This window comes from Globicephala melas, chromosome 1, assembly GCF_963455315.2.
Source record: "Globicephala melas chromosome 1, mGloMel1.2, whole genome shotgun sequence".
Lineage (NCBI taxonomy): Eukaryota > Metazoa > Chordata > Mammalia > Artiodactyla > Delphinidae > Globicephala > Globicephala melas.
The window spans coordinates 174,923,260-175,148,887 of NC_083314.1; the positions used below are offsets into that span (position 1 = coordinate 174,923,260).

Below are 225,628 nucleotides of genomic sequence, written 5' to 3' on the forward strand. Positions count from 1 at the left end.
CCCTGTCCTCCTGGAACAGGGAGGGCACCTCTCACCTGAGGGTTTTATGACTGTTTTGGGGGAAGAAGGTCAGAATGACCTTCCTGCTTCTGCTGTTTTCTCAAAACTTCTTCAGTTTATTCAATATGCCAAGGTGACATAATTTGGGGTAGCTTGTCTTGAACCCCATCACTTGCACTTGCAATTACTTGTTGAATTATCTGTCTTACCGTTAGACTGTGCATTCCACTAGGGCACAAATCTTGTTCTCTAGCTTTGTTTCCTCAGCGTCTAGCACTGTGTGTCTTGCATGTACTGAGGCCTCAGTAAACATTTGTAAAAAAATGAAAAATTTCCATTAGAACTAGCCTCCAGTGCCTCCTTGGCTTCCAAATTAATTCGCTAATACAGCAAACCTTTATGTATGTAACTCTACCGTGTAACAGCACCTTGCTACATACTGGGGCACATCCATAGGCAAATAAAATAACAGCTTCTCTCTGCACAGGAGAAAATTATTCAAATTGTATTCATCTTTCATTCCACTCAATTAGGACACGTCCCTTGTTGGCGGATTCGTGAGCGAAGTAACTATTTTCCAGCGAGTGTCCTCAGGTGACCTGTCTAGACGTGCCCAGGAAAAACAATCTAACACTCTCCTAACCCCCAAAGTAATCTCTGACGCGCTGGACGTGCTGCGCCGCCTGCGAAACGCGCAGGACCGGGGAGTGAAGGCTGGCGGCGTGGCGCCCAGCGCAGGCTTCGGTGGGCCGGGCTGCCCCGCGGGCGAGGGCGGGGGCCGGGCCGCCGCCGGGTCCGCCGGCCGGCAGGGGGCGCGGGCGCCCCGGGACCCGCGCCGCCTGCCCCGCCGCGCGTTCGCTTGCCGCCCGGCAGCACATGTGTTTCTGTTTTGTGTTGTAGCATTTGTTCTGGAAGCTTGTATTTACATTTTAAGTGTATCTGGTGAGTGGGCTGGAGACCTCGTCTGGGCTGGGGGAAAAAAAGCCCTTCGGTTCTTTTAGTCTCTCCTCTTCCTTTTTTCTCCGGTTTCTCATCACTCCACGCAGGTAGGGGCTGAAAATGAAATCGACAATGATCAGTTTGCGGGGTCTGGGAAAGTTTTTTTTTGAAGAGGAGAAAAGGTAAAAAGAAAAGAGAAAAAAAACCTGGGGGAGGTTGGGGGAATTGAATGAATAAAAAGGGGAAGGAAGGCGGATCCACGTGGTTTAATCGGAGACAGACAGAGATCCCATTGTTCAAAATCAATTTAAAAAAAAAAAAAAGCAGACAGGGCGAAGGGGCAGGGACGCTGGGGGAAAGTAGCGGCGGAGCCGGGCACTTTGCAGCCGGGATCGGAAGGATCGGCTGAGCCGCACGCTCGGGGAGGGGCCGGGAAGAGTGTCGGGCACCATTAAAGTTTTTATTTTTCGTGTTTGTGCTAGCAGGTGTTTGGGGCCGGGGGCCGGCTCTATTTGCGCCACCACCCTCCCACCCTTCTGTGGGGGGCAGCCAACCCTAAGGGATTCGGCTAGACCCCGAGGTCGGAACCCCCAAGCTGGAGCGGAATTGGGGACTCAGGCGGGGGGTGGAAAGAACTGCATTTGAGTGGGCTTGGGGACGGGGGTGCGGAGACAAAAGCAGCAGGTGGGGCCGCCGCGGAGGGGGTAGCTCCTTCACCAAGGTGCCAAAAGGGGGTCTTTGAAGTGTCCCAAAGCCTTCTCTAATTAAAATCTCGGGGATCAGAGACTTCCTTTTTCTTTCCCTTTACTTTTTGGGGACCTGGCTGCAATTATGATGCGATGTAGGCAAACCTAACTTGAGGAAGGGCCCGGTGGGGGGGGGGTCTCCATTTTTTTCTTTCCCTGAGCGGATTGCAGTCGGGGACCTGGGCTCCCGTGCGGGATTCCCCGGAGGAGGCGCGCCGGGGCCCAGGAGAGGCGCGATTTCCTCCCGGCTCGCCCCCTCTCCGCCCACCCCGCGGCCGCCACTTTGGGGAGGGCAGGGGAGGAAGTGGAGGCCGGTGGCTCGGCTGGCTCCCCTCCCCCCGCGCAGTTTATAACCCGTCCATTGTGCGCCGCTGCCCCGTGTCTCCTCCAGCGCGACCATGCCCAGGAAGAAGGCGGCGGCGGCCTGGGAGGAGCCGAGCTCGGGCAACGGCACGGCCCGTGCCGGGCCCAGGAAGCGCGGTGGCCCGGCCGGCAGGAAGCGCGAGCGGCCCGAGCGCTGCAGCAGCAGCAGCGGCGGCGGTAGCAGCGGCGACGAGGACGGCCTGGAGCTCGACGGGGCACCCGGCGGGGGCAAGCGCGCGGCGCGGCCGGCGGCAGGCAAGGCGGGCGGCGCGGCCGTGGTCATCACCGAGCCTGAGCACACCAAGGAGCGCGTCGTGAGTGCGGGGCCGGGGCAGGGGGCCGGGGGGCAAGGGCCGCGGCACGTCACCGCGCGCGTCCTGACTGGGGGCGGCGGGGCCGGCGCAGGCCGCGGGCTGAATCATCGCCGCCGCCACCGCATAACAAAAGGGCGCGGGGCGGGCGCGGGCCGGGGCCTACCCGACCCCGCCGCCGCCCACCCGCGCGGCCGTTGGCCGTTGGGGCGCGCGCCCCGGGCCCCCCGCCGGGGGAGGGGCACCCGGAGCCCGCGCCCGCCCGCGCGAGGGGGTCATGGCCCCGCCCCCGGCGCCGCTCGAGCCGACTCCCTCCGCCTCCCCTCCCCCTCCCGCCCCGGGAAGGGAGACTTTTCCAAGTTGTCTCCGGCCGGAGGAGGGGAGGCGCGCACCGGGCCCGGGGCGCGGCGCAGCGTGTCCTTGGTCGCCCCTGGCCCCCTCTGGCCGCCGGTCGGCCCCGGCACCGCGGGGGAGGGGGCGGCCAGCGCGCTGCGGGAGCGGCGGTTCATGCCGGGGCTTTGAGGTTCCCGCCGCCTCGGCTCCGGCGCTCCGGGGGGGCGGGGCTTGGCGGCAGCCGCGCATGCCCCGTGCGGTCCTGCGCCGTCTCGCGCCGCCGGGGAGGCGGGGGTGGCGGGCGCCGGGGCAGGGTGCGAGGGCGCATGCTCCGGAGAGCCCTCCCCCTGGAGGTCGGGAAGGGCCCCCACACCCCCAGAGGTGTTTGGGCTTTGTTCGTCACTTGTGGTCTGAGGGAACGAGCGCTTGGTGTGGGCTCGGTGCAGCCCCCCCCCACACCCCCGTGGTCTGAGTGGGCTTCAATTTGTTCATTAGAGTTGGGCCTTCAAATCTTAATTAAGATCGTGACCAATTCATATGCCTGCAAAACCCTGCGGAGCAAGAGATGTTACGTGGGTTCAGTGATGCTCAAACCCCACGGGTTTAGTGTGGGACATGTGTTTAGGGTCAAAGCTTTCACCAGATGCTCAGATGACTCCAAAAGAGTTAAGAACTTGCACTTAGGGTCTAGAGTCTCACGGTCTGGAGGGATCCTTTTCTCAGTCCGTACCAGCGTGATTTCCCCCGGGGGAGTTCAGACAGTATTTAAATGGTTAAAAATAATTGCACTTCTAGGTCCACTTTATAGGTGAGAAAACTGGGGCACAGAGTCTAAGGGACTAGCCCAAGATGACATGGAGCTAGATTTCCATTGGGCTCAGGGTTTTTTTCTGATGTCATCCTTAACGCCTCTGCAAATTGTTCATGTGGAGATGGCTTTGTAACTGCCATCTCAGTGGAAAGGGTCAACGTGTTAGATGGTGGAGGAGGGTGATGTTAAGGAGAGCCTGTATCACTGAAACGTGTCACCTGGGGTTGGGGACCAGGCCAGGACCAGGGTCATGGCCATGACCACAGTATTGAGAAAAGGGAGCGCAGGGACTGTTTTCCTTTAACAAATGTGATCTTCTGTGCGGGACTCCAGACATTTTCCCTCCAATCCTGGTGTTAAGAGGGAACTGAAAAGAAAGGTCAGCTGGGCTCTGCCTCTGCTGCATTGCCTCTCGAGTGTTTCCAGTCAACCTTTTAGAGTAATGAGTTTTGTTATCAGGAAGTAAAAGATTCTTACCGTGATGCTGAGATTCACCCAAGGAGGTAGTCACGGAGAGAGAGCATGTGCAGTGGACTGGCCAGCACACCATCAGGAGACTGAGGGTCCAACGAATGATGCTCTTCTGTGCTTCATGGAAAGTGCACACCTCAAGCTTTAAGTCACTTTCACTTTTAGCATCCGTTGGTCCAGGGTCAAGGCCAGGCCCAGGCTGTCCCATTGCGTTCCCAATGGCTTGCCCTAGGTGGGCATTGCCCCGAGTCCTGGGTGAATCCCTGGTGCCGGGTTCCTAGACTCCAGGGGAAGCGCCTGGGAAGCAGTCCTGAGAATCCTGTCTGCTGCCACAGGCCAGCGGCCGTCCCCAGCTCTTTTCAGAAAGAGACTTTTTACTGAGAGTTTCGCAAGCCTCGCTGCCGTTCAGGGCTGTTGGAAGGAGGTTTGTATGAGAGCAGCTGCCAGGAGTTGTCTGAAGCCGTGTTGCCTTCAGTTACCTCAAAGCGGCAGATGTTGGGCTTGTGAAAGATGAACCCCAAGTACTTGTATGGTTGAGGGACAGAGTTGCCTTGAGGAAAAGCTGTGTATTTTTATAAAACATTCTTAGGATTTCAGTCTCGGAAAATGCTCTCTCCGAGGACCTCAGGTTTCCGTGTAGTTGTATCAGATGAGCATTTTACGACCCTCTAGGTTTGATGCAGCCCGAATTCCCTGTGAACTTCGTAACCCTGTCGGTAAAGCGAGCAGCCTTGGCTGACTCCTAGAAGACAGGTGAGTGTCACAAGCTGTCCAGGTCTTTGTAGTTCTTCTAGTTTTGGGTTGCTCAGGTTTTGTGGGCCCTGAGACAACTCTGTTCCGTCTGAAAGGACCAAATAAATACAATTGAAAGCTGAGCTTGAAGCCTGTCTTAGTCGCTATTGATAGCCCACTAGGGAGTAGGCGTTGCGGCCCTCTCTCTGAGTGGTCTTCCCTCCGCCGGGAGCGACAGCCTTCTAAATGGATGCGTGTTAGAGATCGACTCTCAGCCTCGTACATGTGCTCCTGGCGCTTGGGCAGTGATTCAAAAACCGCTTTGGGCCAGAAACCCCATTTTGCTGATTGAAGAAGCTTGGAGCGTGTGTCCCGGCCAGCGAAATTCACCCATCCTGTTGGCAGACTGTTCTCCCAGCTTTTCTGCCACATGATATTTAGACATGGGCAGTATGTCTGCCGATTTCATCCAGAAAACAATCTCTTGACCCATCGGTGAAGCCCAGGGAGGGTCCTGTAACCTCTGGTGCTTGCAGCCCTGGCAGCTGTCCCTGGGGTTCCTCTGGATGGAGCCCCCCGCATCCGGGGTCTTTCCCACCTGTGGGCGGGTTCAGCTCTGTGACAAAGAGGGACATGGGCTGTGATTTTTTTTTTTAATTTTTATTTATTTATTCATTTTTGGCCGCGTTGGGTCTTCGTTGCTGCATGTGGGCTTTCTCTGGTTGTGTCGAGCGGGGGCTACTCTTTGTTGTGGTGCGCGGGCTTCTCATTGCGGCAGCTTCTCTTGTTGCAGAGCACGGGCTCTAGGCGCACGGGCTTCAGTAGTTGTGGCTCGCGGGCTCAGTAGTTGTGGCACGCGGGCTCTAGAACACAGACTCAGTAGTTGTGGTGCACGGGCTTAGTTGCTCCGTGGCACGTGGGATCTTCCCGGACCAGGGCTCGAACCCGTATCCCCTGCACTGGCAGGTGGATTCTTAACCACTGCGCCACCAGGGAAGCCCATGGCTGTGATTTTTAAGTGGGTGTTAGGAGTTCTGGTCCTTACTTGAATTTTTTATTTCATATAAGGTGGAGGGAAGAATTGAATTATAAGCAGCCTACAGCAAAGAGTTATATAGATGATAACATCTAACGTGTGAGGAAATGAGGCCCATGACAAAAACACAGTTAAGGTACGGCTTACCACCCTCCTTGGACCACTGTCACTGGAGGAAACAGTTGACCAGTGTTGATCAACGTTTCCCACAAACACCTTGTGTCGGAAGGCTTGGGGTTTTGTATAAATGCTCAGCTGGCTCGATGGGCCAGTACACATAAGCCCTTGTCCCCTTGTGCAGGTGCTGGCATCTCCAGGTCACAGAGGAGCCCCTGCTTGTGCCCAGGGTGATGGCAGCTAGTTCTGGCAGAGCTGCAGGTCCCGCGGCAGCCAGCAGCACTGCCGACCTGTTGCAGTGCTGAGCGCTCCTTGGTGTGGAGTGGTTTAGCCGTATCTGCCCACCTAGGGGCCGGTGGGGGCAGCCTGGCCTGAGGTCACGGCTCTTCCGGAATCCTCTCCCCACCATCTGGCCTGGTAGCTCATCCCACGGTGCTTTGGTCCATTCTGAGTCTCTGCTGCCCCTCCACGCAGACCCGAGGAATAGTGGAGAGCAAGTCAGTATTGTGGGCAGAGACCCAGGGCTGCTCCTTCCACTGGGAACTTGACAATCCCCTGATGCTATTTGTCTCCTGCAGTAGACCTGTAGAATGTTCCAGCCAGGCCCGCCAGTTAAACAAAGAAGGGGAGATAACCAGGGGAAACTCGGCTCCCATTCAAGTAATTGGAGTCTGGGTGCTGTGGGGTTGGACTACCCCGATTAAGGTCATTCTCTGAATAATTGAAGTGTGGCGAAGTCATCCTCCAGTCCTGGCTGCTTTGTCGCCCCTTTGCATTGCTGACCGTGGGTGCGCCCTGTAGATGGACCGTCTGCCTCCAGCCCTGTACTCGTGGCTGAGCGGGCGAGCATGACAGGACCGGCGGGTGGTGGGCAGGGTGTGCCCGTGACATCGGGTTTGGGTTGCCCAGAGTTCCCTAAGAAACGGAATGCCCCCCCATAAGGATGTGTTCCTCTTACACATGCATGTACTGGGCTGCCAGCACGTACCGCCCGGGCAGTCACTGTGTAGGGCTTAGAATGACTGGATTTGCAGCTGTGTGGCCTTTTTTTCCTCAAAGCCTTCCAAGAATGCTTCTGTAAACCGAAGGAAAACTCCTCCTTTGCTTTTAACGTCCTGGGATGCTGATGATGTGAAGGATGAAAGCAGAACGGGAAGTTACTGCTTCCCTTGCCTGTGTGGAACTAAGTGGAGCCTTCAGAAGTGGATCTTTGACTAACAGTCGACTTTAAAGAGTGTACTGGGCATCTCAGAATCGAAGGGAAGGGCTGAGCACAGAACGAGTGCCACCCGGACTCAGACAGTGGCCTTTTTAAGTGGCACATGCTCCCCCTGTGACAGTGAGAGCGTGTGGCCCTAGTGATGGAGGATGGGGACTGAGGTATACTGGCGGGGCCACTGGCCATCGGTCCCCTGGCTCTCGGCCAGCAGTGAGGACGAGCCCATCGGAGGCTGCCCCATCTGATCCGCCAGCCCCACGTGGGTCTTCCTCCCTCCAGTGGAGGAATGAACACGGGGCTCTGCTGTTTTCCCCCGCGGAAGGCTCCTGGCAGCGAGGGCAGTGCACAGGGAGGATAGGAAAGTCAACCGATGGGATCGCTGTGCAGAGATGCCCCGGGCCCCCAAAGCCTTCAGGTCCATGTGAGGTATGCTGTGCTTGGAGCGGGAAGATGCAGCCTTGGCCCTGAGGACAGCGGTTTTAACGCTCACTCCCTGTGTGACACAGCAGGCCTATTGCAAATACCTGTACAAGGCAGTCTGCAGAGCGGAGGGGAGGAATTGCATTTGGCTTCTTTTGTAGACTTTTGCCGAAGATGTTTTAAAGAGAAATCAAAGGATAAAAAAGACCCTGGGCTTAACCGATGAGCTGCCGGGGCAGGTTCGGGATTCCACGTATGGAAGGGGCTGGCGAGGTGTCCCTCTGTCCGCTGTGAACCGCTGAGGGACAGCGTTAACAATGAATTATTCTGTTTCCTGCTGTCGTTGGACAGATTTGGGAAGCTAGAAGCAGCATTACAAGCTAATTCTTTCTCCCTCTCTCTTTGTCTCTGTAGAAACTTGAAGGGTCTAAGTGCAAAGGGCAGCTTTTGATTTTTGGGGCAACCAACTGGGACTTGATTGGTCGAAAAGAAGTGCCTAAGCAACAAGGTATGAGAAACAATTTCTAAAGAATAGAAGACGCTACTATTGATTGAGTGCTTCCTGTGTGCGAGGTGTCCAGTGTGATTCTGGTGACTGTCCGCAGGTAGGTATTCTCTTTACAGAAGTGCTCAGAGAGGCCAAGCGATTTGCCCAGGGCCACACAGCCACTCTAGTGATGGGGCTGGATTTGAACCCGGGTCTTGGGGCAAGTCTCTCACTTGGGTACAACTCTGCTTTTGAAAATTCCATTGAGATTAAACAGAAAAATATAAGTAGTAGCCTCAAATAAACCTCGACACTTTTTTCCCCATCTTCTCATGTCACTTATTTTCATTAAGATGAAGAGGCTGGTGCTGTGGAATGTCAGAATGTCCTCGATATTTGTCACGTGTCAGATGGCGAACTTGTTAGACATTTCAAAAGAGTCCACGTTTCCTTGCAAACTGCCAGGTTGTTGCGGGAACTGGTTTGACAGAGCAAGTAGCAGTCTGGAGTGGAGGAAGCAGGGAAGCCCTAAGAAGTATCTTAGCCCCCAAGTGTTTTTAGAAAATTGGTGTCTTTTCTCAGGAGAATACTGGCCCATCCAAGAGAAGTAAGGCTGGTACTTTGCCATATTCTATGGCTTCTTGATTTCATTTGGAAAGATTCCCAAAGTACTTACCGGCATTGCCCGGTGAACAAATATTTGCACACTGACACTCCCTGGGGCCTCAGGATGGGCAGTGGAGATGACCTTAATCCATGAAAACAGCGGGCGGGGTTTCAGCGGCACTCAGGGTCCAGATGAGTTAGAAATGGGTTTGAGCCATTTTCTTCCTGTTGGGAAAAGTGCCCAGCCTTCAGGACCAAGCTCTCAGCCTGAGCTGCCTGATGGCTGGTGTCACCTGGAACCTCTCCTGGGACGTGATAACATCAGTCTCCCTGCCCGCCCTGGCGCAGGTGTCGCATTGTTTCTCCAAGCTGTTCTTTAAGTGAGTGGCCCACTTGCAATTAGAGACACGCAGGCCCCAGGCGGGAAATAGATTCCAGAGGGGAACCCATGGCAGAGCGGGGCCGCCTCTAGTTGCAGGAATTTTGCCCCACTTGGGCTCATTTGAAGAGTGCCTTTTTGTCTTCTCCGAGGCCCACCTTTGCTTCCCAGATGTTTCTCCCTCTGAATGAAGTTTTATGTAATTAAACAAAAATTTTAAAGTCTTGCAGTGTCTTTCGGCTCTCTCTGAACTAGCCAGTAGACGTAACGGGAAGGGAGGGAGAATTTGTTTTCCCACGGGTGCCAAACATGAAGGGAAGAAGGATTTCCCCTCCCGCCCTCGCTTTTCCCAGTCCGTCCCATTCTCGAAGCTGCCTTCCTTCCGAGAGCCCATCGGCTCTTGGGTACGCGTCACTGGATCTCATAAAGTCAGCAGCCCCCTTCGTTTTCAAGATAACACAGTGATTTTGTGCTCCACCTCTGACCAGGACCAGGCCCTGGGCATTAACAACCTCCAGCCAGGCCGAGTGGCCCGGGACTGCTGCTCTGCATTTCGTATGACTAGGATCCCTCTGAAGAAGGTTCCTTGGGAGGCCCCGAGAATCCCTGCCTCTCATGAGCTGATGACATCTTGGGCACTGACATTCGTGGAGCTCATGCAGGGAAGATGCTTTGGCAGATCAGACCATCCACTCAGCTGTGAGGGGTCCGCTTAGCCACTCTGGGTCAGCCTTGGTGTCCCGTGGCGTCTCCTGGCACTGCGTGTTGTCCACAGGCATGGCACACGGCAGTCATGCCACCATGATGAGCAGACGTTAGCATAGGTGTGAAGGCTGTCGTTTCTGGTTTGCTCTTTCCCAGGAAATTGCTGGGTCTTCTTTCACCTTTCAGTGGTAGAGGAGCGTCTTCGGGTGGAGAAGCTCAGGGGTGCCCTGAATCATGGTAGGGAACTTCCCTCTCTTACCTGAGCCACCCCAGGTAGTTCAATGAGAGGCCGCACCCGGCACCCTCTGCTGGTGGGGTGCGGGCAGGGTGGGGACGGACGGGAACAGTTCTACAGAGTTTCTCGCGTGGAGCCAGGTACTTGATGGAGAAGTTGACCTCTCAATCCGTTCCAGCATCCAGGTCAGTCTGACACAGTTGATTTCGGCAGCAGCTAGCATTTCATGATAGTCACCACGGACCTAAAAATGGGCTCGTTTTTCTGTCCTTGAGAGCCCCAAGTTGAGGAAATTAAGCCCCAGATCGGCCACGCCCTGTCCACTAACAAGGTGAAGGGGGGGGGTGTGATGGAGGCGGCTGTCTCTCCCCGCCCCCCATGCCCGCGAACGCTTCCCAGTGCCCTGCCCCAGGCACGGGGAGGCCCTGGCCCTCGGGGTGGGAGGCACGGGAACTCAGTAGGATAAGTGCTGTGACAGGATTCACAGGGCGCTGGGGTCCAGAAAGCAACGAGTTGAAAGGGGGATGCGGGCAAGGAAGGCTTCCCAGAGCAGGGGGTGTTTGACCTGAGGGGTGAAGAACAGAGGCAGGGGGCAGGAAAGGGCCTTCCGGGGGAGCAGATACACAGGCGGAGCTAGGGGTCATGACTCGGCCAGCATGGTGGGACTCCTGAGAAAGATGGGGTGCAGGCTCGGGCTTGGGCCCCAAGGGAGCCTCGTGGCTGCAGGCCCCCAGCCCCTCCCCACCCCCAGGTAGAGGGCCGGGAGGGTGAGGGAGACTGGGGGTCTTCTACCTGCTCTTCGGGGTCGGCCCCCAGCCCAGCGGGGCTGCGGGGTGGAGGCGGTGGCACCTGCTTCTCGGCCACTGGCTGTTGGGCAGGTGGGTTCGGGCCAGAAACGGAGGTGGAGCGGTGTCAGTGCAGATGGCCACCGACGGGTCCACACCGCTGGTGCGCTGCCCCGGGAGCCCCCGAGGGTGGGCTTTACGTGGGGAGTGGGGGGCGGCCCTCTGGCTGGTGACACTGGGGCAGCTCTCGGAACCCACCAGGGCTCTGCAGCCGTTTGACGTGTGTTCCCTTTGCCTTCGCAGCCGCCTACCGCAACCTCGGTCAGAACTTATGGGGGCCCCACAGGTACGGGTGCCTTTCGGGGGTCCGGGTACGGACGGTGGTGTCGGGGTCATGCGCCGCCCACAGCCTCCTCATCACCACGGAAGGGAAGCTGTGGAGCTGGGGTAAGTACCACGGGGACGCGGCGAGACCCGTGGCCCGGCCCGCGGGTGGGCTCCCGTCCCCCATACCCTGGAGGGGAGACCCTCGTCCGCCCTCCGGGGCTGTGCTGCTTGCTGTGCGTTTCCTCTCTTCCTGATGCCCGGCTAGTCTGTGCCCCGTGAAAACATCGCTTCCTCCCCTCTTCTGCCAGGTTTTGGTCTGTACGTAACCCCCGATTTCTCTGAATCCTCTTCTTTAGGCAGCCTTTTCCCGAACGTTCTGACTGACTCTGGATCTGATATCGAGGTGTGCCTAGTATCGAATTCCTATTTTAGGTGTGCTGTCCCCCCAGCACACAGCACGGTGTGACGTAGACCTCTGTTCTTGCCACTTTAAATGCCACCAGCTTTGACATCTGCCACGTGGTGACACCAGCCCGAGTCTCTGTTCCTCTGTTTCCTGTTCCATCGCCCCAGAGAGTTGAGTTTGCTCTTTCCAAGGTGATCTGCTTGCCCTGCCGCTGGACTCCCTCACCTGGGTGCTGGGGGGCGCTGTCCTTGTCTTCTAGCCTCCCTTCCCTTTCAGGGTCCCCTGCAGAGTGCTTCCACGCCGCCTGCCCTGTTTCCTCATCCAGAGCCTTCACACAGGTCCCGGCTGGGGCTCAGTTTCCCCCACGCCCTCTGCTGCCTCCTGGGCTCTTCTTCCCGCAGGCGGTGTTGGCGTTTGTCCTCACCCTTTGTTTCTGGCCCTTTGGCTAGCTTTGGGTCCATAAGACTGCGTTTTTATTTTGGGATGTTTGAACCTTTTTTTTTTTTTTTTGCAATTTCATGAGTGGCTGTACCAAAGTCCAAATACATTAACATCTGTTGTCTTCCCTGCACTCTGCTAATTTTGTAATTCTGTTGAAAAAAAGCTAACAAGTGTGTCTGGCCCAAATTTAAACTTCATAGTTTCTTGGTGACACGCTGACATTGCCACGATTTTCGTTTGCTGCCAGTTGGCGCAGGGTTGTGTCCCTCCCCTAAAACCCCCTCCTGCCCATTGTGCCAACCCTGAACGCAGCCTCCTACGTCGGGGTTCCCAGCTTCAGGTGTCCTCTTTCTGATCTCTCTACTGAATGTCACTTTCGTGTTGCTTCTAAAAACGTCCCCTCTGCCGACCCCCTGGGCAGGGAATGATTCTAAAAGCTGTGCGTCTGACCTGCCCCAGAACAAAGACGTGTCCCATGAGCAGACTCGCCGCTGTAGGGGGGATGAGCCAGTGGGAGTGTCATGAGTCCACAGTGAGTCCCTGAGAGGCTCAGGGCCCAGTCCAGCGCCCGAGAGCCTCGGTGCTGCGGCCCAGAATTCACGGAGTCTGCACCCGTTGACCACCTGGGCCTCTCGAGCCGAAAAACCGCGTCCGGTGCTCGTTCGTGCCTTTCACAGTGAACTTGGGCACTTTCCACTAGAAGCTGGTGTCCGCCTGTCCTGCTGGAGCACCGTAATCAAAGCCTGAGGACGGTTTTCCTGTAGTAACGGCGGCTGGTCACCCCTTCTCGAGCCCTGTCCAGGACAGTTGAGGCTCATCTTTGTGGCTCTGCTCCCCCTCTTTCATGACTGCAAGGTCAAAGTTCATTGTTGGGGAAGGATGTGGAAACCTCCCCCGCTTTCCGAATTGCCTGGCTTTCCGGCCCCATAAAATCTCCCGAAATGTTCGGTAACAAGTGTGGTTCTTCTCTTAGAGGTTCCTGGGAGAGGCCCACCGAGGTGCTGAGTTTGGAACCCTTGTAGCCTGTGTTGAAAACTAAGTACGGTTTAGGAGGGCCAGCCTTCCGGCCCCCCAGCTCTCCACACCTGCTTTGAGCTGCAGGGCTGTGTCGGGGCAGGACTGTGGTGCAGAGGGCCTGGCAGGTCTCGACCTCCGGCACCCCCCGATTCCACGCCAGCACAGCCCCGGAGGTGGAGGTCAGCCCGTGGCCAGGGAGGGCCTGGGTTCAGAGCAGGCTTGGCCTTTGGCCGTCGCTGGGGTTCACGTGGCTAAGCGTCCTGCGAAGGCTGGTCGTGGGAGGTGGGCTTAGAGAGGAGAGAAATACAGGGTCCACGGTAGACGCCTGGGGCGCTGAGGGAGTCAGACTCCTGTGAGGCAGGTGTTACCGTCTTAAAATACCTCGGAGTGAAGCGAATGAAGGAATTGGCGTCCGGCAGGTGTGGTGAGAAGTGAGAGCTGTGAGCTTCCCTGAGCTCGTCTGCTCGTGTGTACCATCCAGGTTGAACCTGGTTTTCTTCCATTTCCCTCGGGGGCAGAGAGCTGGCGAAAGTGCTCCGATCTGTCCCAGCCACTGCCCCAGAAAAGAGGGTCAGAGCAGGTGAGGTGGTGGCTGGTAGCTGCACGCCGAGGCGACTCTGGGGACAGCCCTGCGTATCTCATCTAGTCACCCGACCCCACCGGCAACCTTGAAAGGCTGGCATTGCCTGCGGAGCCGGGCTTGTGGGTTTGGAAGGGCGCCTTCTGGGAGACCCAGCCTCGCCCGGCAGCTGCTCCAGCCGCCCTCTCTCCTCCTCCCCGCTTTATCTATCCTGCTCCTGACCCGCAGGGCGAAATGAGAAGGGCCAGCTGGGCCATGGCGACACCAAGAGAGTTGAAGCCCCCAGACTCATCGAGGGGCTCAGCCACGAGGTGATCGTGTCCGCGGCGTGTGGGCGGAACCACACCTTGGCCTTGACGGGTAAGGAAGGGCCGCTTCCCTCAAAATGGGGTTAGAGGCCAAATGGTCCACCTGGGGTGGGGGGTGGGGCTGCCCCCGTGACCCATGGTCACGATCAGAAAGATGCCCAGGGAGCCCGCTGGACAGCTGCTTGAGGCATCGGGAGCGTCGCCCACGGGCACCAGTGGCTGGGGCAGCGGGAGGGTCTCTGCTGGGGAGTGGGTCTGCTCTGAGGTATCTGCCCCACCCCGTTTTGGAGAATTGTCTCTCTTGCATTCTTCCTGGCTAAGGAGCTGTTTTTATTATTTTAGAGCCTTTGATTCCAAGCCTAGTTCTGAATACTCAGCATTATTTTCCCTTTGGTGATGAATGTTGTTCTTTCCTTCCAGAAACGGGCTCCGTGTTTGCGTTTGGGGAGAACAAGATGGGGCAGCTGGGCCTCGGCAACCAGACGGACGCCGTGCCCAGCCCCGCACAGGTGCCCGCCCTCCTCCGCCTTCAGGGCCTTTGTTTCTCGTTGCTTTGGGGTTGGATTTTCTGGGGTGAGATCAGACATTCCTCTCCATTGTTTGAGTTACTGGGTCCCTTGTAAAAGGAGGATCTCGATGCTTTGAGTGGGTCAGGTTTAGTAGATGTTCACAGGTGAAGAACATCTCTAGAAACAGTTTTTCATTCCGACTGAAATAATTTGTTCCAGAGGCCTGTTTGCAGCCTGTTCTATTCCAAAGTGAGAATTGTTACATGGATGTGACTGGTCTTTATCTGAGAATACTCTGGGTTTTGACTTTGTAACAAGTCACCGGCCACGTACTTAGAACACAAATAGGAGGTCGGTCGTCTCTTATTCCTGAGAAACTTTGGAGTCATTTGGAGGCGTGGGATTTATACCTAAAAAGTGAACTACTGACATAAGGCAGCAGGATGCTACAGTGAGTGTCTGACGAGGGAAGGGACTTGGGTTTCTTGGTCTTAAAAAGAGACCTTGACCTTGGCCAAACGTACCTATAGTTTGGAGGATTTTCGAGGTGTTGCTGTTTTGTTAGCCATTTGCTCTGCAGTGGAATGTGACGGTTCCCAGAGTGAGCCGGGGCCGGGACAGAGCCCGGGACTCAACATCCCCTCCCCAGTCTCATCGCCTTTCCCCGCGATTTCCCGGGATGTCGGTACTTCACGCCCTCCAGTTCCTCCAGTCTGGCTTTCCCAGACCGATTAGTTTGCAATAGCGAGTCTTCTAAGCACTTTCTCAGATTTGTTTCCAAATCCCATGCCAAATTACTCAAGGCCTTTGCTGTCTTCCAAGTTCCTAATTTCGAACCATTATATTTCTTCTTCACACCTTCAATTAAGGCTAATTAGCAAGCGGCTCTTAACAGTAGTAAAAGAGAGTGTGAAACGGTTCATTTTACTGGTTGGCAATAACGCTTATAAAAGCTTTTCTTTTTAAAGTTGCGTGACATCAAAACTAGTGACTAGAGTGGGATTTGGGAACTACATGTGATTAGTTTTGTTTTCTGACACCTTCGTGCCCACGCCAGTCAGTTGAATGCAGCATTCACTGGGCACCAGGATGTGTGAGGCACAGCGTTGTGCATTTTGAGGGTTACAAAGACCCGGGGACATGATTTGCTTGTCTGAACTGACTCTGTACTGGGACGTGTTTCTTTACCTACATTCTAAGCTTTGTTGCCAGCGTTGCTGGGTCCATTAGAAGTCCTTTGTAGCCTAGTAATTGTTTCACACCAACCTGTGAGGAGGTAGAGACTTTATCAATCGTTAAAAAAAAAAAAGTCTAAAAGTCTGCTGTCTTTTCTTTTCAGATAATGTACAACGGGCAGCCAATTACCAAAATGGCCTGTGGGGCTGAATTCAGTATGATAATGGACTGCAAAGGAAACCTCTATTCCTTTGGGTGCCCTGAATATGGTCAGCTGGGTATGCAAAGTACATTTTTTAAAAGCTCTGTAATCTAACTGTATGTTTAGAACCAGAAGTCAGTGTGGGGCTTGCACACACATGGTAGAAATGTGGGTAATTGATCGCAGATAATAGCCTTGATCCATTAAGTGGATGTCCTGTTTAGTGGACCAGCATGTCGTAATTCATGGGGTTGTAGAGTCTGACAGTGACTTGCCTTAATGAAAGTCAGGGCTTGAGTCTGACAAAGGTTTTTTTTTCTGATTTGGGAATTCATTTTTGTATAAAAGGATATCAAAGCTTTTTTTTAAATCAAACCACCTTCATTCATTTTCATATTTAAAGATTTGCCTTCACTGAAAGTGAAATTATACAAGAATAAGGTTGTTTTGAAAACCTCGGCCTGAGCCATTATTTCAGGTATACACATGAAGAGCCCAATATCATGAAAAAGTGGGATTGTCTTCCGGATTTTCATCCCTAAACAGAAGGGATGAAATTTACTTATTATTCATTGAGTAGAAAAGTAAAACTCAGCAGGTAGTTCTCATCAGTTCTCAGCGAGTGGAAAATGACTCTCCATCCTGACTTTACAAGGTCTCCATTTTCTTTTCCCATCTGACACCGAAGTGGTTTTTTTTTCCCTTTCTGGCGTCTTCCCACCTTCCAGCTCCTTCCAAGTGGGAGGTGAGGAGTGGGCGCCCTCTGCTGGCTCCTGAGTTTCACGCTGCTCCGGATCCTCTGCAGCCCCTGGATCTGGGTTGCCTGGGTCTCCACGTCATTAAAAGCAGGCAGATGGAAGATAGTATAAATAGAACGAGGAGCATCTCGCTGGCCTTTAGACTTTAGGGAACAGTGACTTTGTGAAACTAAATATACCTAAGTCAGAAGTGAATAAGAGAGAACAGCCCCATGCACATTGAGCTTTGGTTGCCAGGGAGTTGCCAGAGACTGTTGGAGAGACCGTCTCCGTGCAAGTTTCTGGTCTACTTCCGGAAACGTGCGCAGCCCCCCTGCTGTCCGTGGCTGCCCCAGATCTGCAGACAGGCAGCTGGTCGCAGCAGGTAGGTTTTCCTTCGGGAAAATGAAATGCCCCTGGCAATGAGGATGACAGCTAACGTTTAGTGAGCAGTTGCCACGAACCAGTCCCCACTGCAGCACTTTATACCGAATCTCATTTGCTTGGTTTACACTTGTTTAAAGGTATTTTGAGAAGTTGGCTTGATTTATATCTACAGAGTCAGTTAATCTTCCCAGTTTATTTTAAAACCGGTTTTCAGTGTGATTGTCCAAACCCAGAGAGATCTCTTTTCAGAACTAGAACTTGACCTCGGAAGGTGCATCCCCAGCGCGCACTCACCCCCGTGCTCGCTCCCACGACGTGTCAGGCAAGGCAGAGGTGAAACGTACGTTTAACTCTGCTTTAACGACCACGATGATGTATTAGGTTACTGGTAATTCATAAAAAAGCAAGCCTGGGGGGCTTCCCTGGTGGCGCAGTGGTTGAGAGTCCGCCTGCCGATGCAGGGGACACGGGTTCGTGCACCGGTCCGGGAAGATCCCACATGCCGCGGAGTGGCTGGGCCCGTGAGCCATGGCCGCTGCGCCTGCGCGTCCGGAGCCTCTGCTCCGCAACGGGAGAGGCCACAGCAGTGAGAGGCCCGCGTACCGCAAAAAATAAAACAAAATAAAAAGCAAGCCTGGGAAAGTGGCTTGAACTTTTTTGTCCGTTCTCGGCCCGTGCAGGGCTCCTTGAGGCCCCCAGGTGGGGCACAGAGAAGACCCTTCCTTTGGATCTGGAGCTTCCCACTTTTTTGTCCACAGCCCAGCCCAAACGTACACTCGCAAAGAATTTTCACAGAAGTCCTCGTTACAGATGGTGTCCTCGGGTGTTTCTTACTCTGTTCTATTCATTTTTCAAAAAAAGGAAAAAACTGGTTTCAACCCACAGCACCGATTCTATGCCCCACAAGTTGGGTCGCGCCTCAGGTTGGAGGACGCTACCTTGGTTGACAGGAGTCCCCACGAGGACCTGCCCAGCCTGGCTGGGCAGGTGCTCTGTGCTATGGCCGCTGCTGACGGCCGGCCCTGTGGTCGCTGCAGGACACAACTCGGATGGCAAGTTCATTGCCCGGGCGCAGCGGATAGAGTACGACTGCGAGCTCGTGCCCCGGCGAGTGGCGATCTTCATCGAGAAGACGAAAGACGGCCAGATCCTGCCGGTCCCGAACGTGGTGGTACGGGATGTGGCCTGCGGCGCTAACCACACGGTAAGGCTTGAGCGTTTCTGGCCTTTCTTCTGGCTTCCAGGGTGTCACGTCAGTGGAGACCCTTGGCTTTGCAAAGCCAGGAACTGACCCTGGCCCCCTCGACATCCCGCCCTCCTCAAGGGCTTCCCACCCTCAGTTGTCCCGGGGCGTCATTCTCCCCTGACAGCTTCTCCGTGGCGTCCACAGATGTAGCTGAACGTGCAGACGCTTTGGGTTGGGATCATGCAGTAAGAGTGTTTCTGCTTTTGTCTTTTGTCTAATAGAACATCATGGATGTTCTTCCAGGTCGATAGACAGTATCTCAGACGGGGTGTTGAACAGACTCAGTCATTAAGGGTGTTTCCTTTCCTTAAAGGTCAATCTAGATAAACGGCAATAAAATTTTGTATGTGCATCTTTTTTTTTTTTTCTTGGCCGCTCGGCATGTGGGATCTGAGTTCCCTGACCAGGGATTGAACCCGTGCCCGCCGCAGTGGAAGTCTTAACCACTGGACTGCCAGCGGAGTCCCTATATGTTCGTCTTTTTATCTTAGTTGCGTTCCTGTGGTTATTTTGCCTGAAAATGCCTGAGAGTCAGACTTGGTTCTCGTCTCGCTTGAAGGAGCAGGGCCGGGACTGAGAGTTCAGAGGCAGGTCGGTCTCCTGTGTGCAGGCGACTGGCTGGGTGACCTCAGGACTGGGAGCTTTCAGTCCCTTCAGGTCCAACAACTGATTCTCCCTTGTACAGCGTACTCAGGAGAAATAGATCTTACTTAGGCCCCTGGTGTCAAATCATGTTAATAAGTTGTACATTCACATGATTCAAACATGAGACATCAGGGATGCTGTGAAGAAAAGAAGATGGATTTAAAAAAATTTTTATTTATTTTTTAATTTTTTATTTTTTTAATTGTAGTATAGTTGATTTACAATGTTGTGTTAGCTTCTGGTGTACAGCAAAAGTGATTCAGTTATACGTATTCTCTTTCATATTCTTTTCCGTTATGATGTGTTACAGGATATTGAATGTAGTTCCCTGTGCTATATGCTAGGGCCTTGATGGTTATCTATTTTCTATATAGTAGTGTGTATCTGCTAATCTCAGACTCCTAATTTATCCCCTCCCTGCTTCCCCTTCGGTAACCATAAGTTTGTTCTCTGTGTCTGTGAGTCTGTTTCGTAAGTAAGTTCATTTGTGTCACATTTTACATTCCACATATAAGCGATATCATATGGTCTTTCTCTTTCTGACTTACTTCACTTAGTATGATACACTCTGGGTCCATCCATGTTGCTGCAAATGGCATTATTTTGGTTTTCTTCATGGCTGAGTAGTAGTCCATTGTGTATATGTGCCACATTTCCTTTATCCATTCATCTTTCCGTGGACATTTAGGTTGTTTCCATGTCTTGCCTATTGTAAATAGTGCTGCAGTGAACATAAGGGTGCATGTAAGAAGATGGACTTTAAATTGTTGACATGTCACTGTGCACACTGCACCTGTGACCAGGTGGAGGTCACCTGTGTGAACCTGCCTGAAGGAGAATCCAAGGTGGGCGGGGCTTTTCCTCTGGGCTCTGTCTGCAGTCTAGTCAGGATTGAAATAGGAAGTGGAGTGCAGTAGCCTGCTCTGGAGACATCACCCTTGTGTTTCTGATGAGGGAAAGGGGAAGACTTGTGGCTTTAATAATAATAATTTGTTAGGGATGGAAAATGGTGTCCCTGGCCGGGAAAACATCCTCGCCATGTGGACCCGCTGCTGGTGCCTCCCCTGTCAGAGGCCGGTGTGGGTCATCTTGGGTGTTTCTGCCCTTTGCCCTTAGCCCTGGCCACAGGCTCTCAGAACAGCAGCCACCCCGCTTGTCCCCTGTCCCAGCGCTGCATTTTCTCTCTCCTGCAGCTGGTCCTGGACTCCCAGAAGCGCGTCTTCTCCTGGGGCTTCGGTGGCTACGGCCGGCTGGGCCACGCCGAGCAGAAGGACGAGATGGTTCCCCGCCTGGTGAAGCTGTTCGACTTCCCCGGACGCGGGGCGTCCCAGATCTACGCTGGCTACACCTGCTCCTTTGCCGTCAGCGAAGTGGGTCAGTGCTTCCCCGTCCGGGCCTCGGGAAGAAGGCATCCAGGGCCAAGTCATGGGTTTCCCTCCCTGGCTGTGTGCTCTGGTGGGGAGTCCCGTGACCTTTGCCCTATTCAAGACCAGGGACCTTGACTTCATCAACCTCCTGGATTCTTTGGACAGAGCCGCTTGTGGTCACCGGTGCCAAGCGCCGTGCCTGGCGGGTCCCAGTCCTCTTCCCTTTCTCCTTTGATGTTGCTGAGATGAGGATCCAGCTCTTGAGATGATGATGACAATGGAGACGCGTTTGTCTTTCCCAGGTGGTCTGTTTTTCTGGGGGGCCACAAACACGTCCCGGGAGTCCACCATGTACCCGAAGGCCGTGCAGGACCTCTGCGGCTGGAGAATCCGGAGCCTGGCTTGTGGGTACGTGGCTGTGTCTCCCGGTTGGACACACCCAGGAGGCGCCTTATCCCTTGAGGGCTCCACCCTTCCCATGGGGCATAGGGCGCACCAAATTCTAGAGTCAGGAAGGGGAGGGACTGTGCTTGGGGCAAGAGGGGTTGGGAGGTCTTAGAACAGGTGACTCGCTTTGCTGCTTCTGAGGGTTTCGTTCTTCGAAGGCTTGGTGTGCTCTGTTCGTATTGCAGGTTCAAATCATATTTAGTTAGGAAATTTTAGTTACTGTGACACAGTGGGACCAAGAAAGTATCCTCAAGTCAGTGATTTTCCGTTTATTTTGAGGACACCTGTTGAACTCTGTAGCACTTCTTGATGAGGAGTTTGATAATGTTCATCACCTGCCGGGTTTTGGGGAGATGACAGTGTAGTTGTTGGGGGTTCGGTGTGGTTTTAATCTGAAACCTCTAGCCCCGCCCAAGTCGTCTGGCAAGTTCCGCCCCCTTTGGAATAGACTCTCACTTCATCCTGATTTGTTCTCTTCTCCTTTTCCCAGTGTGTTTATTCATCTAAAAGTGACCCCCCCACACCCCAAGAGCCCTAGAGCCCGAGTGGGGTGGGGCGGGGAGATCTGGGGCCCCGAGGCTCCTGGCTCTAAGGGCTTCTGCAGTTTGGGCCTGTGCGGGACAGCATTTGGGCTTCAGAAGCAGCCCATTGGCCCTGTGCTGTGTTGTTTGGAATGGAGTTTTTAGTGGGCCCAGCTTGATTTTAATGCTAGTAGGTCACACCCTGCAGGGAGCCCACGGGAAGTGCCCTGGGCTGCTGGGTGGGTGAGGTGCAGCGCTGGGCTGCCGCCCCCGGCGGTGACAGCCTCTGCCCGTTTGCAGGAAGAGCAGCATCATCGTGGCCGCGGACGAGAGCACGATCAGCTGGGGCCCGTCGCCGACCTTTGGGGAGCTGGTAAGCTGGTCCGCCTGGCGGAGGCAGAGCCCTCTCTGGGTTCCCTGAACCACCCCTGAGAACTCGCAGGAGGAGAGTGTGTGCGTGCGTGCGTGTGTGCGCTCGCTTGCGTGTGTGTGTGTGTGTTTTTCCTTGTTGCTTGAAGGTCTGCGATATTCCCTAATGTTTAAATCACTTGAGGTTTAATGAGTTTGCTCATCAAATAATTGTGAAAGTTCTTTCTGTCCACATTGTTAAGTTGAAATGGGGAAGTTTCAGATCCCATTTCCCCTCATGTTTTGTAAACCGTTATTGTGGGATGACGTCAGTAGGAAAGAGGATGGTTTCTCTTCCCTCTCCCCAGGAGAGTTTCAGTCGACAGGAGCAGCTTGTCCTTTTAAACGGGTGGGGTCAGTTGTGACCATGCATTGAATCTTTCTGGTTTCCAGCCTCTTAGGCCTTTTGGGGACATTCTTCTCTTATTTTTCCCAAATAAGTTTGTCTGTGTTCCTGCCTTTAATCTCAGTCACTTGAGTGACTAGAACCCATGGCCCTCGGATTCCCCCACACCGTTGGCCTCCTCAACCAAACGTCTGATTCTTAGCTTTCTGGGGCGTGGCGAGTCCTTAACTTTTAACGTCTTCATCAAGAACAGCCGGGCTATGGAGCTCATCCTGACGGTCTACCTGTTCTACCTGCAATTTGATCGTCAGCCTGGCTCTTTTATTTCCTGCTGGGAACTCGGCCTATTTTCCCTTCCTTCTGCTCTCATGGGTAGGAGCTGATGGGGTGATGGAAGGAGGCGGGTGCTTCTTGACCCCCTGCGCCATCTCCAGGGCTGGTGGCCTGAACATGCGTTTTCCTCGGAGCTGTGTGCCCGCTTTCAGTCTGGTGGCTTCAGAGGGGGCCCCATGTGCTGCACACGCTGGGGGGCCCTTCAGAGGTGGCCCCATATGTGGAAGCTTGAAAGAGACTGAGAACCTGGCCCAGTTTTGTTTTTTTTTTAATTTGTTTTATTTTTGGCTGCGTTGGGTCTTTGTTGCTGCACGCGGGCTTTCTCTAGTTGCGGCAAGCAGGGGCTACTCTTTGTTGTGGTACAGGGGCTTCTCATTGTGGTGGCTTCTCTTGTTGCGGAGCACAGGCTCTAGGTGTGAGGTCTTCAGTAGTTGTGGCGCGCGAGCTCAGTAGTTGTGGCTCGCAGGCTGTAGAGCGCAGGCTCAGTAGTTGTGGCGCACGGGCTTAGTTGCTCTGCGGCGTGTGGGATCTTCCCGGACCAGGGCTCGAACCCGTGTCTCCTGCCTTGGCAGGTGGATTCTTAACCACTGCGCCATCAGGGAAGCCCCCTTGCCCAGTTTTTATGGGTTGTCCTTAGAGAAGGACAGATGTTCCTAGGGCCCATCAGAAATAGACTCTGAGTATCGATTTGGAGACTAGAGGGGAACGAGGGGGACGTGGGGGGCAGCCTCTCGGGTGAGGGGTTGGCCTGGCACTTGCCCGGTGGCAGCTGAAGCTCATCTGCCATGTGGGCCCCTCTTTGAGCTGAGCTGAGGGACCTGTCCACCTTGAAATCGCCCATCTTCACACCACAGCACGTGACAGAACCCCCACCCCCACCCCAAGCAGTCCTTGACCGTCCCTTCCATCTCCGGTGTCCTGGAGTCATTGCTGATCATGGACACAGGTGGGGATGGGGACAGCCAGCACTCCTTGTGACCTGGTGGCCCTGAAGGGCCGCAGTTGCCATTTCTTCCTGCCCTCGCCATGATCTGACCAGTGACTCTCCCTAAAAGGTGTCCTCATCACATAAACCCCTATAGCTCACGTCTTAGCGTCTCGGGCCTGGGGTTAGGAACCGGTCACCTGCTGGCACCTGTGGATTCTTGTTGCTGCCCGGGCCTGGCTTTGGGTCTGAGACAGCGGGGCTCGGCCACAGAGGCTTCCGGGCCCGTGGGAGGTCCAGCCACATGGTGAGGTTCCCTCTTTCTGACTGGCGTTAGTGACCCGGGTTCTGTGAGCATCCCTCTGTTTGCCTCACCAGGGCTATGGGGATCACAAGCCCAAGTCTTCCACTGCAGCTCAGGAGGTGAAGACGCTCGACGGCATCTTCACGGAGCAGGTGAGTGAGGAGCCCTAGACCCGGGGGGGGGGGGCGGGGGGCGGCCGCGGGAGCAGAGAGAAAAGAGCAGAGTTGCATCGTGCCTCTTCCTGCTTCTGCTCTTTGCAGCCCGCTTGAGCCGCATCTGACATCTCCTTGTGTAGCTTTCCTGTGCCCCGTGCTAGCGTTTTCTGCTGGGTGACGGGGAAGGCACAGAGGTGTGCCGGCTAGGCCCCGCGGCTGCTGTCAGCCTGAGGGACACCGGCCAGAGTCCAGCCACAGCAAGTTTGCTCCAGGCCGAGTGCATCGCTCACGTCAGCTTGGTACCTTCACCCAAGACTCTATGCACCGTTAGGCTGTGGGCAGCTGGTGGGGCGAGGCCTCTCACCAGGCTGCCAGCCCTTGTCACCGATACGCACGTGGGGCTTGTGCCCTTGCACAAGGCAGGGCTGTGGTCCAGAGAGGCGCAGGGAACAGGGAGCACGGTCCTGAGTCCCCACAGCCTCTGCAGGCAGTTGGCATCCAAACGCTGCTTGGGGGGCCTCCTTCCACCTTGTCTCCCGGGGCCGCCCAGAAGGCAGGCTAGCAGGGCATTGGTGGCAGGTCACGTTGACACTGGTGGTCCTCAGCAGAGGGCTTTTCTGAGCTTTTCAGGATGCCTCTGTTTTGACCTCTGTACTGACCCCCGTTGGCGAGCCCAGCTTCCCTGTGTCCCGTCGTCTGCGTTGGGCTTGTCGGCCCCAAACTCTGCCTAGCCGAAGCACCCTTGCCCACCCAGCGCTGGTTTGTCCCCCAGGTTGCCATGGGTTACTCACACTCCTTGGTGATAGCGAGAGACGAAAGTGAGACGGAGAAGGAGAAGATCAAGAAACTACCAGAGTACAACCCCCGGACCCTCTGATGCTCCCGGAGCCTCTCCAGCTCCACACCTCTCGCGGCAGCTGTCATTTCCACGTGCACTGGGACGGGAAGTCACACGAGGAATTTTCAAAAGCAAAAGTTGACGGAAGGTGCATTTTTTGTTAAGACTCCCTGAGGTTCCGTTTTTATAAGCGATTCAACGTCAACTACCTTTCCTGTATGCTTTCCAAAGTGTTTTTTTTTTCCCCTCTTAATGATTAATTAAAATATTTGCTCATAGTTGACTTACCATTCCTACAAAAGAGGCAGAAACTTTGAGCAATCTAGGTTTGTTTTTTGTTTTTAAGTTTTCCTTTTTTACCCCCCTCTCCTACATACACTTGTCAAAAACACCCCTTCCCGGTTGTGATTAGCATGGTGAGCCCAGCGGGTGCTACCTGGGAGAGGAGTCGCCACACGCTCAGAAAACAGTGTCCCTTGCGGGAGCCGGCAGCATCTAGGCAAAGACCGTCCCTGGTGGTCAGTCTCCATCCAAGATGGCGCCCGTGTGCTCGGAAGCATCTGGGTCGCTTCTCTCCTGCTTTTCCTCCTAGCCCGGCTCAGGCCGTGTGTGTTCTGCTTCTCCCCTTGGCTGCTTCTAAGCCCCCCGGCGCCTTTTGGCCACGACATTATTAGAATCTGCCGTTTTCCCCCCTGGTGGGGGATCTGTGTGTAGCCATTTATATCTGCTTTAGCTGTAAAAGAAGTCCAAATGAAAAGCAGGTGATGGTGGAACCAGTGGGGACTTGCGGGGGTGGGCAGGTGTGGGGACAGTGTATGTGGTTCCAGATGCGGCTCGAAGGCTCCTCTGAGCCGGGGCCGCCTCGCCAGCACTCGCTATTAGAGATTGACCAGCCAGCAGTAAAAAGTGCATTCTGGAGTCCTTGCAAAGAAGGATCAGCCCTTTGTGTACCAGCCTTTATCGCCTTTGTGCTTCTGTCTTTATTCCGAACCCCTTCCCCCCGCTGGATCCTGCTGGAAGGGGCCCGGTCTGTTTCTGAGGCCCGGGTTCCTGTTCCGCTAACCCAGCTCTCTAGTCACGTTTGCTTGGCTGTGTAACCAAATAGTTGGGATCACGGAAGAAGTCCCCTTCCCTGCGTGTCAGCACAGAGGCTGTGACTGCCACCCCGGCTCCCCGCCAAGTGCCCTGTGCCCGAACCCGTCCCCGGCGTCGCGCTGCGTGAGTTATGAGGTGCCTTTCCCGGAACCCTCCTCTCGCTTGGACCCAAGAGAGGCGACAGCTCTGGCTGGGGCTCTTGGTTTCGAGAGGGTCTGGACTGGTTTGGGTGCTTTAAAATAGATTTTTTAGTTCAGTGGTGCTTATGGGGGAAACGGGGATAGAACTTCAGTGTGAGACTTGGGTGATGGGAAAGTTAAATATTGGTCTTTTTTATTATTATTTTTTGCTTTGCTATTGTTACCACTTTTGTCTCCATGTTAAAATGCCAAAAATGATCTAGTCGTTGTTGCTTCTTTCCCTACTCGTCCCCCCTGCCCTGTCGCTCGGGGCGGTGGCTTATGCCTTCGCAGGGCGTGTGACGGTATCTGTCCTGGCCAGTCCCAAGGCCTTGCGGGAGGAGGCCGGCCTGCCTCTTTCTAAGATTTAGTCTGACTTTGTGCTCGTCTCAACTGTCCTGTGTTTATAGTCCAGGGGAGAAGCTTCTGCAACTTCAGAGCTTCTGCTAAACTAACCTGATTTGTCCAAATCACCCCCCAACTACCACTGCTGACTCAAGCTTCCCTGCATAGAACCCCTCGGTTTCCTGACAGACCTCTTTCCTGGAATGGGCTTCGGCGCACGTGCTCCTTGTACCCGTGCAGCCTCCCTTGGGTTGTGCAGTCAACTAGAGGGTCAAGGGAGCAGTAGCCTGGGTCCTGGCCTTTGCAGGAGCTGCCCTTGGCCAAGTGGGGCTTCAATCTTCAAGTGGACTCATCTGAAACCCACCGCCAGCCCGCTCTCGGGCCCCCTGCCAGGGACTGGAGCAGGAAAGGGATGTCCCTTCCACGTGGAGACTGCCCTGTTCTCCCACGATCACTCCTTTGGGCTTAGAATTTTTAAATGAACTTCCTAAGGGGGAAAATCCTTTAGAACAATGAGTGGGGGGAGACGGTCCTGCGCTCCTGGAGGAAGGGACACAGCAGCGGGGCTGGGGTGCGCTGATCCTTCGGGCTCCAGACGTGTCTTCCAGCTCAGGAAGGTAGACTGGACGGCTTAGCGCGAAGGGGAGAGTCCAAGGGGAGGTTGTGATTTGGTCGAAGGTGCCTGGTTTAGTGCTGTAATTGTCTTTTTTTATATATATATTTCTTGGAGTAAACATTTTAAATAAACGACATCATTGTTTACTCTGTTTTGGCTTCTGCACTTCTTTTTCAGCGGAAAGAACGTAAGAACACGGAACGGCTTCTTGCGTGAGCCCTTCCTGCCCCGGCCCGGGCTCCCACTCTGGGGCCCGGGGAAGCGCGGGTCGTTTTAGCTTCTAGGCTTGAGCCCTGCTGGGGTTGGGAGGTGAGTGGAGCTCCCAGCTCTGTTCCTGGAAATGTGTGACCCTCAGGGACGCTTCAGCACCCCATTGGCCCAACTCAAAACGTGGAGTTTTTCATATTCATCGCGTGTCATATTCCTGGGGTTTTGAGAGGAGGAGACGCGGAAAGCACCTGAAGAGGGCTGTACAACGTGTGCCTTCCCCACCCTCCTTCACCCACTCCTCATAAGGGAGCCCTGTTGTCACTTCAGCGCTGGTCACAAATGTGCCCCTTCCAGGCCGTGCTGGCCCCTTACTGGCAGTGTGGCGAGCTGTCCACCGGGGGGCACCAAGCAGCCAGTCGTGGGTTCAGAGGCCCCAGGCCTTCTCTGTTCTACCCAAGTTGACAGCCTTTGCTCCAGGTCACCAGCCACCAGCATGCCGACACCGGTCCAGTTTGTGGAGCCTCTGGGATGCCGGCTGCTTTATGTCATCAGATCAGCCCCTCCCACAGGCACTGCCCCGTTCCACGTACCTGGACTGCTTGGAGCTTCCCGTCGGCAGGAGGAGGGGCAGGGTGGGAGCAGCTGTGGTTAAACCTCAGGATCATTTGACTTCGTAGCATTTTTGTGCCATAAACGTAGGGGTGGGCAGAGATGATTGATAGGCAATAGGCAGCTTTGGGTCCTAGAGTAGGTGTTCGTTTCCTCTCCCCTGGACACTTCGGGCTTAACAAGGGTCCACGCAGGCCTGCCTGTCGCAGCTTGGCCTTCAGAGTCTTATACCTGCTGACCAAGGAGACTAGAGCCTCTCCCTGCTGATGCCCGCTGTCCACAAGGCACGGGGGTCACTCTTCTTCGGGCCTGGCCTCCTGCAGCTCCTACCAGGCCGAGGGGAAGTCCTCTCCCTTCCCCAAGCCTAGAGTCTGTCACGTTCAGCTCAAGCACCTACGTCCAGCTCATCAGATGCTTGAACTGGAGAAGAATTTGCGTGATCGGAGCCCAACCACTTCCCACTACACGCAAAGACCTTGAAGACAAGGGACAGCAACTCCATGGTAGCCTGGTCTCCTGCCCCTCCCAGTGGGACAGCCTGACCACAGGTGTCCCAGCTGCTCCGCTTTCCATCCTTAGCCATTACCCCCTGCCCTGAAATGAGGAGGCCGTGGCCAAAATGCAGTGAGAACGACTAGAGCTTTAATGGACATTCAGGAACTTCTCAGTGACCATTTTCCATCTTTTTCCAAGGGGCTCAAGCTGCCAGTATTGCCACCCCACTGAATGCTGAGGAACGGGGGTGGACAGGGTGAGTAAGGGGTGTAGTACCCTGACTCCAGGCCCCTGAGCAGGGCAAGGGTCAGACACTGTTGAGTGGTGATAGTGGGCCATTCATGCTGGGGCAGGGCTGGCAGCGCTAAGGTGGGTCTAGGGCACCATCCTCCACCATTTGAAGGCAAAGGGCACCCGGCGGATGTTGGCACAGGAGCAGAAGTCTCCGATTTCAGTCAGGTAGCAGTCAAAGTCATTAATGAAGGTGCACTGGAATCCCAGGGGCTCTAGCAACTGGCGGATCTTTTCCTCTAGGCAGCAGGTACCATTGATCTGGGGCCCAAAAGGCTTGGGGATGCCCAGGTTCTGGCCCATCACGATCATCTGTAGCTGTCAGAGAGGCAGTTAGGATGAACAGGGGTCAGAGCCGTGGAAGAAAGGCCCCTGTCCCTCTTCTAAGGAAGGAAGGCCACTGGGCTTATTGCAAGGGAAAACCCAGCTGCCTCTGTGGCTGGGCTAGACCAGGAAAGACAAGCACAGGGTACCCCTTCTCCAAGCCTGTGCTCAGACAGACATTGCCAATCCATCCGAGCAAACTCCACCCCACTCTGCTTAACCCTCCAATGACTCCTGATATATTTCTCAATAGCAAAACCAAAATCTTGCCCAGCTGAGGTCTGCCAACTTCCCTGTTGCGTCCTCTACTGCATTTCTCTTGTCCTGGCCTTCTGGTCTTGTTTGTGCCATAATCTTGCCTACCTCTTCTGGAATGCTCTCTACGCCCGGCTTTGCCATTGGACTTCTGTCCATTTTTCACGTCTTAATTCTAGCATCTCTTCCTCAGAAGCAGCTTCTCCCACCATTACCCATACCTCCCTACTCCCAGGGCCTGTGTAGCCTCCTACTGCATGCCCAGAGGGCCTCACTGGTCTTGTAAAAAAGAACCCCGTGCGATTGCATGCAGGGCCTGTGTCCCTGGGGCTCAGAGAAGAGGCCTGCAAGTGTTTAAGGAATTGATGAGCCCAAGTGTCTCAATTCATTCTAAGCACCTACGTGATGGGGCACAGTGGTGAGAGAAAGGTCAGATGTAGGCCACGGTTGGAAGGCTTGGCCTTAGCAGGGGTCTCGCATATACCCACACCCCCAAATTCCCAGTTCCTGTTCTAAACAGGGTGCTGCCCAGATACATGGACAGGAAGCTGAGCCCATGGTCTCATGGGCTCGGGGAGCTTGCCCATGGTCTCATGGCCAGCAGACAGCTTTACCCCCTCCACTCTGGTGGAGCCCAGCGTCCCCGTCTGTGAGGTGGGCCCTTGAAGTTGGTCCCTGTTTGGCAAGTCGTCCAGCCTGGGCCCCCGCCCACCTGCTCCCTGGAGGGGTCTTCTCTAACTGGGGGAGAGAAGGGCTTTCACCTCTCTTCCTCTCAGGTGCCACTGTCTGCTGGGCCCCGCCTCCGTAGTCTAGCACCGTGTCTGTCAAGAGACTGGCCAGAGTCGGCCAGACTGCCCCCAGCCCCAGCCCGGGGACACCCAGCCAGCACCCTGCGCCCCTCACCAGGTCAGGGAAGTAGGGCCTCGCGTAGAGTTTCTCGGTCTGCTCGCTGGAGGGGATGTTGGCGATATGCTCCAGGCAGAAGAGCTGCGGGATGTCGATGATGTCCTGCTCCTCCAGGCCCAGCTCCCTTTTCAGGATACTGCGGTTCAGGTCGATGCACTTCTGCGGGGCGGGAAAGGGCCGGGAGGGCAGCGAGTTTGTCGGGTACCGGCTGCCAGCCCGAAGCAGCTGCATCTCCTCGGCACTGACTGCAGGCGGGGAGCCGTGCAGGGCGGGGGGCCGGCCCTCTGAAGTCGGGGCTCAGAGCAAAGGCCTGGTCTCGAGAGGCCAGGATCCCTCAGCTCATCAGCGCCAGGGCAGCCCCTAGTCCTAATTCTGCAGTAGCATGGGGCCCCTTAGCCCTCAGTCCTGGCCAGAGTGGGGCACCTGGGCAAGGACAAGAATAGGTCCTCAAAGCCAGGCACTTGCTCCCATCCTTAGGAAGGGACACCAGCAGTGGACTCGCGGGGCACTTCCCTGCCCAGACCAGCTAAGACCCAATGCCTGAGCATCTCCTGGGTCTTGACATAGGGCTCATGACCTCACACCCACGGTGCATGTCACCAGGGCTCAGAGATGCTGTTTGGACCCCCACCTGGCTGCTGCCCACCCTGCTGTGCCCGGAGGCCTCCCCTGTTTCAGCAAAGGTCAGGGCACAGAGCTTGCCTTGGCCGGGAGCCATAAGGACTCAGCGGACCAAGCGATTTTGTGCTGACGGGTGACCTTGGGCCTGTCATCGTCCTTTCTCCAGGCTGTGGCTTCCCCGCTAGAAGGTATTTAATTTCTGAAAAATCTGCTTCTCACAGCCTGTGATTCACATTTTAAGGGACCTGAGGTGCTGGGTGATTCTGACTCTGAGCTGAAGGGCCGCTTCACCCAGAAGTGTTGAGAAAGCCCTGGTGTGTTCTCTGGTGCCCAGAGCTTCCTAGAGAAGCCAGGGTCGGGGAGGTCTCCTGTCGGGAGCCCTGTCTTCGGGTCCAACACTAGGTGACTTGGGGTTCAAACCTGGTTCCCCAGTTCATCGGCTCAGGCTGGTGGCTTTCTTCTGAGCCTTGCTATCCTCATAGACAAGGTGGGTTTACTTCATAGGGTTATTTTGAGGATTAGAGTAAGGTATCGTGTGTGATGCTTGGTCACAGTTATTGCTCAGTTAGGGACCCGTTGCCAAGGCGGTCCCTGCCTCCCCCTGCCTTTTGGAGAAGGTCCCCAATCCTGGGCCCCTACCTCCACATAGGCGTTCTGCTTCCTCATGTTTTCATCAGCCAGAAGTTGATTGATGGTATTGGCCTCCCTCCCTGTAGGAAGGAGGAGAGGGCGGGCAGGCCTGTGGGCCAGGGGGGTGGGCCATGTGGTCCAGGGCTGGGCAGACTCCAGTCCTGGGCACAGATGACTGGGTATATTCTCTGGCCAGTGACGACGCTGGGTGGCCTGACTGGCCTCCAGGGACCCATTCTAGGTCAAACGTCACATGTGGGGACTCAGCAGGGTCCATGAAAGCGCAGGAGGACTTCCACTGCCACAACCGGCCACTCGGTCCTGGGTCGGAGGGGAGGAGCCTGGGATCGGGTCTGAGGCGGGCAGCCTGGACCAGGTGAGCAAGTGCTATCGGCCCCCACTCACCTGGGCGCCTCCACGCCTTCTGTGTACAGCCTGGCTACCTGGCCACGTATGATCTTGCCCGGGTTATTTAACTTTGTTCTTCAGTTGCTCCACTTGGCCATCAGCTGAGATAACACAAGGTCTTTGGTGTGTGACAGGTGGCTCATACTCAAGGTCGCCTTCCATAAGCCCTCCTAGAACCATGCGATCCTGGGCCCCACCTCAAAAGTTGATCTGAAATTCTGCATTTCTCACAAGCTCCCAGGTGATACTGAAGCTGGTGGTCCTCAGGCCACACGTCGAGAACTTCACCCCCTCCCCCACACTCCCTTTCTAGGTTTCCAGAAGGTTTAGAACAGAACTGCTGTGGCACCAGGCCCCACAATCTCTGCTTGTCCACTTACGTCTTCCTGCAGGGTGACCAGGAGACCCTGAAGTCCCAACACCCAGGTACTTAACCCAACCTTCCCCGAAGACATCCAGACACCAGTGTTGGTCACATCTGGTCTGTCCCCCACCGCGTGGAGCCGTCCACGTGTTAAGTTCCCCTTTGCATATATCCTGGCAGCCTCTCAGCCACCCCAGGATTCCTGGCTGATCTGCCTGTCCTGTCCTAGTACCACCAGAATTACCCTGAAAGAGAACAAGATGTTCTAATACGGTACATTTCATGCTTTTATGCTTCCCTAGGATCCTTTTCTATCAGGAGGAACCAAGTAGAGATGGTTCTCTAGAAAGGACATCTGGGACCGGGGAGCTGCCCTCTGTTGCGGAGGCGGGGGGGGGGGTCCCCTTACCATTAGAAAGGAGCTGATCTTTTCTAATCCCTTCAAACAGACGTGCGTCTCCATAGCCCTCCTTCTGTTTCTCCTTGAACAGTTTGTAGCAGGAGCTGGGGCTGGCCAGGAGCAGCCAGAAGTCCTGGGAATCAAAGAACTAGGGTCAGATTCTAGCTTCCCTTCCTCAAGTCTCTGGAAGAGGGTGGGAGACATCCTCTCCAGCCCCCAGCACAGACCTTTTTGTCCTCCACCTTGTACTGGGCAGGGATGAAGCACATGAACTCGTAGGCATGGCCAGTCATCAGCCAGTCGGAGAAGAGTTCCACTGGGGCCTGGACCTGCTGGGCATAGAGGAAGTCCCGGAGGGTCTTGCTCAGGTTCCGGCAGTCCTTGCTAAAGGGAAGACGGAAAGAACAGCCCGTGAGCTGGCATGGCCCAGGTGGGCTGCCAGCAACTCGGTGAGTGCCAGGCTACCTTCGGGTAACTGGCCGCTCTACCCATTGGCTGGTCCATAGGGGCTGGGGTGGTTATGAAGGATCCCTTACCACTGTAGAGCACAGGGAACTATATTCAATACCTTGTGAGAAATCATAATGGAAAAGACTATGAAAAAGAATATGTAGACAAGTATAACTGAGTCACTTTGTACAGCAGAAATTAACACCACATTGGAAGTCAACTATACCTCCATAGAAATTTTAAAAAGAATCCTTTACTCTGGCTCAACTCAGGACTGAGCCAATGGCTTCTGGATAAAGACTGAACCCTGGGACACGAGTATTTCCTGGACTTAGATGAGCGGCCACCGAGAAATCTAGCCACACGTCTTGCGGCAGCAACATCATGTTGGGTCAATAGGCCAACCAGATTTAGCATGCTTCAATTTAAACCCTGGAATCACCACTCAATGAGTGGCTTGTCTGCTTCTTCTACCTCTAGTCTCCTACATGAATCAAAGACTCAGAGGTCCTGACTTGACGGTTTAAGGTCCAGAGCAGATGACCTGCTGAGTCCTCTGGGAATCAGGTGGGTCCAGGTGAACTACAGGAGTCCCTCCCTTTGGTTTTAAGGCATCTGGCCACTACCTGGCCTCTTGCCTCACCTGGGGTAAAAGCTGCTGCCAATGAGGATCCTGCCTAGAGGGTATTCTTTCCCTTGGGCCTTGACAGGTGGGGACACCATCAGGTTCCCAATGGAATCTATGCTGGCCACCGTATGGTCCTGGGTGCGTTGGGTCATGTAGCCAACCCCAGGGCTCTGGAAGGAGACCCAGCAGGGGCAGGGTGTTAGGAGGGACAGGCGTTAAGCCTCAGTCTTACCCCATTCCAGACTCAGTAGATTCCCACACCCCCTTCCCCCAGAGGCCACCTGGGCCCTCTCCCCTGGCACCCATCCCTTCCAGCAGGCACCAGGCCTGAGAGGTTGGACCAAGTTCAGATCAGTCAAACCGAGCCCCCACCAGTGAGTATTTCATGGGGAAATCGTCGAGCTTGGGGAGCCGAGGGGTGTCGAGGACCAAGGAAATAGTCTTGTGGGGAGCCTGGGTATAGCAGAAGGCCATCTCATCCTGGAGGACACAGGGAAACAAGTTGTGAGTTTCTCTTGCTCCATCAGCTGCTTTCCCGCATCCAGTTTTCCAGCCACAAGGGCTCCCTGTACACGGGCCACCTCCAGAGAGCAGGTGCAGGGAGAACCCCCTTCTTCCTGCCACCTCCTGCTCAGCCCTCAAAACCCTGCGCAGGCATCCCCCCCTTCTTGGGGATTTTCCCTGGCCTGTCCTTCTGTTCATCAGGTTTAAAACCTGATGAGTCACCTAAGATTCTTCCTCCACTCGTCCCCTGCACCGAATCCACGAACAAGCCTTGTTGGCTTTATTTCCAAAATACGTTCCGAGTGGACTCCTCTCTGGTACTATTCAGGGGAAGCCACCTGGGGAAGACCACCTCTTCCCCATGTGACTGTCAGGCCCTCCAATCAGCATCTCTTCTATTCCTGCCCCTTCCTAAGGTTGGCGCTCTATTTCTCAGCCAGAGGTTCTTTTTAAAACCTAAGTCAGGGGCTTCCCGGGTGGTGCAGTGGTTGAGAGTCCACCTGCCGATGCAGGGGACGCGGGTTCATGCCCCGATCCGGGAAGATTCCACATGCCGCGGAGCAGCTGGGCCCGTGAGCCATGGCCGCTTGGGCCTGCGCATCTGGAGCCTGTGCTCCGCAACGGGAGAGGCCACAACAGTGAGAGGCCCGCGTACCGCAAAAAAAACAAAATCAAAAAAACCTAATTCAGAACATTCAACTCCCCTGATTCATACCATTCAACGTCATCTTGTTTGGTTTTGTTTTTGCTGCACCAGCGCAGCTCGCGGGCTTTTAGTTCCCCAATCAGGGATCAAACCCGGGCCCTTGGTGGTGAGAGCACAGAGTCTTAACCACTGGACTGCCAGGGAATTCCCCTTGTCTTGCTTGGGATTGGTTTCTTCTCTTCCTTACCTTTGTGTAAAAGGTCCCCGATAGATAATTTAGCTCTTACCTACCTCTGACGGTAGTTCACTCTGATCTGGCCACACCGGCTTTTCTGTTCCTCACGTGGTAGATCTTCAGTCGGCTGTTTCTGTGCCTGAAGGGCTCCTACTTCTAATCCACCCCCAACCCCAATCTTTGCATGGCCAGCTCCTTGCCTCCCACGTTTAAAGACGTTCCTGACCACGCAAAGCGCCAAGGTAAATCTAGTAACTCACTAGATCATATCATTTTCTTGCTTTCATGGTACTTAGAGTTCTATCACGGCAAGATCAAGGGCAGAAGTCGGCCCCTTTCTCCTTCATCGCTACTACTTAGGTCCTCGTCATTTGTGACTACAGACCAGACCTCAAAAGACTGGGCTCGACACTTCCTGCTCAGCCAGGGTCAAGCTGGACCCTGGGGCAGTGCCCCAGGCCTGCCAGCCTGTAGCTGGAGGCATCAGCCCCTCAGACACCTGGGCCTTAGGGTTAGGTGCTCTGTGGTCTCGAACGTGTACGTTTTGGTATGGGAGGAGGTGGGACTCTAAGCGTTACCCCTTAGTGGCTAGGACTTGGGCAAGTCATTTCATCTCAGCCACCACTGACCTCCTAAGAACAAAGCCGCCCCTGGTTAGTCTTAGCTCTGCTGGAAGCCTGAACAGAAGCTGGTGAAGTTTGTTGTATGTGCCGCACATGGTGTCTCCCCCACCCCTCCCCCACAGGTGGGGGGTTACCTGGAGCCACCTGCCCAGGCGGTTGGGGTCCTCGTAGACAGATGCCACCTGGATGTTACTCCTCTCGCTTAGCTCCATCACTGTGTTCACGAAGCCCTGGACCTGCAGCTCTCTGCCACGGGAGATAAGCCGGCTCTAGGAAGGCCTCCAAGGCTCCCCAGCTGGTCATGACCTCTCCGTCACAGGGGAAGGGGGAACCTCCTCCTGGTCAGGAGAGATGATGCCCCTGCACATGAGGTAAGCAGAGCTGCTGTCCCCCCACTTCATGGAGCACCAATTGGTAAGCTCAGGGTGTGCCTTGCCCGGAATCACTTGGTTTAGCTCATGGCAAAGTCAGGTCAAGAATTGCTAGTGTCTCCTTAAAAAACTAAAAACGGAACTACCATAAGACCCATGATTATGGGTCATAATTATGATCATAATTCAAAAGATACATACACCCCAATGTTCATTGCAGCACTATTTACAATAGCCAGGTCATGGAAGCAACTTAAATGTCCATCAGCAGACGAATGGTTAACGGAGATGTGGTGCATATATGCAATGGAATAGTACTCAGCCATAAAAAGAATGAAACAATGCCATTTGCAGCAACATGGATGGACCTAGAGATTATCATACTAAGTGAAGTAAGTCAGACACAGAAAGACAAATATCATGTGATATCGCTTATATGTGGACTCAAAAAAAAAGGGTACAGATGAGCTTATTTACAAAACAGAAGTAGAGTCAACGGTTGTAGAAAACAAACTTATGGTTACCAGGGGGGAAAGGGGAGGAGGGATAAATTGGGATTGACATATACATGTTACTATAAATAAAATAGATAACTAATGAAGACCTACTGTATAGCACAGAGAACTCTACTCAACATTCTGTAATAACCTATACGGGAAAAGAATCTAGAAAAGAATGGATATATGTATAACTGAATCACTTTGCTGTACACCTAAAACTAACACAAAATTGTAGATCAACTATACTCCAATAAAAATTTTTTAAAATTACTAGTGTCAGTCTCCACTCTCATGTCCTAAGACCCTGCTTGTCCCTACTCTGCGGTCACATTCCACTCCCTGCCCCAGTGATCTAGGAAATGCCCCCAGGCTCTCCTGCCTTGATCTACCCAGAGGGCTGACTCCTCTCACCGCAAGGGGGCTGTACTTTTCTCCCGAGAAGCCAAGAAGCCTAGTGCCCCCTTGAGATGGCCAGCAAGGTTGTCATATTCATATGGTTGGCAGGGGTGGGTCTTGAGCCCTGAGGTCTTAGTGCCATCATGTATAGCACCAGGCTTACAGGTCCACAGTGCACATCCATTCCTTGTTGGAGAGAAACAGTGATGTTTGGGGCTGACGTTGAGACCACCCATTTTACCAACAGGTCCTCATGAGTTGAATGCCAGCAAGGTCACCATTGGGAAGTGTGAAAAATTTGGATTCTAATCCAGGTCCAAAGCTTGAATTGCTATTCCATGCTACTGTTCCAAAGAACCTATTTTTCAATTCTACACAGACAAGACTGCAGGGAACTGGCCAGCCTGATAAGGTCTGAAACAGTCTGAGATGTGTGCTGGGGGAGGAAGTGTAGCCCCAGTCTTGTACACCATCTGTGGCAAAGCTGGATCAAGCCGTGCCTGAATACCACCCTTATGGGAGAGTCTTAGAAGATCAGAGTCTCAATAGATGCCTCCTGTGAGTGAACTTCTGTCTTCAGATACAAAAGACAAGAAAGATCTTATACCTGGATATCAGTTGTCAGCAAAATCCCTCAAGCTCTTCCCTTTTACCTTCTCATTCTGAAGCCTGGCATTCCTCTGTGGACCCAACTTCCTAGCAGCCCTCCCGTGGAAGAGCTATTTTTCTTCTTTCCCTCCACTGAGTCTGGAGGAGGGATGGACGTACTCCTTGCCATGAGGTGCTACAGCCAGGCCACCGTGACCTCTTCAGATCCTTGACTTGACAAGGTCTTATTTCTACCCTCCCATCCTAATGGTCTCACCACCTCCAAGATCAACTGTCCAGTTCCATCACCTCCATCTTCCCTGCTCACTTTGGTCGCTGGGCCAGCAGCTTGATATCACTGTGATGCCTGGCCCTCAACTGCTTTTATTCCCATCACCCCATGTCTTTTCTTTTCTCCTTATCTAACTTTGAGTCTGTGATGCATCATAATAATTATAGCCTTATCCTTCCCCTTGGCCTTATCTGCCTGGCAAAACTACAACCCTGCTTAGATTCAGTTCTACATTTCTTCTTCCCTAGAGCTCGTTACCAAAAATAGTTGGAGAAAAACCACAGTGACGGTTCTCTAAGTTGGCAACTTCAACAGGTCCTTAGCACCAGACAGCATCCTACCACTAACAGTTCCTCTAGTCAATTTGCTCCTACAAAGTGGGTGAGCTGTCCTATCTATTAAGGCCAGTGTGACCTGTTCGCTTTTTCCCCACCAAGTTTCCCCCTTCTCTGCTGGATCACATCCATTAGCATTATTCTTTGCCTCCCTTAAGAAACAGCCTTCCCTTTCCCAAATCCCCTTCAGACCACTTCTCTGGCGTTTTGCAGAGTACTCCCCTCCCATTCATTCCTTCGACGCAATTGTGACCCCACCGCACTTTCAAACCCACCACTTGGGATCACGCTCTGCACAGTGGCCTCCATCTTGCCAAACCCAGTGGGCACTTTATTCTCCTCGGAATTTCCCATGGTTGGCCTCTTACCAGGTATCACCCTCCCCTCACCTCTGGGTCTCCACTCTCCTGGTTTTCATCTGAACTTCTTCCTTCTCAGGCTCCTTTGCTAGGTTCTTGTCTGGAGCCGAGGGTTCGACGGCTCTAGAGCTCACTTCTCAGGCATCTTCCCAATATATTCCCTCCTCCTCTGAGCTCAGCTAGGCCTGTGGCTCTGAATACCCACAACGTGCCAGGGCCCCCCCATCTCCAGCTGCCAGACCTTCCCTTGAGCTCCAGACACTTAGAAACTTAACAGGTGTCTCTAGCTTTATGTATCTAGAGCCAAAGCACGAATTGACCCCCCCCTCCCAGGCAGGGACACCACCATTCATCTCGTTGCATACCCCAAACCCAGGGGACACACTCCTGTTTCTTTGCATCCCATCCCTCAGCTAACTTGGGGGCGGGGGAGCCTACCTTCCAAGCAATCCTGAATCTAACCACTGCGCTCCCACCGCCCCGGCCCGAGCCATGGCTGCGTCTGGCCCACGTGATCGCAATGGCTGAACTGGTTCCTTTTATTTGTACCTCTGGTTTTGCACGTGGCCGGAGTGGTTGTGCAGAACCCTGGATGGTTTCCCACGGGTTTTACCTGCCAGAGTCTTTTCTCCCCTCCTCCAGCCGCATAGCTAGAGATCGTTCCTGGCCTCCCTGCCGTTAGGTGTGGCCTGCGCCTCTTCAGGCCATTGGCACGTGAGCAGAGCAATTCAGGAGCCTTCCAGACTCCAGCAGCGACAAATGGGTGGCTTTGCCCGGACTTTGGTTCTTCCCCTTTCCTAGGGGCCGGACCTCAGAAGTGCCTGTGCTCAGCCTCCATCATAAAGATGAAGCTGCCGCCCCAGGGGAAAGCATTATCACAGCCTGAAAGGAACCAGGGCCCCTGACTGCCACTGTGGGCATCTAGGTGGGAGAAAGTTGACTTTAAACCACTGTCTGGGGGTCCGTTACAGTCCCGGAGGCTACGCCCTAATACGCTGAGGCCCTGCTCACCTTGTCCTGTCGCCCCTCCCCCTCCTCCTGCCTGCTCTCTCCTGGTTCTGCAGGCTTCCCTGCTGTCCCTATAACGATCTCATCCTTACCCCTCCATCCTTTTACCTGGCTTTATAGCCCTGGATCCTACCTGAAACCATGCTGTTTGTCTGTCTCCCCTTAAGACCAGAGGGGCACTGCCGTGGTCACGGCTCCAGCCCTAGCCTTGTAAGTATCCAAACAAGCATTGGGTGGCTGCCTCAGGTGGAAGGATTTCACATTCCTGGTGAGAAGTCTAATCATCTTTACCCACCCCGCCGACAGACAGGAGAGCCTGCCAGTTATAGAAAAGACTCGGTCCAGGCAGCCGGAGGGTTTCTTACCTGCACAGGTATACCTCTAGAGGCATCTGGGTGCTGGAGACAAAGACGCAAGGAGCTACCCGGAACACCACGGTGTCTTTGTACACCACGGTCTCTGGAATCGACTGCGATGTGAGACGAGGTGCTGCTGGTGACCTGGTTCCCTGTCCACCTTCTCCCCCTCCCCCCACCGGGCCTCGAGCTGCTCAGCCCAGCCCACCTCCACGCCCTTACCTGTCCTCTACAGGCTCTTACCCGAAGGTGACATGACACCCTAGCTCCACCCACCGTGCTCCCATTTTCTGCCCAGGTGTGACAGGTCTCCCTTCCCCCACAGTCCCTGCTCTGAGGGCCGCTCTTCTACCCGGGGACGTACCAGGTCTTGAGACTCTTCCACCAGGGAGGCCGAGTAGGAAATCAAGCCCGAGAAGCTGGCGGATGGGAACTCTAAGGCTTCAACGTAGAAGGTTTCCTCCAAGTCATCCTCGACGGGGGCCAAGTTGTAGGTGTGCTGGTCAGGCCCCAGCACCAGCTCGAAGGTGCTAGAGCCGTCTTCTAGGAAGGAGAGAAGGACAGACCGCCTGCTGAAGGAGCCTGGTGCCCATCACCACACCCAATGGCACGTTCCTCAGGTCAGAAGTCGGGCCGGGAGTCCCAGGACAGCGGGGGCCAAGATGGCTTTTCGGCCCCTAGGTTCCTGGTGTTTAGGGCTTAGTGGACAGCAGGTGTTTGTTCACAAACGGGGGCCAGTTACTCACTCTTCAAAGACCTGTCGGGCGCCGGGACTCAGATAGAAACACCTGCCTTCAAGAGGTGAAGGCTCATGGTGGGTCGACGCTTTGGCCAGCCTTGGGGAGAATATCGTAAGCCTTCAAGATGAGAAGCTGTACAGAGATAGGCTTGGAAGCCTCACCCAAAAAGTCCGACACAAGCTGGGGCCCTGGCCTGCTTCACCGGCCTCTTGCTCTGGGTTGCAACACAGTGATCACCCGAGTGGGGCTGTGGCTCGCCTCGCAGACTGGCTCCAGGCGGTTCTGCAGAAGAACCTCGTCGCAAGGGCTAGGGGTGCTGGCTGCAGGCTTGGCCTTAGCGTGTGGCAGGGCCAGCTGGACAGCCCCAGCGCTGGGGATGTACCTAGGCGGCCTCCTGCTTCTAGTCTGCCTGGAGGCTTCCTCGCTTGCCCTGAGCCAGACCTTGAGGGGGCGAGACCAGATGACCACCCCTTGCGTCCCTGCAGGGCCCCCGCCCAGGGTTCGCAAGAGGCGTGCTTGGCGTGCTGTGGGGCTGGACAGTGACTGCCCACCACCTGGTCTCCCTCCAGCTGCTGGGGGCCTTCTCTCGTATCTAGTCGCTTGCGCTTAGGCACAGTTAACGTTTCTTGTGGACTTACTACACGCCGGCACCTGGGGTCGGGGCTCGGACTCATTTGCGGCCTCACCATCCTTTGGGGCAGGTGCTGTAACGATCACCCCCACTATACAGCAAAGGAGGCCAGGAGGCCCAGCCACAACACAGTCACCTTTACCCAGAAGGCCCTTTCTGCCTTCGCTCAGCTTACCTGAGCTCCCACCACCTCCACTCCCCAAGCCCCTGCTTGGAACTCGGCTGTCTGTCCATCTGCCCTAGGCTTTGAGGGCTTTGCTCCTTCTAGAGCAGGAGCCCCGGGGCACAGAGGAAACTCTCCCTTGAACTGTGCTCCTTTCTTCTACCTTCTATGTGCCCCTGGGCTTAGAGGTAGGACAGGTGCCCTTTGATCTTCAATGGTACTTCTAGACCATCTCTTCATTCCTCAAGAATCCTGTCCCTTTGAGGGACACGCTATCAGATAATACCACCTGCCCCCTTCCTCGCTGTACCTGACTACCACCCTTTCCATCCTCTGTGGATTGTTCTAGAACTGGCTTGTCTCCACCACTAGGCTGCTGGGTACCATTTACACCATAGACCAGACCATCCAGTCCGCTTCTGCGACCTTATTTCAATGAACTTGAGTTCTGCATCATCTTAGACGTCAATGTCAAGGCTCATGGCTCGGATACCACCTCCAAGACAGATGCGGCGTCTCTTCTTTCAGTCTTTCCAGCTCATCTACAGTCTCATCCCAGCCCCAAACCTTTCTACACGGCCGATTCCCACCCTCCACCCTCACTCGCCTTTGCACCCTCCTCACGTTCCAAGACCCATTACCTGACCCACTACCCTGCACACGCCGTCAGCTCCCACACCAAGACCTCAACCCTGGCATTCAAGCAGCTGGAGAAAGCCACACTTTCTAGATCTTTTTAGATCTTTCCTAAAAGAAAGATCTTTTAGGATATGATCAAACCTCAGAGGGGGCCTCCGCTGTACTTGGAAACACTATTTTGTGGCCATTAACTCTCCCTCTGCCCATATTCTGAGTACTGTGTATCCATTCCTATAATTTTCTCCTGAATCTATTTCACCACCCCTGTTGGATGGATCCCATCTGCACATGGATATGCTGTGTTCTACCATCTTCAGACACTGTTCCCCACCCCCACCCCGTGCCCCACCCAGTTATCACCGCCACATACTCCCCTTTACGGCAGACTCCTTCCATGGTCTATGGTCGCTGTGCCTGCCCATTTTAGTCTTTTTTTTTGGCTGCACTGCGCAACTTGTGGGATCTTAGTTCCCTCAGGGATTGAAGCTGGGCCACCGCAGTGAAAGTGCTGAGTCCTAGCCACTGGACCTCCAGGGAACTCCCTACTCTTGTTTATCCCCACTGTTCTTTTTATCCCCACTATTCTTATCAAGGTCACTAATGACCAGCTTTGAAAACCAACTTTCCCACTTATCTGGGCATCTTAGTCACTCAACAGCACTGGTCATAGTTGATCACTGCTTTCATGCAAGTGTTTTCCTTTTTTTCCTCGAACCTTATGCTCTGGCTTTCAATTTCTCCAGAAATTTCTTAAATTCCTTTGCTCCATCTTTTAGACTATGGCTCTCCAACTTCAGCTCAACTCAGCTTCACCTGGAGGATATGTTAACACAGTGTGCTGTGTTGCCCTGCCCTAAATTTTTGAATACTTCAGAAGGCAGGTAGGTAGCCTGAAGTATGGCATCTTGGGCGGGTACACACATCCCTGGCCTCCTGAGCAGGGTCCAAGGCCCAGCCAGCCCAGCCCACCTCAGAGCTGCCTGGACATAGTGGGCTTCATAGGACCAGAACAGCCCTCATGGCCTGAACCAGGCCTAGAGCCACAGTTTCTAAGGCTCATTTCTAGCCCACATGTCAAAGGACCACATACAACCTGGGCTGCCTTTTCTGCTAGTCCCAGGTCACTTCCAATCCAGCTGTGACCTAGGTCTGCAGAAGAGAGGGAACAGCTGCCTCGGAGCTGAGGCCCCCGAACGTGGGCAAGGAGGGAGCTGCGGCACGCTCCCCCACGCTGGACACAGAGGTGGCCCACCGCAAACCACATGCTCCCCAGTCGCCCAGCTGAAGCTAATCTTGGCTTTTAAAGAAAGTAGCAAAGAGTTAAATCTTAATTGAGAGGCACTGAATACTGAACCCGTTTAGGGAAATCCAAACACTTGTCTGTTGAAGGGTATTTTGCTGGAGTTGGGCACATCCACTGTTTAAGCCAGCGGCCCTCCCCGCTTTCATCTGTAGAACAGGGACATGCCATCTGCCTGCCACATGGTACCTGGGCTGTGTGGTACCTGGGCTGGATGTGCTAGCATAGCTGCCACTCTGGCCTCCCAGCCTCTGAATTCTCAAAACCTAACACAGCCAAGTCTCGGTTAAGAAACAGATGGATTCGCCTGGCAGGAATACTCGGGAGAAGACATTAATCTATACAAGGCTATAGCCACCATTTCATCTAATGCCCACCTCTCTTCATCCAGCTATGAAAGTCCTGTAGGAGAGGCACGATCATCGCCCCCACTGGGGAAAGTGGCTTGGAGGTACAATGACTCACCCACGTGTATAGACTTACTCCATGGTGAAGGTGGCAGCCAGAGATCCCAGGGACACAAGTCCGGCTGTAATAGACCCTGACCTGTTGCTCTCGGTCCCCAGCTGGCTTCTGACGGGGACCCTGCTGGGAGCAGGTGTGGCCACAACTGGCCCTGGCATGTGGAGAAACACTCACTTTGTGGCCGGTAGACTCTTGCCTTCTCCGACTCTTCCTTGGAGGTGTGGAGAACCACCCGGCATTTCTGTAAAATGCAGCTGGGTCCCTGAACTCTCAGTATCATCTGGGACAGACTCTTTGTTTCTGAGCAAAAGACAAGGCAAAGATTCAGGGGCTTCTGGGGGCCAGCGCTCCAGGGATGGAGGGAGCAGTAGGGTCGGGGTGGAGGGGCTTGTATCCTGGAGCACCGAGGACCCTGTGCCTCCCGCTCTGGCCTAGGCCTGCATCATTGTCTCTGCTACGTGCTGTACATATGGCTACAGGCAACTTGCCGTGGCTGGGGCCCACTCTGAGTGAGGGTGGCATCTACCCCATCAGTTGTAAGGGGTAGATGGTCCCCACAAACACCTGGAACAGGGCCTGGCATGGTCAGTTCAGCAGGCGTTCCCTCCCAGCCTTGGTGTGAACCAGGAAATCCCATTCTACTGCTGGGACCTGGAATCTACGTCCAGACCACAGGTCAGGACCAGATCCAAGAGGGCTTTGGCTAGGACACTCAGGGTCCTGCCCCAGGCTACAAGAGTGTTTTTAGGAAGGGTCTCGCCTACCCCTTGTGTGTCTTCATTTAGTCTTCTCAACCACCTGTGATGTCCGTTTTATCATCCCCATTTTACAGATGGCAAAACAAGACCAGGGAAGTTAACATACTCAAGTTCATGGCCAGGAAGTAACTGTTTGTTACCTGACATCAGAGCCCATGTTCTTGCCAAGGGGCCCCTTTCTGCCCAGTTACACGCTTTCAAGCCGTTGAAAAGAGACTTGATGGGCCCAGAGCAGGGACATCAGCCTGGAATCTGGGTTTGCTGAGGGGTGGAGCAGTGAAGCCCCAGGGGAGGCAGAGCCCAGGGAGGAAAGTGGGTGATGGTCCTTGGTCAGCGGCCAGTTCTCACCCTCTGTAGAGAACACCTTGCTCTTCCTGTCCACGAGCTGGTGTGCGTCAGCAGGGCTGCAGTTCACAAGAAGGATAGCACCCCAGCCCTTGGGGCCCCAGACCCAGTTTTTCTGTAAAGAAGACAGGAATGTTGGTTCAGGCAGAAGCCAGGTTAAGTCCTTGGCTTTGCAGATGCTACTCCACATAGGGGCAGAGTCAAGCCTTTCTCCAGGGCGACAGGGACCTCTAGATCAGAGTTTGCCCACTCAAGTACCTACAGGGACAGGACAGTAACATCAGGTAAGCGGGCTGAGAGGAAGGCGGAGATCTAGATGTGGGTTACCAGTTTCCTACCTTTGCTCAGTGTCAGGGGAGGAGGGGTCTGGGGCAAACTGGAGGAGACATGTCCCATCTGAAGGGGGCAGCTGACCCTCCGGCCTTGTTGGTTACACGACCAGGCTAAGATGGGAGACTAGTGCCACCAGACATTCTAATCTTTTGGAAGAGCTAGAAATTGACGTCATCAGTGCTGATCTGTATTGTAGCCACTTGACACTCTGAAGGCCAAATGGAGTCTGTGGGCCAGATCTGGCTCCTGGGCGCCTGGCCTGCTTCCCATCCCCGGCAGCCTCACCTTAGCCTGCTTGTCATTGGTCTCGAAGTGCCCACTGCGGTAGACATCCACGTCCAGGGAGAGCTCTGCAACAGGAGGGAGAGGCCTCAACCGTCTAGACCAGCTGGATGCAGCCTTGGAGCTGTAGGTAAGTCCCCAGGGTTGCCTAAGGCTGGTATCAGGGTCCTCCAGCCTTTGGGCATGCTGCCGGCTTGGAAGAAATTTCCTCAGAGGCAGTGTCTCGTGAGCAAGCCTGGAGAGGCCCAGGTATTCCTGTATCTCCCCCAACCTCCTGGGAGGCCACAACACAAGCTCACTGTGGTCACGAGGCCACTTGTGCCTCTTGGCTTCTTCCCAGGTGATTCCTACGTGGAAGGCCCTCCTCCCCAGCCTCTGGGAGAGCTCGTGGCCCCCTAGGACACAGCCAGGGCTCAATACACGGCGATTCCAGCCCCTTTAGAGCTTGAGGATCTAGGCTTCTGCCCAAGCATCACCACAGAGGCTCCTTCTGGGTCTTTACATCCCACCTTCCACCACTCCCCACCCTGCTGACCACCGCGTGGCTTCACCCCGGTCGTATTTTTGTTCATAACTCTTGACATTCAGCGTGCTATTTCTCAACTGGAATGTCAGGGCCAAGGGAAAAGACCTCGTTTACTGCTGTCCACTCAGCACCTGGCAAGGATGCCCGTCACCAAGCAGGCACTGTTCTAGGTCCTGGGGATACAGCAGCGCGCAGGACAGGCCCTGTCTCCTTTGAGCTTAGGATGTATGTGCGCGTACCCATGCACACATGCGCCAGTGGCAAGGGGCGAGGAAATAAGTGAAATACATATTCTGTCTGATGGTAAAATGCCGCAGGGAACAAGGGGGCGGAGGGGGGTCTCAGTTTTGGATCAGAAAAGTCTTCTAAGTGTGAACAGAGACCTGCAGGAGGCAAGAGAGTGACCCGTATTAGTATCTGGGGTAAAAGCAATTAGAATAGGAAGTGCATGGTGGGAACTTCAAGGGTCAGAGAGGCCAGTGTGCCTAGAACAGGATGAACAAACGAAGAGAAAGAGGCCGTGGGTTAGAGGTAGCGTAGGGGCCAGCTGAGGTAGGTTGTGTAGGTAACGGTGATGCCAGCTTTAATCTGAGGGTGGGCAAGCGGTAGGAGGCTTTGACTGGGAGAGACGTTATCTGATAGCCTTTTAGAGAGGTGCCTCTCTGGGGGCCGAATTGAGACTGGACCTGTAGAGGATCAAGGATGGAGGAGGGAACCGCACTAGGGACCTGTCGGTGACCCAGGCAGAGATGACCGTGCCTCGGACCAGGCTGAGAGCTTTGGGAGTGGCTGGTGGCTGGATTCGAGCTAGACTTAAGGCACCACCGACAAGATTCATGATCAACACGGGCTAAGAGGAAAGTAAGGGCGACACCAAGGGCTTGGGCCTGACCAGCTGGAAGGATGGAGCTTCTAGCACGATGTGGGAGACGACTAGGAAAGAGGCGCTTGGGGGTAGAGGGAATCAGTTCAATTTGGGGTGTATTAAGTTTGGTTCAGACTCCACGTTTCCCATGCACGGGCGCCGGTTTGATCCCTGGTCAGGGAACTAAGATCCCACGTGCCAGCAGGGTAGGGCCAACAAAATAGATAAATAAAATTAAAAGAAGAAATGTTGATCTGAAAATTGCATATCGCTTTCTCTGAAACACTCTCCTAGGGTAATTTGATCTGGTTTGACATATAGGAAAACTGCCCGTCACTCTAAGTATTCAACAAATGTTACCTGTTATTACAAAGAAAGGTTTGAGACATTGGTCAGACACTCAGGAAGCTATGTTGGTGAGTAGACCCCCCAAGTTTATGGGCGATGCTGGGCTAGAGAGTTTTGTGAGTCACCTGTGGGCTGTGTGCAGAGCCACGTGACCGGCTGCCTGAGCCCGGCAGCACTGCACTGACAGGCGGGGTCGGGGGGTGTGGCCAAAGGATCCAGCACAGGGATCTGAGAAGGAAAGGCCAGCTGCAGAGGGGCAAAGCCGAGCGCAGGGTCCCTAAGTGGCTCAAGAAAGGACCACCAGTGTCGTGAACACTGAGGACAGGTCCAGGAAGAGGAAGAGAATAGACCACTGAACTGAGTGCAGTAGAAGGTGTTCGGGGGTTCGATGAGGACAGCATTGGTGGTAGGGGTCTGGTCTGAGCAGGTTCAAGGGAAAGTGAGGAAAAACTAAGGATGCAGAGAGGTGGGGGAGTGGAGTTTGAAGACAACATAGAATCAGGTCTAAGAACAGACATTAAAGCTGGTTCCTTAAGATAATAGGCATAGGGCTTCCCTGGTGGTGCAGTGGTTGAGAGTCCACCTGCCGATGCAGGGAACACGGGTTGGTGCCCCGGTCCGGGAAGACCCCACATGCCGCGGAGCGGCTGGGCCCGTGAGCCATGGCCGCTGAGCCTGCATGTCCGGAGCCTGTGCTCCGCAGCGGGAGAGGCCACAACAGTGAGAGGCCCGCATACCGCAAAAAAAAAAAAAAAAGAGAGAATAGGCATAATAACTTGTTCCTATTAAGGGAATAGATATAGTTTGTTCTGGAACAATCTAAAGAGGAGGGCAGGAGGGGTAGTGGCTTCCTACATCAGTAAGAACTGCTGAAGGAATGTTATTGAATGAGAGGGGAAAGAGTCTGGTATGGTTAAGATTAACTTGGGACCAGACACGTCATCCATTGCAACAGAGGAAGCGGAATGTAGGACCCTGACACAGGTAGGTGGATGACGTGAACACATGGGGTGCCGATGGCCTCTGTTCTGGTCAGAGGATGAGGTCAGCAGTGAGCTTTGAGGGACCATGGGAATGGGTACTGTGTGAATCCATCTGTGACCCACGGGAGGCATCTCATTACAGGGAGAGCCCCCTTCAGCTCCTCTGGCCTCTGCAAAGCCCACCCCTTCTCTCCAGGGCTGGGAGGACACTCACCAATGCTCGTGAGGTACAGCACAGCTGTGGCCATGGGCACATCCTCATTGTGCTGGTAGTAGGAGACCGAAACCTGTGGAGACAGCACCCAGCACCCATGGGAGCACTAGAGGGCAGGGGGGCCAGAGCAGGACCCTGAGCCATGTACCTGTGTCTGGCCGTTTGACCTTGGTCTTGAGTTACAGTTTCTGAGCTTCCGGTGCCTTGCTGTGAGCCAGTACAGTCACCGTACTGTAATAACCCCCGTGTATAACAAGCTGTGACCCTCCAGGCCCTTCCACACCGAGGCCTCACAACAACCCATCCAGGTGGGCTCTACCCCCAAGGGCAGAGAGATCGAGGGACTAAATCATTCAGCCAGAAAAAGGGGTGGCATAGAATTTACAGTCTTGGCTGTCCAGCTCTAGAGGTCAAGCTTTAAGTCACACGATACATCCTCCCCACTCTACCTGCCCCTCCTGGGACCCTACCTGTTGCCCCATGAGATGGGTCATGAGGATGTGGGGCCTCCAATGGGTTAAGCTGCCCAAAAGGAAGCAGGACACTGGGGCGGAATAGTCTTTCCTGTGCCCCACACCAAGCTCTGCTTCCAGAGGAGTCTTTAGACAAGGACCTGCCTTTCAGCCACTGGCCTTGACCATAGGCCTTCACCACGAACCATGGAACTAGCCATTAGCTGGGGCCAGGAGTAAGCATCTCACTGTCGATGGTGCTGGAGGCTGAGCCCTGGGCAGAGAACACGTCTCAGCTCCTCTAGGCTCAGCTGGGCCTCATCACAGCCTCCACCCTTATCTGTGAGATGCTCAGTCTTACCTAAGTGTACCACCTGCCTGTTAGGGAGTTGCCTGCCCTGCGCACAGTGTAGAGAGGGGTGTGCTGCCCTCAGTCAGCCCCGCTTAGTCCTCTGCTAACTACGCTCCAGAAAGTTCTGCCAACACGAGTCCCCTGGTCCTGAAAGTGCTTCCTCAGCTGTTCTCACCCTCAGCTTCACATTGGAGCCGCCTGGGAGCCGTGAAGCCCCAGAGCTTGATTTGATTGGCAGAGAGTGTGGCCTGGACATCAAGTGGTTCTAATCACTCAGAACCACCACTAACCACTCAGACTCTGATGAGCCTGTTTTACGAGGTGGAAGGGCACCTCTCCCTCACAGGGGCTCTGTTAGGGTGACAGCCTGCCCAGGGGAAAGGGCACGGACTTGGGCTTAGATCCCGGACCTGTCCCACGGTAGTTATGCTATTTAGGTTTACAGGGGTCTCTCTAGCTCTGTTTCTTGTTATGTAAAAGGAGGTAATGCCAGCCTCTGGAAATTCAGCTCATGATACCTAGAGCTCAGCGTTGAACTCAGCGCGGCTCTTGAGGTTCATCAAGAGGCTGGGAGATCAGTCTTAGCCAAAAAGCCCGTTTGAGTTCTGCTGCTGAAACCTTTTAAGCCAGACTTCAAAAGCAGCTAATTTGGAAGCTGGTGTCCTGGTCAGAAGCACGTATGGAGGAGACAGACATGCTTGAGCTTGCATCCCTGTTCAGCTGATTACTGGCTTGGGCAGAGCACGTCCCTCACTCAGTGCCTCAGTTTCTTCGTCTGTAAAATGGGGTCACGGAGCGCCCACCTCACAGGTTTGCTGCAAGCACTAAGGTCAGATGTGCAAAACGTTTGGCACTGAATTTCTCATAGACTCAGAGCTCAGGAAACGTCAGCTGTTAGAAGGGAGACCCCAGGGGTCGTGTTAGCTCCATCTCCTGGGGGAGTCCCCCTCATCTTCCCCCCAGGACCTACCTTGCCCTTGTCGTTGGCAGAGCTTGGGGATGTCATCCCCACCAGCACGTTCGTGGGATGTGACAGGGGCCACCGGTTCATGGCAGCCTCCTCCCCGATCTTTACTGGGTCTGTGCTATAGATTTGGACCATGACTCCCGGAGAGCTATCGACGGTGAAGGACTCGCACTGCTGCGGGGCACACCTAGGTAGCCCGGCAAGGAGATAGAAGTTGGGGCACAAGAGCCTCACCTTCTCGGCCTAGAGTGCAGCTGGTGTGGAGGGGAGTGCCCCCGCCAGCCTCTCAGGTGCTGAGACACCCTAACTTATGGTCAGGGCAGTTTTGGGGTCCTAACACAACTTCAGCCTTACTCTCACCATTCCCTGCTCCAAGGACCCCCATGTCCCCCCTCCGACAAGCTCCAGCCCAGACCCCATCCTCCCACTGACACTCTAGAAGTTACCAAGCTATCAATACATCTTATTTATAAACTCCTGACTTCCAAGGTGGGGAGAGCCACTTGTCTCAGCCACAAGGGATCCCTACAGGGGAAAAACATTCGGAGGTCTGTGCCGTGACCTGGGGAAGACATGGACTCGTGAGTCACCTCCCCACCGAAGCTCCAGCTTACGGGAGCCTCCCTCACTCAATCCTCACGGCTGCGCTGGGAGCCAACCTCACCCCCATTTCACATGTAAGGGGACCAAGAAGGGGCAAGGCTCTTGCTTCAACGGCCCCACAGCCCATGAGGGGCAGAAGCAGGACTGGGGGGCCCTTAAAGACCCAAACTAGGCTCCCTGAGATGAGGCAGGACAACAGGGTAATATACGGAGAATGGCGGTAACCCCCAACTCCCACATAATCCAAGGGCAGCCTCAGGAGGGCAACGAGGCGCCAGCCCGGCCCCGTCCCCAGCTCCTCACCCATTGACATCCAAGTAGATTTCCATGCCCTGCACACAAATGGCATGGGCAGGGCTGTCCAAGGACAGATGGACAGTGCTCTGGAAGGACATGGCACAGCCCTCCAAGCTGACCGCCCCCAGACCTGCTCAGCAGCCCTCACACAGTAGCCTCGGATGACCCCGGGGCTCCCCCATCGCCCTGCCCTCTTATGGGCTCAGGGCCTCTCCAGCCCGCCCCCTTGTTAAGCAGCTACCCAAGTGTAACTGATTTTCTCCATGCAGGTTTGCTGGGAAGAAGGGAGGTGCCGAGGAGCAGCTGGGGTCAGAGTCCGCGCATCACGAATTTATGAAGCACCTAGTGCCTGCAGACCCTCGGAGGCTGAGGCTGGCTGCCTACGCCTCCAGCCTCCAGCTGGGAGCAAGAGGGGCTCTGGGAAGCTGGTGCCTGGGACTGGTCAACCTGGCCATGGCGCTGGAGGCTTAACTCAGCTGGAAGCTGTTAGGAGCAAATATCTGTAGGGGGGTGCATGGGGCAGTGGTCAGGAGGGGGGCACGTGGCAGCACCTCTAGGTTCTGGGGCCTGGATTCTAAGGTGTGTGTTTCTTGGAAATTGATGAGGTAAGGCACAAAGTGCTGGACCAGTGGTTCTCAGTACTCTGGTGGTTGCAAAAATGATCCGGTGATGGAGGCTTCTTTTTTTTTTTTTTTTTTTTTTTGCGGTACGCGGGCCTCTCACTGTTGTGGCCTCTCCCGCTGCGAGCACAGACTCCGGACGCGCCGGCTCAGCGGCCATGGCTCACGGGCCCAGCCGCTCCGCGGCCTGTGGGATCTTCCCAGACCGGGGCACGAACCCGTGTCCCCTGAATCGGCAGGTGGACTCTCAACCACTGCGCCACCAGGGAAGCCCTGGGGACTTCTTAAAGTTGCAAATTCCTGGGGTGTGGTCCAGGAAGCTGCCCGCCCCCTCCCCAGGTGATTAGGGGGATCCTTGACCATAGCTGTGTCACCAGCTCCCAGCAGGGGCCGGGCAGGTATTGGTGGAATGAATGGATGAAAGAGCCCCGCTGAGTGCGTCACCAGCTGCTCCCCATCTCTGCTGAGTTCACTGAGCAAAGAAATGAGAACACCTGTTCCAGCCCACGAGGCTTACCAGCTAACTTTAAAACTGTTCATTTTATGTTTTAAGTGTGGCTTATAGTTATTCATGAATAGCTATGACATTCATGGGTCCAAGTTCAAAAGGGGCTTAGCAACAGTTTCCCTCCTCCTGTCTCTCACCCACTCAGTTCCCTTACGTGCAGGCAGCCAGAGGCATCAGGTTCTTCTAAGTCTTTCCAAATAAATGTTATGCGTCACCAGGCCAACGTGAACCTATCTCCTCCCCCCTTTCTTGCATTTACATAAATGGTAATATATATGCTGCATGGTGTTCCGTACCTCGCTTTGTTCACTTCATTGTATTTATAACTCAGAGAGAAGTTCTTCGTATCAGCAGGTAAAAAGCATCCTGAGCCTTTTTTACGGCTGTGTAGTATTCTGAGGAAGGCTGTACAATCATATATAAGCGTTTGTGTTCAGTCTTTTGCCCTGGCATACGATGCTGTGATGAGTAACCTGTGTGTAACTGCCTGGGGGACATAAGTCGGGTACCGTGTGAAGGCTGCCGGTGAGTCAGCCTTGGTGAATTCGAGATTAAAAAGAAAACTAGCCCTCCTTGGAGGCTTTAAGCAGGCAGCATAACTGCAGGAGTGGCTTTTTGGGGGGCTCTTGGAGGCAGGGGGTGGCCAGGAAGACCCTAACTGCCCCTCTGGTAGGAGGAGCCCATCGTGTGTATGCTCTCACCCCAAATGGCTCACCCGCACCCATCCACCCATCTGCTCCCACACAAGCCAGCCAGAGCCCCGCTGGAGGAAAGGGATGGTCTGACTTGGGAGGGGTCGAGAGGGCTGGGCTCAGGGTTCTGGAGCAGAGGAGCATGGGAGTTCTGTCCTCCCACCTTTGGGCAGCCCTGCTTTGTGCGGGGCTCTGAGTGTATTGGGGAGGGGCACCCTCGGCCTGGTGCATGGAGAACCCTCAGGGCATGAGAGGGGCTTGGAGGGATCTAGAGCAGGTCCTGCACCCCCTCTAGGGGGATTCCTGTTCACCACTGACTCTCCAGCATCCACAAGAGTCCTGGACATAGTAGGTACTCAATAAGTTTTTGTGGCCCAAATGACTAAATGACCCCCAGTCCCCGCAAAAGATAACCCAGTGGGCTTCCCCAGGTCTCTCCAATGAAGCGAGGGGTTTGTAACCATAAGGCAACTTTTACGTGGATTCCCATGTTTCCTCACATGCTGATTCAGTGTAGGAAGTCCTCCCTCATTTCCTCAGTGACGTTTCCTGAGATAATCAACTCCCATGGTCACTTTGGGTCACTGGTGGACATTATGGTATGCCACCTGACCCCCTCTTCAGGGCGGAGGCATTAATTCCCCAGCTGCTATGAGTGTTGGCTTCCGGCTGCTCACCGCAAGTCCCTTTCCTGGAATCGTCTACTGCCAATTCCCAAGGTTACAGTCCCTCCTTGGGGGCAGCTACATCCAATGTGGGGAGACGAAGGGCAGGCTGCTTGTCTTAATTCAGGACAACTCCGAGGGCCCAGCCCCAGAGCATGCCGGGGACTTCCCAAAACCTTTGTGGTCACTACATCCCAGTTCATCGTCCCCCACTGCCCCCCAGACTCCCTCCCACCTATGGTTCCTAAGAGCACCCTCCCACCATTCCCCCCACCCCACCCCCGGCCCAGAAACCTCCTGTGGGCAGAATCTGTTTCCGGGAACCAGACATAAAACAGTCACCAAACAATCTCAATTCAGAGGTTTGAAAGTTGAATCCCACACAAAAGAAAACCCCTTCATTTGCTTTTATGAAATTAAATCTATCCCCCCCCAAAAAGGTGATAATTATGTGATGGGATAGAGGTATCAGCTAACACTACAGTGGTCATCGTATTGCAATATATAAATGTATCATATCAACACGTTTGTACACCTTAAACTTACACTACGTATATGTCAATTATATCTCAATTTTTAAAAAGTTAAGTCTTTCCCGTTAGGATTTAATGCAGCTGCAAAACTTAGAACTCTGGAAAGGGGATGCTTGGCTCCTTTCTTCCCCTTCTATCTGTCCAGCTGGCAAGTGGTGGTTCCTAACCGGTAGTAGGTTGAATAATAGCCCCCGAAAGATATCAAGGCCCTAATCCCTGGAACCTGTGTTATCTCTTATAGAAAGAGTCCTTGCAGTTGTGACTAAGATTGCAGATGTGACTAAGAATTTTTGAGCTAAGATTATCCTGGATTATCTGGGTGGGCCGTAAATGCCATCACAAGTGTCTTTATAAGAGAAGCAGAGGGAGTGACGTACACAGAAGGAGAAGGCAACGACCACACAGGCAGAGACTGGAGCGATGCAGCCACCCGCCGAGGCATGCCGACAGCCACCGGAAGCTGGAAGAGGCAAAGGATGGATTCTCCCCTAGGGCTCCGGAAGGGATCCAGCCTTGCGGACATCTTGATTTCAGCCCAGTGAAACTGGTTCTGGACTTCTGGCCTCTAGAACTGTGAGAGGATAAATTTCTGTTGTTTTAAGCCACCGAGTTTGTGGTAATTTGTTAGAGCAGCTGCAGAAAACTAACGTGATTGCAGGAGAAGGCAGGGGAGATGGGTGTTAGGGAGGGAGGGAGGCAGCAGGAAAGTTCTTGCTCCTGAGCGCCATCACAAGAGGCTCTACACGGCTGGCGGGACTTAAACTGGTGCCTTCTCTCACTCGGGCTCCCCTGGCTCCTTTACTGATGCCCCGCATCCCCCATGAGCGCTTGCACTTAGCTGATGCAAGGGCCGCTTTAGCCATCAGCTCATCTCTCCAGCCTTCTGCAGCTCCAGGAATCTGGCAAGGGCTTCCGCTTTTGTCCACTGAGCTCATTCACTGCTCCAGGCTGCCCTATTGGTCAGGTCTGGGGACAACCTCACACCAGCTTCCCCTTGTGCACGGCCCCCTTCTGTCCACAAGAAACACTTGTGCATCTTCTGCCTCCGCAAATTCCAAGCGGGGTGGGGGCGGGGGGAGCTGATGCTCTTCAGAGAAAGAAGCACATGGTGACCGGGTTTATGGATCCCTTTCTCCTTAGTCTGTGTGAGGGCAGACACTCCGGGTGACCATCTTTTTCCACCATCATGTTCTCCACGACCCACCTGAAAACAGCATCTCTGGGTGTTTTCTGAGCATCTCAGGCTCTATGGAGCCAAAATCTGGCCTCAATCATCAAGACCCCAAGTCACCAAGTTTTATTTTCTTCAGGGGAATCTTACGTCCTAATGTCAGGGCCATAAAAGAAAACATATGAAAAGGACACAGGGGGGACTAACAACCTCACTCCACGAAACCCATGACTCCTGTTCTGCGCCACGTCCAGCTAGACAGAGTGTGGCACAGCAGAAAACAAGAGGGACAAGACTCTGCTTTGCAGGGCTTTCTAGCTGGTGGAACGGAAATGACAAATGGGAGAGACAATGAGAATTTGCTGATGTCTGAAACGTTTGCGTGTTTGAAACGACAGTCAGTTCTCCTGTCCCCCTTGGGTTCTTGCATTCCATGTCTGTTGCCTTTTTTCCAAAGGACAATGTGACCAGGAATCAGGCTGCACCTTTGCCCTCGAACCTGATAAATATCGCTCTGTGGTATCCGAAGCCTGAGGCTGCCATGACTTCATCTCTGCTCCTCTTTCCTGCCGAGTGTTCCTGTGATCCAGTCAACTTTTTATAACTTTATTTTTTTAATCATGAAATACAGAGGAGTGCAGTTAACATACACACACATTAAAGCAAATAATCAAATGAGTATCTGTACACCTCAGGCAGTTCACCTGGCTGGCTGTTTGGAAACTGACTTCAGTGCAGCTCTGGGGATGTGCTGCACCCCTGGGGGGGCTCAGCCCTCCTCCTCCCCCCTCAGTCTCCCTCAGAGGCTCCTTGGGAAGACTAGAATCAACTAGGCTCAGATCATAGAAAATTTTATAGACCCAATGTATGCCCGGGAAAGAAAGACATACGCAGGAATGTTGGCCTTCAATGTATCCCGGTCGAACCTTCAAGTTTGTAATATTCAATTCGACCATGACAGTGAGTGAATGAATAAATGAATGAATGCCAGGAGCATTAGCTTGACCTCACATACAAAGTGACTGTAAAACGTCATTGCAGGGGCTTCCCTCGTGGCGCAGTGGTTGAGAGTCCGCCTGCCGATGCAGGGGATGCGGGTTCGTGCCCCGGTCCGGGAGGACCCCACATGCCGCGGAGTGGCTGGGCCTGTGAGCCATGGCCGCTGGGCGTGCGCGTCCGGAGCCTGTGCTCCGCAACGGGAGAGGCCACAGCAGTGAGAGGCCCGCGTACCACAAAAAAAAAAAAAAAAAAAAAAAACATCATTGCAGCTTCTCACAGCAGAAGTGAGTTTTCAATGCCATGACCATGTTGGGGTCCTCGGTGAGGATTTGAGGGGCTGGGGCACAGGGGAAGGAATCAAGCCACTGCCCAGAGGGTGATCCTCCGTCCCTCCCCGGGAGCCAAAATGTCCCCAAGCGCTCTTGCTGTGCCTCACTGCAGGGGACCAGAGCCTCTGGCCAGGATCTTCCGGGGACGGGGGGGACGGGGGCGCAGAATGGGCTCAGGGCACCATGCACCACCACTTGAAGGAGAAGGGCTGCCGGCGCACGTTGGTGCTGCAGTGCACATTCCCCTGCTGAACGTGGTAGGTGTAGAAGTCATCGATGAAGGTGCAGTGGAGGCCCAGAGGCTCCAGCAGGGACCGCACCTTCTCCTCCAGGCAACAGCGGCCGTTGATGATGGGCCCGAAGGGCTTGGGGGTGCCCAGGTGCTTCCCCAGCACCAGCATGTTCTTCTGCAAAGAAGCGGGAGCCCAGGTCAGGGGCAGCAGCGTGCAGCCTGCGGCACCATCTGAGCGCCCCCTTCCTCTTCTGACCTTTGGAAATAACAGCCCCACTTCACAGATGAGCAAACTGAGGCCCAGGCCGGTAACGTGAGCTACTTAAGGTCACCCAGCGAGTCTAGGACTTATACTCAAATCTGTCGGACTCCGGGGTCCACATTCTTAACACTGCTCTCTCCTTCCCCACTGCCACCCTGTGGCAAACTCGGTTACTCAAGGCCCAGTTTCTCGTTTGACAGAATGTCCTTTCTTTTCTGCTGGGTTTTGTCTGTCATGGAGAAAAAGAAAAGAAAAAAAGCAGATGAATTCAGAGGTCCATTTTGCTCTTCCCAGCAGGTCCAGTCGGGGCTCAGTTTTCCCATCTATAAAATGGGGGCAGCAATGATTCCTAAAATATAGGTTTATTATGAGCATCTGGGAGGCAGATGACTTTAATAAAATAATCTATCAGGGTAAGTTCTCATTAAGAGTTTTACCTTCGCTCCCTTAAATTCTCTTATCTCCAAAGGGATCCCGTTTCTGGAGGGGCAAACAGAGGTCTGAGCATTGCCTGATGCTACAGGACATATACAGATATTAGGTGAAAACTCTCAGCCATGGTGACTTCAACCTCTGACTCTGACCAGTGTCTGTGGATTTCACTGAAAAAAATATTTCTTTCTGTGCTCCACCCAGACTGAACTATTTTCAGGTCCTCAAACACACCTTGCGTTCTCCTGCCTCTGTGCCTTTGCTGTTCCTTCTGTCTGGAATATCTCTCTTCCTTCCATCCCACTGCCCCGTTTGCCTGGCCAACTCCTGCTCATCTCTCACGCTCATGCTTGATCTTCGCCTCCTCCAGGAAGCCTTCCTTGAGCTTCTCTCAGACACCCCTCAGTGCCCCTGTGTTTAGTTGTTTCCTTGACTCACTTTGCCCTGGACTCTGGGTCCTGAGGGCAGGGAGCTATTCTGCCCTGTTCATACAGCATCCCCAGCACTTAGCACAAAGCCTGGTGCTCAGTGGCTACTCAGATGTCTGTTGCCTGAATGATTCCGTCTGGCAATAGGAGACCATGTGAAGGCAGAGGAAGTTTCCCAGGTAAAAGAACAGGCACAGCCATCTTACTCTTGACCCCTTGGAACAGCAGAGCCTCCCCATGGCCTTCCTTCATTCGCTCCTGGAACAGTTTGTAGCAGGACCTGGGGCTGGCCAGGAGCAGCCAGAAGCCCTGGGGTCAGAGGTCAGCTTTGCCCCTGGGTCTCCTAAGGAGGAAGGCTCTGCTGAGGGTACAGGGAGTGTGGGTTTGGACCTGGGCAGGCCGCCTCTTACATGCCCCCTCCTGGGGGTGAGGGAAAAACAGAGTCAGGAAGGTAAGGTCAGTCACCCCCAGGCAGAGGCAGAGCTGTGTTTGGAAACCCAAGAAGAAGGCATGTGGCTTCCTCCAGGGAGCCCCCCGGACTGCAACTTCTTGTGCACTGGAACGAAGCTCAGGAACTCATCCACGTGGCCCACAGACAGCCAGTCGGAGCAGAGTTTCACAGGGGCCTGCACCTGCTGGGCACTGAGGAAATCCTGCAGGTCCTCGTGCGTCTCCTGGCTTTCCTTACTGCCAACGTGGGGTTAAAGGAGTGTTATGGGGAGATGGGGGTGGGGGAGCCAACAAAGGTGGGGATTAACAAGGAAGTCTCTTCGGGACTGGGACTTGGCGAAGGGGTCAAGGTTCTCCTTCAGGGAAGGGATTCAGGACCCTGGGATACCTTTTTTTTTTTTATTACATCTCCATCTTCATGAGAAGACCGGGCAGGTGACACACCTCTCATCCCATATTAGTTTCCAGCTGCTGCTGTAACCCAATTCGTGGCTTCAAACAACACACGTTTACCTCTTACGGCTCTGAGGTCAGAAGTCTGGAATCAGTCTCACTGGGCTAAAATCAAGGGGTGGCATGTTGCTCCCTTTTGGAGGCTCTGGCAGAGAATCCATCTTCTTTCCTTTTTCAGCTTCTAGTGGCCACGTTGGCTGGTCGCCTCTTCTTCCATCTCTTCAATGCCCGTCACTCCAACCTCTGTTGCTGTCATCACATGCATTTTCCCACCGCAACCCACCTTCCTCCCTCTCACAAGGAGCGCTGTGATTACATAGAGCCCACCCAGATCCTGAGAATCCCCATCTCAAAATCCCTAACTTAATCACATCTGCAAAGCCCCTGTTGCCATGTAAGACAGCATCTGCTTCTGGGGATTAGGCCACATTTGAGGAGCCATCATTCGGTCTACGTACTGCACCTATAACTCGGCTTCCTACAAGTCGACGGTCTGTACCCTGGGGCTTCATGGGGGCCACAGACTCCCTGAAAACAGATTCCAAATAGTGAGCTTGGGTGCATTTTTCTGGGAAGATGACTAGTCTCAAGGAGGTCTGTGATAGCATAAGTCTAAAAACCATCATTTCCAAATCGTCCCTTTCTCTCTAAAACCCATGCCAACCTGACTTCCTCCCCGGCTGGGCCGTCAACACTGCTCCCTCGAGATCTTCGTGGTCACACAGCTAAACCCAAGGGCAGTGCCCAGGCTTCCTTGTCCATTAACATCCGAGTCAGCTGGTCACCCTCATGTCCCTCCCACACTTTCTGCACTTCGCTTCGGCCATTGCTCCCTCTCAGCCTCCTGTGCACTGGGGGCCCCAGACCTAGTCCTTGATTCACTCCCTCCTTTGACGATCTCACCCAGTCTCATGAAATACCATCCATGTGCTGACCATGCCCACGTTTATATCTCAGTCTGTATTTCCCTCCCAAACGCCGTACATGTGGCACAATGTCTGACTTGGATGTTGACTAAGTATCTCACATTTGCCCCAAGCAGAACTGCTGATCCCCGCTTCCCAGCTCCTTGTTCCCTGTTCCTCCCCCAGTCCTCCCATCTCAAGGGATGACACCTGCCACTCACAAGGGTCAAAACCTGAAGTCATCTAGGCTTGTCTCTCCCTCACAGCATCAGGAAATCCCATTGGCTCTGTCCTCAAAACATGTCCCAAATCTGGCTGTTTCTCACCCCCTCCCCTGCTCCCCTGGTCTGCAACCCCATCATCTTTCCAGTTACAGCACCAGCTTCATCCCCACTCTCCCTGCTCCCACCCTTGCCCCGCTGCCGTCCATTCTCAGTGGGCAGCCAGAGGTTCTCTTTAATAACATCAATCAGGTCATAATCATCCTCTGTTTAAGACTCTGCAATGATTCCCCAGTTTCTCAGATTCTAAACAAATGGCTTTACGATGGCCAAGAAGCTCACAGGATCCGTCTCCCCACTACACCTCATCCCCGTCACCTCTCTGCCTCTCCTACCACTTTGCCTCTTGCTCACTCAGCTCCACCCCTTCGGGCCTCCTCGCTATTCTGTGAACATGCCAGGCATGCCCTGCCTCAGGGCCTTTGCACTGGCTGTTCCACCGCCCAGAACACTCTTCACCAAGATATCTACAGAGTCAACTTCTTCACCTCTTTCCAGTTTTTGCTCCAGTGTCAGCTTCTCAAAGAGGCCTCCCCTGACCATTTTATTTAAAATTGCAATCCAGTCCCCCCACCACTCTGGCACCTGTGAGCCCCTTGATTCTGCTCTTTCTTTTTCTGTAGTACTTGATTTCACCTCCCAACATATAATGTAATGTATTTATTCATTAAACATATTGTTCCTTGTCAATCTCTCTGGGCTAGAATGTCAGCTCCATGAGGGCAGGGGCCTTGGCATTGCTCACCAATAGATTCCAAGTGCCTAGAACAGGGCTGGGCACAGAGTATGTGCTCAAAGAACATTTGATGAATGAATAGCAAATTCATCCAAGTCACTGCCCTGGCTGTCGCCATGAGAAGAAAGCTACCTAGGCTGCAGGCTTGGATTTCTGCAGGTGAATGAAGGGGTATCCATGGTCTGGAGAAGGGCCCCCCAACCCAGAGCAAGATATGCGGGAGATGCTCACATGTGCTACTCGCTACAGATTCCAGCACAGGCTTAGAATGTGGCCAAGTTCTCCTCCAGTCTTTCTGGTTCATCAAAGATGAAAGTCCCAGAGCGGGTGATGCAAATCCATCCTTAACACCCGCTAACCTCCCGTCTTAACAAGCGGAGGGTGGAACCTGGTTCGGAGTTTCTGCAGTCATTTGTGTGGAGCTGGATTTAATAGCACTCTTTTGTTTTCATTCTGTTTAACTTCAAGGTTCAATGCTTCTACTTATGGCAAGTGCTACTGGTGTTCCACCGACCGGTTTAAAATGTACTGATGTTGTCTTGTGGGAGAACACCCACCACGTGTAAGCTGCATGCCAAGTGCCTGGTGTACAGTGATGGGCACTACGGCCCAGGCGTGCCCTTGTGGTGCTTCCAGTCTAGCGGGGAGACAGAGGATGGAAAGTAAACAGTCTGGTGATTTATAACAGAAGGAACCAGCAGTGCTACAGTGGAGAACGCCAGGGGCGTGGATGTGTCCTTCAGTACCAGGATGGCCTCACTAAGGAGGGCATTGAAGCTGAGACCTGAAGGTGGAGAAGCAGCCAGACATGTGAACCGGGAAGCTAACCGGGAAGCGGGAACAGCATATGAAAAGGCCCTGGGGCAAGCACAAGTTGGGTACATTTGAAGAACAGGAAGGAGGCCAGTGGGGCTGGAGCCAGGTGAGGGACAGGGAAAGTGGCCCATGACGGGGTTGGAGAAGCAGATGGGGCCGTTACCTGGCGAGGAGTTTGACTTTTTTTTTTAACATCTTTATTGGAGTGTAATTGCTTTACAATGGTGTGTTAGTTTCTGCTTTATAAGTAAGTGAATCAGCTATACATATATCCCCATATCTCCTCCCTCTTGCATCTCCCTCCCTCCCACCCTCCCTATCCCACCCATCTAAGTGGTCACAAAGCACGGAGCTGATCTCCCTGTGCTATGCGGCTGCTTCCCACTAGCTCTCTATTTTACGTTTGGTAGTGTATGTATGTCCATGCCACTCTCTAACTTCGTCCCAGCTTACCCTTTCCCTCCCCATATCCTCAAGTCCATACTCTATGTCTGCGTCTTTATTCCTGTCCTGCCCCTAGGTTCTTCAGAACCTTTTTTTTTTTGTTTTTTAGATTCCATATATATGTGTTAGCATACGGTATTTGTTTTTCTCTTTCTGACTTACTTCACTCTGTATGACAGACTCTAGGTCCATCCACCTCACTACAGATAACTCAATTTCATTTCTTTTTATGGCTGAGTAATATTCCATTGTATATATGTGCCACATCTGCTTTATCCATTCATCTGTCGATGGACACTTAAGTTGCTTCCATGTCCTGGCTATTGTAAATAGAGCTGCAATGAACATTGTGGTACATGACTCTTTTTGAATTATGGTTTTCTCAGGGTATATGCCCAGTAGTGGGATTGCTGGGTTGTATGGTAGTTCTAGTTGTAGTTTCTTAAGGAACCTCCATACTGTTCTCCACAGTGGCTGCATCAATTTACATTCCCACCAGCAGTGCAAGAGGGTTCCCTTTTCGAGGAGTTTGACTTTGATCCCAATTCTTTTCCTGAGTGATTTGAATACCCCAGACGAGAGTGGCTAAGAGACCATCGCAGCCCCCCTCTTCCGAGGCTGTCTGTGGGTTGGGTGAGGACACCTGTGCTGCGGTGTCTGTCTGTCTGCCTGGCACCTGGCTTGTGACATCAGAGAGCCTAGCCTTCCTCACTCTTGGAGACATGGCCATGGAACACAATAGGACTGAAATCAGCGAGAAGGGCCAAAGTCTCAGCACAGCTGGCAAATTCATCCTGCTGCTCCTGAAACAGGATTAACCTGATTCTGTGGCAGAGAGACACCAGTGACCCCAACTAAATCCCCTCATTGTCACCACTCAGCACAGGAGAACCAGCGAGTTAAACTCAAGTTTCTTTTCAAAGCCTCCTGTGTGGGCAAGGCTGCTTCCTTTCCCCTTGGGGCACAGGGTGCTCCTTGGAAAGCCATTCAGCACAGCAAACCTTGCACCCCGCACTCTTTCCTTTGTTTTCCCTGGTGCCTGAGGTTAGGGGGCTGTCCAGGTTCAGATCGCAGGCCTGGGGTCTTACTGGGAAAGCAGGGAGCAGGGTGTTCATGGCCCAGTTTGAATTCTAGCTTCACTCTCTTTTTGTGTGACTTCAGGAGAGCTGCTTCACCTCTCTGAGCCTCAGTTTCTTCATCTATAAAATGGGTCTAGGGCTTCCCTGGTGGTGCAGTGGTTGAGAGTCTGCCTGCCGATGCAGGGGACACGGGTTCGTGCCCCGTTCCGGGAAGATCCCACATGCCGCGGAGCAGCTGGGCCTGTGATCCATGACCGCTGAGCCTGCGCGTCCAGAGCCTGTGCTCCGCAACGGGAGAAGCCACAACAGTGAGAGGCCCGCGTACCACAAAAAAAAAAAAAAAAAAATGGGTCTAGTGATAGCATCTACCTTAGAGGTTGTTAGATTAAATGAGTCCGCTCATGTAAGAATTTAGCCCTTTGAATGCCACAGAACGCGTGCTCAATAAATGTAACCATTATTATTACTATTATTATTATTGTTCTTTGCTGAGTTTGCCCGAAACTGCCAGGTTAGTCAAGCATGCCTCACTAATATGTCACCCTCGCCCCACCCCCCAAACACACGTAGAGACCTTGGCTGACAAAGTCACACCGAGGAAGTGACCACTCTGATCCTGAACACCCCCATGTCCCAGAGGGAGCCCCCCAAAGACCAGCCTCCCACCCAAAAGACAGAGCCTCCAGCTGGACATTGGAGAAGGTTCTGGTCCTGGCCCTACCCTCACCTTCCAGCAAGAGCATCTTTTTTTTTTTTTTTTTTGGCCGCATTGCACAGTATGTGGGATCTTAGCTCTCCGACCAGGGAGCGAATCCGTGCCCCCTGCAGTGGGAGCGTGAAGTCTAATCCACTGGACCGCCAGGGAAGTCCCAAGAGCATCTATGGAGAGGACTTATGTCCTCGACAGGGTTTTCCTGAGGACAAAATGAGCTCATGGCCAGAAAGGGCTTTGGGAAGGGAAGAGCCAGATCTCATCACATCACAAAAATGCCCCGCAGCCACCTGTGTGGTGGCTGCTTGGGCAGGACGCACACCTGCAGGATGCTCAGCAGCAGGCGGGGGTGGGAGACAGAAAAGGAGGAAGGAGGCCTCAAGGCAAGGGTTTCAGCGCTGGTGCCCATCCCCGCCTAGTACGTACCAGCATGCATTTGATGGGGAAATCCTTCAGGCCTCTGTTCCTTGGGGAGGCAAAGACCACGGGCAGCGTTTTGTGTGGGGCTTGGGTGTAGCCGATCTCCATCTCATCCTGTGAAGAGAGAGTGCAGGGGAGGCTGTTACGTGCGCTGCCTGGGTCTCAACCCCCAGCGCAGGGATGGGGGTGTGGAACCATCCACACGCTCCCCCTTGCCGTCAAGGGCAAACGCACGTGGGACATTCAACTCCAGAGGAGGGGCTCCGGGAAAGCAGAGCTTACTGTCCTGTATTTGAACCAACGTGTAGTGGAATCAATGGCGTGCCCTTCACTCTCACTCCTGGTAAGTGTCCGGCCAGATGCCAGGGACCCATGGTGTACGAGCCTGTCCTCAAGGGGGGATCCAGGAGCTGGACACTCACCACCCGGTGCTAGGAGGTGATGGGAGGGAGGTGAGGGGTCTTCGGGAACACGGAGGAGGGACTCCTGATTCAGCTGGGACGGGTCAGAGGAGAGTTCTTAAAAAGAACCTACTGTATAGCACAGGGAACTCTACTCAATGCTCTGTGTTGACCTAAAAGGGAAGGGAATCTAAGAAAGAGAAGACATGTGTATATGTGTAACTGATTCACTGGGAACAACATTGTAAAGCAACAATACTCCAGTCAAAATTAATTTTAAAAAAAGAGAAAGAGGGCTTTCCTGGTGGCGCAGTGGTTGAGAGTCCACCTGCCGATGCAGGGGACACGGGTTCGTACCCCGGTGTGGGAAGATCCCATGTGCCGCGGGGCGGCTGGGCCCGTGAGCCGTGGCCACTGAGCCTGCGCGTCCGGAGCCTGTGCTCCGCAACGGGAGAGGCCACAACAGTGAGAGGCCCGCGTACCGAGAAAAAAAAAAAAAAGAGAGAAAGAGCATTGCTGAGCTGAGGCTGGAGGGCAGCAGTAGCTCCGCCCCAAAGGAGGGCAGGTGAGGCCCCGGCCGAGCCCATGGGGCAGAGACGGGGAGGGTGCAGAAATGAATCGGGTACACATCCTGCCTGTATTTTAGCAGGCAGGCATGATCTTGGACACATCACTATTAGCTGAACCATCCGAAACTGCCATTCTTGGAGGTAAAAAATGGTGGCATATCAGCCATTTCTTCTGGTTCAACCTGATTTAACACAGATGGAAGGATGAGAAAGGAAGAGAGGGTATTATTGGAGGCTTAGAAGAAAGAGGAATGAATTCCCACTGGAAGGATTGAGGACATTTACGGAGGGGATTCGAGCTGGGATTGGACGGGACTGATTTTGGACGTGGGGGTGGGAATGGGGAGGGCGGCTGGAGAGAAGGAACAGGGCTACGGGATGGGGTGGGAGCAGGGCGGGCAGCATGGAAGGAGAGGCACGGAGGCTCAGTCAGCCCGCCAACTGCCCACTAGCACCACCCAATGCCAGGTTCTCGGTGCTGAGCTGAATGAGACTCCCTCTCTGCCCTCAGGGGGCTCATGGCACGACGGGGTGGAGGGGGAGCCTGGCACAGAGACGGAATGGTGATCCAGTGTGGCCGGTGTGGGACAGCCAGATTGAGAGGCAAGCTGAGAAGGAGGAGATGGGAGCCATGGAAAGTGCTGGAGCAGGGGTGTGGCCTGGCCTGGTGGCCGAGCCCGGGAAGGCTGGCTTGGAGGGAGGCTGCTAGGGGGAATGGTTGAGCTCCAGCCCCCTGCGCTTTGCAGCATTTCCTCAATTTCCTGAAGTTGTCTGAGAGTTTTCAAGTAGGAAGGTGGTCATCTTGGTGACCACGGCGGGCGTGACGTGGCCACAGTAGATGTCAGTGGAGTCACTTGCCTGAGCCCTCCGTCTGTGAGGAAACTCAGAGGCTCCTAACTCCCCGCCTGTCTGAGGAAGGGTGACCAGCCAGGTGCTCGGCTGAGCCCTAGGAGCCCAGGTTCCTGTGTCCCTTGACCCTCAGGGATGCGCCTCCTGTGTGCCTGGGCCACGCACCTGCATCCACCGGTCATTCGTGCTCTCCTCCTTGGCACAGACCCTCAGCCTGCACCTGGCTTTCTTGGCCAGAGCAGCCACTGACTTCAGGAAATCCTCATTTGCAAATAACCTAAAAAGAACAGAAAAAACAACCTCCTTAGTGCCCTTGATTCAGCAGCCAGTGGCCTTGGCTGGCCTTGAGGGGGCAAGCTGGACCCCCTGGGGTGTCTCTAGGGATGGAGCAGGACCTCAGGGCTGGATGGAGGAGGGGAGGGGCACGGTGGGTGCTCCAAGGCACCTGGAGCCTGGACAGAGACCGCAGCTCACCCTGTGTCTCTGCTCTTAGCAAGCATAGCTCGCTAAACTCTGGTAACAACCCAGGAGGGGAGCTAGTGGGCAGCCTTCCACCGAGGAGGAGACAGAATGAGGAGGTCAGAGCTCAAGGTCACGCCATCTGGATTCGAACCCAGGCCTTGCTGGCTTCCAGCCTGCGTCCTGACCATGGGGTTACATTCTCACCCCTTCTGCCCCAAAGCAATGGGAAGAGGAGAGGGGAAGGTCCCCCTGTGACCCCGCATGGTTAGCAGGCGCTCTCAGACTGCAGGAGGGACGCCGAGCCTCCCCCGGCAACTTGTGAAAACACAGCTGGGCCCCGTCCCATCCCCAGAGTCGAGACCCAGCGGTTCAGAGGCTGGCCCAGAACGTGCATTTTAAATGAGTGTCCAGGGGTTTCTGGCGCAGAAGGCTCACAGGCTGCCCTCTGAGGGGACAAATTATTGCATATCACAATTATTATGTGCAGCAGGGAGACATTGAGGGAAATGAGCCCTGGGAAGCTGGCGTCTGGGGAAGCCAGGCCCTCCACATAGAAGTCTGTGCTGTGATGGCCGCCCTGGGGCTCCAGGGGGTGAGAGGGGTGCCGTGGCCCCAGGATCATGCCGTACCTGGAGGGCTGTTTGTCTGCTGGGAGAGAGCAGGGGAGGCTCAGGTCTGCGTCCCTACTTCTGAGACCTTGTCTTCTTGGTGTGTGATGCCTTCCCAAGGCCGTGGCATCTCACCCCTAAGGATCCCTCACAGCGGGATCTGGCAGGAGCCTCCCCTTAGGAGGAAGGGACTAAAGGCCCCGCCCTCGCCCTCCTAATGGAGGTCCAGGAATGGAGTGATGAGGGTGCCTGAGTCATTCACAACTTTGCAGAAAGTCCAATATACGTTATAGTTCATTCATTCATTCATCCATCCATTCACTCCCTATCACCTGCTCTCAGCTGACACCTGGAAAGACCACGGTGACAGTCACTGTCCTGATCCCCAGGGAGTGCACAATCTCCTGGGTAAGTAGGGAGGAGCAAAGACAGTAAAAATTACAGATAGTAGTAAGTTCTGGGAGGTCAGGGAAGGCTTCCTGGAGGAGGTGATACCTCCATAGAGGCAAGGAGTTGGTTTGTGGCCAAACCAATGTCAGTCTAATCGCTGAGGTTTGAATGGAAGTCAGATCAAGTTGCGCCTCTGCACAGCCCTCAGATGGCCCCCCACCTCCCACAGACTAGAAGCCACAGTCATTTCCTGCCTCCCTGACCCAGCCCCTTCCCCTCTGGCCTTTCTTCTCCACCCTCATCCCCCCCCCACCTCAACCCTTGCATTATGCACTCCAGCCGAGCCAGCCTCCCTACATTCCTCAAGCCCATGGGCACATCCCACCTCAGGGCCTTTGCACCTGTGGTTCCCTCTGCCAGGAGTGCCATTCCCCTGGGTGTTCCCACACCTCTGTCTGCTCAATGATACCTTCTGGGGGAAGCCTTCCCTGGCCCCCCTTTCCCACACCCCTCGTTCTCTTCCTCTTCGCTGTTGCATCCTTCTGTGTAGCATTTAATGCCGTCTGAGGCACTAGACACTTTACTTAATGATTTTACATATCATTGCTCTCAACCCGCTAAGATGAAAGTGACATGAGGGCAGAGACTTTGTTTTGTTCTTTGCCTAGAACCGAGCCCGACACTCAGTGGCAGGTGCTCGCAAGCCGCTGAGAAGTTACTGATGTCTCTGATCACCAGGTTGTTGGGGAACAAATTATTACATATTACAGTTCTTATGTGCAGTCAGCTTGGATTCAGGAACCTCTGTACACAACAGTCCTGTGTGTGTGTGTGTGTGCGTGTGTGTGTGTGTGACAGAGACAGACACACAGAGAACAGCTACAACAGTCCTTGGGAGGGAGGTCATTTCCTTCTCAGTGCTCATCCAGCATCAGACATCATCTTGTTTGCTGCATTTTGTCTGTGCCCTTTCTACAAGGCAGTGGGCAGAGATGTCCATCGTGCTTACTGCTGCATCCTCAGTTCTTAGAACCTGGCACAGGGTAGGTGCTCGGGAATTATTCACTGAAGTGTGTGTGAAGGGGCTGAGTCCCATTGGCTGGGGTGGGAAGGGAACACCAAGGTGACGGCCAAGGGCGACTCACCATTGGCTCGAAACACCTGACTTTATCCATCTCAGACTTGGCCACATGGAGCACCAGCTGGTGCTTGCTGAAGTCCCTGGGGGTCTTCGTGCTCAGGGTCACCAAGGACATGTCCTTCAGGTCTGGAATGAGAAGGGCATGGCCTGAGACGCAGGCCCCTGAGACTACGCCCCCCCCCCCACCCAAGACCACCCTTCATCACGTCACCTGCTTTATTTTCCTTATGCTCGTTCCAGGATTTAAACAATATTTTTCATTTTAGAATTAAAGGAATTCAAGGTTTTGGTCCTCTCCCACTAGGATGAACTTAGGATGTAAGCTGGCCAAAGCAGAAATCACATTTATCTTGTTTGTTGCTCTGTTCCCAGCTCCGAGAAGCATCTAGAACAATGCCTAGCACAAGGCAGGTGCTCAATAATTATTTGTGTGGTGAATGAGTGGAAAGGTTTCTCCCCGGGGCCTGCGTGGGAAGTGAGCCAACCTGAATAGTGGCCGGCAAAGGCTTGGGGAGATTGAAGATGGACGAGAGTCAGAGGCTGGACAAGAGTCACGTGGTCAAGGGCACTGGAGTGGGCGGGGTTTGAACCCTGGATCTCTGTGGGCTTGGGGAGGTATTTCAGCTCTCCGTCCCTCTGCTTCCTCGTAAATACACAGGGCTGAGCGCAGAGCCCACACGGAGGGAAGGGTGCAGTCATATGTGTAAAGTGCGTATTATAGCGCCCGGGCTGTTTGGTTATTACTGTGTGCCAGGCAGCGTGTAGAGGCTGCTCCCTGGCATCAGGCCAGGCCAACTCCATGCAGCTTTAAAATGCATCCATTTCTAGGCCATTCTAGCAACTCCCCAGGAAGGCGGCAGCTGCTGCCCTGGCCAAATAATCCTGCCCCCCTCGGCGCCCTCCTCCAGTGCAGGTCTTCCACCCTGGCCATGCCTCAGAGGTGTGCCAGCAGGGACCCTGCGCCCAACTTGTGCCCCTAAACCTGCCCTGGTGTTGGGATGCCTGGGTTCAAATCCTGAGCCTGTGACTTACTAGCTGTGTGACCCAGAGCAAATTGCTTAACTTCCCCATACCTCAGTTTTTCCATCTGTAAAGTGGGGGTGAGGACCATACATACTTCTGAAACTTGAGCTGAAGGATCAAATGAGTTAAGAATTCTGAACTGGTCCGAGCAGTGCCCAGCCTATGGCAGGGGCTCAGGGCTGCTCTGGCATGAATTTGGGGCTCTAGTCAGGCTTTCATTTTGAATTATTTTGGGCCCCAGGTTTGACCCAAGAGCAGAAGTTTGGGCTGGTTAACGGGCTGGGGATGGAAATTGGGCCCTGGAGGAGGCATTGGGAGACTGAGCGTTGCTCCCAGCTCTTCCCTGGCTGCTGTGTGACCTTGGGCAAGTTACTTGCCCTCTCAGGACCCCTGTCCATTCCTTCACCTACATAACAGTCATGCTAAAAAGAACATGCTTCCAATAACCCTGGTTTCTGAGGTTGTTACAAGGCTCAGGACAAAAGGCTTCACAAAAAGGCAATGCTCTATTCCCATTGGTTCTTGGGGGGTCTTTGCCTTTGCTGTCAAGCTGGTCATCCTTGCAGTCCACAGTGGAAGATTTGGGATTGTCTCTGTCACAGTTCACTAGCAGGATGGCGCCCTGTCCATGAGGGCCCCAGGTCCAGGTCCTCTGTGGACACCCAGCAGAGATGGGGCACACTTAGGAACCTGTGTATGTCCCTCCAACTCCTGGGAAAGCCCAGCCACCTTGCCCTAGCACCTCGATAGCCTTTTGTGATTTACACATTTTGTTCCCACATCAGGTAATGTTTTGGTCCCAAGAGTGGATTTTTGCCTGCCCCAAAAGTCATAAACAAATTCCACTCATCCACTTAAAAAAAGGAGTCCAAGACAGTAAAATTGATTTCAACAGCTTTTAAAAACTGTTGGATTAGCAAACCAAACTGCACTAAATATTTGTGTCTAGACTCAAATCTAAATAGCTCCTCTTCTGAGAACTCTTAATTACTCCTTCACCAAAGTGTGGGCACTATTCTTAGCAGTTGGTTACTGTCTGCCCAAAGATGAAAGCAAATGGAGCAGCCCCTCCCAGCAGGAATCTAATAGTGATGACATCTTCTGTTTGTAGGAGAGCATTCTCCCCCAGGGAATGACTGTGTTTTGGGAGGGACCCAAGGATGAATTCCACTCCCAGAGCTGTAATTCTTCCCCCCACTTTTGACTGACCCCACAAAGGGATATTAATTTTTGACAGGTCATATCATCTTAAAGTGTACACCAGCATATGGAGAATTCCCTGGCGGTCCAGTTAGGACTCGGTGCTTTCACGGCAGGGGGCACGGGTTCGATCCCTGGCTGGGGAAGTACTATCCGGCAAGCCACACAGTGTGGCCAAAATAATAAATAAATAAATAAAATACAGTGCACACCCGCACAAAAATGTGCAGGCAGCTTTGGGGTTTCAGGGACACCCTGAGGTTTATCCATGGACCCCAGTTAAGACGATTCATCACCTGTGTACGACATCACCCTATATTTCTGCAACATACATTCCCTCCCCCCACCTGGCTCCTTCCCTCCTCTATCCCCTGCCTCTTTTCTTTATTATTCATCTCATGTGAACCTCTCCAACCAGTAGCTAAAGTCTAGTATAGGGGATTTTTTTTTTTTTTTTTTGTCTGCGCTTTGCGCTTGCGGGATCGTATTTCCCCGACCAGGAATCGAACCCGTGCCCCCTGCAGTGAAAGTGTGGAGTCCTAACCATTGGACGGCCATGGAATTCCCCATAGTATAGGGAATTTTTGAGCCAGAGTTGAGACCTGCCTGCAAATTTTCTCTCTGCTGTGCATGAACTGGGTGAGTCTAGTTTCCAGTTTGTGGGACAACACATTCTCTGAACCCACAGTCATGAAAATCTAGTTTTGTAGAATAGATGGGACCTATGTAAACCAAAACGGTAATGGTATTCGTGATTTTAATTTTCTTTTTTTTCCTGTTCTTCTTAAATTTGTTTCGTTTACTATTAACATGGATACATGAGACAGACCGCTGTTCACCTCATCACCACCAGGGGGCGCGCTAGGAGAAGCCAGTGGAGTTACGGGAGCATTTGGGGCGCCGGACAAGATCGAGCCATACCTGGTCCTTCCTGCCTCCAGTGGACTTCATTTTGCCAGTGCGAGTGAAGTCCGCGCTCAAGGAGATTTCTGAAATCACGGGGAGTAAGAGGAGAGGGATAGTGAGGGTGCAAGATGGGAGCACTCAGTCTGGCCCCAGGAGACCTATCTGCACAAAGGCTTCTTTCTCACTGGTTCAGAGGAGACACAGCTTCTAAGACACCCCCATGTCTCCCAAGAAGAAGTCTGGCTGCAATTCTGACAGCAGAGCCGGGGCTTCTAACCACACACATTCTCCTCTCATGGAGGACCTGCCACAGCTGTAATGCCAACCAGACCCTGCATGTCTGGCCATCCGCAGGGGTCTCAGAAAGAGTTCCCGGCCACCCCAATGGATGTATGGTACGAAGCCCCTGAAAGGACACCTTGCCAGGCTCTCAAAGGCCTCTGGCCCCAACTCCAGCCCCAGTGACTTTGGGGTAGGGGACATAGTGGTTATTCCAACCCCACCTGGCTCTTCGTTCTGTGTACCGTGACTGCACTGGGGACAAATCACAGCCCCAAACATACCCTGCTCTGTCCAAATGGCATGGCTGAGAAAGCATATGTTCGCTTCTGAATCCTTCCCCTCTCATCAGAGCGCATGACTCTACGGTCGTTCCAATGACATTGTGTAGCGACCCCGTGAGCTCACAGAATGAGATTGACCTAGATGACATTTTAAACATATCCATAGCCATGTATTGATGTTGGGCCATAGAGCATAGCGCTTGGTGGCCAGAACTTCCTGGCTCCTTTGCTAACCAGCTGTGGAATCTTGGGCAAGTCCCTTTACCTCTTGTACCTCAGTTTCTTCATCTGTAAAATGTGGTAATGATAGTGCCAATTTCATTGGATTGTTGTAAGGGTTAAATGCAAAGTCTTGGCACCCTGCCTGGCATAGAGTAAGTGCTATATAATAATAACAACAACAATAATAAGTATTATTATGAAAATGTGTATTAATGAAATAAATGAATGAAATTCATTAATGAAAAGAAACCTGGAGCTTTCACATGCTGTTCATATATTTAATGTATGTTTAAATAGTAATAATAATATTATGATACTATTGTCCCAGATGAGGTCAAGTTAAAAATGTACTTTATTTAAAGAAGAATACTAAATAAATACGAGTACAAGCAGATCACTGATGTGGCAAAAATGGTGAAGATGGGATGTAAATAATGGAATTTGGGGAACACTGGTCTATATTATTGCGTAAAACAGTCTCAATGGGCTTCCCTGGTGGCACAGTGGTTGAGAGTCTGCCTGCCGATGCAGGGGACACGGGTTTGTGCCCTGGTCCGGGAAGATCCCACAGGCCGCGGAGCGGCTGGGCCCGTGAGCCATGGCCGTTGAGCCTGCGCGTCCGGAGCCTGTGCTCCGCAATGGGAGAGGCCACAACAGTGAGAGGCCCGCATACCGCAAAAAACAACAACAACAACAACAAAAAGCAGTCTCATCATCTACTTTTTCTCATAAATATTTGAGGTTTCAAAAAGGTATAGAGACTCGTATGTTGAAAATCCACGTACCACTTCCTAAGCTGAGAAATAAAATATTGAGACGTAATTGAAGCTTCCTGCAAACGCCCTCTCTCCCCAGCTCTATTCTGGGTTCACTGACTGGGGAAGGAATACTTATGAACTACCAGATGCATGACTGGCTAGAAATTATCCTTTTCTCTGCTCAGTCTAAAGTAAGCTTCAGGGTGTAGTTTCTCCTGGAGAGATGCCTTGCATGGGTGTGTGTGTGGAGGGAGAGGGGTGGTGCTCCAAGGTCCCTGGCGTCACTTACCGACCCCAGGGATGTAGAGCAGGACTTCAACTGGAGTGGTCTCGGGTCCATAGTGTGAAATCTGAACCTATAGGACAGAAGCCAACCACTAATGATTTCCCTTAGTCATTCAACAAACACTAACTGGCCTGCTATGTGCCAGCTCAGAGCAGGGTGCTGAGGAGACAAGGATCAGGCTCCCAGCCTGTTAGGAACACCCCAGCTGGTGGGAGCGGAAGGGGAGCAAAACACTCAGGTGACTATGATGTACAGAAGAGGGTGCTTTGGGAGACCAGGGAGGCAGCGGCTTCCTCTGCCTGTATGGTGTCAGGAGTTCAGCAGATGGGGATGTGGTGGAAGAGGCATTGGAGGGAGAGTGGCAGCACCAACTCCCACTGCCCAAGGTTAAAAATCCAGGAAGAACCCATCTGATTGGCCCCGCCTGGCCAGAGGAGGGCAGAGTGTCAGGAACCACACTTCTAAGCAAGATGACGGAGGGGAGTTCCCCAAAGCAAAACCAAAGAGCTGCCACCAGAGGAAGGGGAGCTCCTGAGGGTCGCACTGAGGTGTCTCGACCTCTCCTGCAGATAGTAGGAATCCAGGGAAGTGTCACATCCACTGTCACCTTGCATCTGGACCACAGCATCAGCCTCCTGACTGGTTGCCCTGCCCCCAGTCTGCTGCCTAGATCTAATTGACTCACTACACTGCAGCCAGTGGGTCTTTCTAACATACATATGTGGTCTTGTTACTCATGGATGAAAGGTTGTCATTGGCTTCCTGTTGTCCTAAGAGAATGAGGTCTCTGATGCCAAATTCTCTAATACTGGCTCCCTCTCTCCCTCACCTTCCCTCCTACCTTCCTTTCTTTCCATACAGCTCTTCCTCAGCTTCCCCGACACACATCTCACCCTCTTATCCAGAGTGTGCACACAGGCCACATCCCCTGTGTAGAGCTCTCGCTTCTCTTTTCCTCTCTTAAGCAGGTCATTGATACCATCCATCAGCTTGCCACTTCTCCCAGGAAGCTTCTTCTGATTGCACCCTTGCTGACCGGCTTTGATGTCCAAGGTCTGTATTCTTACAGCAGGCAACAACTCTGCCCCAGGAAGTATCCTGCTTGGCCTGTCCTGCTGGGAACAAGAGGTTGTTGTCCCAGATCCCTGTGGGAATCCTGGAGGGTCCTGTTGAGTGCATCTATAGTCAATGCGGCTACAGCGGGTTGAATGGTGATGCCCCAAAAGATACGTCCACGACCTAATCCCTGGATCCTGTGAATGTGACCCTATTTGGAAAAAAAGATCTTTGCAGATGTAATCAAGGATCTTGAAGTGAGATCATCCTGTATTGTCCAGACAGGTCTTAAATTCAATGACAAGTGTCCTTATAAGAGCGAGGCAGAGGGAAATTTGACAGGTTGAGGAGGAGGTAATGGACCACGGAGGCAGAGATTGGAGCGATGTGGCCACAAGTCTAGGAATACCAGCTGCCACCAGAAGCTGGGAGAGACAAAGAACTGATTCTCCCCAGAGCCTGCAGAGGGCTGGGGCTCTGGGTCGACTGAGTGGTTGACCTGTTATGACCTGCTGACCTCCTCCTACACATCCCAGCCCACGGCTGCCACACTCACCTTCCGGTCACCTGTGCTATCGCTGGCAGCTCTCATCTTCAGGCTCACCTCCAGCCCAGGGTCCAGGGGCCACTTGGAGGAACCTGTGAGATTCTTCTTGGCTGGACGGCGGTGGGCAACATCTACGACCACTCCTGGGGAAGCATTGATGCTAAAGGATGTGCAGTCCTTGGGGGCAGAGCTGTGGAAGAGACAGATGGGGAGGACAGGGGGACACGGTGAGGCAGTGCCTGGCCCACTACTGCTCTCCCCACTGTTCTTCCTTTCCCCACCAGTGTGGACACCAGAAGGCAGCCAGACTGACCCTGACCATGGGAGTAAGTACTGGTAGGTTGTCAGGAGGTAGTGAGAAACAGCAAGAAAATCCCCTGACCTGGAGAGGTTACGCTTGAACTAGGAAAAGACACACACACACAGATGTATGCATAGAGTGATGTGTGTACCCGAGGGTTTGTATTACACAAACACGCACACACAGTGTTGTGCATATACGAAGAATCGCACGAACAGTACAGACAGGACTCTGAAGGACCTTCCCTTACAAAACAGCTGGATCATGGTTAGAATATACTTTTGTATTTATTTATTTTTGGCTGTGTTGGGTCTTCATTTCTGTGCGAGGGCTTTCTCTAGTTGCGACAAGCGGGGTCCACTCTTCATTGCGGTGCGCGGGCCTCTCACTATTGTGGCCTCTCGTTGGGGAGCACAGGCTCCAGACGTGCAGACTCAGTAGGTGTGGCTCACGGGCCTAGTTGCTCCGCGGCATGTGGGATCCTCCCAGGCCAGGGCTCGAACCCGTGTCCCCTGCATTGGCAGGCAGATTCTCAACCACTGTGCCACCAGGGAAGCCCTAGAATATACTTTTCAAAGCATTGCTGAGATGTGAAAAGTAAGGGAAATTGCCAAGAATTCCCTTCTCTGTATACACACACACATACACACACACAGACACACAGACACACACACAGACACACACACATACACACACAGACACACACAGAGACACACACACAGACACACACACAGACACACACACACACATCTCACTGTGGTTAAGAATACCAAAGACATGGGGCTTCCCTGGTGGCGCAGTGGTTAAGAGTCCGCCTGCCGATGCAGGGGACACGGGTTCGTGCCCCGGTCTGGGAGGACCCCACATGCCGCGGAGTGGCTAGGCCCGTGAGCCATGCCCGCTGAGCCTGCGCGTCCAGAGCCTGTGCTCCACAATGGGAGAGGCCACAGCAGTGAGAGGCCCGCGTACCGCATAAAAAAAAAAAAAAAAAGAATACCAAAGACAAACAGATCTTAAAGGTATCCAGAAAGAAGAAAAGTCAGGTCACCTATAAAAGAATAATAATTATCAATAGATTGAAAGTAGGCTTCACAACAGCAGTAATGAAATCCAGAAGAGAGTTGAGTAATATCTTCAAAGTATCTTGAAAACATAACTATTAACGTAGACTTGTGTACATAGAAAATTATATTTTAATAAAAACATTTTCAGATGAAGAAAAACTGATGTTTTAAAACCAACACACTTTCACTAAAACAACTTCTAAAGACATTCTTTAAGAAGAAGATACCTAATGTCAGAATCATCTGGATTCAATACAAATGGTGAACAAATAACATGGTAAATATTTTGGTAAATCTAAAAAATATTGTCTGTATAAAAAAAAGTTTATAAAAATATCAAAATTGTGAGATTAAAAAAAAGAGCAGAATGTAAACTGGGAGAGGTACTGAGAGTTAAAGTGGTATGAGGTCTTCAACTGAAGAGAGAATTAAGATAGTGTTGAATTCTAGAAATGTAAAAGTATTCACCAAAAGAATAGAAATGGAGTTTATAAATTTCTGTACATGGAGAAAATGCAATAATTTTTTAAAAGAATGGATAATTCCATTCAAAACGGCGATTACAGAGAAAAAGGCAACATAGAAAAAAATAGACAACCAAAAACTAAAAAGCAAATGGTAAAAGCAAACTAAAATATATAAATGATCAAAATAAATATAAATAATGTTACTAGTTAAAAGAGAGTTTGGGACTAGATAAAGAAATAAAATCCAGCTCCATGCTATTTATAAGACATGAACCTAAAATGCAAGGATCCAGGAAAGATGAAGTTTTAAAAAAAAAAGGAAAAAAGATACATTAAGCCAATATTAGTCAGGAGAAAGCTGGGATGGATATATTAATATCAGACAAAATTAATTTTTAGGCAAAAACCACACTATTAGCATATAATTTACATTAGGAAGAAATACTGTAAAATACCTAGGATAAACCTAACAAAAGATGTGTAAGGTTTTTATGGAGAAAAATGATCGAACCTCATTGAAATCCATTAGAGAAGACCCAAATTAGAAGAAAGAAATACCATGAACATGGTTAGGAAGGCCTAATGTCATCATGGTATGAATTCTCTCCAAATAGATTCATATGGTCAGAGAAATTCCAGGGTTTTACTTGAACTTGACAAGTTGATTCCAAGGTTTACTTGGAAAACCAAGGGGCTAAGATAGTCAAAGTACCTTGTAAGAAAAAGAAGCAAAAGGTGAGGGACTTGCTCTACCACGTATGACTTACTGTAAGGTCATGGATTGCATTGTAATGGCTTAGGTAAAGAAAATGACAGATGCAACTTAAGAGAGATTCTCCTTGATCTATGACAGAGGTGGTCTTGCAAATAACTGGAGAAAGTGAAGATTGTGTAATAAATAGTGCTGGGACAATTGCTTATCCATATGGAAAATGAATACATTGAATAAATAATTAAATTGATCCCATCCTCACATCATATACTAAAGACTTAAGAAAGACAGAATTTTGCATCTTTTTTTAAAAAAAATAGCTCATTTTCTAGAGAAGTTTTAGGTTCACAGCAAAATTGAGAGGAAGTTACAGAGATTTCCATATATCTCCTGCCCCAACTGCTGTATAGCCTCCCCTATTATCAACCTCTTCCCCCAGAGTGGTACATTCATTAGAATTGATGACCCTACATTGACACATAATTATCACCCAAAGTCCACAGTCTACATTAGGGTTCCCTCTTGGTGTTTTACATTCTGTGGATTTGGACAAATGTGTAATGACATATATCCACCATTATAGTACCATATCAAGTAGTTTCACTGCCATAAAAATCCTCTGTGCTGCATCTAAAGATGAGTTGGCTATATCTATGCACAGTTTCTGGTCTCTATTCTATTCCATGTTTCATTTGTCTATTCCTTTGCTAATACCACATTGTTTTGATTACTGTAGCTTTACAGTTAAGTCTTTTTCTAAAAATAATTTTTATTTGGGTATAGTTGATTTACTTTACAGTAAGTCTTGAAGTCAGGTAGTGTCGGTCCTCCAACTTTGTTCTTCTTCAATATTCTGTTGGCTATTCTGGGGCTTTTTGTTTGTTTTGTTTTGTTTTCTTTGTGTCTCCATATAAACTTTAGAATCAGTTTGTTGATATCCACAAAATAACTTGATGGGATTTTGATTGGGATTGCCCTGAATCTACAATCAAGTTGGGAAGAACTGACAATATTGAGTTTTCCTACCCGTGAGCATGAAATAGCTCTCCATTTTTTTACTTCTTCTTTAATATCTTTCATCAGCGTTTTGAAGTTTCTCTTGTACAGACTTTATACATATTTTGTTAGATTTATACCTAAGTATTTAATTTGGGAGGGGTCAAATGTAAATGGCATTGTGTTTTTAATTTCAAATTCCATTTGTTCATTGTTGGTATACAGGAAAGCAATTGACTGTGTCCTGCAACATTGCTATAGTTGCTTATTAGTTCCAGAAGTTTTTTTGTCAGTTCTTTGAGTTTTTCTACATAGATCATCATGTCATAGGTGAACAAAAAAAGTTTATTTCTTCTCAGTAGGTATCCCTTTTATTTCCTTTTCTAGTCTTAACCATTAGCTAGGACTTTCCATATTGTGTTGAAAAACAGTGGGGAGAGGGAACACATTTGCCTTGTTCTTGACTTTAGTGGAAAAGTTCAAGCTTCTCACCATTAAGTGTGATATGAGCTGTAAGTCTTTTGTAGATATTCTTTTTTTTTTTTTTTTTTTTTTTGTGGTACACGGGCCTCTCACTGCTGTGGCCTCTCCCGTTGCGGAGCACAGGCTCCGGACACGCAGGCTCAGCGGCCATGGCTCACGGGCCCAGCCGCTCTGCAGCATGTGGGATCTTCCCGGACCGGGGCACGAACCCGTGTCCCCTGCATCGGCAGGAGGACTCTCAACCACTGCGCCACCAGGGAAGCCCTTGTAGATATTCTTTATCAAGTTGAAGAAGATCTCCTCTATGCTTAGTTTACTGAGACTTTTTATCATGAATGAGCATTTGTATCTTTCAAAAGTTGTTGGAGACATCTTAATGCCCGCAATTAAATAAGACACAAAATCCATAAACAAGAAAGAAAAGATTGATAAATTCAACTAGATGAAAATAAATAACTTCTGTTCATCAAAAGACTCTCTACAGTGAAAAGCATAATCTGAGAAGAAGATATTCACAGCATAAAACCTACAAAGCCTTGGCATCCGTAATATTTAAAGAGCTTAGGCTACTCCACATGAAAAAGACAAACAACTCAGTAGAAAAAAAAAGCCCAGGGCAAAAGATGCAAACAGGCCTTCACAGAAATTGAAACCCAAGTGGATGATAAACATCTAAAGAGGAGCTCCACCTCACTAATAAGTAAGGAAATGAAATATTAAAGCCTTGAGACAGGGTTTTCCACCTATTTGATTGGTAAAAAACATCGTAGACTATATGGTTCAACGGCAACTTTAACACACCGCTCATGGGAGTGTCAAGTTAAGCACTTTGTAAAAGAACTTGCTGTTATCTTGTAAAGTCAAACATTAGCCCACCCCAAACCCAGCAATTCCACTCTTGGAGAATCTTTTGCACACGTACACCAGGAGACACGTTCAAGGATGTTCAGAGCAGCCCTTTCTGTGACAGTGAATGACCCACAGTGAAATCCTCACAGACAGAAGGGCTGATAAATTGGGGCAGATTCAAACCATAGTGGAAACAACTGAGAGAGGCGGCCCTCACTCCACAATGTCACAAGACGTGGATTTTATGATTACACTTTTCATTTTTGTTTTTGTAATAAAGTTCTTTGTCTCCATATCAAAAGCTGTAGGTATCCCTTATAGAGAATTAGGGAAATACGGGAAAAGTACGTGGCGGGCAGGCTTCTGAGATGTCTCCAATGATCCCCACCTCTGGTGTTCATGCCCTTGTGTAACTCCCTGCCCCTGAGTGTAGGAAGTCTCCCCAGAGACTTCCTTTCAACCAATGGAAAATGGCAAAAGTGATGGGCTGTTACAAAAGACCTCTTCCCCCACCTCTTTCTCTCTCCTCTCTCTCTCTCTCTCTCTCTCTCTCACCTTTGCTCACCTTGATGAAGCCAGCTGCCATGCTGTGAGCTATGGAGAGGCCCACGTGGCAGGGAACTGGGGGAGGCTTCCTGCCAGCCACGTGAAGGGAACTGAGGCTCTCAGTCCACAAGCCCATGAGGAGCACAATTCTCCATATGACTGAGCTTGGACGCAGGGCTGCCCTGGTCAAGCCTCAAGGTGACTTTAGTCCCGCTGACACCTTCATTGCAGCCTTTGAGCCCCCAGGGCAGAGGGCCCAACTAAGCCACACTGGATCCTGACCCACAGAAACTGTGAGATCATAAACGCTATTGTTTTGAGCCAGCATGTTTTGGGGCAACTTGTTACATGGTGATAGATAGCCAATACAGGATCAGTCCTTGAAAAAGACACCATTCCACTTCTGCTAAACTCTAACAGCAGGCGTCCCTGTGTGCTCCCTGGTGCAGGCACTGGCTTTCCTACCTGCCCCCAACTGCTCCCAGCACAATAGTGGCCGGGTAGCAGGATGGCTGGGTCGTCGTCCCTGGGAGGCACTGACTGTCTGGGTCGGGGAGACAGCCAGGGTCAATGTGGAGGAAGTATACAAACTATGCCTGCCACCACATTGAATAGCCCAGGGGCCAGTCTGTCTACACCAGCTGGCTATGGCACGTGCCTGTGGATGTGGTGTCTGCAGCCGGCTGGGGCTCTTTGTGATCAGACACTTGCCTGCAGACTAGCAGGGACGCAGGGGCTCAGCTGCCCATGGGAAACCTCTCCCAGGCCAGCCCGGTAACAGCAGGCAGCCTCAAAGGGCTGGAGAGTGGCGATGGGCTTGGGCCACTTCTGACAGGCTGTGTGACCTTGGCCTAGGCACTGACCCTCTCTGGTCTCAGTTTCTTTCTCTGTAAAATGGGAATAATGTTTACTCCGATGATGCTTTCTACGATGTTGTGCAGACTGAAGGGCCCATGTGTGGTGCTCGCCCCTCTTCAGTAGCTAGGTAATGATATCAGAAATGAAGGGACATGATGGTAACAGTAATAATAAGGAATGCGTGGCCCTTGCTGGAGGACAGTTCACGTCCAAGGGATGGTACAGCAGACCCAGTGCCCCTCTGCTCAAGTGCCTCAGTTGACCCTACGCCTTCCTCGCCCTGGTTTCTCTGCCAAAGCCCGGAGGCTCCTTCTCTGCTCCATGCGCAGCTGTTTGCCTTCAGGCTCACAAAGCCAGGGTGGGAAGCCAGGCGTCCCCAGCCACCCAGGTGCCGTGGCAGGAGGATGGGGATGGGAGAGGGACACGCCATGCGTCTGTTACAACAGGAGAACGAGCAAGCGGCTCAAAGAACAAGGGGGAGACAGAGACTTGGAGACAGAGACAGTGGGGGACAAAGCGGGACACAGGACCTGCCTGCGGGGCGGTTCCCCTCGGCTCGCTCCGCCTGGCATGGCTTCCTCTCCAGAACCGAGAGGAGGGCGTGGACAGATGGGTCTGCCACCTGCTGGGGCTCTACAGCCATCCCATCCTCTCTGCCAGATGGGAAGCCAAGGCTCAGAGAGGTGAGGCCCTGCTGGGAAGTGGCACCACCGGGATTTGATTTAGGATGTTTTCCAGACCCTCTCAGGTCCTAAACAAGGGACTTTCATAAACACACAAGGGTTTTTACTGTGTTGGGGGCTGGGGGACCCGTGTGTGCTATTATAAGATAACCCAGAGCTGAATCTTCTAGTCACTTCCAATAGCCTCCATAGAGGGAGCACCAAGAACTTGAGCCCCAGACAAATGACATCATTCCTTCAGCTCCTGCGTCTAACATTTCCTTACAACGACCACCAGATGGGCAGCGGCGTCTGCAACATTGTCACTTTCAACAACACATGCAATCCTTACGGAAAAGGGGGACCACTCTGCCAGACTCTTGGCATGCGTTGTATAATGTAATCCTCACTGCAACTCAGCAGGGTGGGTGTTAATGTCCCCATTTTACAGATGAGTAAACTGAGGCTCAGAGACACTAACAATCTTGCCCTGCTCCCCACTGTCACACTGAGTGGTTTCCTGTTGAGAAGGAGGCACCAGAGGAAAAGGAGTACCCTAGTGATTGCAGCTCCAGAATGCCCACGGTCCTCCGTGGTTGCCACCTCCTGGAACGCACCCCCCACCCTTTCTGGATCTCTCAAGCCCTCTGGAAGCTCTGGAAGCTCTACCAGCCAGGCAGCAGTGCCTAGCAAGGCCAGACCCACAGCACTGGGAGGCAGCGTGTGCTGGGGAAGCAGGGGGAGTTTGGGGGTCAGAATGTCCTGGGTTCAAATCAAAGGAAGCCCCTTCTTCTCTATTTTTAATTTTTTATTTCCTTGACACATTTCTCAAGGGACTCCAGGCCACTTATAATAAGGAAATATTCAACAAGCAGGTGACTAAAAAGTAGAGAAACATAAAGACATCAAAGCAGGAAAAATCTCGGACCTAAAGGCCACGGGAAAGGACAAACATATCTATGACCATGAGGATCGAACTAGTACCTGTGGTTAAGCTCAGAGTTAGGATCTGAGCTTCCCAGCAGCCCATGCAAGAAGGGAACCAGAGTTAGGCATCTGATTCTCATTACTGGAAGGAAGGCAACATGCCAAATGATTCCTGCCACACACAGACCTTTGTAAAAGGGTGTGGAGGAGTCAGGGTCCTCGACGACCTTGTAGCAGCAAAAACCTGATGAGAGACCGCCTGGGGCAGGGCCTCTGCTTACTCATCTGTAGAATGTGAGGACTGCTTGCTTTTTGGGTTCTCTGAGGACTAGGCCAGCCCCTGGCAGGCCGTAAGCACCCAACCAAAATTCATTTCTTTACTTTCTATTCCCACTCACTCCCCACAGGATTAGTGCCTTACTATAGTTATTGGTTCCTTATTATCTAGCTATTTAATCCTCATGCCTACTTTATATGGGCACAAGTATCCCTATTATGTGTCCAGCTCAGTGGTAGATTCTGGAGATATAGCAGTGAATGAGCAGATGTGGACCCTGCCTTTAGGGAGCTCACAGATCAGCAAAGAAGCCAGGCAAACAGACAATGGCAACCTGACAGGGTAAGTACGATTATAAGGACATAATAATACTTATTATTATAAGTATTATTTTTATTTATTAATTAATACTTATTATTATAAGGGCATAATAATACTTACCCTGGCAGGGTAAGTACGATTATAAGGGCATAATAATAATAATCGGCATATAATAATAATAAGTATAATGGCTTCCATTTTTTAGCCCTTAATCTGAGCTGAGTACTATACATGACAAGAACAGCATGAGAAAGGAAACCTATAGACTCAGCAATGAACCCAGAAACAAAAATATTCTAAGTAAAACGCTTAGCAAACTGCATTCGAAAAGGATACAATATCAGATTATACAATACCAGGTTAAATTAAATGGATCCCAGGAATGCAAGCTTCATCTCAGAAAATCAGTTCAATAGATTAACAGGTCAAAGAAAAAAAATTACGGAATTTTCTCCATAAATCAGAAAATAACAGTTGATAAAACTTCCATTTATGATTTTAAAATAAAAAACTAAGAATAGGGCTTCCCTGGTGGCGCAGTGGTTGAGAATCCGCCTGCCGATGCAGGGGACATGGGTTCGTGCCCCAGTCCGGGAAGATCCCACGTGCCGCAGAGCAGCTAAGCCTGTGAGCCATGGCCGCTGAGCCTGCGCGTCCGGAGCCTGTGCTCCGCAACGGGAGAGGCCACAACAGTGAGAGGCCCACATACCGCAAAAAAAAAAAAAAAAAGAGAGAGAATAAGTAAGTATAATGACTGAGCTGTCCAGGAGCCTCTTCGGTCATGTTACTCACATGAAAACTCCTTTCTGAATGATTCCCTGCCTAGCCCTGCTCAGGTCCCTGCTCGCCCGAGCCCTGGAAACTGCCCAGGACAGCTATAATTTCTGCGATTAAGGTAATTAAGATGTTCCAATTGTTATAATTAACACTGAGATGCTGTTTCTCAAGATGCTGAGACTCATTTAAAGACCCAAGACAAGTTCAAAAAAGAAACTATGGAACTAACTTTACTGCTGGCCTTAAACCCTTCAAAGAAGCTCTGCTTCAGGGAGTTATCAATCGCGCTTCGTTTGCATCCACTGGTTCATGACACACACGTCAGATGAGCACCCACACCGACAGTGCTCACCCTCGGCTTTCCAAGCATGCGTTCCTTTCTAGGAACTCCAAGGGGGACTCCTGCGCCCTGACATCCTGTCAGCAACCATCCCAAATCCTTGCTACCCAACCAGGAGACCCAGGACAGGTGCCCAGAACTGATGGGACGGACTTGGGGGAATAGAGTCCAGCGCCTCTCCCACCCTGAGCCTCATGAAAACGTGCCCAATGTTTGTTTCAGCTTCAGATCGTAAGGGAGTGGCCACTGACACATCGCAGTGGGCAAACGGGAGACACCACTGCCCACCCCCAGTGGGCAACAAGTGCTTACACTTGTGGTCTTAATGAAGGCTTTGCTGTCACCTGACTTCTTATGTGTCCGGCTTCTCTTTTTTTTTTTTTTTGGCTGCATGGGGTCTTAGCTGCCGCACTCGGGATCTTCACCGGGGCACGCAGGATCTTTCACTGCAGTGCGCGGGCTTCTCTCTAGTTGTGGCACGTGGGTTTTCTCTCTCTGGTTGTGGTGCACAGGCTCCAGAGCGCATGGGCTCTGTAGTACGCGGCACGCGTGCTCTCTCGCTGAGGAGCGCGATCTCAGTAGCTGCAACGTGCGGACTTTGTTGCCCTGCGGCATGTGGGATCTTAGTTCCCTGACCAGGGATCGAACCCGTGTCCCCTGCATTGGAAGGCGGATTCTTTACCACTGGACCACCGGGAAAGTCCTTGTCCGGCTTATCTTAAAAAACTATTTATCATCAGAAAAAAGCAGGCAAGATTGTTGGTGGGAATGTAAATTTATACAGCCACTATGGAGAACAGTATGGACGTTTATTAAAAAACTAAAAATAAAACTACCATATGACCCAGCAATCCCACTACAGGGCATATACCCTGAGAAAACCATAATTCAAAAAGACACATGTACCCGAATCTTCATTGCAGCACTATTTACAATAGCCAAGATGTGGAAACAATCCAAATGTCATCAATCGACATATGAATGGATAAAGAAGATGTGGTACATATATACAGTGGAATATTACTCAGCCATAAAAAGGAACGAAATCGGATCATTTGTAGAGACGTGGATGGACCTAGAGACTGTCATACAGAGTGAAGTAAGTCAGAAAGAGAAAAACAAATATCGTATCTTAATGCATATATGTGGAATCTAGAAAAATGGTAGAAATGAACCTATTTTCAGGGCAGGAAGAGAGACGCAGACGTAGGGAATGGACATGTGGACACGGCGGGGGTAAGGAGAGGGTAGGACGGATTGGGAGATTAGGATTGACATATATGCACTACCATGTGTAAAATAGATAGCTAGTGGGAATTTGTTGTATAGCACAAGGAACTCAGCTCAGTGCTCTGTGGTGACCTAGATGGGTGGCATGGGCGGGGGAGTGGGAGGGAGGTCCAAGAGGGAGGGGATATATGTACACACATAGCTGATTCACTTCGTTGTACAGCAGAAACTAACAGAACATTGTAAAACAACTATACTCCAATAAAAAAAGAAAATTTTAAAAAAAGGAAAAAAGCAGGCAAGAGACTCCTTAGGTGGCAGTGCAGAAAAAACGAGGCTTTGGAGCCAAACAAACCTGTCTTTTTAGCTTACTCGGGTAAGTTACTTCAAGTTACTTTCTCCCTGTCACTTAGCTGCAGTTCGCTGAGTGCCAGGCCCTATGCCAATCACCTACCCGGATCTGTCACACTGCTCACAACACCGCCCTGAGATGGGTACTGTCACTATCCCCATTCTACCAATGAGCAAAGTAAAGTTCAGAGAGGTTAAGCAATCAGCCCGAGGTCACACAGCTGGCAGTGGCAAAGCTAGGATGCACACCCTGGCAGCCCGGCCCCGGAGCCCAGGCTCTGAACTGTGCTACAGTCACTGTCACTTATTGCCTGGGTACATAGTATGTGCTCAACAAATATTCACTGGATTAAATGAAAATATGTTTGAGAGTCCACTCCTGTTTCCTTCCTATCTGCAGAGCTCTTCCTCATGAGCAATGGCAGGGACAGTTTCGCAGATAAATCTCAACCTACTTCCGTGTTGGCACACCAATTGCTCCATGGTCACAAATAGGGAAGCAGAAAAGGCAGAAAGAAACACTTCCCAACACGCTTTCATCAGTCCCCAGGCCCTTCCTGAGGCCCTTTGTCAGCTTCCCTTGCAGAAACCCTTGACTCATTAATCTCTCTCCAGGAAACCCTGCTTACAGTGTCTCTTGCTCAGCGAGCGAGACCCAGAACCACAACATGAATGGGCCTGGGATGGGGTGAGGGATCAGAGAGGAACCTACAGGGGTGGGCCTGTGCCGTCTGGCCACCACTGTGAGAAGAAGCCTGGCTCTGCATCCCTAAGGGTAGGACACGAAGTGAATAGAAATGAGACTTGGGCCGAAAACTGAAGGATGAGCCCGGGCAAGCTTCTCGCCATGAACGAGGTTTTGCTCCTTCTCCTCTGGGCTCAGGATGGCTAGGGGTCAACGAGGAATTCCTTCCCCTCTGGGTTCAGGGTGGCTAGGGGTCAATGAGGAATTCCTTCCCCATCGTCTATAACGTGGACCCGACTCTGGAGGTGGCTGCCCAGCCAACGACTACATTTCCCAGAGTCCCCTGCATCCACACGTGGCCACTGAGTTCTCCCTGTTGGACTGTAAACGGAAGTGATGTGGGGCCCTTCCGGCCTGAGGTGGTTCAGATACTGGTGTGCTTTCTCCGCCCTCTCTCTTCTCTTTTCTGGGGGCTCAAGGTCAATGCCCAGAGTGAAGCCAACAGAACCTCCATCAGCCTGGGTCCCTGAGGGACGGTGTGGAGCAGAGCTCCCCCACTCCACCCCAACACGCGTACTTACCATTCAGACCTGAACCACCTTAGACTGTTGGCCTGAGCAGGAGATAAACACAGGCAGTGTCTGACCCATTACTCATTTTATAGTCTATTTGTTAGAGCAGCTGGCCTCCCTGAATGCTTACTTCCTCCCAAACAGCTCCTATCCCTTCTTCCTCCACAGCATCACCATTCTCCCAGTTAATAAAGCTAAACACCTTCTAGGAATGTGTTCTAGAGAGACTCATGGATGTGTACACCAGGACACGTCTCCAAGAACGGTGAGAGCCACATAGTTACAGCAAGTGTAGGAAGAACCCGAGACACTGTGACAGAAAGAGGTATACATGAATCTCATTCACAAAATGGAATACTACACAGCAGTGAAAAGGAACGGATGATGGTGGCCAGCAACACGAACGAATCTCACCAACACAGAGGTGAGTGAAAAAAGCAAGTCACAGGATAACACAACAAATATTGTTCTATGCATATAAATTCTAAAAACAGGCAAAATGCAAGAGTAGGTCGTTCAGATATACTGAGATAGGTGGTAAAATTATAGAGAGAAGCAAAGTCATGATAAACACAAAATTCAGATTAGCGAGACCCCTGGGTGTGGGAGAGGCGTGCGAAGGCTCACCCACAGGACTGCGGAGGGGTTTGGAATGTTCTCTTTCTTAAGGAAATCAGTGCTGAGTACACAGCCTTTTCACTTCCTAATTACCCTTTAAATCATTCAGAAACATCATAAAAACTGTTTTGTACCCTTGATCTACTTCATAAAAAATCAATAAGTAATAAGTCTGGAAACCTGGCAGCTGACCCCACCTCTCCCCATTCCCACCTCCTGTCCATCAGCAAGACTGCTGCTTCCCGTTTTCACACAAATGGAGAGTTGAACAGGGTCACTTCTCTGGCTGAACTAACGTGCAGCCCTCTGACCTGTGTCTTTGCTCCCATCCCATTCCTTACCCCCAAATCTCACACTAGACTGTTCCACGTCTAGAGCAATCTTTAAAACAACGTAGACCAAATCACATCACACCCTGCTTAGAGGGGTCCCCACTGCATCAGAGTGACAGCCAAGCTCATCACTGTGGCCTACCAGACCCCAGAGATGGGGACCTGCCTTCTCTTCTACCATCACCCACGCCACTCTCCTCATTCCCTATCCTCCCCCCCTAGAGGCCTTTGGCCAGGTTTTAGAACATGTCAGGCCAGTCCCCACTCAGGGCTTTGGCACGGTCTCCTCTCTCCACCTGGCTCATTCCCAGCCTTCCAACCCAGTCTGAGATGCCACCTCCTCAGAAGGCCTCCCTGACCTCTTGTTGAAGGTAGATCCCCTGTGGCTCCCAGCCCCATGTCCCATTTATTTCCTTCCTGATCAGAGTATCACTTGGTGCTGGGTCACTGCGGCCTCCATGGAGGAAAAGGCTCCCTGTGGTCTGTACTGTGACAAGGGCTATCTTGTCCTTTATACTCTCTCCAGGACTTCGACCTGGACTTTGATTTCCGAGGGTTGCCACGGTCTTTGGCCCAAAACACAGCTCATTTTTATTTTTTTATAAAAAGCTTTTATACATATACACACCAATGTAATTAAAATAAGTAAATCACATGTGTGGCCAAAACGCACCCTACTTTTAAGCTTTTTTTTTTTTTTTTTTTTTAAGCCATTGCCTGTCTGCTTGGCTTCTTCCTGCTCCGTGCCACACCCATGCTAACATCTGGGGTGGACCGGTCCATGTTTTTTTCCATGATCGTATAATCATCAATCAATACACACACACACATACACACACGGGGGCGGGGGGGGCATGGCTCTGAGGTCACAGTGACCACGCTGACGTCATAATGCACAAACTATTCTGTGTCTTGTCTTTCTTACTCGATACTTTGTGGAAATTTCTCCAAGTCAGTTGGGATACTTCCTACTGGTTCTTGTTAAATGACAGTGTAACAGTCCAAGGTGTGAAATATACCAGAATGTGTTCAAAGACACCCTCTTGATAAACGTTCACTTTGTATCCAGGAGTTTTTGCCGCGATGAATAGGAAAGGGTTGGGGTTCCAACCCAGGTGTGCATCAGAACCATCTGGGAAGCTTTACAATATACAGTTGCCCAGGCCCAGGGATCTGGCCTCGGGAGGCCTGGCTGGAGGGGTTGGGGCCCAGGAATCTGTATTTTTAATGACTCTTCCAGGAAATCTTGTGTGCACTCTGTTTAAGAACCTCTGGCCCAGCAAGAAAATTTGACTGTAGCAGGAACTGTCTGGTTGTTGAAGGTGCCACCACAGCCTGAGTGGCTGCCACAAAAGGGGAACCACGACCGCCTGAAACTGCTGATTCCAGACTGGGGGAGGGGTACCGGGGCAGGGGCGGGGCAGAGATGCTTAGGAGGACAATATGGCAGGGCTCGCTGTTACTCCACGCTGGCCACAAGGCACAAACACCGGGCAGCTCTTCACAACATCCCAACATCCAGACAGGATCTCCAAGGGGGAGGACGACTCTGCTAGGTTTTCATTTTTTTTTGAGGTGGGGTTTTTGTTTTGTTTTGTTTTGTTTTTTGGCCACCCCTGTGGGATCTTAGTTCCCCGGGTAGGGATTGAACCCCGGGCCCTCGGCAGTGAAAGCGCGGAGCCCTAACCACTGGATCGCCAGGGAATTCCCTTTTCTTTCTTTTTTTTATACTGCTAGTTTTTAAGAGCCTTCCAGGTGATTCTAATTTGAGAACCACTGGAGTGGCTGGTTGAGAACCCAGGCTATGGAGGTCCCCTGTCCAGGCTCAGACCTGCCTCCCCCACTTCATAGCTCTGTGACCCGGGCAGTTTCCTTCATTTCTCTGTGCCTCAGTTTCCTTGTCTATATAGTGAGGCTAATAATTGCAACTACCTATTAGCCTGTCATGAAGAGCAAATGAGATGATCCGTGTAAAGTGTCTCTGGTACACGCCCAGCACACAGCTCACACTCACCATCATTCCGCTGTAGGAGGTGTGCATGACACTGACCCTACAGGAAATGACAGTTCCATTGACTCGGTCCAGTCGTCCAGAATTCCTTTCCGGCCACCCTACCCTGGAGCCCCAGCAATCCCACCTGACACTCCCGCCCTCCGGGGCTGCCGGGGAAGGGGCAGGAGTCCACAGGGTTGGGCAACCTCCTGCAGTTACTTATTCCTAATTCTGAATAAAGCATGAGTCAGGCGGGACCAGTGCCGCCCAAGTTGTAAATCTCTACAAGAAAGACAGGCTCTCACCGCTCTCTGGGCAGGAGCCTCCTCCTGGGTCAACCTCATGCAACTGAGCCCAGCAGGATATGACCTGAGAGTTGCCAGGACAGCCTTCCCTTCCCTTCCCTTCCTCCCAAATCTGACCTCTGGGTCTCAAAGGGTCTTTGTCTCCTATTTGAATGCAGAAATCAGGAGTATATATGCAGAGCCATCATCTGGGGATGGTCCAGGGGGTGTTATATAATAACAGTGATCTTTTATCAAGCACTTACTACGTGTCAGGCACTGTGCTACTAGGCACCTCACTTAAACCCCACTCAAGCTCTGTGAGGCAGGCACAATTATCATGCCCATTTTACAGAGGAGGAAACTGAGACTCAGAGAGGTTAAGTGCACAGCTGAGAAGTGTCAGTTCAGCGTCGTGTCATCTGACTCCGAGGCACGTGGCCTTTTCACTGTGCCATATTGCTTTGTCCAGGAACTCTGTTGGGCGGGCAGAGTACCTGGGCATGCTCTACCCTCTCCTGCCCACCCCTGAGTGAGCCCCTGGAGAGGGGGAGTGGAGAGGGACAACATGCTTCAAGATGGGCGTAGTAGGGCTACAGGAAAACAGGCCTCCTCCTCGTCCACTCCCTCCACGCACACCCATCCAGGGCTTTGGGTCCTGCCTGTGCTGCCTGTGCTCCCCTACTTCCAGGCCTTTGCACAGCAGTTCCCAGTGCCCAGAAGCTTGCTCCCCTGCTTACCCGCAGCTCGGTGTCATCCTCCAGTCTCAGCTCAAATGTCACCTCCGTTGAGAGGTGACAGTTATCCTGCTGAAGCAAGTCCCTATCCCCTTTACTCCCTGGCCCTCACTTCCTCCACTTAATGGCACTCAGCTATTTGTGTTTCTTTTCTTGCTACCTCCCTAGATGTAAACTCCTGAGGTTAGAGATTTTTGCCTGGCAAAACCCAGCCCTAGGGCCAGCTTGAGTTTTTATGGGTTTTGCATCTCCGGAGAGAATACAGGGCTTGGAAGGGACAAGCAAAGAGAGCGATTTCCTGGGGCTCTAGAGCAAGCCCGCCGGGGCCTTCATGGGGTGCTCATGGCCTCCCCATGGGCAGGAAGGAGGACGTCGCTGAGGGAGACAGGAGGAGGAGAAGCAGGGAAGGAGAGGGATGAACGATGTAGACGCAGAGACAAGAAATGGTTCCACGCGCTCCTGATGTCCCCCACAGCTGCCCCTGGCTTTCCTGGTGTCCTTATACTGAATCTTCTGCTCTGGCTGAAGCTGGCTTGGGTGGTCTTCTTTCCTGCAAACACAAGAATCTGGACCAGTGCACAAGCTTCTTGGGGGCACAGACATAACTGCAAGGCCTCCTTAGAGATGCAGGAAGGAAAAGGAGTGACGAGAGGCTTTACAAGTGGGGAAATCAAAGTGGGCAAAAAGCCAGAAAGGGGAAGGAGAAAAGGAGGGATAAAGCAATGGTGGTGTGGACAGGCTCCCTGCAAGCCTCTGATGATGGGCGAGTCTAGTTCCTCTGGGGGATGGAGGTGTAGAGGGTTTGAAAGGGTAGGGGAAAGAAGAAGGAGGAAGCCGAGTGACTGACAGCAGGGATCTCCAAGTGTGGTCCTCAGAGAGCAGTAAGCGTCACCTGGGTGCTTGCTTGTTAGAAAGGCAGCAGTGTCTCAGGCCCCTGCTGGATCAGAACCCCTGGGGCGAGGGCCCAGTGGTCCAGGTGTTCCAGATGCAAGTGCAAGTCTCAGAGGCAAAGCCCTCAGGGCTCAATCAAAGGCCACTTCTTCCATGAAGCCCTCTTGGATCTCCAGTCCTACCTCTTGGGCCGGAAGTGCTTTGTCCCATCTCTGAACTGCCACATCACTTTATTATACAAAGTAGATTGTTGGGACACATCCTCAGAGAGGTGAAGAGAGTTTTCCCCTGAACAGATTTGACCGGCAGCTCCTTGGGAGCAGGGAGCAGCCTTAATCATCTGTGTGTCTCACACAGGGTACCCTAAATATGTGGAGGATGGTGAATAGCTGTTTACTGGGAGAAAGGGAGCAGAATGGGCACCTGAGCTTCCAGTGGATACGACATGCTTCACATGCACAGCCTCATGCAATCTTTCATTCACTCCACAAATATCAAGTGGGTCCCTGGGAGGAGAGAAGAGCCCTTCCCTGATGGCCCCTGAGCAAGGGCTTGGCCAAGGAGCATTTCATAGTGACCATGACCATCAGCCCAGAAGAAGTCCTTCTGCTGGGCACCACGGGACCTCTGATCCTCCCTGCCGCCGCTACCAGCCACCACAGTCCCAAACATGGCAGCGACCAATCGTCTTGCCCACTGGGGAGCAGAGGCTCAGAGCTTAATTTGATGAAACCTCAGGTCACGGGTGGTGGTCTCACCAAGTCAGGGAAGAAGGCCACCGCCTTTCTCCTCTCCATCTTGAAGAGCTGGGGGATGTCGATGATGTCACCGTCGGTCAGGCCCAGCTCCCGCTTCAGCACCTCCCAGTTCCAGTCGACGCAGCTCTAGGACAGGAGGAAGGAAGAGGTAGGAGACCTTGCCCGTATTGGAGGGAACCCCAGGGGTCATGTCTGGTTAAGGACGGGCAGGATGCCCAGAGATCAACTCTCCACACAAACATTCTCTTTGTGCCCCTTCATCAACATATACCTGCCCCGTGTCCCACCCCTCATAGCCCTATCCCATTAGCCAGGCTTAAGTGAGAGTGTTCCATCCTTGACCCTCTCCCTTCTCTAGATCCTTCACTCATAAGGGGATCTCCTTCAGTCTTTTTTTTTTTTTGGCTGCGTTGGGTCTTAATTTCGGCATGCGGGATCTTTCGTTGTGGTGTGCGGGCTTCTCTCTAGGTGTGGCACATGGGCTTAGCTGCCCCTCAGCATGTGGGATCTTAATTCCCCGACCAGGGATCGAACCTGAGTCCCCTGCACTGGAAGGCGGATTCTTAACCACTGCACCTCCTGGGAAGTCCCTCTCCTTCAGTCTTATGGTTTAAAACACCAGACACTGACAACTCCTAAATTTCTATCTCCCAACCGCTTTATAGAGCCCAGCCTCTTTGCTGAGCTCAGACGTGCAGCATAACCAGCACTTCGCATCTTTACTTGGGTGTCTAACGGGCACGTCAGATGTGACGGGTCCAAAGACAACCTCTTCATTTCCACCCATGCCCCCACCCCGTTCTTCCACTCTGTGAATGGACCCATTGCTCAGGTCAAAATCCCTGAGGTCATCCTCGATGCCTCCTTTCCTCTCACTCAGCATCCATCATCAGCCAGTCCCGTGGGCTCTACTTCCAAAATATACCCCCGATCGGACCCCTCCCCACTACCTCTACCCCTTCCACCCGGGGAAGAGGCCTCCCCGCCCGCCTGGCTGCCGGCAGCGGCCTCCTCACTGGCCTCCTGGCTTCTTCTGGTCTTGCTTCATGTGGCGGCCATAACAATGCTCCTCGAAGCCATGGGAGTGGAATTGACCGAGGGCCCAGCTGCCCAGATCCAGCTCTGAAATCCTTCCTGTGCTGGCGCCCGCCCGAGGCCACACCTCCCACCAGCTGCTAACAGCCAATGGCTGAGCTCCGCAAGGATACTAAGGCGGACAGTTTCTGGGAGCCGGGACCCTCTGATGGCTGATTGGCTTGCAGAATCCCGCAGTTTGGCCGAGCCTAACTTGACTGTGTGGCAGTAAAGGATGCATCCACCCTTCCTTCCCTCTCCTTCCCTCAGGACCAGCTCACCCAGCCTCCTCCAGCTCCCTTCCTCTTTCCCTCCTGCAGCATTGCCCCTAATAAAATCCTTGCATGTTTAACCCCCATCTTGGCATTTGCTTCTTGGAAGGCCCTGGGCTGGATATTCTGTTTGCTCTACTGGACCCACTGTCACCCATCTTATCTGCTCTGTGCCCTGGGAGGCTGCCCCTTGGGAATCAGGGGCTCCCCTACCCACAGGCTTCCGGTTGGGTTCAGCCAATGGGGGCACTGGCAGAAGGTGGGGGGACTGGTAGGAGAGTGCAGTTGGGATCTTTGTTCCCCCAGCTCCCTCCCTGTCAGGTCACTGTGGGTTGGCTGTGAAGTCCCAGCTGCCGTCTCGTAGCCTCTTCTTGTAGTGACCCCTCCAGGTTCCAGTAACATCTTCCTTGCCTAATTCCTCCAGGCCCAGGGGTGGTGACGGCTCCCCTCTTTCTACCCTGGGGATATGCGACAGGCCTTTGTTGATTTCCTCAAATCCTCCCTATGTCTTTGTAAATATTCTCTTTGTTAAACTTTTCTACAGTTATCCGCTTCGAGTGCCATATGTTTCCTGCTGGGACCTACTGTCACCACTCCCCACCCCTCCCGGTAATAGAAGATATATTCTCAACACAGCAGCAGAGAGGTCATTTCAAAGCATAAGTCCTCTGCTCAAATTCCCCAGTGGCCTCCAATCTCACTCGGAGTCACAGCCAAAGCCCTAGTGATGCCCTACAAGGCCTTGTGGGACCTGTCTCCCCGCACTCCACGTGGGCCTCCTGGCTTGTCCTTAAACACCCCAGGCCCCTCTGTTCCACCTCAGGGCCTCGTCTGTGCTGTACCCTCTGCCTGGAATGTTTGTCCTCCTCACATGCGCCTTACCCCCTCCTTTCTCTCGGGTCAAAGTCAGGGTTTAGGGGCCCTCATCTGGGCCTGCTCCAGCCTGAGCTTTCATGAACTGTGAGCTTCAGACCCCCGTCCCCATCCCGGTCCCCAGCCACGCCCAGCTCCCACTCACAGCCCATGGCCCTGTACCTGGACAAACTTATTGTAGCTGATGAGGTTTTCATTGGAGAGGACCTGGTCGATGGAGATGGCGTTGATCTGCTGATTGCCTGTGAAGGAGAGAGAGACACGAAGGGCAGGGCGAGAACAATGCCAGCAGGGAGGGCCACCTGCTCTGGGAAGCAGCCAGGCAGAGGCCAAGTTCGCAGGTACCGGTCTTGCTGAGTCAGCAGGTCCCCGGCCTTTCCGCTTGGCCACTGTGCGAGTCTGGGCGTGTGAGGACGGCAGGGGCAGGTGGCTGCAGTGCCATGAACTTTAGACCCTCATCTGAGCACTCCGGAAGTGGCGACACCTTTTATTGGAATTGTACAGCCTCCCCCACTCCCACCGGGGCCCTGGGTGGTGATCGCTCTTTTTTGGCTAGTGGTGGGGCAGGGAGCTGGGTCGCCCACCTGCCACCAGTGCCAGCCCTGACGGACACCATTGGACCCTGTCCCTGATCTCCTAGAGGTGACTGCATGGCAAAGGGGCTCCCCCAGGCCCAGCTTTCCTGCAGCCTTGATGAGGTGCCCGTGGAGACGGGCATGACAGGGGAGGTCAGAGGCAATGGCTCACGATCCTCACGGCTGCCAGTTATGAAGCTCTTACGCTGTGCAGGCCCTGAGTCCAGCGCTCTACGCTCAGCATTTCATTCAGGCCTCATGGCAACCCTACAAGGTATGCATCACCATCCCCACTTTACAGATGAGGAAACTGAGGCTCAGAGAGGTAAAAAGACTTGCCTCAGGTTTTGCAGCTAGGAAATGGGGGTGCTTGTGATTCAAACCCAAGCCCAGTGCTCATGAAGGGGTGAAGCCTTGACCAAGGGAAAGGAGACGGCTTGCTGGCCACCACCCCCCCCGCCCCAGGCTTGACATCCCCCGCACCCTAGTTGGAGTCCACACCCAGCTCCACTGCATTCTTGCTGAGGCCTCTGGGCCAGCGCCTTCCCCTCTCTGAGCCTCATATTCTGACGTGTGAAGCAGAGTGACAGTAAGCCTCACAGGCTCTCCTGAGGTCAAATGGGGTAACCTGCGTGGACCACACAGCCTGGGGGCTGGTACACAGTAGGTGACCCCTGAGATGTGCTGGGCCTCCACGGCCACCACCCTGGGTATCAGCTCTCCAGAGCCACACGGTGGCTATGTGTGGTCTGACAGCTGTGAATTCCCTCGCTGTCCTGCTCAGGACAGTGCTCCCTGTAAAGCGGTACTTCTAAGAAAGATGCAGATCGCTCTCTCCCTGCCTGGTACATGAGATTTGGATTTGAGGATTTTTCCAGGTTTCATCTGAGCTCAAAGGAGTCTATTCATGGTCCTTGTGGGAGGGATGGGTTTCGGGGAAATTGTATTTCTTCCACTTTATAGCTGGGGCTTCGGGGCGATGGTAGTGAGGGGTGGTAAGGGGACGTGGGAAGTTATACTTGGGAGCTTCTAAGTTCTATGGAAGCTTTTCTCTCAGAGAGAGGTGTGGTCCAGGGTGGGACTGTTCATGAGCCCAGGCTCCAAGCCCCCAAAAGATGCTCCATTGACCAATCAGATTTTGCTCACAAACACAAGTTATTAAGATTTTCAAGACAGTGAAGGGCAGAGCATCAAATCCCAAGTGCTGGACCCTTCTGAGCAGAGGGCCCTGTATGACTGCCCTGGTCACGTGCCCACAAAGCTGGCCACGTCTCCACTCTGTCCACACCCACCCCAAGCCCATCATCCATCACAGAGCTCCCTGCCAGCTCTGCCCCAGCCATGGACAGTGGTGTCTGGTGGAGCAAGGGATCTCACACCTGGGGGGACAGCCCTGTTTTAACATGTGCCCTTCCTCCCTCAAGCCACGACGTGTCTTAATTTAGGTGACGAGGGTGGGAAAGCTGTGGTGAGGGACACAGCACTGGTACCCACCAATAACCCCTTGGAACAGGAGGGCCGTGGCGTGGCCCTGCTTCTGCTTTTCCTGGAAGAGCTTGAAGCAGGCGCTAAGGCTGGCCAGGAGCGTCCGGAAGCCCTGTGTGGAGAGCACAGATTCCATTGAGCTCCCCGGCCTCAGCATGGCTCCTTGGAGCTCATCCCCTAACGCAGAGCTGTCTCCCGAGTCCTTACCTTCCCATCGGGGGCAGGGACAAAGCTCAGAAACTCACCCACATGGCCCGCGGCCAACCAGTCCACAAAGAGCTCCACAGTGGGCTGCACCTTCTGCGCGTGAAGGAAGTCCCGAACCACCTGGGTGACCCTGCGGCCTCTTGATCTGGGGCCCAAGGGGTTAAAAAACAAAAGTTAACTAAAAATATACATATATGCAGAAATGGAATGACAAGAGTTCAAGATTTCTGCAACTTCTGCCCAAAAATGCATTGCTTTTGTAATCAGGGAAGACAATAAATATATATTTAAATTGCACTCGGGGCTTCCCTGGTGGTCCAGTGGTTTAGAATCCACCTTCCAATGCAGGGGACACGGGTCCGATCCCTGGTGGGGTAACTAAGATCCCACATGCCGTGGGGCAACTAAGCCTGCACGCTGAGACTCCTGAGCACGCGAGCCACAGCTAGAGAGAAGCCCGTGCCCGGCAACGAAGATCCCGCGTGCCGCAACGAAGACCCAACGCAGCCAAAAATAAAAAATAAATAGGCATGGACTTATATATACTATAAAATGTAAAACAGATAGCTAGTGGGAAGCAGCCGCATAGCACAGGGAGATCAGCTCGGTGCTTTGTGACCACCTACAGGGGTGGGATATGGAGGATGGGAGGGAGACGCAAGAGGGAGGGGGTAAGGGGATATATGTGTACATACAGCTGATTCACTTTGCTGTACAGCAGAAACTAACACACCATTGTAAAGCAGTTATACTCCAATAAAGATGTTAAAATAAATAAATATATATATATTAAAAATATATATATTTATATAATAAATTACACTCCAGGTGAGTTCTCGATGAGGCAGACACAGGACAGGTCAATCACACCAGGTCAGTGACCCACCCAGGTCTCACCACCCAGGCAAATCCTCAGAAGCACCCTCACACCCCATCCTCACATTCTCTAAGAGACTGACTTCACCCCCATATTCAATCACCGGCTGGGCAGTGCTTTGTAGAGTTTAACTTACATCTCTCTTGCTGCAGCCTCGCCTTCCTGCATATAGTGAGGGGAGAGGGTGATCTTTTCTCATAGCCCCGGCATATTATGTTCATGAATTTAAACCCCATTCTTCTCTTGCCTTCTGAAAAAGTATCTAATGGCATGGCCCCAACTTCCCCTTTCTGTGAGATCATGTGTTTGAGGGCAGGTAGTCCCCTTCAAAGTGTCTTGTTTCACCTGTTGTTTGATCACAAGTCTGTTCTAACTGCTTTGCTGAATTTGGTTGGCTCAGTTTGGGTCTATTCCATAGCAAATAACCATTATCATATAATTCCTTTTCTTTTTCATCAGTATCCCTGTGTCACATATTGAACAAGACATAATCAGTTACACTCTCTCTTTGTGTCACTGCTGTCTCAAATTTTATGTCCTATACCTCCCTTTTGCTCTCAGGACAAGGTCTGATATTAGTCATTTACATCATAGTGTGAACAAGCATTGATTTAAATGTAATTTCTCCTGGGACTTAAAACTTTTTCATCTATAACTATTAATTGATGTCAACATCTATTTATTTTCTGAATCAGAAGACCTAAGTCTAGTCATAACTTTGCAGCCTGTGTGACCTTTCCCAGCTCACTCACCTTCTCTGGGCCCACTTATGAAATGAAAGCGTTGGACTGAATGATCTCTTACGTCTCTGCTTGCTCCAGTCTTCTCAGACTCCCCGAGTTAAGTGTGGACAGTGTCTGGAGAACCGTCTTCTGCTCCCAGCCCACCACATCCAGGTCTACAATTTCATCACTGATTTTTTCTGGTTCTCTTCCAGGAGTAGAATGGCCCCTCCGCCAGCCACCATCACCACCCCACCCTCAGTCTCCACCCCAGGAACACCTCTCTCACCCAGGCAGGTTGCCACCAAAGAGGATCCTCCCCAGGGGGTATTCTTTCCCATTGGCCACCACTGGGGGGCTGACCTCCAGGTTCCCAAAGGAATCCAGGCCACTCACAGAGTTGTCTCGTGGTTCCCGAGTCACATAGCCGAAATCTGGACCCTGGTAGGGGACGTTGGGTCAGGCTGGGAGTGGGGAGGCTCACGAGGAAGAGCTTGAACTTACCTGTTGGGCTTTGAGCTCCTTAGAGTGGGAGTGACCACCCATTCTTCAGATGGAAATACTGAGTCAAAGATGGGGATCTGACCTAGCGGTATTTTATTCACGCCTGCCAAGGTTGGGACACACACAGCCCACTGACTGGCCCTGCTGCCATATTAGAGAACGTTATTCCCCATGGTGATGGGAAAACAGCAGAGAGGGCCCTAGCTGCTCCAACACTCCCCATTAGACACTGAGCCTGAGGCCACAGCCTCCCCCTTTACCCTCTGCACGGCCTTCCTGCCAAGTCCAATCCAAGGCAGGTATCTGGCTGCTCTAGAGTGGCCTACTTTGGGGACAAAGAGGCTGGTCTCAGTTTTTCAACTGAGACTCAGTTTTTCAACTCTGGAAAAGGGGAGAACTTCCCAGGGCCATCTCTTAGAAGGAATTTAGACAATATCGAGGGCCAAGGGAGAGCTCCTCCGACCTTTGTGATCCAATAAGGTGCTGGAGAAGTCTTCCGTTCTCTTTGGCGCGAGGGAATCTCCCCTCTTTTCTCAGGAGAGGTAGATTAAGACACTTTTTTTTTTAAATTTTATTGAAGTTTAGTTGATTTACAATGTTGTGTTAATTTCTGCTGTACAACAGAATGACTCAATTAGACATATATCTCTTCTTTTTCATATTCTTTTCCATTATGGTTTATCACAGGATATTAAATATAGTTTCCTATGCTAGACAGTTGTTTATCCATCCTGTATGTAACAGTTTGCATTGGTTAAGCCCAAAGTCCCAGTCCTTCCCTCCCCCACTCCCCCTCCTCTTTGGCAACCACAAGTCTGTTCTCTATGTCTGTGCATCTGTTTCTGTTTCATAGATAAGTTCATTTGAAGAAACCCTCTTTATTACCAATAATCATACGAGCAAACTATGTTGTATGTCTTCTTCATGTAGGCATGGAGAAGCCTCACAAACACCTTTGAGGCCAGGGCTAACATATTTTTACTGATGAGGAAATTGAAGCTCAGAGAGGGGAAATTATTTATGCAAGGTCACACAGCATGTGAGTGACAGAGCCAGGCTGACTGACTCCAAAGCCTATGTTCTTAACAGCTGCACTGTCCTGCCTCCCCTCCCCTTCTCGGGCTGCCAGATTTAGTAAAAAAAAGATACAGGATGCTGGGCTTCCCTGGTGGCGCAGTGGTTGAGAGTCCGCCTGCCGATGCAGGGGACACGGGTTCGTGCCCCAGTCTGGGAAGATCCCACATGCCGCGGCGCCGTCGGGCCCGTGAGCCATGGCCGCTGAGCCTGTGCGTCCGGAGCCTGTGCTCTAACAGGAGTGGCCACAACAGTGAGAGGCCCGTGTACTGCAAAAAAAAAAAAAAAAAAAAAGATACAGGATGCCCAGTTCAATTTGAATATCAGATAAACAACAAATATATTTTTAGTATAAGTATATCCCATGCAATGTATGGGATATACTTATACTAAAAGTTACTCACTGTGTAGCAGAAATTCAGCTTTAACTGGGCATCTCCTATTTTATCTGGCAACTCTACTCCTGTCCCTAAAGAACATAGTTCCCAGTCTGGCCCTTGGGGTAATGTCTCTCAGCCCTCAGGCCTAGGCTGTGGCCTTGACCACTCCCCAGGATTCTTTTGTAAGGGAAGTCCTGCAGTTCTCCATTCCCCGGGGGAGTCAAAGACTACTGGGAAGGTCTTGTGTGGTGCCTGAATATAGCCCAGCTCCATCCCATCCTGCAAACATGAGGTCGCCAGCTGTGGACGGTCAGCAGCTTCCCCTGCTTGCCTGGCACTCAGCACCTTGGGGAAGACTGTTCACGGGAGTTCTGTGCTGCAGGCCTGCTTTGCCCTTGGGGCGGAGGGGTCATGATGTCTGCTAGCTGGAGGAGGGGCTGGAGGCTCAGAGAGGGGGTCCCCTTGCCCAGGGTCACACAGCAAGACAGGTCAGGAATGAACGAGAACACGGCCTTGAGGTTGTCCCTGTGCTGGGTCAGGGCAGAGTGGATACAGAGACGGGTTCGGGTGGCCTGCGATGGACAAACAGGCTGCTGGGCACCAGCCAGCACATCTGGCCTCTGCACGTGGTCCTGAGGGATTGACGGCTGGACAGGGCTGAGGGGGCCTGAGGAGGTACAGATCTGCCTCCTTTTCTTTTTTTTTGCCACACTGCATGTGGCATGTGGGATCTTAGTTCCCCGACAAGGGATCAAACCCATGCCCCCTGCAGTGGAAGCTCGGAGTCCTAACCACTGGACCTCAAGGGAAGCCCCAGGCTTCCTTTTCAAACATGTAAACACATCCAGGTCAATCCTGAGCCCTCTGGTTCCGGAGGCGAAGATGACCCATCACTGATGAACTATGTATCCAACACAAGAAGCTCACGATTATGGGCCTGGCCCTGCCCTAAGCTCTTTACAAATATTAACTCCATCAGTCCTCATGACATGCCTATGTGGAGGGGCCATGATTACCCCATATCACCCATGAGGAAAGTGAGGAACAGAGAGATCTAATTATTTGTCCAAGGGCACACAGCTAGTCAGCAGCATAGCCAGGATCCAAACCCAGCCTGCCCGGCTCCAGAGTCCTGCTCTGAACCACCTCACTGGATGAACCTCCAGTTGAAATGAAAGCTTCTTAGCTTGGCATTCAAGGCCTCCTACCTCAACTCTTGCCCTTCAAAGAAACTGGGCCCTGGCCAAAGAGAATAGGTGACATTTTTTCTCATGCCTCTCACCTCTGGTCCTTTGCACATACCAGTCTTCTTCCAGGAACACGGTCCATTGAGTCTCAGCACAGCCCGCACCAGATCTGCCGCCCTAGGCATTTACTCCCCTGAGAGCTCCTTCTTTATTGACAGGGCATTGTCGGGAAGATGAAATGATGCTACACACGGCCAGCAGTGAGTGCTCGATAAACGACACAAATCGTTATCCACTCGCCAAATCTGGTCCAGCTCAGATGCCCCCTCCAGGCAATCTTCACTGATCCCCCAGACAGAGGTGATGCCACGCGCCTCCAAACCCTGCTGGCACTTTGCCAGCACCCCCGCTCCATCTCAGACTGCTGGGCGGGGATTTCTGTTGCAGTCATTCTCTCCGTCAGGGCTTCTAGCCTCGGCACTCTTGACACTTGGGACCAGGTAATTTTTTCTCGTGGAGGCCGTCCTGTGCTTGCAGGATGTTTAGCGGCACCCTTGGTCTCTACGCACTGGAAGCCAATAGCACCACCTCTCTCAGTGTAACAACCAAATGTCTCCAGATGCCGCCAAATGTCCCCTGGGGGGACAAAACCACCTTCCATGGAGAACCACTGGTCCAGGCTGTTGAGGGCAAGGAGCGTGCGCCCTGCACCTCTGCCATCCCCTTCAGGCTCAGCCCAGTGCCTATGCCGGATCCTAGGGGTGAATGGATGTCAAATTCAATGTCAGTGTGCTTGAGCCTCCAGAAGGTTCTGGAGAGAAGGGGAGAGCTCTAGGTCTAGAATTAGAGCAGTGCCCTGGGGAGGACGAGCACAGCCCCGCTCCTCCTGGATATTCCCAGCAGCACCCGCGTTGGGATAGGCCAGCCTCTCCCTCCAGGCCAGTGTCGGGTGAGGTGCTGCCCGGCGGCCGTGGTACCTGGATCCAGCAGTCGTTGCGGTTCTCGGCCTGTGGGCAGATGGTCAGCTCGCAGCCGGCTCTCCTGGCCAGCTCCACCACTGCATCCACAGAACACGTGTCGTTCCTCACACTGCAGACAAGCCCAGGGAGAGTGGTTCAGGACAGAGCCGGTTCTGGGGGTGGAGAGAGGGGCCACCAGGGTCAGAAGGACACCCAGCACCCCCCGGACTCACCGGCACACGTACACCTCCAGGGGCGGCAGGGCGCTGGGCGTCATAATCCAGGGCGCCACACAGAACACCACGGTGTCAGTGAAGATGAGGGATTCGGAGAAATCCTGCAGGGGAAGACCAGAGGGAAAAGAAACTGGCCTCAGGGTCCAGAGCCTGGATGGTTCGAGGACCACCGTGGACTTGAGCAAGCCGCTTGCTCCTTAGTTTCTAGAGAGGCACCAGCGGGGTGGTCGGGATCTTTCACGCCAGCGTCAGGGAAGGAGAGGCCCTCTACGAAGAAGCACTCCTCATCCCCGTGGAAGCGGGGCACCTGGTACCACACCTTGTTCTGGCCCAGCACGTGCCTGTAAGCCTCTCATGAGTCCTCGGGACCTGGGAGGGGACAGAAGGGGTGGCCGTGGCTCCTGAGTGGGCCTGGGGAGCAGGAAGGGCTGTGCAGCCTCACCAACAAAATGTAAGCCAGACAACAGCTCATGCCTCTCACCTCCCACTGGCAAAGGAGAGAAAGATGCTTAATACCTGGCATGGGCAGGCCTGGGTGGGGGCAAGGGAGGGCATTCCTTTCTAAGATCAGTGCTCAGATCTTTCGGAGGGCAATTTGGTGGCATCGAAGAAGGTAATGTTGGGACTTCCCTGGTGGCGCAGTGGTTAAGAATCCGCCTGCCAATGCAGGGGACACGGGTTCGAGCCCTGGTCCAGGAAGATCCCACATGCCGCGGAGCAACGAAGCCCATCCACCACAACTACTGAGCCTGCGCTCTAGAGCCCACGAGCCACAGCTACTGAGCCCACGTGCCACAACTACTGAAGCCCGCGTGCCTAGAGCCCCTGCTCCACAACAAGAGAAGCCACCGCAATGAGAAGCCCACGCACCGCAACGAAGGGTAGCTCCCGCTCACCAGAACTACAGAAAGCCCGCGCACAGCAACGAAGACCCAACACAGCCAAAAGTAAATAAATAAATAAATTTATTTAAAAAAAAAAAAAGAAGAAGGTAATGTTTACCCCTAACCAGCAATTCCATGGCTAGGTATCTTTCCTAAAAAATACATGTACAAGGGTGTTCACTGGTTAATTATTCATTCATTGAATACATATTTACTGAGCGCCTACTGTGCACCTAGGAGGCATAGTTCTGGACTCAGGATGTGGCTGTGAGCAAGGTCCCTGCCCGCCAGGAACCTAGATTGTTGTAAAATCAGAACACTGCAAAAACGGTGCCTTCAGGGGACCAGATAATTTACAGCACCTCCATGCTTTGGAACACGATGCAGCTGTGGAGGAGAGGGAAGCAGAGCTGAATAAACACACAGGGAGATGTGTAGGATGTATAACTCAATGGGAGGAACCATCTGGAAAGCAGACTATGTACACACACACACGCACACGCCCACGCGGCACGCACACACACACGCACGCGCCCACGCAGCACGCACACACACACACGCACGCACCCACGCGGCACGCACACACACGCACGCACGCGCCCACGCAGCACGCACACACACACACCATGCTCATCTCGTGCACACAGAGAAAAGTCGGGAAGAACACACACCAGATTGTTCACGGTGAACACATGTTAAGGGTCAGGTTTTGGGGTAGGGATCGCAAACTCTCATTTTTTATTTTACATACTTCTATATTTTTTAAATGACCATATTATTACTTGTATACATTTGCATTTTTAAAGTGTAAAAAAATTTTACGTTATATACTTTTATTTGTGATAATGGAATTGTGGCTATGTAAAGCAATAGTTTGGGTTTTTTTTCTTTGGGTGGGGCGGGGAGATACAGACTGAATTATTGTAGAGGCAAACAGCCAGGGTGTCTGGGACTGGCTTTAAAATACTTCAGCAAACCAAAAAGGATGGATGAAGTAAGAGAGGCAAAATAGTGATCACTGTTGAATCTGAGTGGGTGGCACATGGGGGTTCATTACACCGTTCTCCCTACTTTTGTGGATGTTTGAAAGTTGTGATAATAAAAATTTCTAAACGTGCTTAGAACATATTTTAAAAATTCAGTCATCCGGTGAAACCACCTGAGGCACGGCTGTGCCAGGGATGCCAGCCGACCGGCTCTGGAGCTCTCTCATCTGATTCTTCTTCCTCTGACCCCCAAGGCAGCCCAGGAGCCAAAGCAGAGCCTGCTCTCTCACCCCAGGTGGGGAAACTGAGGCCCCCCCGGCAGGGCAGGATGGGCATGAACTCACCACAAGCATGGAAGACCCGTGCCCACTTGGAGTCACAGCTGGAGGTGTGGAGGACAAGTGTGTGGTCGTCGAAAAGGGCAACGGGACCTTGGGTCCGCAGGACCATGACAGACGTATCTTCCAGGTCTGGGGAGCCAGACACAGGGCGTCAATTCAGGGGGCCTCCGACACCCCAGCCCCTCCGACTCCTGCCCGTGACCTCCCCAGGGCAGAGGGTGCCGAGACCTGGGTCTCTGAGCCCCAGCTCTGCCCAGCCTGTGGAAGCACTGGGAGCCATCAGGAGCAAACCACAAAGATGGCTGTAAGCATGTGACATGGTGAGCTACTTCCTACCCTCTCTGAGCCTCGGTTTCCTCATCTGCCCAGAGAACCAGGAAGTATAGAGCGGCCAGCCCGGTGCCGGGCACACGACAGGTGTGCAGGAGAAGCATGTGTGGTAAGAAGCCCACCTGGGCGGCACGAAGGTGAAGGCCCCTGTCTCAGTCTCAGAATCGGTTGCTGCTGCCCTGGGCCAGCCCCTCCCTGCCCCAAAGCCTCAGCCTTCCTGTCTCCAAAACAATCATGCCAACTTTTAGAGTAGCATGGGCATCTCACGTGTGAAGCCCCTGGCCCACACCAAGGATGCTGCTGCAGCATCCTTCACGGGGCTGTGCATGTGGTTCAGGATGGACTTAAACGTGGGGCAGGGCTTCCCTGGTGGCGCAGTGGTTGAGAGTCGCCTGCTGATGTGGGGGACGCAGGTTCATGCCCCAGTCCGGGAGGATCCCACATGCCGCGGAGCGGCTGGGCCCGTGAGCCATGGCCGCTGAGCCTGTGCTCCGCAGCGGGAGAGGCCACAACAGTGAGAGGCCCGCGTACCGCAAAAAAAAAAAAAAATGTGGGGCATCTCTGAAACCCAGACCAGCGATGCCAGGGAGGAGGAAGAGGCCGGATTTCGGGCTGGAATCGGAAGGCTTGGACCTGCCACAGGCTGGCTGAGTGACTTTGGGGATCTCCTGACCTCTGAGCCTCAACGTCCTTGTCTCTAAATTGGGGCGATGTTGCCCTTCTGCTTCGATGGTTAAACGAGAATTTGGGTAAAGAGTCTGGCACATGACGGGTGCTCAAATAATGTTAGCATCCTCTACTCCCCTGGAGGGAGAGAAAGGTGAGTCAGCTCCTTTCCAGAGCTCTGCCCCAGCATGCGAGTGCCCGCTGGCACTGAGGATGGGGAGAGGCAGCTGCCAGCCTGAGGCAGGTTTTAAGGAGCATCAGGGTGTATACGGGAGCTGAAACTCTGGCCCTGAGCTCTGCCTTCAGAGCTGCCTGTGGGGGTCAGAATCCCTGCAGGGTAGCTGAGCGTTGACCCTGGGAACCCAGGGACACAGGCTGCCCCGGTGCCCCCCTCGCCTTGCAGGCAGCGCACGTGCTGGTCACAGTTGTCCTGGTCATCACAGTTCAGTTCACCAGCAGGATGGCTCCATACCCGCTAGATCCCCAGACCCACTGCCGCTGCCAATGGCAAAGTCCAGCTGATGACGGGGGCTCAGACCACACCTGTGCCTCCCTCCTCGGCAACCTCCTGGCCAGCCTCCTAACCCATCCCTTCCTCTTCACCCTGCCCTGTGATGATAGGTCCACTCCTGCTCAAGAAACGGCAATAGCTCTCTACCGCCCACACCATCAAGTTCAAACGACACAGCTGTCTCTCATGGCTGCCTGTGTTATGTCTCCAGCCAACCTCCTCTTTCCAATAGGCAACTTCCTGATAAGATCCATTCCTTTCTCCAGGCCTTAGCTTCTGCTGTTCCCTCCACCTGAAATGCCCTCCGTCTTGCATCGCTTTGGAGCCCAGCGCACGGGGACTTCAAGGGAAGTCTTTCTTGCTCCCAAAGCCCACCTTGCCCTTCTCCGCTGAACTCCCAATGCATTAAGTGCCACCACAATTCAGCCCAAAGTTCTTTTACAGTTTCAGCCTTGGTAGATTTCCCTTTTCATCTAGATTAGGGGGTCAGCACACTACTGCCCGTGGGCCAAACCTGGCCCACTACTTGTTTTTTTAAATAAAGTTTTATTGGAACACTGTCACATCCATTTGTTTCTGTACTATCTCTTTCATCCTACAATGGCAGAATCAAGTAATTGCAAGAGAGACAGGATGACTCGCAAAGCCTAAAATATTTACTATCTTGCTCTTACAGAAAAAGTTTGCCAACCCCCAACCTAAATTGAAAATCCAGAAGGACTTTTCCCCAGAAAGGAAGGCCTAGCCCAGGGCTGGGCACATGTGTGCTTGAAAACTCCTGGTGATGATTTTTCTCCCAGAAGATCCCCAGCCATGCCTGGTTCCTATCTGGCTCCACTGGCCTTGACATCAGCTGGGAGGCAGGGGGATACCTATAATGGTCTCCCTCCTCTTAACCCAGCCTAGAGCAGCTCCAAACTCCATGCCCCTTTCTGGGCCCAGAGATAGCCTACCTTGTCCACAAAGCCCCTATCCCGTCTGCCTTCACAGTTCAGGTCACAATCCAGGGTGATATCTGCAAGGACAGGGCAGAAGGTAAGTCACGACAGTGTTTTCAGGGGCCCAGCACAGGCCTATGGCCTCCACATTTTAGCCTCGGTCTTGGCCCATCTGGCAAATGGAAGTCATTTCCAAGGAGACACTGCCCAGAGGCGGGAGCATCTGGAGCCTCCCTCCCTGGGCTGGGGAAAGAGGCCTTGGGGAGGAAGCAGGGTCAGAGCAAAGACCCAGGTCAAATGCTGCCCCCTCCAGGAAGCCTTCCCTGAACTCTCCCTCTCCTGCATCTCTACAGCCCTCGCTGTCTGGGGCACACCCTGCACTGCGCCTGGGTTGCCCTGGACATTCTTGGTCTGTATGAAGCTGCCTCGTCTCCTCGGGATGGGGCAGTGAGCCTGGACTTTGGTGTTAGATAGTCATGGATGTGAATCTAGGCTCTGGCACCTATAGGCTATGTGGCTTCTCTGAGCCTCAGCTTTTCACTAAATCCCAGCCTCCATCCCACTGTCTTAACCTTTCTCCCTAGAAAGTGGAGGAGATTTTACAAGACAAATGAAACCTTCAAGGGAGAGAGAGAGAGAGATTTGAAATGATTTTTAAACATGTGAAAAGGCACCCACCCACCATGCAATAAGTGCATGAAACTCACAAAGCTAACATGGGGCAAAACAAGCCCAACCCCAAAGGACGCGTACAATAAGATTCCACCCAGGGAGAATTCAAAGATAGGCAAAAACAGACTGTATTATTTGGGTGTGCCTATTCAGATGATAAAATCATAAAGAAAAGCAAGGAAATACTTACCACCAGATAGTGGTGACCTCTAAGGGAAGGAGGGAGCTTTGATCAGAGAGGGGCTCGGTGGCGGGGGGCACTTTGGGGTATTGACCACGTTCCCTGTTCTATTTCTTAACCTGGGTAATGGTTGCTCAGGTGTTTGCTTTGTAACTATTCCTTAATGTGTGTGTATTCACACCCATACTCTCACGCACACATACATACATATGTACTTTGCTGTATGCGTATTTTCCAAAGAACAAGGGTGGGTGTGTGTTCAGGGAGAGGAGGTGGGGTGGTCCCCAACCTCAGTCCTAACTAAAGGGAGGCAAATTAAAGCAACAATGAGACAGCGACCTCTCAGAGTGGCCAAAAACGGAAAAGGTTGATAACGTACAGTGTTGGCAGGCACTCCCACACTCCCTGCTGTGGGCAGGTGTATAGCGTGGTACGGTCTTTTCGAAGAGCCATTTGGCAAATATCTACCACAATTTAAATGTACCTTCCCTGTAACTCCGCAGTTCTGCTTCTAAAAACGCCTCCTGCAGACAAAGCATTTTCAACTTTCTTGCTAACTTTCTTGTTCTCCAAGTGCTTGTACCAACGCAAACCCCACCCCCGGTAGAAGGAGTTTCCAGTTGCACATCCTTCGCAGATAAGTATCTTCTAAGGTAAGTATCCTTTCATCTGAGTTCTGATCATTGGGGCTTTTCTCATCTGTGATTTGCTGGGGTTTTCTTTTCTGTTGTTATTGTTGTTGCTGTTTCTATTGTTTGGTTTTTCTTTCTTATCGATCGGCATTCGGCATTCTCCGTTACCTAGAAGCACTGAGTCAGCTATATGCACTGCAAAGCTCTTCTCCATAGTCTGGCTTTGTACTTGTCCTCCACTGTACAGAAGTTTTCAATTTTAATACAGTCTAAGTTATCAGTCTTGCCCCTAAAGTCCTGTGCTTTTGTTTTGCCTTGTTAAAGAAAACTTCTGACTGCTTTGAAGTTGAAAAGATATTCTCTTCTAAAAGCTTTAAAATTCTGACTTTCACCTTGAGATTTTTAACCCATCTGGAATTTATTTTTGAGTATGGTGTGGAGTAGGGCTCCAGGTTCATTGAGTGTCACATGATAACCACATGAGCATGGGTCTGGGTTCTGGTTCTCCATTTGTTCCGTTGGTCTATATTTAACCCTGCACCAATTTCACACTGCCATTGGCTGAGGCCCTGGACTTACCCACACAGGTGAGGTAGAGCACCGCATAGGCCAGAGGCTCTTGGCCGGAATGGTAGGAAATCTGAACCTGTAGAGAGATGGGCCCCAAGGTCAAGTTGGCTGAAGCCAAGAGCCCTGCCCCAAAACACAGGTCTTGGGGGATCTGGCAAGGAGGGGAGGAGTTCCCAGGAAACTCTGTGCACTAAAGTTGAGTTTACCAACCCAGCTCTTCCTTTAGCCTTCTCTGTGCCGTTTATTTTTCCATGCCTCAGTTGGCCTATCTGTAAAATGGGAACAATTTGTGAGGGATTCCATGGAGACGTGTGTCCTGGTGCTGCCAATGACTACTGTGTGCTTTTGGCAAGCCCCTGCTCCAAAGAACAGGAGCTGGGGCTCCTGTTTCTGATCTCAGTTTCGCCATTCCTAAAATGAGGAGTTTGGACTGGGCAGGCTTTAGGGACACTCTCTTCACTCTGGGATTCAGACAGGCCTAGACTTGAGCCCAGCACCTCTGGGTTCTGTGACCTTGGCCAAGGCCCTTCACCTTTCTGAGCTACCTCAGTCTCCTCATCTGCAAAATGGGCTTTATATAGGTCCCTACCTCAGAGGATTGTAGTGCAGATTTGAAATGATCCATGTAAAAGACGAACCTTATAGGAAACACCCAAGAAATACCAGCTACTGTTATTAGAGGGCAGGGGCTGTGATGTAAGAGTCAGTGCAGAGTTCTGGAGTCAGGGGTCCTGGGCCCAGATTCTGCATCCACCATGTGAGAATATCCTGGGAAAAGTTACTGTCCTGTCTGGGCCTCAATTTGCTCAGCTGTAGAATGGGGATAATACTAGTTCCATAGGACTGATTATAGGCTATGAGGATTAAAAAAGGAAAGCACGTGACATTCTTGACACGGTGCTCACAGCACACACCCAACAACTGTCAAAGGGGAGGCCGAAGATGGTGATGATGATAAAGCAATTCCAGGCTGATGTATCAAACCGCTTTGACCCACCGCCCTCCACGTGGACCTTCCCTTTTTGGCTCTGATGTTCTCAACTCGGCCAGAAGGTTCAGGATTTTATAGAGACCCCTCACCCCTCTGTCCTGGGAGCCCCTAAATCCTGCAGTTACTGACCCCTATGTGTCAAGCCCCAGCAATGATGCTCACCTCAGGCATAAAATTACCTGGATCCCGGGCAAAGGGGGGGAGGGGAAGTAGGGGACACTCTGATGACCCTCCTCAGTCCCTGCGGTCCTCGGTGCCAGGGAGCTCAGATTGGGGAGGTATCCACACAGCCTCTGGCTCAGTGCAGGGCAACCAGGAGCGGCCCCTCACAGGATGGCTGGTCCTCTTGCCCTGCCCCGGGGGCCTCTGTCCTGACTCTCACCAACTCTGCTACTTACTAATCATGTGACTTCAGGTAAGCCACGCCCCTTCTTGGTCTGTTTCCTTGTCTGTAAAATGGGTTCATTCTGCCCCACCTGCCTCACGGAACTCCCTGGATAGGATAATTTAGACACATGGATGGTAAAGATGTGGGGGTGATGGAGGGAGCCTGTCCCTGGATGTCGAGCAGCTCTGACACCTGAATTCTAGCCTTCCCACTGATCGGCTATGTGGCTCCAGGACAGTTACTCTGAACCTTGGTGGCCCCACCTGTGAAATGGGGATCAGACCCTGCCTCTCAGGGCTGCTGTCGGGGCCGGGGGAGGTCACAGCTGCCCCAGGCTGGGCGCATGTTCAGTGTTCCTTAAAGGGCCAGTTTCCCAAAGTATCGCTCCCGACATGGAGTGGGGAACTGCCACCCACACGACAAGGCCTGGTTCCCATCACCCCTTTAGGGGGCATCCCCTCTGCCCTGTGTCGAGGGACACCCGACTTCTCCCACTTTTTAAATCCCCCCCTGCCCTGGGGCCAGAACACTGCCTCCAGCTGGGTCTTGTTAAACTCAAACTTAATGGGCAGAGAGAGGAGAGGAAGGGGAGGCATCCGGCCTCTGAGAAGTGAATGGGGGTCAGGAAGGGAGTGGGTTAGGGGAAGGTGAGGCCCCTGGGGAAAGGGGTCTCCCCAGGCAATGGCTTCCCTCCCCCATCTCTGCTTTCTCTCCCTCAGAGTATCAGAGACCACAAGTCAACCCTCAGCCTACAGATGGGGAACCTGAGGCCCGACACAGAAGAACTAGGACAACTCCTCCCTTCACAAGGGGTCCTGGGAAGCAAGAGAAGGAGCAAAGCCTGGCTCCTGTTCAACACTAGGGGGAAGGCGCTATGATTATCCCCATTTTACAGTTGGGGGAACTGAGGCCCAGAGCGGTGATGTGACTCACCAGCAGACTCACAGTTTGTGTTTGTAAGTTGCAGAGCTGGCTGGCTCCAGGGCCAGGCACTTACCCACTGTGCTACCCTGCACTCTGGATAAAGAGAAGGCCCTGGGCCCTTGTGGAGTGAGATCACTGCCTCCCCATCCCTCCCTCAGACCAAGGGACCTGCTTACGTGACTGTCGTTGAGGTCGTTGCTGGGAGAGTTCATGACCACGACGATCTGCAACCCCGCATCAAAGCACCACCGCCCGGTGTCTGCATGTTCCTGGTCCCTCTCCACTCCGGGAGAGATGGAGATGTCCACACCGGGGGTTCCGCAGACCTCAAACATCTCTGTTCCCTCAGGTACTGACCTGGGAAGAGCAGGGAGCCACGGGAAGTGCTAGAGGGCAGCTCTTGTTCAGATGCTTGAGCCCTGGCTCAAACTCTTGCTTCCAGGAAGCCTTCCCTGACTACCCCAGGCCTCTCAGATTCTCACAGCAAGCTCCTGGAAGTCAAGCCTGGACCTCACACACAGATAAACATTCTCACATTCTAAGGTTCTGTGCTCATTAACATTTCCCTTGTGAGTTCTCCAGGCATTAATTGTAGAGTTAAAAATTCCATGCTGCTCTGTGGGCCTAAGACCTCATTTCCCCACTCCAGCTAGTCTGGGAGTCCTGTTTGAAATCAGTCTCTTCATCCTCTGATTGTCTGTGGGGTGCCTACTGTGCATGCTGGCACTGCTGGGCTGAAGAAGATACACCCATTGCCCCCGAGCCTTCAGTCTGGCTAGGGAGCTGCGGACAGCACTGCCCAGGGCAGCCAGATGGGATTCAGGGTGATGGGGTCAGGGGTCAGTGGGATCCCATGTAGGGAGAGACCACTGTGGGCCAGAGGAACCGGAAGGCTTCCTGGAGGAAGCAGCACACACATCCAGCTGGGAGATAACAGTAGCTGACTTCGGTTGAGCCCTTGCTAGGTGCCAGCCCTATTTGACTTTCTTTATGCGCCTTATGTCATGTAATCCACTCAAAAACCCCAGGAGGTAGCGAATATTATTGTCTCCCATTTTACAGGTGGGAAACTGAGGTTAAAGTAAACTGTCCAAGGTCATGGACCTAGTTAGTGGTAGGACTGGGGTCCAAACCCAGGCCTCTGGCTCCTGAGTCCACATTCTTACCCAAGAGTAATAACAACAGTAATCATAACCCCCAGGGCTCCCATCCTCTGAACATTTACCATGGCAGGCTTGCCTGCGACTTTCTGAATATCAGCTCATCCAATCCTCAGCACAGTCCCAGAAGGAGGGGATCATTACTCCCACTTAACGTGGGGAAACTGAGACTCAGGAGGGGCAAGAGGCTTTCCCAAGCTTGCACAGCTGGCCACAACCACTACCCAGGCCCTTTCCCTTCCCTGCCTCCACGGGGAAGAAAGCAGACGTCCTCCAAAGCACCCTCTTCCCTCCTCTGCCAGCATGAGTCTGACACTTCTCGACACGCCTTTCCTTTAAAAAAAGAGAAATACATGAAGCCTAACTGTACTCCTCCAGGCGGGTCCCACTCCAGGGCTTGGCCCTGCCAGGTATCCTCACCACGTGGGAGGGGCTGACACACCTGTGTCTCCTTCCAAGCAGGGCTGCCAGATTTAATAAAATACGGAACACCCAGTCGGACTTGAATTTCAGATAAACAACAAACAATTGTGTTAGTATAAGTATGTCCCATGAAATATCTGGGACATACTTACCCTAAAAAAGTATTCACTGTTCATCTGGATTTCAAATTTAACGAGGCATCCTGGATTCTATCTGGCAACCCTACTCCCGAAGCTGTCATTTCCAGGGCTCTGTCCTATTGTGCCCTGGGTGTGTGAGAATCTAGATAGAGAGACATGGGGACACAGAGACAGCGACAAAGGGACATGAAAAGATATGGAGAGACAGAGCCTCATGGAGATAGACCCGGGTACGAAGGGCCCCCAGCATCCTCCCCCCAAACACAAGCTAGAGCGGAGCGCCTTGGGTGGTCCTCCTGGTACGAAGCCCACCCAGTTCCCAGACCCCAGCCTCTGGTTTGGGGTATCTCAGCCCAGCTCCCCTGCACCTCCCTGGCCTGAGGCTTGTATGAGGCACCAGGGGACCCCTGATGGAGATAGAAGTGCCCCTGCCCAGGAGGGACCCAAAGAAGCTGAGAGCTTGGTAGAGCCAGGACCAAGGTCAAGAGTCAGGTTCTAGCCTGGGCTGGGTGGCCCATGAGCCAGGCGACCTTGAACAGATCACCTAGCCTCCCCGGGCCCTGTTACCTCACCTGTAAAGTGGGATAATGACACCTACTGGGCCATCCTCACAGGCCATTGGGAGGCTCAGGCACGATAATAGATGGGCAAGTCTTTTGGAAAACCACCGGCCCAGGACTGGGGAAGGGGTCACTAGGGTAAATTAGGGCACAGGAAATGGGTGGATGGGAGCAGCTTGAAAGGGTGTACTGGGGTGTCTGGGGAAGGCTTCCCGGAGGAAGGCAGGTAAGCCGAGGACAAGGAAGAGACACATCTAAGGGGAAGGGGTTTCCACTGCAGAGCCTTAGGAGGTCAAGTGCAAACTCAGGCTGCAACGAGCTCATTTTCATTTCACCCCTATGTCATGGGAAGCCAGCGATGGTTCCTGATTAGGAGAGGCAACACAGTGGAACCATGACGAGGTGGCTAAGCCTGTGGACTCTGGGGGCAGGAAGCCTGGGTTCAAATCCCAGCCCCACCGCTCACTAGCTGTGTGACCTTGAGGAAGTGACCTGGCCTCCCTGTGCCTCAGTGTCTACATCTATAGAGTGGGGTGATGAGAAGACGAAAGGAGTGTGAGTAAACACTGGGGATGAGTAAAATTTGGAGGCACCTGAACCCATGCCCTCATTTCACTGCTGGGGAAACTGAGGCCCAGAAGAGGAGAGACTAGAAGACAGGGCCCTAGACTCCCAGTCTCGTACTCATGCTCCATCCTGCAGCCGCGTGTTAGGAAGATCAAAGGGGAGGTTTCTAGGCGGAGAGGCTGCGTCAGGTACAGGAGGATCTGGATTCCCCATTTTCTGGAGGACAGGGAAAGCGGCCAGAGGCTCACGAGGATGAAGTTCTTCCTCCAGCCAGGCCACCCCGAGTGCGGCATGCTGCTCTAGACAGCGTCCCCAGCCCAGTCCTAGAGGCACTTGTGGCTGGGGACCTCGTCCTCTCCCAATGAGTAGGACAGTCCAAGACCCTCCCCAGCCCTGAGCCCTTCTAGCCAGCCCAAGGGCCCAACTGATCCAGTAGTACAGCCAGCCTAGGAGCTGGTGCACAGTGGGGAAAACATGATGGGATGACCAACAGTTCTGGTTTGCCAGGGACTGAGGCATTTCCTGGGGTGCAGGACATTCCATGCTAAAACCTAGAAAGTCTTGGGCAAACTGAGACAGCTGGTCACCCTCACAGTGGTCAACTTCAGATCTAGCTGTTGAAAATGCAGATTCCAGAACCATAAGTTCTGCAGTCAGAGCTCAGGAACCTGCATTTTAAACCACACTGATGCCCAGTGAAGTCTGAGGACCATGGCTAAAGATGGACTGTCTCAGAAACAGTGCACCCTGGTCCCCCGGGAGTGTGGGAGTGACTCAATGCTAGCTCACGCCCTCCTGGGAATCAAGACAGGTCAGGTCTTCCTTTAGAGTCGTGCCACCCCTTCAATGGTGAGGATGATGGTGGCGACAAGGGTGATGAAGACGGCTCTCCTAGTCATAGGACGTCAGTACTATTTCCCCCACTTTACAGATAAGAAAACTGAGGCCCAGAGATGACAGGTGACTTGCTCAAAGTCACACAGCTGGTGAGTGACAGAGCCAGGACTCACAGCCAGTTCTGTCCCCACTCCCTTGCAAACTGAAACCCACTCTCTCCCTTCAAGGGCTCAGGGCCTCCACCTCTGGGAAAACAAAATCAGACATTTCAGAGCCACGAAATTGACAGCAAAGGTCTTTGTGGCTGAAAACAGGAAAGTTGACAAGCTGACCACCAAGGTCCCCAGCAAATTGGCCCATAGGAGCCGAGGAGACCAAGGCCCCAACAGCTCAGGCTCTGGGTACCAGCTGCCCCTCCCTCTTCAGTGAGGCTCCCAGATCCCCGGCTGCACTGGCCTCACCAACAGAACACAATTCAGGAAGTCACTGCCCCTCCTTAATTCCACGTCTTCCTGCCCCTGGAAAATGGCAGTCACACAAACACTTTTTACAAAGTTCAAGTAGTTAAGAGAGTTAAAGATGCGTCCACCTCCCAGAGCCCAGCTCTCTGCACAGGCAGGTTGGAGCTTTACAGCAAACAAAATCTGGTAGAGACAGAAGGGGAGGTGCCTTGTCAAACCAGGGAGGAGGCTCAGAGGCCTCCATGAGCAGAGCTTGAAATCCACTCTTCTACGCCAACCTCCTCAGAGTACCTATGGGGAAACTGAGGCCCAGGAAGGAGCAGAAAGTTACTCAAGATGACATAGCAAAGGGTGAAAGAGCTAGGGCCAAAACTCTGGGTTCCTGGCCCCCGGTGCCCCAAGCCTTTTCCTTCTATTAGACCACCTCTGCTGAGCAAGGGGTGAGCTGTCTGCCCTTCCAGCTAGGGCAGCGGTTCTCAACCCTGGCTGCACATCTGATGCGTGGCTCAGCACACCTGTGTATTACCCTTCCTTACCCTCCTCCCTAAGAATCCCTATTCAGGGGCTTCCCTGGTGGCGCAGTGGTTGAGAGTCCGCCTGCCGATGCAGGGGACACAGGTTCGTGCCCCGGTCCGGGAAGATCCCACATGCCGCGAAGCGGCTGGGCCCGTGAGCCATGGCCACTGAGCCTGCGCGTCCGGAACCTGTGCTCCGCAATGGGAGAGGCCACAACAGTGAGAGGCCCGCGTGCCGCAATAAAAAAAGAATCTGTATTCAGGAGAGCAAAACACCCTCACCAAGTCTGGGCCATCTCCAGCTCAGTGGAAGGAAGGAAGACAGGGTTTAATCCACTAGTGATCAGAGAGCCCCAATGGTCTTGCTCATCCTGCAAGGCTCTGGTTGGTGCCCTTTCTCCAGGAAGCCTGCCCTGACTGCTCAGCCTGTGTTAATTTCTCTTTTCCCATTTCCTCCTTCTCCCAGTATGGCTCAGAGTTTGTTCCCCAGCCATCTTGCGGATGGCAGGTTTGGGGACGCTTGAGGCTGTCTAGAGACCCAGGAAGGATACTTAAAATGATGATGATGGTGGTTATAATGGTAGCAGTTACCATAATCGAATGTTCACATGCCAGCCATCGCCTACGCGCACTACACGCACAATCTCATTCAATCGTCCCAATAGCCCTTTGAAGTGAAGGCCAAAGCGCTCGGGCTGCATCCTGGCTCTGCCTCTCCTCACTGGTTGTGTGACATGGGGCAAGTGACTTAGCCTGTCTGTGCCTCAGTTTCCTCATCTCTGCAATGAGGATGAAGACAGTACCCATCTCACAGAATGGCTGTGAGCCTCAGTTAATATATGTTAAGCCTTTAGGGCAGTGACTGGCATGGAGCAGCCTCTAAGTATCATTGCTGATATTATGATGACCTTCATTCTATAGACGAAGAAAGAGCGACTTGAGAGATTAAGTGACTTTCCCAAGGTCAGAGAGCTGCTAGATCGCAGAGCCAGGACTGAGCCACCAAGCCCAGTGCCCTTCCTCTTGTTGGCCCACAGTCTGAGCACCAAGGATTCCTAAATCACTGTATCTCTGAGCCGGAAGGGACTTTAGAATTAGTCCAGTCCCGTTCCCCTTGCAAGACAGGAATCCTTTCCACAGCACCCCTGCAAGGCGGTCCAGCCTCTGCTAGAACTGCAGGACAGGGTTCTCAGAGGGCAGGGACCACGCCTGCTTGCTCACCATTGTGTCCCCATGCCTGGCACGCAATAGACCCCCCCAAAATACTTGAAATACTTGATGAATGTGTGAAAGAACAAACTAGGAGCTCTCCCCCATCCCCAATGTGGTCTGGTTATTGGAGGCCCAAGGGTCCCCCGTGTGAGGGTGCCAGACGCTCCACCCCCCGCCCTGTGACTGTCCCACCCACAGCTCCTTTGCAAACCCCAAAGTGGCCCATCTATCCACAACACCCCAAGATACTGCTGCCTTTGCCTCTCGTGGCCCAAATCCTTCCTCCATCCTCTAGGAAGGTCTGCAGGGAAGGAACCAGCCCCCGGGCTTCCTGGGGCAGGTCAAACTAGAGACACGTCTGCCCCATGGGCGTGAGGAAGCCAGGGCATGAGGCAGCCGTGGGCACACAGCCCTGGAGGAGGTGGCGGTGCCAGCCGGCACAGGTACACCTCCTCCCTCATCACCCCTCTGTGGCTGCCACCTGCTGCAGGATCAGCTGAATCCCCTTCCCACTCCTCACTGCCCACCCACCCTCAACTGGGCTTTAGCTCCTCCTACTAGCTTGGAGGGCTTGCTCCAGACTTGGTTCCCTCCCATGACCAGCTCCTCACCCCCTGTCATCTAATGCCCTGGGACCAACCCCATCTCTGCTTCTAAGTTCACTCCAATTTTTAAAGTCTTAGTCTGAGACACTGGTTCTCAGCAGGGTGTGATTTTTCCTCCAGGGCACACTTGGCAACGTCTGGAGATGTTTTTGGTTGTCATAAGTCGGGGTGTGCTACCAGCATCTAGTGAGTAGAAGCCTCTCTACCCCCATTCAGTCTCCCACACTTAACACCCGCTAGCGGGGGTTCTTTAAGAAGCCTGGCTGAGAAAGACGAGGACCCCAGCTTCCATGATTGACAACTATGCCAAGGCCAAGGCTCAGGAGAGGGCAGCCAAGTCAGGCCTGAGCCTTGAGGAAGCCCCACACAGCTCGCAGGGAGAGCCCAAGAGGTCAGCACCGGGGGCCTGCAAACCCCCAGGCTTCTGGCTCTTACCCATAAATGTCCACGAGGGTCTCCACGCCAGCCACACACACGGCACTGGTGGGATGCTCCAGGGACACTCGCACGATCCTCTGCAGAGACATGCTAGCCTTGGGCTGGGCTTGGGCCACAAAACCCCTGGCATGTGGTTTAAAAGCCTTTGTTATAAAGCGGAAACTAACACACCATTGTAAAGCAATTATACTCCAATAAAAATGTTAATAAATAAATAAATAAATAAATAAAAGCCCTTGGCCTTTCCCTTCCAGCCCAAGATGCTAATTCATTGGCTCCAGTCCTGGAAGCCCAGCCCCTTCCCAGAGCCAAGAGCTCAGGATTGGCCGGAAGGAACCCAATATTTGCATATGAACCTGTTGCTCCCGCCCAGGCGCAGAGAGAGTTAATTTCTGACTTTAAGGGGAGCAAGTAAGTACCTCGCCAAGGCACCAGGACCCTGGGGGCGTGCAGAGGTGCAGGGTATGGATCAGGGGACCTTCCTTGCTTTCCACACTCAGCCTCTTCACCCCTTTTTCTGCATTTTCAGAGATCATTGCTTTAGTGGGGAGTTTCTCTATCCTGATGGAGGAACTGATGAAAATGCAGATTCCCAGGCCTGGCCTCCAATTTGATAAGCAGCCTGGTGTCTGGAGTCTTTTTTTTTTTTTTTTACAAGCACCCCTATAGCATTTTGAGGCACTTTGAGGGACACCAACTTTTTTCTTAAGAGCATGGATTTTGCAGGCAGGACTGGATTTCAGCCCTGCCTCAATTACATCCTGACTGGGTGACCAGGGGCAAGTCACTTAATTGCTCTGTGCCTCACTTTTGGCATCTGAAAAATGGTTGTTATGAGGGTTAAAGGGGAAAACGTGGGTAGAGCTCTAGTGTGGAGCTCAGTATTCTTTTATTATGGTTGTTGTTGTTATTGTTATTATTGTTAGATGCCTAAAGCCTCTGGAAGGAGTTAGTGATAAGGGTGGAAACCCTCTCTGGCCAGGAGCTTAGAATGTCAGAGTAGGAAGGCTCACTCATTAGGTGGGGAAACTGAGCCCAGAGGGGCATTCGGCCCCCTGAAACAGAAAGAGCGAGGGCTCTGGGGAGAGGAGTCTCAGGTTTGGACCCAGGTGCCACCAGGCACTGGCTGTGTGGCCTTGGGGGTTACGTCCCCTCTCTTGCAGCCTTGGTGTCCGCATCCGTAGAAAATGTGGCTATTCACCAGCCCTGGCAGAGATAATGGTGGGACACACCCTGTCCAGCAAGGCTCAGAAGGTGCTGAATAGAGGTTTCCTCCCTCCTCCCCGGTGATGCTGACAATCTGAGGCAGGGTGAGGACCAATATCTGCTCCCCGAGTCCCCGGCTAGTGCATTCACACCAATTCAAGGATCTCAGCAAGATTCTAAGACTGGCACCCCTATATCCCAGGTTCTGGTAACGATGTTCTTCTCAAGGAGAGCTGCTGGACTGCTGGGTCCAGGGACAGCTTCACTTTTTTGGCTGTAAAACGGCTTGGGGGCTGACTCAGCTCTGGGTAAGAGTCAGAGTTCAGGAGGAAGCCTCAGGCAGGCTCCATAGCCTGTTTGTGGGCACAGCTGGGGAACAGATACAGAAGCAGGGGCATTTCTCTGGGCACTGGCCCACTGTGATGGCGACAGGATAGCCTCCAGCTTAGAGCCCTGGATCTCCCTTTGGAAGTAGACTCATGCTTTCACTTCTCCCCAGTTACTACATGCCAGCTTTTAGAAAGAGATTGGTGGTTCATTCAGACTAAAGTGTCCATGACTGATGGGCAGCAACTTTTTGCCTCTTAGTCCACAACAAATCTAAAATAAAGTGAATGAGTGAGTGAGTGAGTGTCAGGGGAGCCATCTGAGGCAGCAGCAAGTGTGTAGGATGAGAGGGGTGATAATTTCGGGTCCCTGAAATCAGACCACTGAGGCTGCGTAGCTTAGTAGCTTTAGAGGCAGGAATTCAAGGGAATTATATTGGCCTGTGGCCCTGGGCACCAGTCCTGCTGGGGACTCTCCCACTCTGCCAATAGGGCCCAGCCTGCCTGCCCTCTGAGAGATGGAGGAGATAGACCAGGGAAGGGAGAGGGATGAAGAGATAGGACCAACCCTCCCCCATAGCCATCTCAGCAGGGCAGGCAGCCTCACGGCAATGGGCGTGTGCCAGCCATCCTGCTGCGTCCGCCTGCCTGCCTGGCACTGGCCCTGGGGGCTCTCCCAGCTGGGTAGGAGCTGCCCATGGCCAGTGGAAGTTGAGCCAGGGAGCTGGTAGCATTGTGGGTGGCACTGAGAGCACCTCTCCCCCCGCTTCCCTCCCCTCCTCCCCACGGCCCAACGAACAGAAGCTAAGGAGGCAGCCACTTGAAGAAACGCATGTTGACATTTTTATTAATCTGAAAGGAGGTGACCAGTCACCTGGAACATTCTCGGAGGGAACATCAGCAACCCCCCCCCAAACAGCCCAGCAGCAATTCCAGAGCTCCCTGTACTCAACGCCACTCCCCTCCCACCCGCAGCGCCTTCCCTGGGGAACCCCAGCTGCACATCCTTGGCCGCCGAAGAGATCCCTTCTCCTCTTGGCTCAGTCTAAGGGGCATCACGGTTATGAGCAGAAAGTGCACAGGCTAGACCAGGGGCTTGCAAACGGGGTTCCCCAGAACCTCCGGGAAGGGGAGGATCCTCGTACACCACCCCCGCCACCTTAAACCAGAGCAGTTCTGTTTTCACCAGTTTCACATGCTGGGTCTCCGTGGTAGCCTCTGATGGCTAAGTGTTCCACAGCTAAAAGAGTTTAAGGGCAGGTGGCTCAATCTAAATGTCACCGAGAGCCAGGGAGAAAACCCAGAAGGTAGAGGCCCAGAGGCTGTGGGAGAGGAAGGCCGGCCGGTTGCCTCCTGCCCACGCTTGTCTGGGGCAGGGGCCACCTCTCGCCCTGCACCGGCCAAGCCAGCTTGCCTGTGCACGTCCCGGTGACCTCACCTGGGCCCAGGCTATTAAATTCCCGTGGCAGCTCTGCCTTGCCTTCTGTGGGAGGGGACACAGGCCTGCCACGGGGCTTTACTCACAGGTGAAACCCAAGCTACCTGCAGGGTCTCTGAGTTGCTGAGAGAGACGGGGCGAGCCTTCCCTCCCACTGCCGGCAGAACGAAGGGGAATAATGAAAGACTATTAAAGGAAATTAAACCCCACCCTCAAAGATAACCTAATGACCCCCCACCCGCTTCTAACATCTAGGCCCCCTCTCCTTGCTGCATCTGGAACAGCCAGACCCCATCACATCCAGAGTCCAAAACTTAAAGCCTGGGAGGCCTAGGGCGCAGAGGCCAGGTCCCGGGTTTTATCCCCGTGCCTCAGCCTCCTCTGCCATCCTGGCCTCCTCGCCTCCTGCCCAGCCTTCCTCCATGCACCCTCCTCGGGCCTCACCTTGGCCTCTCAGCGTTTGTGAGCCGGAAGCAGCCAGCACGTGTAATTAAAGGCTTTCCAAACAGGTAACAGGCACCCTTCTGAGGAGGGAGTCAGGTATTAAAGGGGGGTTGTTGCTTTTTCTTTTTAAAACAGTAAAGCACTTATACTCTAATAAAGATGTTTAAAAAAAAAAAGAAACAGGCCATCAGATGCTGAGTTTTCCTGCTCTTATTCGCCTACATAAATATGGCTGAGGAGTGCTAGGAGATCACAGCCTGGGGGCCCCCTGGAGGAGAAGATAGCCAGAAAAGGAAAAAGGGGGCCCAAATCCCCCTTCCTGGTCTTACAAGAGCCACCGGTGGCCTAGACCCAGGGCTCTCACCCCACGCCCCAGGCCCTGTAGGCCACGCCAGAGGTGAGGATGTGCGGGGTCCATCCCTGTATCCTGGTACCCACGGTGACCAGCACACTTGCGGGCACACAGGGGGAAGCGTCCAAGGCTCCCCCAAGAGGATGGAGGCCAGGTGGAGGTTCCTTATCCTGGCGGAATTCCCTGGCAGGTGGGGAGAGAGGATGGCGTGTGGGGAGCAGGCTCAGGGCACCACGTGCCACCACTTGAAGGGAAACGGCTTCCGGCGCACGTTGGTGCCGCAGTGGATCTCTCCACACAGCTCGTGGTAGGACAAGTAGTCATCGATGAAGGTACAGCAGAGGCCCAGAGGCTCCAAAAGGGACCGCACCTTCTCCTCCAGGCAGCAGCAGCCGTTGATTATGGGCCCGTAGGGTTTGGGGATGCCCAGGTACTTGCCTAAGACCACCATGTTCACCTGTAGAAGAGACAAGGCAAGAAAGAGACCTGGTTAGCTGGGGATGCTCTACACCTGCGGCCCCTTCTGGGTTCTGGCTCTGGCGGACCCATCCCCAGGGCCTGTCCCATCTTTGCCAGCATCTCCGGGCCACTAAGGCTGGCACTCTCTCAAGAACTAAGGTCTATGGAAGCAGAAAAGGCATAGATCCGTAGTTGGAAGAGAGGATTAATAACAGGCAGGGCTGCCAGTAACATACATGGTAACTTCATATAAATAAAAGTCACCCCTTCCTCCAACACTTTCCTCCATCTATCAGAAAAGTAGATTATGATGACTTTGTTAGAACAAGATTTTACCGTTATCTGCCAAAAACTTGTACAGCAAATGTATCCATCTACAAGGTCCACGGTGTGAATGTCACAGGTGTGGTGCATTTATTTGTGCAGTACACACCAAGCTCAACCGTTCCTGGAAGCCCTGATAATTGTTACCGTTTATTGAGCATCTTCTACGTGCCAGATATCGCATCAGTAAACCTCACAGCCTCCCTCCGAGGCCATAGCTTGGACCGGTTAAGTAATATAATTAAGGCCACACAGCCAGAGAACAGGGAGACTGAAATTTGACTCAGGTCTGACTCATGCCAAAACTCGTGCTCTTTCTACTCTGCCAGGGTGTAGCACTGTGGCTGCCTGGGGTGCTAAGGAGTTGGGGCAAGGGGCTGGGAGTCCTTGGGGGCACCTGGGTTTATCTCCAATGACACTTCTGCTTCCCTGGCTGGGGGACCTAGCAGGGGGCCCTAACACCAGGGAAGGGAAGTCTGCCCAGTGCAGGGTATGGAGGCTTCTTAGAGGTAACTTCTGGCCCAGTGGATGGCCAGAGGAGCTGTCCTTGGTGTTCAGAGGGGACACTCTGACTCACTGGGTCATCTCAGTGTTGGGTGGGCTGCCCTTACACTCTCCACACCCCAGCCCCTCACCCTCAAGTCTGCCCTGCAGGGCCGTCCACGGCTGGGACCAACATGGAGCTGGAGGGTCCTGTGGGGGTCAGTCACATGGCCTTGGCCCTGACCTGCTTGGTTGCCCACTAATGGGCCAGAACATGGTGGGAGTGGGGGCACACAGAGGGACAAAGGGCAGGGAGAGGAACAGAGAGCGGTATTCAGGACCATTGCCGGCCTGGCTTTGCCTCCTCCTAGACGAGGACTCAGGAGACTGGAGGTCGGTCCATTTGCTCGCTGGAGACCTCAGGCAAGTCAACCACTCTCCTCCGAGGGCCTCTTTCCCCTTCTGACAAATGAGGGTTAACTGAGTGTTCCCTAAGGGCTCTCCAGTGAGAACATGCTGGGATCCTCTAGCTGGGCCTGGTCGGAAGCTGGGAGATTCCCACGGAGGGCAGTGTGCTGGGGAGGGGCTCCCAGTAGGGGAGGGCAAGGCCACAGCCCAGGGCTGACCACGGTCATGGGCCTTCCCCCACGCTCAGTCAGAACCAGAGGCAGGTCACCCCTTAGAGCTTCACTGTCTGATACGGTAGCCATCCACCACATGTGGCTGCTGACGTTAAAATGAAAGTAAAACTTCCGTTCCTCAGTCACACTGGCCACATTTGAAGCCACGTGTGGCGGCAGCCGCGTCCTATTGCACAGATGTAGAACATTTCCATCACCCGGGAAAGTTCTGACAGCACTACCCAGAGCAGTGGTTCCCAACCAGGGCGATCTTGCCTCCAGGGCATTTTGCAACCATCCTACGATGCACAGGACAACCCCCAGAGCAAAAGACTCTTTAGCCCCAAATATCAGTAGAACCAAGGTTGTGAAGCCCTGCCTGCGAGGTCTCTGCAGGGGCCTCACAGCGAGAGGTCAGGAGTGAATGCGACCCTGGCGGGGAAGCCAGACCCTACACACTGGCCTCCAATCAGGACCCCAGGATTCACTGGCTGGTCCAATGACAGGGATTCTAGTAAAGGCCCCAGGCTGAAGAGGGAGGGTCTCCCATCCTAGGGAACCACCCCTCCCTGCTGCCAATGCCCCGACATCCTTTCCCAAGGGGTTACTGGGCGCTATGGGCAGGGCTGTGCCAATAGCATCGCTCAGACCCCTCCCAGGGGCCGCATTGGTGAGATCACACCTGCTCATCTGCTTGTCAGGTGCCTGAGTTAATGACAGCCAGGGTGGCAGCTGCCACCTGCCACCCCTGCCCAACTCAGGATCCCTCTGGGGAGCAGACAGTGGGGTGCCAGCCCGGGGAGCAGAACAGGCAGCTGAGACCCAGAAGCGAAAGCTTGAAACATTGGAACCAAACCACGCTTCCGTTTTCCATTTTGAGGGGGGGAAAGGCCTTAGTTGTGGGGCTGCCCTGTGCACTGTAGGATGTTTAACAGCATCCGTGGCCTCCACCCACTAGATGCCAGTAGCACCCTCCTCGTGTGGCAATCAAAGTACCCGGGGCGGGGGTGGGGGAAGGAGAAATCACCCTGGTTGGGAACTACCGATGGAGATTTTCTATATCTGCCCCCAAAAGCAAACACTGGCGAGGCCCGCAGGGCCCGTCCCAGCCTCCTTGCCAGTCTGCCCCTGGATAGGGATGGTTTCTCCTCTGGACCCCCAACTGACCGCCCAGCAGGACCCCGCCAGGCACCAAGGATGGAAATGACCCGTCCTCCCTCCATGCTCTCACCATGTTGGGGAAGAAGGCTTCTGCTTGGGAGTCCTTCAGGTAAAAGAGCTGGGGGATGTCCACGATGTCCCGCTCAGTCAGGCCCAGTTCCTGCTTCAGCACCTCCCGGTTCCAGTCAATGCATCTCTGAGGGTGGGAGGAGGGGCACAGGTACCCAGGGAGCCAGGAAGTATCCAACGTTTCTGAGCACCTGCTACGTGTCGGGCCCTGTGCACCCTTTAGCTTGTTTGATCCTCATAACAGCTTTGTGCCATTGCTACCGCAGATGGGGAAACTGAGGCTCAAGTGACCTGCCCAAGGGCACAGAGCTAGGAAGTAGTGGACCTGGGGTTTGGATCCAGGCAGCTTCTTGTTGCAAAAGTGCTTGCCGTCACCACACACTGTCCCAACCGGAGCCGGGCTTATGCTTCTGCCCAGCTCAGCTGTTTAGGAGAAAAGCGTCGGGCACCACTGGGGAGAAGCATGGGGCCTCCTCCCGTCTACTGAGTAGGACTCCATGCCAGGCCTACACCAGGCACGTGGCAGGCATTAGCTCTGCCCCTTCCTGGGACCTCCTTCCACCCCATCTCCTCACCAGGTCACACTGATTCTCACGCACCCCAGCCCTCGCCCCTACAGGGTCCCATTTCCCCACCACATCTCTCCCATCTCCCCAGACTTCTTGGGGAACTCAATTCTACTTCCGCTGAAACCCATCATTTCCCCAGAATGGGGGCAAGATGTCCCCCACTGGACTGGCACGGCTGTGTCTCTTCCATCAGACTGTGGGTTTCCCAAGAGCAGGGGCCCTACCCAACCCACAGGTCTCAGCAGCCCCCAGGAGAGTCAGAGGCCCAGGGCTGAACCCCTCACCCCACCCCGGCAGTTCCTGGGGCTGCTTCACCCTCCACCCCCCTCACCTGTGCATACAGGTTGTCACTCCTGAGAATTCTGTCTTCCAGTATCTCATTAATGCTTCTCTTCACCTGGTAATTTAACCCTGCAAGAGAAAGAAGACTGCAGCCGGCTCAGGGAATACTGCCTGGGGCCACCTCAAGCCTGGGCTTGAAAATCCGGGCCAGGATTTTTCTCCCACCTCAGCGCCAGGGTCTGAAGCAAGGACTGAGAAAGCCAGAGACTGGAAACCCTGATGGGACCAAGCTCTGGCTGCAAGTAAATCCTGGTGATGGATTATAAACTCCTTGGGAAGGGACGCCTGAGCTCAGAGCCTAATAATAACAGAAGAGCTACCGTTATTGACACCCCCTATGCTCTGGGCCTCCTGTTATATTTATTATTGATCTCTAAAACAATGCTAGGTCAGGTTAGTTACCACCCTGCATTCAGAGAAGAGGAAATGGAGGCACTGAGAGGTTCAGAACACATCTTTGATCTCATAGCCGGCAAGTGGCAAGACCAGGATCTGAATCCAGGTCTATCTTTGCTGAAGGCTATGCGACATCCCTTCCAATGCTCCATTCTGCAGGTGAGAACACTGCGATCCCCGGTGGGGAAGGGGGAGGTGCTCAAGGGGGCCAACCAGGCCCTTGGAGGGTCTGTCGATTCCCCAAGGAAGGTCCACAGAGGGGCCCCGACCACCCTCCTGGCTTCTCACCCCTCCCTCTCTTGAGCCCCTGGCCCTGCTGCTTCCTGCTTCTTAGCCCTGGGCAAGCCGCTTCCCCTCTCTGAGCCTCAGTTTTCTCCTCCATGAAAAGGGATAAGGAGAAGGGGGTGAACGATCTGATTGGGCAAGAGCATGAAAGTGTATGTACGGACAGGCACGTGGGAAGGCTCATGGCTTCCTGTTCCTTTCTTCCCCTGGGGTGTGGCCAGGAACAACCCAGTGTATGGAGGAGGCCACCCAGGCTTCCATCCCTGGCCCAAGAAAGGGAGAGCCCTCATCCTTTGCTCCCATATGAAGGTGTTGGGAAAATCAGTGATGGACTCTGAGCTGAGAGCTGGCAGACAAATGGCCTGTAAGCAGAGCACAGCCACGTCAGGCATCAATGGTGCCCAGGGCTGGCAACGAGAGGGCACGGTCTGGCAGGGTGATGGGCTCACTGGCACTCACCGTCAAACTGGGCCGCCTCCCCGTAGCCCTCCTCCTTCTTCTCTTGGAACAGGTTGAGGCAAGCGATGGGGCTGGCCAGGAGCAGCCGGAAGCCCTGGCACAGAGGATGGGAGAGCAGCTCAGTGGACAGGTTCTCCCCTCATGCAGGAAACCCCGAACTCAGGAGGGGCCTGAGTTCAGAGGCCAGACTGCACATGGCAACCCCCCTCAATCCCTCCCACCAGCCACAAAGGACTGTCTGCACCTCCCCGAATCCTCCAAGCCGGTTCACACCTGCAGGTCTTTGTCCATAACCTTCTCTTTTCCTGGAAGCCCTTCCCCACTTTGTACACCAGGGAACTCAACCACTGGTCACTAGGAGGCCTCCCCTCCCAGGCTGCCTGCTCCCTGCGGGCTGTACCCTCCCTGATCGCCTCTGCAAGGTGCTGAGTGGTTAACGTTGCTGGTCCAGAGCCCACCGTCTTGGTCTGAATTTTACCCTACTAGTTAATTGCCCTTCTGAGCCTCGTTTTCCTTATTTATAAAATGGGGGAAATGATAATAGTACCCACCTCATGGGGTTGCTAGAGGATTAAATGCATTAAAACACATACATCTCACAGGTGCTCAGTAAATGTTTCCAATTATTACCAGTGTCAGTCCTGGGTCTTGACTGAGAGGTCTGGATCAGAACAAACACCCAGTAAGTGTGAGAATGAGTGTATGAGAAGTGAGCGAACGAGTTCCCTCCTGGGCTCTGACCTCCTCCAGGAAGCCCCCCCGATTAACACCACCTGGCCCAGAGGGTACCCTGACTCCAAGCTCTCTATGGACCGAGGTGGTGAGCTAGTTTCAGGTGCCTTTGCCCTATCCTGACCCATCAGGATAGGGAGGGGCAGAGGTAGCTCAGGCAGGAGGAGAGGGGATGTACCTTTTGGTCGGAGGTGGGCACGAAGCTCAGGAACTCGTCCACGTGGCCCACCCAGAGCCAGTCAGAGTAGAGCTCCACGGGCGCCTGCACCTGCTGGGCCTTCAGGAAGTCGCGCACCACCTTGGCCATTCGCCGCCCGCCAGACCTGGCCAGGGAGGGAAAGAGCAGGGTCACCTCGTGCGTGTTGTGTGCTGGTTCCCTGCAGGCACTTCCTGAGCCCCTCCCTGCCCTGTCAACCCTCTGAATAGGTCTTCTTTGGTCCCTGCTTCCTGGCCCCAGCGCCCAGGTGCTCCCAGGAACTCGCTGTCCATCCTGAGTATCGCCCAAGAGAGTCTGTCCCTCCCTCACCTTAAAGCATCCTCCCCAAGGCCAGAAAGGTCCTGCCACCCCTTCTTGCAGAAGAGAGTCAAATGAGAGCCCTCCATCCGCCAGAGGGAACTGAAGACCCTCATCTCAATTCCTGGGACTCAGAGAGGTTGACTCTTTACCCAAGGCACCAAACTTTTTGTTCAAAACATGACTGGGAGCTGGCAAGCCACCCCACATCCTGCTTAGCCCAGTGTTACCCAAAGTGTGGGAATTGTTGCCCACTCCCCATGTCCCTCACTTTCTTCAGGTTTAACTCAAATGTCACCTCTTTCTCTATGTGGACTTTGGAAATAACAACCACCCCTCAACTCCTTTCCCAGCTTTATTCTTCTTTACAGCATTTGGTACTATCTGGCATACTTGATATCTTGTTTATTGCCTGGCAGCCCACTAGAATGTAAGCTCCAGGAGGGCTGGGATTTTTCTCTAGGTTCACTGCTGTATCCCCAGCACCTCTTATAGAAGAGCTGCTCAAAAATATTTGTGAATGATATTAAGGCTTTTGAACAGCTGTGTAAGAGTCCACAGTCTATATAACAACAAAACTAGAAGGGAGACCCAACAAGCAGTGACACAAGGCAACACTGATTTGATTCAGGGGGTGGGAATGTGGAAAATATTTTTCTTGTATTTCTGTTTATTTTAATATAATATTTTAATATTTAATATTTTAGTTTCTGTTATTTTAAGTCCCTCCTTGGGACTCTGCAGCCCTCTGCCTGGAGGCAGGGGAATGGACCAGATGACTCCAGCCTTGAGAAGCATCAGACCTGGTCTCTGAGTCACATCAAAGCTGCCACCAGGAGGCAGAATTGTTCCAAGATCGTTTTGAATGTGGGGAGCAGAGCTTGGAGAACCCAAGATAGTAGAGAACAGAGGGGGCATTTGCTGAGCACCTGCTGTGTGCCTGCCTGAGGCTCCTCACACTGGGTGTCTTATTTAATCCCCATGATAACCCTATTATGTACGTAAAAATGACAGGTCCATGTCATGATCTGAACTCTGCTGGACCAAGCTCTCTGACCTCATCCCCCCACACCCCCTTGTTCCCTCTGCTCCAGACCCACTGGCCTCCTTGCTGTTCCTCTAATGTCTCCAGCACACTCCTGCCTCAGAGCCTTTGCACTAGTTGTTTTCCACGCCCTTGCACATCTTCCTCCCAGTTAGCCACATCTTTAACTGTCTCATCTCCTTCAGGGAAATGTCAGCCTCTCACCAACGCTTCTTTTACCTAACATACTAGATGATTTACTTATTTATTATGTTTGCTTATTGTCTGTTTCTCTCTGCTAGGATATATGTAGGTTGTTTTGTTCACTGCTAAGGTCAGAAGCCAAGACAGGAACACAGGACAGCAGCCTGGATGTTAAATTTTAATTTGGGGTCCAAGGAGGAGATCTGAATTCTGTCTATTCCCCTAACTTGCTGTGTGGTCCTAGGCAGTAGCTGCCCCTCCCTGAGCCTCAGGGTTCCATCTGTCTACCAAGAGCTTTGTTCCTGGTTTTCAACACAATAGCCAATGGAGTGAGGCCCAGCTCTGCTAGAGACCCCCCACACGTTCCCATCCGGGGTCCTTGCTCTGAGCCTGGGATTTTCCAGAACATTTCTTTTATCCCCAGCACAGGACCCCGAACCTGGCATATAGGAAGTCTCAATAAATAGTTATTGAATTGATAAATGAATGCATGAATTAGTGCATTCACTTCATTTATCTAAGCCTCAACTTCCTCATCTGTAAAATGGGGATAATAGTCATCTCAACCTCATAGGGCTGTTGTAAGAATTAATGGAGGTAACCTGGGTAAAGCGCCATGTTCATGGCATGTAGGTGATCAATAACTTTTATCCATTGAGTTCCAACATCCACTGCCAGGAGTCCAGCTAAATAATACCCAAGCATTCGGAAGTTGGTTAATGTGAATCCTTTATCCCTAGTAACGGCTATTATATAGCTAGGACAGGGATTTTTTTATAAGCCCATTTCACTGAGGAGGACACTGAGGGATGACGTATAAAATAATTTGCCCATTTAATAATGTATCTTTGTCACCTGATGTATCCCTAGTACCTTCATCAGTGCCTGGCACATGGTAGGCATGCAATAAATATTTCTAAATGAATTAATCAAACACCTACTATGTTCCAGGCCCTGTGGTAGGCACTAGTTAGATGATGTACCTCAAATCACGTGGCCAATAAGTGGCAGAGGCAGGACTCGAACCCAAATCCGTTAGATAACAAAGTCTGTGCTCATTCCTCCCAGATCCCTCCTGGAAGCACAGAATGACTGCCCAGCGGTCCCAAGGCCCTTCTGCCCCCAGAGCTGTGGGCAGGATCCAGCCCCAGAGTAGTTCTGCACATGAGTCAGCAGCAAGGTGAGTGCACGCCTCTTGTCCTGGCCAACCTCAGCCCCGGGTACCCAGCCTGGGCACCCGGCTTCATGCCTGGGGTTGGTGCCAGGAAGCCTCACCTCACCTGATCCAGAGCCATGAGGCCACCAAGGTCACCACATGAGCCTGGGTAAACTTCCCAGGACTGCCTGGCTGCTCTGGGCCCAAGACCAGATAGCCAGGGCTTGGGGACGCAAGCTGGGGCACGCCTGGGCTCCATGCCAACCCCACACAAACCGGAAGGCAAACTCCAGGGCCTGGGGTGGGCTTAATCTTTAGGCAGGAAGCAGGGGATCGCACTAGCATCCCTGTGCTACACACCCCATTCTTCGACTGCCCACAGGCTGGGTGGGGACCCACCAGGGAGATTTAGCAGATGCTGTCATCTGTCTGAGCCCTAAATCCTAAATACCTTGTTTCCTCCTAGATGACAGCTGTCCAGGTAGGACCTGTCAAGTTACCTCTGTCACCCTGGTATCCTGACCTGCAGCCTTGTGGTGACGGCTGCACCCTTTCTAGCTGTTGCCAGGACAACAGCTATTTCGATGTCCTCACTGGAGAGGTCAACGGATCCAACTCCTACTTCTGCCCTGGATGACACGTGACCTCCCTGCTCTTCTGATGTTTCAAAAGAAGTCAGAAATCTGGCTTTTTATATGAAGGCTCCTGATACATGTATATTTAATGTTGGTGACGAATTATGCTCATAAAATACTAGGCAGGGCAAAAGACCGTGGGCCAATAGTTTGTTTTTTCCTAAGATTCTGTGATCTTTCCTGTGACCTGTGATCCTAGGACTCTATTCCAGGATTCCGTGCAGGAACTTAAGACCACTTTTCAGACTGGAGAATTGTGTTTGCGGTGGAGGCAGGGGGTGTTGGAGAGTGGCTGCTGCCTTGGGGCCCCCGGGCCCTCCCGTGACCTCCACCACCCTCCTGCCCTGGTTTCTCACTTGGGGAAGCTGCTACCAATGAGGATTCGGCCCAGCGGGTACTCCTTGCCCCCCACTGTGACTGGAGGGCTGATGTCCAGGTTGCCGAAGGAGTCAAGGTCAGAAACACCAGCGAACTGCGTTTCCCGGATGACATATCCAAAGTCGGGACCCTAGGGGAAAACCATCGAGAGCTCTAACCATCAGTTAGAAAAGGAAGAGACAGCTCTTGGGGCAGGGGAGCGAGGGGTGCTCCTGGGGGAATCCCACTCCCTGAAAAACAACCACTATTCACTTTTCACACATCCTCCCGGTGCCCTGAGCCTTGTGCTGTTAAAGCCGAAGCCAATAACAGAACAATAACTAGAAAATCCCTGACTGTTTGGAAAGGAGGCAACATGCTTCTAAAGAACCCACGGGTCAAAGAAGAAATCAAAGGGGAGGTTACACAGTATTTTGAAGTGAAAGGTAGAAACCACACAGCACGTTAAAACTTGAGGGGATGCCGGTAAGGCTGCACTTCTAGGGAATTGCCGCAGCTCTAAACACATATATTAAGAAGAGAAAGGGTTGAAAAATCTTAGCTTCCGTTTCCAGCTAGGAAAAGAACAGCAAATTAAACCTAAAGAAAGTAGAAGGAAGGAAATGATAAAGACAGAGCAGAGAACAGTGGAAAAGGCGCTGGCCAGGTCAAGCCCAGGGCTTGGGGTCAGGCCCTTTGTTGATGCAGACTCACCCCACAGAGCTCACTGTCACCTCCCCAGGGACTCTTCCCTGATCCCTCCAGGCTGGGGTAAATGTCCCTGCTCTGTGTGCCCATGAGTTCCTGGACCTTCCCCATCATATCCCCCACCAGACCCTGGCATTGTCCTGGAGGTGGGGGACAGGGGCCAGTAAACAGGCAGAGACGTGAGTTCTGGGACCCGGACCCACCTCAAAAGGCAGGTTAGCCTAGCGGTAAAGTTCAGGGGCCGTGGAGGCAGCCCCTCTGGTTTTGGTGCCACTGCTAACTAGCTGTGTGGCCTTGGGTAAGTTGCTTAACCTCTCTGAGCCTCAGTAAAGAGGGAATAATAATATCCACAGGAGTATGGATATCCATACTTATCCATAGGAATCCACGTGGATTAAATGAGCAACTGTGTAAAGCTAGGAGGGAGGGCCTGGAACTCAGGACATGGCTGCTGGAGTGGCTCCTGTCGCCCTCCTGTGTGTAGAAGCAGCATTGTGCCTGGCACACAGTAGGCGTTCAGAAAACATTCGTTACCTGAAGAGAGGACCTGGCTCACAAAAGCAAGAGCCATGAGGGCTCACTAAGGGTGTGTCGCCCTCAAAAGGCAGTTTGGTTTCCCCAGAGCTGACTCCTTTGTTCACTCCCCCTTGGGGGAAAGGAAGGACCCCAAGGAGGACTTTGCTGGCCTGTTCCTCCCAGAACAGGGGTGATTTGCATGAGATTTGCATTTCATTTACATATCCCTCCCAAACCTCCCACTAACTCCCCATTTGCCAGAACCCACCACCTGTGTCCTTTTGTAGCCCCTGAAGGACTAGGACCAGGCAAGAATGACTGGAGAATCCTATAGGAGGAGCCACCCACGGTTTCCCCACTCTGCCCTTGGCCGCATACCAGGATCCTCTTATAAGGGAAGTACTTCAGGCCTCTGTCTCGGGGGGAGTCAAAGACCACCGGGAAGGATTTGTGAGGCGCCTCGATGTAGCCAAACTCCATCTCGTCCTGGGAGGGGAGAGAAAAAGACCACAGGGACTGCCTCAGTATAATTAAGAATGGGTTAATCCCCCCAGGCCCGGGGCGGGGCGGGGCAGGACAGTGGATCTTCCCCAAGACCTGGCGTGTGCAGGGGCCAGGGAACAGAGGTGGAGTGAGGGCTCTCAGGACCGCAGCCAGAGGAGGACTCTGCCTGGGACCAGAGCACTTGGAGGGAAGCGGGAGACACTGGGGCGACGCAGGCAGTGGCAGGGAGGGGGGGGCGTTCCCCCAGACTGCATGCCCCCCACCCTAAGTCCTGGTACCCAGGCCGGCCTGGCTTCTCTAGGGAAACAGAGGCCAGTAGGAGCCTGCGCAGGCCAGCTTTCCCAAAGCCAGTGTAAAGGACGGGGTTCAGGCCTCCCGGGCTGCCCTCCTCTCCCGGGATCGCTCCCGCACCCACCTGGATCCAGCGGTCATTCCGATTCTCAGTCCAAGGGCAGATGATCAGCTTGCAGTTGGCTTTCAACGCCAGGTCAGATATGTCTTTCAGAAACTTCTCATTTGAGCCATGGGAGTCTAAGACACTGCAAAACACAGGGAGAGGGGAGCGAAATAATGACTGCTGACTGTGGCCTTGGCCTCAGGGCCGGGGGGCAGGGGATAGATGGGGTGGCCTTGGTGCGGTCTGTGCTAGGCCCCGTGTGGACCCTGGGCACAGGGGTTCAAACCCAGTCTCTGCACTAGAGAGATTCATGGGCTAATGACAGAGACAGATAATGTCCCCAGATCACATCAGGTGACAGGTGCAAGGGGAGGGACAGCCCCGGGGCTGTGGAGCCCGAAAGCAGGGCACCATAAGTCCTGGAGAAGGTGACTGGGGACTGAATCTCACTGGTTAAGGTGGTAATGAGGGGCAGGTAGCCCCGTCTCCTCCTGTTTCTCACAACTGGCCTAAACAAAGGAGTCAGGGTGGTGTTAGTGAGCAAACAGAAAGAAAGAGTGCCCTTCCGAACACCTGGGCCCAGCTCAGCAGAGCGAACCTGTTTGGCCACACCCTTCCTGGCCTTTTGACTTATGTTCCAAGTCATCTATGGCCCTTTCCAGTGGTCCGACCTCTGATGCAGAGGCCCGGAGTAGCCTTGCCAATCCAGGCTCACCTGCCCATCAAGGGGCCTGACAAGGATTCTGAGAGATGGCAGAAGGACCAGGGACCCGGGTTGGGCCAGGGCTCACAGAGGAGCTTGGAGTTTGGGTCCCGAGTTCTCTGCAGGCCCAGGAGTACACTCACATCTGAGCAAGGCTGGGTCTCCTGCAGCTGCCAGCAGTCTGAACGGGGCCTGACCCCACTGCCTGGAATAAATCCTAGATGTTCTGGGGCTGCTACCTGCAGGACACGGTAGGGCAGGTGTGCTGGACTTGAGTCATTGACCTCAGCCAGGACCTTAGCTGCTCAGAGCAGGTGGGGCTGACAGGCCCAAGCCAGCCTGCTGCTATCCTGTTCCCAGCTTGTGTCCGTGGGTGCCTGCAATGAATCTGTCCAGTATGAGTGCAGGGCCAAGCCTGGTACGGCATTCTGTTCCTATCTCTATGAGTCCAGAGACAGTGGGAGAGCTGCAGGAGGGGCGAGGCCTCACCTGCACACATACACCTCCAGGGGGCACTGGGTGTTGGGGGTCATGATCCAGGGGGCCATGCGGAAGGTCACGGTGTCTGTGAAGTAGGGCACCTCAGGCAGCGTCTGGGGGAAAAATGAGGACTCAGTGGGCCCTGCAGGGAGCCCCATCAGGCTTCAAGACCCCGCAGCCCCCAGCCTCCCAGTCCTGGAGCCTCCACGCTGGTCCCTGAAGCCCCTCATCCTCTATCACGGCCCCCAGCGCCATACATACCTTGGTGTCCACCAGGCTGACGCTGAGAGAGACCAGCCCCAAGAAATCAGCGTCGGGAAAGGTGAGCCCCTCCACGTAGAAGCTGATCTTCCGTTCCCCCGGATGCCGCTCCACTTCGTAGTACAGCTGCTGGGGCCCCAGCACCTGCTTGTAGTCTGAGAGAGAATTCCCACCTAGGGGGAACCAGAGTCAACACTGGGGGCCCAGTGCTGGGACAGGGGTGTGGGGCTGCGAGGATGTGAGGACAGGAAACCCAAGGCCAGGAATGTAGAGGCAGAACCACCTTTGTGTTAGATCTACTTGGACTCCTCCAGCTCTGCCATGTGCAAGCTGTGTGACCTCAGCTCAATGACTCAACCTCTCTGAGCCTCAGTTCCTCATCTGTAAAATGGGCTAATATTACATTTCTCATGCGGTCAGCGTAAGCTTTAAACTAGATAAGGAAGTAAAAGCAGCTGGCACAAAAGATGAAAACAACCTAAATGTCCATCAACGGATGAATGGATAAACAAAATGTAGTATGTCCCTATGCTGGCATGTTATTCCTCCATAAAAAGGAATGAAGTATTGATACATGCGACAGCACAGATGAACCTTGACATTATACTAAGTGAAAGAAGCCCGACACAAAAGGCCTCATATCGTATCATCCCATTTGTACGAGATGTACAGAATCGGTACATCCATAGGGACAGAAAACAGATTAGCTGTCGCCTAGGGCTGGGGGTTGGGGGATGGGGAGTGACTGCTGATAAGTACAGGCCTTTATTTGGGGGTGATGAAAATGTCTTAGAGCTAGAAATTTTATGGTAGTTACCCAACATTGAGAATGTACTCAATGTCACTGAACTGTTCACTTTAAAATGGTTAATTTGGGGACTCCCCTGGTGGTGCAGAGGTTAAGAATCCGCCTGCCAATGCAGGGGACACAGGTTTGGGCCCTGGTCTGGGAAGATCCCACATGCCGTGGAGCAACTAAGCCTGTGCACCACAGCTACTGAGCCCGTGCTCTAGAGCCTGTGCGCCACAACTACTGAGCCCACGTGCCACAAATACTGAAGCCCACGCGCCTAGAGCCCGTGCTCTGCAACAAGAGAAACCACTGCAGTGAGAAGCCCGCTCACCACAACGAAGAGTAGCCCCCGCTCGCCGCAACTAGAGGAAGCCTGCGCCCCTCAACAAAGACCCAATGCAGCCAAAAATAAATAAATTTATAAAAAAATAAAGTAAATAAAATAAAATGGTTAATTTTATGTTATGTGAATTTCATCTCAAATTTTTAAAAAAATCGCCTGGCACATAGTAGTTCTGGCCCGTAGCCTTTTCCCTTCCCCTGAGGGTTGTCCGGGAAGCGCCACCCTGGCACGCTCTTACAGCATGAAATGTTGTCAGCTCACTTACGGAGACTTTGCTTATGTTCTGGTATCACAGTAAGTGTTTCCAAGCTGGACTCCTGGGTAACCTTCTACCATTGGAACATTCTGGTCCCTGCCAGGCTCATTTAGCTGGGACAAGTTCTGAGTCAGTTTGAACAGAGGAGGATGAAGAGGAAGAAGGAAGGGGCAGGAGAGGTCTCTTGTGATTTATGAAAATGAGTAAGGGCACCTCAGGGTTAAGGATTAGTGTTTCTGCCAGGTTTTTTTTTTTGTTTGTTTGTTTGTTTTAATCCACAGACTTTGATTAATAAACTGTCAGAACAACTGGATTCTGAAGGCAAGCCTGGGCCTCAGCTGTGCTAGTCCCTGCCTCCACCCCACCCAGCCTGGACACTGCTGTTTTACATCAAGAACTCATTCCATGCTAACCGACGAGAGGAAGGATGGGCTCAGGAGAAAGGGCAAGGGTAGTGGAAAGAGGGGCTTTGGTGCCCAAGAGACTGGCTTTGAATGCTTGCTCCATCCCCAACTGGTTGTGGGACCTTAGGGCAGTGAATTCACATGTCTGAGCCTCAGTTTTCCCCTCTGTAAAATGGGTCTAGTTTGGGAACCTCTTTCTTGGGCGATATGTCGTGTCCTGATGGAGTGGCTGTTTGTAAGTGGTAGTGAGAGTCACAAAATGATGATGGAAGGAGGGAGAGAGGTGGATAAGAGAAGAATGGTTTGGGAAGCAGAAGATGGAGCAGGAAGGGAAGAGATCCCTCCAGGCCACTCACCCCTAGCGCAGAAGACCGCCATTCTCCTGGAATCAGAAAACGGCACGTTCAAGACCAGCTTGTGGCTGTCAAAGAGCTCATCAGGGCCATCGCAGCTCAGCACCATTGGGGCCATGTCCTGCAGGTCTGGAGAGAGGGGTGCCCATGAGACAATCTTGCTCCATCCCACACCATCACCCTGGACAATGCCATACACCCCTTCTTTTGCTCACCTTCCAGTGATGTCAGCTGGGTGCTGGTGAGGTCGATCTCCCTGGACCTGAAACTATCCCGGTCACAGTTCACCAGCAGGACAGCCCCATAGCCCTCAGGGCCCCAGTGCCAGGTTTTCTGTGGCAAAGCAAGAGGCCTTAGGATCAGTGGGACCCAGGGGTCTCTGAGAAGGGGTTCTGGACATGGCTAGAGCTGTCTGCTTTGTTAACTTGGAGACTTTTGTATTCTGGGTTTGCTTAAAGATTTATAGAGGGATCATAGATTTGGGGAATGGAGTTCCAGGTCCCTACACCCAGAGCCACTCCACGCTTGTGCAGTGAACAACTTGAACAACAGCTCCTCCCAGCCATCAGACTGGAAGAGGAAGGGTGATGGCGCAAAACCCAGAAATGGCCTTTGCCAGTCTGCTGAGCTTTGGTCCTGCCAGCAGACTAAGACTGCCTCGCCCTGACCTTGATGGGGCTGGAGAATTCCTGGGAGACTCTCCCCATGCCAGTCCTCTCCTGGGGCCTGTCCCACAGTTTTCTCTGACTTTCACTTGAGATCCTGCAGGTCCTGCAAGATAGTCTGAGCAGAGAGGTGGGGAAGATGGCTGGAACCCTGCCTCTGTGATCAAAGCTCTTCCTGATGTGCTTCTCTTTTTTTCTTTTAATTTATTTGCTTATTTATTTTGGCTGTGCTGGGTCTTAGTTGCTGCACACAGGATCTTTGTTGCAGCATGTGGGATCTTTAGTTGCAGCATACATACTTCTTATTTGCGGCATGCGGACTCTTAGTTGCGGCATGCATGTGGGATCTAGTTCCCCGACCAGGGTTGGAACCCCAGGCCCCCTGCATCGGGAGTGCAGAGTCTTACCCACTGGACCACCAGGGAAGTCCCCTTCCTGACGTGCTTCTACTTCATCCCCACCAGACTCCGCAAGGCAGGGCTTATTTTCCCCATTTCACAGAAGAGGGAAAAGAGGCTCTGGGGTGTGAACCCCAAGTCACATAGATGGGATTCAAACTTGGGTCTGGGGGACCTCACAGGACCACTGCTAACTTATATGGCACTCTTGTTCACCCCTCTGGGTAGATGCTTCTCTGTACCGGTGCCCAAGACATGATTTATATCATAGGCCCCACCTGCCACCTTGCCCAAGCAACCTTGTGCAGTGAACACTCTGCACAGCCATCCGTGGCAGCCCTACCCCATCTTGTCCACAAAGTCTTCTATATGATTCAGGCTTCCTCTGTGGGGTCTTTCCCTGCAAATCATATTTTCTACCCTCCCAGGATGGCTTTCAGATACATCCGGTGGGATAATGCCTTGAGCCCACCCCATCTTCGTCCTCACTCTTCAGGATCTGTCAGTCACTTGACAAGTCACCTACCATGCTTGGGGGTCCAAATACAGCCCAGGAAATAGAAAAGGCCTCAAGAAAAAGAACTAATCCCGGTTCTAAAGTGGCACAAGAGAGACCCAGAGAGGGTAAGCTGTTTTCCAGGAGTCACACAGCATGTTGATCACACAGTGTAAGTTAAGGCCCGTTCATGCTGATTTGGGAGTCCTCAGATGGCTTCCCTATACTGTTGGATACCACAGACCCTAGGAATCCATCACCCTTCTGGAGGAAGAGCCCACTCCACCCCAGGACCACCCTCAGGTTTGCCTGTCAACTCTGCCATCTTGGGGTAACCAGGAGAGTCCCACCTTGTCACCATGGCTCCTCTTCACCTTGCCCGTGCGGCCCGTGTCGACGTCGAGGGAGATGTCTGCAAAGAGATGTAGAGGGACAACAGGGCTCCCCAGGCCCACCCTCGCACCATAACGTCCAGGTCGGGGCAAGCTTCGGCCCCTGCACAAGCCCTTGGGAACCAGGAAGCCCTGTTCTGGGGACCACACCCAACACCTGAGAGGCCCTTGTGGCAGCCCCGTGTGGTTCTGGGTGTTGGAGGGACCCAAGGCTCTGGCTCTTGAATTTTTGACTCATCTATGTGGGCTGAATTGCTAGCTCTTGGGGGCCCTGACTCTGGAGGTCGGGATCAGGCCTGAGGTTCTAGGTGCTGGTTCTGCAGTTCTCAGGGCCAGCTGCCGGGGTCTGGCCCAAGGTAGCGTGTGGCTCTCCATGGTTTAGTGATGTCTTGAAGTTCCAGTGAGTGTGATAGGCAGACTCTGGATGAAGGAGGCCTATTGTTGGTCTAGCTGGTGACCCATGGGCAGTGCAGTTTCCAGATTCTTATGGCCCTAAGTATGGCCGGGACTCCACCCCTGAGGCTCTAGAGTGGATGAACCACCTCTGAAGAAGCCAAGCTCCTCGATGGGGGAGGAAGATGTCCGTGGGCCTTGCACTTGGGGGCTCCCCTAAGACCCTCAAGCAGTCAGCATGGAGGGGTGGTTGTACGGAGAGCCAGGGAGGTGGGACTTACCGGCGCCAGTGAGGTAGAGGACACTGTGGCCCAGGGCAGCCTTCTGAAGCCCGAAGTAGGAGACTTGCACCTGTGGGGACATGGTCAGCCCTAAGCCAGCACGGCCACCCCTTCAGAAATGGCTGTGACAGGGGGAGTTAGGGGACACTCCGGCGGCCCTGCTTAGAGGTAGGGGAGGCATGGGGGTCCCAGCTACTCCCTGCTGCTGAAGGCCCAAGGCCCACGGGCTCCCGGCTTGGATCCACAGCCCCCTTCTCCAGCTGGAGAGGCTGGGATGCCTCCTCAGCTCCCAGGGCTGGGCTGAGGGGCGAGGAGGGCCAGATGGGGTGCAGGAGGATCCCAGAGGGAGCAGCTGGACCCTCAGGAACCCATGGGGATGTCAGAGAGAAAGAATGAGGGAAGGGACAGCTGTCACTAGGGACAGGCAAGTTATTCAACCTCTCTAAGCCTCTGTTTCTTCATCTGTAAAATGGGAACAATGACCACCCCCCACCCCCACCCCACAGTAGCAGCCCAAGCTCACAGAGCTTTCCCCATGCCCCAGAACCCATGGGCAGGGCTCCACCCAGGCCATCTCAGTGAGCCCCCAGGATGACCCCAGTAGATGGGGCTCAGAGGTAGGATTTGAGCTCCAGGGCCCCTACTCTCAACAGCTGCACAGTCTCCACCTTTTTGGTGTCGTTGGAGAAAAGGCTGAATCAATGAATCAGGGGTCACTGTGTATGTGGTGGGTGCCTGAGGGTGAGTAAGAAGGGTATCCTCTGTGAAAGAGAAGGCTTCCTGCTTCCTTAGGTGGGAGACACACACCCTGGTACGTACCTGTGTCCACGTGCATGCGTGTGTGTGTGGGTGCTGCCGAGAACTGGGAGACACACACCCTGGTACGTACCTGTGTCCACGTGCATGCGTGTGTGTGTGGGTGCTGCCGAGAACTCCTGTCTGCACAGGAGTGGGGGGCTTGTTTGGGGTCTGTGCGGAGCTGTGTTAAAGCGGGTGTTTGTGAATTTGAGGGGGTGAGCAGGAAGGCTGTGCTGTTACGGGAGCACTCGTGTATGTGTGCGTGTGACGTCAGGGCATTGGGGTGGGTTTGCATCTTTGGGTGTCGGTTGGGTTGTATCAGGATGTGTCGCGTGGATGTGGGTGGCAAAGCCTTGTGGGGTTTGGTTGGGTGGGGGTGATGTGTGAACGGGGTGTGCTTTGTGGGGGGCTCTTACCTTCTGTGGGGAAGTAGCCTCTTACCTCGAGATCGTTTAAAGCCTTACTGGCTGTGTCCACAGATATGATCACGTCCACGCTGGCATTCAGGGGCCAGTAGGCCTTACCTGTGGGCTCTGTCACCCGTGCTGTGTTGTAGACCGTGAAGACCTCCACCCCGGAGCTCCCAGAGACACTGAAGGTCTCAGCACCCTTGGGCACATCGCTGATAGAAAGGAGAGAGGAGAGCATCCGGGGGCTCAGGAGAGAGACCAGTGGGGTAGTGGGCTGGGGCTACCCGGCTATGCAACGTCACCCCCTAACAGCTGGAGTGGGGAGCGGCGGGGGGTGAGGGGCCCACTGGCCGGGAGACCAACCTGGTTGGGCCCCAGGGCTCCATCCCAGCTCTCCACTGATTTCCACGTGACCCACCCTGGGCACGTCGTCCCCGGGCCTCAGTCTCCCCCTCTGCAACATGAAGGGCTTGGAGCAGAGCAGTGGCTGTTGAGCTCTGTTTTAGTGGCAGAGCCCTTTCAGTGGACCTCGCGTGGAACCCCAGACAGAAGAAGGACAAAAGGGAGCCGGGGGTGGTGGCGAGCCACGGTGTTTAACCCTTCCACCCCCACCGTGGCCCCTGAGGCTCCAGAGAGCAGAGACTGAAAACCTCTGGACATCCTCAGTCCCCCACCTCCCCCAAAGCTTCCTGCTTTTATGCTTCCAAATTCTCTAACCCAACAAGAAATCCGTTTGAGACCACCTCTCACCCCCTCCACTGCCACCCCTGCACCCACCTAGAGTGCTGGGCAGCTTCGTAAGCCCACCTGTGCCCGCTCCAGCCTGTTCCCCACTCAGAACAGATCACGTTGTTCTTATGCTCAAAAGCAACGGTTCCCATCACACACAGCGAAGTCCTCACAGTGGCATAAAAAGCCCCTCCCGATTTGCCCTCTGCCACCCCCCGGGAACCTCCTCCACCCCGCTAGGCTCAGTCCTCACTCACTCTGCTCAAGCCACACTGACCTTCCTGATGTTCCATGAAGCTGCCAGGCTGTCCTGCCTCAGGGCCTTTGCACTGGCCGTTCCCTCTGCATAAAATGCTCTTCCCCCAGATATCCACAAGGCTCACTCCTTTACCTTCTTCAGGGCTCTGCTTAAATGTCACCTTCTCAGTGAGCACCCCCCGCCCATCACTCTATTTAATGCTATACCTTGTCCCACCTTCTCCCACACTCTCCTTATCCCTGCCACTCTGCTCTGATTCTTTTTTGTTTGTTTACTTGTTTGTTTTTAACATCTTTACTGGAGTATAATTGCTTTACAATGTTGTATTAGTTTCTGCTGTATAACAAAGTGAATCAGCTATATGTATACATATATCCCCCAACCCCTCCCTCTTGCGTCTCCCTCCCACCCCTCTAGGTGGTCACAAAGCACTGTCTGCTCTGATTCTTCATACTGTTAGGTATTGTCCGTCTCTCCTGCTAGAAGGCAGGGAGTTTTGTCTGCTTTGCTCATTGCTAGCTCCCAGCACCTATAACAGTGTCTGGTGTGTGGTCAGTCTCATAAACACTTGTTAAATGAATGAATGGATTCAGTTGCCCCTAGTCTGCAGGGGGATTCAGGCCCATCTGCACCCAGTGGTACAGAGCTTGACTGAGGCCATACCCTGCAAATTTCTCCCCATCTACCTGATATACCACATCCACCCAATACTCCAGAGCTCTGGGCTCCAGAAAGGGGGATCAGGAAGCCCTCAGTCTGCCAGGCCCCAGCCGGGGGCACCCATCTGCTGGGCCTCCACGCTACTTCTCAAGTCACCAGCCGCTTCCAGCCACAGCAGGTAGGGGCCAGCCTTCCCGGGCCGTAGACTCAGAGGGGATGCTCTGCAAACTCGGGCCACGGGGCACCAGGAGCAAAGTCAGCAGGGCCTCTGGGGGCGCTTGTCCTTCTTCAACCCCTGAATAAACCTGAGCTGTGTGCCTCCCTGCCCCAGCCCTGTGATGGGCCCCAGGGTTCCATGAGGCGTTTGGCCATGTGGAACACAGGCCTGGAGGGGAAGTCGGACGAGGGAACTACATGTCAGGGCTACCCACTGCCGTCCCCCAGGACAGAGCCGTCAGCCTCAAGGCCACCACCCAAGGTCAAGTCAACTTGCAAACGTCCACCCGACTGCAAAGATGCCAGGCCCAGAAGGGTCCTTTGATACATCCTCCTGCCTCCATCGTTTCCTGTATCCCTGAGAAACCACTCAAGTATTAAAGCCCCTGGAGAAACCAGACACCCCTTCCAGATCCCTGCCGTGGTCACTCAGTCCCCACAAACAACGGCCCCCATTGACAATGGTGGTGATGGTCGTAGTTACAACAGGCCCAAGGCCCACTCAGGACCTGGCTCTCTGACGCACATCATGGCCCCATAAGACAATTATTATTCTCATTTTAAAGATGAGGCTGGGGTGGAGAGGGGCCCCTGAGCCCTGCAGGCTGCTGGCAGGACCCACAGGTCCTCACCCAACTCCTGGCCTCACCGTCCTCAAGAGGCACTTGCAGGCATCTTCCTTTGCCCTTTGCCCTTTGCCATTGTTTAGTCAGTTGCCATAGAAACCTAAGCCTCCCAGACTGAGAACCCCCACTTTCCATCTCCAGACTCAAAGCTGTCTTTTGAACATCTCTTTAGGGTGTCTAACAGGTCTTTTACATTTAACGTGTCCAAAACGAAACTCTTAGCTCCCCACTTCTGCCCCGTCCAAACCTGCCCGGGTCAGGCCACAGTTGCCCCATCATCGGATTCATCCTGGCCTTCTCTCCTTCCCTCGAGCTCACATCCAGTCACCAGTGAACCCTGTCAGCTCCCCCTTTACAGCATCACCTGCTGACATTCACGTCTCTTCCACGCCTAACGCCCTGGTCCAGGCACCAGTGTTTTCCTTGTGGATTTTCACAATAGGCTGGTCCCCCTGCTTCTTCTCCTGCTGCCCACGATCTGGTCTCAACACAGCAGCAGAGGGATCCTCTTAACACAGAAGTCATTCAGCATCCCTCTGTTCACAGCCTTCCCCCGGGGGCTCTGCAGTCTGCGCGGAGTTGGCTACGCCCTCCTCACTCCTGCAAACCCAGCTCCTGTTCTCCCTCCAGTTGCCAAGCTCCCTCCTGCCTTCGACCCTTTGCACTTGGGTTCTCTTCGTTCACAATGTTCAGCTCCCGAGCCTCCGCTGGGCCCTCCGTGCCTCATTTCCTTCTCAGAAGTCTTCCCTGACTGCCCTATTTAAGTCCGTGTGACATGGGTGACACCATGAACCCCACACTCCCTAACCCCATGACCCAGCTTCATTTCAACCCATGGCGCTTGTCACCTGACATGTCGTGTTTATTTGACATGTTTTTCTATTGCCTGTCTCTCCTGTTTCTCCCTCTAGAACGTGGGGAATTTTCCCATTTTACTTTCACTAAAACTACTGTCTTCTCAGCACCCAGCGTGGTGTCTGGTGTGGGCAAGGGGTACAAGAAACCCCTGTTTTATGGTTGAGGGCAAGGCAACCCAGGAACGTGGAACTGTACCCGAGCAAGAATCTATGGACCGGGCTTCCCTGGTGGCGCAGTGGTTGAGAGTCCGCCTGCTGATGCAGGGGACACGGGTTCGTGCCCCGGTCTGGGAAGATCCCACATGCCGCGGAGCGGCTGGGCCCGTGAGCCATGGCCGCTGAGCCTGAGCGTCTGGAGCCTGTGCTCCGCAACGGGAGAGGCAACAATAGTGAGAAGCCCGCTAAAAAGAAAAAAAAAAAAAAGAACCTATGGACCTTCCCGGGACAGACCCCCCTCCACCATGTCTTCTGCCTGCCTCTTGTTTGTAAGTTTAGCCTCCTAGGCCTTCCCCCAAGTTCCAAAGAATAATTTAATCAGAAAAATGAGAAAATGCAGAAACAATGGAAAACAGCCAAGCAAGACAAAATAATAATAGTTTAGCCATTAAACAAAGTCAAGGATCTCTAGTTCCTCCTCAAGGGCTATGGATAATATTGTGAGCCACATCCTTTGAGCTCTTTTGCAGATACTGAAGCCCCCACCAGGTGGAAGAAGTTAACTGTATGCTGCCCACAAGCACATAGACCCCAGACTGGTTGGAAGGTTGATGATGTTGACTCCCAATTACCTCACCACCAACCAATCAGAAGAATGTGCACGAGCTGATCACACACCCCGAAATGCTCTCCCTCACCCTGTCTTTTTTTGTGTGTGTGTGGTACACGGGTCTCTCACTGTCGCGTCCTCTCCCGCTGCGGAGCACAGGCTCCGGACGCGCAGGCTCAGCGGCCATGGCTCACGGGCCCAGCCGCTCCGCGGCATGTGGGATCTTCCCGGACCGGGGCACGAACCCGCGTCCCCTGCATCGGCAGGCGGACTCTCAACCACTGAGCCACCAGGGAAGCCCCATGCTCAGCTTTTGGTGCCTCGTCTACCCTTCACAACAACCCTCGCAGGAACCCTTGCTGTCCTCATTTAGCAGATGAAGAAATCTTCTCAGAGAGGTTAAGTAACCTTCCTGGTAAAGGATGGAAGGAGCGGCAGGTTTGTCTTCTATATTATGCTGTCCCGCTGACTTGAAAATGAGTGTGTGTGCCCTGAGCGTGTCCCCGGCGGGGACCGCAGGAAGGAAATAGTCACGGAAGACGTAGGAAGGAAAAAGGAAAATGTTGAAACTTTGCAACACAAGCGCTTCAGTGTGATCCCTTGGGAGTCGGCAGGATGTGGGGCACTGAGGCAGGAGAGCCCTCTTCCCCCTCCACACACCTGAACTTTGCAGGGTGAAGTCAGTGCAGACCAGGAAGATGGCAGCCGTGACCTCTGGCCCCTTTCTGCCCTAAGACAATGAGACTGTGGAGTATCTTCACAGGCCTCAGGTCAGAGAGGGGTCTCATCCTGGCCAGCTCCTTGCCCATCGCAGAACTCTGTGCTTGAACAGGCAGCTCACTACCTTACAGCCCTCTGTGCCTTAACAGCTCAGGTAATTAGAAAGCTTTTCCTTTTACTTGGCTGCAACCTGTGTCCAGAAGCTTCCTCCCACTGGGGCTCCACAGGCCACACCTTATCTCAACTACTCGGAAGTTGACCACCTGGTCTCTAGGGAGAAGAGAAACACAGCAATCATGGAGTCCCTCCCCTGCCGTCCATCCTACCTGCTGCTTGGATACCACCAGCCCCTAGGGATGATCTCAGGGGTCAGGGGACTCCTCTGCCCAGCCTAGGGTCTGGGCAGGGAGGGCAGGATGGGACTGACCCCGCCTCCAGCTAGGGGAGTGGGTATGGGGGTGGCGGCAGAGGACCAGGTTGCCCTGGCGGCTTGTCCAGGGCATTGTGCCGGGGGAGAGGCGAGGGCAGAAGGGAGAATAATGCAGAACCGGATGGAAAGGCTGAGGAGCAAGCTGGCGGGCAGCCCTTGAGCAGACCAGGCCAGCCAAGCCTGTGACTCCCCCTTCACACTTGATCAGCCACCTGTCTGCCCAGAGCCCCAGAGGGGCCACTCTCCAGGTGTCCCGGACTTGACGTTCCCTGGACCGAAGCCACAAGAAATGCCCTGGGACCAGCCAGCAGGACCTGGCAAGTCCTCTCGGGTACGACCAGGTCTGTGGTCGCTTCTGCCAGGAGCCGAGAACCACTGTGGCCAACAGTCCCGCGGAGCTGGCCAGACCCCCACAGGCTCCAGCCCTAAAGAACGTCAGCTCCGGGGAGCACACGGAGTCCTGTTAGTGCTGTCGGCCGCTCTGCTCAACATGCATTTCCTGAGCACCTACTGTGCTGGGCACCAGGAAAGAAGAGATGAGTCACCCCTGGCCCTGCCCTCATGGCATCCACCCAGGGCAGGGACATCACGGGCCCCAAAGTACTTTTACTCCGTTCTGATTCCATCCCCACGGCCCCTGTTTGCTGAGCAGAGCAGTTATTATTCTTCTCCCCATTTTACAGATGATGTGAAATCCAGAGGGAGGTCACATGCGGGGCGACAATGGAGAGCTGAGATGTGACCCCACTCAGGGTCTGACTCCAAAGCTCATCCTCTGCCTTGCCTTCACCCACCCCTCGCACCAACCGAACAACGTAGAAAATTCCCCAATAATGGGCTCTCTTGGGGTTGAGCTCATAGAATTTGCGATCAGGCAAACCTGGGTTCAAATCCCAGCTCTGCCATTTGTTGGCTGTGTGACTTTGGGCAAGTCTCTTGACATCTCTGTGTCTCAGTTTCCTTGTCTGCAAAATGGGGATCGTAGTAGTCGCTACTTCATAGGCTTGTTGTGAGATTTAATTGAGATAGTACAGCAAGCACTGTGAGCTGAAGATGGTGCTGTCACCATTGTCATTACTGTCACAAGGGGCATGGGGAGCAGGCAGACCCTGGGGAATAGGATTCTTCCATCTCCCTTCACTCTCAGACCTGACCCCAAACCCGGTTAGCGATGCAATTGTTAGCGTCCACATTCTGAAGGTTTTTTAGCTCCCAGACTAAGATGGGAGCCCCTCGGGGGCGGGGGTGGGTCATATCATCTCCAGGTGCCTCAGCCCAGCACAGAGCTGAATAAGGAGCAGGTGACCAGTAACATTTGTCAAGTGACCACAGCGGGGCAAAGGTCACAGAAAGTTCAGGCCCCCGTGTGGCTTCCTCCTTGGTCCTCCCTGGGTGCTGGCTGTGGCCGACAGAGGTTGGGGAGGGCAATGGCTGACATCACATCACAGGCAGACCCCACATCACAGGCAGGGATTTTCCCCTAAGTGTAGAATGGCACAGGGTGTAGCTATGTCCTCTCCCTCTTTCCTTCCTTCCCAGAGATAAGAATCATGGGTGCCTTATGCCCTGTCATTGCTCAGCTAAGGCCACACCCAGAGAGCCTGCAAGGAGGGCAGGGCTGGCCAGGCCTTCTTTCAGTGGACCCCTGCCTGCCCAAGGATGGGGGCTAGAGATGGGGGGTGGCAGCTTTCCACCCCGGGCCTTCCCAGCAGAGGCAAACAGGAGCTGGGGGCCAGAACATCCTTAAGAGAAGAGCCCTGAATGGAAAGTCAGAATCATGAGTCACTTCTCCCCTCTCAGCCTCAGTTTCCCCATCTGCAAGGTGGGAAATTGTATGGCTGTGCTCCATGGATTATGCAATTCTCATCTGTAAAATGGGGGCCAAATTCACAGGTACAATTAACTGGTGATATTATCCTCATCTAGCATGGGAGGAAACAGGCTCAGAGAGGCTAAGTAACTGGCCCAAAGTCACACAGCCTGCAAGGACCAGCCTGACCCTAACTGGTGGTTACGACTGGTTACCAGCCATCTTGTTCTCTGCAGTCATCGAACTGACTCTCAGAGGTCCCATCCCAATGGAGCTTCCTCCTCTGGGGCCCAGGCTGCACAGAGCCCAGCCTTCCTTCTTGTCCAGGTCCGGAAGCCCCAGCCCACCCTTTAACTACATCTGGCAGCCTGGCTCAGACCACACCCTCTGCAGGATCCTCCTGAGGGATTTCTGGCCTTCCCTTCGCCCACTCTCCCAGCACAGCGATGGAGACCCAGGTGGGGGTATAGGCAGGGTCGTAAACGTGGGGGTACAGGCAGGGTCGTAAACGTGGGGGTATAGGCAGGATCGTAAACGTGTCAGGGAAGGTGTGCAGGAGAAGTGCTTGGCAGGACTTCGGGTGGCCTTGGTCTCAAATGCAGAGTGACTGGGTTCTCTGTTCTGGGGCCCAGGGTGCATTTGGAGACCCAACTCACGTCTGTACCTGCTGCGAGGCCAGGCTCCTGAAAAGTTCCGGCAGGTCCCAGCTCCCTCGGCACCCGCCCCTGGGTGGCAGCATTCGGAATCGCCCCCACTGCTCCCGGCCCACAGCTGAGGTCCCCCTCCTGGGCTCCCCAGGTGGCTGATGTCTTTGGCTGGGTGTGGAGTTGCCAGTTCCTTCCAGCCTCAGCCCCACCTCCCACACGTCTTTGAGCATCAGGACCAGAGCTGAACGGCTGCTTAGAATCCACAGCAAAGGGAATGGAAGCTTCTCTGGACATAGCAAAGGAGAGGACAACACATCACAGGGAAAGCATTTTGGGGGTCAAGGAGGCATCTACATCATGGGTGAACGATCACCCCTCCATTCCCTGCATCTCAAGTCTTCTCTTGGGGTCCGCTGCCTGGCCCCGAGCCCACCACCAAGAGAGGAAGGCGGGGATTGGGGGGAGGAGAGAGAAGTGGAGTTGGAAGTGATGAGAGCAGTAGGGGGAAGAGGAGACAGTCAAGGATGAGGAGAGGTTCCAAGACCAAAATGATGGGAAGGAGAAGCGGGGACAGGGATGGGGCTATAGGGCCAGAAGAGGGGAGGGAAGAGTGACTGAATGGATTCCCAGGTCTCAAAATGGGAGTTAGTTAGCAACGAGAACCAGGGAGGCAGGCACATCTGTAGACTTAGGGGGCTTCTGACCTCTGGTACCCTCTCTGATGCCAGTATTTTACGTTTCAAGAGCTCACACTGCCCCATTTCACATCCAGATCCTGTAACTCCCTGGCTCTCCTGGCTCCGTGGACCTTACAGGGGACCCCGGCCTCATAATCTCCAAGAACCCTCGAATCTAAACATTAACATCACTTCCAATGAAGGAATGCGATACAGCAACAGGACGGAACAAGTAGGAGAGGAGATCCTCACCTGGTTTTAAATCCAGGTCCCAGCCCGGCTCTCAGAGCCTGTCACTCATCATGAATTAGTGTTCGCCTCAATCCTGTAATTATCCCTGAGGAGCACAATTATGTTTCATTGTACTTCTTCGCAAGTTAAAAGCATTAATTTACTTAATGTAAACATCAAGTATATATAGATCAGGACTACCCTGGTGGTGCAGTGGTTGAGAATCCGCCTGCCAATGCAGGGGACACAGGTTCGAGCCCTGGTCCGGGATGATCCCACATGCCGCGGAGCAACTAAGCCCATGCCCCACAGCTACTGAGCCTGTGCTCTAGAGCCTGCGAGCCACAACTGTTGAGCCTGTGTGCCACAACTACTGAAGCCCATGAGCCTAGAGCCCGTGCTCCACAACAAGGGAAGCCACTGCAGTGAGAAGCCCGCGCACTGCAATGAAGAGTAGCCCCTGCTCACCTCAGCTAGAGAAAGCCCACGCACAGCAACGAAGACACAACACAGCCAAAAATAAGTAAATAAAATAAATTTATTTATTTATTTTTAAATAAATTTATTTTTTTAAAAAAAGAATATATAGACCACAAGTTTTACAACTCTGTTTTGGCATTTTGGGTTTTTGAAATACAGGGAACCCCAGAAAAGAGAAGTGGTCTGGGTCTTTACTCTGGCTCATCTGAGAGGCCCTACAGAGACCCCCTTCCCTGTGCTCCTGGAATTCCAGTCATCTTGGATCTAAGAGTCTATTTGGCTTTGAGGCTTGTGTAGGGCTGGGGGAGGCTTAGAAAAAAATCCAGGAGATCGTCCCTGGCCCCACCCAGCCAGCCTTCTCCTCCATCCCTAAGGGTAAATGTTCATGTGATCTCCAGCCTGGGGCTCTGATTCTGGCCTCTGGGCAGCCAGGGAGCGCCAGGCTGGACGGCTAATGGATTCCCCATGCCACACCCCCTCTTTTTTGGCATAAGTCCTCTGGGGACCACCTCCAAGAAAAGGACAGAGACAGCCAGGGCCATCTGGCCAAACCCAGGGGTTCGCGGTGGAGAGCTAGCCCGCTGGGGTGAGGGTGTAGGATCTGCAGAGCATGCTGAGTCAGGGGATTTCTAAGGTTCCTTGGGCTGGGACCCCCTGGGGCACACAATTACCCCCAAATAACCAGCCTAGAGAGCACATGGGGGAATGAATCACATCCCATGACTCCCACACGCCCATCTCCACTGGCTCTGGAAGGTTGGGAGTCTGGGCAGCTCAGGTGACCAGCACAGGTGACCCTCTTCTGGGGGGCTTCTGCCTTCTACCAGCAAGGCCAAACAGAGGCCCCTTGCTCAGCCTCAGCTGGAGCCAGGCACCTGGCACTGGGGGTGGGAGAGCCCCAAGTTCATCATCAAGTACAGCCCCTTCATCCTAGACAGCCAAGGCCCTGGAGTGAGCTTCAAGCTCCTCTTAAACCTTCCCAGGTTGTCAACACACGGCCCCCTTCCTCCACCTGTCTTGACAATTCTATATCACCTTTCTCCACCTATCAGAGACCTCAGTGGCTGGAAGTTCTTCCTTAGGTCTACTTTTAAACCAACTTGCTGCAGAATAAACTTCTGTTTTCTAGTTTAGAGATTCTCCGTGGCTATGATGCTAGTCACTACCAACGTCCAGGGTGAAGTTTCTTTTTTTTTAACATCTTTATTGGAGTATAATTGCTTTACAATGGTGTGTTAGTTTCTGCTTTATAACAAAGTGAATCAGTTATACATATACATATGTTCCCATATCCCCTCCTTCTTACATCTCCCTACCTCCCACCCTCCCTATCCCACCCCTCTAAGTGGTCACAAAGCACCGAGTTGATCTCCCTGTGCGGCTGCTTCCCACTAGCTATCTATTTTACATTTGGTAGTGTATATATGTCCATGCCACTCTCACTTCGTCCCAGCTCACCCTTCCCCCTCCCCATATCCTCAAGTCCATTCTCTAGTAGGTCTGTGTCTTTATTCCCGTCTTACCCCTAGGTTCTTCATGACCTTTTTTTTTTTTCCTTAGATTCCATATATATGTGTTAGCATACGGTATTTGTTTTTCTCTTTCTGACTTACTTCACTCTGTATGACAGACTCTAGATCCATCCAGGGGTGACGTTTCTTGAAGGGCTCTTGGGTACAGGTCCCTCACGGTGCTCCCTCAGGACCCCAGAGCAGCCCCCTCTCCCAGAGTCGGCCAGAGCACAGCAGCTACAGACAACCAGGCAGCTTCCCCTCGGCTGGGCCACGGCCCCCACTTGAGCATGCTAAAGCATCTGGTGACCCCAAAGGAGTTTACAGATGGCATCGCCCCATGTTCCCACCACACACCTGCTGATCTGTCCTCTGCTCCTTCCACCCTCTGACACATGATGGGAAGAACAAATAGTGGAGGAAAGGGAACCCACAGAGCTGCCAGAGCGGTAAGCACTTCCCACTCTCACAGAGCCAGGGCCCTACACGTGCGTGCCCACACTCAGCCTCCCCCTAAGCCATTAACATCAGTGCTATTGCTCCCCCATTTGTCAGATGAGGTAACAGCCTCAGAAATGCAGCAGCTCGCCCGGGGTCCCACAGCCACCAGTGGAGCTACGATGAGGCCCCGAGTCTGTCCAAGTCCAGAGTGGGTGCTTTACCGCCACGCTAAACTGAATCGGGGGCTCAGTTCATCCTGCCAGGGCCCAGAGAGGGCCAGTGGCTTGGCCCACGCCAGACAGCAAGTCAGTGGCAGAGCCAGAACCAGAACCTAAGTCTCCTGGCTCCCAGGCAAACGCTTCTGTCCTCAGTCAGCAGCACAACCTATCATGTAGGGTCTGAGGTTCTGAAATTACCTTCCAGAAAGAGCCATCCCCTGGGATGAGAACAGGGGTCTGGAATCGGGAAGATAGGGGCTCACTAGAGACCTCTTCCCTACTTTTGATGTTGAAGCAGAGGTACCAGATAAAGTACAGGATGCCTAGCTAAATGTGAATTTCAGCTAAACAGCATTAAAAAAAAAAAAGTATGTTCCATGCAATATACTAAAAAAAAAAGCATTTTTTAAAATCTGAAATGTAAACTTAACTGGGTGCCCTGTATTTTCATTTGCCAAGTCTGGCAACCATATGATAAAAGGGCAGCGGAAAATGGGATCTCTGTTAGCCACCCAGATGCAAGAGAACCAGCCCCATGCCAGGGCCCCCAGCATGACTTAGAGCCGAGGTCTGGCCTCCCAGGGCTCCTGGCTCTCCCTCCCCAGCCCCAGGCCACTGCCCCAGAGAGGGAGGCAGGGAGGTCTTCTGGGGCAGAGGCTCCCCTGAGGCCAGGTGAAGCTGGGCCCAGCTCAGATCCCACCTTATAACAGACCTCAGCCCCCACCTACTCTGGGAGGGAGACTCCCACCTTGACTGCCCCCTGCCCATCTGCAGGGTCTCTGGTCCCATCTGATCCAGTAGAGATGGAGCTCATAGAGAGTGTGTTGAGTTGGAAAGACCCCCAAAGACCCCCAAGACCAACTTCCTCAATGGCCAGGTGGGGAAACTCACACTGGGCCAGGTCCCTGGACCTCCATCTGGGTAAAGCCAGGCCAGGAAGTATTGGGACCAACAGGGGAAGCTAATGCTTCCACTGCCCTGAGAGGTACCATCAGTGCCATCATCGCCATCATCCTCCTGGCAAACACAAGCCCCAGGCTTGTTCCAAGTTCTCTTCCTTTATTAAAAAACACATTGAAACATAAGCCCCAGGCTTATCCCAGTTCTTTTCTTTCATTAACACATTGAATCATTCCCTAACCACTCCGTCTTGATCCCAGTCGCCCCGGCTGGGCTTCTAGGAACGAGCTGCACCACACACACTGCCCCTCCCCACCTCAGAGAGATGGGTCATTGGCAAGAAATTGAGGGCAAAATCAGGGGAGGCCAGTCCTGTCCCCCGTCTTGAGCAACAACTCATTCTGATGCTCCACACAAGTTCCACTGGGATGTCAGAACGCAGAGCCCAGACCCTAAAGTCTGGCCCCAGGGCTCAGAGCTGGAACACTCATCCAGGGGCTTGAGGCCAAAGGCTTGACCCTGGTGCCAGGAGCCAGAGCCCCAAGATGGACCTGCTATCCTAGTCCCTCTGCTCTGCTGTCCAAACAACCTCTTGTCAGCATCCTCCAATATGCCCCATTCGTCCACCAGGCGCCCACCCCGTTGCCGCGGGTCCTCCAGCCCAGCCCAGCCCAGCCCTCTGCAGCCAGGTGGGTGCTTTCGGCTCTCACCTGTAAACATCCACGTATGTTTCGATTCCCACCACACACACAGCGTAGGTGGGCTTCTTCAGGGACAGCTGCACAGCTCTCTGTGGGGCCATCCTGTCCCCCAGGCTCCAAGTCTCCGTGCGCCCTGGCTTCCTAGCTCCTCTCCTAGGCACCTCGTCTCCAGGAAGGAGCGTGAGTTCTGAAGTTTCGGTGCTTTCCTCCTCCCTTTTATTTCACACTATGACCTGATTAGCCTGCCTTAGCCCGGTCCCCACCTCCATGCCCATCCCTCCTCACTTGGGCCTGTCAATCCAAGAGGCTGAGGGAGGAGGCACCCAAGGCGTCTCTGGGGGATGGGGAAGCGGGGACCCCTGGTGGAGCAGGGCTCAGCTGTCAGCAGAAGACAAGCTCCCCAGCAGCCCCCGTCCCCCTTTCTCTAGCTTCACCTCTATCCTCAGACTCTCAGTGCCTGAATCCACACGTTAACGATGTCAGCATTTTCTGAGGGCTCTGTGCTGGCTAAGTGGCTTGCAGATCTTATGTCATACGTTAAGGGATCAGTTCGCACATAAAAGCACGGTGCAATCAGACTGTTCCGGCTCTGCCACTTAGAACCTATGATCTTGGCAAGTTCTTCAACCTCTCCATGGCTCCGTTTCTCCACGGAGAAGATGGCAGTTGTAGCCGTAGTACCTGTTCCACTGGGTTGATGTGGAGATTACATGAGCTATGTGTAGGAGGGTTAGCACAGTGCCTGGCACCTAGTATTCACTAGAAGAAAGCCTGGCAACTATTACTAGTGTCCTCATTTTACAGGAAGGGTCTGTATGAGGGGACAGAGTCCCCACCTCCAGAAATGCCCAGCCTGATTAGGGAGATGGGAAACACACAAATGGCATAGACTTTTACTTGGTTACTTTTGATTTCGAAGATCTTCCTGGAACGATCCTTCTTACTGCCAACATACCTGATTGCAAGTGTTCTTGATCTGCAAAGTTCATTACACCCAAAAGCACTGAGGCAGAGTCTAGGTTTGCCACATGGATACGGAACCCAGCAAAACAGCACTTCAAGGATGCTCAATGATTTTGTTTCCATCACTCTCACCCCTCCCCATTAACCAGGACCTGAGCCATTTTGTTTATCTGTAATGTAATGTGGAGTATATAAAACAGGTTCCTGAAGAGCATGTGGGGATATTCCCATTAGAGAAGGATGGATGGATGGGTGGGTGGATGGATGATGGATGGGTGGGTGGATGGATGGATGGGTGGGTAGATGGATGGATGGGTGGATGGATGGATGGGTGGGTGGATGGATGGGTGGATGGATGGATGGGTGGGTGGATGGATGGGTGGGTGGATGGATGGATGGGTGGGTGGATGGATGGATGGGTGGATGGATGGATGGGTGGGTGGATGGATGGGTGGGTGGATGGATGGATGGGTGGGTGGATGGATGGGTGGATGGATGGATGGGTGGGTGGATGGATGGGTGGGTGGATGGATGGATGGGTGGATGGATGGATGGGTGGGTGGATGGATGGGTGGATGGATGGGTGGATGGATGGATGGGTGGGTGGATGGATGGATGGGTGGGTGGATGGATGGGTGAGTGGACGGATGGGTGGATGGATGGATGGGTGAGTGGATGGATGGGTGGATGGATGGATGGGTGGATGGATGGGTGGATGGATGGATGGGTGGGTGGATGGATGGGTGAGTGGATGGATGGGTGGATGGATGGATGGGTGGATGGATGGGTGGGTGGATGGATGGGTGGGTGGGTGGATGGGTGGATGGATGGATGGGTGGATGGATGGGTGGGTGGATGGATGGGTGGGTGGGTGGATGGGTGGGTGGGTGGATGGGTGGGTGGACAGATTGGAAAGAGGGAGGAAGGCAGGTTGGTGCATAAAGAGCTGTCTGCAAAGACGATGATGATAACGGTGAGGCCAATGGTGATGATGATGATGACAGGTGATGATGAGATGCTAGCAAACGCATCCATAGCCCTCACTGTGTGCCAAGCACTGTTCTAAGCCCCTTCCATGGATTTACTTATCTAATCCTCACGACAATACTGGTTGACAGGTACTGATTAAGCCTGGAATCCCAAGTTCAAACGGACCACAGCCTGGGTGTGCAGGGTGTGTCTTTTATGGGTTGTGGGCAGGGCAGGGGCCTGGGCAGGTCATGGTGTCTTAAAAAGAAATGTACTCAGAGCTGGAGGAAAGGAGGAGGCAATAGCAGAGAGTGGGCAGAGAGGCTGAGAGAACACAAATATCCCCATTTTACAAGAAGAAATCGAGGCACCGACAAGTAAAGACCCTCTCAAGATCCGTAGCTGGAAAGTGGTCATGCCAGGACTTGAGCCCAGGCCATCTGACCCTAGAGGGGCTTGTACTGTGGAGGCCTCTACCTGGGAGGAAGAAGAGCGTGTCCTTTTTACCTTTTCTTTGTGCTCAGTTTTTATAAGCAAATATTTTTACCTTTGAAAAAAATAAAGTCTCTCTTGGAAGAAAAATAAGAAGAGTTTCCTGCTCCCAGTCTCCCTGCCCACCCTCTGCAATTTGCTCCCTTCCTCTAGTTTCTTCTGGTTCTGAGAACACTTAAGACACCAAGACCTGCCCAGACCCTTGCCCCGCCCACAACCCACGAAAGGTACCTCCTGCACACCCAGGCTGTGGTCTATTTGAACTTGGGATTCCAGGCATGATTCGTCAGGTCTGGGAAGAGGAGGGGTGGGGGAGCCAGATGACATCATGGCCCCTCTCCCTTCTGGCAGGTAGGACACAGCTGGGTTTGCCTCCAAACACAGCGCTGTGCAGGGGCAGAGGCCTGGGGGTTGCTGGGTGACCATGAGACTCCAGCACAACTCCAGGACGTCCCTGGAACCACCCAGGGAAACTGTAGCAGGGAGGGGTTCTGGGGCTGGTGCTACCATGCCTAGCGCCTCATTTTCCCCATTCTTCAACAATTTTTTTGAGCTACCATGCGCCAGGCATTATTCTGGCACTAGGGATACAACGGTGAAACCAAGTCCCTGCCCTCATGGGGCACACAGAGTAGCAAGAGGGACAGAGAATAAACTGGGAGGCTAGAGAGGGGGATGTCAGGAGGTGATGAGGACAAACAGAGAGGGGTACGGGACAGAGAGGATAGGGGTGCTGCTTTGATCAGGGAAGGTCTCCAAAGAAATGATACTGGGACAGAGATCTGAAAATGAGGCCTTTGTGATCTCAAGGGCTCTTCCAACCTCTTGGTCATCTAGGATTCCATTCTCCCTGCTCCAGTCTCCCTGTCCACAAAGCAGGACTGTTGATCAAGCTCAGAGTTTCCAAATGCCTTCAGGGGTCAGGCAGATAACATGTGTGAAGCTACCAAGTACAAGACAATAGGGACAAGTGGCGACTGTGGCAAAGGGAATAGAGCCTGCTTTGCCCAATGTATTGAAATTCAATGTTTCTTAAAAAGCAGAACACTATGGCTCAAGCAAAACTAACTCATTTGTAAGTCAGACCTGACCCTTGGGCCTTTAGTTAGAGACCCCAGCACTGACTGTTTATGAATTGCTGGGTAAGGAGGGTATAACTCTGGTTGGGGAAGTCATATGATGCCCACGGGGATAAGCTACCTGGGCCCAGGTGAGCCTTGGCACCATCGGGGCATGGAACCTGCCTGTCTCGGGCCTTGTGACCAGTCAGAGTGGGTTCTGAGCTGTTCCCATGATAGCTGACACCAGCTGTGGGCTCTTCCACTCTGGGGGAGCCCCCCCCCAACACACACACACAGAGTCTGTACCTGAGCTTTCCTAGGACAACAGTGGAGGGAGGGAGGGAGGGAGGACCTGCAGAGCTTAGTTCCTAGACACCCTGCCCTGTGGCCTTTCTCCATGTCCCACACCCCTGAGCACCACGGGAACAGTTCCCTCTGCTTTCCAGAATCCTCAGCTTCAAGCTGGAAACCATCAGACCAGCTCCTCCATTTTCCAGTTGGGTGAGCCAAGGCTCAGAGAAAAGCAATGACATCCCTGAGATGACATAGCAGTCACTGGATCCAAGGTTTTCCTTCCTTCCTTCATTTCTTCATTGAAAAAACATCTATTGGGCACTTTCTGTATATAGGTGCTGTTCTAGAAATCAGAGTTCTCACCACCTGTTGAGTCCTCTCAGTTTCTTACATGGACACACCCCTCTGGGACCTCCCAGGTCACCCCCAACACCCTTCTGTGCCCCTGATACCCAGAGCAGGATCCTGGACCCCCAGGTGGATGGAGGAAGGGCCCCGAGGGCTCTCGAAACCACTAGGTGGCATTTTGGGGGTGCTTTGAGAAGCCCCGGTTCTTTATGTCTCAGAGCAGAAAGAATTCAGCGAAAGGCAAAGTGATAGATAAGAAGCGATTTATTAGAATAGGACGCTTGTGAAGCTGACAAGCGAATGGGCAAGAGGGTGCCACGCCCCGAGAACTTAGTGGGCTACAGTTTTATAATCAAAGGAAAAGTGGGGAGGAGGAAATAACCACCTTCTTCCTCATTCTTGAGCAGATGTCATGCTTCCATCATCAGCTCCTCCTCCAAGTTGGGCCAGGGAGTTTTCTTGTCCCTATGTGGTCAAGCCACGAGTGTAAATGATTGATTTTTATGTGTGCAGAGAGCACGTCCTAGGGGTCATTAACTTACTGAGCTCACTGAGCAGGATGTGGGACTCATGCCACCATTGTTTTATTGTTTTGGGGCATGTCTCATGCTTCTGTTGAATTGTTTCACTGTTAAGCAAGCTTGCTTGCTTTTGTGGCTAAGCAAACCTGTTTTCTTGAGTGATCATTAACTTACAGGGGTCTCCCATACTTTTTTCTTTACTTACAATCCCCTAGTGGGATTAACTGTTTAATTTGTCCCTTTACTCTCTCCCTATTACTCTGATTCAGCCATAGTGAGAAGGCAGGATACCCACTAATTCCTGCAGGGCCAGAGCGCCTGGGGCTAGCGGCTCTAAAGGCAGGAAGTGGTGGGGGCCATGAGTCACCCAACTGGATCCACACTGTCCCCTCAGAGCCCCGAAACCCCAGCCCAGGTCACCAGGGACCTTCAGGAATCACCAACTCCTTCCTCGGCTCTGGGACATCTATGGCTCCGCCGCGTGGGGGGACTGGACTGGGCAAGGTCTAGGCCTGCGGGGCTGTGGTCAGGTAAGATCAGCCCCATCTCCGCAGGTGGCCGACTCAGCTGCCTCCGCAGCACATCTTCTCCTTCCCCACCGCCAGCATCGAAAGTCACACCACCTGACCCGTCTGCTCTCCCTCCCAAATCTCTCTTGACCCCACCCCATCCTCTCTGTCCCCACCCTCATCCCCGTTGCTACCCTGGTCCCAGCCACCATCATCTCTCAGCAGAGACCTGAGCTGCCTCCTGGTCCCCCAGACCCCAGACTGACTTGCATTCCACGCTGCAGGCAGCAGTGATCTGTTTGAAACCTACATCTGATGACATCATCCCCTGAGAAGCCTTCCACAGCTCCGTATGGTCCCAGGATAAAGGAAGGTGGGCAAAGCCTACAGCTGGGGGCTGCTGTCTGGGGTTCCAGTCTGGGCTCTGCCATTTCTTAGATTTCAGGACCCTGGGCAAATGATTTACCTTCTCTGAGGCTCAGTCTCCTAATTCATAAAGCCTGGAATAATGTAGAAATTATTAAGGACATATGTAAAGTGCCTGGGGCAGAATGGATCCTCAAAAAATAGAAATTTAGGAATTCCCTGGCAGTCCAGTGGTTAGGACTCGGTGGTCTCACTGCCAGGGTCCTGGGTTTGATACCTGGTCGGGGACCTAAAAGCCCATAAGCCATGCGGTGCGGCCAAAAAAAATTAGAAACGTAGCCTGGCATTCAAGGCTCCCAGACCAGGCCCCTGACGAGCCTCCTTCACTCAGTACCTGGCCCCTGTCTTGATCATTTTCCTCTGGGCTGCACTCCTTCCCTTCCTGGGGGTTGCTCCCTGACCTGGGCTTTTCCATGAACTTCTGGCCATCAGCAGCCTTCCTGCTCTCCCTTCCCCATTTCCACATCTCTTCCTCCAGCATCCACTCCACAGGAAGACTCAACGCTTCCACTTCTTTCATGGATTCATAGCCCACATCCTAACAGAAAGGATTTGAGACAGCTTACAAAATACATACAGGATGTGACTGATCTTTTTAAGTGAGAAAATGAAGTCAAAGAGTGGGAAAGAAAGAAAAAGACAGGGAGAGACGTCCTATCTGGTTGGCAGACTTAGCTGTGAGTTTCCTGGTGGCCCAGGAAAAAAAGGAAATGCAATCAATTCTGTGAATCATGGTGCCCAGAAGTTAAAACTAAACCAGTTGAGGAATAGAAGCCTGGCTCTTCCAGGCCCTGAGAACTGCGAGAAATGCCCCCACCACTGGGTGTAGTTTAATAAATGGGGCAAGGGTGGAATATTAAACTAAGTGATTCACAACATCGCTATGGCTGGGTTTGGCTTGATTCACAGGTAGATTGGGGAAGGGGCTGTCTATAGAAATATGTGCTTCTTTATCCTTCCAGCTCTCCTCCATAAGCATCCTTATTTTATCCAAACCTTTGATTAAGTAGGGAGTGGCAGAGAATTTGGGGGTATCCTCTTTGATATTGGCTCTTCCTTGTGCTGAGAAAGCAGAGATTCAATACCTTTGAATGTCAGCCAACCTGGCAACCACCGACATCCCACTGTGAGAATAAGCCTGGATTCAACACCTTCTACCGGCTTACCCAGAGCTGGAGAATCATTCCTGGAAAGGGGCTTGGGGACAGCAATGCATTAGGGGGCGTCCCCTAATGCTGAACTCCACATCTAGGCAGGCCCTTCCAGAAAACATGGTCTGCGGGCCTCACAGAACACACAGAGGCTGAGAGGCCCAGAGAAGGGGAGTGACTTGCCTCTAAAGACACAGCCGGGTGGAGGCAATGTGGAGTAAGAGAGAATCAACCTCAGAGCTAGACACTTGGATTCTCAAGTCGTCGGACACTCCATCTGCATCTGACCTGTCCAACTGCTGTTCTCACCAGCTATGTTACTGACGAGACGCCATCAGCCAAGCCTCCCACTGGAGAAACCATTGTACAGAAGGGTTCAGCATCTTGCCAAAATCAATCACCCATTTATACAACAAACATTTCTTGGGCATCTACCATGGGCCGGGCCAAGAATAGATGAGAAAGACCAGATCCCAATTTGCCTTATAGGAAAGCATGGTTTATGGGGAACGTGGACGTGTGAACACGTTGTCACGAGGACGTTTTGTAAAAGCCACAATAAGGGGATGTGCTGAGGACCAGGGATGCATGCGGAGGGAAGGGAGTGTAAGAATGCGAGCCAGCGCTGACTGAGCACTTACGACGTGCCAACTAAGTGCTTTGCAGGCATCATCTTTTCTTCTTGCATCAAACCTAGGAGACAAGCGCTGTTGTTGCCTCTGCTTTGCAGAGAAGGAAGTCTAGTCTCAGGGAGTTTAAGCAACGCGTCCAAGGTGTCCTGCTAATGAGGACAGAGGCAGAGCTGCAGCCCCATCCATGGGACTTGGAGACTGTGTATTGATCACCATGTTCCACTGCCTCCAAGGAGGATGAAGCCAGCGTAGCTCTTGTGTTGTCATAGGCTGCAGGGGCCACTGGCCTCAGCCTCTCCTGTTACGTCACATGCACCCCCAGCTTCTGCCCTGGGAAGGGCGAGACTGTTCTGTGTCTGGTCTGCTGGTCCCAGAGCAGCCCCGATCCCAGACCCCCGCACAGAGGCCTGATGGCAGGAGGACCCAAGAGATACCAGTTCCCAGACACCTCACACCATTAAGGTCCTTTGGACACCGGCCACCCAACTCTGGCAGCCCTTCAAGCCCTGGAGCCTCCCAGGACAGGGACCCAGGCCATCCAGCCCCTGCTGGCCTTGGCCTGGCCTGAGTTCTGGGGTCGGGGGCTAGCCTGGGGGCAGGGGGGGCCCTGATGGCTGGGGTAAAGGAGTGTGGGGTACATACGATCCTAGAAATTCAGGGAAATAGGAGGCTTTACAGAGAACCTGGAAGTTCAGGAGGCCACAGTTAAAACAGATTAAAGAGCAGACCCTCGGGACCAAGCAAGGTAGGGGCTCAAAGCCCACATGCTCACCTCCTTCCCCCTCCAATAGGCCCTGCAGCCCTAGTACAGGGGCCTGGGGCTCCTCAGGCCCTCTCAGAAAGCCACTGGTCTGATTTGTCCCAGGTGATACACCCGGAGAGGGTCAGCAATTGATCCAAGGCCACACAACCCATTCTCTTTACCCCACGTCCAGGGAGGGAAGAAGGGGCGCTGCGGATACAGGGGCATCAGCAGCTGGGGAGGCAGTACCAGCACTGCACAGAGCATGGGTCCAGCCCTGGCCCGCCATTCGCTGGCCGCGTGACCACGGGCAGCCGCTTGACCCCTCCGGGAATGCTTTGGCCTCATCTGCAAAAAGGGACTTGTTAGGTTCACACCTGGTCCAGGTGCTGGGTTTTACAACACACTCTCCTCGACATCTTCCAGGTGGTGGCTGTGCTTATCCCCACCCTGCAGAAGAAGAAACCAGTGAGGTTTCTAAAGCACAGTGGACTTCCCTGGTGGTCCAGTGGGTGAAACTCCAAGCTCCCAATGCAGGGGGCCCGGGTTCGATCCCTGGTCAGGGAACTAGATCCCACATGCTGCAACCAAGAGTTCACATGCCGCAACTAAAGATCCTGCGAGCCGCAACTGAAAATCCTGTGTGCTGCAACGAAGACTCGGTGCAGCCAAATAAATAAATAAATATTGAAAAATAAATAAATAAAGCACCTAGCACAGGCTGAGCTCCCGGGCCTATTAGGCTCCCTCCTGGTCCCTCATAGACCACCTCCTCCAGGAAGCCCTCCCAGATGGTTCTGGTTTCCAGAAGTGTTCTGTTCTCTAAGTAACCCCCACAGGCTCTGCCCTGGGAAACCACCTGCTTCAACCACATTCTCCTCGTCCCTCTGACAAGACATCACCTTTCAGAGGGACAGGGAATGGCCAGGCCTTTGGCTCTGGGGGATCAGGAAGCTGGCTTAAATGAAAATATCTAGACTCACAGTGGTACAAGTGTTCTCAGCCACCCATCCCATAGATCCCGTAGCCAGTCAGAAGCCCCCACGTTCCCCAGGCAGAGGTTCCAGCCATCCCTTAACAGAGCTCTTGGGCTGTCTGGCCTTTATCTCCTTGACCCTGGCACTGAACTGAGCATCCTCAGGGGCCCAAGTGTCACCAGAGCTTCGGCCTTCTCCCCACCCCAGCCTGGCCCAGCAGTTCAATGAAGCCAGAGGGCCTCCAGAGAGGAGAGAGAATGGGAAAGGGAAGGAGAAAAACAGAAGGAAACAGTCTGAAAAATAGAGACAGAGACAAAGAAGGCCCAAAACAGAGAACAAAAGGGAGAGAGTGAGGAGGAGAGACACAGAGAAAAGCAGGGACAGGGACAGAGACAGAGCGAGATGCAGAGAGAGACCGAGACGGAGAGAGACAGGCTGAAAGTCAGAGGGAGGGACCGAAACCAAGAGAGAATGAAAGGCACAGAGACACTGAGGAGAGAGGAGGAGGGAGTCCTAGAGCCCACAAGATCCTCTCTCGGCTTCCCGTTCCCCCAGGGTCTGTTCCTCCAAGCCCCCTGCTCCCTGCACTCGGACAGGTACTGATCACCTACTGCGTCCCTGGACTGGGTGCTGAGGGGACAACCCCCTTCACATCTCCCAGGTGGTAGCTGTGTTTATCCCCACTATGCAGATGAAGAAACTGAGGCGGGGAGCCATTGGGCGACTCAGCCAAACAAACTGGATCCAGCAGCACTAGGGAGCAGGCAGGAAGGTCATGGGCAGGGAGACTGAGGCCCAGAGATGGGTAGTGACTGGCTCTGGATCACAAAGCAGCCAGCCACAAAGCCGAGGCTGGAAACCAGCTCACCTGGCACCTTACCTGACTCCAAAGAAAACAAATAAATCTCATGAAGTCTTTGGGAGCTTAGGAAGCTACAGGGCTTATCAGATGGCCAACGCCCTAGAAGCTGTCAACACCTCCTGCCACATCCATCTTGCCCACTCACCTCCCACTGTCTTTTCTGGGACCAACTGCCCAAACTCGGGACCTGGGACCCTTTGCTGCAGTGCTGGCACACAGACAAATGTCTCCTTGAGCAACAAAATACAAAGTAACTATAAGGGACTAAAATAACTGCGTGCATGTGCAGTTGGGGCAAATGATGGACAGCAAGATACAAAAAGACCAAACACCCAACTGCCACTTCTGAAGAGCCGGGAGCAAAAGCAGGGTACCGCGCACACCACCACCAAAGGGGAGGGCAGACCCCCTAAGCCAGCCCTCCGGCCTGACCCCTGGACACACCCCTCCCCAGCTCACCCCTCCTCAGTGAGCCAGCAAGTGTTCTCGCTCCCTCCTGCTGCAGCAGGAGCCCCAGTAAAGCCTTGCCTGAATTTCTTGTCTGTCTTCTTATCAATTTCTATTGATTGGGGAAGGCCAAGAATGCTGATTGGTAACGCCAAGAGCCAGGTCCCTGGCTGTGGCAACTCCAGCTCCCCAACCCCTGCCCTCCAACCTAGCCTCCCATGCAGACAAGAGGCAGGGTGGCTGTCCCTACACCCCTCACTTTTGCTGACATCAGCAAAGTATGTCCTGAGGCTCCCCCAAAGTGCCCAGTCCCCCTGGAGGAGGGGAGGGAGGACACACACTGAGGCTCTGCTCTGAGCACTCACCACAGCTCACCGTGGTCCCTTGCACCCCAGAAAGGCGGTTACAGGTGAACAGAGCATGGCTCAGAGAGGAGCAGATGCCTCCCAAAGTCATACAACTCATTCAGGACAGTTGTGACTCTGAGCTCGTGCTCCTGCCATCACCCTGGCCCCCAAGGCTGATGGCTCTTACGTGCTCTGCACCCATCCCTGTCCTGGGGTACGCTGGGCTGAGAAGGGGGAAACACCCTCAGACCGGTCAGAGCCCTGATTGGGTTTTCCTATCTGCGTGTGTCAGGGGGCAGGGGATGGTTTGATGGTCTCTGAGGGTCCGCAGGCTTGCCTTTCATGAACCTCACCTTGCCCACGTGCCGTCTGGGGCCCGAGGTCCTTGCTTCCCCTCTCCAAAGTGGCTGTGATTCCTCATAAGCTGATCCCAGGATTCCCAAGTTTCTGGGGGCAGGGGGCATATAGACATGAGTGTGGTCGTCTGCCTGGTCCCCCTGCCCCTGCCTCCTGACCCAGGGAGGCAGAGAGTGCGGGGGCAATAGCTCAGGGGCTCGAGGCTGCTCACAGGGGCACCACACCCCCCCATAGTGCCGCCCCGCCGTCTGTGCTGGGGTGGGACACAGCCCGTGCCCTCACGGAGCTCTGGGGGCCTGGGACAGTCTCAGGCAGATGCAGAGTTGACAACACAGGTCTTACAAACAAGCAGAAAGTGATGCCCCCAATTCAACGGGCTCCTGGTCCAGCGCGGGGTCCGGAGCCTTCCGGTCAGAGGTATTGCTGGAGCCTCCTGTGCCGGGACTGGGTTTTCCCTCGCTGATTCAGAGATGCCTCTTGCTTCTCTGTCTTTCCTCCAGGCTCCCCAAGGAGGGAACATGATCCAGCGTGTTCACGGTCCCTCCTTCTCAGTCACGCTTCAGAGAATGTCAGAGCCGTGGAGGCCACTTCACAGATAAGAGAACTGAGGCCTCTTAGATAAGAGGGGAGTTGGCTGTTGGCACGTGGCAGGCCAGGAACAGGGCCCGGGCTGGAACCCAGGCCTCTCTGCCCTCCTCTGCCTACCGTCACACTTCGGACACCCTGCCCCCAGCCCGCCAAGGCCCCACCATCCGTGCACCGGAGGGCCGTGGACGTCTCCGTGGCCTGGGCTCCACTTCCGTGCCAGGCCCATCCGACCAGCCTCGTCCTGCCCCCTTTGCTCCAAGGGTTGGCCTCTGCCTCCGTCCTGCTCGCAGCCTCCCGAGTCCCCTTCAGGGCTGGCAGCCCAAGGGTGGGAGTAGAGTCTGGCTCGGCCTGACATGGTACTCACAGACCCCAGGACAGGTGAGGAGTCCTAAACTGGACCCAACTTTGCAGAATATTCATCGGGCCTGACCCCACCCACGCTTCAGACACTCCCAGGCCGCTTGACTCACGTCCCCTGAGCACAAAGAACCGGGTTCCAGGGTTAAGAATTCGACCACGTCCTGGTGAAGCCACCCAAAACCAGGGCAGAAACCAGGCAAGAGGTCAGGGGCTCAGTACACCTTCAGCCAATGGGGCTTGTGGAGTCAAGGAAGCTTCTAGAAGCAGTGCTCAGTGCACAGGATTTAAAGACCCAGCCCAGAAAACACGGGGAAACCTCTCTTTTCACCCTGCCTGGATTCTGAAGAAAGTTTTGATAAAACTTTTGTAAAGAAAATCATGTTAGCTTGGTGAGAGAAACTGGCCTTTCTTTCTTCCTCATTCTAAATGTCTCTCCTCCAGAGATGTGCTCCGTTTGAGGGCAGGGACCACATCACATGCACCTCAGAACCCCAGCACCCAGCACAAACAGGGTCTGGCCCATTCATTATTTTTTTTCCTTATTTTTTTTAATTGAAGTATAGTTGATTTACACTGTTGTGTTAATTACTGCTATACAGCAAAGTGATTTAGGTATACATATATATATATTCTTTTCCATTATCATAGGATATTGAATAGAGTTCCCTGTGCTATACAGTAGGACCTTGTTGTTTATCCATTCTATATATAATAGCTTACATCAGCTAACCCCAGCCTCCCACTCCACCCTTCAACATGCTCCCCCTTGGAGCATGTCTGTTCTCTATGTCTGTAAGCCTGTTTCTGTTTCATAGATAGGTTCATTTGTGTCATATTTTAGATTCCACATATAAGTGATATCATATGGTATTTGTCTTTCTCTTTCTGACTTACTTCACTTAGTATGATAATCTCTAGTTGCATCCATGTTGCTGCAAATGGCATTATTTTGTTCTTTTTTATGGCTGAGTAGTATTCCATTGTATATATGCACCACATCTTCTTTATCCATTCATCTGTTGATGGACATTTAGGTTGTTTCCATGTCTTGCCAGTCTGTTCATGATTGATGCTCCTGGAATGAGCTGATGACTTAATATTCCATGTAGAAGAGAAGATACTCGTAATCTGTGTCTCTGACAAAGGTCTCACATCCAGAATACATAAGGAACGTCTACAAATCAACATGAAAAAGATAAACCACCAGCCCTGCACAGTAGAGCGGAACTCAAAACTCACACACTGCAACTATTAAGCAGGAACGTTCAAGGAGTTTCTGTGCTCACAGCTAGCTTCCCCGGCTGCAACCCCAGAGTCCCTCCAAGGTGTGTATCTGGTTGTGCCTTTACTCAGGGGTAAATTCTGGAAAGTATCAGGCTCAGTGTCCTGGGTAAGAGGGGCTGGGAAGTCTTCCAGACAGCACCCAGATTTGTCTCTGGGTTATCCGGGCTCAGTGCTAACAGTGAGGTTGTCAGGGGCGGGGGGTTCTATCCACCCTCAGATGGGAGGAGAGGCTCCCTAAGAGCACAAGCTGAGTCTCCCCAAGAAGCAGGCAGGCAGAGTGGAAGGGGCACTGGGCCAGGAGTCAGAGCCTTGGGTTCCAGGCTCAACACCCTGCAGACTGGCTGGGTGGCATGGGCACCCTCTGTATGACCTTGGTCTTTACAGCTGCACAAGGAGAGGACTGAGTAGCTCTGATCCGCGGAGAGCTGTCCAGCACTGACTCGGTGACACTAGGCCAGGTCTGCACCACCTGCTACCCCTCTCTCATCTCCTCCCCAACAACACCCCAGTGCCTCCAGCCTCAGCGACCCACTCCCACTCCAAATAAGCAGGTGAGGCCAGGTGGGGTTGGACTGAGTCTGGGCAGGCCTGAATCACCCAACCCGACCCTGGCCCTCTGTCCTGAGCTCTCAGTGCCATCGTGGCCCGGCAGTCTCGTTCCGAGCCACTGCTTTGCTTTAATACGCACTTCCCTCTCCACTTCCCCTCGGTCCACGTGTGGCCTCCTTTCTCCCTGACGTCCAGCGCTGGTCCCCAAGGGCCAGCCCCGCACCCAGCAGCAGTTCACAACACAGGTGTCCTGGGCCCTGGCTGGGAAGGAGAAACACAGAGGAGGACAGTGGGGCCCCAGTCTGAAGGGGGAGGCACAGCCCACGCTCTGCAGAACCCCCAGACTGAGAGGAGAGACACACTGCCCGTCCTCAGGAGATTCCTCTCTGAGAGGAGAGGACAGCCCCTACCCTCGGGAAACTTCCCATCTGCTGGGGAGGTATAGCCCCTGACGACACGGATCACCTAGTCTGATGGGGGAAAGACAGCCCCTACCTTACAGGAGTTAAGGGTTAGGCAACGCCCCTCTCTCTCTCTTTTTGAAACTTCTGATCTAAAAAGGGAGACACAGACACTATCCTGGAGGAATCTCCAGTCTGACGGAGGAGCCCTCAGGAAACTGTCTCTTCCTGGAAGGGAACCGCTCTGTCGTGAGGGTCACTCTTACGCAGCACATTTGCTCAGTTCGGGCAAAGGGCTTTCACACGCTGTCTCCCTTAAGTCTCAACACCATCCAGGAGCAAGGCCAGCCAGAGATTGGCCCCCCTGTTTGACAAATGGGGAAACTGAGGCCCAGAAGGAGAAGTGACAGGCCCAAGGCCACACAGGAAGGCAGGACTAGAGTCCAAGTTTATATCCAAAGGGAAGGAGGGAAGGAGAGAGGCCGCAGACAGGGTGGATGACTAAGGGAGCTGGTTCCGCACACCCTTGGGCTGGGAGGGCTGGGCAGCTGGATGCCCTCTGCACCACTGCCCCTGTTACAGTCTGACTCAGGGCTGCCCAGAGCCAGCCTTGGAAAACACTTTTTATCTGAGGGAGGCCTGCTGCCTTGCCAGACATTTACGAGCCCTGTTTATTGGTCTGGCCCAGGGAGCCTGGGCGCAGCTCCTGCATGAGCCAAGGAAAATGCCTGCTGGGGTGCAGCCCTGGCCCAGGCCACTTCTCTGAAAGTCACAGCTGGGTGGAGGCTGGAAATCAACAATCAGAGCCAGAGGGACCCCAGGGCTGAGTTGGCCCAATACCTGCCTTTTATAGGAGGGAACAGTGAGGACCAGAGGAAGGGCAATGACTTGCCCAAGGTCACACAGCACAACAGCAGCAGAGGTTGGACCTGCCACTGATCCCCTGACCCTTGGCCGTGGCTCTAGCCTGCACTGGGGCCAGGTGGAGCAGCTCTACACCTCAAGCTGTCCTTGGGGGGACAACTCAGGTGTCAGAAAGATTGCCTGTATTTGGGGTATTCAGGGATCACCTTGGGACTGGATCCCCCCTCCTGGCTCTGCACCCTTGCCCCTGAGCATCCCCTAAGGAGGCCATCTCAGGTCCTGGCCGTGGTAGGAATTTGCCACTATGGAGGTCGTGGGGCTTGGAGGGTCACCTCACCGCTCTGCCCACCACTACACGGTCAGCTGGCAGAATGCCCTGAGCAGGGGAAAGGCCCGGCTGAGATAGCTGCAGGAGGAGAGGGACTTGCTGTTTATTGAGCACCTGCTGTATGCCAGCCCAGAGAAAGCTCTTGAATATTACCTCATTCGAGCCTCATGCCATTGAACTGGACATCTTTATTAGAGGAAACAGAGGTTCAAAGATGTTGAGACACTTTGCCCAAGGTCATGCAGCACGTACATGGGGAACTGGATTGCCCGCCCGGCTCTGAGCGCTTCTGAAGCCCAAGCTTTATTTCTCCATTGTACCCGCAGCCTCTGGAAGGGCCCCAGGGGATGCCCACCTCCTCTGGGGAGTGTCCAGAACCTCCTGGAAACCTCACCCTGCTGACTTGGGCCTGTGGGGGATGGGTTCTCCCCATGGCTCAAAGCTGGCCTTGCTGACCCCCACCCCCAGTTGTAGCCCTGCTCACGGGGCTCCCTAGGCTTCCCGAGGAGAAGTAGTGAGGACAGCCAGACCTGGCCTTGGTGTATGCATGATCCCATTGGCATCCCCAGGCCAGCACAGGGCAGCACGAGATGCCCAGGGGCCCAGCTGAAGAGGATTCATGGGGCCAGACTCAAATTTGCACAGTTCCAAGACTGGGATGGGAGGCTTAACTCCCAGCTGAACTCTGCCATATGCTGCTGTGTGACCTTGGACACGTTGCTGGCCCTCTCTGAGCTGCAATTGCCAAGAGCTGGTCACGGACATTCTGTGATGCATGAGTCTACACATGCCTGGTTAGGTTCAAAGATTCAGACAGGACCATTGCTCAGTCACAGTCCGCAGAAAGAGAGCCAGGCCAGGAGTGGGTGTGAGTTTCTGGGCCGCCCCTCTCTGGCGGGACCCTGCCAAGATCATCCCTCGCTAGCGGCAACATCAGCAGCTACCAGAGTGGAGGGTGGAGGGTGTCTTGCTCATCTGCAGCAAGACATGGCAGGTTTCCATTTCTTGTGTGAGAACTCAGCAGTGTGCTGGTGGCTGCCTCTGCACTCAGTGATGCCATATTGGTAGCTTGAAACTGGCTGTGGTGGGAAAATTTACACCACAGAAATTGGTAAACGCTACAAATGAGCAGATTTTGTTTGTGTGTGTATGTGTTTGGTTGGTTTGGGAAGCCAACTGTTAAGCATTTACCAGCACGCTGCTGGTTGTGTGGATGTTATCTTTCTCTAGAAATTTGTCCATTTCATCTAAGTTTTCACATTTGTTCACCTATATTTTCTTTTCATTTAAATTTAGTTTTGGGGCTTCCCTGGTGATGCAGTGGTTAAGACTCGCCTGCCAATACAGGGGACACGGGTTCAATCCCTGGTCCGGGAAGATCCCACATGCCACGGAGCAACTAAGCCCATGTGCCACAGCTACTGAGCCTGCGCTCTAGGGCCCGTGAGACACAACTACTGAAGCCCACATGTCTAGACCCATGCCCTGCAACAAGAGAAGCCACCGCAATGAGAAGCCCACGCATCGCAATGAAGAGTAGCCCCCGTTTGCTGCAACTAGAGAAACTCCGCGTGCAGCAGTGAAGACCCGACGCAGCCAAAAATAAATAAATAAAATAGATAAATTTTTTAAAAATAATAAATAATTTAGTTTTAGCAACTAAAGAAAAAATAAATTTGATTTCATCAAAGTTTTAAACTTTTGTGGTACTTCCCTGGTGGTGCAGTGGTTAAGAATCCGCCTACCAATGCAGGGGACACGGGTTCTAGCCCTGGTCCGGGAAGATCCCACATGCTGCGGAGCCACTAAGCCCGTGTGCCACAACTACTGAGCCTGAACTCTAGAGCCCACGAGCCAAAACTACTGAGTCCCTGTGCCACAACTACTGAAGCCTGCGTGCCCAGAGTCCGTGTTCCACGAGAAGCCACTGCAATGAGAAGCCCGCACACTACGATAAAGAGTAGCCCCTGCTCGCCACAACTAGAGAAAGCCCGCTCACAGCAAGGAAGACCCAATGCAGCCAAAGATAAATAAATAAATTAATTTTTTAAAAAAAGTTTTAAACTTTTGTGATTCAGAGGACAAGAGAGTGAAAAAACAATCCACAGAATGGGAGGAAATATTTGCAAATCTTATATCTGATAAAGGTCTAATATTCAGACTATATGAAGAGCTCTTACAACTCAACATTAAAAAGAAAACCCTATTACAAAATGGACAAAGGATTTGAGTAGACAGTTCTCCAAAGAAGAGACACAAATGGTCAATAGCACACGAAAAGATGTTCAACATTATTGGTCAGTAGAGAAATGCAAATCAAAACCACAGCGAGGGGCTTCCCTAGTGGCGCAGTGGTTGAGAGTCCGCCTGCCGATGCAGGGGACACGGGTTCGTGCCCCAGTCCGGGAAGATCTCACATGCCGCGGAGCAGCTGGACCTGTGAGCCATGGCCGCTGAGCCTGCACGTCCGGAGCCTGTGCTCCACAATGGGAGAGGCCACAACAGTGAGAGGCCCACATACTGCAAAAAAACCCCACAGTGAGATGTCACCTCATACCCATTAGGATGACTACTACCAAAAAACAGATTATGGCAAGCGCTGGTGAGGATGTGGAGAAACTGGAGCCCTCATGTGTAGCTGGTGGGGATGTAAAATGGTGCAGCAGCTTGGAAATGCAGCTTGCTGCAGCCCCGTGATAGTCTGAGACTTCCTTTACCTCTCAGGACGAGGCGAGTGAGGAAGGAGGTATGAGAGGAAGGGACTGTGACCCTGGAGACTCTCTTTGGAGAGGTAGCAGACACCTCTCTGGAGGCCTGGGCTCCTGTGTGTTTGCATGTAGGAGTGTGAAGGTTGGCTCCACAAGCTTGGCTCCCAGAAAGATCATAGGACATGGGTGTCTCCCCTCTTGGGGTCATTCAAAGGCCAGTAGATCTAAGATGGTCTCTATCTTCCCATTCCAGGCACCAAGGGGGTTTCCTTGGGTTTTCTACGTACAGCTTCATCCTCTCCTGTGCCTGCCTCATTAAGTCCCTTTGTTTATGCCTTTCTCTTTTCCCCCAATGAATCGCGTCAGAAGTTTACCAGTTTAATTAATCTTTCCAAAGAACCAACTTTTGGAATTTTAAAACTCCCATTTTTTTTTTTTTTTTTTTACCATCTCTCACTTTTACATTTACCTTTCCTTTCTTTGGGTCTATCTTATTTTTCTAACTTCTCAAACTGGGTGCTTAATTCATTGATTTCTTGCCTTTCTTATTTTCTACCCCAAACGTTTAAGACTATGTTTTTGTTCTAAGAACCAATTTAGCTGAGTCCCTGAGTTTCCATATGTTGTCTTTTTCACTATTGCTCAGTTCATAATTTCCATCAATGTCTTTGATCAGTAAGTTCTCTAAAAGACTTCTTAAAATTTTCAAACAAATAGGATTTTCTTATTATCCTGACTGAGTTCTCAGTTAATTGCATTAGAGTCAGAGGATGTGTCCGGATGATACAATTTATTTTGATTCTGTTGAGACTTGCTTTGTGGCTGGTACCCATATAGTCAGTTTTCACAGGTGTTCCCTGTGCTTGAGAAGAATGAGTATTTGTCCATGCTTGATGCCCGGTTACGTGTATGTTGATTGGATGGAGTTGTTATTTTTTTTATTATTATTATTTTTTCTTTTTTTTGCGGTATGCGGGCCTCTCACTGTTGTGGCCTCTCCCGTTGCGGAGCACAGGCTCCGGATGCGCAGGCTCAGCAGCCATGGCTCACGGGCCCAGTCTCTCCACGGCATGTGGGATCCTTCCGGACCGGGGCACGAACCCGTGTCCCGTGCATCAGCAGGCGGACTCTCAACCACTGCGCCACCAGGGAAGCGCCTTCCTTTTTTTTTAATGTCAGCATTTAGTGCTATAGATTTCCCTCTCCACATTGCTTTCATTGTGTCCCATGTATTTTGGTATGATGTACTTCTATTTTCAGTTTAATGTACTTTTTATTTCCCTGAGACTTCCTCTTTGACCCATGTATCATTTAGAAGTATATTATTTAATTTCCAAGCTTTTGGATATTTTCCTGTTATCTTTCTGCTATTGATTTTTGTTTACATCTCCCTGTGGTCAGAGATCACACTCTGTAAGTTTTCAATTTTACATTTTTTGAGATTTGTTTTATGACCCAGGATATGGTCTGTCTCGGCATATGGCCCATTGGTCCTTGAAAAGAATGTATATTCTGCTGTTGTTGGGTGGGGTGTTCTATGCATGTTAAAATAGATACTGTTGGTTGGTAGTGTAGTTGAGTTCTTCTATAACTGCTGATTTCTGTCTAGTTTTTCTATCACTTGTTGAGAGAGTTAAAGTCCCCAACTGTAATTGTGGATTTGTCTATTCTCTTTTCAGTTCTGTCAGTTCTTGCTTCATGTATTTTGTAGCTCTGTTGATTGGTGCATGTACATTTAGGATTTCTATGTCTTCTTAGTGAAATGATTCTTTCATCATTATGTAATGTCTCTCTCTGTCCCTGGTAACTTCTTTGCTTTGAAATCCATGTTACCTCATTATTAATGCAGCCACTTATGCCTTCTTTTATTACTGTGGGCATATTATATCTTTTTCCATCCTTTCATCTCAGCATTGGTGTATGGTGATTGTCTTTTCTCATTCAAGTTGAGATCGTCCTAGTTCTTGGTATAACAAATAATTTCCTACTGAAACCTGGACATTTTGGGTGTTATGTTATGAAACTCTGGATCTTATTTAAACATTACGTTATAGCAGGGCCCCTCTGACACTGCTGTAGTCAGGAAACAGGGATGCCACCTCACTGCTGCCAGGTGGAAGTATGAGCGCAGTTTCCCTGTTTAGCTTCTATTGACAACTGCCGGGAAGGGTCTCCTGATTACTGTTGTGTGTGAATAGCATCTTAGGCTCCCCAGTAGGCTGGGAAAGTCAGGGGTGAATTGTTACTGCTCCCTATGTGGTCTCTACTGCTACCACGGGGGTGGGGGGTTGGCCTCCTTACCCTGGATGGTAGTGAAAGTCCTGACCCTCTTCTAGACCTCCTCTGACACCACGTCAGTGAGAAGGAGCCCCTCATTACTTCAGGGTGGTGGGAGACCAGGCCCCCTCACGTGGTCTCCACTAATACCACAGCATCGGGGAGGCACCTCATTAATACCCAGTAAGAATGAAAAGCCCAGCTCCTCAGTTTCCTCTGACACCAGCACAGCGGAGCAGTTGGGGCACCTCCTTATTGCCTGACAAAGATGGAAGTCAATGTCCCCTACTCATCCTTCGCTGGCAAGGTAAGCCTGGGGTCACAGTCTTTCCTACACCGTTTGGCCAAAATAGGCGGTTATTGTCTAGAAGCTTCCAGTCTTCTTCAGCTGACCTTTTCCTGGTCATTTGGCTAAAGACAGCAGGCTTTAGTGGGTTTTTTTTGTCTGTGTTTTTGTCTGATGTTTCTGGGTTGCTGGCTTCTCTGGTACCTGGTCTGGGATATACAGGCATAAAGAAAACTCAGGAAACTCAGCTTTGTATATTTTGAATTTATGTTATTAAACCATCCAAGTTCAGAAGTATTCTAGCTTTGCAATGTATTGAACGTTTAACATTATCTGGTAACTGCTTTATTATGTTTATTAATAATGTATGTTTTCTATATTTATATACAATTATATTTATTAATTATATATTGTATTTATACATTAATATATAATTATATATATAAATCATATATAATTATATATCAATCATATATAATTATATATGATTTATATATATAATTATATATTAATATATAATTATATAAATTAATAATATATTGCATTATTGCATGTACAATGTATACATACCTTATATATATATATGAAATAAAAATTCATATTCTAAGGCAAGTCAAGGAAAATTTAAACATAAAAATGTTTCTCTGCCGCTTGGCCTCCTCTCTCCCCTGGGCTGTGCATCGCATAGCTGCATTATGCATTGATGAGACCTCCCCACCGGCAGAAATACTTTATGCTCAACCATAAAGAACATTCTCCCAGCACCAACAGGACAACTCCTTAAAAGACAACATTCTTCCTTAATCTTGTAAGGGCTCATCATGACCTACCTCTCTGTACCTGTAGATCTGGATTGTGCAAATTATCTACATCATTTAATGTACAGTCCTCTGTCTCAAAGGCACATATAACAGTGCTTTGACCTCTAATGGGCAGATTAGAAGAGATTTCCAAGAACTGTTCCTCAACTTGGCTCAAGTAGAGTTTTCCATTTCTTTCTTAGATGGACTGATTTTTTTCGTCGATAGTATATATACATATACAATATATAAACACAATTACATGATTGTTCCCTAATATTTTATGCACAATTTCTAACGCCACGCCAGCTTCCTTCAGGTTGGCTTCTCTTTTCGTATGTCTTTTTCTATTCCTTTACTTTTCAAACTTCCTGTGATTTAGTATCTTGGGACTTTCTCTGGTACAAAGGTGTGCTTTTTTCACCCATTCTGACAGTATATGTCTTTAAACTAGATAATATAGTCCATTTCTAATTATTGTCGTTGCTGTCTCATTATTTTGTTCATCCAAATATTCAGCTGCCTACTACGTGCCTAGGTGCTGGGTTCTAGGTGCTAGGATTTGGCAGTGAACCAGAGAGCTGACATCCATGGCCTCGGGAGAGTCCGAGTCTGGTTGGGGGAAACAGGCAATAAACAAATGACTAAAACATGCATTGTTTTAGTCATGCATGAGAATTCCAAGTAGTTTATGTAGATACTCTCCCCTCAAGGAGGTAGAGCTTAAGTGTGGGCTGCACATAATGACTTCCTTCCAATGCATAGAAGATGGCAATGGGGAAAAGAGCGACTTTACAGCAGTGTGTTGATTTCCTAGGGCCACCCAACAAAGCACCACAAACAGCGGAGATTTACTACCTCAAGTCTGGGAGGCTAGAAGGCCACCATTAAGATAGCAGCAGGGTTGGTTGCTTCTGAGGGTTGTGAGGAAGAGAGCTCTTCCAGGCTTCTTTCCCTGGCTTGCAAATGGCCGTCTTCATGCTCACATGGTATTCTCCCTGTATGTGTGTCTGTCTCCAAACCGCCCCATTTATTATTAGGTCACCAGTCATATTGGATTAGGGCCTACCCTAATGACCACGTTCTAACCTGATTACCTCTGTAAAGCCCCTATCTCTAGATAAGGTCACATCCTGGGGTCCCGAGGACTTCAACATGGGAATCGGGGTGGGGTACACATTCTACCCATAACAAGTGGAGAAAACTAACCAGTTGGTCAGCCGGGTGATCAAAGCCAACATCAACAGTGAAAAGATGTGGTGATCAACACCATAGATCAGGGCAAGTTCGCTGCTTTATACAGGGGCCGGGAAGCCTCTCTAGCAGAGTAACACTCTAGCGCGAACTTGAAGGAAGTGAGGGAACAAGCAATGGGTGTATCTGGGGAATCCGAGTGCCAGGAAGGGGAACAGGATGTGCAAAGCCCTGATACAGGTGCTTGGTTGGCACATTCAAGGACCTTCTGGGAGACCAGCATGGCCAGGGGGGTGGAGGGAATGGGCCAGGGTACTAGGAGATGAGGTCAGAAAGGTAGAAGGTAGAATCGTGTTGACCTTGAGGCCAAAGGAGAGGTCCCACTCATCTGAGTGAGATGAGGAATTATTGGAAGAATTTAGACAGAATCCCTCTGGATACCTTTCTGACCACAGATTATAGGGAGGCCGGAGTGGAAGCAGAGAGAGCAGCTGGAGACAGTGTTAATAATCCCAACCAGAAACAGGCAGTGGAGCGGGAAAAAGTGGTCAGATTGAAATTATTTTTTGGAGGCAGATCCGACAGCGTTCACTGATGAATCAAACGTGGGATGTGAAAGAAAGAGGAGCCAGAGATGACTCCAAGTTTGACTCCAAGTGTAAGTAACCGAAAGCATGGAGCTGGGACTGAGAATCTGGGGAAGGCACAGGTTTGTAGGGCTGCAAAGCAGGAGGACAGTTTTGCAGGTGTTGAGACTGAGGTCCCAATTAGACCCTCAAGAAGTGAACCGTAGGAGGGGACTGGGCAATCCCGCTGGAGTTCAGAGGCAAGCGCTAGGTTGGAGATATGAATGTGCGAGTTGTCTGCAGTTTTGAGCCTGGAGACTGGGTGAAAGCTCCTAGGGGGTGTAGATGAAAGAGAGGCGAGGCCCAAGGACCACATCGTGGAACCCTCCAATGATTAGAGGTTGGGGAGAGGAAAGGAGCTGGGAAGGAGTAGCCAGGGAGGTAGGAGGAAAACCGAGGAAGAGTGGGCACGTCCCAGAAGAGGAAGTGTCTCCTGAAGGGGCATGATGAGCTCTGGAATGCTGCAGACGAGTCTAAGAAAGGGATTGAAGATGGACCTTAACCAAGCCTCCCAACATTTTCCAAGTTACGGCACACACAGAAAACGCCAGTATTTGTGTGACCCCCAGGGAAACCGACAAGGCTGTCGAGGATGAAGGTGACTAACTTGGGACCTCTGGCCACCCAAGGCTCTGTCCAATGCCCCAAGAGTGAAGAGAACCCACATCTGGGCATGTGAGACCCTTCCGTGCATGGGACTCCAGATGGAACACTCTGGACAACTGGGCTCAGCAATGTGGATGTCACTGGTACCCTTGACCAGAGCTGGGACAGTGGGCCATGGGAACAAGTACCTTATTGCAGGATTTGGGGAAGACGTGAGAGGCAAGGTATGGAGACTGTTCATGCAGCCACCTCTGCAGTGCTTTGCTGAAATGGAAGCAGAGAATCAGGCAGTGGCTAGAAGCATTTGGACTTCTGGCGGGGGGGGGGCATTAGTTTCCTCCTCATGCTTTTCTCCCCCTCTGTTTGTTTAAATATTATATCCTCTATTTCTGTTTTTTCAGTAGTTAAAAACTTAAAAGCAGTTGTTGGCAAACATTTTCTACAAAGTGCCCAATAGTAAATATTTTAAGCTTTGTGATAAAATATTTTAGCCATACTGTTTCTGTAGCAACCACTCATGAAAACAGCCATAGAGAACACATAAAGGAGTGGGCATAGCTGTATGCCAATAAAACTTTATGTGTAAAAACAGGCACTGGTCCTAATTTGGCCCAAGGGTCATATTTTGCAGACCTCCATCCTAACGCATATGTAAAAATTCTCTATATTTGCTCTCCTCCAAAATCATAGAGCAGCCTTAGAAAGCTTTAAACCTGATCACCCCTTTTGGCTTCCCATGCTACTGTTGTCTGGTATTTTCACTCTACTCTATTTTTTTAAGCTCTCAAAAAAGACATTATCACCACTAATTACAGATTCGCTGTTTCATTCGATTTACTCACATGTTTGGCATGTTTATTATTCACGTTTCCATCTGTTTAGACTTTTCTTCTAAAATTATTTTCTTTCCTTTTGCATCATAAAGGATGTACTTTATGATTTCCTCTAATGCGTCTCATTTGGAGCTAAACTCTCAGCTTTTCTTGATCTGAAACTGCCTGAAACTCCCCCTCACGTCTCAGAGATAATTTCACTAAGTATCCAGTTCTGGCCAATAGCTATTTTTCTCAGCCCTTTGAAGGTATCATTCTACTGCCTCTGATACAAAGTGAGTTATCAGCCGAATTGTTATTCCTCTGTAGGTGACCTGACTTTTCTAACTGCTTTAAAGGCCTTCTCTATCCTTGGTGTTCTGCAATTTCAATATAACTGTCAAGATGTGTATTTCTTTGATGTTTTCCTGGTTGAGTTTCTGAATTTGAGGATTCGTCTCTCATTAATTTTGGAAAATTCTCAGCCATTATCCCTTTGAAAAATGTTCCTCTTTCTTCTCCTTATTGTCCCTATCTAGAATTCTGAAGCAGTTTTAGCTTTTTCATGTCATGCTCTTAAACTCCCTTTCACAATTTTCATCTCTTTGTCTTTCTCTGTTGCAGTCTGGAGATTCATTCAGCAATCTGTCAGTTCACTAATTCTCTTTCCAACTGTGTTTAATCTACACTCAACCTATCCATTGTCTTTTCTATTTCAGTTTTATGTATTTCATCTCTAAGAAGTTCAGTCTAAGTCTCTTTCAAACTGCCTGATAAGTGCATTTTAGTTTTGAAATTAACTTTACTGAGGTATAATTTACTGAGATGTAATTATATTGTCTAAATTTGCATACAATAAATGCATCACTTATAAGTATACAGTTTGATGAGTTTTGACAAATGTGTACACTTATGTATAACCCCCACCACGATCAAAGCATAGAGCCTTTTCATTATCCCAAAAAGTCCCCTTGTGTCCTTTTGCCATCAATCCCCTTCTCCACTCTTGGCCCCAAGCAACCGTTAATCTGCCTTCTGTCACTATAGATTAGTTTCTGCCAGTTCAAAGAGTTCATATAAATCAAATCATACAGTGCATACTCTTTTGTACCTAGCTCCTCTCTCTCCACATAATGTTTTTGAGATTAATTCAGGTAGTTGAAAGTATCCATAGTTCATTCCTTCTCATTGCTGAGTAGTATTCCATTATAGACCACAATTTGTTTCTCCGTCTACGTGTTGATGGACATTTGTGTTGTTTCCATGTTTTGAATATTATAAACTGTTATAAACATTCATATACAAATCTTTTCCAGGACATATGTTTTCATTTCTCTTTGGCAAATACCTAAGTGTGGAATTGGACTCCTATGGTAAATATATGTCTAATTATATAAGAAACTGTTCCTGATCATTCTTAATAGTCTCTTGTACCATGGTGATGCTCCCAATACTTCCTTTTATTTGTTTAAATTATTTAGCACCCTTATTTCCCAGTATGAATGCTCTAATTCATATTAGAGCTCAGGTGTTTGCCAGTCTGATTCTGCTGCTTATTTCTATTAAAACTTGCTCATGGAATCTTGGGTTTTGTGTGTTTTTAAAATTGTTCATTGTAAGCTCATGATCATTAGAACTCTATCTGAAAATTTTATAAAGCTTTGATTGACACGTTTTCCTCCAGAAAGGATTTCCTCCAGTTTGTTTTTGCTGGACACCTGAGAGCATTACTCCCTAGGAACTACTTTAAATTCTCAGCTTGAAGTTTCCAGACTAAGCAAGAAGCAGGAATTTGGGCTCTGATCTCACCTGAGTGTTGACCCAGGAAGTAGTTTATTTCCCCTTCCATCCTGAGTCAAAGCCAAGACCAGTCATTTTTCCTGCCATCTCCTTTTGGAAGACAGGTATTTTTCAAGTTTACCCTTTCACTAAAGATGTTGTCTACAGAGGTTCTGACTTTATGAGGCATCTCAGATCCCACTACCTGGTCAGCTCTTGGGTTTTGTCTCCTGCCTCGTGCACAACTGTTAAAAGCAAAGGTCCACTTGCTGGCCCTGGAGGGGATGCAAAACGGCACAGCCACTTTGGAAAACAGTTTGGCAGATCCTTATAAAGTCAAGCATGTACTTACCATACACCTCAATGATCTCACCCCTAACTCTTTACTTAAGTGAAATAAAAACCTACAGTTAAACCATAACCTGTACACAAACATTTCCAACAGCTTTATTCGTAATCACTAAAAACCGCAAACAACCCAGATGTCCTTCAACAGGTTAATGGTTAAACAAACTGTGGTACAGCCATACAATGGCATAAACTGCTGATATACACAACACCGAGGAATCTCGAATACATTATGCTAAGTAGAAAGAGCCAGACACAAAAGGCGACCTAGTGTTTGATTCCATTTATATGACATCCTGGAAAAGGCAAAACTAGAGGGACAGAAAAGAGATCAGTGTTTGCCAGAGGCTGTAGATGAGAAAAATGGTTAGAGGGACACAGGGATATTTGAGGGGAGGTGAAATTACTCTGTATCTTGATTGTGGTGGTGAGTACACAACTATATGCATTTGTCAAAACTCAGAGAACTGTACACTAAAAAAAGGCGGATTTTACTCTATGTAAATTTGGCCTTCATTTGAAAACCAGCAAAGCTCTAGTTTACAAGAATTTTGGGGGGCGCTGCAGTTCAGGGCTCACATAACTCTCCTGACTTCTGCACACATTCTTTTCTATTTATTATTTTTTAATTTTTAAAACTTATTTATCTATTTTTTGCTTTGGAGTGCTTCTAATTTCTTGCCAGCTCAGTCACGCATTTTAAAACATTCTCTTAGATCTTTTGTCCAGAGGACCAGCCCAGTGAGGGAGATATCATCTTTATCCTCAGAGGATAAAGGCAATGGAGGAAGACAGAGCAGGCTAGCAAGGAAGGGCCTCCTCCCAAGCTTTGTCCATGGATAGCAGCCCCCCCGGGCCTCTCGGGTCTTCCTGCACCTGCGAGATCACATACATTTTTCATGATGACAGTAATGGCTATAATTAACTGGCAGAAAAATGTGACGCACAGCAGGCAGCTGGCTGGGCTCACGGACAGGGAAGTGGCGCTGCATGACTTATGGCACTGCTCTGGGTACCAGCAGGGCAGGCCAGAGGGACAAGTGGCCTGACCAGGCTCCAGAGAGAGATCTGGAGAAGTGCAGACATTCCCTCGCACAGGCAGGCATCAAGGTACAGAACGCTGAGGATGGGCCTGACTCAGTCCTAGTCAGCGAGTTCCAGAGCCTGTGCTCCCTCCACAAGGGAAATAAATGCCCACAGTATCAATTTCACTGGCAACTCTTAGAGCTGAGTGCTCACCGGGGCCAGACATGTAGCCTAGCCTTTCGCCAGCATTACTGCGTGGAATTCTTCGGTGCCCCTGTTTCAATAGCACCTGTCTCATGTGGTGGCTGTGAGGATCCAGTGAGCTGCATTTGTGAAGCGCTTAGCATTGGGGCTGTGACTCAGTGAATGCTGGCCATTGTTATCACCATCCCCATTAAAAAGACAAGGTAACTGAGGCCCACTACTGTTAAGGGACTTACCCATGGCCACACAGCTACTAGGTTGCAGAATTGAGAGTACATGGCTCTAAAGCCTCACAAGACAGCCTTCCTGGAGCCAGGTCACAGCTAGACAGGAGTTTTCCGGCCTCAAGTGGGGCTTTCGTTAAAATATTCCAAAGAGGGCAAAATGGTTCCCCTGGGCCTTCTCCACCCAGCTCTTTGCATCTCTACCCTGTCCTCACTGCCAACCACCTATCCCTGCCTTGCATTTGTTTCCCAGCTCTAAACACCTCCTCCAGGGAGCCTTCCTTGATTTCCCCACCTTCCTTCTCTCAAAGCACAGGATGGATTCTGTGTCATTTAATGAGGGCCTATTTGATGCCAGGTACTGCCTGAGACTCTGGGGATGTGAAAATGAAAGAGAGAGACAAGTCCCTGCCCTTGTGGAGCTGACATTCTAGTGGAGAGAAGGGATAATAAACAAATTTTAGGACAATAAAGGTAATTGCAGATTGTGATTAGATCTATGAAGGAATCAAATAAGGAAGTCTGAGAAAGCTTCAGAGACAAGGAAACATTTAAGCTGAAACCTCAGGGATGAGAAGGCCCCAGACATTGTCAGGAATAGAGTGTTCCAGGCAGCAGGAAAACAAAGGCCCCGGTGTGGAAAACAGCCTGGAGGGTTTAGGAAACTGCAAGGAGACATCTGTGACTGGAAGGTGAGGGAGGGAAGGGTTAGGGTAGAAGATGGAAGTGACAGACGGGGGTTGGGTCATGCCAGGGCCTCCGTGGCTTTGACTGAATAAGGTGGGAATCACTGCAGGGTTCTGAGTGGAGGATGCCAGGCAGGGAGTGGATTCTACGGAGGCAGGATAGGAAGAAGGAAGTTGCAGCGGTCCAGGCAGGGCTGATGGGGGCCTGCACCAGAGCAGCGGCAGTGAGGTAGCGAAAGGTCAACAGGTTGAATACCTGAGGACCCAGGGCTCACTCCTCTTCAACCCTGCTGACCACTGGTGCCACCCATCCCTCCTCTGGATTTATTTCCCAACTGCAAACACCTCTTCCAGGAAGCCCTCCCTAATTCTCCCACCTCCTCAGCTTGTATCCCAGGGACCCCTTCCCTATCCGCATTGCTGGCTGTTGAGAAGACCGTCCTGGAGCCGCACGCACCTCCTTGCCCAGGGCCACCACATATCTATGGGATCAACAGCTTCAGCTCAGGATGGAGTCCAAGACTGGAGACAGTTCCTGAGACTGGAAGTTTAGGACGAGCTGTCTTTGGAGGGAATCTCTTTTCCCCAAATCCTTCTTAATACCCTTCTGCTCCAACAGAGGCTGCAGCTCTGGATCCAAAGGGTTTGGGAATGGATCTGCAGAGGACAGAGCCTCCCAGTGCTGGCGGGTATTAACATGAGCCTCCCATGTCAATACCCGCCTAGCACTTTCCCCTATACTACCCCACTCCCTGCGCGACCCCCGCCATTAGGGCTGGTCCTGACGACTCTCCCTCCAGAACCTCACTCACAACTTTCCCCTCCTCATCAGCCCCAGGCCGGGGCCCTGCCTTCTTCATTCTCCCAAGAAACACTTACCGAGCACCTGTTGTGTACCTGCTTCTGAGCTGGCCACTGGGATCAAAAGTAGCCAGGGCACAGCCACGCCTCACAGCCTGGGGGAGGCAGATGGCAAACTGATGATGACAGTGATGGTGGTAATGAAGTGACAATGGGGATGATGGGTCTGATTTGTTGAGGGCTCGCTATGTGCCCAGCATGGTGCTAAGCACGTAACGTGTGTTAACTCACCTGGTCCTCATAACAGCCTTATGAGGTGACAGTAATTCTTTTAATAATGGGTAACGTTTACCACCTACTAGTAAAGTGCCAGGCACTGTTCTAAATGCTTCACAGGTGTCAGCCCATTCGAAGTGGTACTAATATTACCCCTATTTTACAAGTGAGGAAATTGAGGCACGCAGATGTTTAATAACTAGCCCAAGGTCACATGGCCAGTTATCGTCAGAGCAAAATGCATTTGCTATGGCGGCTGAAGGTAGGGGGTGCTGTGGGGCACAGAGGAGAAAGAAGTCCATTCCTCCTGGGCAGATCAAGGAAGGCTTCACAGAGGAGGTGACTTTTAAGTCTTAAGGAAGTAGCAGGGGTTTGACAGGTGGGTGTGAGGGAAAGAGCATTCCAGGCAGAAGGTCAGTGGAGCAAAGGCCAGAAGCATGTTTAGGGGCAGGGTACGGTTCAGCTTGGCTAGAGTGTCGGGTGGGGAGGCTTGGGTTGGAGAGATGGGGAGAAGCCAGGTCACAGAGGGCCCTGGGGGTCAGGCTGAGAGGCCTAGACTGATCCTGCAGTCCCCTCCTCTCTCTCCTGACCTGATAAAACTAACTCCCAACACTGCTGGGCACAGAAGAGATAAGCCTTCCTTAAATCAGACCCACGCAGCAACCTCCACCTGCCACCGGAAGACTGTGGGCCCTGCTTCCCACCCTGTTCTTGTTACACCCCAAAAGTGTTCTTGGTAGCCCTCAGGCCACTTCACTGCCACCCCTAATACCGTACCCAGATTCATCGTATGGGTTTCACTCCACCACCACACTTCCCTGTACCTCCTTCCTCTGCCCGAATGCCCTCCATTCTCCTAGCCATCTGTCCACATCCTGTTCCTCCCCTGGGCTCAGCTGAGGAAGCCCCTCCTCCAGAAAGCCCTCCTGGATAACTATAACCCAGGTGAGTTTCCGTCTTAACTCTTCCCCCCTACTTGCCCATCACTTGGGACCCACATCGTGGCTGGAACTATGGACTCTCAGCTTGCTTCTTACCAGTGCTGTGTCCTCAGCTGGAATGTGACATCCCCAAGGGTCAAGACCATATCCTATAATTATGTATAAAAGGTAGGCTCTGTTTTCTGAATGCTGCACACTGTGCCCAGCAGCAGGACCATATGAGGCTGTGCTCCGTGCTCACTTGACCCCACAGTCATCCTGCATCTTGAGGAAACAGGCTCAGTGGGATGAAGGGGTTTCTCCACAGGCACCCTAAGTCTACCTGACTCCACACTCCATGTAAGCGGCTGCCTCTCGCATCTGACCCACATCACACACTCCTTACAGCAGATGCTCCGTAGAGAGTCAGAGACTGATCAAAGGCTGCTCCAGCCCCAGGAGTCACCTTCAGTGCCAGATCCAGCTTCAGCTCTGTTCTTTCAGATGCGATTCTCCCGCAGGGCTCCTGGCGGCCCTCCTTGGTACTGCTACGGGCACTGGCCGATGACAGTGGGGTCTGGGTGGCCCACAAGTCCCCAGGAGCTGGAGGCTGAGACTCAGAGGTTCTGAGTTCCTCCATCAGATGCTGGCCTGGACTCACTCCAAAAGGCCACGGGCGGGACTCTGAATTGAGGCCCCAAGGAATCCAGCTGGGTGACAGGTGCAAGCTCTCATCGCTTTGCTCTACCAAATTGCAGCCAGATAATAGTCACAGGTGGCGTGCGTTGGGCACTTGCTGTGTGCCCGGCACCATGCTAAGCCCCTCGCAGGCATTTCTCATTTCTGCTCCCAGCAACCTTGAGAAATCAGTACTGTGACCACCCCCATTGCACAGGTAACGATGCTTCGTGCATTTATTCCACCATCCGGTCACCTGCCGAGTCTACAAATATTTACTGAACACCTACTGCACACCAGGCATGGAGCCCAGAACTGGGATACAAAAATGTGCAAGATGGGCTTCCCTGGTGGCTCAGTGGTTGAGAGTCCGCCTGCCGACGCAGGGGAACACGGGTTCGTGCCCCGGTCTGGGAAGATCCCACATGCCACGGAGAGGCTGGGCCCGTGAGCCATGGCTGCTGAGCCTGTGCATACGGAGCCTGTGCTCCGCAACGGGAGAGACCACAACAGTGAGAGGCCCTCGTATCACCAAAAAAAAAAAAAAAAAAGTGTGCAAGATAACACACAATCCTGGCTCTGTAAAGCATACTGCTTTGGGTTGCAGGTACGTACCCTCCTGGGGGCAGGAGATGCAAAGGCTTCACTAATTGCTAATGGTGGGGAAGGGAAAAATAACTTAGCGTGTCCACAACAGAGCACGGGGAATTGCAGTGAGCCTGAAATCGTGCATCCTGTCGGGTTGCACTGAGCACCCACCCAGAGGGAACGCCCTGGGAGTTGCTCTCACAGAGGGACGGCTGAGCCTTGCTGAGTGTCCCCATCTCCTGCACCCTGCCAAGGGCAGAGGAAAGGAGGTGACAGTCGGGGCAGCCGGAGGGGGACCAGGAACCTGCCACGTTACCCAACCCAGGGAGGGTGCAGGTCATGAAATCAAAGCTGCCGTGCGGTCAAGGACTGACATTTGGCTTTGGCAGTGAGGACTTCCTTAGAAGGGGCTCTTCTGGGGGCACTGGGGGCTGAGAAGGACTGCGGAATGGAGCAGGCCAGGCCAGGAATCAGGGGTGGAGGGGGTTCAGGACCACATTTCCCAGACTGAGGGCTCCTGTGGGTCTGTGGCCTGAAGGGACTGAGCCATGGAGGGACAAAGGCTGTCCAGGGCTATTCCTCCCATTGGCAGATGGAGAAACTGAGGCCCAGAGAGGACAAGGAGTGGCCCGGGCCACACAGCAAGTGGGAGAGGGCAGACGGCCCGGGCAGGCCACGCACCACCCTGCAGGGTAGTTCCTGAGTCACCAGGTCCTCCACACGGGGCTCGGTGGCTTCCTCATGAGGCCCCATCATGTCCCCATGCCTGGTTTCCTGGCCCCGGGGCAGTTACTCACAGGCTTGTTACAGAGGCCCCAACAGACAGGGGGAGGGGTGAGGCAGGAGAGACTGGCCTTGGCCTTGGCCTTGGCCGCTGGCCAACTCCCTGCTCCAGCTTCTCCCCTTCCTCAGGCCCTTCTCACCGCTGTTTCTTCCTTCCTGGGGCCTCTGTTGGTATCCAAGCTCCCCAAAGTGGGGAGCAAGGGCCGGGGCTAAGCCTCCCTCATTAGATTGGGGTCTCCTGCAAGGCAGGACCTGTGTCTCTCCAGCCACACCAGCAGCTCCCCCAGGACTTCCTTCCTCAGACTAGTGGCTCTGCCTGGACAGAAGCTTCTCCAGAGTGGACCTGTGTCTCTCCCATGCCCTGGAAACTGCCGGGACGCCCTGCTCTGGGAGACCGGCCAGCCCCGGTAAACTAATCCCTTTTCTATTTGGGGTCAGTAACTAGAATCCAAGAAGTGGCTGTTTGGGCAGCCGCTTCAGGACCTCGTCCTGCTAACGGCCTTGGGGTGAGGGTTTACCTCCAGACTCAGCACGCCCTGGGTTTGCATCCCGCATAGCCATCTCCTCACCCTGGGACCTAAGGCAATTTACTAAACCTTCCTGAGCCTCCGAGCCTCATCGGTAAAACACAGACAGTAGCAGCCACCTGCCTCGTGGGGTTGGTGAGGATCAATGACATAATGCTTGCCAAGTGTTTCAAGCGGGGCCGGCACACCGCAAATGGGTGTTATCATCATCGTTATAAAGAGAACCACGAGAGACGACCACACCTCAGAGGTGCCCGGTGCACGACTGTTTACAAAGCACTTCCATCTGTGGTCGCGCGGGAGCCTCAAAGGAGCCAGTGTGGTGACTTGGATGGAGGTTCTCAGCAGAGGCTCCAAAGGTCCAGACTCCTTTCCTGGAGTCACAGAGTCCATCCTCCTGGCTCTGGGCTCGTAACCCTGACCCAGCAGTTGCTCGGTATCTGTACGGCATCTGAATATTTACAAGCTGGTTGCCTGGAGCACACTACTTCACCTCTCTAAGCCTCGGTTTCCACATCTGTAAAATGGGGACAAGAGTAGTACTTCTCTCATAGGCTTGTTGTGAAGAGTAAACAACATTATGCATCATCAAAGAGCACAGAACAGGGTCTTGCAGAGTTAGTGATATCTACTTTTTTTTTTGGCCGTGCCTCTCAGCTTGTGGGATCTTAGTTCCCCGACCAGGGGTCGAACCAGTGCCCCCTGCAGTGGAAGTGTGGAGTCCTAACCACAGGACCACCAGGGAGTTCCCAGTGCTATCTACTTAAGCGTTCATTAGTATCATTATTTACCGAGCACCTGCTACGTGCTTGGTGTTTCACTTAAAATATCACATTTAATCCTCATAACCATATTGTTTCATTTTTACAGATGGAGGCAACTGGCTTAGAGTGCATTTGAGGTTGGGTTCCCTGGGAAGCAAACTCTGAGATGGAGATTTGCATGCAGACGGTTAACTGAGAAGTGCTCCCAGGATCAACACCTGTAGTGGGGAGGGGGGTGGGAAGCTGGCTTGGGTGAAGGGAGAAGCTGGGCTGTGATGCACTCACAACAGGGCCTCAACCCACCCTACCGGAGGCTCTGGAGCTGCAATGTCCCTGAGAGATGACCTACGTCGAGCCGAGGGGTGGGGCTTTGTACCCCACATTGATGAATCACTAGATATGGGCTGCCCAAGGAAAGGGGCATGGCCTTGGGCGAGGCAGCTCCCTTTGGTTAAGGGCAATTCCTGGAGAGGGACTCGTCCGAGAGCAGTCAGCCACCGATATTCCCCAGAGCTGGGGCACGTGTTCTTCAAGGATCTTCTGTTTTAGTGGGGGCAGTGAGGGAAGCATGTAGGCAACACGAACCACACAGAATTTAAATGACTTGCCCTACATTTCCCAGCTAGAAAATGGCAAATCCAGAATTTAAACCCAGGTCAGATCCTCATGCTTCCTTCTACATCACACTGCCTCCCATCAAATAGGGAAGGAAAAAACACAGAAAAATGAAATCCATAATACAGGGCAGGATGATTTCACTAAGTATGGAAATATAAAGAGGGATACTGAAAACCATCCATGTGGCAGACTGCGAGATGCCCCTCCCCAGATCCACCCTCCCCTTCTTTAACAGTAAAAGCTGTAGCTGAGCACACGGCCACCCAGCTAAAGACTCCATTTCCCAGCATCCCTTGCAGCTGGTGTGACCATGTGACAAAGATAGGTCCAAGCCATGTGATAGGAAGTGATAAGTGCAACTTTTGGATTGTGCCCTTAAAAAACAAAAGAAAGAAAGAATCCTGCCCTCCCTTTCCCGTTTCTCCCTTCTCAGTAGGTGGAATATAAATGTAATGCAGGGACCAGGGGCAGCCAGATTAGATCATGAGGTAGAAGCCAAGTACTTAGGAAGACAGAGCAACAAAATAGAAAGAGTCCAGGACCCAACCTATCAGTCGGCTCCCATATCACTCCTAGACCGTGTATGTTCTGCCCGTTCCTCTCCTCTCTTGTGAAAGCCACTGCTTTTCTGGCCTTTGTTACAACTACAAAACCTAAATGCCAGATGATACAAAGCAGGGTAGCCCCATCAAAAGGGAACCTATGTTAACATTCGATTCTTTTTTCCTCGTATATCAATATATACATGAATACTCGTCTATGTATGCGGGCACATGTATTTGATATGCAAAGGGTGTGGATCTCCCAGCCTACAAACTCACGTACGAAAGAAATGCAACTTTATTTTCCTGCAATTGAACATAGTTTATGTCTCAAGCTCCTTGTTTGCTGCTGGTGGAAACCCGAACAGGCCAATGGATAACCTCAGTCATTTCAGATTAATTTCAGTTAAGGATTCATCTGCCTTGAGCAAATCAGGGTGAGTTCCATCAATTTAGGGTTCTTCCTCCTCATCCCTCACCCCTTCCTCTTTCCTCAGTAGCATTTAAGTTCCAGTTAATAACTGAAATAGAGCATCACAATATCATTGCCCAGAGCCAGGCCATCTGGCATTTGGGTAGAATCAGAGGTGGACATCATGCCACGTGGCTAGTGACCGTTCTGAGGAATCTACATCCCTTTCTGGTTTCCAGCTGTGGAGTCTCAGCTGCTTTGGCCCAACGTCACCTTGTCATGATCCCACAGTGCCACTGCACAGCTTGCTTGGAAGTTTCATATGCTACACCCCACTTGAGGTTGGAGAACTCAGGCTGCTGCTGGGCAACCCTCCCACATCTCTGTTTCCTGGGCTCCAGGCTTATGTTCTCTCTCTTCTCAGATTCCCAAACTTCTGTGGCTTCATCCCCTGCCCTCTGAGCTCCTCTCAAGGGAATGGGGGAGGGGTACAGTCTGTCTGTCTTCTTCTGAATCTCTTTGCTGTATACAGTGTGGCAGTTTCGCTGCTTTTGCCCTGATCCCCAGGGCCAGCTCCCCTGCCTTGGGCCAGGGAGGTCTCATGTCTAGGCCCGAATGCAGGACGGTCGGTGGGTTGAAAGGAAGTACATGGCAGGACAAGCTCCCTTTTAAGAGTTGCTGCTCACCCCTCCCTCCACACTCCTGCCGGCACAGAGGACACAATCATGGGAAAACATAGTTCCCAGCAAGTCTGAGTTGAAAAACGACTCAGAAAAGTGGGATTCTGAATGGGAAGATGTTTGAGGAACATCTTAACTAATACATTTCACTTATATTTTCCTCTTAATGTGTGTATAAGACTGACAAATATAAAGAACGTTGCCTGAAAGAGCTCTTTTGGTAAAAATAAAATAAAACCTGAGAGATAAGGGAGCGTCCTGTCCTAGTTTAATTGGTGGGTTCTTTTCTTTATTTATGGTCCATAAAATATTGGTGTTGGACAATTGGTGGGAGTCTTAGATTTGATGAACTTTGGTTGCTTCTAATACTCTCCCCATATTGCAGATGAGCAAACTGAGGCCCAGAGAGGTGAAGTCAAGGTCATGCGGCTAGTAAGCAGGGGAGCTGGGACTTGAACAGAGGCAGTCTCACCCTAGCCATGAGGCCATTCTGCCCACCTGAGGCATCCTTCCCTTTCCCCTGTCCAGTTTTGTCCTCATGGTCTCATTTGCTGTTCACAAACATCTCATAAGGAAGACAAGGACTAAGGTGGGGATGACCCCTGCTTTTACAGTTAGGGAAACTAAGGCCCACTGAGAAAACATGACTTGGCCTTAGTGACCCAGCTGAGGGAGAGTGGAACCAGGTCTAGCCCCAGGTCTCCTCTGGAGAGGACCCTGCCGTTCCCCAACACTTGCAGACCCTCCTCTGCCACACATGCGCAACACATATGCCCAAATGCACGTATGCACCCAGAAATACACACACACAGAACAGGGCTGGCTTGACCTCCTCCCGGTGGCTTCATCCCAGGACACAAAATCATAACCCGGCACGTGTGCTCTGCCTCCTGCTCAGGGCAGCCGTGCCGGGCTGCCGGCAGGGAAAGTGGAACCACTAAGCTGTGATTGACTCTCCATCCCAGTTACCAGGAATAGTTTGGGAAGGGCCTGTTGGCTCCTGGAACCGGGAAGAGCAACATCAAACACGGCTCCTAAGTGCACCAGAAGGAAGTCTGGTTCATTAGCCAGGAGGTGGCTACCGCGTGGGGAGGGGAGAGGCCATGAGTCTCAGCAGAGAGAACTGGAGGCTCGGGGTTCAAGTCCCAGCTCCACCAGCGTGTGGCATCGGGAATGTTACTCCCCACCCATGACTGGCTGGAGAGGCCCCTCTGGCATTAGAATCTTTTAATAATAATAACAACAACTTCTATACTTGGGAAACTCTGGGCCCCTTGTGTCAGGGATCATGTCTGTCTTGCTCATCATTAGAGCCCCAGAATTGGTCCTGGCACATGGTAGGTGCTTAATAAACGGTTGTTGAATGATTGGATGGCCACCTCTTTCTATTCACACAAACTTTTCCAAACCTCCTCTCATTTGATTTCATGCTGGGGTTGGTATTCCCATTTTATAGATGAGGAAACTAAGACTCAGAGAGATTGAGACTAAGTACAAGCTGTGACGTTAATTTCTGTGTGCTACTTCTCCCCAGCTTTATACTATTTGACGTTCATTTCCTCTTCCCCCTAACTTCTTTGTCATTTGAACACCCCTACACACACACACACACACACACACACACACACACACACACACATCATGGTGTCCATAGGTAGAAACATGCCCATTGCTCAGATTGTCACACATTACAAAGCTGTATGTCTTTACCAGGGGGACATGAGGATGACGAGGAGGGTGATGCCATAGACTCCCCAGGATCCATTCTCCCTTCCTAATGGGACCCTGAATTTGCCAACCTGATGCTTTGGGAGGAATTAACCCCACCCTCAGCTTCAGAGGCAAGTGTCAATTAACTTAAGCCACTTAGCATGTCCCATTCTTCTGGCCACAGTTATTGATAGGGAGGTGGACAGATGACCCAAGGCAGATCAATCAAGACCAACAAGACCCCCCTTCCAGAACTTTTTTGAGCCACCAGGTAGCTTTCTCTTTTCTACTGCATTTGAATCTAGAAACACAGAGTCACAGAAACTTCTTCAGCCATCTTAGGAACACAAGGGGAGAGTCTGACTGAGCACGGAGCTAATGTTGAGGCAGTATTGAGCATGTATGAGCTGCTGGATCAAGCTGTACCTGAAGGTCAACCTACCTTTGGCTTTTCAGTACCATGTGCCAATAAATTGTTTGAGTTGGGTTTTCTACAACTTGTAGCTGCAGAAAAGTATCCTAACAACTATAAACAGTTTCAATAACATCCCCACAATAAACACAGTGACTGCTTTTATAGGTTCTCATAACCCCACTTGTTATTAAGGTAGATTGTAGGAGAACAGGAAGGGGGGCACGGCTCCTCCAGCTCCATTCATACTGCCACTTCTCTCCACAGTTTTGTTAAATAATGACCTCAAGGTTATACCCCCAGATGCAAATCTAGGGTGAAGCCCCAGAAGCTGCTGGATAAGCATGGAGGCAGAGCTTAAGAGCCCACAGCAGAGGACACTGGCCAGAGCCAGGCCAGTCTCCCCAGCTCCATCTGAAAGGAGCCGCAGCTCTCACAAACAAGTTCCTGTCTCTCAGGCAGCCTTGGTAGAAAGATCAACTTTCCATGGGCAGCGGTGACACTTGGGTAGTCCCACTCCTCCATCCCATCTTTCTATTTCTGTCCTCAACTAATCTTATCTACTGAGCAATTACCTACTGAGACCTCTTAGTTTCTCAAATGATTTATTAATTTAGAAGTTCCCTGAAACCTTCAAACAAACTTCACCCAGACAATAGAAGTTAGAACCAGAGCGGCAGAAGAACACGGTGAGAGAGGTCACTGGGATTTGGGATTTGGGGTTTGGGTTCAAGTCCTGGCCCTGCTGCTTCCAGGATGTGTGACTTTGGGGAGCTCATGTCACCCCTCGGTGAGAGGCAAAATAACGTCCCTTCAAACACGTCCACATCCTAATCCCCAGAACCTGTGAAGATGGCGAAAGCTACTTTACAGACGTGATTAAAGTGAAGGATTCTGAGATTAGGACAATCAGGAGGTTATCCTGGATTATCTAGGTGGGCCCAATCTAACCACACGAGTCCTTAAAAGTGGAGAACCTTTCCCGGCTGTGATCAGAGGGAGACGGGACTACAGAAGGGTCAGAAAGACACAGCATCGTTGACTCTGAAGCTGGAGGAAGGAGGCTGTGAGCCAACGCCAGTGGGTGGCCTCGAGATGCTGGACAAGGCAAGTAAACAGACTCTCCCCTTAGGGCCTCCAGAAGGGAAGGCAGCTCTGTCGACATTTTGAATTTAGCGAGGCTCATGTCGGAATTCTGACCTCCAGAACTCCACGAAGATAAATTGGTATTGTTCAGCCACTGAGCTTGTGGTAATGTGTTACAGCAGCCATAGGAAACTAATACAGACACTGAGCCTCAGTTTGCTCATTTGGGAAATAGGTAACAGCACCGACCTCCATGGAATCCTGGGAGAACTGGAGGTTGAGAGCTCAGCCCTGAAATCCCAAAGTCCAGGGTTCAAATCCAGACCTACGCGGGGGTTTCAGCTCTCCACCCAAGTGGCCCAGCCCTGGGAAATCTGTCCCCCACCTCAGCGAGGCACCGCCCCTACACTTGCCTCCCCTGGCAAGGCCAGAGCAGTACAGATTAAGGGAGAATCTTGGGAGGGGCCAGAAGAAACAGGGGCGGGACCCAGGTCCTGGCCCAGATGCCAGGTGCATCCTGGATGTTGGAGAGAAACGGCCCCCAGAGTCTCAGTCCCTCCCTCCTTCTATCCAGCCCACGGCTGACACTTTCTCCAGGGAGCAAGCAAAGGAGAACCTCTAAACCCCCACCTCAAGCCAGATCCAGGTTAGACTCCCTTCTCCCCAGTTCTTTCACTGACCATTGTCCCCAGAGACTTAATAAAGAAGAAACAGGGTCACACAGTGGGCCAGAAAGATAAAACCGAATCCCAGGTCAGCCACCTACCGGCTGTGAGAACTCGAACCAATGACTTTGTCTCTGAGCCTCCTCATTTTCCTCATCATAAAAATGGGATAACAAGGGCTTCCCTGGTGGTGCAATGGTTGAGAGTCCGCCTGCCAATGCAGGGGACACGGGTTCGTGCCCTGGTCTGGGAAGATCCCACATGCCGCGGAGCAGCTGGGCCCGTGAGCCACGGCCGCTGAGCCTGCGCGTCCGGAGCCTGTGCTCCGCAACGGGAGAGGCCACAACAGTGAGAGGCCTGCGTACCGCAAAAAAAAAAAAAAAAGAAAGGGATAATGAGAGTGCCTAGCTCACTCACAGAGCTGTTTATTGAGCACTACATGAATAAGCACGTATTAGGAAGGATTAGAAACATAGTGTTTAATAAAGGTTATCATTAAATTCCCTTTAAGTATCTCCCCTGCACACACACAAACACACTCTCACACACACAGAGAAAGAAATAATAGCAGGGTCAGACCTCACAAGCCTCACAAGCAGGTATTAATGACTTACTGTGGGTAAGGCCCAAGCAAACCCTGGTAGAAAACTGGAGGACTTATGTCCTTTCCCTGCTGGGGGGCTTGGCCTTAGGGAAAGAGGGACACCAGGATTCCCAGCCCAGAGGGGTGGGGCGAGGGCCAGAGCTGCTTTCTGGGAAAAGAGAGCAGACAGCAGCCTGCAGTTGGAGAGGCAGCGAAGGTGGGATGTGGGAACCCCTCGTGCTTGGCTGTCGTTTATGGAGTCTTTAAGTCTGTCCCAGGCACTTTTCAGTTTTTGAATGTTTAGGTTGTTTAATCCTCACAACAGCTCTGGAAAGCACGCTATTATTATCCCCATTTTATAGACAAGGAAACTGCGCCCCAGAGTAACCTTCCCAGCTGGCAGGGGGCACACGGGGTCTGCGGGCAGGTCCTGGCACTCCAGCGCTCCCCAGACTTCAGCCTGAGCAGGAGTCTCATGGGGATCTTGTTAACACGTGGTCTGGCTCAGGTCTGACCGGAGGTCCAGCCGCCGTATTTCTAACAAGCTCTGCAGACCATACCTGGAGCTTCCAGAGTCCATATTGACGAGATTAGGATAAGTGTTCAGTATTGTTGTTATTATTAATAATGAGTTTTGCTACAGTCCTTTAAGGAAAGTGGGGGCTTGGAGAGCTTAATTTGTCAAAGCCATAGAGCCAGCAAACAGCAAAAGTGGGATTTGAACCCAGGGCCCTTGATCACACCAACACACCAGGTCGACGTGAAACAGAAGGATGCCTGGGACGAAGGATGCCTGAAACTACCGACGAAGAGGGACTCTTTTTGGGGTCTCCGGTGTTTCTTCAGCATCTGGAGGGCGGTGAGACGAGCCCTGTGATTGGAGGAGCGCCCCCCACCCTCCGCGCGCCTCTGGTCCTCTCGAGCTGGGATGCCTCCGGCGCTGGCTCCAGCTGCGAACCCGGGCTTAGTCACTAATGAGCTCGCCGCCCGCCCTAATCCTGGGCGGAAAGGCGCTAAACCCTTGCTCCGGGCTCATTCCAGGGCCGGGTCGGGCCGTCATGGGTCGGGGCTTGGCCGGGCGCGCCTCTCTCGCCCCGCTCACGCCACGTGGTTCACCCCTCCCCAGCCCGGGCCCCCCAGCATCACCACGGAGGGCCAGAGGAAGGGCTCTGGCAGTTCTTCTGGTCCAGGCCGACATCCCCGTGTCACAGATGGGAAAACTGAGGCCCAGCAGGAAGTAACTTACCGAGAGTCAGCAGAGCTGTTCTCTGTGGAATTCTGGTCACCCGACTGTCGTCACCTGTTCCCGTCTAGACTAAACTAGTGGCTTAGTGCTTAGGTCAGACCCTGGCACATAGTAGGTGTTGAGTGAACCTGGGCCTTTGGGGTCATCCCAGAATTCCACAGTGAACAGGTGAAAAAGACAAGACTGTGGCTGAAGACTTAGTGGGAGAAGTGAGGGGGTGGAATATTCTAGAAAGTGCAGAATAGACCAGTAAAATGTGCCTATTTTATACGAATATCTGCTAGAAACACCAACACTACTGTCTTCGGAAACAGAATTTGCCCATTTTTCTTTGCTTTTGCCTTCACTTTGTAAAATGTAAACTCAAGCCCTGGGCTGACAATTTGCTTGCGTATTTCATTTAATCCTTTTAGCTGGAGATTATATTATCCTTGTTTTACAGATGTGGAAACTAGTTGGAATCAGAGGTATTAGATCACTTGCCCAAGATCACGTAGCTGGAAAGAGAACTGGAAAAAAAATTATTTTTATACAGCAGGTTCTTATTGGTTATCTGTTTTATACACATTAGTGTATATAGGTCAATCCCAATCTCCCAGGTCATCCCACCACCACCACCTCCCCCCAACCCCGCGTTCCCCCCTTGGTGTCCATACATTTGTTATCTATATCTGTGTCTCTATTTCTGCCTTGCAAACCTGTTCATCTGCACCATTTTTCTAGATTCCACATATATGCGTTAATATACGATATTTGGGGACATCCCTGGTGGTGCAGTAGTTAAGAACCTGCCTGCCAATGCAGGGAACACAGGTTCAAGCCCTGGTCCGGAAAGATCCCACATGCCGCGGAGCAGCTAAGCCCGTGTGCAAAAAGCTACTGAGCCTACACGCCTAGAGCCCGTGCTCTGAAACAAGACAAGAAACCACAACGAGAAGCCTGCGCACCGCAATGAAGAGCAGCCCCCGCTTGCTGCAACTAAAGAAAGCCCGCGCGCAGCAACGAACACCCAATGCAGCCAAAAATAAAAGTAAATAAAAAATAAATAAATTTATTATTTAAAAATATATATATATATGATATTTGTTTTTCTCTTTCTGATTTGCTTCACTCTGTATGACAGTCTCTAGGTCCATCCACGTCTCTACAAATGACCCACTTTCGTTCCTTTTCATGGCTGAGTAATATTCCATTGTATATATGTACCACGCTTTCTTTATCCATTTCATCTGTCAATGGGCATTTAGGTTGCTTCCATGACCTGGCTACTGTAAATAGTGTTGCAATGAACATTGGGGTGCATGTGTCTTTTTGAATTATGGTTTTCTCAGAGTATATGCCCAGTAGTGGGATTGCTGGGTCATATGGTAATTCTATTTTTAGTTTTTTAAGAAACCTCCATACTGTAGAACTGAGATTTAAACCCAGGTCTGTGTTTTTTTTCCAACTGAATTGAACTAAAAGTCTGTTGAGAGCTTTCAGACTTGAAGTTCTGTGGTTCTGCTGGGTTATTTAAGATTTTTGAATTGATCTTTTTGCAAAGGACAAAGTCAGCTCTTCTGCAGCCTGGTACCTGAGTCTGTTCCCAGCCTCTCTGCCCTGGTCATCCCACAGCTGCCAAGAGGAAGCACCACTCTGATTCCCCAGCCTCCTCTGGAGGCTGGGTCTTGATGGAAAATATCCCAGGAAACATGCAAGTGTTTGTGCAGCAAACAGCCACTTGGCCAGTTATAGCAGAGAGAACCTGAAACTGGAACTCAGGAGAACTGGGCTATTAGTCTCATACAAGTCAATTCCACAGATCTTTCCTAATGTTGAGTGACAGATACTGTCCTGGGATTGGAGATAGAACAACAAATAAGACACTTCCACACTCTGCCCCTCAGTCTCCCCATTTGTAAAATGAGAGCATATGACTGGGTCAGAGATGGCAACATACATAGCACACAGGCCTCTTCTCTCCCTTCCAGCTCTCATGGCAGACATTGCTAATTGATCCCAGTGTGCTTTCCTGCTGAAACACATCTCAGCCTCAGCTACGTAACTCCCAACAGCCACCAAACACCAAGGATAGAAGTGCCAGAGAAGATGAAATATTTTGCCTTCCCACGACTAAGGCAGCTCAGGTTCTGCCCAGCTCTGCCAGTTCAGCCAATATCTTCCAATTCTCCCAGAGCCCCCAGCCCTGTGATTTGTCTGCTCCTGGAAAGGATCCTCCATCATGATGGGTAAGACCGCTGGGCCAAGCCAGAGAGCCACAGGGCAGCCTCCTGCTGCCTCTTTCCTGGTGGTGAGAGGAAGGAGACTTAGCAAACCCCCTAAAGACCTGATCCCCAACGCAGCAACTCCTAGCAGGGCTGCTTCCCAACCCTCCCCAGGGAGGCTTAGCACTCCTGCAATCATACATCGTCCACCTGCCCCCCAAGACCACATTGGCTCAGACCAAAGTTGCGAAAGGAAAGAAGTAGGAAGTAGGAGCCAGGGAGGAATCCCACAGAATTGTAGCTTTTCCATATTCATCGTGTTGTTGCATACCTCCAAGTCTTTACACATGCAGTTCCCTCTACTCTGACTGCTCTGCCCCCTTGTCTGCCTGAGGAACTCTCATTCATTCCTTGAAACTCTATTCACCTATCCTCTCCTTTGGGAGGCCTTCCTTGCCCTCCCTCTTAGCAGTCACCCACTTCTTCTTGGGTATGATGTCTGTGCACTGTGCACACACTTATCATTTCTGCTCGCCCTTGTAGTGATTTGCACACTTGTCTATCTCTCTCTCTGAACTGCAAACTCCTTGAAGGCAGAACTATGTCTTATTCCATCAGGGCCTTGGCACAGAGCGCAAACTCACTAAATATTTGTGGGTCTGTTGATCCAACCCCAAACCCTACCACCTGAAACGTTTAAAATACCCCAAGCTGATGAGACGGGGACAAGTATCATTAACCCCAATTTGCAAGTGACTCAGCTCAGGTAAAGAGGCATGCCAAAAAGCCACCTGCTCATGCCACTAGCTAAGTCAGGGCAAGGATCTGGGTGTCCAAGTTCCCCAACGTTCCAAGGAGGGGAAGTGTTCCCTCCCTTTAATGCTGCATAAGAGTTGACCAACCCTGAGTGTCCATTCGTGTTTTTTCACTGTTTATATTCTAAGGCTGGAGCAGTTAATCCAAGTGGTAGGAGCTACACACTCATGCTACCATAGTCAAAAGTTTACACCATTTGTCCCAGCAAATGCCTTTCAAGAAATCAAAAACACAAAGTGCTAATATCTTTAATAAGCAAAAAGCGGTTACAATTAGATAAAAATAATAACTCAGTAGAAAAAATAGATAAAAGTCACAAACAGGCAAGCCTCGTGATTTCAGATCATTTAAACAATTATTCATTGAGCAACTACTGCATGCCAAGCACTGTTCAAGACATTGCAGGTGCATAGTGAACAAGACAAGGTCCCTGCTCTCATGGAATAACCTAGTGAGAAGGAGACAGGCAATAAGGTACAAATAAACATATATATCTCATACAGCAGGCAGTGATAAGTACTATGTAGCAAAGTAAAATACGGTGTTATGGGGACTTCCCTGGAGGTCCAGTGGTTAAGACTCTGCTCTTCCACTGCAGGAGGCGCGGGTTTGATCTCTGATCGGGAACTAAGATCCTACATACTGCGTGGCACGGCCAAAAACAAAATTTTTTTTTAAGCTTTGGTTAAAAAAAAAAAATACGGTGATACGATGAAGGTGATAGAGCTACTCTAGTTGGGATGGTCAGGAAAGATCTCTCAAGAAGGTGCTGAGCTATTTACAATAGCCAAGACATGGAAGCAACAAAAGTTTGCTTCCATCAACAAATGAATGGATAAAGAAGATGTGGTATATATACACAATGGAGTACTACTCAGCCATAAAAAAGAATGAAATAATGCCATTTGCAGCAATATGGATGGACCTAGAGATTATCATATTAAGTGAAGTCAGACAGAGAAAGACATATCATATGATATCATTTATATGTGGAATCTTAAAAACATGATATAAATGAACTTATTTACAAAACAGAAATAGACTGGGAATTCCCTGGCGGTCCAGTGGTTAGGACTTCGTGCTTCCACTGCAGAGGGCACGGATTTGATCCCTGGTGGGGAGACTAAGATCCCACATGCTGTGCAGCATGGTCAAAAAACCCAAACAAACAGAAATAGACTCATAGACATAGAAAACAAACTACTTATGGTTACCAAAGGGGACAGCAGGGTAGGGGGAGAGATAAATTAGGAGTTTGGAATTAACATATACACATTACAATATATAGAATAGATAAATAACAAGGACCTACTGTATAGCACAGGGAACCATGTTCAATATCTTGTAATAAACTATAATGGAAAATAATCTGAAAAAGAATATATATGTATACATATATATGTATGTATGTATGTATGTATAACTGAATCACCTTGCTGTATACATGACACTAACACGACATTGTAAATTAACTATACTTCAATTTTTTTTAATGGTTTAAAAAAAAGAAAGTGCTAATACCTGAATGATAAAAACAGTCCAGAGGAGGGACCGGTGAGGTAGTACAAGGTCTCTAAGTAGGAATGAGCTCAATGTTAGGGACACCAAAAGAAGGCCCGTGTGGCCAGAGAGAAGTGGGCAATGAGGGGAGTGTAGAGTACAAGAGGGGTCAAACGTGCAGGGCTCAGTAAGCTGGAGGGAGAGTTCAGATATGAGGGAGGGGGGAAACCATCAGAAGCAGGAGAAGGACATGATCTGGTTGCATTCTTTTTTTTTTTAATCACTTTGGCTGCTGTGTGGGAAGTTGACAAAAGTGGGGCCAGAGGGGAAGCAGGGAGCACAGTTAGGAGGCGCCCGTGTCAGTCCAGGGGAGAAGTGACGAGGACTTGGAATCAGGTGAATGTCTGGAGGTAAGGGTGGTAAGGATTCAGGATGTTTTGGGGAGAAATTGACAGGATTTGCTGATAACGGACTGGATTTGGGGATGAGGGGGAAAGAGGAATCAAGGATACTGTATATATTTTACCTGGGGTAGGTGGTGGTATTTTCTTGGATGGGAAAAATGGCAGAAGCGGGGGCAGGGAGCGGGTGGCAGGAGCTGGTTTGGACAGAAGTTTGGATCTTAGTTCCCCGACCAGGGATCAAACCCATGCCTCCTGCAGTGGAAGCACACAGTCTAAACCACTGGATGGCCAGGGAAGTCCCCAGAAGTTTTATTTTTTTATTTTATTTTTGTTTATTCATTTTATTTCCTGGCCTACAAGTAAAATTAACCAGTTAGTCACTATACAGAAAAACATTCTTATTTTACAAGAAGTACAAATGGGTGACATCCCTGATTTTGCAAAAGCTCAGGAAGTGTATTGAGTGGCTCTGGATTTCCCTGTCACCTGGTGACAGCCACCAGCGGAAAGACCAAAAAGGTAAAATTACTGGGCTTCCTAGAACTCTAATCTTAACTATCTTTAGTATTTCAAAGTGGGAGAAAGTGTCATCATTATTAATGCTGTGCCTATGCTAATATAACCTTTCAAGATTTAGAAGATAGCTGAAATATTGTGCATGTTTCAGTGTGAAAATTAATTTTTTAAAGTATAAATCAGGGAATTCCCTGGTGGTCCAGTGGTTAGGACTCAGCGCTTTCACTGCTGGGGCTGGATTCCATCCCTGGTCTGGGAACCAAAAGGTCCCGCAAGCTGCGAGGCAATAAATAAATAAATAAATATGTGATTCTCCCTGGGGGTGGGCAATAAGAGTATCAGCTAACATTTGTTGAGCTTTTCGTCTGTGCCTGGCACGCTTTACATCAGGGGTTTGAGGTCAGATAATTCTTTGTCATGGGGCTGTCTTGAACACTGTAGGATGTTTAGCAACATCCCTGGCCTGTGCCCACTAAATGCCCGTAGCGCCCATGCACACGCACACGCACACGCACACACTCAGTTAGACAACCAAAAATGTCTCCAGACATTGCCTAATCATCCCCTGGGGTAAAATCACTCCTGGTTGGGAACGCTGCTCTACATAGATTCTCTCATATAATCCTCGCAAACACCCTATGAATTTGGTCATCATCCCCAATTTACAGATGAGGAAAACTGAGGCCCAGAATAGTTAAGTTCTTTTTTGGCCAGGGTAGGCTGGAGTGCCCATTGACCATCCATGGAAAGATACTGAGCAGGCAGGTATATGGATGCAGCTGGAGTTCGGAGGGGCAGTTAGGGTGAAAAGAGAGAGCCTGCAATTGGTAGTCACTGGGGTCTAGATGGAATTGACACCAGGGGCTGGGGGAGGTCACCTGAGAAGGTAATGTCCCCTCTCTTATTTTTCTTTTTGGCCATGCCACACAGCTTGCAGGATCAGTTCCCTGACCAGGGATTGAACCCAGGCCACGGCAGTGAAAGCCCGGAATCCTAACCACTATGCCACCAGGGAAGTCCCCCCTCTCTTCTTTTGAAACACTTCATTCCTCCTGTTATCTCTGCTGTCTCCTGCATCACCAGTTTCTCTTTCTTTTCTGAATCATCCCCATAAGCAAACACAGAAAGTGTCACCCTCCCTTGATCTCGCCTCCCCCTCCAGCTCCCACCCCATTTCTCTGCGCCCCTTCATAGCAACATTCTTGAAATAGTTGGTACATTCTGTCTCTTCAAAGCATCATCCCCCATTCTCCCCTCCACCTACTATAATTGGGCGCCCATCCAACACACCACTAAGACTGCCCCCATGCCACCAAACCCACTGGTCACCCCTCTGTCCTCATCTTACTGGCCCTCTCAGCAGCATTGGACAAGGTTGGCCTCCCTCCCTCTTGAAGCACCTTCTTTCCTTGGCATCGACAATAATACCACGCTGTCTCAGCTCTCCTCCACTCCTCTGCTCCTCCTCCAAATGTTAAAAGGGCCCAGGGTCCCAGGCCCCCTTCGCTTCCTAGTCACACAAAAGAAAAATATATAGATGGCCAGTACACAAAGAAAAATGTGCCCAGTCTCAACTATAACAAAAGAAATGACCAATAAAACAAATGAGATATATTTTTAATTTATCACAATGATTCAGGGGCTTCCCTGGTGGCGCAGTGGTTGAGAGTCTGCCTGCCGATGCAGGGGACCCGGGTTCGTGCCCCGGTCCGGGAAGATCCCACATGCCGCAGAGCGGCTGGGCCCGTGAGTCATGGCCGCTGAGCCTGCGCGTCCGGAGCCTGTGCTCCACGATGGGAGAGGCCACAAGAGTGAGAGGCCCGCGTACCGCAAAAAAAAAAAAAAAAAAGATTCAAAAGGTTAGGTAATAGTATAGACACGGGGGGAAAAGGCGCTTTCATTCACTGTTGGTGAGAACGATAAATGGTATCTTTTTTGGAAGGAGTTTCTCAATAGCTATCTGTAGATACATAAAATAGAAAAGAATGCTCAATCCTCTGCTTTGTCCTAAAATTTTTTTTGGCATAATTTCAGATTTACAGAAAAGTTGCAAGAATAAAACAAAGAATTTGCAGTTGCCCTGCATCTAGATCAACCAGAGTCCCCAAATAGTAACATCTTACTACATTAGTGTTCTCTCTCTCCTATTTATTTATAGTTTATATATATTTATACACTATATATTTGTTTATAGTTTATATATTAATATTTGTGTATTTTCCCAAACCACTTAGTAGTAAGTTGCAGGCATGATGTCCTTTTACCATAAATCCTTGAGTATGTATTTCCTGTAAGTATGGAATTCTCTTCCATAACCACAATAGTTATCAAAATCAGGAAATTAGCATTGATACAACACTCTAACCCATGGATCTCATTGGGATTTCGCCAACTGTCAAAATAACATCCATTTCAGCTAAAGAAAACTCAAGGTCATGTATCACGTGCAGTCATCATATGTTTTTGGTGTCCCTTAATCTGGAACAGTTTCTCAGACTTTCTTTGTGCTTCATGACACTGGCATTTTTGAAGAATCCAGGCAATTTTGTTCATAGAATGCTCCTTAGTTTGTGTTTGTCTGATGTTCCCAGGGCTTGGCAGACTACCGCTCACAGGCCAAATCTGGCTCACTGATTATTTTTCTTCAACCCATGAGCTAAGAATTGTTTTAACTGGTGGCAGGGGCAGGGAATCAAAAGAAGAATCTTCCATGACACGTGAAAATTAAATAAACTCAACTTCTCTGGTGGCGCAGTGGTTAAGAATCCACCGGCCAATGCAGGGGACACGGGTTCGAGCCCTGGCCCAGGAAGATCCCACATGCCGCGGAGCAGCTAAGCCCGTGCGCCACAACTACTGAGCCTGTGCTCTAGAGCCTGCAAGCCACAACTATTGAGCCCGAGTGCCACAACTACTGAAGCCCACGCGCCTAGAACCTCTGCTCCACAACGAGAGAAGCTACCGCAATGAGAAGCCCACGCACCACAAGGAAGAGTAGCCCCCGCTCGCCGCAACTAGAGAAAGCCTGTGAGCAGCAACGAAGACCCAGCGCGGCCAAAAAAATAAATAAATAATAAATAAATAAAACCTTAATTTAAAAAAAAATTAAGTGAAACTCAGTTTCCATGTCCATAAGTAAAGTTTCACTGGACACAACCACACCTGTTTGTTACATACGGCACTTTCACCCTGCAATACGGAGTTGAGTAGTTACGACACAGACTCATCCTCTCATCACTTTGCCTGGCTACTCAGAGCTCAACAAATTAGTGGCACAGCTGACAGCATGCATATCACCGTAGTGCAGCCTTTTATGTTTTTGTTACCAGTGCGCATCCATCGTGTCAAAACAAGAAAAGTGGACAATGAATGTTGCACTTTTTTATTGTGGTAAAATACACAAAACATAAAATTTACCATCGTACCATTGTTAAGTGTACAGTTCAGTGGTGTTAAGTAAGTTCACATTGCTGTGCGGCCATCACCCCCATCCATCTCCAGAACTCTTCATCTTGCAGAACTGAAACTCTGCACCCATTAAACAATAACTCCCCAGCCCCCTCCCCACAGCCCCCCAGCAACCACCATTCTACTTTCTGTCTCTATGAATTTGTCTAAGTACTTTTTGTGACTCGCTTCTTTCACTTAGTTTAATGTTCTCAAGACCCATCCACCACATCAACATAATAAAGGCCATATATGACAAACCACAGCAAACATCATAATCAATGGTGAAAAACTGAAAGCATTTCCTCTAAGATCAGGAACAAGACAAGGATGTCCACTCTCGCTACTCTTATTCAACATAGTTTTGGAAGTCCTAGTCACGGCAATCAGAGAAGAGAAAGAAATAAAAGGAATACAAATTGGAAAAGAAGAAGTAAAGCTGTCACTGTTTGCAGATGACATGATACTACACATAGAGAATCCTAAAGATGCCACCAGAAAACTACTAGAGCTAATCAATGAATTTGGTAAAGTAGCAGGATACAAAATTAATGCACAGAAATCTCTGGCATTCCTATACACTGATGACAAAACATCAGAAATAGAAATTAAGGAAACACTCCCATTTACCATCGCAACAAAAAGAATAAAATACCTAGGAATAAACCTACCTAAGGAGGCGAAAGACTTGTACTCAGAAAACTATAGAACACTGATGAAAGACATCAAAGATGACATAAACAGATGGAGAAATATACCATGTTCTTGGATTGGAAGAATCAGTATTGTGAAAATGACTATACTACACAAAGCAATCTACAGAGTCAAGGCAATCCCTGTCAAATTACCAATGGTATTCTTCACAGAATTAGAACAAAAAATTTTACAGTTCGTATGGAAACACAAAAGACCCCAAATAGCCAAAGCAATCTTGAGAAAGAAAAACGGAACTGGAGGAATCAGGCCCCCTGACTTCAAATTATACTACAAAGCTACAGTAATCAAGACAGTATGAAACTGAGACACAGATGTAGAGAACAAATGTATGGACACCAAGGGGGGAAAGTGGTGGGGGGTGAGGGTGGGGGTGGGATGAATTGGGCAATTGGGATTGACATGTATACACTGATGTGTATAAAATTGCTGACTAATAAGAACCTGCTGTATAAAAAAAATAAAATAAAATTCAAAAAAAACTAAAAAAAGCATTTAATCCACAGTTTAAGTTTTGAAAAGTAAGAATCACACATTGTCTTCCAGAAGTAGCTTATCCTGAATATTTTATTATTTTCTGGCATCTGTTGAGAAGACAGTGTTTAAAAAAAAAAAAAGTATGGTACTGGCACAAAAACAGAAATATAGATCAATGGTACAGGATAGAAAGCCCAGAGATAAACCCACATACATATGGTCAACTAATCTATGACAAAGGAGGCAAGAACATACAATGGAGAAAAGACAGCCTCTTCAATAAGTGGTGCTGGGAAAACTGGACAGCTGCATATAACAGAATGAAATTAGAACACTATGTAACACCATATACAAAAATAAACTCCAAATGGATTAAAGACCTAAATGTAAGACCAGACACTATAAAACTCTTAGAGGAAAACATAGGAAAAACACTCTTTGACATAAACCACAGCAAGATCTTTTTTGACCCACCTCCTAGAGTAATGGAAATAAAAACAAAAATAAACAAATGGGACCTAATTAAACTTCAAAGCTTTTGCACAGCAAAGGAAACCATAAACAAGACAAAACGACAACCCTCAGAATGGGAGAAAATATTTTCAAATAAAACAATGGACAAAGGATTAATCTCCAAAATATACAAACAGCTCATGGAGCTCAACATCAAAAAACAAACAATTCAATTAAAAAATGGGCCGAAGATCTAAATAGACATTTCACCAAAGAAGACATACAGATGGCCAAGAAGCACATGAAAAGCTGCTCAACATCACTAATTATTAGAGAAATGCAAATCAAAACTACAATGAGGTATCACCTCACATCGGTCAGAATGACCATTATCAAAAAATCTAGAAACGATAAATGCTGGAAAGGGGGTGGTGAAAAGGGAACCCTCTTGCACTGTTGGTGGGAATGTAAATTGATACAGCTACTATGGAGAACAGTATGGAGGTTCCTTAAAAAACTAAAAATAGAACTACCATACGACCCAGCAATCCCACTACTGGGCATATACCCTGAGAAAACCATAATTCAAAAAAAGTCATGTCACCATTGTAAAGCATTATACTCCAATAAAGATGTTAAAAAAAAAAAAAACTCATGTACCACAATGATCATTGCAGCACTATTTACAATAGCCAGGACATGGAAACAACCTAAGTGTCCATCGACAGATGAATGGATAAAGAAGATGTGGCACATATATACAATGCAATATTACTCAGCCGTAAAAAGAAACGAAATTGAGTTATTTGTAGTGAGGTGGATGGACCTAGAGTCCGTCATACAGAGTGAAGTAAGTCAGAAAAACAAATACCGTATGCTAACACATATATATGGAATCTAAAAAAAAAAGATACTGATGAACCTAGTTGCAGGGCAGGAATAAAGACATAGAGAATGGACTTGAGGACACGGAGCGGGGAGGGGGAAGCTGGGGCAAAGTGAGAGTGGCATGGACATATATACACTACCGAAGGTAAAACAGATAGCTAGTGGGAAGCAGCTGCATAGCACAGGGAGATCAGCTCAGTGCTTTGCGATGACCTAGAGGGGTGGGATAGGGAGGGTGGGAGGGAGATGCAAGAGGGAGGGGATATGGGGACATGTATATGCATGTGGCTGATTCACTTTGTTGTGCAATGGCAACTAACACAGTACTGGGAAGCAATTATACTCCAATAAAGATCTATTAAAAAATAATAATAATAAAAAAGATCCATCCATGTTGTAGCATGTGTCAGAATCCCCTTCTCTTTAAGGCTGAATAATATTCCATTGTATGTATGTGTCACATGTTTTGTTTTCTATTTTTTAAACACTTTTTTTTTAATTTTTATTTTTTAAAGCATGGATCATTCTTTTTTTTTTATTTTATTTTATTTATGGCCGTGTTGGGTCTTCATTTCTGTGCGAGGGCTTTCTCTAGTTGCGGCAAGTAGGGGCCACTCTTCATCGCGGTGCGCGGGCCTCTCACTATCGCGGCTTCTCTTGTTGCGGAGCACAGGCTCCAGACACGCAGGCTCAGTTATTGTGGCTCACGGGCCTAGTTGCTCCGCGGCATGTGGGATATTCCCAGACGAGGGCTCGAACCTGTGTCCCCTGCATTGGCAGGCAGATTCTCAATCACTGCGCCACCAGGGAAGCCCCATGTCACATGTTTTAATCCATTCATCCGTTGATGGGCAAATGGTGCACTTTTAAGGTGCAGTGGAGTGTGTGTTATTTTTTTAATCTAATGAGATGGCAAAGTATTGTGCTTATTCCACAATGACAGTATATCTGTGCTAAAAGAACACACTGTGTCTTGGTCCACAGTGCCTAAATTATTTACTATCTGGCCATCTATACAAAAGAGATTGGCCAACCCCCATTTTGGTTTATCCTGGCCTCACAGCAGCCTTGGGGCTGGACTGCAAGTCTGACTCCATTGCATGCCAATGTTGGCATAGTTCCCATTTCAAATACAGGCTCAGATGCTCACCCTTTTATCCACAACTTTACGTGGGCTTCCAACAAATGCACTTGACCCTTTCCTCCTAACTGTGCCAACACGAGCCCTGTACCTGGCCAAGAACCATCCCCGGCCCCCATCCACACCCCCAAGCCAGCCCTGTCCTTTCTTGCCCAAACATCAATCATTCTGTAAGTATTTCCTGATTCCTTTTCTGTACCCAGCCCTGGGGAAGTTGACACTTGAGGAAGGCGGGTGCAAGGGGGTGGGGGGAGTGATGCTTATGTACCAGATTTGTCCCTACCTTCCCCACCCACATGCCCAGCATCTTCCTGAAATTAATCATAGAATCTGCAAATTACCGGATCTGAGACACAAAGGCTCCTCAGCATGTGTGAATTATAGCAACGGTCCCCAACTTTTTGGCACCAGGGACCGGTTTGTGGAAGACAATTTTTCCACGGACGGGAGCAGGGGAGGAGAGGATGGTTCAGACAGTAATGCCAGTGGCGGGGAGCCATAGGGAGCAGCAGAGGAAGCTTCACTCGCTTGGCGGCCGCTCACCTCCTGCTGTGCCGCCCAGTTCCCACAGGCCGCGGACCAGCAGCTGTCTACGGCCCAGGGTTTGGGGACCCCTGAATGATAGAACCTCCAAGTTTCTAAACTTTTGGTTTGATAAAAGCTTAGAATGGAAGAAATATATGACCTTAGACCAGTAAAATGTTAGGATTAGGGAACCTTAGGGTGCTAAGTTGTTAAAAATAAAAAACATTCAAACGTCCAAGCCTTGATCACGTGGTATCCTCAGCCCAGCTTGCCCTTCCCCTCTTTTCTCACCTCCCTACCTCTCCCTGTTGACAGTCTAGCCACTCAAGGGTCTCTCCAAACGTCCACGAGGATGTGCCCCTTCATTTCCCTGGGCGGAGGTCACAGCCCTCCTCTATCCTCAGGTTCACCTCAAAACTACAAGTCACTTTAATTATCAGAACCTCAGTCTCCCATCTGCAAGATGGGAAGAATAAAAGTACCCCCCCCCCCACTACTCCACGCAAAGGGTTGTTGTAGGAGTGAAATTAGAGAACACGGGAAACACTGATCCCAGTGCTGGGCACATACATTAGCTGAGGAGCTCGGGGGGTGCTCTGGCTCCAGGGCCCTTGCTGAGTGCTCCAGACACATGGCCTCCGTGGGCACTTGCAGAACTAATTGAACATGGTGTTGAACCTGAGCCCAGGAAGAAGCGGGGTGGGCACCTGGCAGGGAGGTGCCCATCCAGGAAGACTCCCTGCAAGAGGGCAGCTTGCCTTTGCCAGGACCCAGTTAGATGATGGTGGAGGATGAGGATCAAGTGTGGGGCGAGGCCAGCGTGTGATTTCACCCCAGCATTGGAATGGATGACAGGTCAGAGGGAGGGGCTGGGGGAGAAATGGGGGAGTCAGTCATCTAGCCTGGTAGGGGGTTAAGGTTTTAGCTCTGAGAGGACTCACTCTGGCAAGCAAGGGAAGGAAGAGTACATTTATTGAGCATGTACTGTGTGCCCGGTGCTGTGCTGAACACTTGACATGGTTTGGATTGGTCCTCACCAAGGCCCGGCATTGAGATTAAAAGTGTAGCAGGAGAGCCAAGGGGACCTGGGTCCAAATCCCAGCTCTTCTACTTCATGCTGTGTGACATTGGGCAGGCCACAGCCTCTCTGAGTCTGTTTCCTCATCTGTAACACAGGGATGATGATAAGAGGCTAAACTAAATAATTTTCAGCACTTGACAATTTTTGACCTATAAAAATGGCAATTTCACGTGATTCAAACTAAAATCTACACTGGCAGGTTGCTGGGAGGATTAAATTAATTAATCCATTTAACGCCGTTGGCCCAATGTCTGGCACATAGTAAGTGCTCAATAAACAGTAGCTTGTCTTTTTAATTGTCCTCATGCAACAGATGAAAACACTGAGGCTCAGAGAGGTTAAATAACTAGTCCAAGGCTACCCAGCTGGCAGGCAGCAGAGCAAAAATTCAAACCCGGATGCAAACCTACTGCTCTCTGGATGGGGTGGGATAGGGAGCAATGCCTGAATCTATGCGGCTCTAGCCAGGCCTTCTTTCCACGCTGGATCCTGGGGGCTGGAGCCCATGCTCATTAACCACACACTCCAGCTCCCTCCCCCCAGGGGCCTGAATCGAAACCCACTGAGGGAGCAGTGACCTCTGCAGCCTGTCTGACACCCTGGGAGAGCACGGGGGTGGGGGGATCAGGAGATCCCGGCAGGCAGAGGAGGGATGAAGGGAGAGTGGGGTCATGGTCAGAGCCGGCCACAAGCTTTTCTTCAGACTCAGCTTCCTTTCCAGGCACCAAGACCGTGAGCCTGCTGTGCCTGGAAGGCTGGGAGAGCGAGTGAGGGCGTGCGCATGTGCACGTGGGGGGGGAGGGGGGGACGTGCACACCTGTGTGAGGATGAGCCTTGCCTTGAGGATGGGGCACTGGTGGTGGGGGCATGAGCACAGGTGCGAGCCTGCGTTTCTGGAGATGCGCCTTTCTTACGCATGTTGCACCTGTGTTTGCGTGCAGTCGTGGAGGTGTGTAGGGTGTAGAGGGCCGCAACAGGCATGTTAGCAGAGCTTCTGGAACAGAAGGCCTGGGTCTGAGCCCTGACTCTGCCACTTGCTAGCTGTGTGACCTTGGATAAGTTATGTCCAATAAAACCCAAGAAATCCAGACTGAGCAAGGAGAGAATTTATTCAAGAGGATGCTCGCAGGGAAGGCACTATTGCGATAGGGGTGGCAGGGAGCTACGGCACCAGGGAGAATGCTCTGAGTGTAAATTCTGCAAGCATCTCAAGAACTGGGCAAAAAGAGGTTTTCTTTTACAGAGAGGAGTAAACAGAGCTAGAAGGATCAGGAGTGGGAAAGTGGGATGAAAGGTGGGTGCTGGGAAGGTAGATCAGAGAACGTTCTACCCTGTTCTGGTGGTTGCAGTGGGGCTGTCGGCTGCCTCCAGGGGGCTACAGTTCAGGGGCCTGGATGAAGGAAAGAAGCTTAAGTTTGGTTAACAGGCATTTTGTTCTGATTGATCAGTGAGAACGAGCGGTTCATTTATTGGGCAAAGAATAGGAGTTTGGAGGGTCTGTGTCTGGCCTTGTCACGGGGAAGCGGGGGGAGCGTCCGTGAGTCTTAGCTAAGTCATACGGGCAAGGCGCGGCCCTGCACAGTAAACCATTTCCTGAAACACAAGGGTGGTGGCATTTCTTAACCTTCACCGTTTGGCAGGCTCACAGGGCTCAGGTAAATTCACCACGGACATCACTTAAGCTCTCTGTGCCTCAGTTTCCTCCTCAGGGATGTGAGGGTGAGCAGCACCCCCCGCAGTGAGAACACTCGGTGAGTTCATACCTGTAAAGAGCTTAACGTGGTGCCTGGCATGAAGCGGGTGCGCAGTCATCAATCCGGCTGCTACACGGGGACAAGGTCTCTGATCTCACCCTCATTAACTGGTTCCTGAGCGTTTCCAAGCCCTGTGCCAGGCACTGGGGACAGAGAGGAATCAGAGGTCCCTGAACGCCAGGAGCTCACTGCCAGGGAGGGGGCAGGCTCCCCACCCCTCCTTGATGCTCAGGATGAGACATGCCCTCCAAGAGGGGTGCTGGTCCCAGGGAGGGGCATAGGAGGCTTCTGGGAGCTATTACTTACAGGGTTCATGGGACTGAAGCAGCAGCTCGTGTGTGAGACCTCGGTGTGGGAGTGAAGAGAGATCGTGTGTGTGTGTGTGTGTGTGTGCACGCACGTGTGCGTCTGGGCTGGCCTGGGTGAGCATCAGCTCATCTGTGCACGTGGAGTCTGGTTAATGGGGGCAGAGGCCGAGGCTTCAACCCCTCACAGGCCCCTCTTAATCCAGGCCTGACCACCCCAGCCAGGAGCCATGCGTCCCAGCCCCATGGGGGCCCCAGGGCTCCACCTTACATCCCATGGCTTGTGAGGGCAGGAGGGTCACCCACCTGGCCCCAGGAGAGAGGACACTCCTGCAGGCCACATGTGTGACTCCTGTCTTCTCTCTTGGGCACACAGAGGCCACACCCACAGTGGGACTAGAGGGTGACTGAGCTCCTCCTCGGGGTGCGGGGTGCACTCAGCCCTGCTCTCGGTACCATCTCCCAGCCTCGCGATGGTGGAGCAGATGGAATGTCATGGCCCCTCAGTCACACCCTGAGGTGTGGAACTCCTGTTGGGAAAAGTCAAACCTGCCCCCCTGCAGCACTCGCCCCCACTTGGTCCTGGCTCTCCCCACCTGGCCAGCCTGAACTGATACTGTTACCAAACCAAACCCATTCACAGTAAAGCCAATCTACTGACACTGGTTGCAGTGAAGGAAAGGGCAGTGTTTATTGCAGGTGTCAAGCAAGGAGTACAGGTAGCTAATGCTCAAAAGACCCGAACTCCCCAGTGGATTTCAGAGAAGGGGTTTTAAAGACGGGGTGAGGGAGAGAGTTGCAGGGTCACAGTCAGCTCATGGACATTCTTCTGATTGGTTGGTGGTCACATAATCGGGAGTCAGCGTCATCAACCTTCTAGTTCCAGCCAGTCTGGGGTCTAAGTGGTCAGCATACAATTAACCTCTTCCACCTGGTGGGGGTTTCAGTATCTGCAAAACAGCTCAAAGGACGTGTCTCAGAATATTATCTATAGCCCATAAGGAGGGACTAAAGATCCTTGCTTTGTTTTATGGTTAAACTATTATTTTGCCTTGCTTGGCTGTTTTCCTTTGTTTCTGCGTTTTTTCATTTCTCTGATTAAATTTGCTCTTTGGACCTCAGGGAAGGCCTAGGAGGCTAAAGCTTTTCTACAAAAAAGAGGCAGGGGACATGGCAGGGTTCTGCTCAGTTATGATACCTCTGTCAGCTCCTGTGTTCATTCACTCATTCATTCATTCAGCACCTACCATTAGTTAGATCCTGTCCTGGGACCAGGAGCACAGCAGTGAACAAGACAGAGGGAATGACCCCTCCAGGCTCGCAGGGAGATGGTGCAGGACAGGCAATTACCAACACAAATAAGTAGGGCTGCCAGATAAACTACAGGACACCCAGTTAAATCTGATTTCGGGTAAACAACAAATCAGTTTCCATGTCCCAAGCAATACTTGGAACCTGGGATAATTATCCATTGTTTATCTGAAATTCAGATTTAACTGGGTGTCCTGTGGTTTTTTGCCTACATAAGGTATTTTCAGCTGGTAACAAACAATCTGAGGAAACTAAGCTAGGGCGATTTTTGTGATAGAGAGTGATGGGGGCGGGGTCTACGTTAGCCAGGATGATGGGGGGGATGGACCTGAATAAGGAGGAAGATCCCACCCCCTTCCAATTTCTTCAGCTGTATCCTGGCTTCTAAGATTACACTCATTATCACTATAAAAACCTTAGAATTGTCCTGAGGAGCCAGGCAAAAGCGGAGAGATTCAGTGGATGTGATTCAGACGCCTGTAACAGGGTGGCCCCAAAAGGACGTCTTTGAACAGAGCTCAGAATAGAATCAAGGAGTAAATCCATCAGTTGAACCCAAACCCAAACCCAGACACTGAGCCTCAAATCTGACTTGAGAAATGGGGAATATGTAAACTGAACTCACAAGAGCCAGGCTACATAACCACTCCCTTTTTAGATGATGGGAGATCCTTTTCAAGTGATGATAAGGGGGACGCAAGTCCCATCAAGGTCATGGGCAAAAACCTAGGTCTAAGCCTGAGGTTTCTGTGGACGTTAGGGAATCTTAGAGGAGATGATCACCCCAAAATGGCTTGGGAAGTCAACCCCAAAATTTGCTTGAGGTGGTAAAGTCCTTGACTCAGTGAGCCCACCTCTCTTAAGCATGAAAAGAATTGAGTAAAAAAAAAATTTAAGAGAATCAAACATACAGTAGTTACATGTTTGTGTTAAAAAAAATAATGGGCACATGTTTGGAATTTTAAGTATTTGTAATATTTAAAAGAATGTGCTCTATGGGAATAACAGATCAGCCTTAAGTTTCTAATTTAAAATGCATAAACAAATCATTGATTTAGACTTGTGATTTTTAAGTCAAAATCTTACTAAATTTGTCAACACTATTAAAATAGTTATAAGAATTTAAATTCACCATATTTATAAATGTAATTATTAGATTTCTAAGATCTATTTAAGTGCTTGAGAGAGTTTTGTCATTAAAGCAAGTGAAATATTTTAAAAAGAAACTGAATATATTAAATTTATAAGTGTAGTTTAAGATGTTTAAGCCTGTTTAATTAACCAAGATTATAGAAAAAACATTCATCCAATGCCCCCTTAAAATTATTTTAAAAGTTGCTATATTCGTAAGAGAAGATTTTTAAGCTAACTCAAAGGCTAAAGTGAGATTGTTGAATTTATAAATATAATAAATTGAACATCATACATTAACAATTTTTGAAAACCAAAGGAGAGTCCGAATACTTTTTTCTACTCAGAAAAGCCACCCTCAAGGACACCAAAAACTCACGTTGACACTCATGTAACAATAGCTGTGGAAATTAAAATCAGGTCACCTGCTCCCACTTTCCCAGTGATTTGAGGTCCTCGCAGGCGTCGCCAGACTGTCCAGATGGACTGGGCACTCTCTGGCGAGGCCCAGGGTCTCTGGACTGCTCATGTCACCTACAGACAGCCAGCCTCTTGGCTTCATCCCTCATAGGTAATGCTGTATCCAGACCCCACCCACCAGTAACAGCAGCACCTACTATGTACCAGGGGCTTTATGTGCTTTATCTCCTTTCATCGTTTTAACAATCAGGTGAAGAAGATACTTTCAATCATCCGCATTTTACAGGTGGCAACATGGAAAGGTGAAGACACAGAAAGGTAGAGCAGCACTAGAATTCAAATCCACGCTGCCCAACTCCAGGGTTCTCCTGGCTGTGTCACCGCAAACTTCCCCCTAAAGAATGGAATCCGTCTAATTAACTAACGGAACGAGCCCCTTCTTTCTTCCTTCTTTGAGCGCTGAGGCTGAGGGTTCCTTGTGTCATTGGTGCCCCCTGCTGGAAGCTGGGCATATGGCACAGCCATTGACAGCCACTCAGAAAGGAGCTCACCTGAGGTTTCTACCCAGCAGAGGGAAAGAAAGGGCTCCAAGGGCTTCCCTGGTGGCGCAGTGGTTGAGAGTCCGCCTGCCGATGCAGGCGACACGGGTTCCTGCCCCGGTCCGGGAAGATCCCACATGCCGCGGAGCCCCTAGGCCCGTGAGCCATGGCTGCTGAGCCTGCACGTCCGGAGCCTGTGCTCCGCCCTCCAGTTTGCCCCTAAGGTCAGTTCCACTGTCCCATCTGAGCCCTCATCACTTGTCACTTGGAGTACAGCCTCCCACCTGCTCTCAGAAGTCCCTCCCACCTACCCTCACCTGCAGCAGAGAGAGATCCTACTTTCCATGCCTCCCTACTGCCCGAAGAAGCCAGCCAGAATGCTCTCTGGCCTGGCAATTGAGGCCTCCATGGCTTATCCCGGGACTGTTTTCCTGGCTTTGCCCCCAAAATATCCCCCCACAATTTACCCTGCCCCTCCACATTTCCTTTCCTTGGCTGTGCTCTGCCTCCTGCCAGGAATACCCTTCCCTCATCTCTGCTTGTCAAACTCCTACCCAACCTTCAAAGGTGAGTTCAAAGGCCACCTCTTCCATGAAGCCTTCCCTTCTTTCCTCAACTTGAATGAACTTCTCCCTTCTCTCTTGAAGCAGAGGCTGTGCATACCAGCCAGAATTCCAGCAGCACCTGTATCTCTGCCTGAAGGCTTTCTCTTTGAGCAGACAACAAACCAGGAGTGCTGGGGAATTACCCCAACCCCCACCCAGGCGCAGCCCTCCACCCATGGTACAGTTGGAGGATGGAGGATGAACACCCAGCTCCCTCGCCCCTTGCTGGGATAACTGAGTTAGTGCTCCACAAGCAGCAGTTGCCCACCAAGGTAAATCGCTTTATTCCCTAACCTTTACCGCCGTAATTCCTCGCTCCCTTACTGGTGTTTCCTGGCATTGCCTCTCAAATAAACAACCTACACTGAATTCTTGCCACGGGATCTTCTTCCCGGGGAACGCTCACTAAGCTGTCAGTGCATTCTGTCCATAGAACTTAGCTGATGCCTTTGCTGTAGCCCTGGTCAGCAGAGGCCTTGACTGATGACTGTTAAAACCACAGGCAAGGTGAATCAAGCACTTTCTATGTGGCTGGCCCTTTATATGTACTATCTCATTTAATCTTATGACAACCTGGGAAGTAGGGGTCATTGTTACCCCATTACACAGATGAGAAAATCAAGACTCAAGTAAAATGGCTTGTCCAAGGTCTCAAAAGCTAGCAAGTGTCAGAGCTGGGGTTTAAATCTAAGAGGACTTCTTCTAGAGATGGAGAATTTAACCATCTCGTAGGGTGTAACAAGAATAATTATAGCACCTATGTCCAGGTAGTTATAAATGCCTAAGAAGCATTCTTATAAAAGGGTATATGTGTGTATGTGTACACACATGTCTTATAGATCACACACCTTCTCCTGCCCAGCCCAGTGCCTGGCACATACTCAGTGATTATTTATTAAGCTTGTTAGGGTGAATCAACAACCTAGGCTCAAGGGACCAAGGCATTAAGGCAACAGGACAGCCATAAAGGATGAGGCTCAAAGGACCTGGCTCTGCTACCAATAGGCTTGGGCAGGTCACTGCCCTTCTTCAGGCCTCACTCCCCCTTCTCTGGGCCTCAGTTGCCCCTCTGTCCAGGGAGGGGACCCTACTTTAAGGGACTGGACGTCACACAGAGTCCCTGAACCCTGACCCCAAATGCCTGTGGGGGAGAGGGTTCCAAAAGCTAAAGGAAGGAGCTGAGTCAGGCTGGAGAGAGACAGGAGGCATCCTTAATCTCTCAGATTCACTCTGGCTGGTACCTTTTCTCAGGTGAGAAAAACCTCCCTCCTCCCGGCTTCTAAAATGGGGATCTGGCGCCACCTTGTGGTCACTAACCTCTGCCATCCTCCACCACATTTTCTTTTCCGTATCTTCTTGTCACAGACCTCACTGATGCCCTCTGGGAACTCCAGAGCAATTCCACTCTCTCCACCAAATATGTATGTACTATGCCCAGGCACCAAGGCTCAACCCAGGAGGGATGATCACAAACAAGGTGGCCACAGTTCCTGCCTAACAGTTCAGAAGAGTCTGGACCAGCACCGCCAATAGAAATATAATACAAGCCACAAGTGCACAATTTCACATGTAGTTTTCAATTTTCTAGTAGCCACATTTTTTTAATTAAAAGAAATAGGTGAAGTTAATTTGAATAATATTTTTATGTAACCCAATACATCCAGAATATTATCATTTCAATAGGTAGTCAATATATTTTTGATTATCTTTTTTATTTTATTTTTTTTGCACACTAAGTCTTTGAAATCTGTGTATTTTACACTTCCAGTGCATCTAAATTTGGACTAGCCACATTTCAAACGCTCAGTAGCCCCAGGTGGCAACAACTACCTACCATGTTGGAAAGCACAGGTCTACACAGACCGGTCAGCTTAATCCGGCCCCATGGCAGCTCTTCAGAGGTTTGACCCATCACATCTTATTCAAGGTCCACATTCGTAGCTCTGCTTTAGGGACGTGGAGGGATTAAGAATCCAAGTTCTGTCCTCCCACTGAGCTGGGTTTGAATCTCAGTGACTACGATAGGATGATGGGCAAGTCAATTTACCCTTTGGAATGTAAAGTGAGGGTGCCTCTGGGGTCGCAGCAGGAATGCCTGGCAAGCATAGGCACATGAAAAAGATGCTCGACATCACTAGTCATTAGAGAGATGCAAATCAAAGCTACGATGAGGTATCACCTCACCGCGGTCAGAACGGCCATCATTAAAAAGTCTACAAATAACAAATGCTGGAGAGGGTGTGGAGAAAAGGGAACCCTCTTGCACTGCTGGTGGGAATGTAAGTTGGTGTAGCCACTATGGAAAACAGTATGGAGGGTCCTCAGAAAACTAAAAATAGAATGACCATACGATCCAGCAATCCCACTCCTAGGCATATACTCAGACAAAACCATAATTTAAAAAGATACATATACCCCTATGTTCATAGCAGCACTGTTCACAATAGCCAAGACATGGAAACAACCTAAATGTCCACTGACAGATGAGTGGATAAAGAAGATGTGGTACCTATATACAATGGAATATTACTCAGCCGTGAAAATGGATGAAATAATGCCATCTGTGGCAACGTGGATGCCACTAGAGATTATCATACTAAGTGAAGTAAGTCAGAAAGAGAAAGACAAATACCATATGATATCACTTGTATGTGGAATCTAAAATACGACACAAATGAGCCTATCTATGAAACAGAAACAAACTCACAGACATAGAGAACAGACTGGAGGTTGCCAAGGGGGAGGGGTTGGGGGAGGAATGGAGTGGGAGGCTGGGGTTAGCAGATGTAAACAATTATATATGGAATGGGTAAACAGCAAGGTCCTACTGTATAGCACAGGGAACTATGTTCAGTATCCTGTGATAAACCATAATGGAAAAGGATATTTTAAAAAGAATGTATATATATGCATAACTGAATCACTTTGCTGTGCAGCAGAAATTAGCACAACACTGTAAATCAAATATACTTGAATAAGAAAAAAAAGAATGCCTGGTAAGAAGTCAGTGCTCCGTAAATAATGACCTCGTGCATCAGAGCGTTAGCCCACTTTTTGGCACCATGAAGGCTACTTTTAAGTGTCAGATTGACTTGGCTCTGGCTCCCCAGTTGTTTTAGTCAGACACCAGACTAGGTGTTGCTATGAAGGTTTTGGTTTTTTGTTTTTATTTTTTTGTGGTACGCGGGCCTCTCACTGTTGTGGCCTTTCCGTTGCGGAGCACAGGCTCCGGACGCGCAGGCTCAGCGGCCATGACTCACGGGCCCAGCCGCTCCGCAGCATGTGGGATCCTCCCGGACTGGGGCACGTACCCGTGTCCCCTTCATCGGCAGGCGGACTCTCAACCGCTACGCCACCAGGGAAGCCCTATGAAGGTATTTTTTATTTAGATGTTATTAACATTTAAATTAATAGACTTTGGGAATTCCCTGGTGGTCCAGTGGTTAGGACACAGAGCTTTCATTGCTGAGGGCCTGGGTTCAATCCCTGGTTGGGGAACTAAGATCCCACAGGCCGCCTGGCATGGCCAAAAAAATAAAATAAAATAAATCAATGGACTTTGTGTAAAGCAAGTCACCGCCCCCCCCCCCCATAGTGTGGATGGGTCTCAAGAGCAAAGACTGAGGTTTCCAGAAGAAGAAGAAATTCTGCCTCAAGTATACATCATAAGAAACCCTGCCTGAGTTTCCGGCCTGCAAATTTCAGACTCAAGACTGCAGCATCAACTCTTCCCAAATTCCGGCCAGCCTGCTGGCCTGCTCTGCAAACTTCAGCATTGCCAACCCGAACCATGGCATGAAGCAGTTCCTTAAAATAACTTTCTGTAGGTGACAAGAGCCCTGGAAGGATCTGAAGGGTGAGTATAGAGCAGGACACACGTCCCTCATTCTGAATACCTATGGTATTAGCGGCTGAATAACCGCCTGGCTCCAGTCACTGCATAAATATAACAATGTAACACCCCAGCTCTGCCCTCCTCCTGAGTGGAATATCTGGCAGGACCAAGGGCAGGAACAGGAGGAAAATTAATGCCCCATACCAGAGCCCATCCTTCACTGGCTGGCCAGGGAACCCTTGCAAAGGAGTGGGCTGAGAGAGTGGGCTTTGCTGGGGAAAAGGGGATGTGAGGGACCAAGGAAAGGCCCAGGGTATGGGGAGCTGCTCTTGAGGGCAGAGTTGGGGGGAGAGGAGGTCCCTGGGCACAGAGTAGCTGCCTTGGGGGTGATGACCCAGGCCCCATCACCTTACCACTCTGGCCTCCTGTCAAAATTCCTGTCAAATTCAGCTCCACATGGCAGCCAGAGTGATTTGCCTAAAGCACGCATCGTGTCATTGCCATGTTTCAAGGTCCTTCCTAGGCTTTCCTGTGACCTTAAGATAAAGCCAAAAGTACTCTTCATGACCTATACAATAAGGCATTGTGTGACATGGCCATGGCCAGGCCAGACTCTCCCCATCCCCAGCCCTGGCCAGATGGAACTCACCAAGCCTTGCATGTGTACTTCCCTCTGTCAGGAACACTCTTTCATCTTCCCCTCCCTATGTCCAGCCCACCCTCCTAGTCTCACCTTGGACACCCAGCTCCATCCCCTTATTTGGCATGGTAGCCCTGCTTCCCCTCCTCTGGGCCCCCAGGGCCCTGGCTCAGTGGCCCCTCCAGAGCTTCTGTATTTGAGGATCTTAGACACAGCCATCTGCTTGGGTGGCTTCGCGGGGGCCTAAAGGTGATCACAGGGCACCCACCTGTTCCTGCCTTCCCACTCCCTCGAGGCCACAGCTGTACTGTTTTCACATCTCAGACTACCTGGTACCCGGTACAGCCTGGCACACAGTGGTTCACTGAATAATGTCCACTCTGTGCCCTGGGTTCCTTCATTTGCTATCTGGCTGGAGGACCTTGCACCATCCCTGTCCCTCTCTGAGTCTCCTCGGCTAATTAGAACCTTGCTTTGATTTGCAGACTCTGAAGTTCTGGACATCATGAAGGGGTATGAATGTATGCTTCTGACACATTGCAGAGGCCTTTAAAGTGTGATATCAAATAGCATGTACAGTCAGAAGCCTATTTTTACAAAAAGTTAACTATATACAGGCAGAGAAAATAATTTCTATCTCCTAGGACTTGAGTCTGTAGTCCTAATGCACTAAGCCTTTTGCTGTGTATCAGCCGGTTATTCCTTACAACCCTGTGGGCTGGGTATTGCTAGTATCTCCTATACAGAGGCAGAAACCGAGGCCCAGAGAGGTCCCCAAGCTACTGAGGGGCTGAGCTGGACTTGACCTCAGGTTTGCCAAGTCCAAAGGTCATGCATGCTCTTCACCGCCAGGCTGGTCGATGTCTCTGTGCAAATTGGGGATAATAATAGCTCCCAGCTCTTAGGGTTATTGGGAGGATTAAATGAGCTAAGAGATGTGAAGCCCTTAGAGCAGCTCTTGGCCCAGCCTGGGACTCAGTTAGCGCAGTCACCCACAGCAGCATCAGACTGCTTCTGCGTGGGCCCTGTGAGATCACATGCCAAAGTGTTCACAATGCTCATCTCTAGCCCTGGGGTCACGGGAGACCTTTTTAAAAATTATTTTTCCAAAATGATCAGGTAGAGGAGTTCCCTGGCAGTCCAGTGGTTAAGACTTCGCCCTTCCACTGCAGGGGGCACAGGTTCGATCCCTGGTCGGGGAACTAAGATCTCACCAGCCAAGCGGAGAGGCCAAAAAAAAAGAAAATGATCAGGTATTACTTGTGTATTTCTTCCTTTTTAAATTCTTGCATGTATGATGCCATCAGTGAACTTGAGCACAAGGCAGGCCCGTGAATTATCTGGGTCATCTCCCCTGTCCCCTCAAGGCCTGGCACAGCGAGAGGCAGCTCAGACGAGCTTCTCCCAGCCCAGCTTCTCCGGCCACTTGCTTGGCGGGAGCCAGACTGAGTTGGGGGTGTGAGGTGCAGGTCGGTGCCGGAACTGACCCAAGCTAAGCCTGCCCTTTGCTGGCCTTCCCCAAAAGGCACAATGAGGTGCCGCGTGGCTCTTCCGGGCCCCAGGGGAGCAGCCGTGATGGCTGAGACCTCCGGCCCTGAATCCACCAACAGCTGTGACCACTTCAGCTATTTTAAACCCTTGGGCACCCGGAGGCTCCCATCCCACCAACCAGGCGCCGTGACCCAACACTGCAGGCCCCGAGCCAGGGACAGGAGCCTTGGAGCACGTGTCAGCCGGGCCTGGGTGGGATTTTTTTTTTTTTAAGAAGAGGGAGTTTCATTTCTTGAGCGCTCGCCTGTGCCAGAGACTGTGCTAGTGTTTTCTGTACATCGTCTCATGTCATGTCATCCTTACATCTGGGCAGAGAGATCACTTCATTCACAGATGAGGGAAATGGGGCTCCAAATGGCAGGCTGGGTGAATTGTCCAAGGTTCCACAAAGGCGGGGCTGGGATTAGAACTTGGGATTCATCTTCTGCCAGTTAAGAGACAACATTCCTTCCCGGCTCTTACCTGCTTTGCCCCTGCCGTCCACCCCCAACCCTCCCACCGCACCCCTGCAAGTTCCTATCCTGGCTCTGCCGCTCTTAGGCGCTATGAGACCAGACCAAGGGCGAATTCTTGAACCTTTTTGCGGCTCGCTTTCTTCATCTGTAAAGTGGTGGGGTTATTGGGAGGGTACAATGATCTAATTCCAATGCATGAAAGGTGCCGCTGGAACAGCCCCTGGCACGCAGAAAGAACGCATTAAGGGCCCACTGTTATTTGCTCTCTCCTGGCAATCACCACCTCTGCCTGATGTTATCACTCCCCTGCTCCTGGGATGACCTGCCCAGGCCCGCGTCCGGGTGCGGTGCTTCTTCCCCCACCCTGGGCCCCAGTGGGTGAAATGAGGGTGCTGTGTTCTATGATGTCCAGGAAGGTGGGGACCCTGGCATACACCCCGTATCTGCCGCATAGTAGGGGCTCAAAAGTAATTCTGGTAGAGGAATGCCAGGACAAGAGCCCACCTCGGAGGCCTCGAAGTCAGCTCTGAGCTGCACAAGTTTTTTACCTCTTTGGCAGGTGGTCACCCTGCCTCCTGATTGGACGGTGCACTCAGCAGCCGCGGGAGCCTATCAAAAGCTACCAGCATCTCCCTGGGTCTGTGCACCTTGAGGACGGATGCCCCCTTAGCCCGATTCAGGCCTTCCTCCTTCTCCACCCACATTCCTCCTAGGTGCCGGCTACCCAGGAACAGCTGGGGTCTTAGCTATCTCCTAATTTGGGCTGCCTCAAGGAGGCTGCTAGGGTCAGGAATCTGGGTGTGTCTCAGCCTTGAGCTCTTGTGAGCCCCGACCCTCTTATTCAGACGCACCCCATCCCAGGGTTCCCATCCCCCTAGCAGACATACCCCCTTCCCAAACACGCATCCCCTCCAGCCTGCCACGTCCTTCTTAGAACCTCCGCCCTGTCAGGAACACTTCAGTTCCTGCCCCTTCTACCGAGGACCACTCAGGCTTTTGTGAATTATCTGAACAGGCCCTGGCTTGGCTTCAGAGCTGGAAGGGTCTGGGATTCGGTGGGGGCTGCTTCAGGCTCCCAGTGGGTGTCATTCTGAACCTCAGCCTCCACAAGACACGAACTGACCTCTGCAGGGGCACCGTCCTTCGCCCAGTGGCCCAGGCCAGAACGGTGCCCCCTCACTATCCCTCCACTGGAACATCAATATTTCAGTCCACCAACAGGGGTCAGATCAATCCCCTTCTCTCCAGCACTCTCAGCAGCCCCAGCAGGGGTCTTCATGGACCCTGCCCAGGGGCACCTCCATCCAGGGCAGCCAGATGGCCTCCTTCACTTCCACCCGCAACCATTCCTCGCTGAGGAAGCCATGGCAAGGCTCCCGTCGCCACCCACCAGTGCCTTGACTTGGCATTCTGGCCCTGCAGGCTGTTGAGTTC

General features: G+C 51.7%; 5 protein-coding genes across 6 annotated transcripts; 1 reads left to right on the forward strand and 4 right to left on the reverse strand.

Annotated features, from left to right (window-relative positions):
• The first annotated feature begins 829 nt into the window (after positions 1–829).
• RCC2 (regulator of chromosome condensation 2) lies at positions 830–26,702 on the forward strand. 2 transcript variants are annotated; one of them, XM_030876934.2, is made up of 13 exons: positions 830–942; positions 2,077–2,362; positions 7,913–8,006; positions 10,999–11,142; positions 13,695–13,826; positions 14,195–14,283; positions 15,623–15,737; positions 17,823–17,989; positions 19,870–20,050; positions 20,346–20,451; positions 21,312–21,384; positions 23,402–23,479; positions 24,255–26,702. In XM_030876934.2, the coding sequence occupies exons 2-13, from the start codon at positions 2,084–2,086 to the stop codon at positions 24,357–24,359; spliced, it is 1,563 nt and encodes a 520-aa protein (XP_030732794.1). In that variant the 5' UTR covers positions 830–942; positions 2,077–2,083; the 3' UTR covers positions 24,360–26,702. The 2 variants fall into 2 exon arrangements, with proteins under 2 accessions (XP_030732794.1, XP_030732788.1); XM_030876928.3 differs by having other exon boundaries at positions 868–1,046.
• A 1,391-nt stretch (positions 26,703–28,093) lies between these two features.
• PADI6 (peptidyl arginine deiminase 6) lies at positions 28,094–50,720 on the reverse strand. Its single transcript, XM_030876908.2, has 16 exons — positions 50,629–50,720; positions 49,726–49,909; positions 47,952–48,024; positions 45,019–45,083; positions 44,404–44,515; positions 43,472–43,597; positions 39,724–39,902; positions 39,369–39,472; positions 35,289–35,400; positions 33,519–33,626; positions 33,162–33,316; positions 32,296–32,452; positions 32,078–32,201; positions 30,906–30,976; positions 29,643–29,804; positions 28,094–28,478 (listed from the first exon to the last, which is right to left on the reverse strand). Exons 1-16 carry the CDS (start codon positions 50,718–50,720, stop codon positions 28,245–28,247), a joined length of 2,058 nt encoding a protein of 685 aa, XP_030732768.1. The 3' UTR covers positions 28,094–28,244.
• Positions 50,721–56,312: 5,592 nt separating this feature from the next.
• Positions 56,313–119,247, reverse strand: LOC115863736 (protein-arginine deiminase type-3). The gene is given in 18 exon segments (XM_030876917.2): positions 56,313–56,546; positions 92,802–92,927; positions 95,183–95,262; positions 97,090–97,192; positions 97,288–97,432; positions 99,176–99,320; positions 101,008–101,059; positions 101,061–101,123; positions 103,009–103,120; positions 103,224–103,422; positions 103,470–103,595; positions 105,441–105,566; positions 106,830–106,880; positions 106,883–106,931; positions 107,898–107,959; positions 109,947–110,013; positions 112,417–112,597; positions 119,156–119,247. Coding segments are annotated over 18 exon segments (2,013 nt in total).
• Positions 60,921–75,092, reverse strand: LOC138842918 (protein-arginine deiminase type-4-like). The gene is made up of 10 exons (XM_070046868.1): positions 75,052–75,092; positions 74,780–74,960; positions 73,171–73,237; positions 71,354–71,421; positions 69,770–69,884; positions 68,210–68,335; positions 66,543–66,715; positions 63,796–63,903; positions 62,291–62,381; positions 60,921–61,102 (listed from the first exon to the last, which is right to left on the reverse strand). Exons 1-10 carry the CDS (start codon positions 75,090–75,092, stop codon positions 60,921–60,923), a joined length of 1,152 nt encoding a protein of 383 aa, XP_069902969.1.
• A 3,900-nt stretch (positions 119,248–123,147) lies between the features above and the next one.
• PADI1 (peptidyl arginine deiminase 1) lies at positions 123,148–155,244 on the reverse strand. Its single transcript, XM_030876950.2, has 16 exons — positions 155,153–155,244; positions 142,296–142,476; positions 141,057–141,126; positions 140,341–140,402; positions 138,647–138,764; positions 138,435–138,560; positions 136,283–136,455; positions 136,031–136,134; positions 134,857–134,980; positions 134,316–134,423; positions 132,713–132,864; positions 129,002–129,146; positions 128,092–128,185; positions 126,941–127,020; positions 126,042–126,167; positions 123,148–123,381 (listed from the first exon to the last, which is right to left on the reverse strand). The coding sequence occupies exons 1-16, from the start codon at positions 155,242–155,244 to the stop codon at positions 123,148–123,150; spliced, it is 1,989 nt and encodes a 662-aa protein (XP_030732810.1).
• Between the last annotated feature and the right edge of the window lie 70,384 nt (positions 155,245–225,628).

Excerpts from the sequence above, each read along its gene's own strand:
- RCC2 (XM_030876934.2), top strand. The coding sequence starts at position 2,084 with ATGCCCAGGAAGAAGGCGGCGGCGGCCTGGGAGGAGCCGAGCTCGGGC. Across the intron at positions 13,827-14,194 it reads CCACACCTTGGCCTTGACGG|AAACGGGCTCCGTGTTTGCG; the intron begins GTAAGGAAGGGC and ends CTTTCCTTCCAG. Across the intron at positions 23,480-24,254 it reads ACGGCATCTTCACGGAGCAG|GTTGCCATGGGTTACTCACA; the intron begins GTGAGTGAGGAG and ends TTTGTCCCCCAG.
- PADI6 (XM_030876908.2), bottom strand. The coding sequence starts at position 50,720 with ATGTCCTTCCAGAGCACTGTCCATCTGTCCTTGGACAGCCCTGCCCAT. Across the intron at positions 43,598-44,403 it reads CAAGGTGTTCTCTACAGAGG|AAACAAAGAGTCTGTCCCAG; the intron begins GTGAGAACTGGC and ends TCTTTTGCTCAG. Across the intron at positions 39,903-43,471 it reads AAGAGTCTACCGGCCACAAA|AAGACGGCTCTAGCACCTTC; the intron begins GTGAGTGTTTCT and ends TCTCCTTCCTAG.
- LOC138842918 (XM_070046868.1), bottom strand. The coding sequence starts at position 75,092 with ATGGTCAGGGTCAGTCTGGCTGCCTTCTGGTGTCCACACTG. Across the intron at positions 74,961-75,051 it reads GCCTTCTGGTGTCCACACTG|CTCTGCCCCCAAGGACTGCA; the intron begins GTGGGGAAAGGA and ends TCTCTTCCACAG. Across the intron at positions 63,904-66,542 it reads CCCTGCTGCACATAATAATT|GATGAGATGGAGATCGGCTA; the intron begins GTGATATGCAAT and ends CTCTCTTCACAG.
- PADI1 (XM_030876950.2), bottom strand. The coding sequence starts at position 155,244 with ATGGCCCCACAGAGAGCTGTGCAGCTGTCCCTGAAGAAGCCCACCTAC. Across the intron at positions 136,135-136,282 it reads TCAGCCTGGTGGACACCAAG|ACGCTGCCTGAGGTGCCCTA; the intron begins GTATGTATGGCG and ends TTTTTCCCCCAG. Across the intron at positions 129,147-132,712 it reads ATTGGTAGCAGCTTCCCCAA|GTCTGGCGGGCGGCGAATGG; the intron begins GTGAGAAACCAG and ends CTCCCTGGCCAG.